General features: G+C 42.6%; 1 protein-coding gene and 2 non-coding genes across 3 annotated transcripts; all 3 read right to left on the minus strand.

Moving 5' to 3' along the window:
- Positions 1 to 34,807: 34,807 nt before the first annotated feature.
- On the minus strand, positions 34,808 to 167,077 carry LOC145416281 (DNA-dependent protein kinase catalytic subunit-like). The gene is made up of 51 exons (XM_080285279.1): positions 166,942 to 167,077; positions 165,096 to 165,262; positions 164,003 to 164,180; positions 161,825 to 161,937; positions 158,198 to 158,375; positions 156,173 to 156,393; positions 155,439 to 155,614; positions 153,108 to 153,192; positions 151,022 to 151,190; positions 147,603 to 147,818; positions 146,764 to 146,885; positions 140,760 to 140,837; positions 133,424 to 133,621; positions 130,069 to 130,239; positions 129,290 to 129,440; positions 128,464 to 128,570; positions 127,855 to 128,047; positions 127,353 to 127,463; positions 122,828 to 123,036; positions 121,701 to 121,881; positions 120,263 to 120,474; positions 119,440 to 119,590; positions 117,047 to 117,222; positions 114,592 to 115,230; positions 114,191 to 114,343; positions 113,009 to 113,259; positions 111,666 to 111,959; positions 106,712 to 106,870; positions 102,167 to 102,500; positions 100,811 to 101,181; positions 99,357 to 99,548; positions 98,114 to 98,261; positions 96,618 to 96,842; positions 96,019 to 96,167; positions 94,846 to 95,022; positions 93,514 to 93,614; positions 87,560 to 87,695; positions 85,430 to 85,579; positions 79,938 to 80,111; positions 78,727 to 78,845; positions 77,202 to 77,380; positions 69,010 to 69,214; positions 65,167 to 65,169; positions 62,808 to 62,933; positions 57,979 to 58,056; positions 53,640 to 53,800; positions 51,343 to 51,435; positions 42,885 to 43,110; positions 40,687 to 40,849; positions 38,922 to 39,102; positions 34,808 to 38,095 (listed from the first exon to the last, which is right to left on the minus strand). The coding sequence occupies exons 1-51, from the start codon at positions 167,075 to 167,077 to the stop codon at positions 34,808 to 34,810; spliced, it is 12,174 nt and encodes a 4,057-aa protein (XP_080141405.1).
- Positions 167,078 to 184,584: 17,507 nt separating this feature from the next.
- LOC145416388 (5S ribosomal RNA) lies at positions 184,585 to 184,702 on the minus strand. Its single transcript, XR_013900278.1, has one exon. It is a non-coding gene; the product is annotated as a 5S ribosomal RNA (ribosomal RNA).
- Positions 184,703 to 226,122: 41,420 nt separating this feature from the next.
- On the minus strand, positions 226,123 to 226,241 carry LOC145416357 (5S ribosomal RNA). Its single transcript, XR_013900249.1, has one exon. It is a non-coding gene; the product is annotated as a 5S ribosomal RNA (ribosomal RNA).
- Positions 226,242 to 285,000: the final 58,759 nt, after the last annotated feature.

Genomic DNA, 285,000 nt, shown 5'->3' on the forward strand with positions numbered 1-285,000 from the left:
GCGCATGGCAAGAGCATGTCATACAAAAATAGGATAACAGAGAGAGAGAGAGAGAGAGAGAGAGAGAGAGAGAGAGAGAGAGGCCTGTATTCAAGCGACAGGTTTCTTAACACTATATCCTTGCCGATTTAACCAGCCAATTAGAACTGAACACCCTCATGGTCGGCGCAACTCTAGTATTCTACAATAGATAAGACGATAAAATAAGAGACAATTACCAGAGGCTGAGTATTAAAATCGAATAATATGATTTTTTTTTTTTTTTTACAGAAAATAGGTTGACTGACAGGAGTACGTGAAGTATATCTTTGCAGCAAATAATAATAATAATAATAATAATAATAATAATAATAACAGTAGTAGTAGTAGTAGTAGTAGTAGTAGTAATAATATTAATAGTAATAATAACAATAATACTAATAGCAAAAATACTACTACTACTAATAATAATGTGATGATGATGACAACTCTAAGTCGGTCAAAAGAAAACGCAAACCGCCGCTCTTGTAAAATTTCGCGCGATTACGAATTTCCCCGCCGTAAGGGAGGAGAGGTGCTTATATCCTACACAGAGAAAAATAGATTACAATTATTTCAGCCACAACGAAGCCAAAAAACAAAATTCCTGAAAATAACATAACTTTAGTACATACTAACCTTAAGTCGGCCACGGATGCGCCTAAAAACAACACGCATTATTAATTTTTATGTATTTGTGAATTTCCCCGTCCTAGAAAATAAATAACTTCACTGCTTTCACTCGCAGTACATTGAGAAAGTAACATACGTATAAAAAAAATGATAAATCTGGTTCATAAACTTAAAGTCGGCCACGGGTGAACTAAAAAGACGATTCTCATACTGTTTTTTGGCATTTATGAACCTTTCCGTCCTAGAAAAATAAATAAATATACTGGTTTCATCTACAAAGCATTCAGAAAGCAAAAAATAATAAAAAATAATAGTACAATTTAGTGCATGAACTTGAAGTCTAACATGGATGAGCCAGATAATAGACGATTCTTATAAAATTTCTCGCACTTACGAATTTCCCCGCCCTAAGGCAAGATGGCGCCCGGAGGTATCATAACAATGCGATTATGGTGTTTTTCTAGGCTGGGAGCAAATTTCATGCGGCGATTTTTGTGGATATTGTCTGTAATTTTGAGTCGCCTCGGTGGAATGTTGGTAGATGCCTGGGGTCGAGAGAGAGAGAGAGAGAGAGAGAGAGAGAGAGAGAGAGAGAGAGAGAGAGAGAGAGTGTGTGTGCTGATTCTCCACTGTTACAGCTGCACAGAGAAGGAAGGTTGCTTGTGCTATGAAAGTCCTGACAGAGGTCTGAGACATATTCTCGTCAGTTATGGTAGCTACTTGACATCTCTTCCTCAGCGAGATGGGTGGTTATCATTATTCTGAAAGTCATTTATGCAGAGTATGACGATATCAGAAAGATTCATATAACACAAATGAGGACAGTGAGGTGTGATAAGCAAAACAAATCGCTTAGGAAGAGGTGTTAGGAAAATTCCCTGACCAAAGCGAATACGGACCCAGGTGGTAACGGAGATTTCGTAAAACCTCTTCGTTAGCGATTAATTTTGCACATTCCATCTTAATATCCTCTTGTATATTAGTGAGGCAACCTATGTCAGTACTAGAAATATATAACGAAAAACAGAATATCAAAGCGTAATATACATAATAAATCGGTAAAAATTGGGTGCCACGAGGTCTCCGATGCCACTTACAGGAGAATACGATCCTAAGAGAGGGGTTGCAAGAGGACTGGAGAAAGGTGTTGCGGTGCTTATTGTAATGCATGGGTGTGACGCTTGGTGAGGCATCAAAATGAAAAGTCAAGAGTAGTGGGAATGGGGTTACTGTGCGTGTGTGTGTGTGTGTGTGTGTGTGTGTGTGTGTGTGTGTGAGAGAGAGAGAGAGAGAGAGAGAGAGAGAGAGAGAGAGAGAGAGGCGTGGAAAGGTGGATGTATGTAGGGAGTGTGTGAGAAATGAAGGTACAGAAGTTGATGCGGGTGGGGAACTAACAGAGGACCGAGCTGCTTGGACGAATTATGCATGGAAGAGCACATAATAAAGGTTTGGTACCCCCTTTTTTTTAACGTGATTGTCGACGTACTGACTATTTGGTTGGTAACGTGAAGCGCATCTGTAAAGAAAAACATCAAAATACAGTATGTTAAGTGCAGTGATCAGGTCTGTGAGGTTAAGCCAGAACTTCAAAGGCTTGAATAATAAGTGCCTGGCGCCTGTCGTTAGGTATGGACTATGGTATTAATAGTTCTCTCTCTCTACCGTGCTTCCTGGACCCTATCTCACTAGAAAATGAGGTCATAATGATGATGATGATGATGATGAAAATTATCCTCCTCCTCTTTCTCCTTCTCTTCCTCCTCCTCATCATATCTCCTCCCCGTCATCATCATACCTCCTTTACACCATCATCATATCACCTTTATGTCATCATCATCATCATCATCATCATCACCATCACAATCATAATGGCGCGTTTACTCTGACGTGACAGAGAGCAATGCTCTTTTCAGCTAAGCTGATGGCCAAATGTAGTCAGACTATAGGGTCGATTGACTAATAACTAAAGGGACTTATTCCTACCTCATAAGTATGCTTATCGAATTTATAACCACGATACATTATTCAAGGTGTGGGAGTGGCCCAGTTCCGTCAGGTGAAAACGAACCAACCATAGTCTGTGTTGCGCATACAAAGAGCTGCCATGGAACGCGGTCTTGGGCAAGTACTCACAGAAAGACGTGCGTATGTATGTCACAGCGTTCAACTTTCTCCAGCCCCCTCCATGCCATCCATACACCGGTTAAGCTCGCTCTACGACACTTAAGGCACATTTTTCACGTGGACAAAGGGCTGGAACGGCGGTGTTATATTGTTTACCAAGCCATTACCGCCCGAAAACCCGCCGCCGTGACGGTAACTAAGCGACCTCTTTTGTTTACTTCCGCCCGCGCTTTCAGCCATGTTATCGCTAGCATTTGAGACTTCGTAGCAGGTATTCCTCGGAGATATGTTTTTTCCTCTTACAAATTGCTACTTTCTCGTATATTATTTTTATCTTTCTTCGCTGCATATTTTCTCCATTAGAACCTAACTGTTCTCATGTCAACTAGTTTTATAATATCGCACTCTGAAGCCCCATGTTCAGTCAGAAGAGCCTTAGTTGCCTTTCTTCCTCGGTGATATATTTTGTACATTTTCCTACATATTAGTTATACATATATATTTTTTTCTCTAACCGATTTATGTGCCGATAACACGTTAGTACCCGTATTCTGTTGCACGCTATTTCTCTCCGTATCTTCCTTGTACGCAATTTTTCTCTTCGTATCTTCCTAACCGATACATTTTCTTTATGACACCTTAGTACTGTCTTGCATATCATTTTAATTTTAATATCAATGTTGACCAATAATCAGGCTGGCAAAAGACTTCACGGCGTTTCTTCCGTCGCGATGTAATTTGCACACGTTAAAATAAATCAATAAAGACTGACGATTTTTTTTTTTTTTGCTTTATTCATGTTATTACCAAATGACTTTACTATAATTTTCTTGAGCAAGTCCCCTAGTAAAGGAAGGATATATGAAGACTAACACCTCTACTTCGAAGTCCCTCCTAGGCTGAAGTTTGAAGTCCCTCCTAGGCTGAAGAACGCCATCTGCGCGTAGCAACAATAAAATGAAAAATACACACACACACACACAAAAAAAAAGGAGTAATGCACAAAATAAATCTCTAAAGAAGAGATGCTCCGAATCTTCCAAAACCAACGTAAACACGGCCCTACAGTTGACACTCTGCTACAAGTTTATGTCAATCTGTCAATGTTACTTTTTATTATCTATTTTTATGTACGTACTTATTTTGGTGACTGAAACTTCATTGGTCTGCATAGTGCGTGTGCTTCACTGACTGCCTATAAATGAAGTAGTTTCTTGTGTGTGTGTGTGTGTGTGTGTGTGTGTGTGTGTGTGTGTTCACCGTAACTGCACTTTCACGCCTGTCCTTAATGAGGTCTCTCTCGCTTTCTTTTTCCTTACCTCCCTACTCTCTCTCTCTCTCTCTCTCTCTCTCTCTCTCTCTCTCTCTCTCTCAATTTTGGAAGAACAAGAAAAAAAGACAAGAGAGGAACAGAATGAATGCAGAATATAATAAAAGAAGGGACAAGGAGAAAGATGAGAAAACAGTGAGGGAAAAAAAAAATAAAGGTGATGAACAGAGGAGGAAGAAGCGAGAAAATTGGAGGGGGGAAAAAAAAAAACAGGAAACTGGAAAGATGATGAAAAAGTTAGTCGAGAGAGAGAGAGAGAGAGAGAGAGAGAGAGAGAGAGTGGGTGAAACTCTTTGGCACTCAGAATAATAGATGTAGCGGCCGACAGAGGGTAACCAACAACCATGCTATAATGCCATCTCTGAATTATGTACTGAAAGTGTATATTATTTTTGTTATTATTATTATTATTATTACTTTCTCGTTATTTTTGTTAGTATTAATATTACTCTCTCCTTACTTTTGTTATTCTTAGTATTGCTCTCGTTATTTTTGTTGTTGTTGTTATTATTATTATTATTATTATTATCATCATCATTATTATTATTACTCTCCCGCTATCACCGTAATGGAGAAATGCAAGCAGTTAGTTCAGAGCAGCTGTGACCATTGAAGGAGCGACAGAAAAGTGATAAAAGATTTAATACTACGGCGGGGAGAGAGAGAGAGAGAGAGAGAGAGAGAGAGAGAGAGAGAGAGAGAGAGAGAGAGAGAGAGAGAGAGAGAGAGGTTAAAAGCGACATGAGATGAAGAGCTTATAATTCCATCCCGTTCAGAAGAGCTGTATGTGGGGAGCTTACCAAACCATGCAAGTAGTACACCACGCAGGAGTGAACAAAACCTCTGTACAAGATCAACGGTTGTGAAAAAGGGACGGGGTCGGCTTAGCACACCCATTTTCTTGGAAGCAGATTTTGCAAAGGAGGTAATATGATCCTGAGAAAAAGACCCAAGAATATTATGAGATGATGGAGGACTGAGCTGTGAGTCGTTAAGTACTGGGGGAAAAGTACTCTAGAAAATTATGACGGATCGAAATAGGAAATGGGTTTTTTTATGCATCTTCTTTTTACTTCATGAGGTAGGAACTGGTTTTTGATGCATTATTTTTTTCAGCATGATGCATTATCTTTTTTTTGGCAGCTTTCTTATTAGCTTTCAACACTGCTAGAGACTCCGTGCAATACCCAGAATGAAATGCAAAGCTAGGTGGATAGAAATTACACCATCCCTTTTATAAGCTTTCAACATAGCTATAAGACATTACACCAAGCTTTCTTAATAGCTTTCACCACAGCTATAGACTCCTTGCAACAACCATATCAGCATTACCATTACATCAACAGTATTACAATGTTCTACGCAGGCTCAGAGAGAGGTTCACTGAGCACAGAAATGGTTCAGGATGAGCATACCATTGTCACTATGCTGCGAGAAAGTGAATCCCACAGCTGTCCTCTGTCATTGTTGTTCCCTTGCGATCACCACCACTGTCATCACTAACACTTTCACTACTACTACTACTACTATTATTATTATTATTATTATTATTACCGTACCATCAGTATGAAAATTATCTTCATCACTTCCATTATCTTCATCAACTTCCACCTTAACCATCATCATCATCTTTGCCATGATCATCGTCAACATCAACAACCATCATCATCATCATCGCCCTTCCCATCGTCATCATCACCGCCCTTATCATCGTCATCATCATCATCATCATCGCCCTTCTCACCACCATCATCATCATCATCGCTCTTATCATTATCATCATCATCATCCTGACCCCTTTCCCCACTAATATGTTCAGTGAGTAGCACACACACACACACACACACACACACACACACACACACACACACACACACACACACGAAAATCACCAACGACTTACTATTACCTTCACAACACACAAATAAAAATAAAAAATATCACCTATGGTCAGTGTTAGTCCTTCTCATGTGCGACCACTTGTGTGTGTGTGTGTGTGTGTGTGTGTGTGTGTGTGTGTGTAATTCACCGGGTCGGTCAGGATCACTTGGTGGTCGTGATCGTCAGCTTTTACCCTCCCGGAAGGGAGCTGAGAACTCATATAGTCCGATCTAAGGGCAAGGCTGTGACCTTCACATACGCACCCCCCCGACTCCTTGGTCAAGGGGGACAGTAACCACCCACTTCGTCAGTGAAACTTTTTCGCAACCTGAGCGAGGCGCAAACTCCCGTCTACCAGATGGCAAGCGAAAACGCTACCACTGAGCCAGCGATCGGTGTGTGTGTGTGTGTGTGTGTGTGTGTGTGTGTGTGTGTGTGTGTGTGTGTGTGTGTGTGTGTGTGTGTGTGTGTTCTTCATATCCACGCACTGTACTATACTCACCTCGCTTATATGTGACAGAACTGGGCCACTGTCACAAAATAAATACTATCACTTTTGCAATTATTTCGATGTGCCAAGTACGGATTAGTCTCCTTGCTTGCTAGTCAAATCAGTCCTCCACTCGGACTACATCCGGACAGTGTTAGAAATTGTCATGCTAGAACAAACTTACTATAATGTCAATCTTACATATTATTTTGAAAAGTGTGTCAGACTCCAAATATCGCTTTACTGGTTTTTGAAATGTACTGTTCACTGTTTTGTTATCGTTCTAGGCTCGATGAGTAATTATGTTCATGTGGAAAGAATTAAGAGCAAGAGAGATAAAGAGACTGACTAGGAGAGTGTATGTGGGTGAGGTAGAGGAGGGAAGGGTGAAGATGAGACCGAGGATGAGATGGGAGTGTGGAGTGGAGAGGTCTATGAGAGAAGGGACTGTGAGTTGAAGGGAGGGTTGCTTGATGGCAGAGGAAAGGGTACGATGGAGACGATTTAGTTGTGGCCACCCTTTCCGGGATTAAGGCGTCTGATTTAATTATAGACAGACAGACTGACAAACACAAAAATAGACAGATACAGGGTGATTCACGACTCCGAAGCCCCAGAATAACGTCAATAAATCCGTCATTAGCAGAGGGATTTAAATGAAACTCTGTACTAACAAACTTCACTGCACTTGTAAACTCCCTGACACTGGAAATACGAGACCTCTGCAAAAATTATATGCACTTCTTCCGTCAACGAGGTGCTGGTCAGATGCATTGATCCAGCTGATGGCGTATTGTGATTGCTCTGATTTAATTTAATATATATTTCTCTGACTGTGGGGTCACTGAGAGAGAGAGAGAGAGAGAGAGAGAGAGAGAGAGAGAGAGAGAGAGAGAGAGAGAGAGAAAGACAATACTGGAAAGAATGCAACCAACCATCAAAAGGAAAAAAAAAAAACGCAATTCGCTAGATTGGAAATACTAAGTACCAAATCCCACTTAGTTACCTTAATAACGAAAAAAAAAAAAAAAAATGGGCCTTAGAACTGAGATTCGCCTTGCAGATAGACAGAGAGATTGACAGAGAAAAGGATAGAGAGACCTATGTTTTGCATCTTTGCCCTTTTAAGTCGTCACACATCACCCTCAGGCAAGAGAAACTGTCACGAGGCACACACATTAACATAAGTACACACACACACACACACACACACACACACACACACACACACACACACACACACACACACACACAGAAAGAGGGGGTGTTATACTCAACATAGCAGCATCATTTTTTACTCTTTTCTTTCCTTCTTACATTTGTCCACCAATCTGTTACTTCATATCTGATTGCAATGTCTGATTCTCATCCTAAACACAAAATCATCATCATCATCATCATCAGCAGCAGCATCACCACCACCTCCACCAGCACCAACATCATCACCGTCACTATCATCATCATCTCCTTCATCATAATCATCATCATCATCATCATATCACCATCATCATCTTATCGTTAACTTCTTCAGCCAGTAGACGCGATTATTACAAGTGGGAAAGGCGGATTATCATGATTATGATGATGATGATGATGTACATCAGTGGTTGTAGAGGAGGTAACTGCAGTGGCTTTGTTGATGATGATGATGATGATAATTATGATGATGAATATTAGCCTCCATTACAGCCAACACTGAAGACAGATCTGAAGGAAAAGACTTAAGAATGAAAGTAGAAAAAAAGAATAAAAAAGATGTAACTGCCATGATGTGCATAATAGTAACTGAGCCTTTCTCTCTCTCTCTCTCTCTCTTACACACACACACACACACACACACACACACACACACACACACACACACACACACACACACACACACACACACGCTCTCCATGTGCACAGAAGCAAACTCGCTCATGTGCATCGTAACTAATCTCTCTCTCTCTCTCTCTCTCTCTCTCTCTCTCTCTCTCTCTCTCTTTTGACAGCCTGACTGGAATGACTGGCAACCCTTTACCAGGATAAGCAACCTGAGGACTTTAGGAGGAAGAGGAAGAAGGGGATAATAATGGTGAACAAAATAATAATGTAATAAGGAAAAGGAGGGAGGAGGAGGAGGAGGAGAAAAGGAAGAAGATGGGGGAAGGAGGAGATGTTGATGAAGGAAATGAAGATGATAGTGATGATGATAATGATGATGATGATGATGATCATCATCATCATCATGAGGAGGATGAGGAAGAAGCGGAGGAAGACAGAGGAGGAGGAGGAGATGGAAGAGCAAAACGAGCAGGAGGACGAGGAGATGTAGGAGGAGGGAGAGGGAAATAACAAAGATTAAAATGAGGAGAGAGGAATGGATGAGGACGACGAGAATGAAGGGTTAAATGACGATAAAAATACGCAGGAAGGGGAATGCAAGAGGTAAAGGATGATACAGAAGAGTGGAAGGAAGGTGAGCACGAGGAAGAGAAAGAGGAGCGAAGGAAAGAAGGGGAAATGGAAAGGTGCGAAGAGGGATGCAAGAGGAGAAGGAAAATGAAGACTGAACGGAAGAGGACTGCAAACAGAAGAAAATGAGGAGTAAGCAGAAGAATGCAAGGGGAAAATGAACAGAAGTGAACAGAAGAATGGATGATGAAGACGAATATGAAGTGGAGGAAGAAATTATGAAAAAAAAAAAAAATGGAGGAGGAAGAGACGAGGAAAAATATAAAGGAGAAAGAAAGGAAGTGAAAGAAACCGAAATAACTGGAAGACAAAAAAATGAAAAGGAAGGAGATAGGAAGAAGAGGAAAATAAGGAAGGAGGAGAAAGGTAAAGGAAGAGGAAAACGAGGAGGAATGAGAATGGAAGACGATATGAATGGAAGAGGAAAATGAAAATGAAAATGAAGGAGAATGGAAGAGGAAAATGAAGAGGAAAAATGAAAGGAGTGAAGAGTGGACTCCGGTGAAAGTGGCGGGAAGGGATCAAGGAGAAAGCAAGGGAGCGCTTCAACAATGTCACTGGAGAGAAAACTGTTATAACGGTTGGGTGCAAGGCCCGTATTTTAAGTGGTATGGGAGGCTTCGTGGCAACTCTTACTTTGCGATTTACCTTACATACTTTACCTTGGCGTTTTCTTCAATCTATATCGTTTTGATATCAAGGAAACGCCTCCAAATTGTCAAGGAAGGGAAAACGGTTGGGTGGAAGGCCCTATTTAATACTTACTGACACGGAAGGCTTCGTAACACCTCTTCCTTAACGACTTAGTTTGCACATTACACATAAATATTCAAGGCAAAAGCAAGGGAACGTTTTGAGATTGTCACGGAAGAGGAAATTTATAACGGTTGGGTACAAGGCCCCTACTCTGTACAATGTTCACTTTACCATGGCTTAAACTTACCATCTCTCTCTCTCTCTCTCTCTCTCTCTCTCTCTCTCTCTCGCTCATACCAAAGTCTCACAACCAAACGTTAATGTAGGCACTAACACACCTTCCATGGGTTTGAATAATGTGTGAATGACAGTGTGGCCCCTTTCAATAGGCATGTTTTGACAGCTTTCCAACTTTCGTAAATTCTCTCTCTCTCTGGATCCTACCTCAGAAGTGGAAATAACCCTAGCTTTCCATCTTTTGTACAGCCCTCTCTCTCTCTCTCTCTCTCTCTCTCTCTTTCTGAATCCTCTCTCAGTAGTGGAAATAACCCTCTCAGTCCTATGACGTTTAATATTTCGTTCTTGCTGCCACCAAACGATGCTATTCGGCTTAAGAAGGGCCTCTGGTAGTGTGGGGGTTAATTAAGGCCATAAGCTACTTTGAACTCTCTCCTGTGCTGAATAAAATCGTCTGGTAGTAGCTAGGGAAAAAAAATCATCAGACTGAGAGGGTTATGGGGCGTGTGCGTAACCCCTTCAATACCATAACCTATTTTCTAGGTCATTCTTGCTCCCACCTAACGATTTTGTTTAATTTTGGACAGACTTAAAACAATATCCTCTGCTCACTCTGACTATACTGCTCTGACTATGGAAACTCCCTAACACCTCGTCTTAAGCGATTTACTTTGATTATTACACCTTGCTATCCTCCTCTCTATCACTTAAACCATTCAAATACCACCATACAACAAAATAAACAAAAATAAATCGCTAAAGATGCAGTGTTAGGGAGCTTCCTTAACCGACGAGAATACAGACCTAACAGCCCAGATTTTCGTCCTTTTGCAGCATATTTCACATAGCTCAGTGGCAGAAAAAGACGATACTACGGCTCTGCATCCTTCCCATGACACCTCTTTGTGACAGGCATTATATTCTAATGTAGCCTATTCTTACGACTCAGCATTAATGATGGAGAGATGGTACTTTTAGGCCAAGTTAAACAAGTATAGGTGCAACATTGTTACATCTCCTTCTTCACTCCTATGACAAGAGATTAACACTGGGATAGAGCGCTAATCACGAAAATGTGCTCTGAAAAGGATGCACAGCTGTAAATTATTGTCTTATTCAGCCACCGATCCGCGGAAAACAAGTCGCAAAAAGAAAAGAATCACCGTGTACAGTGAATGAGCTATACTGTAATCTTCATTAACCCCTCCACCACAACAGATACCCCCAAAGCTGAATAAAATTGTCTCGAGGCAGCAAGAATAAATAAGCTAAATACTGTACGTCTCCTGAGTCAGTGGGTACGACCTACTTTGCAAACCATTCCCCCCCCCAGCATCTATGGGTATTACATTAGCCTGCATCCCACATCACAGGGCAGAGTCAGCACCGTTACTGGGCTGTATCCAGGATGGCATCATAGGCTTCGTACCATCGAGGAACCCCCTCCCTCCTCCCCACCACACACACACACACACACACACACACACACACACTCACAAAAGGCCCCTTCACCTCCGTTTCTTGTATGTAATAAAAACCGATGCTAAACACCATGACGGAAAAAAATGGAACAAAAATACTATGGAGTTAAAGTAGATCCCTTTTTATGCCGTAAAAAAATAAAAAATAAAATCTCGCATGACTGGGCCGTATTCCCACAAATCTCTCCCTTAGCCGTAGAGTCTTGATCTCCCCATTTTCCTTATCTATTGTTTTAACCCCTTGAATCAGATGACATGTTATATTTGGTTTATTTCTGCTGCTTTCAGACAACTTTCCGCACTCGGGAAGGCCCATCATACTGAAGGGGTTAATGGAAAAGTCTCTCCTAACCTTAATAAAATCGTCTGGAAGTACCAATAAATACATAAACAGATCATTAAATAAGAACACATGAGCGGATTCCATCCATCTCTCCACAGCCAGACGCTATAATCCCATAAAGGGTGGCCATTTGAGTTACTGTTTTACAGGGAGGGACACTAATCCTTCGCCAACCCACTTGCTGACATGCAGGGAACATGTATGGGGTGGTTATATGGTCACCACCCAGCGTCGTAAATGGTTTCCTGGTTTACAGGTAACCATTAGGTCTGTCACTCAAAGTAAAGGCACCTGAAAAGTAATAAAATGTGACAGGAATGATGAAAGAAAGAGGAAGAGAGGGGGGCAGACACAGAAAAAGAATGATAAAGGTGAATTATGAAGATGTTGGCAGCACAACATGAAATGAGTGGATGATGGTCGCCACCACCTACCATCAAAAAAAGCTATACAGATGAGGTACAGAGTGAGATATGGGGATATTGTGTGTGTGTGTGTGTGTGAGTGTGTGTGTGTGAGAGAGAGAGAGAGAGAGAGAGAGAGAGAGAGGTAAATTTTTATTCCCCGCTCCGGAGGGACTCGGGGACGGGTATTGTTTTCATTCGGTTTGTCTGCCTGTCTGTTTCTGTCTATCTGTTAACAACTTTACGCGAAAACTACTGGTGCGATTTTGACTAATATTATGTGGATGGTGGGCTATGATTTAATCACCTGACTAAATTTTGGGCCAAACTGGGCCAAGGCCCAGGCTGTAGGTCCCCCCCCCAAAAAAAAAAAAAAAAACGCTATAACTCCTTTCAAATTCGTCATATTGACATGAAATCAAAACCTAATGGTTCAACTTTCAAATCTGCATCCTATAACATGCCTCTTTACATTAGGAGAGTCCCCCTCCCCAGTTAGTCAGGTGGGTCAGGCCTAAAAGGAGAACAGCAATAAGACCGGTCTAAACCGGTCGATACCGGTCTAAAAGCCTCGCGAAAACGCGGCTTTAGCACCGCTTCTTGTTACTCTTGTGCAAACAAGTTTTGTTGACAAAACTTTTTTTTTTGTGATTCACCTTATCTTTACCCTTATTTCTTACGGAAATGCTTCGTCTCCGTTTTTCTTCCCCCTCTACCCCCACTGGAAATGGGAACCCGTGGGACTGTGGGTTTTTGCGTACTGTAAATGCAAGGAAATGAAATATTTCCACAGGTTAAAATCAAATGAACTGCATTAAAAAAAAAAAAAAATGTATTATTCTCAGTTCAGCGCACAATCTATGTATGTATGTATGTATGTATCTATAGCCAGACACCTTAATCCCGTTTGGGGTGGCCGCAAACAAATCATCTCCATGTTGCCCTATACCCTGCCATTTCACCGCTTCCCCCAAATTACATTCCCCTATTTCTTATACTGTACCTCTCTATTCCATCCCTCCACCTCATCCTTGGTCTCCCCCTCCCTTTCTCCCAATCCATCTCACACACACTCTCCTAGTTAGTCTCTCATTCCATCCTCTCCATATGGCCAAACTACCTCAATGTATTTCTCCTAATGCTTTCTATCACATCAACATCCACACCACAATGCTCCTTCACTTCCTCATTTGTCAGTCTCTCTCCATTTACCTCCACACGCTCCTCTCAAATAACTCATTTTCACTGCTCTCACTCTTAACTAAGGTCCTTACAACAAGATCCAAGCTTCACCACCGCCAAACATTTATTCACAAATTTGAACCAGTGTCCAAGGACCACCTTCCCTACTGGCAAGTAGCATATCATCATCTGCATACATCGTATCAGAAATATTACATCCTTCTCTATTAATCACTGGCTTCACTTCCTTTCCTTTACCTCTTTATTGGCCCCTCTCACTACCTCATCTATACCTGTATCAGTAAAATAAAGATCTCAAACAATCATGGGACATCACACACTCTTATCTCATTCCATCCCTGATGGCTCCTGAACCATCATTATGACACTTGCTTACCCTTACACATGCTTCACTAAGACATCTGTTTACCATTACCCATGCTTAACTATGAGCAAAAAATCGCTCTCAAACAATTTGCTTAAAGCAGACAGTTTTCTGCCATCCACCAGTTTCACAACCATTAGGGGCACACCTACAACAAAATCAGAAGCATTGAGCAGTTTTCCATCCACATCATATATATGTCCAGTCGGCATCAAAACTCCTGTCATCTCTCCAGCATTTCTGTCCAAGCAATTTGAAAATGAGTGTGATAAATCCACGGCAACTGACAGTGATGACTTCATTTGGCTTCAGATCAATATCATAAGTGTTGTTTATTACATGTTCACAATGATATTCAAAGTCCATGGAGGGACTGGTTAGGAGAGGCAACAGGACTTATGATGCTGACTATACCAACATCCACAGTCCCTCTCTCTCTCCACCTAACCATCCAACATTTTTCCTAATTCATATCATAAATAGCATACAGTCCCTCTCAGACGCTTTCCCCATTACATGCCTTAACATCTGAATGAAATAACAGTAACACAATACTGGCATTACCTGGCATATCCAGCTCAATATTGCCTGCCATAATGACACACCACAAGTTGTCCATCAGCACAGGCTACTCTGGGCTGTAAAGAAAGGAGACAGAGTTATGGTACTGGTAAGGGACATGTGCATAAATACAGCTGGGTGGGTCACTGAACTCTTCAATTATTGTACATTCCTGCTGTCATTCAATACATACAATATTATACAATAATTTTAAATGTCATTTACATCCACTGAAATGCAAAGTAAAGAAGGGAAGATTACTGGTGTGCAGACCTAATTAGTGATATTCCAGTACCAGTAAATTATAATTATGTTGACAATATCAGTTCAGAAAACACAGTTTGGTCTTAACGAATATGGTAGGTAAGCAGTACCAGTCGTGGCGTGTGAGTTGTGGTTCACAAAGCAGAGGCATCATTTATTGATAACAATGAGTCTGTGTGGTCTCAGAGAACAACTAACAAGTCTATGCTCAGTCTGATGATATAAGTACTGTACTTAAAAAGCATACTATATGGATGAATGAAACTGAAGCAAGAGGGCTGAGTAAATGCTAACAACATATGGCACTGGTTAGTAGTGCAGGTGAGGAGACCAGCTGTAATCAGAAAATTGTTTTGAGCTGGGGAAATATCACTAATACACTATACTTGAAACCAAGAAAAAATTATCCACCTCAAATCCCAACAAAAACTCCACAAAGGCTTCTCTCAGCTGACCAGTCACACTTCTACTTACTTCTTCCATTTACAAAAAGGTTAGTCTCACAAATTGCAAACCTTACATTCCACTCATCAACACACACACAGGGCTACCAACCTTATCATTCCACAACTCTGCTCACAAAACTCAGAGGAAACTATTCAGGGCATGAACTCATAACAAAGTACCTGGAGTCTACCTAACTATTTACTGCCAGATGCCTTAATCGCAGAAGGGGTGGCCACAAACAAATCGTCTTCATGTTGCTTTGTCCTCTACCATTTAGCTGCCCTCCCTACAACTTATACCCCCCTTCCTTCAAATATCTCTCCACTCCATCCCTTTTCTCTTCGGTCTCCTCCTCTTCCCCCGCACCTCACTCACATACATTATTATGGTCAATCTCTCATTCTTCATCCCCTCCACATGGCCAAACCATGAAAAAACACTTCTAGGAATAAGACTTCACCTTGCAATGCTAGTCACCATTCTCTTTCACACACCAGACACTAAAAACATGCACAATACAGAAAGATAGCTCAGTAACTACTGAACAGAAAGACAGATGAAAGTAAACTTAATATCATCATTTACTCTGAATGACTGCATTGTGAGCCTCATTCTGTCGCAATTATCCCTCTGGGATTCACAGATTCTAAGTGATGTTTGTGATATGGTCTGGTCCTGCTGCTCTGGAGATTTTGGTAATTTTGATTATCTGCTGAACTTGTGTGGCGAATGAAAGATGCATATGTAAGGTATGCTTCTTTTATTTTCCTCAGTTTTTCAATGGTTCTGTCTCTTGAGTGGGTATTTTTGTGGCTTGGTTAAGGTATGCATTATTGTTTATTAAGTTCTGCTGAAAAGTACAGTATTTCTACTGAAAAGGCAGAGCTCTTCACCCAGACTTCCTCCTTCAATTATACTTTGGACAATGCCAGCTCTATTCACCTCCTCCCTCCTCCGATTTCCTGATGACTGACAATAAAATTTCTTCCAAGTAATGTATTTTATGACCTCACTGGCCTCATTACTAAAAAGGCATACAAGCCAGAAAAGATCCTTCCTGTTGGTCTTAAGAACTGCATTTCTGTGCTGACACTCTGCCTAGGTACAGTAAACTCATTTGCCTTTGTCTGTATTCTTGTACTTTCCCTCCTTGCTGGAAGTTTCTCATCTAGCCTGCTCCAAAGAAGGGTGACTATTCCCAGCCCTCTAACTAGCTACTGACCACCTGCTTTATCATCCTGTATTTCTTAAGTTTTCAAATCTATTAACAATAAATAAATAAATAAATAAATAAAAACACTTCAATCATACTCTTTCCAGCCACCAGTATGAGTTCTACCAGTGAATTTCCACTGGTAATTTTCTCATCTTCCTTTTTGACTCCTAGACATCCTCCTTTCAGGACTTTGGCAAAAGCTTGGCCATTGCACTTGACATTCCAAAGGCTTTCAACTAAGTCTGGCATAAATCTTGAATTTCCAAACTACCCTATACAGTTTCTATCCTTGTATCTGTGCCTTCATCTCGCACTTCCTTCCTTGTCCCTCTAAAGCATTAGCTATTGTTGTAGATGGCCACTGTTCTCCTAAAGCTATCAACAGTTGTATTCCTCAGGGTTCTGTTTTGTCATCAACTCTCTTCCTTTTTATCATCAATGATCTGGGCCGCACACCTAACCTTATCCACTCATATGCTGATCATACCACCCTTCCCCTTTCCATCCACTTCTCAGTTTCTATCACAGTTACTTCAGTTATCTCAGGATAAGGCTATAGCACACCTAATTTCTGACTTAACTCATATTCTAAACAGGGTAGAATTAAAGGTTTTTTGTGTCATCAGCTCCCCTCCTCTTACTGACTCCATTCAACCTCTTCCACTGCCATACTGTTGCATCTTTATCTCTACTATCACAAATTCAATGGTCACTGTTATTCTGAACTATCTGCTTCCATCCCTGCTCCATTACAGCATGTGTGTTGTACCCCTCTGGTAGCACACTCTCACTTCTTTTCTGTGCAACTCTCTAATGCAAGAATTAACCGATACTCTCCGTCATTTATGTATACAACACGTCAATTCCAAAACTGTCTTTTTCAGTCTGTATATCCCTCTGTCATATGACCTCTAGTCTTTCAAACACAATACAGTATGTCTTGGTACTGGTATCTCAAAATGAACATATCTTGATTTTTGGGTCTTTTTTGTCTGTTTTCTTCTTGGAGGGAATAATTTGCAGGTTTCTAGCCTTTGGTTCCTTCTCCTCAATTTAAAAAAAAAAAATCTCCACTCTGCCCAGAAATGGGAGTAGCAAAGCACTGCCAGTGAAACTGGTCACACATCTGTTCATTATAAATTGTCTGGCTCTGCCTAACAAATAAACCATCTACAATGTTTTGTCTTTTAGATGCACTGCACAAACTGCTGTGGGACAGAACCATTATATATCATGTAAAAAATTATTGAAACACGTGTCATATACATCTCTATACAAAGCTACTTCACCCACCCATTACTAAACACTGTCAGTGCTTATGTTTCCTCCATATTCATGGCTTGATTACCATATCTTGTTGTCTTGGCCTTGCATGCCTCCTCCTACTCCCTATCTCATTTACATATTATTTTCTCTACCTTATTCATATCTATTCCTTTTATCACCATAAAATCAAGGCATGTTTTTTTTCTACTTGCTTACCAATAAACTTCCTTAATCAACAACAATCACAGATCTTTATATTTCTTACCCCATCTGACATATGCAACCTTTTCACACTTTACCATCCCCATTCCCAGTGCTCTCACTACTGGCTTACAAGTTCAAGCCACACAATCATCTCCCATGGTAATCTGGTCCTCAAAACACTTGCAGGCTGAGCTCATGCAACCTTTGTTCAATCCTGTCTCAAAATAAAATCTTCACAGTATTGGCCATTCTTACCTCACTTTTATATCATTGCACCAAAGTCTTTAAAATCTTTCAACCAATTCAAATACTGTATCTTCACTTACTAGTATACAGGTATTACACTCAGAATCACCCTCACTCTCAAACACTGTCACTTTACTGTATTCACGGCCTAACCACAGTATTTTCACACCATTTCACTTCATACATTCACATAATGCTGAACTAGTTGGCAGTCATAACTACTCCAACCAGCCACTCCTCAATCCCAACCTTTCCCACTGCCTACATCACAACCTCCCCAGGGACTCAGTCAAAGGTCTTCTTGGAATCAACAAAAACAAAGTACAGTTACAGCTCTCTTTTCTTTCTGATGTATTTTCCCTGAAGCTTCTGGACAATGAATATGGCATCAGCGGTCCCTTTGCCTGGCATAAACCCAAACTGCATCTCACTATTCATTCTTTCCCTTACCATACCTTCTAGGACTCTCTCCATTACCTTCATTATCTGGTCCAAAAGTTTTATGCCTCTCTATCCAGGGTATCTCCCTTCCCCTTATACACAGTTACAATCACACTCTTCAGCCAGTCATCTGGGATAACACACATACATATATATTTCAATTCATCAAATCAATAACTGAAACCACTCTTATGCCTTCAGCATTTCAACAGTCAACCCAGACAAACCTAATTCCTTCCCCAACTGCACCCTGCCTATTGCCCTGCTCACAGCAGCAGCATCAATTAAAGGACAAGGGCCAAACACTGAATCTGCTACCTCCAAACCTCCCCTGTTCCAACCAAACTCCTCATTCTTCAACTGGTTATAATGTTATCTCCAGGTGTCATTAATATCTTCACTGTTCACCACTACTTTTCCATAATTATTCTTAACTCACAGCTCACCTATGATACCTCTTTTCCCTCTTCATCTGATCTGCCACCTAAAATACCATATAATAATTATCGTGCCCAAATGCACTAGCGATAGCAAAAGAGTTAAATAACTGATCACTTCTTGTTTCTGTTCAACAAGTCTGTATAGCCGAGCAGATCCATCAACCACTGGTGCTGTACAGTAGGCAACTGCTTCTGTAGAGATGCCAGTAAAATAATAGTGCATAAATTAATAGCATATTTTAAACTCACTGCTGACATTGGATGAGAGATGACAAGTCTGCAACCAGTTCTTCCCCCCACTATTACAGTACCGGTTGTATTACAGTATTTTGATTGCATCTCATTTATCCTTAATGAATTACAATGTACAGCTATAGTAAGCAGGTGGAACTAGGTGGAACTGGGAAATTTGACAATATTAATTGATTTCACTAATGAATAACATTTCTATGCATGCCTTCACATCTGTTCCTGTGTTTAACAGTAATCATTATCTTATATTCTGCAAGTGTCAGTGGGTATGTCTATGAATCACAAAAATACAACAAAGATACCTGTACTGTACTCTGAAAATACAGTAACACTCGTTCATTATTATCCCTGATTTAAAAATTGAGGATGTTATTCTTTTTCCTTCATCTGTGGTTAACCACAGAACATAAACCTTCATGGTTGTCTGGTATCAGTGGACATAGAGCCATTAAAATTTTATCTGTAATCTAATGATGGACAAGCTGGGATGAGGCTGGTGGTACCACAGTTATCACATCACTCAAGTTTGGCCTGGGGCCCTGCCTAAGCCAGAGGATATTGGACACTGTGGTTCTCTAAGCTTATGCTTCTGCCCAACAGGGAGGAGTCTAGATATGAAAGCAGCACTCTAGAAGGCTCCTCTAACACTGGATGATAAATGTTACAGCAGTTACAATGCCAAGGCACACCTGTCCCCATGGTTGCTGTACAAGGCCAAAGGGTTCTGAGCCTAGCTTGGCTACGGAATGGAGTAGGTGGTGCCCATGCTCTACAGTATCTCTGCACCTTCTACAAGTAAATTACAATAGCCCAGTCAAAGAGAAAATGCAAGGTGAAAGAATCAAATGACATGAGTATCCTCCCTAGAATCCCCAGGGAGCAGACTTAACTGAGCTTGAATGTGGAGCCTAGGAGGGGAAGAGTGAGGGAGACAGTAGAGAAAAGGCATTACAGAAAAGTGGATAACATGTACCGTAACTGGTGTTCCATACAGGAGATTTGCTTATGGAACAAGCTGACTAAGATAATCACTGGGTAAGACATAAACGGTACTCAAGATGAACTGTACTGCAAAGGATGATAGGAGTGATGGACATGGGAAAGGTGGGATTTTGTTGGCTAAAAGGTGGGCTGGATTTGATGCGGTTATAAATGTGACGGGATAAACTAATGAATGATAGTTTTGGTCTGAGGATACCTGAACCGCCACTGGTTGATCAGCAGAATAGCAAAGGCATTTAACAAGATGGTAACTGGAACAGCAGCTGGTGGTGCTAGTGGTAGTGGTTGCTGATCGGAGTACTGTATATGTCTATTAGCTAGCCTACCATTATGATACAGTACTGGCAACTACAAATGAAAGCTCTGTCCTACACAACTAGTTGAAGAGTGAGGATGAAACTGCTTATAAGGGGAAGGATTAGGTGTAACCACTGTTTTGGTAATTTGTCCTCACATTTAAAGCAAGTAACAAGTCTCCCATGAGAGGCACCATGTGAGCAATAAACTCAAACAATCCCTCAGGCATAAACTCTTATGGGCTATATTCAGTTGGAGTATGGTACTTTAACCCACTAGACAACCATCTATTTGGTCATATAATGGTCACCACCCAATGCAGTGCAGTAGTGAGGATTCTTGGGGTAGGCGACACGAAAGGGTAATTTGTGGGCTTTACACATTGCCATGGGTAAGAACCCTGGTCTCACCCTGGTATGCAGCTGTTTACTAAAACGGGGTGTCGGTTCCCTACACGGTGTATGTACTCTACTGTACCTGTAAGACGGCCCCACAAATGTGGTTATCTGTGGTACTTCTGTCTGGCCAGGCAAATCTGGGTAAAGAAATGACATACTACAATGCAAACCAAACTCAGAAAGGGCCAAATATTCCAAAGAACCACTTTCTGCCACCCAAACCTGGGCATTCTTCAGTCCTAACATCGGTACGCTACAGTCATCACCCTAAGAATTTCTATCTATCTATCTATCTATTGCCAGACGCCTCAATCCCATTTGGGGTGGCCACAAACAAATCGCCTCCAAGTCGCCCTGTCCCCCGCCATTTCACTGCCCTGCTCCCAACTCACACACCCCTCTCTCATATACCTCTCCACCCCATCCCTCCATCTCATCCTCGGCCTCCCCCTCCCTTTTTCCCCCTCCACCTCACTCACATACACTCTCTTCGTCAGTCTTTCACCCTCCATCCTCTCCACATGGCCAAACCACCTCAGTGGTTTTTATTAATTCAGGATTTGCAATCATTTTAAAAATTGCCCATAATCCCAGCTGCCAGTGCTGTCACCTCATGGTCTTCCAAGCAAGAGCTTCCCTAGAGTAGGGACTATTCTCAGCAGCTGAAAAAGCTCCCTAACACCTTTTCCCTGGCAATTTATACTGTACCGTATATTAAACCATTGTTCTCTTTTCTATGCTACAGGTATTTCTATTATTTATATCTATCATTAAAATATTGACACAGGTTACACAAATAGCAAACCTGAGAATACTAGTAAGCCATATACAAAAGTAAACTGCCAAGGAAAGGCTGGAAAAAAAAAAAAAAATCTTACTAAATTACTTCTGCATCTAGCATGTTAATATACTCCTGCATGTTATTTATGCAATGCATATCAATTAACCAATCCACACCATTATCAGTATTAAAAATATATAACATATAGCCTACCGGTACTGGTGGCTAAAACAAAAGTAGACTATAGTAACCAAAATATATCCAGGGATGAGTGCTAGAAAGCCTCAATATGGGCTTATAAAAAGAAAACTACTGTAAAAATTCTTGCTTTCAGTGGTGTTATATGATTTGGTTAGTTTGGATTACTTTAAGTACTGTTGGTTAGTTAAATATGGTTGTCAGGTTAGCTAAGCTAGGACACTAGTTTAGCTTTGAACACTTCTTGGATACCTGTATTAAGATCGGGAGAGTTGATAGTTCAACTCTCCGAAATAGGTAAATTTGAAAACGATCGAATAAATCACATTATAATCTATCATGTAAACACTGGTTTTATTCCAAAAGCCATTATGAGCAACTTGTGAAAATTTACCCCCACATTTTCTTGTCTCGGATTCTAATCTCTTTCTTCGAAGAGGCTTCTCGGCCTGGGTTTAAAGGTACCAAACTGGGAAGAGCCTCTTCATGAAGATGCTTCGCGAGAAGGGGAAGAGGTAGTTTAATACTACCAGTCTAAGTTTCCTGCAAATGACTTCCGTTAAAATGAATCTAACTTACGAAGGAAATGTCACAGGTCTACGGCATATGAATAGTGAATTATGCTGCTGAATACTAACCAACATATAAGTACCTTGTATGTTATGAGCGTTTTCGTAAAATTAAAGTTTTACAGTGGTGTAAACAGCCAATATAAGGTAAAGAGGATTGAGGCCAGGTTACCTGCCCCGTGCATCTGAGTACAGTATATAACAAACCTACTTCCCTTCATGGCATTGCATATTCGCAAAGCCTACTTGGGTATCAACCCTTTGCATGGTCGTCATCCAGACGGACTTGCGCAATGTGCTCTAAGTTCTCTAACCACTACCGATATACTCCGAGAAAAAAAAAAAAAAAAAAAAAAAAACAATTACCACTGGTAAGGCTGGTGTGATATGATCAAGCAGGAATAAAACTGGACCACCAGCAAAGTATATAAAGTACCCATTTAACAGTCCACCCCCTCTGAAATATCCACTTTAGTACAACATCAATCACAAGACCTTCAAAATATCATACGTACCACCTGGATGGTTCTGATGACTTCTAGTTATAAGTTGCAACCAATGCACCTTGCACAAGATGGGAAAATGGTTTTAAAGCCTATTGATTCTCTTGCAACCGTTGTACAGTACATCATCTGCCTGTCGCCTCCATCTTAGGCCTCCGTCACGAGCGATGTATCTCGTGTACGCTGGACTTAGTGCTACGTGTTATATTTTTCCTTGGACCACATTGCTTGTCTCCTGATTAATATTGGGTGTAAAATGCAGGAAAAAATATTTCTGGAAACCTTGTAATTTACGCAGATTCTGCGGGAAAAAAAAATGGAGATACAGGAATGTCTTGAAGAAGTTTCAACTTTCCAGTGCAGTAGGCGTTCGGCACCCCTTACCCCGTCATTTACTTTGTTACATGGTATTTGTGTCTTTGAATGTTTACCAGAGAACGAGAAAATGGTCATGAAACAATATCCTAGTCTGTCAACAAACGATGGGTTGCCTATATTTGCGAGGAAGAAATACACAATAACCAGGAAAACGTGTAGAATACATGTTATCTAACCCGTCATTCTAGTCGCGCAGACCCGTCGACCACAGGTAAGAAACTGCTTCTTTGGGCCGTCAGTACATACACCGTGCAGAGAACCAATTTCCCCGTGTGGTGGACAACGCTAGAGTAAAAAAAGGAAGAAAAGGGCCCCTTTTATCCGCCTCTTACAACAAGCAAGAATACTGAGGAGGTATTCTTTCCCGGCCCCGCCCCCAGAGAGTGTATATACAAGATATATACATTTTCCACCTCACCAACTCACAATACCAACTACAACTCATCTGTTACCAATTGAAGTGCCCCCCCTCACGGGAAACCCCGGTAGGGGTGTCGCAACACCCACTCCAGGGAGGACCCACGGCCCATCCCAGTTAGAGACCACGGGAAAGTGCATAGAGAGCGCATAAGGCCCGGGCGAGATGGGCCTATGTCCCCCAGGACACTGTGCCCCTCTTCCCCTCAACACGGCCACCAGCAGGAATGCTGTCCCGTCAGACCACTCTGCAGCCGGGCCAGCCTTCACCAGGATCGGGGTGGGACTCGTCCTGGCCCAGTCCCAGGCCGCACTGTGGTGACGACCACCGTCCGCACCAGGAAGGAAGAGATGGCCACCGCACACTCTTCTGCTGCTACCCCCTGCAGGACCACGGTGACGGCCACTGTCCGCACTGGAAAGGGACACCCACTGTATGTCTTGCCTGCGGCCACTCCTGGGAGCAGCATTGCGGTGACAGCCACCGTCCGAACCGGGAAGGAAGGGACGGCCATCATACACCCTTCGGCTGACAACCTAGAGAAAGGCAGAACTGTGGTGACGGCCACTGTCCGCACTGGAAGGAAGGGACGGCCACCATATGCCCTTCATCTGCCACCTCCTCAGGGAGCAGGACCGCGGTGAATGGCCACCATCCGCACCAGGAAGGAAGGGACGGCCACTGTACGTCCCTTGTCCACCGCCCTTGTGACTACTCCTCTGGAGGAAGTCCCTGGCTCGGCACACCACCCACCCAGAGGCCGAGCTGGGTGCCTTTCTCTCTATCCCCACAGGTGCAGTTCCCCAGAGGAGTTCTGATGAGGGCCCATCATAAGCCTGGGGATCAGTGCCCTGCAGCCAGCACCCTGGCGACGTCCCCTGCTGTTGGACTCTACTGGGAAGGGATGCCGCTGGCAGCTCCTGACAGCTGCTCGACCCAGCCGTGACCGCAGCCCCCAGATACCCAGGGGCACCCCTAGAACTTCGGGGCGTGACCTCCCCAGCCCCGCCAGCAGGCAGTCCTCCTCCAGGAGCAGGCGGAGGCAGGCACACCTACTTGCCCTGTTCGCCCCCAGTCAAGATGGCCACCATTCTCACCGAGGCCCCACTAGGGAAGGGCCTCCCTCCACACCGACCAGCAGCCCATCCCAGATGACCCAGCCTCCAGAAGTAGTCCCGTGCCTCCTACGGGAAGGCACACCTGACAAGCTACCTCCCACACCCAGGCGTCACTTGTAAGCATCCCAAGTCTACAGCAGCCCTGGCCAGAGTCAACTATAGTCCAATTGTGTCCCCTTAGCCTGATTTGTGTATAATATTAATATTGTATCTGTTCTGTGTATAAATAAGGTAATATACATGTAAGGTTGGTCGACCAGAGTTTTTATGCCCTGTTCCTCTTGTTGTGTATTCTAGATCCGGTCTCAAAAGAGAACCTCAGTTCAGTAGCTAGTGTTCTAAGGACAAGAAGTCGACCTAAGAACACATGACATAACACCAATGATTATTATTATTACTGTACAGTATACAGGTGGTTGGTGGGGGGTGCTCACCATCCACTCACTCGATGTAGGGCTGCTCTTACGTGTCTGCCCTTTCCTCTCTTCCTTATTTCCATCCTTCCTCTTCTGCCTTTCCTTCATTATTTCCTCTCTGTTCTGTCTACATGTGACTCCACACTAAGAGAAAAACCAAATGGTTTCCTGTACACCAGGAAACCATTTACTACACTGGGTGGTAGCTATACAGTATAACCGAATTATGCTGCCTGGTGGTTTAGTGGGCAATTAAGGTACTCCAATCACATGGAGCTGTTGCAGGTTTATATCCAAGAGATGAATGGGGTTTATTGCTCACATAATGCCACTCAATGATGAGTGAGGCTGGTCACTCTCATCTTAAATGTCAGGACCAGCTTGCCCAGCCCCCTGCTCCTATGCTTCTCGTGGGGCAACACTGGATTAGATGATGAATGAATGAATGACTTTATTATTACACCTGTGCTGGCAAACCATGCATGGGTGTTATGATTAGTCTCTGTGAAGAAAATTACTAATCTTTATCTAATTTTAACCAAATTTGGTGGACGGGTTGAAGAACGGCCAATGAACAGACCTTTCAGAACAATACATCAAAGGTCGAGGTCACACAGATAGGCCAAAGTTTGACCTAGCAAGATCAACTTGAAGTTTTTTTTTTTTTATATACACCAAACCTAGTGGAAGAGAAAGGCAATGCAGGAACAAATCAGTTCAACTTTCAGTAGTCAGTCTATGGTCAAGGTCAAAGTTCAACCTGTGTCTGTGTGAAGAAAATGGCTAAAACAGGTTTGATCCTATTTGAATTAAACTTGGTGGAAAGGTTAAGGATCAGTGGAGCTGCTCTACTATTTCTTAGAACAGCAGGTAACAGGCCAAAATCACTTGGCAAGGTCAACTTAAGTTTGTATCCGATTTACACCAAGCTTTATGACTTTATGAAAGGTTCAGGGAAAGGTAAGTATAAAGAGATTCTGTTCTGAAAACAACCAGTCAACGGTCAAGATCTCTACAAAGGGCAGTAGCCATTTACAGTAAGCAAATGAAGCTTTGCGATCAAGTGTATTAAGATGCTCTAGCCAGATGTGGCCTGTAGGGGTTTTCATCTGAGGGATGGTTGAGGTTTATTTCTCACATAGTGCCACTCAGGGTCAAGCCAGGAATAGAGTTGAATGATGGCACTATTTCAAAGCAAAGACTAGCAATGGAAGATAAATGAGGAAGATGTATAAGTGGTCTTGGCATTGAAGTAGTCTTGGCATAGATGTGGTCTTGGCACTGAAGTGGTCTTGGCATAGAAGTGGTCGTGGCATAAAAGTGGTCTTGGCGTAGACATGGTCTCGGCGTAGAAGTGGTCTTGGCATAGTACAGTAGTGGTCCTGGTGTGGAAGTCCCAGTCGATGTCTCCAAAGCCCTTCCATGATGACAAGCCATGGAAATAAGTGGGCGAGAGGATGGAAGATAACAACTAGACGTGGATGGTGAGAGGTGTAAACATCAAGGGAAGGGTTGTCTGAAAAAAAAAAGAGGGGGTAGGGGGAATGAGGTCACAGAGTGTGACCTCAGGGATACGCTGGATAAAGAGGCCACGAGAGATCGAGCAGTGTGGAGAGCTACCATTAAGTGACCAAGTTTGACCCATGCAAGCATATTGGAGCCTTAAAAAATATTACAAAGCGACATCATGAGAATGTGAACACTTGTACTGTAGTAGGGTTCATGCTGTCAGTTCTTCATCTTTCTGACAGATAATTCTAACAGTATCATCTACAGAAGTCTATCTGTCTATCTATAGCCAGACACCATAATACCGTAAGGGGTGGCCGTTTGTCTTTGACTTAGTTGTTTCACGGGGAGGGGCACTAACCCTCCACCAACCCACTTGTTGATACATGGGAACATGTGTGGGTTGGTTATAGGGTTACCACCAAGCATTGTAAATGGTTTCGTGGCTTACAGGATACCATTAGGCTTATCACTCATTGTAAAGCCACCTGAAAAACTAAGATGAGAGAAACAGGAAGAGAGGAGGGCAGACACAGAAAAAAGAATGATGAGGCTGAAGGAAGAAGTAGGCAGCATTACATCGTGTGTTTTTTTTTTTTTTTTTTTTTTGTGTCCGACTCTGGGCATAGGCTTCACAGCCTGCTATCAAGGCCCAGCAGTCCTCCTACATACCATACACCTCTACATGTCACCAATACACCTCTACATTGAGTGGATGATGGTTGCCACCACCTACCACAAAATATTTATGCATTCTAAATTCTCTTTACAGCTTTCAGAGCTAAGTTTGTAAAAATACCTGATAGCTACGGTAATCCAGGAAAAATAACAAATAACCTGCGAGAGACTCATTTCAACAGAAAATATAAAAAGGCCATCTGTTTTTGGTAATGAATGAATGAAAAACCACAGTAATACCAACCTTGATTCCACTATGGCGGAAGTTATGTCCCAGCTGCAAGAATGTGTAGCAGTCCAGCTGTAGATGGTAGCTAACTTGGTGAAGAGATGGACACGACCAGATTTGACAGTCACCAGCAGCTGCAATCATTCACTCACATGTCACTCACTAGGGGGGCTGAGGTCCATGACTACATACTGGTGTTGGTAGTCAAATTGCAACATATCACTGGGTCAGTTAAACATCTTTAGCAGAGGCCCCGGAGCCACCTCAACATTGCAGATTTATTATCTGTGAAACCACAACTTGTGATTTTTCCTTTCAGGATCTCACATTCCAACCTACTGCAAGGGGGGTAGCAATCAACATGGCTACAAGGTCTGGGCTGAGGAATATATGCTGAATGACAAACACAAACATGCCATGGGGTTGTTTAAATGCTTCTATAGTAAAGACTGAAGTTTCCACTTTCTTGAAGTACACCATCCTCCTCTCAGGGGATAAGGAGAAAGCAGAGAAATGGTTGTATAACTAGGAAGTGGAGAAACCTAGTTATGCTGATGTCATCATGTGAAGACATCTCTAGCACCTGGGCTGCTAGTTTTAGCATGAAGTTCCGTCAATCCATTCATCATCCAATCCTGTACTACTAATGAAATGAGCACAGGGCCCTGGAGCTAGGCTATCTGCTCCATATTTTTAAGCCCTTGTATCCAGGTGACATATTTCTAGGCTTATTTTTAATCAACTTATGACACCTGCTGAAAAGCATTACAAGTACCTTGAGATGGTTTGGCTATTTGGAGAGAATGGAAAATGAGACTGAGTGGGATATGAGAGTGAGGTGAAGGGATGCAAAAAGAAAGGTGAGACTGAATATGACATGGAAGGATGGGGTGGAGAGGTATATGAGTAAGGGAAGGGTGAGATGAAAAGAGGGCAGCTTGACGGCAGAGGACAGTATGACGTGACGCAATTTGCCTGTGTTGTACTGAAGGAGTATATTAAAGCTACATTTAACACTTCCAGTTTGAAAATCTATCCAAAGCTGAATAAAACTGGAGGAAAAAGTTCACTCGGTTAAGGCAAGGGTAACCAGTCACATGCCCCTAGAGCTGCATTAGCTGAGCAATAACCCCATCAGTGCTTGGACTGAAACCCTTATGGACCACATCTGGTTGGAGCAACTTTATCCACCAGACCACCAGGTCTCCACTTAAAATCTACAGAGCAGAGAATAAGATTTATTAGAATTACAAATACAGTATGATACTCAAGACAACATTATCTATCTAACTCCAACATGGAAAAAACCAACACACACGGCTTGATCATCTTTCAAATACAATACTTTACACTCACACACACACACACACACACACACACACACACACACACACACAAAAAAAGGGAGCCTACCAACAACACAGAGACATATGTCAAACAAATTTAAAAAAAAATCAAATACAGTATAAAAAAGCCAACAAACACACACATAATTTTGTTACCTTTGGAATGCAATACTGTATACAGTGCTGGAGAGAGATGCCTTGCTATGGTGACACTGATATAACCAAATACAGTAGTCCAGCTACCCAATTATAAAAATGTCCCTCACCCCTCCTACATATCCCCCAAAAGGCTGGTGGACTGCAGAAGGAGGTCAGCTTTAACTTGCAATTCACAAAGTTCATGTTTCATTTGAACCAGGGAACACAACTGTACACTCAACCAAATAATTATCACAACCCCAGAGTTCAATGGATATGAAAAAGAGGAGATTCTTGTCATGTCTACTAACTTCATCATTCCAATTACATATTTTTCACATTATTCTTGTTACCACCATTTGCTTTTTCCTTTCTGAAAAGCATGGAAGAAGAAACCAGAAGCTAGTACCTGGGAAAACTGCTCCCCCTCCATCCCCCCCAAAAAAGCCAAATTCAAGAAGATTTCAAAATTAATGGAAAGACTAAAAATCTGAGAGGTCAATTACAGCTTCCATTATCCCCTTCACTAAAAGATTGTGGTTGGTGCTGGCATCCATCATCCACTCACTTGATGTAATGCTGTCTACTTCTTCCTTCATGTCTATCATTCTTTTTCTGTGTCTGTCTTTCTCTCTCCCTATTTCTACCACCCTTCCTGTCACTATTTATTACTCTTCTTTCCACTTCAGTGGCTCTACAGTGAATAAGTAGACAAATGGTTTCCTGTAACTCAGGAAACCATTTACAATGCTGTGTGGTAACCATATAGCCAAATAACAGGGTGATGTGCAGCCTGCTAGAATACCACTGTTAACTGGGTGGTCAGAAGCAAATGCAACATCCATCTAGGAACCAAACCTTCACACATTCCCTACACCTTACTGTGGGAAGGCGTTGTCAGCTGCTTGGGAACACTGGTTAATTGCACAAGAGAGCCCTGTAAGGGCAGCTGCTTGCCTGCAGTTGATGGGTCTGCTCAATCAGACAGACTGAGGTAGCATAGCAACAACATGCCTCGCCTAAACTGAATAACATCACCTGGTGGCAGCAAAAATGAAATATTCATTACTGGGCTAAAGGAGTTAAGTTGGTTTCTCAGGTTATGGTTCATGTATATTAGATTGGAGGGAATTTTTGTCCTTTTGCAGCTTATTTCCCATGCCTCTGTAGTACAGTAAAACAATGCTATGGCTCTGTGCTCTTTCTATACCACTTCTTAATAATTAGCAGCATATTATAGTGTTAACCTTATTACACATCAATGGACAAATTAAATATTACAACGACTCTAACTTAATGGGTTCAAATTTGTAAGAGGTGTGATATATTTTGGTTCACTGTACATTTCATAAACTACTACTATATTATGCATTCCATTTTGATTTATCTGCTAAGTAAGTACACTGACATCATCACCTACTGTAGTTTATCCTTCCAGCTACCATATTATTTTATTTGGCCCAGAAGAACCCCTTAGTGCTGCAAGGCATTAATTAAGGCCTTTATCTAACCTCTCAAGGTAAAAAAAAAATTATTCTATGCTGAGTAAAATTGCCTACAGAAAAAAAAAAAAAAAAAAAAAAAAAAAGCATCACCACATTACCAAAACATGTTGATTCTCTGACAAAAACATCTCCATATAGTTTAAGTCAATAATAACAATCTCTATAACAATACAAGCAACACCACAACAGGCACCATACCTACAAGTAAATTCAGCAAGCTTTACAACTACTATTTCAGCACCGTTCGTATCTCATTATAGGTAGTCTACTACTTATAAGTGTTACATTTGTTATAAGACAATATGTAAAATAGATTTTTATATAGAATAAATTTAGCAAACACTTAAAAAAATTATACTAAACACTCCGATACTCCTCTCCCCTTGTATGCTTATGAGAAGACAGCCTTAACAGATAGTGTCATGAAAATTAAAGTACACAGGCACACAAAATGGTGTATGGAATTTTATGAGGTTTTGTTAAGCTTTCGGTAAAATGGGCCTACATAAAAAGAATACAAAGTGTACCGACAGTTTTGTGACCATAGGGAATGGTTTGAGTCTCTGAGAGGGTTACCAACTTTGGTCCATATATTGAGTTAAAAAGGCTGCCCTGTACCTCTTCATTAGTAATATATTTGTTATATGAAGTCTAATTATTCTCTTCTGTATTATTTATAGTTTTTTAACACTCATGGCTGGGACAATTTCAGTATTCTATTCCAGCTAACACCAAATGATTTTATTCAGCTGACAGCAAGTTGTAAAAGAAATGGTGTTAGTATTGTCATCATTAACATTCTCATGGACTGGGCAACTCTAGTATGTCATGGTATTCCAACTGCCACACAAGTCTGTTTAGCCAAGAGTGTTAAGACAGCTCCTGAGGAATACATTTTTCATATTTCAGCTAATTCTCTTGTGTATTATTCATGGATTTTATTTACCAAGCCCAGCTGTATAAAAATGGGGAGAAATGGAGTTCCCCCGAGCTAAGCCCTGTATTGGACTATATAGCCCCGCTAGGGTTACAGGAGAGAGCTACCCCTCCCGGCACGGCAGCCCGGGCGAGGCTCGAACTTGCAATCCCCCGATCACAAGTCCAGCGCGCTACCACTGTGCTACCGCGCCCCCCAGCCCAGCTGTATAAACATACAATAATAGTGCAGTAAAACCTCGATATAACGGACTTCAATAGACCAGAATTCACTTTACTGGAACTGAGAGGCTACCAGACTAAATTCTTATACTGTATGTTGGAAATATTCCAATAAAGCCAGATGCAGTCCAGACTGCCTGACCACTTAGCTATGTTCACCACAAACAGGTAAATAAAAGACATGTTTATCAGTGTATAGTACACTATTATTATACCACTCAATTATTGTAGTGCATGTATAATACAGTACAGTACTGCAATGGTAGTGAAAAGTTTAAAAACCATTGGTGCAATCCAGACTAATGTCTGATGTATATATCAGAAAAAGACCGGTTTAGCGGGGGGAAGTCCTTTATGTTGCTTTTATCGCAATGGCTTGGGCCCAAATTAGTCCATTACAGTGAGGTTTTACTGTACAGGGTGGCCCATATACAGTGCTGTATAATGCTCTTCTCCCACTCTGCCAGGTGCTTTCTCGTGTGTCGTGGGGATGGGTTAGTCAGCGTTATTAATGACCAACTTGTATCATTTATTCATTTCCTACTCTCACTGCCATATTCACACCCATATCAGTTCCCCATAACACATAACATCAGGTTAGTTTCTAAGTGGCATGCTATTTATGGGCCACCCTGTAAGAGACTAACAAACCATTTGAAGAAATCAATTGGTATGGAAGAGGTCCCAGGCAGCTTATAACCTGATGAAAAAAATGCTGGCGACTAAGCATGGTATCCTGATCAGCTTAGGTTTCTTGTGTCTCTTTCTTTGTGATGTATTTTGCATACTATACCTTCCTACAGTACGATCTCCCAAATCAGAACTTCCAATTACCAAAAACCTCTACATTCCGAATCATTTTTCATGCAATAGGGAGGGTGCTATCGTATGTCCCCTAAATTTATTGTTAATGGTACTGCTGGCTATTTTTTTCATGACTTTCTCTGAGGTATCATTATGATTTTATTTTCCAAAATACAGTACTGTTTTCCATACTCCATTAAGGCTCTAGAACTAAGCATTTCAGCTCTGTGTGTTTGTACTGTAATGTCTTGTATGTTGTTCTATGTCTTTTCAATTTCAAGAGAGACTGGATAACATTAACAGATATTATTAATGTGATACATGCAGAAATACAAGTGCTAAAAGGAGAGGTGCTTGGAAGCCTCCGAAAGCAACACGATTAAGATCCTAAGCTTTCATCAGTATGGTCAGTCCTCATTATAAGCTATACTGTACCCAAAAATCTGGGCTAAGTTAAGGTAAAATGAGTTTAAGTGAATGTTCCAAAATATGACAACATTTTCCACATACATGTAATGGGTAACTGAAGGGAATTGGCAAAGCAGCTGTAAAGGTAGCAATGGAACTTTAGTAGGGAATTTTTCTGTAAGTTACTTTGGGTGGAGAATGACGGATTGACCTGCAGATGGTATGTGAATCAGGTGGAGGCGGAGAGGAGACAATGAATGAAATATAGGGATGGGGTGGGGTGGTGAGCTGGAGACAGGGCAGCCTGATGTAAGAGGAGAGGGTAATAAGATGATTCATTTGTTGCTTCTGGAATTAAGGCATCTGGTTACAGGTGAACTTAAACAGCATCATTAATATCTGTATAGAGTATATGAGGCCCCTAATAACATAGTGTACCGAGCGCCACTGCAAGCAAAACCGAGTTAAGTATACCACTATGTAGCCCAAACCCTCTTTGATGTGGAAAGCAACCATGAGATACAGAAAGCAAATGGCATTAGGGTCCAAATTCCCCTTCTGTAACATAGTCTCACTGCCTGCTTCACCTCAGTGCGTCGACAAGCCTTCGTGCTGGTCACAGAATGTGCCAAGTGCCTCCCAGCAACGTGCTGTCTGGTGTTACCAGATACTAGCATTTCTTTATGCGCACAATCATGCCTTTTTCTTTTATTGCATTATTAATTATTGTACCATTAACATAATGGAATGTTTTAGCATAAAATTGCATGATTTTAAGGATAAGTTAGCCGTAATGTACAGAAAATGGGAAAGGCAGAGAGCTCAGCAAGACATTGGCAACTGTGATCTGGGAATCTGTCACGACGTGACACAGTTTTTTTTTATTTCCCAGCTGGCCTAGAACACTGCCTGGATTAACTGGCTATTTTCAGAGCCACATACAACCCATAGCCTCATACAGTGCAAATATTTAACAATTACACAGTATTCATAAGTACTGATCATTGTGCCCATCTAAATAACAGTGCATCATTAACAACCTGGTGAAAACCCTCCATGTAACAGTACCTTGTACTTTTAACTTCACCCCAAAGATATACAGTATTTTGTGTTTCTTATACATTACTCATGCTGGAGAGGGAGGCCTTCATGTGGTGGCAATGATACTATATAACTATGTGGCTCAACTTTCCCCCAATCCTCCAAAAGGAGGATGGCAGACAGCAGGAGAAGGGTAACTTTAACCTGCAGTCCACTTGGTTCACATTCAGATGAGCCAGGGGTTGCAATTACTATAGTCATGGTGCATGAGTCTGAAAGTATCATTACTGTGCCCTGGCAACCTACCTGCCAACAGTGTGTTCGATTTTGTGTATAATATGACATGTCTGTGAGTCATGTATGATATGTTCGTGTATAATATTATACGAAACTGGACGTACAGCTGACTGATAGGTTGCCAAAGTACGATAATGACACCTTCAGACTTCTGCGCTGCGACAATACTACTACCATTACAACTACCACTAGAAAATTTAAGTCAGCTTTGGAGACACTTTCTGAACTGGAGGAGTTAGATACAGCCTTCATTAACCCCTTCAATACTAGAGGTCAGTCCCAAGCTATTACATTGGCTGGCGGTAGCTTCATAGAACTGATAAAACAGAACACTGGATTAAAGAGATCAAATGGCTTTTGTATGGCAGTTTTCTCAGAGGGTGAAGAAATATCAATGTAATGATCCTCTAATAGGCTACAGTTGGTTGCTTTCATCTGAAGGAACTGGTCCACTCCCATGACATGAATATTAAATCGTTGTTGCATGAAATTCGATTAGCCTGAGTTATGAGGTAGAAATGAGTCTCCTTGGATACTCATCATTTCAACTCACCAACCTGAATACACCTCAGCATCAACTAAGCTGGAAGGGGTTAGGGATGACGATGATGATTGTGATGACTAAAGGAACGGGTCCCATCCAATCCAAGTTCTACCAAGGATATTCGGATCTGTTGCCTGTTCAAGTAATACGTCAACTTGCTGGTGGGGGCTTAGGTTACTCTTCTCAGCATCTGCTCTTGGGTTCTGTCCTTTTGTGCCAAGGATCACCTTTTCCAGGAACTTTACACCATTGGAATTTTTTACATGCTTGTTCTGTGCAACTGCCCAGTGGGTTACTCGCGATGGGTTAATGCCAGTTAGCTTAGCCTTCAGCAACCTGATACGATCCTTGGAGAACATTTCAACTTTGGTATCATCAGTGCTTCCTTCTTGAACCCTCACAAAATACAGAAAGTCTTCTGTTGGCTCCTTAACAAATGCCTCAAGAACTGCAAGGAGAACAAGGTGGGAATTCTGAAGAGTACCCAGTATAGCCACCATGATATCCCGAAGCATTCCCTTATGACCAAGAGGCTGGAAAACATTGGCTATTTGCGGGGTGAGACGGAAGGGCATCAGCTCAGGAACAGGTAGGAACTGGACGCTAGTTTCAAAGTGGTGGCCAAAATCAATGCCCACCAGTCGACCTGTTTTCAAACTAACCAAGGAGTTCCCACAATGGCGATCACCAATGCCAAGAAGCCAGTGAGAGATGGACATGGTTGCATAGCTGGCTGTGAATGCACAACGCAGAGAGAAAAATCCTTCCTTGCTGCTTGATAGCTTGAGAAGTCCACGACGCAGGATGTTCCAGGGAATCTTGTTCACCGCATTTTCAAACACCTTCACAACAATTTCCCTGCTGCATTTCTTGGCTACATTCCAGTTCTCTGCTTTCTGGTAAACTTCACATGCTTCCCTATAGCAATCTTTTTCACTGGTATCAAAGGAATCCATCATAAAGTCCTTTAGAGGCTGAGTAGATTCCACCCACTTCAATATCCCGGCTTCCAGGGACAGAGGAACCACTTGGTATGTATCCAGTGAGGGTCTGAGAGTGGTATGTGAGCAAAGCGGAGAGCTATTATACAGCGAGTTCATTAGGGTGCATAGCTGCTGAATCCTCTGGTCTGTACGCAAGTCCTCACCCCACTTCACGAGGTACTTGTGATCGCGGTCGTCATCTCCCCTTATCACCACTCTCATGGGCACACGCAAAGATGACATTACCATAACTTGCTCCTCAAAACTAGAGATTTTAATATGGTATTCTGGTGAGGGTTTACTTAGTCCTGTGTACTGTCCGGGCAACTCAAGTACGTCAGGGTATTTGGATGCCTGGAAATTGGCTAGCCACGGAGAATACGCTTTTAATTGCCTTGGGAGTTTCCTGAAGAATGCTGCATCGTGTCGCATGCCAACCTTTACTTCCTGCAGTACTTTGATTACTTGTGAAAGTGGTGCATTCTTGATTTTGGATAGGTTTTCACCAAAGGCTTTATTAAGCTTCATTAAAGCATCCTTCCTTATACTATCCAGAGTATAGTGAACTTCTCCTTTCTCTCCTCCAGTACTCTTTCCAGTTAAAAATTCCTTTTTAATTCTCTTCAGACCATCTTCAATAGCTGCTTTATCCTTTTTGCTTGCAAGGTCTGTGATAGCATCCTTGCAAGGAATATATGGCACAACTAACTGTGATACAGCAGACACAAACTGTGAAAGCAATGGATTCTTGCAAAGTTCATTCTCCACCCTCTCACACATGGCTTTGGCAGTTTTCCCCACACTACTAGTGAAGTCATACTGCTTAACACTAATCCTAAAGGGGTATGCAAGAGCCTGGGGATACAGTGATGCTATTTCCTCCACAATAGGTTGGAGTGCTGGTCCAGAAGGCTTATCAATATAGATCAAGATGTGACTTAACCATAAGAGATACATCCATGGCGGGACTTTCTCACAAGCCTTCTTAAATACTGGTATCAGACTGGTATCCTCCTCCATTACATTGATCAAGCGAGGGAAGTGATAGTGAGCTTCTCGAGAACCATAGGCCATGGCTTTCAGAATGCTTGTTATTAAAGTCTTGGTATACACCTTGGTGTTTATGTGTTCACTCCAGTTTTCAAGACAATGTTCAGCATATTTGGCAAGAGTCATGTATGTGTCTTGTCTTGACTTGGATACTACCGCAGTTTCATCATCCATTGAATATTCTGCTTCAACACTGGCAACTGCTTTTTGCAGGCATCTGTAGCTACATCCATGCATTTTTTCATACCATGACTCTTTTTCCTTTGTGCCTGGGAACTTACTGGCCAAAGCCATCATGTATTTATCTTCCTGGTTCCACTCATCCCCCATTTCTCTGATACAGTCACAGATATTAGTGCACAACTGACTTTCAAGTTTAAGGTACCGTATTTCCACCTCCTTGTCCTGCTCCAACACACTCATACTATCTACTTTCCCTAGGAACTTTGACCAAGCTTCCACTAAGTACTGTAGATGCTGCTTGGGCTTTCCTTGACCTCTAAGTACACTGGCCTCTGTCATAAAGAAGTAAAACTGAGCCAATTCACTCTCATCTTCACAGAGCACTTTAAGTTTCTTCAAATGCTGTATTGCCAAGTGGTAGTTGTTGTGCATGAGAGCTGCCCTGACAACAGATTTGTGAATAGATGAATTAGCTTCTTTTATAAGTTGTGGAATATTGTCTGAGTCAGCTGTATCTGGTATTTTTTCCTTCAGGAAGTGCAGGTAGAGATTCCGATAAGAGGAAAGAAGCTGGATAAGAAGAGGGGAGTCATTGGTGTTAACCTCTTGTGCTTTCCATCTCATCACACACTGTTTAAGTTTGTACACATAGGAATAATTTTCAGCATACTTGACAGTGTTCAGAAAATCTCCAAATTCATTAAGTAGCTGTACATTTCTCAAGGTGGCCATTAGAGGCTTGGGTGTTAGAAGGGAATACTGTGCTAAAGTGAGAAGGGTGGTGGAAGTAGCCGTGGCAAGATAGGCTTGTGCTTGAGGTAATTTCTCCTGATGTACAGATAAAACACCCAATTGTAGTGGCAACTCACCCTCTAGCAAGGCCCGGTACTCTGCTTGTGATAGAGCATGGTCAACAAAGCTGCACAAATTTCTATCCGTCTCTTCCCCATCCAGAATCATCATGAGTTTGGAATTGACAAGGGAGGGAAGGACTGAGGCTGATGGACGAAGGAGACTCCATACTCTATCCAACTTAACTTGACCTGTGGTTTCATCAGTGAGGAATCTTGACTCCACAAACTCCTCCAATTCAGGCCACTGGCCAAGTAGTTTAGCACAAGATGCATACCCCTCCTCCACCACACGCATCTGAGGGGAAGAAAACATGGGTTCAAAATAGCTGATGTACAGTAAACACTCAATTATCTGTTGTAATTCAGCCATGCTCTATGCTGAACAATATGAAATGCTGGATATTACATAGTATCCCCCCATCGGCTCGACATTTGGCATCAAGCTGGATACTGTGCTACTATCTGTCTCAACCCTCTATCATAAAAACTTTTCCATGAGTAAAAGATGAAAAACAAGTATAAAATACAATACAGTGATAATACAGTACAGTAATACCATACATAGTGTACTACTGTTACCACTGCAGTACTGTACTGTATTATACATTCACTATAATAATCAACTGGTTTAATATATACAACAATACTGTACTGTACACTGATAAACATGTCTTTTATTTACCTTATTGTGATGAACATAGCTGAAGTGGTCAAGCAGTCCGGACCGCTCCTGGCTTTATGAGAATTTTTTAGGTATAAAGGAATTTAGTCTGATAGCTCCTCTATTCTGATAAAAGCAAATTCCGGTATACTGAAGTCCGTTATATCAAAGTTTTACTGTATAAATATAAACTGAGGGTGATCCAAAAATAATACAGCACTCCTCTTTCAGTCTGCCAGGTGCTTTCTCGTGTATTGTGGGGACGGCTTAGTAAGCGTGATCAAGGTCTATCCTGCATCATTTACTCATTTCTTACTCCTACCGACACATCCACACCCACATCAATAAACTGAGCTGTCCTTGCAACACACACAGTAACATCAGGCGAGTTCCTAGTGGAGTGCTCTTTACGAGGCACCCTGTGCATCAAGAGACTAAAGAGACTGAAAAAAAATCTCACCTCTGCCTGAGGAAGTTGGTCCCACAGTGAATTTAGTGCCTGACGGTAGTGAAGGAAAGCACTGACATGGTCGCTGGTGGCCTCTGCTTCCAGTGCTGCCTTGGTATCTTCTTTGATGTCACCCAGCTGCCCTCTCACCACACCACGCACAACATCCCACATATCCAAACTCTTGTACAGCCTGAGAAAAGGTTTATATATATATATACAGTAATCCCTCTAATATCCGAACACCCAATATCTGAACATCCCCACTAACCGGACATAATCGTCCTGGGATCCAATATTCCCAAAATGGGCCAAAAACCGCAAAAAATTTGAAAAAAATCCGACTTTTTTCCCTCCCGTAATTTGAAATTGCCGCTTGGCGCCGAACAGCTGTTACACCATGGTCCCTTCACCCTTTCCTTCCTCCCCCTCCCCCCTCCCCTGTCAGGGTTGCCATTTGATATTTTTCATTACCAAGTGTGGGCCAATTTGGTAATGAAAAATTCATTTGGTAATGAATCAGAATAATGCATTATCAAATGGATTTTTCACATGTATGAGGATACACAGGATGGAGATGATGGATTGTTTTGCTCTCTCTGATCAATCTGCTACCCTACATAGCGTGAAAATAATCAACATGGTGTTAATTATAAGGAGAGTGATTACATGTATTTCCACTTGTATATATAATTAGTGAAGAATAAATGCTAGCTTTACGAATTTGGTAATGAAAAGTTAAATTTGGTAATGAAAGTTGAGGAGATTGGTAATGTGGCTGTTGCGATCTGCCAACTCTGTTACCCCGCCATCATCAACAGTCACAGCCAAACTCCAATCGAGAGCAGATACTTATAGCAGTGCAAGCCACAGGTGCTTGTTTTTTGTGAATAAACAGTGAATAAACTGCAATACCTCGCCACTAGAACACACGGGAATTTACAGTGTTGTGCAGTGTTAAGAAATTAGAATTTAGAGTGCAGAGGATTAACTGTGGACTGCAAACTGGCGGTTCAAACCAGTCCAGGAGCCAGGGACTTGTAAGTACCCAGAATGTTTAATATTGTATAAACTCACCTCTAAAACCTCATTTTATGGTTCTTTTGCATTTATTTCAGTCTTTTATGTCCCTTATTGGTGTGATTTGGGTCTTAAATAGGTGCAATGCATGTCCAGAGGGAGTTGTGTAGGTGTTTTTCTGAGTTAGGGTCCATAAGTACAAGTCCAGGAGGCGGGGGCCCAATATCTGGACAGGATCACTATCCGGACATGCCTTTGGCTCTATTACGTCGGATATTGGAGGGATTCTGTATATATATATATATATATATATATACACACTACAATATATATATTTAAACATATACCTATATAGTACAGAGACACATATGTATAATGTACATATGTGTGCTGTAGTAATACCTCGATATACGATACCCCCAGATGCAATACCCAGGCTTAACGATGGGGGTAGAAATACCGTACCACCATACTCCGCCTAACGATGGCCGAATCCTAGTTTAAGAATGGGTTTTGATTTTTTTTTTTTTTTTTAATACTGATTTTGATATTTTAGACTAAAATTGTGTGTTTAGGTTGATTTATAAACTGTTTTTAGACTAAGATTAATGTGTTTTAGCCATAGGTGGGGTGAACACTGCTATTTTGGGGTACAGTTTACTAAACTTGATTTTTTCCAGGCTTATATTTGACAATTTTCAGATAAATCTTTTTTTCCACTCCTTTCACTCTTTGACTTGTGACATTTCCAACTTACTCAGCCATATTAATCCAGATGCTAAGCACTTGAGAGCCCTCATCATTTGCAGCAACCCTTTGCTTCTTTCTTGGTGGTGGTTTTTCCTGGCCATGTTGGGTCACCAGCACCTGCCTCTCTAACGCCAGGATACCAAGGGACTCCAGCCGGCTACTAATGCAAACTAGAAGGTGAAGAGATTATGCGGAGAGGTTGGTCAAAAATATAGTTGCTACCCCACCTATAAACTTTTGGATATACAGTACAGCCTTTTTTGACATACAGTTACTGAGTGTATGTTAGCATGGTGGAGAGAGGAGGGGGGGGGTAGACTATGGATGAGATGAGATGAAGCAATGGGGTGGGGAGGTATGTGAGAGAGGAGGTGCAAATTGGAGTGAGGGCAGCTAGATGGCAAAGGGCATGGTGACATTGAGATGATTAGTCTGTGGCCAACGCTTACAGAATTAAGGCATCTGGCAATGGACAGATATATATGCAGTACATTTACTGAGTTACCTTTTCAATGTTACTGCCAATGTTAGTGCCAACTTTAACACATGGATGTGAGACTATGGTGTGGGATGAAAATGAAAAGTCAAGAGTAAGTGCAGTGGAGATGGGACTGCTGAGGAATGTATGTGGAGTACAGAGGGTGGATAGGATACGAAATAATGTGATTCATGAAAGATGCGGAGTGAGGAAGTCAGTGGACACCAGAATCGAAGAGTGTACTGAGATGGTATAGTCATGTGGAGAGAACAGATAACAACAGAGTGGTGAAAAAGGTATATCTGAGCGAATTTGAAGGAGGGAGGAGGCGAGGTAGGCCAAGGAGAAAGTGGAGAGATATGGTGGATAAGTGTGTGCGGAAGAGAGGTTTGGAAGTCGGTAAGGCAGGGAACTGACAAGAGATCGAGCTGGCTGGATGAATGTTATGAGGAGAAGTACATGATCAGGGATTTTGGCACCCCTTTAGGTGGCAGCATCTAGATTGACTCAATCAGACACATTTATGTGAAGCTACAGAACGTGGTGAATATTTTTGGCGTATCCGATATAGCCAGGATTCCAGGGGCTTGAATGATGAGTGAATGGAAGCATGGCCCATTGGATTGGGCAAATTTGGGCTGTCTGGACATTACTACTCCTCACCCTGACCTAGGGTGGGAAAGGAGGTCCAGATGATGATGATGGATGATGATCCTGATGACTTTTTCAATGACATTTTAAACATTATGTAGTTCAAACTATTAAAGTTTGTAAAAATTACATAATTTGTTTGAAGAAACTGGTTCAACAAATGTATTCCAGTTTCTATTTATGTTCACAATTTTCACTGATGATTTGTAGTGAAAATTATTTGAATGTATTTGGCCTCAGGTATAAACGAATGTTGTCTCATGAACATTTTGAGTTATGAACCTACTCTCAGAACCAATTAAGTTTGTAAACAGGGCAGCAACTACACATCAATGGATATCATTCATTCATCCATTGCCAGACGCCATGTATCCCAAACGGGGTGGCCAAGGCTTAGAGTTAATTGTTTTACAGGGAAGGGCACTATATATTTTTAAAATAAAATAAATAAACAAATGATGGTAAGCTGGTAAGGTCAGTCAGAACACTGCAATGGTAATATTTTCAGTGCTGGGAAATCATCATCATCACCATCACTTGCTTATCCAGTCCCAGGATGCCAAGGGAGTGAATAATACCATGAAAGCTGGAAGGCGAAGCAATCAAGTTTTACTCCATTTAATACTGTACACACTTTCTGAATTGGAGGGGTTAGATAAACCATTAACTAACCTCTCATTTGGTAGAAGAAAAAATAACCTACATCACTGAATAAACCACAATGCTGAAGGTGTTATTCCTTTCTACAGGTGAACTGTTTCACTCTTATTTCAAACTGAGTGCTTCAGGGACTAACAGCAATATTATCTATAGTCAAGTGTAATGCTGTCCTTAGCCCCTAAACCCTAGGGATGTCTTTTTCATTTTATTCTTGCTATCTGTTGACAACGTATTCAGTTTGGGAAAGACTAATCACTCTGGGGAGTTTAGATGCAACCTTAATTAATCCCAAGGTACGAGACCTTCTCTAGACTGAATAAAATCATCCTCTTCAGAGTCTATCCTCAGCAGGAATACAATAAAAAGGACACCTCCAGGCTCAGTGTATTAAAGAACATCCTGGGTCCTTTCCCTACCTGCAGTAAGTGGGTCTGGGCTAAGGGGAATATCATGATCTATAGCAAGGTGTAGTGCCGTCCTTAACACCTGTGGTCGACACTGGTGACTGTGGACGAGTATGCCGTCAACAGCAGCTTTCAGTCTGTCCTGCCAAACATCACTGTCCACCATTATGGTGTCCGCTGCATTAACCACACCTGACACCACACCCTCCAGCACCAATCGCGCCACGCTGCCCTCACGCTGCAACAAGGGTTTGATAAATTAGTTGTTGTATCAATTGTTGCCATGGTCCAAGGAGTACCTGAATGTGAATCTAGTGGACTGCAAGAAACCGGCCACTTTGACTAGTCACTTCCATAGAACATTTGTTGAGGCTAAGCTGAAGGATTGTCTGTGTTGTGATAGTGTGGTGTAAGTATGTTGTGGTGAGTGGCTGCTGTAACATACCTGTCATCCCAGCTTCCAACACCAATTGTGCCTTACTGTCCTCGCACTGCCACTGGAGTTTGCAAAGTTCGTGGAAAGGACTGGATACAGTGAATCAAGGCTCAAACTGGTATACAATATACCTAACTGTAGAAGCACATCTGGTTTTAAATTTACTTAAGGGTTCTGGTTGCAGTTGCTTTGGTGGCCTCCTTGGTTCATCTGAAATGTGAACATGCTGGACCGCAAGCTAAAGCTGACCTTTTCCTAAAGTCCACCATCCTCCTTTCAGGGGATAGGGAAGTAAGTTAGGGACACCTGAATAGTCAGGCTGTTGAACTAACTGGTTATATTAGTGCTACATCATGAAGGCATTCATCTCCAGTATACAATGCCACCATCAACTACAGCAGGTACTACCAGGAGAGTGAAGTGTGGCTACAAGTTTGATAAGATATCACACAATCATCACTTTTTGGCAGGACAATCAGCCACAGGTAAACTGAGTACAAATCCATGCTGACACATTATCATATTTTATTAAATGCATCAGAGATCTCTTTAGGATGATATATTCAACTTGAACTGTGTGCTTATACAGTACACCCCGGCTAAACGAACCTTGATATAATGGATTTCAGATTTAACGAACACCTCTGAGCGCACCGAACTTTTGTCGATTATGCTGAACAATGGTTGTTCAATGGGGTTCACAAGGTCCTTCCAAACTGTTTCTCATTCATTTTACTCATGCCTGGCCTGATACTGCCCTCTCCTCATCACCACTGCAGAGTTGTATAAACAGATTGTAGTAGCACTGTACTAGTCATGAAGAAGTGCTATGACAAAGATGTAAAATAAGCTGCAAAAAGGTGAAACTGTGGGCTAAGTTAGTGTAAAATGGGCACAGTTTTCATTTTTTGTACTAGAATATGATACTGTACTCATTTATTTTCCAACATGTGCTTGAATTCCCAAGTGAGGAGGGGGGGGGGGATGATTCTGAGCTAAGGAACTTTTGGCTTTATACGATCTGGCTCCCCCCAATTACCTTGTTGCAGGGAGGGTTTCGTTTTGTTTTGGTTTGTTTTTCATGGCTCCACCGTGCTTGCAGGCATCAGCCTTGGTCACCTAATGGCAGCTCTCCATGCTGTTTGAAGTATGGCAGCTTCCACATTCAGTCCCCTATCCCTGGGTCAAACTCACTGACCTCTTCCCACGTCTTTTTTGGTCTATCTCTTGCAACCCTACCCCTAATGTTAACACTTCTCACTTTCTGTGCCCAATTATCATCCTCCATCCTCTCCACGTGCCTAAACCATCTCAATTTGAGGAGTAGACTGTAGCACCAGTCGAGCAGGGCAGTACTCCCGAGGTGGATGGAAAGCTGATGACAGGGAGTGCTGGAGCTCCCGTCTCATCAGCCCTCAGGACTAGTTCCTGACCATCCCCCTTTGCTGAACTTTTTCAGTGTCTCAGTTACACAGAGAGTAGGCCAGCATGCTCTCCAGTACAAATTTCTCTAACTATCTACACCAAACTACATGCACAGTACACACTACACTTCCTTTTCCAAAAATCAAAAATCATGGCGTCACAACACACAGCCTCGGAGTCCCTGGGGGGGGGGGGAACCATAAATGCCCCCACCATCCGCCCCTCTCCCGGTGTCGACTCGAGGTGCCTGGAACCACTGTCTGACTCTCTTCTTCTTCATTTCAGCAACATTCGCGGCCTTTCCTCTAACTTTCGCTCTGTTGAGCACCACCTCTCCTCCTCAAAACCTCACCTTCTTTTTCTACCGGAGACTCAGCTGTCTGAGGCAACTGACAGCAAACCCTTTTCTGTATCCTCCTACTTTCTCTATACTCATTTCAAAGCCAAAGGTGGCTGTTGTGTATATATACGCAACGACTTATCTTGCTCTCGTGTTCCTGAACTGTCATTCTCTGACTAAATATATCTGTGCTGTTTACTTATCCCCTAATTCTACTATCAAAAATTCTTCGACTATCTTACTTCTACGATGGAACACATTCTATCCATTTCTCCTTTCTCTGAAATCTCCATTCTAGGAGATTTCAATGTTCACCACCACCTTTGGCTCTCCTCTCCTTTCACGGATCCACCTGGTGAATAAGCCTACATCTTTTCTATCCTTAATGACCTAGGGCAGCTTGTACAGCACCCTACCCGTATCCCTGACCGCCTTGGAGAGAGCTCCAACATACTTGACCTCTTCCTCACAACTAATCCTTCTGCTTACTCTGTTAATCTTTTCTCTCCGTTGGGCTCCTCCAATCACAACCTTATTACTTTAACCTGTCCTATCACTCCGGTACGGCCTGTGGACCCTCCAGGGAAACGTCGTCTGTGGCATTTTGGAGCCGCGGACTGGGAGGCCCTCAGGCAGTACTTCTTTGATTTTCCCTGGAATGATTATTCCTTCCATGGCCGGGAGCCATCTGAGTGTGCCTTGCGCATTACGGAGGTTATTCTCTTGGGCATGGAAGCATACATTCCTTTCTCATATCCTTTGACTAACACAAGAAAGCCTTGGTTTAATCACGCTTATTCTAATGCTGTCCGCAACAAGGAGAGGGCCTACAAAAGGTACCAGAGCCAACCCACCCCTGAATCACATCATCTTTATGTTTCTGCCCGGAATCGTGCAAAGTCTGTTCTTCACTCTACTAAAAATAATTTCATCCATACTAAATGCTCTCAACTCTCCAACTCGAATTCTTCCCGCTCCTTCTGGCACCTTGCCAAAAATCTTTCTAACAACTTTACCTCATCATCCTTCCCTCCTCTTTTCTACGCTGATGGTTCTGTAGCTATTTCTTCTACTGATAAAGCAGATCTCTTCGCACAGACTTTCTCCTCCAATTCCACCTTAGACGATTCCGGTGCTGTTCCTCCATCACATCCCCCCTCTGACTTCCTCATGGCTGACATTAAAATTTCTTCAGTTGACGTATTTTCTGCCATCACTGGCCTCAGTACTAACAAGGCATATGGGCCTGATGGGGTCCCTCCTGTTGTTCTCAAGAACTGTGCTTCTGTGCTTACACCCTGCCTAGGCAAACTCTTTCGCCTTTGTCTGTCAACTTGTACCTTTCCTTCTTGCTGGAAGTTTGCTCTCATTCAGCCAGTCCCAAAGAAGGGTGATCACTCCCAACCCTCCAACTATCATCCAATTGCTTTAACGTCCTGTATTTCAAAAGTTTTCGAGTCAATTCTCAATAGAAAAATTTTAAGGCATCTTTCCTATCACAACCTTCTTTCCGATCGTCAGTATGGGTTCCGTCAGGGACGCTCCACTGGCGATCTTCTCACCTACCTTTCAGACTCCTGGTCATCCTCCTTTCGGGACTTTGGCGAAAGCTTTGCCATTGCACTTGACATCTCAAAGGCTTTCGATCGAGTCTGGCATAAATCTTTAATTTCCACACTGCCCTCCTATGGTTTCTATCCTTCTATCTGTGCCTTCATCGCTAGCTTCCTTTCTGGTCGTTCTATAGCCGCTGTTGTAGACGGCCATCGTTCTTCTCCTAGATCTATCAACAATGGTGTTCCTCAGGGCTCTGTCCTATCACCAACTCTCTTCCTTTTATTCATCAATGATCTTCTAAGCTGTACATCTAACCCTATCCACTCATACGCCGATGACTCCACCCTTCACCTTTCCATTCGGTTCCCGCAACGCCCATCTCAACAGTTGCTTCAACAAACAAGGGATGAGGCTATGGCACACCTAATGTCTGACTTGGCTCGTATCTCTGACTGGGGTAAAAATAATATGGTTGTTTTTAATGCATCTAAGACTCAGTTCTTACACCTATCAACCCGACAAAATCTTCCACAGGTATACCCATTAATGTTTAGTAATATTCAGCTTAATCCTGCATCATCCTTGAACATGCTTGGGGTTTCATTTACTCGGGATTTATCTTGGAAAGATCATATTACACATCTTGTAAAATCTGCTTCCAAGAGATTGGGTGTGCTAAGCCGACTCCGATCTTTCTTTACCCCTGCACAATTGTTGACTCTATACAGGGGTTTTATCCGCCCCTGTGTGGAGTACAACTCTCATGTGTGGGGAGGCTCCCCACATACAGCCCTTCTCAATAGGGTGGAGTCAAAGGCTTTTCGTCTCATTAACTCTCCTCCTCTTACTGACTCCCTTCAACCTCTGTCTCTTCGCCGCACAGTTGCATCTTTATCTCTTTTCTATCACTACTTTAATGGTCACTGCTCCTCTGAACTGTCTGCTTGCATTCCTCCACCCCTACGACGGGCACGTAGCACCTGTCTGGCAGCAAACTCTCTTCCCTTTTCTGTCCAACTCTCTAATGCAAGAGTTAACCGTTACTCCCAGTCTTTCATTTATGCAACAGGTCAGCTCTGGAACTGTCTCCCTCTGTCTGTATTTCCTGCTGCCTATGATCTCCAGTCTTTCAAACGCAGTGTGTCCAGGCATCTCAAAATGATCGGATCTTGAATTTGGCTCTCTATTGTATTTTGTTTTTCTCTTTGAGGGAACTGTTACTGCGGCTCATGGCCTTTGGTTCCTTCTTCCTCACATTAAAAAAAAAAAAAAAAAAAAAAAAAAAAAAAATACCTCTCCTCATCACAACACCAATACACTCCAGTCCCACACTACCTCTCAACTCTTCCATCGTAAACCTAGTCCCCCCAGGCCTTGCACTGAAGGATGCACTGCACATCCACCTAATCACTCATTTCTGCATGTCTGAGCCTGCAAATATCCTCTTCCTTTACTGCCCAGGTCTCACTGGCATACAACATTACACTCTTAACACATGTGGTGTCTGGCAAACTCGCTAGAGGATGCACATGTGTAACACACGATGCTGCTGGTGCTGATGATGATGGTAAAAATGACAATAATGATAATGGAGATATGATGTAAGGGCAGTACTGATGATGGTGATGATGACTATTAGTAATGATGATGACACCAATGAGGGCAAGGGGGGGGGTAGTGGCTGGGTAGTCAGAGATTGCCTGCTGTTTAAATATACGAGTTCAATCCCCAGCTTGGGTAGGGAACAGTTTTTCTGTACCTTTCACAAGACCAGCCAACATGATATAAAAACACCCCTCTCAATACCACTGCACTAATCCTGAGTGACAACCCTAGCTTGTATTCAATATGGACAGTGGTTATTAATGCTGATGTGACATGTATAGTCGTGGTCATAAACAATCACCTATCCTTCTGTACCCCATGCCTCAGGCTGGCTCCTTTATGCACGGTAAGTCACAGTGGAGTAAGAGGGGCTGAGAGGGAGAGGCCAGAGAGTGAACGGAAGGTGGGTGGGGGGATGAGTGATGATGCTTAAGTTTCCTCTTAGCCATCCAAATCTTAATATCAGACATTAGAGATTCAAACTTTGTCTTAATATCATTGATATCTGACATCTTAACATAGAGCTGGGTGTCATCAGCATAAAAATGACAGGACACATCATGAGCATCTTATGTGAAAAATTAATCAGGGTCTGGACTTTGGCCAACCACCCCCCACAGCACCCTACCCACACCTATCTAGGCACCATCAAACACAAACATACAAACTTAGGAATATTCAGTGCATGTATTAAATAGAAATAAGCAATGTTAAGGGATCTCACCTTAATCCTATGACAAAATTACTAAAGTGAATGGAGTGGGGTGGTGTTGGGAAGAACTTAGAACCTCTCAGCATGAGGTGGGGGTGCTCCCTCATGCTGTTCTCCCATCTCCAGCTCCTCTGCCTCCCTCAGGAAGCCCTCAAAGTCTGCCTCAGAGATGACAGATGCTATGTCATCCACGCCCTCAGTGTGTGAAGGGCCGGGCTGTGGTTCAGGCTCAGCTTCTGCCCTTACCCAGGCAAAACAGTGGGTGATGAGTTCCTGATGTCTCTCGTTAACTCTGTGATTATGCAAGTCCTTGTAAAAATGCACAGCTTTTTCTAGGTAACCAATAGTCTCACTACACCTTTCCTCATCATGTTCAATGGATTTCATAATCTCCTTGGCCAAGTCTACATAAACAAGCAAATCACTGAGCTCCTTCATAGAAGGCCCGCCACGTTCCTGCACACTCACTTCACGGTTGGTCTGCCTTTCGAAGTGCTCGTCATCTACTATAACAGCCTCCACGACAGCCTCAACATCATCAACATTCTCAGTAATCACGTCTATTATGTCACTAGTTGACACTTCACCACAGCCTGGCATATTCCGAGCCAGTTGAACAACAGCCTGTACGTTGTTCTCTACACCCTGAGTTGGCGCATCTTCACTCGTGAGGTTAGGCAAGAGAAAGCGCCAGGCACGTGCAACTGCTGCAACATTAAGTTTGCCCCACGTCTCTAGTAGTGCATCGATAGAGTCCTTGATGTTAAATTTCCTCCAGAACTGGTACACAGACAACACCTCCCGACTTTCTCCAGGGTCGGGCTCAACAACACCCACCTCTGCCTTGCTGTCGCTGCTGTCTGCCGTGATCTCTCTCAGCAACTGCCACTCCGGTGCATCGTCGATGACAGCTGAGGTAAACTGGCGATAAAATAACTGGGTGTAAAACAGCTTTGTGTTCGCTATAATCTCTTGGTCAAGTGGCTGGAGAAGAGAGGTGTTGTTGGGTGGGAAGAACATAATGTTGACGCTGGGGTGGCGTGAGGTTAGGGCTTCTGGATGAGCGGGAGCGCTGTCCATGAGCAGCAACACTTTGAATGGCACTTTAACACGCTTGCAATGAGCCTTCACATCCTTAACAAATCTGTCAAACCAGTCCACAACTAAGCCTGTAGTAGCCCATGCCTTAGCCTGCTGACGCCAATAAACCCCTGACTGATCCATGTCTTCGAGGTTGAGGAAGGCGCGGGGTTTTCTTGTCTTATTAATAACGAAAGGCTTCATCTTGAATGTTCCCTTGGCGTTGGTGCAAAAAATGACTGTGTAGTGTCCCCTGTCGAGCTTCCTTCCCCGGGCCTTTCGGTGTTGACATGGGATGTACATGGTGCTAGACAGCTTCTTCCACTGGAGTCCAGTCTCGTCCATGTTGAAAACAGTTAATGCCATATAACCCCCTTCCTCCAAAACTGCCTGGAGGATGGTCAGAAAGTCCTCTGCCGCGGCCGCGGCAGCAGATGCTCTCTCTCCTGTCGTGTGCACATTCTTCAGGCGCTTTCTCGTCAGAAAGTTAGCCAACCACCCATGGCTAGCATGGAAGGGCTTAGGGGGGTTGATACCAAGCCGTTGACTTGCCAATTTGTAAAAACTCTTAGCCTTCTCCCTGATGACTAAGCCGTCGACCGGAATATTCTTCCTTGCCAGCCTCAGGATGAACATCTCCAGACATCTTTCTGCCTAAATTACTGCCTCGCCTCTGCACCGCACCTGGCCGTCAATGAGCTCAGTCCTGTAAGCCCTGAAGCACTTCTTCACCTTCTCCCTGTTCTTGTAGATTGTCCTTATGGTTGACTCGTTCTTCCCAAACTCTTTCGCCAGCTTTGAAAACTTCTCTCCCTTCTCAATACGACGAATGAGCCCCAAACGCTGACTGTCCGACAACAGCAGCAGCTTCTTGACGCCATACTGCTTTGAGAGCTTCATCAGCGGGTCGGGAAGGGCCATGGCAGGTTGGAGGCAGGGGGAAGTTGCACAAACAAGGCAGGTAGCTCTCATACTCCACGGCGACGGTCTGTAGTGTGCAGACTGGCGGGACAAGAACAACAACATGGCGGCATTAGCATGCACACTTGGCACCAGGGACGCGCAGTGATTGATTGTTGGGTCGCGATTTTCAGTTTGAATGCCACGGTTTACGGTTCTCCTTGGAAAAGGCCCACTTGGGTGACTAGGTCCGCGATTTTTGTGACTTAACAGCGATTTAAGGTTGCCAGCAGTCTGACGGCCACTTAGCCGTGATTTATGAACACGCGATTTACGAGGATTGAGTGTATAGACAGATAGGTAGATAAACAGATATAGATAACAGAGATGATGTTGAAAATGCTACTACACCAACCTGAGCAAGTGCCTGCAGAGGAGCAATGAGGGCCCGGTGGGGAATCTGGACATCAGGCAATTCACCCACACGGTACTGTCGATACATCATCACCTGGAATGCAACAACATATCCATAAGTCTTCCTTTCTCTCTCTTTTCTTCTCTCTATTTCTTTCAGATATATCAACTGTTGTTTGATTCAGTACTATTTGTTGTACACTTTTTTATTTCCTCCTCATCCTCTCTCCTCCTCTCTCTCACTATAAAGTCCACACTAAATGACAGAATAACTACTTATAGTATTAAATTACTACTTATAAACAGTACTACCAGTACACCAACAATTACAATAGAACAATACTGTATTTCTACAAGTCCTCCCTGTCTCCATGAAATCCACAAGAAACAGTAAAAATGTTGCATATAAAGATTCCATTATTAACTGCAAACAGCACCACCAAAACAATGTCATCTGTCATCCAAGGACATTTCAGCAAGTCCTATTTATATTCCATTACTTCTATTAAATCTTTCACTCTGAGGGTATCATTTTTATTTTTTATTTTTGCCACCAACAGATTAATTTATCCAGTTTGCTGTCATTGTGGCTCCAAGCTAAGTAGGACATGAACCCAGAGGACTGCAGACTCAAGTTACCTTTCTTCTGCAGCTACCATACTCTATTTTTTGGATGGGGAGGTAGCTGAGAGATATTTGTATAACTGGCCGACTGCACTGCCTGGTTACATTGTTGTCATGGCATTAGATGTTGCTCTATACCTTCTTATAAGTTACTTTTTTTAATTCTCTGGTTTTGCTAACTACAGTATACGCATAGTAATAACAGAAAAGTTCCCTAATAATGTTCCATTACTATAATGCACTCATTCTTGACCGACAAAGATCTGTAACATCTTTTCAATTTTGTTAATGGCCAAGTGTAGTCAGACTGGCATGTAAATCTGTCTAGTATAATTCATTTCTGCCTCAATACTGCAGTTAATCAAATTACATGCAACCACAACTTAGTATTCAAGTTGCAAGAGTGGCCCAGTTCTGTCATATAAAAAACTGGCTGTATGTACAAATGGTGCAGCCAATACATATTATCACTTTTAACAGACTATCTGTGGTTTGTTCTTCTTATAACACAGATTTTTAAAATATTATTTTTGCTGTTTATCCCTTCAGCTAGGGAGCTTCATATTAATTTTATCCTTGATTCAACCACATAATATTATTCAGAGTACGAAAGCAAACCAGCAATGAAAAGCTAACTAATTGAATTTGGGTGACATTCCTTTTCAATGTATTCTTAATGATGCCAGATTATTTTATTCAGCTTAGTTGCTGGGTTTGGTGAGTTCAGAAGTGTGTGTAAGCAACAAAATCAAGAAGTCACTGTAGAAAAGAGCAGTTATTATCTTTGAGAGGAATGAGGTCACAAAGTTTGCTGTGAGCCTGGATGGCAGGAGATGGAGTGCAGTCAAATGTTTAGGTAATAAGATGCGCAGGGACAAAAGTTTTGAAGATGAAGTGCATGAAAGGGTATATCAAGGAAGAAAGTTTGTAAGTTCACCGGGAGCAATGATCAGGAATAGGGAAGTAAGCATGCAGGTGAAACAGTTACTGCATGACATTACCATGATCCTCACTGTAATGTGTGGAAGTGAAACTTGGACTCTGTTGGAATAACACAAGTCAATACAAAAGAGCAATGTCTATGAGTTACCTAAGAGGAGCACGTGGAGTTATGAAGACAGGTAGGCAAATCAGGGAGTGAAGGAGTGTGGTGATGGTGTGGATGTGTTGGAGAGCAACAGAGGTACCTTAACAGCCAACCTTGCGTGACTTTTCTACCCCGTTCCCACACTGGGGGTGAGTTTCCAATGAAATACTTGTGCATGTTTGGCATGTTTACCAAATTGTTGTGCCACGTATTTGAGCCATGAAAAATTGCTTAAAAAATGGCCGTGCCAATGGCCTGGAATAGGCTGGCCAACAAATGACACATCAGCGCGTCATCAGCCCAAAATAGTGTTAAGATGGTTTGGCCATGTGGAGAGCATGGAGAATGAGAAACTGACTAAATGAGTGTATGTGATTGAGGTGGAGGTGGAGAGGGGAAGAGGGAGATCAAGGATGACATGATGGGATAGGGCTCAGAGGTATATGAGAAAGGGGTGAAAGTTAAAGTGGCCAGCCTAATGACTCTGGATGATGAGCACTCCCACTTACCACTGAGTAGGAAAAGATGATGATGATGATGATGATGATGACGATGGTAATGTACAAATAATGTAAATTATTTATAACCTGGGCTTCCCGGCGAGCCTTCCTCTCCATCTCCAGAGTCTGTCGTAGCTTGCTGCGTCGTTCCTCCAGCTTGGCAAAGAATGCTGTTTGTTTCTCTCGGTCCTGGTTCCTTACAAATCGCCGCCGCAGCAGTTTTGACTTAATGTCCACTGAATCTGTAGCTATAGTTATTAGGGAAAAAAAAAAAAAAAAAAAAAATCAGCAGCAGCAGCAGCAAATCTCCTTTCCTGCCCAATGATGGGATGAACAGGGCATGAGAGCTAGAAAACACCTGACAGAAAAAATCAACAGTATGCCCAATAAAATGAGCCATACGCTCATTTACTCATCATTCATGCTCTCAGAATCCTGACTCCAGCTCACAGATGTAACTAGCCAAACTTATGTGTGGAGGTGCTGGTCAAATGGTTACAGAAGTGATCTGCTCTCTGAAAGGATGTAGGTTCAATTCCAGACTGGGGCCCAGAACAATTTAATTATCTAATCTCATTAATTAATGGTGGCAAGCAATCATCCGCTCACTTGATGTAGTGCTGCCTACTTCTTCTCGAGGAGACTCTACACTGAGTGCAAGCCTAATGGTTTCCTGTAACCCATAAAACCATTTACAACATTGGGTGGTAACCATATAACCATGTAGCGGGGTGATGTGGAGCCTACTGTACTATGGTGCTTGTTAACTGGGTAGAGATACAGATGCAGCCATCCGGGAACTAAACCTCCACTCTCTTCTCTGTGCCTAGGGAACACTGGTTCACTGCATGGGAGGGCCCTATAGGGGCTGTTGCTTGCACATTTTTTTTTTTTTTTTTTAAATAATGCAAGGAAGAAGGAGCCAAAAACCAAAGCCCACAAACTGTTCCTTCCAAGAAAAAACAAAAACAATACAAAAGAGAGCCAAATTCAAGATCCATTCATTTTGACATGCCTGGACACACTGAGTTAGACTGGAGATCATAGGAAACAGGAAATACAGACAGAGGGAGACAGTTCCAGAGTCAGCCCGTTGCATAAATGAAGGACTGTGAGTAACGGTTAACTCTTGCATTAGAGAGCTGAACAAAAAAGGGATGAGAGTTTGTTGTTGGACAGGTGCTACGGAGCTGTCATAAAGGTGGAGGGATGCAAGCAAACAGTTCAGAGGAGCAGTGACCATTGAAGTAGCGATTGAAAAGAGATAAAAATGCAACAGTGTGGCGAAGAGACAGAAGCTGAAGGGAACCAGTAGGAGGAGGAGAGTTTATGAGACCAAAAGCCTTTGACTCCACCCTATTGAGAAGAGCTGTATGTGGAGAGCCTCCCCACACATGGGAGTTGTACTCCACACGGACAAATAAAACTCCTGTATAAAGTCAACAACTGTGCAGGAGAGCAGGAGTAAAGACGGGTTTGCTCAGCCAGACAGACTGAGGAGGTTGATCTGCCACAACTGATATGCCACAAGATCCACTGACTTGTCATAAAAACACCCCCAATAATACCATCACATCAGTCTTCAGCATGTACAGTATTCAACATATTTGGTGAAAATTAGCATCCAAGTGACATGGCACACAGGAGGAGGACTTTTGGGCCTTAAAGAATGGACAGTCAAATTTATGCCTACAGCCACACATATTAAATATGTAATAATAATAATAATAATAATAATAATAATAATAATAAAAATAATAATAATAGTAATAATAATAATAATAATAATAATAATTGTGGTAGGTAGGGGCGCTCACCATCCACTCATTCGAGATAGTGCTGCTTGCTGCTTTGGGTGTCTGTCCTTTCCTCTTTTCCTTCCTTCCTCGTCTGTCTTTCTTTACTTTCTTCTTCCTTCTGCCCAGGGGTGACTTTACTTTCTCTCTTCTGTCTTTCTTTCCTTCATTCTTTCCTCTTCCTTATGCCTGTGGGTGACTCTACACTGAGTGACACGCCAAATGGATTCCTGTACACCAGGAAACCATTAACTATGGTGGGTGGTAACCGTTTAACCAAATAATGGCGCCTGGTGGTTTAGTGGGTAATTAAGGTGCTCCAGTCAGATTGAGCCAGTGCAGGTTTAAATCCAAGGGATGGTTGGGATTTATTGCTTACATAATGCCACTCAGGGATGAGTGAGGCTGGTCACTCTCATTTTAAATGTCAGGACCAACTTGCCCAGCCCCAGGCTCCTACACTCCTCGTGAGGCGACATAGGATTGGATGGTGGACAGATGGATGGAATAATAATAATAATAATAATAATAATAATAATAATAATAATAATCCATCCATCATCCAATCCTACACTGCCCCATGAGAAGCGTAGGAGCCCGGGGCTAGGCAGTTGGTCCTGACATTTAAGATGAGAGTGACCAACCTCACTCATCCCTGAGTGGCATTACGTGAGCAATAAACCCCAACCATCCCTTGGATATAAACCTTCACTGGCTCAATCCGATTGGAGCACAATAATTACCCACTAAACCACCAGGTGCCAAAATTTGGTTATATGGTTACCACCCAGTGCAGTAAATAGTTTCCTGGTGTACAGGAAACCATTTGGCTTGTCACACAGTGTAGAGTCACCCATAGGCAGAAGAAAGAGGAAAGAATGAAGGAATGAAACACAGAAGATGGAGTGTAAAGTCACCCGTAGGCAGAAAGACAAGGAAAGAGTGAAGGAAAGAAAGATTGAAGAAGATGGAAGGAAAGAAGGATGGAGGAGAGGAAAGGGCAGACACCCGAGAGCAGCATTACACTAAGTGAGTGGATGGTGAGTGCCCCCACCTACCACAATAATAATAATAATAATAATAATAATAATCAATGCATTTCTCCTAACACTTTCTATCAAATCCACATCCACACCACAACGCTCTTTCATTTCCTCATTTGTCAGTCTCTCTCTCCATAAAACTCCACATGCTCCTCTCAAATAACTCATTTCCACTGCTCTCACTTTTGACTTGTGTCCTTCCAACAATATCCAAGCTTCACTTCCATATGTAAGAGCTGGTATCGCAATACTATCATGCAGCAACTTTTTTACTTCCATGCTCACTTCCCTGTTTCTTATCAGTTTTTAAAAACCAGCAACCTTTCTTCCTCGTTGCACTCTTTCAAGCACTTCATCCTCCAAACTTCCATCCTTACTCATTACACTACCCAAGTACTTAAATGCACTCAAATTTTCCATTGCCTCATCATCCAACCTCACTGTACATTCAGTGACTTCATTTCTCTCAAGGACCATAACTTTACTCTTCCCAACATTTGCCTTTAGATTCCGTTTCTTACACACTCTTCCATGCTCATTCACTAAGCCTTGCAGTTCGCCTTTGTCTTCACTTAACAATAAAGTATCATCTGCAAACAACAGTGCAGGAAGTTTTCAAACGCTGCCCTCTCTCATGAGGGCTGCTCCAACATCCACTGCCCTACCTTGTACCTCATTTAAAACCCCATCCATATACAGATTAAAAATCCATGGAGACAAGACACAAGACCGTTTGAATCCGACATGCAGATGGAAAAATTCACTCAGTTCACTATCCACACACACTGCAACCTTAGCACCCTCATACTTACCCTTGACGACATTCAACAACTTCCCATTTACTCCATATATTCTTAATATTTTCCAAATTCCTTGTTTATCCACTCTGTCAGATGCTTTCTCCAAATTCATGAAGGCTGCTTACAACTTCTTTCCCTTCTCTAGAAACTTTTCCACTAATGACCTAAGGATGATTATCTGATCCACGCAATCTCTTCCCTTCTTAATAATAGTTTGATAGGTTTCCATAAAAAAAAAAAAAAAAAAAAAAAAAAAAAAGAGAGAGAGAGAGAGAGAGAGAGAGAGAGAGAGAGATTGTTACCATCTGTTTACTGCAAGGTCAACACAGAAATTAAGAGAGCTGTTGAAAAGGAGGCACTCCTTTTATATCTTGGCAAACAGTAATATGATGATGATGATGATGGATGTCAGGGCCCGATCCAGCACTTCTGAAAGGAGGACTGTGATTCCTTGCGGGATTACAACAAAACTGAATTCATGCTGACTCACTACCAAATTCCTAAAAATTCATTAACATATTCCTCTTTTCACTGAAATGATTCAGTGACAGAAACATTTCTGCAAGGTATTTATTGCATATGTTTCAGTAAACAACATTGTTCTCTTATAATAATTAATCTCTGGTTTCAGTGGTCTGCCCAAACTAGGAGGGGGTGCATGTATGCCCTTCACACCCACTAAGGCATGGAAGTGACGATGATGGTAAAGATGACGATGGCAATGGGAGAGATGATGAAAAAGACAATGAAGAAAGTTAATGGCAATGATGATTAAGACAACACTGACCAGCAGTATTGGCATCAGGAGGCTGCAGGCGGGAGTTTCCAATGCTGGCTTGTTTGTATCTTCGCATGTCTCGCTTACCTGTGTGTGAAACAAAAATATTAACAAATATTAAGCAGAGAGGTGTAAACACTTAGTCACTCAGTAAAAGACTAGTCTTAACAGTCAAGCAGAGATGCATGAACACTGTCACTCAGTAATAGTCTATTTTAGACAATGGCATAATAAACCTTCTTGTTATATGGGTAGTTCATTATATGCCTTACTTTTTGTTGTGGCCCTAGGTTCATCTGGACATAAATCCCTGGACTGCAAGGTGACTGTGCCCTTCTACAAGCCACTGCACTTCTTTTGGGGGACAGGAAGGAAGTTGAGGGATGTTTGTACACCCGGCAGCTGAACTACCTGGCTATCTCAGTGCCACAACACAAAGGTAATCCTCTTCAGCATCGCACCTGGTAGCCTAGTGGTTAAATGTCCCAGGTGGAGTGATTGCTTTGCATAGGTTTAGATACCAAAGTGGAGACAGGAGCTTTTTTTTTTTTTTTTTTTTTTTTTCCCCCCCCCCATGCAATGCCAAAAGCTGACAATTTGGGATTGACTATTAGTTTGTTCCATTAATTTCATTTATAATTGCTCCAACAAGCTTGCATGTGTAGGCTTTGGTCATCTAATGGCAGTTCTCTACACTGATTGATGTCTGGCAGCTTCCCTATTCAGTCCGCTATCCCTGCAGTCACGCTCTATGACCTCATCCCAGGCCTGCCTCTCACAACCTACCCTTGATGTTCACACCCATCACCTGCCACACCCACTTGTCATCCTCACTCTTCTTAACATGCCCAAACCATCTTAATTACCTCTCCCCATCACAACTTTAACAGGGGTGCACCCAGGAATATATACATATATATATATATATATATATATATATATTTATATATATGTATGTATACAGTAATCCCTCCAATATCCGACGTAACAGAGCCAAAGGCATGTCCGGATAGTGATCCTGTCCGGATATTGGGCCCCAGCCTCCTGAACTTGTACTTATGGACCCTAACTCAGAAAAACACCTACACAACTCCCTCTGGACATGCATTGCACCTATTTAAGACCCAAATCACACCAATAAGGGACATAAAAGACTGAAATAAATGCAAAAGAACCATAAAATGAGGTTTTAGAGGTGAGTTTATACAATATTAAACATTCTGGGTACTTACAAGTCCCTGGCTCCTGGACTGGTTTGAACCACCAGTTTGCAGTCCACAGTTAATCCTCTGCACTCTAAATTCTAATTTCTTAACACTGCACAACACTGTAAATACCTGTGTGTTCTAGTGGCGAGGTATTGCAGTTTATTCACTGTTTATTCACAAAAAACAAGCACCTGTGGCTTGCACTGCTATAAGTATCTGCTCTCGATCAGAGTTTGGCTGTGACTGTTGATGATGGCGGGGTAACAGAGTTGCCAGATCGCAACGGCCACATTACCAATCTCCTCAACTTTCATTACCAAATTTAACTTTTCATTACCAAATTCGTAAAGCTAGCATTTATTCTTCACTAATTATATATACAAGTGGAAATACATGTAATCACTCTCCTTATAATTAACACCATGTTGATTATTTTCACGCTATGTAGGGTAGCAGATTAATCAGAGAGAGCAAAACAATCCACCATCTCCATCCTGTGTATCCTCATACATGTGAAAAATCCATTTGATAATGCATTATTCTGATTCATTACCAAACGAATTTTTCATTACCAAATTGGCCCACACATGGTAATGAAAAATATCAAATGGCAACCCTGACAGGGGAGGGGGGAGGGGGAGGAAGGAAGGGGTGAAGAGACCATGGTGTAACAGCTGTTTGGCGCCACACGGCAATTTCAAATTACGGGAGGGGAAAAAAAAAGTCGAATTTTTTTCTAATTTATTGTGGTTTTTGGCCCATTTTGGGAATATTGGATCCCAGGACGATTATGTCCGGTTAGTGGGGATGTTCGGATATTGTGTGTGTGTGTGTGTGTGTGTGTGTGTGTGTGTGGGGTTTCCGGATATTAGAGGGATTACTTTTATATATATATATTTTTTTTGGGGGGGAGGGCAGATTGCCAGAACTTATAATCATGATTTTCTAAAAGTGACTATTAGTGTATTTCGTTTGTTACAAGGAAGGAAATTTTTTTTTTTAGAGGGACCATGGCCCCCTTGGCCCCCTCCTGGGTGTGCCCCTGAACTTTAATACACTCAAGTCCCATCCTTCCTCTCAACTCCTCAGCTACAATCCTATCCCACAGGTCTCTCATTCAAGGATGAACTACACATCCACCTCATTATATCTGTACCTTTGAACCTATGGAATATCCTCTTCCTTTACTGCCCAGGTCCCACTACCATACAGCAATATACTGTACTCCATAACCACCGTCACCAGTCACTCTTCAATCCCAAACTTTCTTACTGCCCACTTCATCACCTCCCTAAAACTTCTGTAGTTTTATAAAATATGAAGAAGCTGGAGAAGGACACCTTCATATAGTGGCACAAATACATTCTGGTGGCTCCACTGCCTGCTTAACCCCTAAACTGCGGGCTTGTTTTGCTTTGACTTGCGTGTCCCGCAGGCATATTCGCACTCCAACACTCTCTAAAAATATTTGCCAAAAATCAGTTATTAATCCTAGAATATTAAAATTACATATGCATAGGGCACATACCTTCAGCTTTCTCCTGGGATGTTTGTTGAGCCTTCATCAAGTACCATAGGACTTGTGGAGACCTCTGAAGTTGGGTAACGAAGTCTCCACTTTACAGTTCCCGACAACCCATAATATGATTACCACAGCCTGATGTTATCACTAGAAACACTATTCTATGATTCGCAAATAGTTTGGAATCCATACTCAAAAAAAAAAAAAAAAAAAAAAAAAAAAAAAAAAACTGTGAAAGCAATGAAAATTACGAGCGCGTATGACCTTCCCACTTGCGATCGTTTGCCGTGGGTGTTCTGTCATTTATTATTTGTAAAAACACTCACACTTTATATTTCTATTACTATATAACACTTAAATATATCTGCAGTCTTTATCCATAAGTTTCCTTCAGTAACAGTAGTTTATTGTCACTGAAGGCATTCAATTTCTCTTTCAGTAAAATACGTAGCATTCACTTTCTCGTCCTGTATACTAGCGTTGAGAGTGAATCTGTCACTTTCACTTTCACTTTCATTACTCATAGTATTCATACATGCTAAAGTAAAACTTTCACTTTCATTACTCCTAGTATATACTGTATACTAGTATTCTTATATTACTACTCATTTACATTTCTATTTACATTCTCTGTTTTATTTACATTATTTACATTTCTATTTTATTTACACTGTGTTCTGCACTGTCACTTACAGTAACTTATAAAACTATTTTCCACTGTTCACTTATATTTACGTTCATTGCTTTCACTTGCTGTTTACACATTATTTACACTTCCACTTGCACTGTTTTACTCACCAGAAAGATCGTAGTCACTGTCTATCATTTTCATTGACAAATTAGCCAGTTCATGTTCCACAGCAGTCACTTAGCCCTTTACCCCTTTCCACATGAGGTTTAGTAGGGGTAGAGGACACAGGGCCCTTTGCATGGGGCTAAAAAGCGGCAGAATTGGACAGGCGCGAATCCGACGTGCTTTCACCTTGAAAGACGACAGTAAACCGAATACAGTGTGGTGGCCTGCCTATGGGGAGTGCAATGCTGCCAATGTCAGCCTGGTGACAGCTGCTAATATATACGCTATGAAATGATTGGCAGGAAATCTAGACAATACATAATAAATTAGGTAGTTCCAAGTGAATGTAAATATCACTTAGGCTTCTCCCTTCCTTTCTTATACTGTATATATTTTTATTACGAGAATAGATTATACGGCATATTTCAAGGGGAAATAAACAGCGAAAATTAGCGAACGAGTGCACATGAGGAGTTGTCAGGTGATAATTAGGCAATTCCAGGTGTATGGCACTATCACTTGCCTTATTTCTTTCTTGTATATATTATTTGGTATAAGAATAGGGCATAGGGCTTATTTCAATGGATGAATTCAGTGGAAAATTCCAGGGAAGATTTACTTACCGTAGCACGGCCGAGCAGGCGAGAGGAGAGGGTAATGGAGGGGAGGTAGGGAGGAGAGTCAAGAATGGGGAGAAATGGCTAAATTGTCAACAATGGATTGGAGTACAGATGAGATTAGGAGTGCTGACTAGTGTTGGACATTGGCAGTACTGATAGATGATACAAGCCACCACTTGAAAGCCCGGGTGAATTCAAAATAACACAGAATCACAAAAGTGACGCCCAGCGGTATGATCCCTTGCTCCCAAGCGTCACGAAAGTGACGCCCCGCGGTTATGGGGTTAAACAGATGTCCTTCAACTCTCTCCCTATTCTCCAAAAGACAGATGGTGGACTGTATGAGAGGGGTAACTTCAGTCTGCAGTCCACTGCTACATATTATGATATGCTGTTGCTGTTATTGCTTAACCCCGATCTGTTTACCCAAGCAGAAACAATGACCACAGATAAGCAACTGCTTCTGCTGGGCTATCCTAAAGATAAAATACCATGTGGGGATCTAGCACTGCCCTGCAGAAGAAAGCATCTCACCATGGTCCTTCCTATGACAAGATGCAGGAAAATATGAGGAGGTTTGACACCTAAGTGGATGCCGCATCTGCTCCACTCACACTGCACAGTGCCATCATGTGTAGGCTCCTCATCAATGCTTATTTGCATGAATCAAGGGCAAGAAAAATATAACTTACCAAAGTTGGCAGTACCAACGAGGAGTCCAGCTGTAGGTCCCTGGGTGGGGGCGTGGGTGGCTTTATACTCCATATCTGCTATTGTTGTGTCAAAAGTGGACTCTGCTAGCCAATTGGAAGCACCACCTAAGAAGAAGAAAAATGTGCAGTAGGGGACATTAGTTATCTTATTATTTCAACTCTTCTACTTGTTAGTTTTCTCTAATGGCTAATATTCCCTGGGTGGGAGAGGCTTGGCATGTTTCTCCAGCATTTCACCTCCTCTACTTATCACTTTCCTCTGTTGACTAATATTACTAAGCTGAGAGATGTTTGGTATGTTTTCCTGCCCATAGCTACTAAAGTCTGCCTAATACTTGTGACCCCTCTGGCAGTTAAAATTCCTAAATTGAAAGAGGCATTGTACGTTCCTTTATCCATAGATACTAAAGTTCGTGGTAGATGATGGCACCCACTATCTATCTATTGCCAGATGCCTTAATCCCGTAAGGGGTGGCCACAAACAATTTGCCTCCATGTTGTCCTGTCCCTCGCCATTTCACTGCCATGCTCTCAGCTCACAACCCCCTCTCTCATATACCTCTCCACTCCATCCCTCCATCTCATCCTTGGCCTCCCCTTCCCTCTCTCCCCCTCCACCTCACTCACATACACTCTTCTCATTAGTCACTGACTCTCCATCCTCTCCACATGGCCAAACCATCTCAGTGTGTTTTTCCTAACGCTTCCTATCACATCCACATCCACACCACAATGATCCTTCACCTCCTCATTTGTCAATCTGTCTCTCCACGTGACTCCACATGTGCCTCTCAAATAACTCATTTCCATTGCTCTCACTCTTGACTTCTGTCCCTCCTAGAACGACCAAACTTCACTTCCATACGTTAATAATGACAATAATAATGACAATAATGTCATGTAGTAACTTTTTCGCTTCCATGCTCACTTCCCTGCTTCTTATCACTGCTTTCAAGGAACCAGCAACCTTTCTTCCTTGTTGTACCCTATCAAGCACTTCACCCTCTAAACTTCCATCCTTACTCATCACACTACTCAAGTACTTAAATGCACTCACATTTTCCATTTCCTCACCATCCAACCTCACTGTACATTCACTGACTTCATCTCTCTTGAGGACCATAACTTTAATCTTCCCTACATTCACATTTAGATTCTTTTTCTTACATACTCTCCCAAACTCATCCACCAAGCCTTGCAGCTCCCCATCATCTTCACTTAACAACTCAGTATCATCTCCAAACAACACCATAGGGAGTTTCCAAACATTCCCCTCTCTTATTAGGGCTGCTCCTCTGTTATTCCCCTAACTCTGTCAATAAGTATCCTACCATATACTTTCCCTATTACACTAAGAAGACAAATGCCCCTATGATTACCACATACTTCTTTTTCCCCTTTTCCTCTGTACAGGATAATAATTATACCTGACTTCCAATCCTCCGGGACTCTACCTTCCTCCCAGGCCAATCTGCACATCTTCCACATCCATTCTACTACTATCTCTCCCCCATGCTTCAGCATTTCACCACACACTCCATCAATTCCTGAGGCTTTCCCCATTTTTACTTTCTTCATTGCTTCCACAACTTCCATCCTATTGATTTCTTCCTCTCCTCTCACATCCATCCATTCCCCAGCAACTTATACTCGCATTACTTTCATTTTCTATGTTCAACAATTTGTTAAAGTGTTCTCTCCATCTACTCACTGTTTCTCCTTTCTGCACTAGTAATTCACCATTTTTATCTTTCACTCTATGACTTACTCCTTTATCACCCTGTCTAACTCTCTTTTCCTCTTTCCAGAAAATTTTCTTACATTCCCTCCACTTTACACTTAAATTCCTTCCAAATTCTTCATCCAGTCTCTTCTTGTTCTCTCTTACTGAGCTTTTCACCTCTCTCTTCCGTCTTTCAACATCTTTCACCCCCCTGTCTTTCATCCACTCATTCTATGTTTTCTTCTTTTGTGCCACAGCCTGTCTCACCTCTTCATTCCACCATGCTGTTCCCTGCACCCCCTTTTGCCTTCTCTTCACCCCACACACCGCCTCACATGCTGCACAGATTTCTTCTGTGAATATCTTGCACACACCTTCCATGTTCCCCATCTGCTCCAATTCATATTTACCCAATTGCTCCTCCACTTCCCTCCTATATTCTGCCCTTTTTCTATCCTCTTGTAACCTTTCCACCCTCCTTGTATGCGCTTTTTCCTCCTGTCCTTCCCTTCTTCATTTCTCCATTTCGTTTGGACAATGATTCTGACCAACACTTGTTGGTGGTCAGAAAATCCACTCCCCCAACCTCTATATACTCTTGTATCCATTACACACCTTCTCATCCTGTCATCCATACATTCACACTCAATCATTGCCTTCCATTTATTCAGTTCACCACCCCCCTTTCTCATCACTCGCCACGTATACCTGTGGATCATTTTGTGCCTGAAGAGGATATTGGGTATCACTAACCCCCTCCCAGCACAAACGTCCACTAAAGCATTACCATTCTCATCCATCTCTGCATGCACACCCCACTCACTAACTACTCTATCCACCTTCACATTCCCTACTTTTCCATTCATATCGCCAATCAAAAACCATTCCTTCCAAACTTTTCCAGGTACACTTCCACATTTATCCAGAGCTCTTCTCTCACTCTGCTTGCACGATCTTGCGTTGGCACATACTGTACACACACACAATTGCCCACATTTGTAACTTTCAATCTTACCCATACAATCCACTCACTCAAAATACTACTGCCATCAGGTGACTCTACATTGAATGACAAGCCAAATGGTCTCCTGTAAATCAGGAAACCATTTACTATCTTGGATAGTAAGCATAATGCCAAATGATACCTAATGGTTTAGTGGGTTCAACACTGCAACCATGCTCAGCCTTTAAGGGTTTATATGACGGGTATTGCTGGAGCTTACTGCTCACATGATGCCACTCAGGGAACAATTATGCTGGTCATCCTTGCCTAAAATGTCATGACTGTGCAACCTAACCCATGTTCCTGCACTCCTACTTTGGTGTAAAAAAAAAAAAAAAGAAAAAAAGAAAGAAAGAAAGAAAAAAAAACAAAAACGGATAGGTGGAGGAGTAAATACAAAGGTTTGCCTCTTACCTGTGACCATCCCTCTCTTGCTAATATTCCTAAGCTGAGAGAGACTTAGTATGTTTCTATCCAAGCTGGAAGTAACACCTATGAGGTAATGAAAGATGTACAGTCAATCACACATGTAACTATATTCCATCTTTACATCCTGACCCACTGGACAGTGTGTTAAAAAATAATCTCTAGAAACTTTTAATGATTTTCTGTAAACCAGCAAATAATTTACAATGTTGAGTGGTAACCTTATACTGTAACCAACCAACACGTGTTCCCTACGTGATAACAAATGGGTTGGCGGAGGGTTAGTGCCCCTCCCCAGAAAACAACTATGGTATATGTTGTGAGGAGAGAAAGGTGAAGAGATCAGTAAGAGGGAGTAAGAAGAGAGTGGATGAAGAACTTGGAAGAAATTTGTGTAAAGTGGAGGGAATGTAAGAAACTGTTCTGGAAAGAAGTAAAGAGAGTTAGACAGGGTGATAAAGGAGAAAGTCAGGGAGTCTATCTATCTATCTATTGCCAGACGCCTTAATCCTGTAAGCGATGGCCACAAACAAATCGCCTCCATGTCGCTCTGTCCCCTGCCATTTCACTACCTTGTTCCCAGCTTACACCCCACTCTCTCATATACCTTTCCACTCCATCCCTCCATCTCATCCTCAGCCTCCCCCTCCCTCTCCCTCCCTCCACCTCACTCACATACACTCTCCTCATCAGTCTCTCACTCTCAATCCTCTCCACATGGCCAAACTATCTTAATGTGTTTCTCCTAACGGTTCCTATCACATCCACATCCACACCTTACCGCTCCTTCACTTCCTCATGTCAGCCTGTCGAGGAGTGAAAGATAAAAATGGTAGATTACTAGTGGAGATGGGAGAAAAGTGAGCAGATTGAGAGAACACTTTAAGGAACTGCTTAACACAGAGAATTAAAATAATGCGAGTATAAGTAGCTGGGGAATGGCTGGGAGGAAGAGGGAGGTGAAAAGAGAGGAAGGAATCAGAAGGATGGAATTAGTGGAAGCAATGAAGAAGGTCAAAATAGGGAAAGCCCCAGGAATTGATGGAGCGTGTGGTGAAACGCTGAAGCATGGGGGAGAGATAGTAGTAGAATGGATATGTAAGATGTGCAGATTGGCCTGGGAGGAAGGTAGAGTCCCAGAGGATTGGAGGTCTGGTATAATTATTCCCCTCGACAAAGGAAAAGAGGAAAAGGATGTGTGTGGTAACCACAGAGGCATTTGTCTTCTTAGTGTAACAGGAAATGCATATGGCAGGATACTTATTGATCAAGTTAGGGAAATAAGAGAGAAATTAGCTGGAGAAGAACAGGGAGGTTTTAGGAAGAGAAGATGTTGTGTAGATCAGATATTCACTCTTAGGTCTTTGGTGGAAAAGTTTCTAGAGAGGGGAAAGAAGTTGTATGTAGCCTTCATGGATTTGGAGAAAGAATATGATGGGGTGGATAGACAAGGAATGTGGAAAGTATTAAGAATATATGGTGTAAATGGGAAGTTGTTGAATGCCATCAAGAGTATGTATGAGGGTGCTAAGGCTGCAAAGCATGTAGATAGAGAACTAAGTGAATTTTTCTATTTTAATGTTGGACTGAAACAGAGATGGGTCATGTCCCCATGGATGTTCAATTTGTATATGGATGGGGTTATAAAAGAGATACAAGGTATGGGAGTGGGTGTTGGAGCAGCCTTAATGAGAGAGGGCAGTGTCTGAAAACTCTCCATATTGTTGTTTGCAGATGATACTGTATTGTTAAGTGAAGACAAACGGGAGCTGCAAAGCTTGGTGGATGAGTCTGGGAGTGTGTATAAGAAACAGAGTCTAAAGGTGAATGTATGGAAGACTAAAATTATGGTCTTTGAGAGAAATGAAGTCACTGAATGTACAGTAAGGTTGGATGATAAGGATATGGAAAGTGTGAGTGCATTTAAGTACTTGGGTCGTGTGCAGAGTAAGGACGGAAGTTTAGAGGGTGAAGTGCTTGAAAAGGTACAACAGGGAAGAAATGTTGCTGGTTCTTTGAAAGCAGTGATAAGGAACGGGGAAGTGAGCATGGAAGTAAAAAAGTTGCAGAATGGACAGTATTGTAATATCAACTCTAACATATGGAAGTGAAGCTTGGACCATGCTGAAAGGACACAAGTCAAGTGTGAGAGCAGTGGAAATGAGTTATTTGAGAGGAGCAAGTGTGGTGACATGGAAAGACAAACTTACGAATGAGGAAGTGAAGGAATGTTGTGGTATGGATGTGGAAGTGATAGAAAGCATTAGGAGAATTACACTGAGGTGGATTGGCCCTGTGGAGAAGATGAGAGTGAGAGATTAATGAGGAGAGTGTTTGCACGTGAGGTGGAGGGGGGGAGAGGGAGGGGGAGGCCGAGGATGAGATGGAGGGATGGAGTGGAGAAGTATATGAGAGAGGGGGGTGTGAGCTGGGAGCAAGGCAGTGAAGTAACACTGGACTGGGCGACATGGAGGCGATTTGTTTGTGGCCACCCATTACAGGATTGAGGAGTCTGACAGAACTTTTAATGAATGTGTATACCTATTCTTTTTATCTGCAAACCATGAAGGAACTTTATACAGCATATGGTATATATACACTATCCAACAAAAAACATTCCAGCATCATCATCCTGCCTCTTTTTGCCACCCATAATTGAGATGAGGTAAAGTCCAAAAAACAAGAAAAAGTAAAGAACATGACAGCAGGTGAACTAATCAACATTTTGCCTAGTGAAATGAACCACACACTCATTCCCTTACTATTAAAACACCACAGAATCATTACTCAACCTCACTGTATTGTGTGGCACAGAAAACATTTGGGTTGTGTTGCCTGTACCCCTCCCATGCCCTGTTCCCTGTCCTTCATGGTGTCTTCCCCTCGCGTCCGCTGGGGTATGATGTGACAGAAATAAAGATAGGTAGGTAGCGAGATAGATTGATGTACAGCAGACAGAAACACAGATGGATCAATCAACAGACAGGGAGGGGGGATGGGAAGAGAGACAGACAGAAACACGTCCTCACTTTGCTGTGTGGCGGAGAAAACATGTGGCTGTGTTGCCTGTACCCCTCCCAGGCCCTTTTCGCCCTCCTCCATGGCGTCTCCCCCCTGTGTCATGCTGAGGTATGATGTTAAGGAGGCTGGTGAGTCCCCGGTGCTCTGAGTCTCAGCAAAGAGGGGTATCATGGAGGAGTGCCTTGCCCGCCAAGCTGTACTCACATGCATCTCCTGAAAAACCAAGACGCTGCTGTTGCTGTTGTTATTGCTGCTGCTGTGGCTTCAAGCTCATCTGGAACATGAACCAGGTGGACTGCAGGCTGAAACTATCCTCCTCCAGCAGTCTACAACCTCCTTTTGGGAAATAGGAAGGGAGTTGAGGGATGTTTGCAAAACCAGGCAGTGAAGCCACCCAGTTACATCAGTGCCACCTCAGGAAGGCATTCCTCTCTAGCATCAAAGCACAACAAAAGTCAGCTGAGAGAGATGTTGTCAAAATCTTACAAAAGAAAGAAAAGGTAGTGAGAGATTCTGTGGAAAGGAATAGATGTATGGTGGCATTTGGAGGGACAGAAAGAGAACAGAAAGTCAGACACGATAGAAAGCAGATGAGCCAAGTTAAAGAAATATTGAACACAAAATATGCCGAGGAAAGACACTGGGAGCAGGAAGTGGAAGAAGTGAGGACAGGCTAGTACAAAAAGGGTGAACTGAGATCGTTGAAAATTAAATTTCAGATCAAGAGTGTAATCAATGAGTGTAATATGGAGACTAAGTAATCAGCCAGGATATGAAAATATAATCATCAGGAGGGCTTAGAATGACCAGGACAGAAATTTATTACAATCGTTGAAAGAATTAAGAAAAAAAAATGCCAAAAGATATGGAGATGGACATTAACAGATTTTTTTAGCCAGTGATGGATCTGAAGATCAGGAAGTTTATCTATCTATTGCCAGATGAACTTAATCCCGTTCGGGGTGGCCACAAACAAATCGCCTCCACGTCGCCCTGTCCCCTGCCATTTCACTGCCTTGCTCCCAACTCACACCCCCCTCTCTCATATACCTCTCCACCCCATCCCTCCATCTCATCCTCGGCCCCCTTCCCCCCTCCACCTCACTCACATACACTCTCTTCGTCAGTCTTTCACCCTCCATCCTCTCCAAATGGCCAAACCACCTCAGTGTATTCCTCCTAACGCTTCCTATCACATCCACATCCACGCCACAACGTTCCTTTATATCCTCAATTGTCAGCCTGTCTCTCCACGTGACTCCACAGGCTCCTCTTAAATAACTCATTTCCACTGCTCTCACTCTTGACTTGTGTCCTTCCAGCAACGTCCAAGCTTCACTTCCATACGTTAGAGTTGGTATCACAATACTCTCATGTAGTAACTTTTTCACTTCCATGCTCACTTCCCTGTTTCTTATCACTGCTTTCAAGGAACCAGCAACCTTTCTTCCCTGCTGTACCCTTTCAAGCACTTCACACTCCAAACCTCCATCCTTACTCATCACACTATCCAAGTACTTAAACGTACTCACATTTTCCAATTCCTCACCATCCAACCTCGCTGTACATTCACTGACTTCACCTCTCTCAAAGACCATCATTTTCCTCTTCCCTACATTCCCTTTAGATTCCGTTTCTTACACACTCTCCCAAACTCATCCACCAAGCCTTGCAGCTCTCCTTCGTCTTCACTCAACAACACAGTATCATCTGCAAACAACAGTACAGGGAGTTTCTGAGCACTATCCTCTCTCAACAGGGCCACTCAAACATCCACTACCCCACCTTGTACCTCTATTACCCCATCCATGTACAGACTGAACAACCATGGAGACATGACACATCCCTGTTTCAACCCAACTTTCAAAGAGAAAAATTCACTCAGTTCACCCTCCACACGCACTGCAGCCTTAGCACCATCATACATACTCTTCACAGCATTCAGCAACTTCCCATCTACTCCATATATTCTTAATACTTTCCACAATCCTTGTCTATCCACCCTGTCATATGCTTTCTCCAAATCCATGAAAGCCGCATACAACTTCTTTCCCTTCTCTAGAAACTTTTCCATGAAAGATCTAAGAATGAATATCTGATCTACACAACCTCTTCCCTTCCTAAAGCCTCCCTGTTCTTCTCCAACTAATTCCTCTGTTCTTTCTCTAACTCTGTCAATACGTATCCTACCATACACTTTTCCTATTATACTAAGAAGACAGATGCCCCTGTGATTACCACACACTTCTTTTTCCCCTTTTCCTTTGTACAAGGGAATAATTATACCTGACTTCCAATCCTCCGGGACTCTACCTTCCTCCCAGGCCAATCTGCACATTTTCCACATCCATTCTACTACTATCTCTCCCCCATGCTTCAGCATTTCACCACACACTCCATCAACTCCTGGGGCTTTCCCCAATTTAACTTTCTTCATTGCTCCCACAACTTCTATCCTACTGATTTCTTCCTGTCTTCTCACCTCCCTCCTTCTCCCAGCCATTCCCCAGCCACTTATACACGAAGTGGTATGTGAAATTACAAATAAAAGAGTAACAGAGAAAAACAGAACAGAAATGGTTAACGACTACTGATGAACATGACTGGCTATTAAGTACAACGATTCCTTGGTTATCGCACATAATTAGTACCAAATATGGTACATGATAATGGAACTGTGTGATAATGAAAGCAGAGAACCTATGGCATTGATCTTAATTGGTACCAGGCATCCTAAGTACAAGCCCAAATTTTCCCTTTTACAATAGTTTAGAGCCACTAAATACAAATACACTATTATGGTATCAGAAACACAAATAGGCATGGTTAAGTTAACAGACAGTGACAAAAAGGGCACCATAAGAAAGAAATATGTACCTTATACTGTCCTGAGATGGGCATTAGATTAGGGGGTTCTGAGGTTAGGGGGTGAAGTTATTATTTTTTTAATTATTTATTTTTTTTTTTTTTATGTGAGAAAGAAGGAACCAAAGGCCACTACCTGGGATTAACTCCTTGAGTAGGGTCTCATCTTTGAATCCCTTCTGGCCATCAGACACCAATACTGCACCACAATTGTTGGCAGAAACCAGCTCAGGTGCTTGATAAGGATGTTTTTGAGTAAAAAAATGCACAATAACAGCATGAATGTTGATTTTCATCTTGCAATGATATGAAAAACTGCTATAACCAAGGTCATGATAATCAACGAATCACTGTATATGGATGAGCATGTGCTGAAAGAGTTAGTAATGTCTATGATATAAAAGAGATTAGAATTTGCAGCAGTGATATGAATGCCACCTTTGAAGAAACACACTGACAAACTAGAAAAGGTTCAAAGAATGGCTACAAAGATGATACCCAGCTTGGAAGAATATTCCTATAAGATTAAAGAAGCTAAAGTTATCAACCATTTACAAGAGGAGGGAGTGAAATCTGAATATGATACTGAAAGGTGTCAGAGAACTGGAACAGGTGGACAAATGATGAAAGAACTATGAAAGAGCAGGTACCTTAAAAAAAATAAAAATAAAATAAAATAAATCCCTAGCAGAAGTATACATACTTGAAACAGACGAGGTGGTGATGTGAGTAACGAACATGCATGTCCTTAAAACTAGATTAGATAAAAGTAGAGATGGAGACATGATAATACATGCTTACCTCAATTCCTCTATGCTACAACTAGGTGTACACACACACACACACACACACACATACACACACATACACATACACACACACACACACACACACACACACACACACACACAGCTCCTCCTGGGTCATGCGGAAATAATCGCTAAATCAGCGGCCAAAAAGGAGACCAGCCAATTGTGATTATGTAAATGAGTGCGTGAGTGGTGGTCCCGTCGGTCAATAGTAAAAAAAAAATGCAGGTTTCGGTCAAAGAGTACAAGATACAGTGGAAATTGAAAGATTCCATATGGTTGCACAATGGCAGAGGGCAACAGAGCTTTGATTACATATGGTGAAAGGGAATTTGAGGGCTTCTCCGAAGACAATGTGTGAAATGGAAGTACTACTGTATGTTGAACCAAACAAGAGTAGCTGGAGTAGAGAAAACAGCGGAGAGGAATGTCTATCTATCTATAGTCCGACGCCCTAATCCCGCAAAGGGTGGCCGCAGACAAAATGCCTCCAAGTCACTCTGTCACCCACCATTTGACTACCCTCCCCCCAACTCACCCCCCCCTCCCTCATATACCTCTCAACTCCATCCCTCCACCTCATCCTCGGTCTACCCCTCCCTCTCCCTCCCTCCACCTCACCTACATACACCCTCTTAGTCAGTCTTTCATTCTCCATTCTCTCTACATGTCCAAACCACCTCAGTGTATTTCTCCTAATCTTTTAATCCAGGAATTAAAAAAGGTATGGGTAGTAATTAGAGAATTACAGGAACAAACCCAGGAACAGGAGAGAGAGATCAAGGTTCTACGAAGTAAACTGGAAAAAATTTGTACACGCAGTGTAGAGCAAGAAAGAGAAGTCACAGAATTGAAAGTGAGTAACGAATCTGCATCCACTGAAATAAAACAGCTCAAGAGGGAGAATAAGAAGTTGGAAAAAGAAAGGGACAAGATGAAAAGTAAACTCGATGAGTATCACTCTAAGTCAAGGATGCAAGATGAGCACATTAAGGAAATCAAGGAACAACATAAGGGGTGGAAGAAAATTCAGGAGGAGGGAAACGTAAATCAAGGAACAACATAAGGGGTGGAAGAAAATTCAGGAGGAGGGAACCGTAAATTTGAAAGAGATTACAGAACAACAAAGTAAGGAAAGGGTGGAGACGGAAGTGGTTAGGGTACTGAGAAGTAGAGAAGCATTAGTCAGGGATGTAGCAGAGAAGAAGAAATGTGTAATAATTTCAGGAGTAAAAGAAAAACGTATGACAGTAAGATCAGAAAGAGAAAAATAAGAACTAAGTAAGGTTAAAGAAATAATATGTGGTTATGGAGGGTAACAACAAAGCTCCAGAAGAGACTGAAGAAGTGTTTAGGTTAAGAAAGTACAAGGAAGAAGGGACAAGGTCATTGAAGGTAAAGTTTAAGTCCCAGGTAATGGTAAATGAAATCATCAATAGAACTTGGAAATTATCAGACAAAGAGGGGTTCAAAAATGTTTGGATAAGGAGAGATGCAAATGAGGAAGAAAGAGCTAAAATAAAGGAGTCAGTAAAGGAAGCAAAGGCAAAAAACGAACAGAGAATGGAGGAAGAGAAGACAGTGTTTTATTGGAGAGTTATGAATCAGAAATTGAGGAAGTGGTACCGACAGAGAGAAGGAGAGAAGAGGGTAAAAACAACAACACAAATTTGAAAGTGGCATATACTTATGTTGATGGTTTAATATCGTCTAGGTTGGAAATCAATGACTTCTTGAGGGTTCATGAACCTGATGTTATGTGCTTTGTAGAGACTAAGTTAAGAGAGGATGTTGATGTCCATATGGGAGATGGTAAATACAAACTGTGCTGAAGAGACAGAAAAGAAAAAATGGGATGAGGAGTGATGATAGCAGTGAAGAACATAAATGCAGACACTGTGGAAATGGGAGAGGGAAGGCTGAAGTGATAAATATGAAACTAGAAACTGGAGAGAATGGCAGGAGAGATATGTACTCCCTAAGACAAAAGCATGGAATGATTATGAATACCAGATGTTGTCAGACATGGCTAATTATTTACAGAAAGTGACTGAGAGAAGCAACAATATAACTTAATGGGGGACTTTAATTGTAAAGAGATGAACTGGGAGGAGTGGGACTCGGGAGGCGGCGAAGATTAGTGGGGCACTATATCGTTAAATATATCAATGAACAATGTGATGACGCACTGGGTCAAAGAAGAGACAAGATTCCGAGGTGAGGACAGACCAGCAAGATTAGATTTACTTCTAACCAAAGAACCTGATGTAATAGAATCCTTGAAATATATTTGTCCTATAGGAAAAAGTGATCACGTGATAATACGGAATGCGGTGCCAAGAGATGAGTTTCATGGACAGGGAAGATTCAACTTTGGGAAAGCAAACTTTACAGGACTGAGAAAATTCTTTGGAAGTGCAGACTGAAGAAAATTCAGAGAAACAGGAGAGATACAGAGGAAGTGGGAAATCTTTCTAGACCTCTATAATTTGGGAGTGGAAAAATATGTGCCAAGAGTAAGGGGGAAAGAAAACAGGAAAAAGGAGTGATTTAATAGAAGGTGTATGATAGCAAAAAAAGAGAGGGACATGGCGTGGAACAACTGGAGGAAGAGAGGTAATAACAGAACAAAGGAAGAATATAAAAGAACTAGAAATGAATAAACAAGGATACGTAGAGAGGAAGAAAGGAACTTTGAAAAAGATATAATACACAAATGTAAGGATGAACCCAAACTGTTTTATAGATTTGTCAATGGCAAACTGAAACAAAGGAAGGAATCACCAAACTGAAAGTAGATAGAGAGGTCTATAAAGATGCGGCAATGCAAGCTGAAATAATGAACAAACGTCTCCAGTCAGTGTTCACCAATGAAAATGAGTTTGTGGAAGGGGAGGGTGTGACTAGAAATGTAGTGATGAAAGATATAAAAGTGGAAGTACAGGAAGTGTATAAATTACTGGAAACTCCAGATGTAAAGAAAGCCCCAGGACCAGATGGAATCTCTAATTGGGTACTGAAGGAATGTAGAAAACAACTGGCGGATTAGATTCACGGTTTAATTGTGTGTTCTCTGGGAGAGGGGAAAGTGCCTCAGGAATGGAAAAGGGCAAATGTGGTACCAATTTATAGGGGAGGAAACACGGAAGAACCGCTGAGTTATAGACCAGTGTCCCTAACCAGCATGGTTGCGAAATTGTGCGAAAGAATCCTGAAAGATAGATGGATGAAATATCTGGAAGAGATGAATATTTTGGCTGATAGTCAGTTTAGATTCAGAAGTGGAAGGTCATGTGTTTCCAACTTGTTGAGCTTTTACTCAAAAGCAACTGACATGCTAAAGGAGAGAGATGGTTGGGTGGATTGTGTGTATTTAGATTTGGAAATGGGCCTTCGACAAGGTACCCAATAAGAGACTTGTGGAAACTAGAGCATATAGGAGGGCAGAAGGGAAACCTCCTGGAATGGATGAAAGACTTTCTGAGAGACAGACAAATAAGGACAGTAATAAAGGATAGGATGCCTGGATGGAGAGAAGTAACAAGTGGAGTCCCCCAGGGGTCTGTGTTGGTGCCAGTAATGTTCCTGATTTACCTTAATGATATAGTTGAGGGAGTCAACAGTTATGCAAGTCTGTTTGCTGATGATGCAAAGATCCTGAGGCAGGTAGAGGCAGAGGGGGACTGTAAAATGCTGCAGGAGGATCTGGACAGGATACATGACTGGAGCCAGAAGTGGGAAATGAAATTCAAGGCAAAGAAGTGTAAAATATTGGAAATGGGTAAAAGTACCAAGAGGCCATCACTGAATTATATGACGGGTAATGAACCTATCACAAAAGCAAGAGAGGAGAAAGATTTGGGAGTGCTGGTCCAGGATAGTTTGTCTCCTGAAAAACATATTAACAAGACAGTTAGAGAGACATATAAACTTCTGACTACCATAAGAGTAGCATTTCATTATATGTATGAGATGATGAAAAAATTATTAGTGGCCATGATCTGCCCCAGGTTAGAATATGCAGCAGTACTGTGGTCCCCACACAAAAATAAATAAATAAACAAGATTGAAAGAATACAAAGAACAGCAACTAAGATGGTCCCCACTCCTGCAGATCTGTCTTACAGAGAGAGGATGGAAAAGTTGGATTTGCCTTCCCTAAAGGAATGGAGAGAGTGGGGCAACATGACTGCAGTGTTCAGGACCATGATGGGAGTAGATAAAATTGACAGAGAAGATCTGTTTTTATGGGATAAGAGAGTAACAAGAGGACACGGAATGAAACTGAAGAAGCCAAGCTGCTTGACGGATATAAAAAAATATAGTTTTCCTTATAGATGTATAGACCTGTGGCATAACCTGGACAAAGATATCGTCCAGTCTAAAAACTTAAACGAGTTTAAAGCAAAATTTGACCTATTGAGAAACAGAGACGGGACCCCATGAACGTAGCTCATTTCCTGTATATCACAACTAGGTAAATACACACACAATACTGCTGATATAAGAAGCAGATAAAACAGTACCCTGAATTTGCAAAGACTAAGGGGCTGGTTAAATATCTCCCTCTGGTAGTCAGCAGAGCGTGTGGTTGACTCCAGAAGGATGTATGAGGCAAGCTGCAGGAATGAATCTTCACTCTCAGGACTGTAGATCTTCTCTAGGATGTGAAGGAGCCGCTCAGGTAGGCTAAGATTTTGCGATCCTGAAACAGCAGATTATGGTAAGGATTTTAAGATTCCCCCCCCCCCCCTGATGGAGACTGTATTGTATATAAGTGAGGTCACAATTCTTGTAATTGTAAAAGTGTAGATGAGTGTCAAGCACCAGTGAATTCCTGTTGGAAGAACTGGTGCTTCTGATAGAAATAAAAGATTGTACTATTATTATTAAAACTGTTATCATCCCGTCACTAACATCATTTCCACCACCATCACAATTACACATCATAACCCTGGAATGATTATTGCTTCCATGGCCAGGAGCCATCTGAGTGTGCCTTGTGCATTACAGTGGTTATTCTCTCGGGCATGGAAGCATACATTCCTTTCTCATATCCTTTGACTAATGCAAAAAACCTTAGTTTAATCATGCTTGTTCTAATGCTGTCTGCAACAAGGAGAGGGCCTACAAACGGTACCGGAGCCAACCCACCCCTGAATCACATCTTTTATACGTTTCTGCCCGGAATCGTGCTAAGTCTGTTCTTGCTCTGCTAAAAATAATTTCATCCATACTATATGCTCTCAACTCTCCAACTCGACTTCTTCCCGCTCCTTCTGGCACCTTGCCAAAAACCTTTCTAACAACTTTACCTCATCATCCTTCCCTCCTCTTTTCTACTCTGATGGTTCTGTAGCTATTTCTTCTACTGTCCCTCCACCACTTCCCCCCTCTGCCTTCCTCATGGCTGACATTAAAATTTCTTCAGCTGATGTATTTTCTGCCATCACAGGCCTCAATACTAACAAGGCATATGGGCCTGATAGAGTCCCTCCTGTTGTTCTCAAGAACTGTGCTTCTCTGCTTACACCCTGCCTAGGCAAACTCTTTCGCCTTTGTCTATCAACTTGTACCTTTCCTTCTTCCTGGAAGCCTGCTCACATTTAGCCAGTCCCAATGAAGGGTGACCATTCCCAACACTCTAACTATCGTCCAATTGCTTTAACATCCTATATCTCAAGAGTTTTCGAGACAATTCTTAACAGAAAAATTTTAAAGCATCTTTCCTATCACAACCTTCTTTCTGATCATCAGTATGGGTTCCATCAGGGACGCTCCACTGGCGATCTTCTCACCTACCTTTCAGACTCCTGGTCATCCTCCTTTTGGGACTTTGGTAAAAGCTTTGCCATTGCACTTGACATCTCAAAGGCTTTCGATCGAGTCTGGCATAAATCTTTAATTTCCAAACTTCCCTCATACGATTTCTATCCTTCTATCTGTGCCTTCATCTATAGCTTCCTTTCTTCCAATGAATATATAAAAAATAAATATAGGACTATAACAGCACTAACGATGGCTGTCACATGGATGCATCACAACACCAACCTTGAAGCCAGAAGTTAAGAACCTGTTGTCTCAGCGCAGCATCCTCCTCAGTGACCCCCTTTAGTAGTGTCACCCTTGCCTCGTGCTCCAGCTGACGACCCTCACTGCTTTCATGATCACTGACACCACAAACACATTTCATGGTTAACTAGGTCCATCACTGTCATTTTTTATCATTATATATGAAGTGTGTAAATGTGACTGTTTATGCTTGAAAGCTGAGTTAGGATTCTGAGAGCTTGAACGGTGAGTGAACGAGTATGGCCTATTTCATAGGAAAAATTATCTTTTTTTTTTTCTTTTTTTTTCTGGACCCAACCTCACACAATCATTGTGTTGGAAAAAAAGGGTGAGACTGTATCGTATCATTTATAAAGGCTCCAATAGGCTTGTGGCAGCTCTCCATACTGACTGATCTCTGCCAGCCTCCCTATTCAGTTCCTTACCTCTAGTGTCACACTCTACAACCTCATTCCAGATCTTCTTTGCTGGCATTACATGAGTAACCCCTACCACCTCCTGAATGTAAAACTTTACGGGCACCATCTGGCTGAAGCACCATGAACCACTAGCAACCATCAGGTGTCTATTGTACAGTCATGAATCTAATAAATAATGATACTCATTCACATCCAATCATCCATCCATCATCCAATCCTACGTTGCCCCATGAGAAGCGAAGAACCCCGGGGCTAGGCAAGTTGGTCCTGACATTTAAGATGAGAGTGACCAACCTCACTCATCCCTGAGTGGCATTACATGAACAATAAACCCCAACCACCCCTTGGATATAAACCTTCACTGGCTCAATCCGATTGGAGCGTCTTCATTACCCACTAAATCACCATGCACCATAATTTGGTTATATGGTTACCACCCAGCATAGTAAATGGTTTCCTGGTGTACAGGAAACCATTTGGCTTGTCACTCAGTGTTGAGTCACCCACAGGTAGAAGGAAGAAGAAAGAATGAAGCACAAAAAGGCAAAAGAGGGAGTGTAAAGTCACCCATAGGCAGAAGGAAGAGGAAAGAATGAAGTAAAGAAAGACAGAAGAGGAAGGAAGGAACCGAGGGAGGAAAGGAAAGGGCAGACACCCAAGAGCAGCACTACATCAAGTGAGTGGATGGTGAGCGCCCCCATCTACCACTAAGACAAAACTATTAAACATAACATAATTCACAAAACTTGGAAAAAATAACAAAAAACATACCTATAATTGTCGTAGACCCAGAACAGCACATCATACATAATCTCTCGACACTTTGGTGCTGGATGACTGGCAAATGCAACCACTCCTGGGATGAAATACAGCAGCTGGGGTGGAGTGAGGCGTGGCAATACTGCATTGACCAGTTGTAGTGACACTAGCTGAGTCTCTGATTCTCTGTACAAAGAAATATTTGGATAAGCTTTTTCTATCTATCTGTCTATCTATAGCCAAATGCCTTAATTCCAGAAGGGGTGCCCATAAATGCACTGCTTCATGTCACCCTATCCTCTACCTCAGGTGCAGCTCTCTCAAACTCATATCATCTTCACTCATACCTTTCCACCCCATCCCTCCATCTCAGCATTAATCACCACATTCCCCCCTTCTTCTTCCCTTCCACCTTACTCACATATTCTTCAGGTTTTGAATCTAATTAGTATACATGCTGTTTTCATGACAGCCAACTTCAGAGAAGCTTGATATTCAGAATTAAAAGGCTCACCCTAAATTTAACTTAATGTAGAATGAAATATTGATGCACAAACTGTCAGTGTCTGAGAGAGTTAATAAATACAGTAAGTATAGGATAGAAAGAACATGCACATATGCAATATATGTAAACAAAAAGCAACCTACAATAAAGGATATGATACACCTCGTCCTTATTTAAAAAAAAAAAAAAAAAAAAAAAAAAAAAAAAATCTGTAACTTGTCTTTCCTTAACCCCTAAACCGCGGGGCGTCATTTTTGTGACGCTTGGGAGCAAGGGATCATACCGCGGGGTGTCACTTTTGTGATTCTGTGTAATTTGAATTCACCCGGGCTTTCAAGTGGTGGCTTGTATCATCTATCAGTACTGCCAATGTCCAACACTAGTCAGCACTCCTAATCTCATCTGTACTCCCATCCATTGTTGACAATTTAGCCATTTCTCCCCGTTCTTGACTCCCCTCCCTACCCCCCCTCCATTACCCTATCCTCTCGCCTGCCCGGCCATGCTATGCTAAGTAAATCTTCCCTGGAATTTTTCACTGATTTCATCCATTGAAATAAGCCCTATGCCCTATTCTTATACCAAATAATATATATACAAGAAAGAAATAAAGTAAGTGAGAGTGCCATACACCTAGAATTGACTAATTATCACCTGACCACACCTCACATGCACTCGTTCCCTAATTTTCGCTGTTTATTTCCCCTTGAAATATGCTGTACCATCTATTTTCGTAATAAAAATATATATAAGAAAGGAAGGGAGAAGCCTAAGTGATATTTACATTCACCTGGAACTACCTAATTATTGCAGGCCACCACACTGTATTCTACGCTAAGTAAATCTTCCCTGGAATTTTCCACTGATTTCATCCATTGAAATAAGCCCTATGCCCAATTCTTATACCAAATAATATATACAAAAAAGAAATAAGGTAAGTGATAGTGCCATACACCTGGAATTGGCTAATTATCACCTGACAACACCTCACGTGCACTTGTTCACTAATTTTTGCTGTTTATTTCCCCTTGAAATATGCCGTATAATCTATTTTCGTAACAAATATACATATAAGGAGGGAAGGGAGAAGCCTAAGTGATATTTACATTCACCTGGAAATACCTAATTTATAATGTATTGTCCAGATTTCCTGCCAATCATTTCACTGCTATATATTAGCTGCTGTCAAGAGGCTGACATTGGCAGTAATGCATTTCCCTAGGTAGGCCACCACCCCGGCCCCTTATCAGTTCACTGTCATCTTCCAATGTGAAGGTGCGTCTGTTTGCTCCTGCTAACTTCAGCCACTTTTCACCCCCATGCAAAGGGCCCAGTGACCTTTACCCCCTACTAAACCTCATGTGGAAAGAGGTAAAGGGCTGACAATTGATAAAAGAGTGACTACGATCTTTCTATTGAGTAAAACAGTGCAAGTGTAATTGTAAATAATGTGTATATTATGTGTAAATAGCAAGTGAAAGTAATGAATGTAAATATACGTGAACAGTGGAAAATAGTTTTATAAGTTATTTCAAGTGACTGTGCACAACACAGTGTAAATAAAATAGAAATGTAAATAATGTAAATAAAATAGAGAACGTAAATAGAAATGTAAATGAGTAGTATTATAAGAATACGAGTATATACCCTAGGAGTAATGAAAGTGAAGGTTTCGCTCTAGCATGTATGAATACTATGAGTTATGAGAGTGAAGGTGAAAGTGACATTCACTCTCAATGCCAGTATACAGGACGAGAAAGTGAATGCTATGTATTTTACTGAAAGAAATTGAATCCCTACAGTGACAATAAACTAATACTACTGAAGGAAACTTAGGGATAAAGACTGTAGATATATATAAGTGTTATATAGTAATAGAAATATAAAGTGTGAGGGGTTTTATGAATACAGGTAATAAATGACAGAATACCGACAGCGAACTAGCGCAAGTGGGAAGGTCATACGCGCTCGTAATTTTCATTGCTTTTACAGTGTTTTTTTTTTGGAGTATGGATCCCAAACTACTTGATAATCATAGAGTAGTGTTTATAGTGTTAATATCTGGCTGTGGTAATCTGAGTGTGAAATGGAGGGAGAGTAAGAAATTGTTTTGGAAGTAGGTAAAGAAAGTAAGGCAGTGTGAAAGGGGAAATAGTAGGGGAGTGAAAGATAGGAATAATAGATTGTTGGTGGAGAAAAGAGAGAAACTGAGGAGATGGAAGGAGCACTTTGAAGATTTGTTGAATGTGTAGAGTGAGAGCAGTGCGAGTATAAGCAGTTGGGGAATGGCTGGGAGAAGAAGAGATGAGAGGAGGGAGGAAGAGATCAGTAGGGAGGAAGTAGTGGAAGCGATGAAGAATATTAAGTTGGGAAAGGCCCCAGGAATTGATGGAGTGTGTGGTGAAATGCTTAGGTATGGGGGTGAGATTGTTGTGGAGTGGATATGGAAGTTGTGTACATTGGCTTGGGATGAGGGAAGGGTTCCAGAGGACTGGAAATCAGGTATAATTGTTCCTTTATACAAAGGAAAAGGAGAGAGAGAAGTATGTGGTAACCATAGGGGTATTTGCCTACTTAGTGTGACTGGTAAAATATATGGTAGAATACTCATTGACAGGGTTAGGCATATGACAGAGGAGCTAGTTGAAGAACTTTAGGAAGTGAAAAGGGTGTGTAGATAAGATATCTGTTCTAAGATGTTTAGTGGAGAAGTAGCTAGAGAAGGGAAGGAAAGTGTATGCTGCCTTCATGGACTTGGAGAAAGCTTATGACAGAATAGATAGGCAAGGTATGTGGAAGGTATTAAGAATATATGGAGTGGAGGGGAAATTGTCGAGTGCTGTGAAGAGTATGTACGAGGGAGCTAGGGTTACGGTGCGAGTGGATGGTGAGCTGAGTGAGTTCTTTGATCTCAATGTGGGACTGAAACAGGGTTGTGTGATGTCTCCATGGCTGTTTAATATATACATGGATGGGGTTGTAAAGGAGGTGCAAGGTAGGGCAGTGGATGTGGGGGTGGCTCTAATGAATGAGAGTGAGATTTGGAAGCTTCCAGTGTTGCTGTTTGCTGATGATACAGTACTGTTGAGTGAAGATGAATGGGAGTTGCAAGGTTTGGTGAATGAATTTGGGACAGTGTGTAGGAGGAGGAATCTGAAAGTTAATGTAAACAAAAGTAAAGTTATGGTGTTTGAGAGGAATGAAGTCACAGAGTGTGCAGTGAGGTTGGATGGTGAGGATATGGAGAATGTGAGTGCATTCAAGTACTTGGGTAGTGTGATGAGTAAGGATGGAACTTTGGGAGATGAAGTGCTGAAAGGGTACAGCAGGGAAGGAAGGTTGTTGGTACACTGAAAGCAGTGATGAGAAATAGGGAGGTGAGTATGGAAGTTAAGAAGTCACTGCATGATAGTATTGTGATCCCTACCCTGATGTATGGAAGCGAGGCGTGGACCTTGCAGGAGGGGAACAAGTCAAGAGTGAGAGCAGTGGAAATGAGTTACTTGAGAGGAGCATGTGGAGTGACGTGGAGGGACAGGTTGACAAATGAAGAAGTGAAAGAACGCTGTGGGGTGGATGTGGATGTGGTTGAGAAGATTAGGAGAAATACACTGAGGTGGTTTGGACATGTGAAGAGAGTGGAGAATGAAAGACTGACTAAGAGGGTGTATGTAGGTGAGGTGGAGGGAGAGAGAGGGAGAGGTAGATCGAGGATGAGGTGGAGGGATGGAGTTGAGAGGTATATGAGGGAGGGGGGGTGAACTGGGGGGAGGGTCGTCAAATGGTGGGTGACAGAGCGACTTGGAGGCGTTTTGTCTGCGGCCACCCTTTGCGGGATTAGGGCGTCGGGCTATAGATAGATAGATAGTAATCATATTGCGGGTTGTCGGGAAGTGTAAAGTGGAGAGTTTGTTACCCAACTTCAGAGGTCTCCACAAGTCCTATGGTAATCGACGAAGGCTCAACAAACATCCCAGGAGAAAGCCGAAGGTATGTGCCATATGCATATGTAATTTTAATATTCTAGGACTAATAACTGATTTTTGGCAAATATTTTTTGAGAGTCTGTCGGAGCCCGAATAACCCTACGGGACACGCAAAACATTAGGAAACATGCCCACGGTGTAAGGGTTAATGGAAGGGGGAGTGTAAAAACAATAACCAACAAAATAAAAACTACATTCTTTTGTCTACAAATGCACAGCAAGATCACCTCTATACTTTCTACCAGTGGGTTGTGGCAATGACATGAAGTTCCATATGCCTATGGAAACTTTCAGGTGCTTTGCTTAAAAAAAAAAAAAAAAAATTGATGACCACTGCATCTTTGAGATCTAACTGAGGCAGAGCAGGCCAGCCTTACTGATCAATGCCCCAGCTTATATGGACTGGAAAGAGTCACTATACATGGTGAGTTTATGAAACTGGAAAAACCTATATCCATGGTGAGTTTATGAAACTGGAAAAATCTATCAGAAAAATGTGTACACTACATGACATTCCTGCTGTTGATGGGTCAGCATACATGCATACATCACCTAATCCACTGTTGCCCCAGGAGGTGCATAGAAGCCCGAGCTAGGCAAGTTGGTCCTGACATTTATGATGAGTGACCAGTCTCACTCATCCCCGAGTGGCATTACGTGAGCAATAAACCCCAACCATCCCTTGGATATAAACCTACACAAGCTCAATCCAGCTAGAGAGTCTTAAATACCCACTAAGCCACTAGGTGCCAAAATTTGGTTATATGTTACCACCCAGTGTAGTAAATGGTTTCCTGGTGTACAGGAAACCATTTGGCTTGTCAATCAGTGTAGAGTCACCTGCAGACAGAAGGAAGAGAAAAGAAAGAAGGAAACAAGAAAGAAGAGGAAAGAAGGAAGGAAGAGAGGAAAGGGCAGTCACCTGACAGCAGCACTGTACATCGAATGTGTGGATGGTGAGTGTCCCCCAAAATCCAAAAGTATGCTTTCATGCACGAGACTCAGCCACTTACTTTCTGGCAAGAGTATCAAGAAGACACTGTTCTTTAAGGTGGGTATAGACATCATCCATGGCCGACGAATGAGCCACCAGACACTCCAGAACTCGGGTGCGCATGATGCCGTATAGCTTCGGTAGTATGTTGAGCAGTTTGTTGATGAATCTGAAAGTTAAGTAGAGTTATCAATTACAAAAATGTGTGAACAGACCCCTGTTTTTACACTATGTGGCCCACATGAATCTTCTAAGAGGATGGTTAGGGTATATTGTTCCAGTAATGCTGCTCACAAGGAAGAGTAACTGGTCCCTCTCAGCTTAAATGCCTGGCCTCATCACCCTGACCCCAGATCCCTCCTCTTGTTGGGGGCAATACTGGCTTGGATGATGGACAGACAGATGGATGAAGAAAACTTATCCAAGCTGAATATAGACAGAATAAATTAAAAAGTACAGTAGTTACCATTAAGCAATAAGCTCTGACCACTATAACTTTGCCTAAAACTGCCTACTCGCCAGCTTGAATGCTGAGCTGTAATGAGATATCAGAATATGGCACATGTAATGAAGAAGTGCCATAGAATGGATGCAGAGCCCCAGCATTATTCTGTCATCAGTCTTGAACACAATATTAACACTAGAATATGGGCAGCATACTGAATAACTCATTGATGATTCTGCAAGTTATGAAAAAGTTATCTGTCATCATACTGTGTGACAAGATCATCCTATAATACCACTCTTATAGCATGCTGGAACTGGGCCATTCCTGTAACTTGAATACAGTATTAAGTTTTGGTTTTATAAAATTTAATGAGACAATTATGAATTATGAATAAATCTCTGTGATTTCTATAGCTAGGTAGTTTTCACCTGATGAAACTGGGCCATTCCTACAACTTCAATAAATTACAGTTGCATGAAATTTGATGAGCCCTAGATATGCAGTAGAACTGAGTCTTCTTTGTATTAAGTTAGACTGACCCTCCAGTCTGACTACATCTAGCCCTTTTAAACAACTGATAAAACACAAGAACTCCATTCACTTTAACTAAGCAAAAAACTATCATTTTCTCCATTTACAATCCTGAGCTGTATACAGAGATTAATAGAAGAATACAGTGCTGTTCATGAAAAAGTGTCAAGGAAAGGATGGAGAGCTACAGTACAGTATTGTCTTTTCTGCCAGTGACCTACAGGATATAAGCTAAAGAGCAAAAATCTCTACTTAGTTAAGGTGAATAAGTCAGAGATAAAAGAATCTGTAAGGTTCTTGTGAGTACAACAATCCTCGCTATGAGTCAGAGATATTATAAAAAATATCACAACTTTTTACAAATAACTGGCACTGCAAACTAGGGGAAACTGGCAAATCTGCTTTATTGGTGACAATCAAACTTCAATAGGCATTTTTCCTCTGATTTACAGCAGTAAACAGGTGGAAGGTCGTAGATGGCCCTGGGAGGTATTACAATGTGAGCTAATTGTGGCTACAAACTTTTTTAGTAGCCGTACAAACATCACTCACAGGCAGGAAACTCAGCCACAAGTGCATAGTCAAAGTCTAAGCCAAGACTTGCCTGCTGTTACAAATCTTATTACTCATACTTCTAACTGATTTTGGAACTTGGTTTAGCTTCCTGTCCATACAATATGCTGACTGTTCCATGGCCAGACTCAATACGAGAATTCCTTAAGAGAAGGCACAGTGTCATTTCTATACATGCATGTTTAAGGTGGACTAAACAGCAAAACCCACATTAAGTAGTAGTATTCCCATCTGAAGGGTGGTTAGGGATTCTTGTTTACATAATGTCACTCAGGGATGAGTGAAGCTTGTCACCCTTGCCTTTCAGACCCTGGGCACCTCTCATATCTCTATGGGGCAAAGTGGGATTTGATGATTTGTAGCCCCAGGTTCATATGAAACATGAACCTGGTGGACTGTAGCCTGAAGTTGTCCTCAGATGGCCCACCATCCTCTTTAAGGGAGACAGGGATGGTTGTGGGATGTATATTTAACAGGACAGCAGTATCACCTGGTTATAACAATGCCACTGCATGAAGACATCACTCTCAAGAACCAAACAATAATCCAAAAACCCAATTTATATTAAGAACTTACTGCAGATATTATTGATGTTACCTTGCAATAATGGGTGTGTAATGCTTCTGTATGTTGTATATACAGGTGATGGCCTGGCCCTGGAATTGGTACACCATACCCTGTACCTTCTTCACCACTACTTCCTCAAATGGGTTACTGCTGCTGCTGCCTTCTTCTGTGGAAGTTGTACAGGATTTTAACTACTTTGTGCAGTAATGCAAAATGCATCTTTAACATCATCATCATCATCATCATCATCCGGACCTCCTTTCCCACCCAAGGGCAGGGTGAGGAGTAGCAATGTCCAGACAGCCCAAAACTGCCCAATCCAATGGGCCACGCTTCCATTCACTCATCAATCAAGCCCCCAGAATCCTGGCTCTATCGGATACGCCAAAAACATTCACCACGTTCTGTAGCTTCACATAATCGTCTCCGACAGAGTCAATCCAGACGCTGCCACGTTAAAAAGGGGTGCCAAAAACCCCTGATCATGCACTTCTCCTCACAACATTCATCCAGCCAGCTCGATCTCCTGTCAGTTCCCTAGCCTCACCGACTTCCAAACCTCTCTTCCTCACACATTCATCCACCATATCTCTCCACCTTCTCCTTGGCCTACCTTGCCTCCTCCCTCCTTCAAATTCGCTCAGATATACCTTCTTCACCACTCTACTGTATTGTTATCCATTCTCTCCACATGACCATACCACCTCAGTACACTCTCTTCGATTCAGGTGTCCACCGACTTCCTCACTCTGCATCTTTCACAAATCACATTATTTCATATCCTATCCACCCTCTGTACTCCACATACATTCCTCAGCAGTCCCATCTCCACTGATCTTACTCTTGACTTTTCACACACCATAGTCTCACATCCATATGTTAAAGTTGGCACTAACACTCCTTCATGTAAGCCTCGAGAAGCTGCAACACTCAAGCCTCTGTTTCTTATCAAGGCCTTCATTGCACCAGCTACTTTTCTTCCTTGTGTCACTCTACTTTCAACTTCTTTTGCACATTTTCCTCTCTTCTCTATCACTGTACCTAGGTATTTGAACTCTCTCACCAATTCCAGTCTCTCTCCATGCACTGTTACATTGCACTGGGAGTCACCTTCTCTCCCAATAACCATCACTTTACTCTTTTCTACATTTACTCTCAAGGAACGACGCTTACGGACATCAGCAAAACTCTGCACTAGCCTACCAAGTTCTTGTCCGGTACTTGCAAGCTGCACTGCATCATCAGCATACAACAAATTCAAGATATTCCATCCATCACCATTCATTACCAATGCCATCCCTCTCTCCATTACTCATGTTTTCACTTCTCTCATCATCCTATCCATATATACATTGAACAACCATGGGGACATCACACAACCTTGTCGCACGCCCACACTGATCGTGAACCATTCACTTAGATGACCATTAACCCTGACATATACTTCACTACCATCATAAAAACTTATGACGGCACCTAGCAGCTTATCCTCTACACCGTACATGCGCAAAACTTTCCACAATCCTTCTCTGTCCACTCTGTCATATGCTTTTTTCAGATCCATGAATGCCATAAACACCTTATGGTCCTTCTCACAACCCTTCTCTACTATCTGTCTCACTGCAAATATTTGGTCCACACATCCTCTGCCACTCCTAAAGCCACCCTGTTCATCACTCACTAGGACTTCTGATATCTCTCTTACTTTCTCTATAATAATTCTTTCATATACCTTCCCTACCACACTCAGTAAGCTTATGCCACGATAATTCTTGCACTCACTTCGTTCACCTTTATTTTTGTACAGGGGTACAATCACAGCCTTTTTCCACTCTACAGGCACAGTTTCACTCGTCCATGCCTTCTTACATATCTCCAACAAGCACTTCATTCCATTCTCTCCACTACATTTAAGCATCTCTGCATACACCTTATCAAAAAAAAAAAAAAAAAAAAAAAAAAGTACAGCTAGTCATGCCTATAGGGAAAAGTCAGGGCTTTACGAGCCTGAATGGTGAGTGAATGAGTCTAGAGCCCACTCAATGGGAATACTGATAACTACTACTGGATGCCTCAGTCGCTGATGCATGTCCAGGATGCAACACAGCACCCTATACGGAGACGGCACTGCACACAATCGCCTGCACCAACAACACAACAAACACTGCTTGAGAGCTCTGTGGGAAAGCCTGGTCTTGGCCATGGCCTTCCTCAGGGACTCAGGGCTGTTCGGCCAGACTGCCTAGGGAACAACTACTACTACTACCACCACTACTCCTGTTATCATGCATTTTTTCCCTTTGCTTTCCAGAGCCTACCTCACCCTCCCAGTAGGTACAAAAAAAGAGGTAGAAGAGGAAATATGAGAGGAGGGAAACTGGTCATTATCATTTTAATTGTCTATATTGAATAGCCTAGCCCTAGGCCCCTACACACCTGATGGGACAATACACTACAAACTCCTAAATTTGCCAATAACTTCCACTTTCCACGATATTTTTTCAAGCTATCAGAGGGGTGTTGATATCACATGTCCTCACACAATCACTGCACATATGTGGACAAAGTCCTTTTGTAGACATCACAGCAGATGAGAAAATACAAATGCAAGGTTCTTCATTTTTTTTTTTTTTTTTTTTTTTTTTTTTTTTTTAATGCGAGGAAGAAGGAACCAAAGGCCATGAGCCCGCAGTTACAGTTCCCTCAAAGAGAAAAACAAAATACAATAAAGAGCTAAATTCAAGATCTGATCATTTTGAGATGCCTGGACACACTGCGTTTGAAAGACTGGAGATCATAGGCAGCAGGAAATACAGATAGAGGGAGACAGTTCCAGAGCTGACCTGTTGCATAAATGAAAGACTGGGAGTAACTGTTAACTCTTGCATTAGAGAGTTGGACAGAAAAGGGATGAGAGTTTGCTGCCAGACGGGTGCTACGCGCCCATCGTAGAGGTGGAGGAATGCAAGCAGACAGTTCAGAGGAGCAGTGACCATTAAAGTGGCGATAGAAAAGAGATAAAGATGCAACAGTGCGGCGAAGAGACAGAGGTTGAAGGGAGTCAGTAAGAGGAGGAGAGTTAATGAGACGAAAAGCCTTTGACTCCACCCTACTGAGAAGAGCTGTATGTGGGAAGTCTCCCCACACATGAAAGTTGTACTCCACACAGGGGCGGATAAAACCCCTGTATAGAGTCAACAATTGTGCAGGGGTAAAGAAAGAGTGGAGTCGGCTTAGCAGACCCAATCTCTTGGAAGCAGATTTTACAAGAGATGTAATATGATCTTTCCAAGATAAGTCCCGAGTAAATGAAACCCCAAGCATGTTCAAGGATGATGCAGGATTAAGCTGAATATTATTAAACATTAGTGGGTATACCTGTGGAAGATTCTGTCGGGTTGATAGGTGTAAGAACTGAGTCTTAGATGCATTAAAGACAACCATATTATTTTTACCCCAGTCAGAGATACGAGCCAAGTCAGACATTAGGTGTGCCATAGCCTCATCCCTTGTTTGTTGAAGTAACTGTTGAGATGGGCGTTGCGGGAACCGAATGGAAAGGTGAAGGGTGGAGTCATCAGCGTATGAGTGGATAGGGTTAGATGTACAGCTTAGAAGATCATTGATGAATGAAAGGAAGAGAGTAGATGATAGGACAGAGCCCTGAGGAACACCACTGTTGATAGATCTAGGAGAAGAACGATGGCCGTCTACAACAGCGGCTATAGAATGACCAGAAAGGAAGCTAGCGATGAAGGCACAGATAGAAGGATAGAAACCGTAGGAGGGCAGTGTGGAAATTAAAGATTTATGCCAGACTCATCGAAAGCCTTTGAGATGTCAAGTGCAATGGCAAAGCTTTCGCCAAAGTCCCGAAAGGAGGATGACCAGGAGTCTGAAAGGTAGGTGAGAAGATCGCCAGTGGAGCATCCCTGACGGAACCCATACTGACAATCGGAAAGAAGGTTGTGATAGGAAAGATGCCTTAAAATTTTTCTATTGAGAATTGACTCGAAAACTTTTGAAATACAGGACGTTAAAGCAATTGGACGATAGTTGGAGGGTTGGGAGTGGTCACCCTTCTTTGGGACCGGCTGAATGAGAGCAAACTTCCAGCAAGAAGGAAAGGTACAAGTTGACAAACAAAGACGAAAGCGTTTGCCTTGGCAGGGTGTAAGCACAGAAGCACAGTTCTTGAGAACAACAGGAGGGACCCCATCAGGCCCATATGCCTTGTTAGTACTGAGGCCAGTAATGGCAGAAAATACATCAACTGAAGAAATTTTAATGTCAGCCATGAGGAAGTCAGAGGGGGGAAGAGATGGAGGAACAGCACTGGAATCGTCTAAGGTGGAATTGGAGGAGAAAGTCTGTGCGAAGAGATCTGCTTTATCAGTAGAAGAAATAGCTACAGAACCATCAGAGTAGAAAAGAGGAGGGAAAGATGATGAGGTAAAGTTGTTAGAAAGATTTTTGGCAAGGTGCCAGAAGGAGCGGGAAGAATTCGAGTTGGAGAGTTGAGAGCATTTAGTATGGATGAAAATATTTTTAGTAGAGCGAAGAACAGACTTAGCACGATTCCGGGCAGAAACGTAAAGATGATGTGATTCAGGGGTGGGTTGGCTCCGGTACCTTTTGTAGGCCCTCTCCTTGTTGCGGACAGCATTAGAACAAGCGTGATTAAACCAAGGCTATTTAGGATTTAGGATTTTTTTCATGGTTATCATAATGATTCCATTTTCCAAAATATTTCGTTCTCTGTAAGCTGTACTGGATTGGATGATGGATGGATAAAAAAGACTCACTACCATTTTTGGTTTCCCCCAACTGAATCTGTTCTGGAGGCATGTCAAAATGCTGATTGTCTTTCATGACTGCTCACCCTAACCAACTTCAGCAAGGAGACTCTAAATGCATCTGCAAAAAATTCACAGTCTGCCTTCACATGATTTCCGTAACTTTGCTATAATCAGCCCTAAAATGCTTTCAATGTTTCTTTTACGCGATCCTACTCCTCCACCTCCTTCTCCTAATCCCAATTCTATTCCTCCTCCTCCTCCTTCTCCTAATCCTAATTCTATTCCTCCTCCTCCTTCTGTTAATCCTAATTCTATTCCTCCTCCTCCTAATCCCAATCCTCCTCCAAGGAGAAAAGCTGCATGTTACTCCCAGTTTATCTAGTGAAGTGGTAAAAACATGCATTTCTGACTTCAAAACAACATGACAATGAATCACAAACAACCTCAACTGATGAAAAATGTATACTGCAGCTGACAATAAATCATAAATGACAAATAAATTATGCTTTATGAGAACTTAGACCATCTAAGGACAAGGACAATAAGGGTCATATTGCTGTCAGCTTAGGAGGTTTCCTAGGATCTCTTCCTCTGTGATTTATTTAGCATAAACACCTTGCTGTTCTCTTCAGTTTCGTTTTCGTTTTCGTTTTTAAAGGCTCTAACATGCTTGCATGTGTCGGCCTTAGTCACCTAATGGCGGCTCTCCACGCTGCACGATCCATTGCAGCCTCCCTGTTCAGTCCCTTAACCCTAAGGTCACACTTAATGTCTCTTCAGTGTTACTTATATATTCCTAGTACCCACATAGTTAAAAACTCATAACCTCTATCTATCTTACAATCTACTGCCAGACACCTTAATTCCTTAAGGGGTGGTCACCAAATGAATCACCTCCGTGTCACCCTCTCATCTGCTACCAGACTGCCCTTTCTCCAATGCACACACCCCTCTGTCATATATGTTCTTCTCCATATCATCTCTCCCCATTCTCAGTATCCACCTCCACCTCACTCTCAGATAATCTCCAAGTCAGTCCCCATACATAATATACAAGCAAGAAAATAATATGTAGGCCTAGTAGAACACCGATGTGTCATAAGCAAAAATAAACTGGTTAAGAAGATAGAGCAGAAAACTGTGTTGATGAGAATACAGGTCAGAATGGCTTACCAGGGTTGGCACTATTAGCAGTGAACTTGAGTATAAGGCCTGCCACTTCAGCTGCTGCACCATACACACTTGCATAATGGTTTCCTAGAAGATGGGCCACCAGTCTTTCACACCTGGTGAATATAAATATTGGCTGACTGTTATGATGCTCTGTGTACAGTCAAAGAAATGACCATCATCCCAGTTGCATCTGAAGAAAATTTACAACTGGCAAAACTTACTGGAAACCTGTCTCTCTACTGGTGTATATTCTGGGCTCCTATGCTCCTCATGGGGCAATGTAGGATTGGATGATGGATGGATGGATCAATTTTTCTGCAATGTATTTGTCAAACTTCGGGAAACTACTCATTTCTCTGTCTGTGCACTTGCCCCAACAATATTCCTTTGATACATTTTGAAATTCCATTAATAGGTTTTGAAATAGTGGATGAAATGTTTGAAAATAATCACCAATAACTTCTCACAGATGTGTATGACAGCAGCTTTTATCAATACAGTATACAGAATGGAATTTACACAACATAAGAAAAAACACAATCAATTCCTAAAGATCTGCTTTCAGAGATGCAAATGGAAACAACACTCAGTACCGCACAATCAATCACTGAATTTTGGATAATACAGTCAGGAACAAAAGCCTGGCAACTACTCCAGTGTGTCTACTTCATACCTAGGGCATGTTCATCCCTTTCCTCTCTCAGGCCTAACTTCATGGGAAAGCTAATGGTCAGAGAAACAGATCAAGCCTCACTCAGTTTGGGATTTCTGCTAGTAGAAGAAAGTGACAATTACAGAAGGTGAAATATTTGATGAACTTTGTATCAATGGGCAAAGAAACATACCAAACCTCTCTCAGCTTAGGAATACCTGTATTACCTAGAAGAGTGATTCATAGGAACCTGAGAGTATTAACTGCTATTTATTCATCTCATTCTGTGATACAGCAGTGTATGGAGATCGGAGACTGTATCACCAGGTATAGTAAACAAACACACAACAGTTCACATATTAAGGTACCTCTTCTAGTTGTCACTTTCCACTGCTGGCTAATATTCCTCAGTGGAGCAAGGCTTGACATATTTCTCTGACTGTAATAATTATCTCTGTTGTTGTTGCTGTGACCCAAGACTCATCAGAAACATGAAACCTGTGGGCTGAGGCTTGAGCTGTCTTTCTTTTATAGTCTAACACTCTCCTTTTGGAGGACAGGGAGTGAGGTGAGTTGAGGGATATTTGTATAACTAGACACTTGCCCCTCATGGTTATATCAGTGCCACCACATGAAGGCATCCCTCTCCTGCACCAAATGATCTCATATCAACAACAATACATTTCCCCTACCTATTCTTCTCGTCCTTTGATCCAGCAGTATATGGGGGAATGTCATTAGCAAGTATGATGCCCAAGAGTTGCAGCCCTGCCTCCACCTCCCTGTCGGCACCTCCCTTCACCTCCATCAGAGAGTATATCACTGAGTATGGTACACTTAACACCTTCTTCCACCTCTCCACTACCGCTCTGTAAAAGAGTATCATCATCATCATAACTCTGACCTCATTTTCCCACATAAGGATGGGGTGAAGTCGGTCCTGAAATCAAGAAAAAACATGACAGAGGGAGAATTATCAAAAGATTGTCCAAGTACATGGGTTACACTCTCATTCACTCACCATTTAAGTTCCCACAATCCTGCCTCCAGCTGAGAGGCATAAACATTTACACTTGTGCAATGCATTTCCTCTATCATCATCATATATTTTCTTCACTGTCCTCCTCCTCCTCCTCCTCCACCTCCTCCTCCTCCACCTCCTCCTCCTCCTCCTCCTCATCATCATTATAAATCTATTTCAACATCATCATCACCATCATCATCCTACCTCTATTTCATCACCATCATCATCCTACCTCTATTTCACCATCATCACCCTACTTTGTTAGCTACTGGCAAAATCAAACCACTAATCTGACTACATCTGGCAATAAACTGAGCAGAAAAGTGTTAGTAATCTTCATCAGGTTAGAGCAAATAAGCTACGGTGAGATTTTAGAAAACATGAAGAACCATAATAAAGAGCCACTGACCTCACTACATCCTGGTTACACTTGTATATATCACCTCAGTCGTTTATAGTGTTGGAATAAAGGAAGTGCATTACTCAACCTTCCCTAAACTGAATAAAATAATCAGGAAACAGCATGACTTGAAAACAAAATACAGGGACAACCAGTGACCACACTACATCCAAGTTACACTACTAAACATCAGCTCAGTTGTGTGATGTTAGAACCAAGAAGCAGATCACCCTACCTACCAGGTTACATCCCATTACTAAACAGAGGGTAAAGTTCTAGTAGTGGAAGGTTTAATATATGCTACATCTAATATCTTCAGTCAGAAAAATGTTTCCTAAGCAGAATAATATTACTTGGTTGCAGCTCAAATTAACTACAAATGATGTAATTGGGCTGCATTGGTACAGTTCAATGGAAGTACCATGATAAAGAGATACTGACCTAACCACATCCAGGTTGTACTTGTAAATATCAGCTCTGTTGTGTGGCGTATTGGTACAAAGGAAGCGCATCACCCTCCCCACCAGGTTACGTCCCATTATGGTGTCTTCCGGTACCGCACCTTTGCCCCAGTTCATCACCATCACTATCTGAAAATTCAAACCACACTCAGAACATACTATCATAGCTCTGATCATTCCCACTTTAAACCTTGCCCATTAATAATTTTTACCACAAAATAATCATTTAATATTCTCTTCATCAGCAATGATAATTCCAAATTTGTTGCAATTCTGCTGAATAGTTATTCCACTGACAGAAAAATATCCCAAGTAAAAAAAATAGTCTCCTCTGCATATATGATTACAAATAGAAGTAGTAGTAGCTGCAACCACAGGCTCATTTGAAATGTGAACCAAGTGAACTGCAGGTTAAAGCTGCCCTCATCTGGCAGTCTAACATCCCCTTTTGGGGGGGCAGGGAGGGATGTGAGGAACATTTGCATAACTGGGCAGACCAGTTGCTGTTATATAATCTCACCATGTGAAAGCACCCCTCTCCAGCAGGAGTTATAAAGAAAATACCTGTACCCCACTTACCAAATCACAGAGGAAATAGTTGATTCTATCCCCAACTGTACCATCCACCATACATGTGAGAATTGGGGCCAGGAAGTGTGATGCAAATGGAGCAAAAATGTGGGACGTGTTGGTAATGAGGCGAAGCAGGAAAAGTTTCACGTTTTGGGGGGTATCGACACTCTCAAGCTTCAGCTGCACATGGCCCATCCACTGGGGAACATCTGAGGCTGCTGGGGTTGTGCCCTGAGAAATGGTAGGAGATGAGGTGAATGCTGTGGGATGTCAAATGTGATTATTATTGTTGTTGTGACCCCAGGTTCATTTGAATGTGAACCTGGTGGACTGAAAAACGATGCTGCACTGCCCTTCTACAATCCACCATCCTTCTTTCAGGGCACAAAACAGAAGATGCAGTGGAGCCACAAAATTTTATCAGTATCACCACATGAACGAATCTCTCTCCAGCACAAAGTCGAATGGGATGAAAAAGGAAGCAAAGAAGTGGGATTATCAGATTTTTCAGCCTTATGATGTCTATTATGAAGCAAGTCCTTGTTATAAGTCACACTTTTTATGTTCTTTTTTGTTATTAAGTTCTCAACAAACTAAAGAGAAATGGCCAAATAGTTTCATTTTTACTTATGTAAGTGATTTGTAATCTTCCCTTAAATTTTCAGCAGCAACCGCGTACGAAAACCTATTATAATTTAAAACATCCCTTTCATATAATGAAGTCTGTAAGTACTGACGGAAATGACTGGTTTATTGATTACAGAGCATTATCGAATCCTGGCAGCATAATTAAAGGCCACAACTGCTGCACAGTCATTCATTATCTATTTCACAATCAAGGCCCAGGGCAAAGTAACACAGTCTATACACTTATGGTATGAAGGACAATTCACTTTTTCCGGCAGATACTCGTATACTCTTCTATATCCACTACGATATACACAATTTTTAGATGGCAGGTGGTGGCAACCATCATCCACTCACTTTATGTAGTGCTGTTTACTTCTTCCTTCACTTTTATCATTCTTTTTCTGTGTCTGCCCTCCTCTTTTCCTACTTCCCCCATCCTTCCTGTCACATTTATTACCCTCCTTTCCACTTCAGGTGACTATACACTGGGTGAGAAGCCCAATGGTTATGTAACCCAGGAAATAATTTACAATGTTGGGTGGTAACCTTACAACCAAATAACAGGGTAGTAGAGACTACTATGGTGCCCGTTAACTGGGTAGAAAGATGCAAATGCGGCATCCATATGAGAACGAAATCTCTACATCCTTCACCATGCCTAACTGTGGTGAAGTGCTGTCCATTACAAAGGAACACTGGTTCACTGCAGAGGATGACCTTGCTGGGGCAACTGCCTGCCTGTGGTTGATGGGTCTGCCCAGCCAGACAGAATGAGGTTACTCAACAACAACAACAACAATTATATACCTATGTAGGCATACACAGTCTCTCTCTCTTAGCATCCCAGTGAAACAGAAAACTGCACTGCTCACCTGTTTTGGCAATTCAAATATCTTAGCTTGCACCATATGGTTAATGACAGCTGTAAGGTTAGCCATAACTTCATGTCCATTATAATCACTCTGCTCCAGGTTGAGGCTCAGCAACTCTCCACCACCTTCATCTATGTCCATTGTATTCCTGTAGAGGACAATACTAAAATTAGGGTCCTGTTCTTATTTATTTATAATGCTCTCTAATAAAACATCCTTAATTATTTATTTTTCATACGACACATTTATAATACCTTTTATGCTACCTATAACTCTGTAATCCTGAAACCATCTGCTTTAATATCATCTATCTATCTATCTATAGCCCGACGCCTTAATCCCGCAAAGGGTGGCCGCAGACAAAACGCCTCCAAGTCACTCTGTCACCCACCATTTGACTACCCTCCCCCCAGCTCACCCCCCCCTCCCTCATATACCTCTCAACTCCATCCCTCCACCTCATCCTACAAGAGAATATTATGATGCCATAAGCAAAATAATACTGTGATGAAGAGGCAGGTCGTCTCGCATTTTGTTCTGCCTGTACACTCATGGGATGACCTTTATCTCATTTAGGTCTAAAAATATAATCTCTCGCCCCCATTTTCTCACAAACTCCACCACCCAGAGTACAAAATAAGTCGAGACTACCATAAACACAATAAACGCCGAAAAATGCTACTGTAAATAAAATATTTTATTACTGAAACTTCACATATGTACTGATAAACTTCAAAATACACATATCTATTCATTTCACACCGTTACACCACCACTGACATTTTTTCCACATAAGAATGAAAAAACTACGCACTGCAGCAATACCTAAGTGTGACCGACATCACCGGCATAAATTTGCACACTTTCCACACTTCATTGCATAGCACAGGATGGGTCTAAGAAGCTCAAAACTGTACTGCAGGTGCATCTGATGTTCCCCTTCAATATGGCAATAAAAAAAATTTGAGTTTCAAAACTTCAAAAATCGGCCCCAAGGTCCGACAATGGGTCCCGACAAATTACACACGCTCGGCCACAGAGGGGTTAATCAACAAGAAATAGGTCATAAGTAAACTGCAAAACTTATCATTATAAAAATAAATAAATAAATAAAAATAAATAATAATAATAATAAAAAATGCTACTAACCAAAGTTTGCCCAAATGGATATGCCACACTCCCTTTCATTCATGTACTCTAAAAACTCACTAGAAATGGGTCATGGTGTACTCCAAAAACTCACTGATATTTCTGGCTCTGCTGCCCTTGAGATACTGCCAGCACGACAGAGTTATTGAAGTCAAACTGGCTGATGTCATCACTGAGGCTGCTATCGCTCAAGTAGTGTGTGGCGAGGTATTTAACGGTTCCACTCTGGGTTTTTCCAGCATCATCCCTCATGGCTTCTCGGCCGCTCCGTCGAACCGCAACAAATCTATAACGACATCGCTATACATCATCATCTTTAACCTAATAAAACACCAATACAGCACTAACATCATCACCATCAGCATCTAACAACATCCTCCTCCTCTTCATCATCACTGTCATCCAAAACTCTTTTCCTCACCTATGAATGGAGTGAGGCTAAGTCCAGAAAGCATGGAGAGAAAGCACAACAGAGGGAGAATTACCATCATCATTAACATCATCATCCTGACCTCTTTCTCAAATAAGAATGGGGTGAGGTAGAATCTAGAAAGTATGGAGAGAGAGAACACAACAAAGATGAAACTAATCAACAGCATAATCAGTGAAATGGGTAACACATTCATTCACCTTTCAAGCTCCAGGAATCCTTACTTACATACCGGGTAGCTATTTACACTCTTTTAACTTTAACTTGGTCTACAACTGCTATTTCTCCATCTTGAATGCTTTACCATATAAAGCAATGAACGCTAGAATATGGCTTTACTCACAAAAAAGTGCAGAGCTGTAGCATTATCTTTTTGTGACAATGAGCTTCATGAAAGAACCTGCAAATGGACATCAAACTGGACAAAGTTAAGGTAAAAGAACTTTAGTAATAGTCCTATAACTTTATAGATGTCCTAATATCATGGTATTCATGTAATTAAAAGTCCAGTAGGCATTCATACAAGCTGATCATATATGTATATCATCAGACTTCTTTTCTCCACATAAGAATTGGGTGCAGAAGGCCTAGGGAAAAAAAAAAAAAAGATTGGGAAAGAACTAATCAACAGTATGGCCAGTGAAACAGACCACACGCTCATTCACTCACCATTTACACCCACAGAATCCTGACTCCACCGGACAGGCATGACCAATCATATTTTATTTTTCTTTACAGATGTGCTTCATACTACCTTTCAGTGTCAACCCTTTGAAAATCAAGCTATAAATGGGGTGCAAAATCCTTGTCATGTTCTCCTTTTCCATAATTTAGCCAACTGCTTAGCAACTTGTAAAATTCCCCTCAACTTTTTGTCAAGGCTACTCGATGTATTTTCGATAGCAAAGGAGGTTCTCTGGAACTTCTTCCTTAAAAGTGTACTTCTGCATATGGCATATTAACAGTATTAATAGTATGTTATTAATGCCAGCTATGTCTACACTGCAGTGATGCAGAATGCATACAAAGGAATACTGAGGTCAGACAAAATAAACCACAAGGAAAGATGTATTTGGAAGCCTCCTAACCCAGAGAGAATACAACCTCATGTTACAAACCTCCTCTTACTGGTGGGGTTGAAATTTACTTCCACGTCAAATTCATGTGTCTTTGTGCAGTCTATGAGTGACTCCCAGATAGCTTCATCTTTTGTGGGGTTGGCAGCGAAGAGAAAGTTTGTGTAAAAACGAAGATCATTCTGCACACACACAAGTACAGCTATGAGCGTGTTGTAAGCAGCACAAGCACACAATCGTCGCAGCTCTGCATGCGTTTGGTCATGACGTAGCTCCCCCTTGGCAATTTTTGAGGAGTGCCGAAATACCTCCTTTGTGAGTTCCTTCCCTGTAGTGTCTCTTGGGCGGAATACACTGTTGATCTCTGACCCTGGTGCAAAGACTTTTTCTCGTGGAAGTCGAGAGTATAATACCTGAAGAGAGAACATCTACATCACTACCATCATTATTATCAGTTTACATAATTAACATTACTGTATGCTCATCATTGTCATCATCATCTTTCTGACCTTTCCTTCCCACCTACGGATCAGGTTAGGTACAGTAGGATCTGATACAAGGCATGAAAGTAACATTTTCTTCATCAGGGTGACTCTACACTGAGTGACAAGCCACATGGTTTCCTGTACACCAAGAAACAATTTACTACACTGGGTGGTAACCATATAACCAAATTTTGGCACCTGGTGGTTTAATGGGTAATTATTGCGCTCCAGTCGGATTGAGCCGGTGAAGGTTTATATCCAGGGGGTGGTTGGGGTTGATTGTTCATGTAATGCCACTCAGGGATGAGTGAGGCTGGTCACTCTCTTCTTAAATGTCAGGACCAACTGCCTAGCCCCGGGCTCCTACGCTCCTCATTGGGCAATGCAGGATTGGATGATGGATGGATGGATTAATACTAACCCTCTCATGACTTTTATTTATTTTAAGTGTAAGAACTATTTCTTCTGTTGTAATTTTTCATGTGTTTAAAGTATGTAAAATCTCCCAGATGAGCCTGGATTTACAATAATCACAACAACAACTCAAAATTCATGAAACTTCTACAAGACTCTTATTACTCACCTGCAATATCTACGTGTCAGCAAGTGGGTTGGTGAAGGGTTAGTGCCCCTCTCCATAAAACAAATAACTCAAAGTCAAATGGTCACCCCTTACACGATTATGGCGTCTGACAATAGATAGACAGATAGACCATTATAAAGACAACCATCTTGGCAACAGTATTGTTGCATATCACTTATGCCCAGCACTCCTGCAGCAACCACCACCATCACACCACCAATTACCATGATGATGATGACAAAGAAAATGGTGATGATAACTTTCAGCAAACACTATTCATAACCCTAGCCTAACTTAACCTAACCAAGCTCAACGTCATAAAACCATTACCTGCAGGATCATAAAGCCAGCAGTCTTTGTAACAAGTATTGTTTGCTGTACATCACTCTTGCCTTGCACTCCTGCTGCAACTGCTGCCATCACACCACCAATAACTTCTGTGAAGAATGCTGAAGCTGCAGCAAGATTTGCTAGCTGGAGAAGCGAGAGAAGAAACTTTCCTGCTACGTTTCGCCGGAAGTTGTGATTTGGGTGGTCGTTGAAAGTAGAATAGACTTGCTTGAGGATTTCCAACTGCTTTGTGGTGGAGTGTTGTTTGACAAGTTTCTCCAAACATTCCTGAAGGATTTCATCATAGCGGTGATTTTCCTCTCGGCAGAACAGTCTGGAAATAACAAATACATTATCCTTAATCTTTTGATTGCAAGGATTTCTCTTAATATCATCTAGACCTCTTTTCTCACTTACGAATGGGGTGTGGCAGGGTCCAAGAGAATGAAAAACCTGAAAGATGAAACTAACCAAATACCTGCCCAATTAAATGGACCACACACTCATTCACTCACCATTCAAACCCCTGAAATTTCTCTTGACTGTACACAATCATTTGGTGTTGGCCTAAATATAATACCCAACTGAACCAACTGCATCAAAAGGGCTAAACATTAAAATTAATAAGGAACAAATTTGCTTGAGGAATCTGAAGTTTTGTGGTTATAAGTTGGGTAAATGATGGGGAAGATGGATCACAAGCCCCACCCACCCATACAGTCCCAAGTCCAGGCATGGGACCAGGGACCCACAGGCCACCAACTGTGGCAGTGGCCTCAGAGAAGCCTGTCAGGACAGCTGTAGGGACACCCTCCAAGAGTGCACTGGCACTGTATCTGTCCCGCCATTATGTACCCACTGATCCCGCCATTCTGTACCCAGTGATGGTGTAGCCTCCTGTGGTGCTACTCCCAGGTTCAGGTGCCTCTCTTTTATGCAGAAGTGACAGCCTATGAATTGCAATTCCCTGTACCAGCATAGATCTGAGCCTCATCCTATCCCAACAGCAAAACTGCACTGGCAGAGCGCATGCCATGCCTCCTCTCAGGTTCACCACTAGGTATGAGTGGCAAGTTATCTGGTTGCATGGCCTTACTAGTGCCACACCCTGTAACGTAGTGGGGTACGTTGTGTGGTAGGTACACTGTGCATAGAGTATTGCATAAGATAGTTAAAGATAGATGGAGAGTATGCTCGCCTACTCTTCACGTAGTGTTATACTGAAAAAAGGTTAGCAAAGGGGGATGGTCTGGGTATCATGATGGTCAGTGAAACAGGAGCTACAGTGCTCTAACACCAGCATTCCCATCCTCCTCGTGAGTACCGCCCTGATCGGCTGGTGCTACAGCTCAAACAGAAATGGCAATGATCAGACTGATGTGCAGCGCATCCTTGAATACAAGGCCTCAGGGGGCTAGGATCACAATTGATGAGTTGAAATGATGGCTGGGACTTGAGGCTGCTACAGACTGAGCAGCGTGAAGAGCTACCATTAGGTGACCAAGGTCTGCTTGTGCAAACATACTGGGGCCTTTACAAACAATACGATACGAACGACACTTTGTGGTGGTGGTGTTTGGTGAATTTTTAATATAATTCCTGTAGGACCTGATCACAGAAGTGATTCTTTTCTCAGCACAACAGTCTGGGAATAGTGAATAATGAAAATATGAAAATGGCGAACTGAGTTTTTCAGGCTGTTACAAAGTTACCGAAATCCATGGTTTCCAACAACTGCTGGAAAGTATTTACTACAGCTTGTTCTGGCATTTGGGTTAGTTCTAAATTCACAGAAAAATCACCTGTACCTCTGATTTGATTCTGCTTACATCTAGCCCCATACTGTACTATCCCTTGTGCAGTGTAGGCAGCTTGGATACTACAGGTCAGACAATTTAAGAGTGGGCAGTCTACATCTCCTGTGGCTTACACACTTAAAACATACACACACACACACACACACACACACACACACACACACACACACACACTACTTGGGGATCTGAATGTGTGCCACCTATATAAAATTCTTTTGACTTTTAACTTGGCCTCAAATCACCATTTCTCCATCTTCACTGTCGATTTGTAATAATAGATCACCGCTATAGAAATATAATACCTGTCATGAAGTAGTGCTATGGAAAGTATGTATGACCATATCATATTCTACCACTAAGCCATGTTAGTAAGTTGCAGAAGAATGAAAATCAAGCATGTCAAGGTGAAAGAAGTATCATACATTCATTCATCATCCAATCCTACACTGCCCCATGAAAAGCACAGGAGCCCAGGGCTAGGCAAGTTGGTCCTGACATTTAAGATGAGAGTGACCAGCCTCACTCATCCATGAGTGGCATTATGTGAACAATAAACCCCAACCATCCCTTGGATATAAACCTTCACCAGCTCAATCCGACTGGAAGCGCCATAATTACAGTACTCACTAAACCACCAGGCGCCAAAATCTGGTTATATGGTTACCACCCAGCATAGTAAATGGTTTCCTGGTGTACAGGAAACCATTTGGCTTGTCACTCAGTGTAGAGTCACCCACAGGCAGAAGGAAGAGGAAAGAATGAAGGAAAGAAAGACAGAAGAGGGAATGTAAAGTCACCCGTAGGCAGAAGGATGAGGAAAGAATGAAGGAAAGAAAGACACAAGAGGATGGAAAGAAAGAAAGATGGAGGAGAGGAAAGAGCAGACACCCGAAAGCAGCACTACATCGAGTGAGTGGTATAATACATGAAACTACTCAGTCACCACACATCTCCATTTCAAGGGATGATAAACACTCCTGATCTCAAATCTAGGACAACTCTCTCGTATGAAAAACTGTTGCTTGCTGTACCACACCCATTCTATGTGAAAACATCACTGCATTTTAACAGGAAATGTGGACAATTATGTATATGAGGTGGAGGCAGGATTTAGGGGCTAGAACGGAGAGTTGAATGTGTATGGGTCATTTAACTGAGCATGCTAGCAGTCTCTCTCTCTCTCTCTGTCCTATCTCACTCCATCTTTGGGTGGGAAAAAGAGACCAGGATGATGATGATGATATCCCTGTACTACAATGATATTAATTCTGGTTTATTTCTGTTGTCTCTATGAAAAAGAGACTGGGATGATGATGATATTAATTTTGGTTCATTTCTGCTATCTCTATGAAAAGGAGACCGGGATAATGATGATGATATTAATTTTGGTTCATTTCTGCTATCTCTATGAAAAAGAGACCGGGATGATGATGATGATAACCCTTCATTACAATTATATTAATTTTGGTTTACTTCCGCTATCTCATTATGATTTTATTAAGCTAGGAAGAAACTTCCTGAGGAAGTTTACCCACTCTGACTTTGACATTTTTGTCCTTTTGCAGTTTATTTCCCATTGCTGAATGGTAAAACAAGATAGTACTACAACTATACACCTTTTCCACAGAATTCTTCATGACTAACACCATATTGCAATGTTACTCTTTTTGCAGCTCAGCACTGGGGATAGAATGAGGGCAACTTATGCCAAATTACTGTGGACTGTGTAGAGTCGTTATTGTTGTTGTTGTCACACAACACTGGTCTGTCTGGTTGTGAAGACCCACTTAACACACGTAAGCAACTACTTCTGCTGGGCTGATCTACAGGTACAGTACAGTACATACACTGTGTAGGAATCTAGTGCTCATTTGTGGGAGTGCCTCACCAGGTTCGGACCAAAGTCCTTCCCATGGTGAAGTGCAAGGATATATGAGGTTTGGCTCCTAAGTGGATGGTGCAGTGGCTCCTCAAGGAGCACAGATCTATCATGTGTAGGCTCATCATCAACACAGGACAGGGTATAAGATGACTAGTTCACTCAGCTCTGATAGCTGGAACAAAGCAACGTTTGAATTAAGGCTGCTCATTGGTTGATGTAAAACTGAGGAGCGTTGCAAATCTACAACTCTTCTTATTTTAACACATATACAGTATATTTATATTTGTAAATTGCTTGTAACAGAAGCAGCCCCTTTCAATATCGAATAATTTCCGATGCTAACAAGGTCAAACTTAGATTAAAAAGTTTACCGTCATCATAGAAAATTAGAGATGATTATAGTTTTATCAAACGATGAGTGACATTTGAAGTAAATTATCCACCCACAGTGTACACCTACATCCACATGTTGCACTATATCCACCCACGGTGTACATTTACATCCACAAGTTGCACTATAATACATGCCTGCATTTACTTCTAACATCGCACCGTTTAATAAAGCTTTATAATCAACTTTAATTTTCCTTGATAATGGTAAACTTTCTAAGCTTATTTTTTCAGAAATTATTCCATATTTAAACAGGCTGCTTATATTGCAAGCAATTTACAAATATAAATATATATGTGTTAAAATAAAAGCTGTAGACTTACCACGCCCCTCAGTGTTGCATTAACCAATGAGCGGCCTAAATTCAAACATTTCTTGGCTCCAGCTACCAGGGCCGAGTGAACAGGGTATATTCCTCCTAAACTCATTTTAGCACAATCTACACACATACTTACCTGATCACAAAGGTAAGTAGAACTGATGAGCCTGTGAGATGGAGAGCAGCCAGGAGATGGTTCAGTGCCTGCTTGTGCTCCTGGTCTCGGCTCCCTCCAGTTGGAAACTCAGAGGACTTCAGTGGGAAGTGTTTTGTGCTCATCACATCTAGTGCATCCCTATGTGGAATTAAAATAAGCCAATCAGATATGCAGAATTATTTCATCTTCATGACCATCATCATCATCATCTTGATACTGTATCCTGTCCCACCTAAATATGGGGTTATGTAGGATCCACAAGCAAGTACAATGACAGTATGACCATGGAAGAACTATCAATAACATACCCAATGAAAAAGGAAAAGACTGCTACTGCACATTAATCAAGCCATCAGAATAAAGGCTCCACCTCATAGTACAAAACACAATCATAATCATCATTCTAATCCTCATGCCCACCAAAAAGCTGGGTGACGTAGGATCCGGAAACAAGGAAAGACAAAGTACAATATTAAAGTCGGAGCACCATCTACACCGGGGGTCAGCAATCTACAGGCCACAGGCCAGACACAGCCTGTAAACCAAATCTCACCAGCCCACTATGCTCCACAAATTCACAAAACTATTCCCATTTTTCACTTACTAAGTGAAAAACAGTTAGTCTTACTCACTGTTAATCACTATGGCAAACACTAGTTACCTTTAAGGTTAGTTTGTTCGAAAAAGTGTGTATTCCAACACAAAAGCTCAGATTAGGAGGCTATGACGTGCTGCACCCAGCGCTCAGTGATCCAGCACTGCCAGATATGCAAAAATTATTGCCCAATGCAATAATCTGGACCGTGCGATAAACGATAACATGCATGCAATATATTTAATGACCATTACTCATTGTGATATTTGTTTTGATGAAAGCTATTTCTTTTGTTTCTAATGAAGTAATTTTATAAAAATTGTACTTTGTATATTATTATCATCATCATCATCATCATCTGGACCTCCTTTCCCACCCAAGGGAAGGGTGAGGAGTAGCAATGTCCAGACAGCCCAAATTTGCCCAATCCAATGGGCCATGCTTCCATTCACTCATCATTCAACTCCCCAGAATCCTGGCTCTATCGGATACACCAAAAAACATTCACCACGTTTCATAGCTTCACATAATTATATCCGATAGACTCAATCCAGACGTGCCATGTTAAAAAGGGGTGCCAAAATCCCTGATCATGAATGTCTCCTCACAACATTCATCCAGCCAGCTCGATCTCCAGTCAGTTTCCTAGCCTCACTGACTTCCAAACCTCTCTTCCTCACACATTCATCCACAATACCTCTCCACCTTCTCCTTGGCCTACCTCGCCTCCTCCCTCCTTCGAATTCGCTCAGATATACCTTTTTCACCACTCTGTTGTTATCTATTCTCTCCACATGACCATACCACCTCAGTACACTCTCTTCGATTCTGGTGTCCACCAACTTCCTCACTCTGCCTGCATCTTTCACAAATCACATTATTTCGTATCCTATCCACCCTCCGCACTCCACATATATTCTTCAGCAGTCCCATCTCCACTGCTCTTACTCTTGGCTTTTCATTTTCATGTCACACCATAGTCTCACATTCATATGTTAAAGTTGGAACTAACACTCCTTCATGTAAGCCTCGTGCAACAGCAACACTCAAGCCTCTGTTTCTTATCATGGCCTTCATTGCACCAGCTACTTTTCTTCCTTGTGTCACTCTACTTTCAACTTCTTTTGCACATTTTCCTCTCTTTTCTATCATTGTACTCAAGTATTTGAACTCTCTCACCAATTCCAGTCTCTCTCCATTCACTGTGACATCACACTGGGAGTCACCTTCTCTCTCAATAACCATCACTTTACTCTTTTCTAAGTTTACTCTCAAAGCACAATGCTCACAGACATCAGCAAAACTCTGCACTAGCCTACCAAGTTCTTGTCCGGTACTTGCAAACAGTACCGCATCATCAGCATACAACAAATTTGAGATATTCCATCCATCACCATTCATTACCAACACCATCCCTCTCTCCATTATTCATGTTTTTACTTCTCTCATCACCCCATCCATATATATATTGAACAACCATTGAGACATCACACAACCTTGTTGCACGGCCACAACGATTGTGAACCATTCACTTAGATGCCCATTAATCCTTACACATGCTTCACTACCATCATAAAAACTCCTGAGGGCACCTAGCAGCTTATCCTCTACACCGTACATGTGAAAAATTTTCCACAATCCTTCTCTGTCCACTTTGTCATATGCTTTTTCCAGATCCATGAATGCCATAAACACCTTATGGTCCTTCTCCCAAGCCTTCTCTACTATCTGTCTCACTGCAAATATTTGGTCCACACATCCTCTGCCACTCCTAAAGCCACTCTGTATAATTTTTAGGAAATACTTTGAATATTTTGATTAAACATTGTGATATTTGTTTCAATGAGTTATTTTGTTTATTCCTAATGCATGAATTTAATAAAAACTCTATTCAGTATAATTGTACAAAATATACCTTGAGTGAATGTTATTTTTATTAAAGTATATTCTTATACCGTATATTCATATTCATAATATTACTGGAGGAGGGGGGTGCAGTCTTTAACAAGTTCAAAACATCTGGCCCATCAGCTGAGTAAAAGAGCAATTCCGGTTCCCAGTCCATCAAAGGTTGCCGACTCCTGATCTACACCATACTTTTGCACAATGACTCACCAATCACCAACCATTCAAGCTCCTATTATACATTAGGAAATAAAACCCTACACACATCAGAAAGAGAGAAGGACCTAGGTGTGATTATCAATAACAGACTATCTCCGGCTGACCACATCAGTGAGAAGGTATGGAACATGTATACACTGCTTGCAAATATGAGAATAGCATTCACATACATAAATGAAGACATGCTAAGAAGGATAATAACATCATTCATCAGACCAACCCTGGAGTATGCATCAGTAGTCTGGAGTCCTCATCTCAAAAAACACATAGACAAGATTGAAAAAGGTCAAAGGGCCGCTACAAGATGGATACCAAGCTTAAGGGATCTAAGCCACGAAGAAAGACTAAATAAAGTGAATCTACCAACACTACAGCAGAGAAGGAAAAGAGGTGACATGATAATGCTATATAAATGCATATCAGGGAAGGAGAAAATAGACATAAATGATTACTTAGCATATGGGGAAGCATCAGCAAGAGGACACTGAAAAAAACTGCATAAGGAGAGGTGATAAAGACATAAGGAAATTCAGTTTCCCAAACAGAGCAATTGATCAATGGAATGCACTACTGAATGAAATAGTGTGTGCCAAAACAATTCACAAATTTAAGGATATGTATGATAAATATGGTTTAAGACACGGGACAGTACGAGCTTGACTCATTCCTGTAAAGATACAATTAGGTAAGAACACACACACAGACACTAAATACTGTCTGGCCAACAATTTGCAAAATCCTGTCATCATGGGGATGAAAGGCAATATCCCAGGTGTGTTCATCCTGAGCATCTTAACCAACTAAACCACCCATCTATACACAAACACTCTGCAACTACTCATACCCAACAGTATCTGAAACATGTTGAGGTATTGTTAGTAAGAAAGATACTGTCCCAGGTGCCTTAATCTTGAGCTGAAACCACTTTAGCATACTGAAGGGATCCTATAGTAAGATTTAACCCACCGGACCACCAGGCATACATACATAATAATGGGGTGATGTAGAGCCTACTATGGTGCCCCTATGACTGGGCAGAGAGATGTAAATGTGGTGTTTATCTAAGATGCAAACTGTACACTCTTTCCTGTGCCTCGCCATGGTGTGATGCTGTCCACTGTAAGAGAAGGCTGGGTCACTATACACAACAGCCACACAGGGGCAGTTGCTTGCCTGCAGTTGATGGGTCTGTTCAGCCAAACATACAGGGTTGCTCTATACTACCAATGCTACAAAAACAATGCAAATAAACGTACTCATAGGTATCAGAAACCTCCTGTGTCTGAGTGAAGAAGAAGGGCAATATTCCGAGTGCATTAACTTTGAGCAAAATAACCCACAAAACCACCAGGGATCCATATACAAAAAAACAATGCAAATAAATATACTCAACACCCTAAGAAACTTCCTGTATCATGGTGAAGCAGGAAGGCAACATCCCAAGTACTGTACTTTAACCCAATAGCTGCTACATACAGTACGTTATATGATGGAAAACATGTAGGTGCTACAAACAACATATGAGTATTTATTTTTATTTTTATGGGCACATTTAATGCTGTTTGGCATCTCAAATGAACTATTTCCATCGCCATCCATGCGTTCTGTGACCACCCATGCATCCTCAGTATTTCCCTTTTACTAGTATGGATATGAACAACTTCATTACTTCACCATGGCTGAACTAAGGTATATATTGAACTCATATATGTTTTCCCTATATTTTTCCATGCAGTCTTTCATTTCATATGAGCAAAAATTATTATTATTATTATTTTTTTTTTTTTGGCACATGGCCGTAGACCAGGAAACCTAATGCAGCAGTTATCGGGTTAATCTTAAGCATCTTACTCACTAAACCACCTGGCATCCCTGAACAAAAAAAAATGCAAATAAACCTTACCAAACTGCATCAGAAACCTCCTGTGTCATGGTGAGGAAGAATGGTAAACATCCCAAATGCCTTAAACATGAGAAACACAATTCACTACACCATCTGGCATTTCAATTGAAAAATAACACAAATAAATCCATCCAGTAACCTGACATGCATCCTGTGTTGTGGTGAGGACGAAAAGTAGCATCTCAAGTGCCTTAATCTTGAGATGAAACTCCACCTTATCATCAGAGAGGAGGTCCTTTGAAGAGACTTAACTAGACCACCAGGCATCCACCCCCATCCCCCAACACGAACACAAAAGCACATAAACCTACCCAACAGCATCCGAAACTTCCTGAGTCATGGTGAGGAAGAACGGCAACATTCCTAGTGCATTAATCTTGAGCTGAAACTCCACTTTAGCATCACAAAGGAGATCCTTATAGAATGCCAGGATGCTCCTCTGTTCTCCTGCCATACACTGTTTCTTCAAGGTTCCTTCTTGGTCAATCAGGAATAGAGATGTCAACAAGCTCAAAACTGATTCTCGATTGAGGCTTGATTTCTCAGATTCCATAGAGAATGTTGGCCAGTGATAAAGGAAAGCTTGTGTGATGGATGCTGAATGTCTGAAAAATAATGAAAATATGGAAACTCTACATTCTCAGGTTCCTGTGAATTGCTCTCAGTAAACAAAATTGTCTGGCACATGCTGGGGTACATAACTACACTGGCAGTAATAAGATACTTATAAGAGAACTAAGGGTACTTGTATTGCCACTCTCAGGCTCTTATAACCTACTCTCAGCTGAATACAGTCTACAAAGAATAAAGAACCTAACAGGCCCAAAACTGATTCTTTGATGGGGTTTGACATCTTGGATTCAGCAGAGAAAGTTGGCTGCTTGTGTGACAGATCTTAAATTTCTATCTATCTATCTCCAGCCAGACATCTAAACCCTGTAAAGCTCTCAGCTAAGTAAAATAATCTTATGAAGCTGGAACAGAATAAAGAATTACAACTGTGCTGATCATGAGAAAGCTAACTGTACCAATACTGACATTCTATGGCTTGTACGATCCACTCCCAGCTGAAAAAAAATCTCCTGATAATGTACTGAATAAAATGTATTGTACTATAAATATGAAACATAACAGGGCTGAAACTGATTCTCACTTGAGACTTGACTTTTCAGAGTCAACAATGAATGTTGGCCAGTGGTAATGACACGTGTGTGATGGATGCTGAATGCAGAAATGACACATATTTCACACCTTGAATCACATAAAACTTCACAGCTTTCTTTCTTGATACTAAAATATTAAACAATGCACAGGTTCCTGAACAGGCAAAATTACATTTTCCTTCCCTGAAACCATGAGTTACCTTAGGAATAACAGTTTCTGGCATCCCTAACAACCACACACAAGAAACTGTGCTGCCTGTGTTCTAAAATAACAGCGTACACACGCTAAAAAGTGGCACCTTCATGTGGTGCCACTAACATAACCAGGCAGCTCTGTTGTCTGGTTATCCAGGCATTTATTAACTCCCTCCCTGTCCCCTAAAAGGAAGAAGGTGGACTGCAGAAGGGCAACTCTGGCCAGCCATACACTGGGTTCACATCCTGATGAGCCTGGGGTAAAGAGATAAGACATAATGGCTGAGAACAAATACCTTTTCCGCAACTCCTGATTCTTGACAAGCATCCCAAGAATGTCTGAGGCAAGGGCCATTGCCACCAGGAATCTGCCATCTCTAATGAGCTCCATGAGCCGACCCAACAGGGAGTCAGGTGAGTGTAGGAGGTGGGGCAAGAGGTGTGGGGCGAGGATGTGGAATATGTGTGAGCCTCTGTCCACTGGTTTTCCACTGGTGCCAGTGATGGTTGTGGTGTCTGTGGCTTGGAGGAGAAGTTGTTCTCTTGCCTGTAGATATGCAAGGTATATTAGTTTTTCCATCCTGTACACTGGTACTAGCTCACAGACAATGTGATGAAGTATGTGTGCATAACTTTTTGGGTTTGTATGTGCCAACATTTAACCACAATTGGATCCTAAAGTTACAAAATAATTTTATGGAAAAGAAGGAATATTTATATTTCACAAAAGACCAGTTTTAACAGTAACAGATGAAAGGAGGGTATGCTGAAATACCAGTATGCAAATTTCCTGGATAGAATCTGCTCTAGTTTAGCCATAACAAGCGCTAAAACAATTCTGATTTCAATTTTCAGCCTGTCTCACAAGATGTGTCACAGACCTCCAAGGAACAGCTCATGTTCTATTTACCTAGTTGAATTACCTAATTGTAGTATAAAGGGTTTGATCTTTGTTGGTGTACTCCTGTCTCCATATCTACATTTATTCAATCTATCTATCTATCTATCTATCTATATATATATATATATATATATATTTTGTCTGACACTGGGCATAGACTTCATAGCCTGCTCTCAAGGCCCAGTAGTTCTCCTACATACCATACACCTCTCTACATGTCACCACTTCGGTGCTAACACCCACCGTCCATATTGAATACACGCTAGGGCTGTCTCATACAGGACTGGTGTATTGGTATAAGCGGGGGTATTTTTATTACAAGTCAGTGGGTCTTCTGGTAGATCAATAAAGTCTGATTTTTAATGAAATTCAAATCCTTAAACTGTTCCCTGCCCCAGCGGGGATTTGAACCTGGGTCCGGTAGGACTGCAGGCCATTTCTCCACCGATTTATAGTCTAACACTCTCAGGTTTCTATGACTTACTCTCAGCTGAATAAAATTCGACATTCGTTGGAAGACAATACTAGAGTCGTCCTAACTTCCAAAGCGTTGAACTGAGCATAAACAATATCTCACCTTCATGTCAAGGATGATGGCCAAGTCTAACACAGCATATAAAAATGGTAGGTGGCTGGGGTTTGGTGTTACAGCAATTTGTGTGGCTCCCAGAGTGCTGAAGAGAATGTTGCATACCCACACAACCAGTTCTGATGCCAGGCTCTTGTTAATCTGTAATATAGTACACTGCTATATCTGGGGACCAAACACTTGTTGATGTGAGGGCAAATTCTCTCTCTCTCTGCCAATTATACCCATTATCTCAATTTAGCAGTAATAATAATAAAAATAATAATAATAAAATAGCCCCGGACTCCTATGCTCCTCATGGGGGAATGTAGGATTGGATGATGGATGGATGGATGAAAAAACAAAACAAAAAATCTCAGGCAAACACTTAACACAAATCTGCTCCTTACCTCGGAGCATTCCATCAACCATCCACTTCTCTGCAATATCTCCAACCCTTCCACCACATGCCGGCTCCTCAGTGGAAGGTTTGACGAGGAACTGGAGAGTGAGGGAGGGAGAAGCTTGGTTATGTCATACTGTGGCTTCTGCAGTTCAGTTTCCAAGAATGTAATGAATTCTCTTGACCTGGGTTTCTCTAACTTTTTGTACATGACCCCCAGTATCTCTGCAAGGCGTGCAGGAAGGTGTTTCTTGACCTCCGTGTCCCTAATATCAAATCCAATATTTGTCGGGTCAATTGTGCAGAGGGTTATGAGTTCACACAGCTTGGGTGTCCACAGGGTGTCTAGATATTTCGTGGCACTTGTTCCAGCTTGCAGGAGTACACTTACAAAATCCAGTAATCTCACTACAACTGTACACTTTAATTTTGTTGCTTTATCAAACTCATATGGGGTGGCTGTAGTTTTCCCTGCCTTGTCTGAAGAGCTCAAAAGGTAATCAGATAGGGATGTAGTGGCAATATTTTCAACAAAGAAGCATGAGGCAGATAATACTCTGATTTTTGGACAACCGAGGAGGTCTGAGCTCTGTGTGATGCCTTGGCTGATGAGCCAACAGTAGCCATCTAGTGCAGCTTGGAGGGCCTTGAAAAGAAGGAGAAAATTAAGATCATTATTCACATTAATGGAAATTATCATCATCTATTTTATATTAGTCATAACAGGATGATTGCAAGGCTGGACTTTCTGCTTGGTGACAGTGACAGTCAGAATGATGCCATCTCCATGCTGGGAAGTAAGAATGAGGCAGGAGTGTCTGCATGTGCGATGCATGTGATGGTTGCAGTACAGTAAAGCTACAGTTTAGCAACATCTTTGATTATGGTTTCATGGTTGGCAATGGCCTGCAAATATTCCCAAACACCTGGTTATGCACGAAAATCCCTCTGTTCACGGTAAGAAAACGTAAACAAACCGCAGGCAGGGGAAGCGATCGTCACTTGTTCGCTGCCATTGCCACAGACCCACAATGCTCCGTGCGTTGTGTGTTTATACCTGCTCCTTCTGCCTTTTTTCCTGAGCCTTGCTGCTTGTGTTCCTGGTTTTACTCACCACCTGCCTTGGAAATTACATCCCCATCTCCTCCATTATTCACCTCACTCCAGCCTTCCAAGTGAGTTTCCTTACCTATTACTGTATGTACTTTGTATTAATACAGTACTAGTTTCTTTTCAGGTGTGACCAGTAAATTCTACATTGCATAAACTGGTTTTAGGGGGAGCTGGCATAGGACCCAGAACCAATTAGCCTATTTCCTATAGGATCAATCCCCCAACTTTAGCGGTTTCATGGTTCGAGGTACATTTCACGGAACCAATTAGGTGCGAAACTTGGGGCTTTACTGTACTGTAATGGCTATGTTTGTATGTCAGAGAAAGTATATGTCATTAGTAGAAATGATAACACAAAACAAAACACAGAAGGACATGCTATCAGCTCCCAGTTTAAATGTCTGCCATTTGGGTTCAAGCCCTAAACCTGGGGCACAAACATCACGAGACATGTAACAGAATGTTACTGACTGTCAATCATGGGGATATCACATAACCTTACCTTACTGCAACACAGATACTTGAAAGATATTTTCATTACATCAATAAATGCACCTCATTTCAAAATAATCTTTTAAATACTGGGAGTCTTCATTTACATTATTCTAGAACTTATAACTGCACTGCTGGGACTCAAACCAACAGCTTAATTAGGTTGTGAGGTGTATAAGGGGCATGCATACCCTGGTATGAAGTAGGTGGAATGCAGCATGACCATTTCTTCCCTGCTGACTGCATTATGTAAAGTGGTATGCAATTTAACCATTTTCTATCCTCATGGATGTTATAAATGACAGTCATAAATCAAGGGATTGTCTACACTTTTGCATACTCAGTTTTACCAGTGCCTGTTCAGAGATCAGACCTACCTCAAAATAGGCTACACAGATTCTGACGAGTAGTAGCTGAAAGCCTTCTAACTATTTCCTATCCTCATAGTCACAAATTTGAAACCTGCTTGCACCTTCACATCCTGAATTTTAATAGTAGCCTACAACCGTGAGATTTATCTCAAATTAAGCTGTTGGGTGTATCATAGTGATTACCGGTACTTGGTGAAAGGTCCTGCACATGTAGTACGAGTCATTTTCATATCTTCAGCATTTTTTTTTTTTTTTTTTATAACCTTAACGCAGCTTGGATATTTGTCTTTTCCAGCTACTTTCACAAACCTCGGTGGCAGAACAAGACAATGTTATGGCTCTACATCCTTCCCACAGCACTTCTTAGTGAACAGCACCATATTCTAGTGTTAATTTATTGCTACAGCTGAACATTTAAGACTGAGTGATGACAAACTGAAGCAAATATAAGGTGAAACTAGTTTAATACCTGTACATCCATCATACCTCAAAAAAGGTTGTGAGATGCAAAAGGGACAGATCCTGGTATGAACTGGGTGAAGGGTCCTGTAGTTGTCCGATCCCTGTGCCTGCCTCCCCTCCTCCCTCAATGATATCAATTATGGTGCTGAAGGTGTCTTGCTGCAGGTGTCTCTCTACGAATGTGCGAACTGAAGTGCATCCTGAAAAGACAAATAAAAGTATATCTATCAAATAATCATTCTATCTATCTATCTATATGTAGTGCACTGGCCTAAAATGCTCAATTTTAGCCACCATTATGGCTGTGCATTATGGAAAAAAATGCATCTGAGAAAGATCAGAGCTTATGAAAAAAAAAAAATAATAATAATAATATAAAAAATGATTTCTAATGACCTGATTAAAATTAGGACAGACTTTGAAATGGATGGGTTGAGTTTATCTTTCATTAACCCTATCTTTTTTTAAGCTGAATAAAACTGCCTGGAGGTTGCAAAATTAAAAAGTTAATAAAATAAACAAAAAAGTTAGATATTCCTGGCTTAAATGAAGGCTAAATTTTCAAAGTACAGCGCCCTCGCACAGTGAACGCTTTCAGAGTAAACGATTCACCTAGTGAATGAGCAGGGGGTAATCAGGTCCACAAAACCATAATGAACAAGTTGATCTGTGAGTAATGAAATCATGGAAAAGAGTAGGCCATAACTGCTGTCTCCTATCTTGAACAACCCCCACCCCCCCAGGAGATGCTGCACTAGAGGCCAGATCTGTGCAGTCTGCTGAGCAGAATCCAGTGGAGGATGAAGATTTGCCTATGTCGAAGATCAGCAAAATTCTAGCGGCAGTGGATGTTCTGAGAGAAGAGGTCAAGGCAAATGAAACCAGCTACCTTAGGACCAGGAAGTGCTCACTGGAGTAGAAAACACTTTTCGTTATTACATTGAAAGGCACGATGCGGATGTCAACATAAGAAAACAAACACTCATCACACGCTACTACTGAACTCAAGAACAACAGGAGCCAGTTGCCTCTACATCGTCTGCTACACTTCCTGGTGAAAACAATGATGATGTGATGTCAGTGGTATCATCTTTGGACTTTGAAGGTTTTATGGGAGTGGTGAATGAGGTAGAGGCACGTGGGGAAGTGGTTCAGTCAAGTGATGAGGGTGAGACTGGCGACGGGAACCACCTGTATTCAAGCCAGTACGGACTGCCATCTGCTCCACTTAAGATAAATAACCACGGGTTTTATGTTTTATATATCTGTACTGTATGCCTTTGAAATATGTCCTTTAGTACAACTCTGTGACTCAAAAAGTGGACTTTGAGTAAGCGGTGCTGTCCATTTGCTATTTTTCCCATAAGATATGTTGTTCACAGTGAACGAATTCCCAGTGAACGAGCTCGTCTGCCGCCCATAAACTCATTCACTGTGCAAAGGCACTGTATAATTATCGATACTAGAGAGACAGATGCTTTCTCTTTGTGGCAACATTATAACCAGTTGTCTCTGTTGCCCAGTTTTATGCAAACAGCCTTCAATTCCCTCCCTGTCCCTGAAAAGGGGATGGTGAACTGCAGGAGGAAGGCAACTTCGGCCTACAGTCTGCCAGCTTCACATTCAGATTAGCCTGGGATTGCCATACTACTACTATTACTATTCCTACTACTGTACTGCTGCTACTGCTACTATTCCTACTACTGTACTGCAGCTACTGCAATTACTACTACTACTACTACTACTAACAAAACAACAACAACAACAATAATAATAATAATCATAATTAGGACTGGATGATGGATGGATGGATGGATAATTATGATAACAATAATAATCCATCCACCCATCCATCATCCGATCTTACATTGTCCCATGAGGAGTGTAGGAGCCTGGGGCTAGGCAGCTGGTCCCGACATTTAAGATGAGAGTGACCAGCCTCACTCATCCCTGAGTGACATTACTTGAGCAATCAACCCAAACCACCCCTTGTATATAAACCTTCACCGGCTCAATCCAACTGGAGAGCAATAATTACCCACTAAAGCACCAGGCGCCAAAATTTGGTTATATGGTTACCACCCAGCGTAGTAAATGGTTTCCTGGTGTACAGGAAACCATTTGGCTTGTCACTCAGTGCAGAGTCACCCACTTGCAGAAGAGGAAAGAATGAAGGAAAGAAAGACAGAAGAGGGAGAGTAGGCTGAAGGACAAGGAAAGAATGAAGGAAAGAGAGACAGAGGAGGATGGAAGGAAAGAAGGGTAGAGGAGAGGAAAGGGCAGACACTCGACAGCAGCACTACACTGAGTGAGTGGATGGTGAGTGCCCCCACCTACCACAACAATAACAATAATAGTAATAATAATAATATTCTATGTGTATTTTTAAATATCATAATTACCTGCTACCACCTCACCTTCGGCAAATGGTGACAGCGATACAAGTAACTCCATACAGGTGTGTCTGGCCAGTTGTTGGGGCTGACCACACTGAGTCAGAATCCACCTCAAGGCACTGTCCAGGGTGCCGTCATCCAGACCATTGGGCACACGACGCTGACGAGAATTCTGAGGGGTACCAGGATGCAGACAATAATGACTGGATGGTCATGGGTGGTCAGTCACTGTGCAAAATATACAAAGGGCAGACCAAAAATAAATACCATAAATAAATAAAAAACTAATATATGGTAGTCTGGATTGGCTTAAATGATATGGATTACAGCAGCTTACCCTCAGGTCATTCCATACCCCCAGGTCCTATGGGGTCCTTAAATGGATAATCAGAGGTTGGCAGTTACCATTACCAATTAACCCTTGCCATGCTGCAGACCTAAAATGAGACACACTGAAAGTCTGCATGGGCTAAGCTGTAAGTTTCATATGACATACAATTTACACTGGCTATAAAACAATGACTCAAAGAAGCTACCGTACTCTACCATACAAAAAACAAGCCTGGCTGGAGTTAAAATTAATTTTGCCGATGAATTTCTTCCATCCTTTTACTATGTCACTGTTAGCCTTTCAATCCCAGGATATATTTTATTGGTTTATTTTTGCTACCTCCATATGATTGATTTTATTCAGATTACTGGAGACCCCCTGAAGTGAATGATTACCTGAACATATATCACACCCCTCCAGCTTAAAATTATCAAACAGTTAATATGATCACCTGGAAAAAAAAAAAAAAAAAAAAATGAAGGGGTTAAACAAATCATCTAACTGTCAGCTTACCTTCCAGAACAACTCCTTCTTGACCTTAATAATGCGCTCAACATGTGAGAGTGCCACAGATGCCTGGTGGTGTGTGCCGAGAGCTGGAGCGTCTGTATGGGCCAAGACTAAACATGACACAAGGCGAGTCAGCAACTCTAGGGTCCATGTGTCTACTGCTGCAGAATCCTCACGAAACTCACGATAGATGCTGTTCCATGCCAGACATCCACCTGACAAGGAGGAGAAAGGAAAATCAATAAACTGCATCTACTGTATCTCTTTATCTATCTATCTACAACAGGATACTTTCATCCCAAGAGGGTTGGTGGTAGATGAATCGCCTCCTAGTCACCCTGTCCTCCTCTGACAGACTGCCTTTCCTCCAACTTACACCACCCCCCCATTCACGCACCTCTCCACCCCATCCCTCCACCTAATACCCAGTTTTCCCCTACCCCTTCTCCTCAGGGATAATAGTTGGAATGATACAAACACTGGAAAATAATATATAGTCAGGTGTTCCTTGGTCCATGTACGCATGACTCGCGGAATCCTCATGAAAATCATGACAGATTTTGTTCCACACTTGACATCTAACTGACATGGGAGAGAATGGACATGAATAGAGAAAAGAAAATACCGTAACATATAATGTGTGTATAACTCCTCCAGTTAAAAAAAATATCCCCAAAGCTGAGTGAAACTGTTTAAAGATAGCAAGAATAAAATACAAAGTATGTCATCCAACTGAGGAGTTAAGATGTCCAGTTACGGATCATCATCACCACTGTGGTCGTCGATGTCGTCATCATTACATCACAAATTGTCCCTTTTAAACAGGGCATAGGGGCATGAAGCTAGGCTATTCAGTACCAACATTTACGGGGATGACAATCAGCCTCAATTGTTCATGGGGGGCATTATGGGAGCATGAATCCCCCAACCATCTCTCAAATGCAAACCCTAAGGGCGTGGCCACACCTCCCTGAAACACATGATCGACAAGATGGAATACAGCATCAGGTTGGAGTCACTGCATCTGAGTCTCAATGCTGGATGGTCCCCTGAGCCTTGTTTCTTCTTGTATGGAGCATGTGTGGCCACACCCTTATAGGTTTCAATCTGTTTAGAGTACCTTAACCCACTTGACCACCAGACATCATTTGTTTATACTGCTATCACTCACACAACAAATGGCTTGAGAGAGAGAGAGAGAGAGAGAGAGAGAGAGAGAGAGAGAGCAGGGTGGGGGGGCTAAGTTGTTTGAAAGTGCCTGGATGCTGACAGATGGAAAATATGTAACTGAGTATGGCTTTATTAAAAAAAAAAAAAAAAAAAAAAAAGGAACACCAAGTTGTCTGAAAACACCAGGATGCTTACAGGAGAATATGTGCTGAGTTACTTGAGCAGGGACTTAGGCTGTCAGATAAAGACAGAAAAAAACTACATTACTCACCAAGTCGCTTGAAAGCACTTGGATGCTGACAGAGAGAGAAGATGCGCTTGAGTATGGACTTAAGGTGGCGTGAGAGCTGATCTCCCTGACGACACTGTTTGCGGCTCCACTTGACAAACTCAGACAGACAGCAAGCACTTACATCCCTTAGTGCTGGGTCATCTGGCTTTACTATCCCTTCCTGGGGAGAGGGGATGTTTGGCTTTAGTACTGAATCCTGTGATTAGAATAATAATAATAATAATCCATCCATCCATCATCCAATCCTTTGCCACCCGATAAAGAGTGTTGAAGCCCAGGGCTAGGCAAGTTGGTCCTGACATTTAAGATGAGTGACCACCCTCACTCATCCCTGAGTGGCATTACATGAGCAATAAACCCCAGCCACACCTTGGATATAAACCTGCACCGACTCAATCCGACTGGAGCGCTGTACCCACTAAACCAACAGGCACCATAATCTGGTTTTATGTTTACCCCCCAACACAGTAAATCTCTAGCTTTGGGGGAGGGGAAAAAAAAAAATCTAGACTTATGATCATGTCCCGTAGGGAAAAAATCTGGCTTTACTATCCCATTCTGTAAAAGGAGGAGTCTGGCTTTTCTATCCCTTCCTGTAAAAAAGAGGAGTCATATCATGTTACAATGAGAAATATGGTGTTCATGTGATATGGAGTTATATAAGAGTAAACTAATTAACCCTACAATTAAGGTTAGGAGTGGATGGACGAAGCTTGGGGGGCTGTTACCTATCCTGTCACTAAAGGGACTTTACACTAAGAGAATGTACATTCATAAATATACTGCTGGCAGGGGAGTGTCAGTTAAATTCTGACCATTATTAAATTCTGACCATTACTACCCAAACCTTTCAAAATGAAACCAACTTTACCAACACAGATGCCAGTATTACCATAATCAGAATTCTCAAAGCTCTGGCTACTCCTGAACTAGTGAATGACCTGGTTAGCAGGATAAGAAATTCTCTCTTATTGAAGGACCTTTTTTTCTCTCTTTCTCACTAGCATGACATATAAAAGAATTAGTCATTAAGACAATTAAAAAATGTAAAATGATGATGACGATAATGAAATGGATGATGATGATCATGTTGAAAATTCCCTTACCATTATAGATTCCAACAGAACCATGGTGTCTGGATTTTCAAACCTCTGGCTGTTGGTGAACCAGTGTATGACCTGGTATGCCAGGGTCAGGAACAGCTGTCGGGTCACCTGGTCTGGGTCACAGGCCAATTTCAGGACCCCAGGGAAGATATGACCGTACAGGGGTGCCATTGGGTAGCGTGAGGCCACATCTGGATGTTGCTGGGAGCCTTGGGGAAAGTGGGAGAGCTTTTTAATTTCAAAACTATCTGAAGATTATTTTAACTAGCAACTGAATACAACCAGAGTGGAAATAAGCCAACAAATGTTTTCAGATGGCTGGACTTTGTTGCAATGTATAGTAGTCACGAAGCCTTGGGAGGATACTTAATTCCTTTACTGTGGTTGCAATGATTCCAGGTTATTCTGAAACATGAACCCAAAGGACTGCAGTATGGAGCTGCCATTCTCCTGCAGCTTACCATCCTCCTTCCTGGGGATATGGATGGAGCTGAGGAATATTTGTACAAGTGGATTGTAAGGTTACCCAGTTATTTTAGAGCCACCACATGAAGGCATGCCTCTCCAATATATACCCTTACTACAAATGTGTCAAATATGCTGCAGCTGCTGCATCTGAGGCAGAAAGAGTAAGCTACATTTTCAGTTAGAGTAGACTGAAACACAAGACAAGATGGAAAGAAAGGGAGAAAAGGACTGAAAAGCATTACTCCAATTACATCTTCAATTAGAGAACAGCTTACAGACAGTTTGGTTTAACAAGACAAAGATCTCTAACAACATTCAGCCCAGCTGAAGGTCAAGTGTAGTCAGACTGAAGGGTTGATCTGACTAGTAACTATGGGGACTCACTCTGATCTCATACCTATGGCCCAACGACTTTCATCTAACTGCAACTAAAATATTCAAACTGTGGAGGTCCCAGTGCTCTCACATGAAAATAAACCAATTAAAAATACCAGTATACATGATAAAATGGATGTAAAAAAGATACATTAAATCAACTTTGCTTCAGTTACAGCTTCAATAAAGATGAACATAAACAAAGATCATGAAGGAGAGAAAAGACAGACAGGCTAAATATGGTATATTTGGTAAAGCAATGATAAATTTCAGTGGTACAGTCACCCCAAGAAGTGATGGCATGCAGAGTTTCAGATTACTTTGGTCACTCTGCAGTGACAAACATTCAATTAAAACTTAGTGAATAAAAGGTAAAAAATTGTGTCTTCACCACATTATATCAAGTAAAATATATATCATGCCAAGACTTATATAAAACGAATAACATGAGGCATATATTTGAAGCTAACGCTTTAATAAGTTTCCCACATTTGAATGAATGTGTAATGTATTACTCTGAACAGCACACAACACAATCCACTGTTCTGGTGTATCTGCTTTCCAGGATTTCAAATACAGATGCTCTACAGTAGTTTCAAGGAAAACTCATGTGACTGCAATACACTACTACACCTTATTTTCAAATTCTATAGTGATGATACAGCAACAATAAGGATGCCACAACAACAAAATTATTCTCTGTATGATACCTACCTGCAGTAGCAGCAAGACCATTCTGCCTTGTCTTCCGCTCACTTATATATAATTATAACTGGCTACTTTATTCCCAACTGACACAAAATTATTCTAATCTGTAAAGAGATATTGACAGATTTTACCTATTCCTCTTACACTAGCCAATAAAGAAGACCAAAATATGAGTTTATAAACTCTTGCAATGCAAAAGCACATACTTTTGCTCTACCTTTTAATTTCTAGTCATCATCATCATCATCATCTAATCCTGCACTGCCCCATGAGGAGCACAGAAGCCTGGGGCTAGGAAAGGTAGTCCTGACCTTTAAGATGAGAGTGACCAGCCTCACTCATCCGAACGGCATTATGTGAGCAATAAACCCCAACCACCCCTTGGATATAAACCCGCACAGGCTCAATCTGATCAGAGCACTTTAATTACGCACTAGACCAACAGGTGCCAGAATTTGGTTATATGGTTACCACCCAGCATAACAAATGGTTTCCTGGTGTAAAATAATACAGTAATAATAATAATAATAATAATATCCATCCATCATCCAATCTTACGTTGCCCCACGAGAAGCGTAGAAGCCCGGGGCTAGGCAGTTGGTCCTGGCATTTAAGATGACAGCGACCAGCCTCACTCATCCCTGAGTGGCATTACATGAGCAATAAATCCCAACCACCCCTTGGATATAAATCTTCACCGGTTCAATCCGACTGGAGCACAATAATTACCCACTAAACCACCAGGCGCCAAAATTTGGTATTATGGTTACCACCCAGCATAGTAAATGGTTTCCTGGTGTACAGGAATATAATAATAATAATAATAATATTAATAATAATAATCTATCTATCTATCTACCTAATGCCAAACGCCTTAATCCCGTTTGGGGTGGCCACAAACAAATCGCATCCACGTCACCCTGTCCCTCGCCATTTCACTGCCCTGCTCCCAACTCACCCCCCCCTCTCTCATATACCTCTCCACCCCATCCCTCCATCTCATCCTCGGCCTCCCCCTCCCTCTTCCCCCCTCCGCCTCACTCACATACACTCTCTTCGTCAGTCTTTCACCCTCCATCCTCTCCACATGGCCAAACCACCTCAGTGTGTTCCTCATAACGCTTCCTATCACATCCACATCCACACCACAACGCTCCTTTATATCCTCATTCGTCAGCCTGTCTCTCCATGTGACTCCACAGGCTCCTCTTGAATAACTCATTTCCACTGCTCTCACTCTTGACTTGTGTCCTTCCAACAACGTCCAAGCTTCACTTCCGTACGTTAGAGTTGGTATCGCAATAATAATAATAATAATAATAATAATCTGGGCTTTTGTTTCTCAAAAGTGCCAGTTCTTCCATAAGGAATTTACTAGAACTCGACACACAAAAGCATTGTTTTTACAATGACAAGAATTGTGACATCTCTCATATACAATACAAACTTCATCAGTAAAAATTATATGAAAATGGTAATAATTAAACCTATCATCATCCGTCATTGTACCTCTCTCCAGGTCATAGCATTTTGAAAAAAGGAAAGGCTTTTAGCTGTCTCTTAAAGGATTCAACAGAAGAGAGTTGTCTCATGGACAATGGCAATCTATTATATAATCTAGGGGCTCTATACACAAAAGAACCATCAGAGAAAGATGACTGGTGAATGTTATTTGGGAGGCATGTTGTGTGCTGGAGGTGGGGCTGGAGCTAGCTCTGTGGCAAGGGTGAGAAGTGGTTGGAAGAAGTTCAGGGAGCTCTTGCCTCTCCTGACATTGAGAGGACTCTCCCTACGTGCTACGGGGTCTTTGTATGCAGCATGTGTTAGGAGTGTAATGCTGTATGGTAGTGAGACCTGGGCAGTGAAGGTGGAAGATATTCGCCAGCTCAGATGTACAGAAATGACAATGATTAGGTGGATGTGCAGTGCGTTCCTGCATCCAAGGCCTGGAGGGGCTGGGTTTACAATGGAAGAGTTGAGAGGTAGGATGGGACTGGAGTGTATTGGTGTTGTGATGAGGAGAGGTAGATTGAGATGGTTTGGACATGTGGAAAGGATGGGGGATGATAATTGGGTGAGGAAGGTGAGAAATGTTAATATTGGGAGTGGGGTTACGAGGGGTAGACCGAGAAAGACATGGGACGAGGTCATTAAGTGTGACCTCAGGGTTAAGGGACTGAACAGGGAAGTTGCAATGGATCGTGCAGCGTGGAGAGCCGTCATTAGGTGACCAAGGCCGACACATGCAAGCATGTTGGAGCCTTTAAAAACTAAAATGTAATGTCACTCAGGCATAAGTGAGGCTGGTTACTCTCATCTTAAATGACAAGAAAAACTTGCCTAGCCCAAAGCTCCAGCACTCCTCATGGGGCAACACAGGATTAGATGATGTATGTATATACAGTATGTTTTCTTTTCAGTTTTACGCTACTTAAAAATCATTGTGTTACCATACTAGACACAAACTCCACAAATCATTCCTGACTGCCTGAGTGACAGTTGTGCATTTCAATTAGTTCCATTTAGAATTTCCTATTATCGTAACTAACAAACTGCTTCCTACAATTCTGAAATATACCTCTACTTTAGTATTTACTTATTGTTTTCTATAACAATTTTATATAATAATTTTCACCTTGTAAAGATGTAAGTAAGACTATGTGCATTATTGTTGATCAAAATCTTCTGGGTGCTCTGCCGTCACTTCTTAGGGCAACTGTACCATGTGAGAAAAGTGGTGATATTTGAGAAAACATCTTTAACAAATAAAGGACCATCATCATCATCACTGTCTTCATCATCACCCCAACCCACCTAAGATATGAGGTGAGGTAAGATCCAGTGATCACGAAAGAGAAAGCATCATCATCATCATCACACCAACCTTTATTCCCAGCTAAGTGACAAAATTAAGGTAGGATACAGAATACACCAAAGAGAAAGCAAATAAAATCTTTAATTAAGCAGCACTTACCAATGCCTATCATAAGAATTATGGCCGAATGCAGGAACTCTGAGGCAGCAACTTTGGTCTGTCGGTCACTTGAGTTTACTGCAAGGTCAACAACGACTGGCAGAAAGTCATCTGAAAAGAAAGTATGAAATTGTGTTTAAGAAGCAGCAAAAGAAATGTAATCCTCAAATATCTCCTCAAATCCCAGTCTCACTTTATCCCCTGAAAAGAGGATGGTGGACTGCACCAGAGGGACAATGTCAGCGAGCAGTCCACTGAATTCATGTTTAGATAAGCGATAAGCCTGGGGACAGGAGAAGGAGGAGGAGGAGGAGGAGGAATGACTAGGCTAGGCTACTGCTGTCTGATACATGTGAGGGCAGATGACCAGCTGATTCCCATATTTTAAATTACATGGCTGAAAAACTACCAGTTAACTCTAGGGAATCAAACCTAAAGAAGACAGTTACTCCAAATGGGGTGTTCTAACCACTAAGCTACCAGTTAAGTACCACATACTCACCAAGGTACATATCAATTTTGACCTGTTCGAATGGCATGGCGAATTTCAGGTGTTTGAGGACGTCCCATCTGACAGCAGAAGCAGCCAAGGTGTCCGGGTCTTGGGGTATGACATGCTGGCTCAGGTTTGGGTCCAAACTGCCTATCAGCTGAAGTACTGACCCTTGTACTCTCCGCATTGCAGTCTCATTTATCTGTGGTGAGAAAAAAAATCATCATCATAATCATCACCATCACCATCATCACCATCCTGATCTCAATTTTACATTTACTGATAGGGTGAGGCTGGACAAAGAAAGCAAGATGATGGAATAAGAACTATTAGGCCAGCAACTTCACTGCTAGCAACACAAACCACTCAGCTACAACAGCTAGGTTAAATACAGAAAAATGAAAATAATTAGTAGGGAAGGGAATATGGGCTATACCCACCTGGAGCACTTTAATGCTGCTGACCATCAGGCATCTGTGTGTTGGTTAATGGCTACCACTCAACATAATAAATGCTTTTTCCAAGTTACTGGAGATTATCAGGCATGTAATTCAGTGATGAGTAAAGTACTGAATTTATATAAATATGCACAAAAAAACACCACCATCTATCAAATACCTGCTTGCTTTCCTTCAGCTTCTTAGTGTCAACTTTGCGGCGCTGATTAGCAAATGCCATTTTGACTGTGATAACGCGAGTGTGGACCTCAGCCTGACCGCCAGTCTCTGGGAGGGAGGAATATATGCCATCGTCATCATTACCACCATCACTCGAACACTGCTCGCCCTTGTGGAGTGGACGTGGAGAGGCTAAACTAAAACAAGATAATATTCGGACAAAGATATACCCGGTAATAGTAATTAAGGACCCTGCAATTACAAATGAACTGCCTTCTTTCTAAGTACGATGGAGTGTTCTCCCTTTTGCATTATTTCAGATACTTTTATGACAAATGCTTACATGAAGTTGGATCCATTTCCCCATGCTACACAGGACTCTGACAGTGTTCATGACTTGACTGTCACACTCCCATACTGCAGACCTTAAGCCTAACAGAATTCCATTATTCTCTGAACTGCTTCTCTTTGGAACCTGCTTCACCAGATTAGTTTCTCTTCAAACTTCAACATTCAGAAGTTCAAGTCCAATTGTTACAGACATTTTACAAATGGAGGATAACTGTAAACTGGTGTATGCATTTTAAAAAACTATTTCATTTGTTTTTCCTCTCTCTGTTCATCTTTTTCTAAAAACAAAGCAGAATTACCATATCAATAGCATGCTCAGTGAAATGGGCCACACATTCATTCATTAACTATTCAAACTCATGGAATGTGTTTACAATCAGGACAATATTCTCATCAGCTAAGGAAATGTCCAAGTGCCCAAACTTTCATTCTGAATCTATTTACTGAAAACAAAATAAAACAGAAATGGATAATACCTTGTGAACGGAGGTAAGGTAGGAGCAGAGGCAGCACTTTTGGTAGGTTCTGAGTAAGAGTATCACGAGGTAAGAGTCTTGTCCATATCTGTAGTGCTGAGATACATACTTCAGCTAGCGGCAGGTAACTCACACCAAGCTGCAGTGCCATCTGGGGACAACACACAAAATGATGGCAAGCCACAAAGCTGTATGTCAAGTCATTCAGTTTATATAAACTGTACCAGAACTACCAAAGTAAAAATTTCCTACAAACACTTGCCTAGCATAGGCAAAGCAGGAATGGGAAGGGGGTGTCTGAAGGAAGAGTGATGCATATGACAGGGAAAGTGCTGCTGCCGCTATGTTTGTACCAGTACATCCTAGTCTGTACTATATATGCAAGTGGTAACACATAGGCAAATATATAAAGTCATATTACCAGCACACACTTTAAATGTTTGTCATGATTTGGGTTTGAACCCTAGGCCCTGGGCACAAGCATTGTGAAATAAGTACGCTATTGATAAACCCACCACAGCTCCAATTAGCTCCATGAAACCTTAACCTAATTCTTGCCTTGTTTAATCTTTCAACCTGGGTGATGTTCTTTTTAGTTCATTCCTGCTGCTACCAGACAATTATACTCAAATTTGGAAAGGCTTCTCATACTGAATGGGTTTGTTAACACTATATCCAATCTCCTGATTCGAAAAGTCTCTTCTAACCCCTATGAATCATCAGGAGATGGTAAGACTACAGTAAAAACAACATCCCCAGGCTCAGTGGGTTCAAATTACCTGTATGGGTGCAACAAGTTCCGGGAAGATGGCAGTCACAATGCGAGGTGGGAGTGAGAGCAAGAGAGTAAGACATGAAGCCAGAAGGTGATCACGATACTGCCGGCAACGTTCAACTAACTCTCGAACATACCCCGTCACCAAATCCAAGGCTGTTTCTACCTCAGGATTCTGTAATGCAAGATTTTACAATTAATATTTTGATTTACTTTTGCTACCCTACCTAAGCAATTTCTAAACACCTCAATATCAATATTATCATCATTATCCTGACCTCTTTTCCCACCTAAGGATGCGGTGATAACAGGGTACCGAGAGTAAGAAAAAAATACAATGATGGAAGATCTATCAAAAGTAGTGCCTGGTTAAATGGGTCACAATCATATTCACTCACCATTCAAGTCCCTGATATTCTGACCCAATCTTACAGGTCTAAACATTCAGACTCAAGCACTTCACATTATCTAGCAGCTAGTCACTCCAACAACAATTATAGCACTGGGTAAAAACAGGGTGCCAAGCCCTTGTCATACACTCTTCTGTAGCTATAAAATTCTTCCAGCCAGCTCAATCCACTGCACTTTCTCACCAGCTCATTTATAGTACTGTACCAATCCATCTTACAAATTACATGTAAGTCTATCTATCTATCTATTGCCAGATGCCATAATCCTGTAAGAGGTGGCCATTTGACTCTGAGTTATTTGTTTTATGGGGTGGGGCACTAACCCTCCACCAACCCACTTGCTGACACGTGGGGAGCACGTATGGTTTGGTTATGTGGTTACCACCCAGCGTTGTAAATGGTTTCTTGGCTTACAGGAAACCATTTGGCTTGTCACTCAATGTAAAGCCACCTGTAAAGGAAAGAAAAGCAATAAAAAGTGACAGGAAAGATGGGATAAATTGGAAGAGAGGAGGGCAGGCACAGAAAAAGAATGATAAAGGCTAAGGATGAAGTAGGCGGCACTACATCAAGTAATTGGCTGATGGTCGCCACCACCTACCACTACATTTAAGTACTGTACTGTAATTATTATATGCCAGGGATGTATTCTAAAAGAAATTACTATTTCTTCCACAAAATTAGTAATGTTGGGGAAACTGGCAAATCAACATTACAGGTAGCAAAAGACGTGTCATAAGGACCTTTCTGTAAATTATTGAATACAAAAAAAATATAACACAACCAGGACTGAGTGACTGGTACAGCATTAACTTCCTCTCTACAACACCTCAATATCAACTCAGAAATACAACTAACCATCTCACTTTTATCAAAATAATGCTTCGTTTCATATACCGTACATAACCTTGATAGTAACTAGCATATACACCCACCCACCTCACTCTTATCAATACAGTCATCCCTTAACATCCGCAGTTTTAACATTCACGGTTTTGAATATCCACGGATGGCTACAGAAAAAAAATAAAATCTCACTGAACTCTGCTGACACTGTAACATTATCCCAGACACAGTTTGTGGCTGTTTTAGTACAGTAATGGCATTACCCAGTGAATGAAATATACTGTAACACTCTTCCTTTTGGAGGGGTCTGGGATGAGCACAGTTGTCAGAAGAGGCCATGCAGGGGTACACTATTCATTATTTTTAACTTTTAGTGTTCTTGTATTAAATAAAGTAGTTGTTTTGTGTTCATGTATTTAATAAAGTGGGATTGGATGATGGATGATGATGGCTGTAAACATGCACATAAGGTTTTTCTTTAGTTATATAAGGAAATGGGGGGTCCAGGGGTGTTTTTAAGGGAGGGCAGCAGATATCCGTGGATTTTTAACATTGGCAGGTGTCTCTGTTACCTAACCCCCGTGAATGTTAAGGGATGACTGTATACTGTGTTTTCTACTTTACATACCACGTACACCTTTATTTACTATGCTGGGTGGTAACCATATAACCAAATTATGGTGCCTGGTGGTTTAGTGGGTAACTATGGCACTCCAATCAGATTGAGCCTGTGTAGGTTTATCTCCATGGGGTGTGGTTGGGGTTTATTGCTATCATACGGCCACTCAGGGACGAGTGAGGCTGGTCCCTCTCATCTTAAATGTAAGGACCAACTTGCCTAGCCCCGGGCTCCTACACTCCTCACAGGGCAACATAGGACTGGATGATGGATGGATGGACAACTTTGTAACAATTCATATTTACAGTCACTCACCTCACTCTTATCCAAATGGGGAGTTTATGGAGCACATGAGAGGACCACTGTTAGGACTGTGTAATGGACCCAGTTACATGAAAGTAGTACTGTACTAGACTGAGTGAGTGGATGGTGGGTGCCCTTAACCACTGTTCACAAATACACTTACTCACTTCTTATCAAAATAATGTGTCTTGCGAGCACATGAGAGGACTGCTCTGAGTGTAGCGTAGTGCTCAGAGATCAGGGGCTGCATGGATGAGTGTCTAACCATACATACTCTTAAAATTTATAAGAAACCAATAACCGCCCAACACTTCACAGACCTCAGTAATATCCCACCATCTCCACCAACACCACAGTTCACAAACACATACATAAATGCATAGCAGGGATGGAGTATTCTTATTCAAATACAATACTGTATTTACATTTATTTGTATTTGCATTAATATCACTGTTATGTTACTCCTCACCCTGTCCTAGGGTGGGAAAGGAGGCCTGGATGATGATGATGATGATGATGATGATGATGATTGTTGTTGATAGATACCAAGGTACAGTTTTCACATTCATATTTGAAAACCTGGGCAAAGCATCTGTATCTCCAATAATTTGACCAATAGTCAGATTTTTATCAGAAATAACCATCCAACTTCAATATGAACAGATATAGAGGTACAGTATTACAATATGATGTGCAGTGTGGGTGGATAGAGCATATCTATAAAATGGAATGTGGAGTGGACCATATGAAGTTGTTGCTCAATGTCCAGTACATCTGAGTGCGTACTGGTGAACATGTCCAGTGTACAATGGTATGGAGCGCGACATGGTGAGATGTTGGTAACTAATCTGTGAGCAGCTCTGTCTTCTATCACCCACACGACAAATATGTGACTGCAACTTACTATCACAACACGGACAAAACTTCAGCATAACCTCACCAAAAAAATTCTGGGAGTACCCACTTAAGTGGCTGGTTTCCTCAGGTCCATTGGGTTCATCTCCATATGCACATAGGGTTACTATTACTACTACTATTAGTACTACATATACTCAGTTACCCCACACTTATCATGACAGTGAGCGCTCTGAGCGCATGACAGGACTGCTCTGAATGCTGTGTAGTATGCACAGACCAGGGCATGTGTGGATAAGCAGAGACTGCAAATATAGGCACTCACCTCACTCTTATCAAAATAGTGAGTTTTTTGAGCACATGACAGGATTGCTGTGAGTGCTGTGTAGTGAGCAGAGACCAGGGGCTGCGTGGATGAGCGTCGAATCAGACTGTGGACTAAGGTAGCCACATGAGGGGCTAGTTGATTCTCACACTGAAGGGGCAGCACCTCCTGCAGCAGGCTAACCAGATTCATGTACACCTGTGGAGTTTATACACATCTGTTGGTGGTCAAGTGGTTAGAAAAGTGACATGCTGTATGAAAGGATGAAAGTTAAATCCAATGATGAATGGTTTGATCATTTTATGTTGTGCATTTGTAACTCGTATTTCAAACACAAAGATGCACATAAATATACATGGTATAGAGGGAACAGGGATCGTGTTCAAAGAAGCCTGATTGATTACGTGCTCGCAGAGAGGTTGATGATGGGAATGGTTGCTGATACGAGGGCTGTGGGAGGACGATGTGGAGGTCTGTCAGATCATATGATTGTGGTATGCAAGATCAAGCTGAAAGGAGTGAGGTGGATCAGGAGAGAGAGAAGCAGTCAGGGAGAAAGACTGAAAGTTAAGAAGCTAAGGATCAAAGAAATAGCAGATGAATACAGGACCAAAGTAGAGGATGAGTTAGAATTACTGAATTGGAATGAAATGGATCTGGACAGACTGTGGAATGCATATAGGGATTGCTTAGTTAGGAATGCTAAAGCGGTATGTGGTGTGGCAAGAGCAACAACAAAGAAGAAAGGTACCGCATGGTGAGATGAGGAGGTAAAGAAAGCAGTGGAGGAAAAGAGGAAGAAGTGGCTAAAGTGGTTACAGGATAGGGGTTCAGTTGAAATATGAACTGAATATGTTGAGAGCAAGAAGCACGTAAATAGACTAATGAAGAGGAAAAAGAAGGAAGTAAATGAGGATCTAGGAAGAAAAATGAATGCGAACTACTCTGAAAATAGAAAGTTATTCTGGAAAGAGGTGCGGAAATGTACAAGTGAAAGAGGTAAGAAATGGGATGGTGTGAAGGATGCAGGTGGTAGATTATTAACCATTGGAGATGAAGTAAGGACCAGATGGAAAGAATATTTTGAAAGCCTGATGAATGGGGATAGGGAAAGCAGAGCAGCTGTGAACATGATTGGTTTTGGGGGTGTGCAGAGAAGGAATGCAGTGCCAGGAGACGTGACACTCGCACAGGTGAAGAGTGCTGTGAAGCGGCTGAAAAATGGAAAAGCAGCTGGGGTTGACGAGGTATTTGCAGAGATGCTTAAATGTAGTGGAGAGAATGGAATGAAGTGCTTGTTGGAGATACGTAAGAAGGCATGGATGAGTGAAACTGTGCCTGCAGAGTGGAAAAAAGCTGTGATTGTACCCCTGTACAAAAATAAAGGTGAACGAAGTGAGTGTAAGAATTATCGTGGCATAAGCTTACTGAGTGTGGTAGGGAAGGTATATGAAAGAATTATTATACAGAAAGTAAGAGAGATATCAGAAGTCCTAGTGAGTGATGAACAGGGTGGCTTTAGGAGTGGCAGAGGATGTGTGGACCAAATATTTGCAGTGAGACAGATAGTAGAGAAGGCTTGTGAGAAGGACCATAAGGTGTTTATGGCATTCATGGATCTGGAAAAAGCATATGACAAAGTGGACAGAGAAGGAGTGTGGAATGTTTTGCACATGTACAGTGTAGAGGGTAAGCTGTTAGGTGCCATCAAGAGTTTTTATGATGGTAGTGAAGCATGTGTCAGGGTTAATGGGCATCTATATGAATGGTTCACGATCAGTGTGGGCGTGCGACAAGGTTGTGTGATGTCCCCATGGTTGTTCAATGTATATATGGATAGGGTGATGAGAGAAGTGAAAACACGAGTAATGGAGAAAGGGATGGCACTGGTAATGAATGGTGATGGATGGAATATCTTGAATTTGTTGTATGCCGATGATGCAGTACTGCCTGCAAGTACTGGACAAGAACTTGGTGGGCTAGTGCAGAGTTTTGCTGATGTCTGTAAGCGTCGTTCCTTGAGGGTAAATGTAGAAAAGTGTAAAGTGATGGTTACTGAGAGTGAAGGTGACTCCCAGTACAATGTAACAGTGAATGGAGAGAGACTGGAATTGGTGAGAGAGTTCAAATACCTGGGTACAGTGATAGAATAGAGAGGAAAATGTGCAAAAGAAGTTGAAAGTAAAGTGACACAAGGAAGAAGGGTAGATGGTGCAATGAAGGCCTTGATAAGAAACAAAGGCTTGAGTGTTGCAGCTGAACGAGGCTTACATGAAGGAGTGTTAGTGTCAACTTTAACATATGGATGTGAGACTATGGTGTGTGAAAAGTCAAGAGTAACAGCAGTGGAGATGGGACTGCTGAGGAATGTATGTGGAGTACAGAGGGTGGATGGGACACGAAATACTGTGATTCGTGAAAGATGCAGAGTGAGGAAGTCGGTGGACACCAGAATTGAAGAGAGTGTACTGAGATGGTATGGTCACATGAAGAGAATGGAAAACAATAGAGTGGTGAAGAAAGTATATCTGAGCGAATTCCAAGGAGGGAGGAGGTGAGGTAGACCAAGGAGAAGGTGGAGAGATATGGTGGATGAATGTGTGAGGAAGAGAGGTCTGGAAGTCAGTGAGGCTAGGGAACTGACAGGAGATCGAGCTGGCTGGATGAATTTTGTGAGGAGATATGCATGATCAGGGATTTTTGGCACCCCTTTTTAACGTGGCAGCGTCTGGATTGACTCTGTTGGATACGATATGTGAAGCTACAGAACATGGTGAATGTTTTTGGCGTATCCGATAGAGCCAGGATTCCGGGGGCTTGAATGATGAGTGAATGGAAGTGTGGTCCATTGGATTGGGCAATTTTGGGCTGTCTGGACATTGCTACTCCTCACCCTGCCCTTGGGTGGGAAAGGAGGTCCGGATGATGATGATGATGATATTCTCATCTTATATGTCAGGATCAACTGCCTAGCCCCGAGCTCGTCCGCTTCTCATGGGGCAACGTAGGATTGGATGATGGATGGATGGATAAAACAAATGTTATTTATCCAGCACAAGGCCCACTGTCACATCATAAAAAACATCCCAGCTAATACCATTACACCAGTCTTCAACGAGATGGTAGGTATTAGCAACCAAGTGGTGAAACACGGAGGTACATGACATTTAGGAGGACTACCAGGCCTCAAGGAATGGCCTATGAAGTCCATGTTCAGAGTCAGACTCATTAAAAAATAATGATAATAATAATACAAAAATAATAATAAAGAAAGAACTGCAACCCTGAGATTCAACAGATTTGAAAATGGGCCAATCCTTAAAAGCAGAAAGATTTGTTAAGACAGTATCTCAGTCACTATAACATCCAATAGGTGTGAACCAGTGTATGTTATTTGAAGCACCAAAAAATACACTTAAATCATAATATGGCCCCATCCCCCCTTTTTTAAGTGTCCGACCGTGGGCATAGACTTCACAGTCTGTTCCCACGGCCCAGTTGTCCTCCTACATACCATACACCTCTAATTGTCACAACTTCTGCACTAACACCCATTGTTCATATTAAATACAAGCTAAGGTTGTCTCATAAAGGACAGGTGTATAGGTATTAGTGGGGGGATTTTTACAACATTTTGGTGGGTCCTCTGGTAGATCAGTAAAGTCTGCTTTAATGAAATTCAAATCTTTAAACTGTTCCCTGCCCCAGCTGTGATTTGAACCAGGGTCCATTAAGACTGCAGGCCACCTCTCTACTGATTCAGCCACTGCCTCCCCCCCCCCCATTTATCACAATGCACTCTCTTTTAGAATGTTAATCCCATGATATACCAAATCTCCTGCCATATAATGCACACCCATGATTTGGCAAGGAATATGTAAGAAAAAAATAATAATAATGTACAAATTATTCATATTCAACATCAAGTGATTTGTAAGGGAAAATACTTTTTCATTATTTCCTAGTGGAAATACACAAATACAGTATGCAAATCTTTCACCACTGCCTTGCATTAACTCGTAGGTAATCACCTGATTTTTGCTGCAAGGTCAAACGTAAAGATACAACAATTAGATGGGTGTAGTGTGTCTTGAATGAGAGACCTGGGGGGCTAGGACTATGACTGAAGAGTTGAGAGGAAGGATGGAACCAGAGTTTATTGATGTGATGAGGAGGGGTAGACTGAGATGATCTGAGCATGTTGAGAAGATGAAGGATGACAACTGAGTGCAAAAGGTGAGAAGTATGAATGTCAGGGGCAGAACTGCGACAGGCAGACCAAAAGACTTGGGACAAGGTCACAGAGTATGACCTCAGGGATAAAGGACTGAACAGGGAGGCTGCCAGAGATCGAGCGGCATGGAGAGCTGCCATTTGATGATCAAGGCCAACACATGCAAGCATGTTGGAGACTTTTATAAATGAACTGAAACAAACTAACAGGAAGCCATTTGGCTTGACACTCAGTGTATAGCAACATGAAATGGAGTGAAGATTCATAAAAGTGACAGGATGGAAGGGAGGAAGTACTGAGAGGGGAGAGCAGATACAGATAGAATGAGAATGGGGAAGGAAGAGGTAGAGAGCATTACATCATGAGAGGATGATGGCTGCCACCACCTACCACCACCAAGGTGGGGTACAAAAAAAAACAATTAAATTTAAAAAAAAAAAAGAAAAAAAAGAAAAGAAAAAGAAAAAATAAATAAATAATAATCATCTACGATGGAACACAGTCTATCCATTTCTCCTTTCTCTGAAATCTCCATTCTAGGAGATTTCAATGTTCTACCACCACCTTTGGCTCTCCTCTCCTTTCACGGATCCACCTGGTGAACAAGCCTACATCTTTTCTATCCTTAATGACCTAGAGCAGCTTGTTCAGCACCCTACCTGTATCCCTGACCACCTTAGAGAGAGCTCCAACATACTTGACCTCTTCCTCACAACTAATCCTTCTGCTTACTCTGTTAATCTTTTCTCTCCGTTGGGCTCCTCCGATCACAACCTTATTACTTTAACCTGTCCTATCACTCCGGTACGGCCTGTAGACCCTCCAGGGAAACGTCGTCTGTGGCATTTTGGAGCCACGGACTGGGAGGCCCTCAGGCAGTACTTCTTTGATTTTCCCTGGAATGATTATTGCTTTCATGGCCGGGAGCCATCTGAGTGTGCCTTGCGCATTACGGAGGTTATTCTCTCGGGCATGGAAGCATACATTCCTTTCTCATATCCTTTGACTAATGCAAGAAAGCCTTGGTTTAATCACGCTTGTTCTAATGCTGTCCGCAACAAGGAGAGGGCCTACAAAAGGTACCGGAGCCAACCCACCCCTGAATCACATCATCTTTACGTTTCTGCCCGGAATTGTGCTAAGTCTGTTCTTCGCTCTACTAAAAATAATTTCATCCATACTAAATGCTCTCAACTCTCCAACTTGAATTCTTCCCGCTCCTTCTGGCACCTTGCCAAAAATCTTTCTAACAACTTTACCTCATCATCCTTCCCTCCTCTTTTCTACTCTGATGGTTCTGTAGCTATTTCTTCTACTGATAAAGCAGATCTCTTCGCATAGACTTTCTCCTCCAATTCCACCTTAGACGATTCCGGTGCTGTTCCTCCATCACTTCCCCCCTCTGACTTCCTCATAGCCGACATTAAAATTTCTTCAGTTGATGTATTTTCTGCCATCACTGGCCTCAGTACTAACAAGGCATATGGGCCTGATGGGGTCCCTCCTGTTGTCCTCAAGAGCTGTGCTTCTGTGCTTACACCCTGCCTAGGCAAACTCTTTCGCCTTTGTCTGTCAACTTGTACCTTTCCTTCTTGCTGGAAGTTTGCTCTCATTCAGCCGGTCCCAAAGAAGGGTGACCACTCCCAACCCTCCAACTATCGTCCAATTGCTTTAACGTCCTGTATTTCAAAAGTTTTCGAGTCAGTTCTCAATAGAAAAATTTTAAGGCATCTTTCCTATCACAACCTTCTTTCCGATCGTCAGTACGGGTTCCGTCAGGGACACTCCACTGGCGATCTTCTCACCTACCTTTCAGACTCCTGGTCATCCTCCTTTCGGGACTTTGGCGAAAGCTTTGCTATTGCACTTGACATCTCAAAGGCTTTCGATCAAGTCTGGCATAAATCTTTAATTTCCAAACTGCCCTCCTACGGTTTCTATCCTTCTATCTATGCCTTCATCGCTAGCTTCCTTTCTGGTCGTTCTATAGCCGCTGTTGTAGACGGCCATCGTTCTTCTCCAAGATCTATCAACAGTGGTGTTCCTCAGGGCTCTGTCCTATCACCAACTCTCTTCCTTTTATTCATCAATGATCTTCTAAGCTGTATATCTAACCCTATCCACTCATACGCTGATGACTCCACCCTTCACCTTTCCATTCAATTCCCACAACGCCCATCTCAACAGTTACTTCAACAAACAAGGGATGAGGCTATGGCACACCTAATGTCTGACTTGGCTCGTATCTCTGACTGGGGTAAAAATAATATGGTTGTTTTTAATGCATCTAAGACTCAGTTCTTACACCTATCAACCTGACAAAATCTTCCACAGGTATACCCACTAATGTTTAATAATATTCAGCTTAATCCTGCATCATCCTTGAACATGCTTGGGGTTTCATTTACTCGGGACTTATCTTGGAAAGATCATATTACATCTCTTGTAAAATCTGCTTCCAAGAGATTGGGTGTGCTAAGCCGACTCCGCTCTTTTTTTACCCCTGCACAATTGTTAACTTTATACAGGGGTTTTATCCGCCCCTGTGTGGAGTACAACTCTCATGTGTGGGGAGGCTCCCCACATACAGCTCTTCTCAATAGGGTGGAGTCAAAGGTTTTTTGTCTCATTAACTCTCCTCCTCTTACTGACTCCCTTCAACCTCTGTCTCTTCGCCACACTGTTGCATCTTTATCTCTTTTCTATTGCTACTTTAATGGTCACTGCTCCTCTGAACTGTCTGCTTGCATTCCTCCACCTCAATGACGGGCGCGTAGCATCCGTCTGGCAAACTCTCATCCCTTTTCTGTCCAACTCTCTAATGCAAGAGTTAACCGTTACTCCCAGTCCTTCATTTATGCAACAGGTCAGCTCTGGAACTGTCTCCATCTGTCTGTATTTCCTGCTGCCTATGATCTCCAGTCTTTCAAACGCAGTGTGTCCAGGCATCTCAAAATGATCGGATCTTGAATTTGGCTCTCTATTGTATTTTGTTTTTCTCTTGGTGGGAACTGTTACCACGGGCTCATGGCCTTTGGTTCCTTCTTCCTCGCATTAAAAAAAAAAAAAAAAAAAAAAAAAAAAAAAAAAAAAAAACTCTACCTGGAAGTCCTTCGGTGTGCTGGCCTTTAGATGCGAAATAGGGTCAGATGTCACCAGGCTGCTCTCTTTCTCATCCTTCTCCTCACCTTCACTTTGCTGTAAAGGGATAAAACAGTAAAACCGAATTATACTTTTCTTCTTTTCCCATCTCTTCTAATTTTCATAACTATATACAGTAGGGCACCAGGTTTCGCGCCTAATAGAGACCATGAAAAGTGCTGCCAAAGTTGATTCAGCTAAGTTGGGGCATTGACCTTATGGAAAGTAGGCTAATACAGACAGGGCCCATATGAAAACCTACCCCCCTAGTATATTTCCTACTTTAAATATGCCATAAAGTTACCTGAAATGTTGCTATTAACCTGCCTCTGAGCCTCTGCTGCCAACCCTGTGAATCAGTGAACTCTGGGGGTGACGTTAATGTTACATTTCTTTGCAACTGCATCATAAAATAGGCGGGCATGGTCTTGAATTTCAGGCCCTGACACACTAACGCCTTCCCGGGTCCTCTATTCAACCACTGTAACATATAATGTTCAACCACTAGGATAACTGCGCTGTACTTGGTCACTGTTTTCACTCATCTACCTCCAGTGCCTGGTTCAGAATACTTCTTCACAAGGGCTAGATTGGCAGTTAGTATTCGGATGTCCTGTCCCAGTCTGCCAATTTAAATGTAATTTTCTTAAAATTAAATTGGTCCAGTGATCAAGAAAAAATATATAATTTTGTTGTGCAATTTATGTTTTTTATATTTTTACCAAATTCTATTTCTTGTCGAAATTTCCGGGTTGGTATTCACGAAGTGGACTTTCAGGGTAAAGGTCGTGCTCCGTGAATACCACCCAGTAAATTTCAACAAGAAATGGGATTCAGTAAACATATAAAAAATATAAAATGCACAATGAAATATTTTTTTCTTGATCACTGTACCAACATGACTTCAGGAAAACTACATTTAAATTGGCAGATCGAAGTACAAGACATTTGATTACTGGCTGACTTTAAGTTCACTCAGCTGTTTTCTCATACTACCCACAGCCAACTCTGGCACATTATACAGTTTGCATATTTCAGAGTTACAAGCACCTTTCTCCATTTCCACCACAAATTTATTTATTTCATCATACTTGCATATTTTCACCCCATTGTGGAGGTTGTCGGTTGGAGTCCCCTTTACCACCTGGTATTACAGGTTTATGCCTTCTTACACCATGTCCACTTCACCCAGTCCACCTCCAGCTTCACTTGAAGCACAAGATGACATATTCCGTCAATTATTAAACAAGGACGCGAAAGTGTAATAGTGTAATACAGTCATCCCTTAACATCCACGTTTTTAACAATATCCATGGGTGGATATAACATAAACAGTTTTAAATATCCACAGTTGGATACAGTACCGGGACCAGATTCACTAAAGCATTTTATCTCGCTGAACTCTGTTGACACTGTTCAATGCAAATGTAACATTATCCCAGGAACAGTTCATGGCTGTTTTAGTGGTGGCATTATCCAGTGAATCATATATAACACTCCTCCATTTGGCCACTTCATTTATTAACCCTTTAAACGCGGATCATCGCGTTTGCGACGCTCGGTGAAAAGGACATAACGGTGGAGCGTCGCGTTTGCGATTCGAGTTAATTTTGAATAACCGCGGGCAAGCAGGCTCCAGCTGGTATTGTCTATCAGTACCACCACCCTTTAGCTACAATTAGCATACTTTACCTTTGTACTACTGACCTTCGTTGTTGCCAAATATCGCGTTTTTCCCCCTCTCCCCCCCACCATGGCCCGGCCAGCCTGGCTGTGATACATGGCAGTGCTCTGACTGCTCAGAACTGTAAATCTGCGCTCTCCTCTCACAAGCAGTTTATGCTAATAGGAAACGCTTGTTTCCCCTGTTGTAACACTAGCTTTTTTTCGCACGGTTTGCCCCTGTTTAGAGTCAGTTTACCGCAGGCTTTCAAAGTGACATTGTGACAAGTTCTAGCTCTTCCGAGTCAGTGCAAGCAGCCGACAGGAACGAAAATAAAGTGACGGGCGTAAGGCAGAATAAAAAGCGAGCTGCGGTGATCTTTTGGGAAGTAATATGATTGAAAATAATGTAGTATACATGTTTTTAGCTGTGATAATGGAAATGTTTGTTGAGTGACGGGAAGACCGCCGCTGCGCTGCATGTCGGCTGTACACTCCGTTGATTTTAGCCGTATTTTCAGTGCTTATTGTACAAATACGGATTCCAAACTACCTTTACGTTGTCGTATAAAGTTTACTGTGACAGAATGAGGCTGTGGTAGAGGGGAAACCGGGTTGCTGGAGGCGTGAAAGTGAAGATTTGGTTACCCAACTTTGCAAGTCTCCACAAGTCCTTGGGTAGTCCACGAATGCTCAACACCTGTCTCTGGAGAAAGCTGAATGTAAGTACTATCTGCCATACCAAGTATAATGTTCTAGGGTTAATCTCTGATTTTTGGCTAATATTTTCCTACAGGTACTCAGACCGCGATACAACCCCGCCACTCGGGGGGGGGGTCGACTGTTCACAGCCGCGTTTAAGGGGCTAATTAAATTAATTCATCACGGGAAAAGTTAGGACAGGCTGGCTGGGAGTATTTCTTTTCTTCCATGTACCCTCAATGAGCTGGTTTAAATCGGTTTGCTGTCCTCCCCCCCCCCTTCTCTCTCATCCCCCTCAATGAGCTGGTCTAAACTGTTTTGCTGCCCTTCCCCCCCCTCTCGTAAATAATACGAAGCAATACCTACCCAAATCACACTGAAATCATATGAAAGTGGCTGAAAGTGTTATATTATATTGTGAATTGCTGTGATAAAATACAAGTGATATAGTGATATTTTTGCGATAATCAGAGAAGTCATGTTGCTAAGCGCATTAGTTAGCGAACATTTTTGCAGTTGCAAACTGTGCAGCAATGCTATGAAATGACTCATGACATTATATCAATAGGTTTTATAAAAGTAAATGGTAATAAAAGTCATTCATGAAGTCTGATAAAGTTTGTAATGATTTTCCTCTCATCGTTACTGTTTCGCTAAAGTCTAACGTAAACACTGGAATATTGTAACAAAATCATGAGAGACTGGCAAGTTTATTATTAATGCAATTACTGGGATCAGGTAACGTGGCTGTAACCCTATTTTGTATGGAAAAAATCTTGTGGTTTGGTGGAAATTTCCACCTCTCTGGGCTATTTCTTGCATCAGTCAAAATACACCTTATATTCTCTCAAATCGTTCTCCGTGCTTGGAGTGCCTACGGACATGCAGTTTGTTGCTAATGATTCATTTGTTTTTCCTTCCTCCGTTCTATTTATAAAAAAAAAAGAAAGAAAGAAAGATCGACGTCTGTCTGACAAAAATTTTAGCTCTCAAGATTAAGGATAAGTGGGTCAAAACACGAGTTGAAAACACATATTTTTTTCCCTATTTCTCCGCAATGAGCACAGTCAGTACACTGTCATCACAGCCGCTGCAGCCAAAGGGTTAAAGGGGGTCCACGGGTGTTTTTACGGGGGGCAGCAGATATCCGCGGATTTTCTAACATATGTGGGTGTCTTTGTTACCTAACCCCCAAGGATGTTCAGGAAGCACTGTACTCAACTTATGGACACTGAACACATGTGGGAAAACAGGCCGAAACTAAGTGTTGGTGCTGGTGGTGCCGTGGCGATATTTCGAAACTTGTTGTGCCGGAAGGCACGAAATTGTGTATTTTTGTCACAAATGTTCAATCACGGGAATATTTGATGGCTTCCACGAAAGTGCGTTTTGCCAAACTAGATGCTGAAAAACCTGGTGCCCTACAGTAGAATTAAACAAATTCAATAGCTGAACAATAATTTTCCTTTACTCCTTCCACCTGACTACCTTATTTCAACACAGGAATATAATATACCTACACGGACACACACATGAACAGCCATGAGCAAAAGTTCAATGACACTTATCTGCTGGCTGTGTCATGGAAGTTATTAAATAAACTATTTTGATGGGATTGCACTATGAAGCACACAACAAAGGTATATGAGATGGAAGGATAATCTCTGTTGTTTAGGGAGAAATCTGAAATATGGAAGGCACAACACAAGGCTGACAAAGGACTGTGTGTACTTTTGCTCATGGCCATATATTTCCATCTTTTCATATCATTATCTTCTACTACCACCAAGTGCTGCACTTTATTTAGGCTAACTGAAAATGGTTACCAAATTGCCTAGTAACTTAAGCTTATGATTAGTTAATCCTTACACCTCAGTCAGCAACCTATCAGTAATTTTACTCAGGCTAATGCCAGATAATTTCACTTAGTACTAGGAAACCTCCCATGGTTTGAGCAAAAGGAAGTACAGTATTTTTCATTATCATTACTATCAGCAGCAGCAGCAGCATCTCAACTTCTTCTTCTTCTCCCACCCCCCCCTCCACTTATGGATGGGGTGAGACAGTGTTCAGAAAAGAAAACAGCATGACAGATGGAGAACTAGTCAACATTAAGCTCAGTGAATATGGTCCACACTCATGCACTCACCATTTCAACAGTAAATATAGTTACCTGGAAAATGCAAGAACAAATTAATCTACTAGGTCCAGTGATGTCTTTTTCACTTTATTTTCCCCATATTCTGATGATTTTACTCTGCTCATGAGAGAATTTTCAAACTGCTGGGGTTAAATACAGAATGCCTTTCAATATTGGAAGCCTTTACTAAGTTGAATACAGTCTCTGGATGCAGCAAGAATAAACTTTACTTTTCAATGTTACCTGCCCCAAATTTCCACTCTTTTGAAGCTTATTTCAAGTAGTGCAGTGGCAGGATAAGACAATGCTATGGCTCTTTACCCTTTGCAATGCATTTACTTGATGACTAGCAATATATTCTGGTGTCAGTTTGTTGTAAAAACTTAGCATTCAACATGGAAAGATATCTATTTTAGGCCAAGTTAGGGTGAAGGAGGTGTAATAAGAACGTCACCCGGATTCGTGGGACAGAATTTCTTCATGACTAGCATCATACTCTAATGTCTATCTATTGTTACAACTCTGCATTCAAGATAATGAGATGTTAATAGGTCAAGATAAAGTAAAATGAGCACAATAGGTGCGGGGCACAACATACCTCGCCCATCAGCAATTATTTTAGTGCTGTTAAATACTGCTTTGGTACTGCCATTTAGTGTCAGTAAACAATTAAAGTCACAACTAACTTCAATTTCAACTTGCCCAGTTAAACTCCTAATTAAAGTCTACAGTAACGGCACAACCAACTTCACATTCAAGAACTTGCCTGATGAAACTCCTTGACCTTGCATTTCAACTTTCAAACTTGCAGACATTACCTTCACAGTGAAATCAGTTTCTTTTGGGACCAGTGCCCACATAACCTGAAAGTTTCAAGTACAGTAAAACCTCGATATAACGGACTTCAATAGACCGGAATTTGATTTATCGGAATCAAAGAGCCACCGGACTAAGTTCCTATATATCGGAAAAAGTCTGATAAAGCCAGAAGCAGTCCTGACTGCCTGACCACGTCAGCTATGTTCACCACAATAAGGCAAATAAAAGACATGTCTGTCAGTGTACAGTACAGTATTATTAAATATATTATACTATTTGATTAATGTAGTGAAGTTATAACATAGTACAGTATCGCAATGATAGTCAAAACAGTTTAAAAACCATTCATGCTATCCAGACTAATGTCTGATATATCGGAAAAAGTCCGAGTTAGCAGGGGGAAGTCCAGATGTCGCTTTTATCGGAATTTTGTATTTTTTGGAGTGGCTTGGGCCCCAATTAGTCCATTATGGTGAGGTCTTACTGTAATTTCATTCAGCCATTCTTCTGTAATGTTGCTATCAAACAAACAAAGAAACAATGAAACTTGACCAACAACAATACCTAGCCAGCTCTGTCCAGGTGAGGTAATAATAAGGATGTAACCCAGATCCAAGGGTTTAACCTAATGCATATGCTTACCTGTGGGCCTTCCCCTTCTTGGAATGTGTTTAGGTCCAGCTTCTCTGTAATTTCCAGTGTAGACGTGATGTACTCTGTGTACAGCCTGGCGCTGATTTCGGTCAGGACTGTTGCTGGCACACCTAAGACAAGTGCTTATATGAGAACTTTTTCCCAAATAGTACTTCCAGTCAATATCACCATCATCATCATCATCATCCTGACTCCTACCCTATATCTAACAGTCACTGAGTATGTAACTGAGAATTTCTACCTTCTATAAGTTGGAGGAGCAGTGCACTTTCATCAGACAAAATATATAGGCCTACTGACTATACCAATCTGATATTTTCATACTCACAACTTTCTGAGGGTCTGACAGTGCCTACCAGAAATATTTCCTGTGTGAGACAGTGTTATCCTTCGGGCCATTCCACTTCCCTTTCCACGATACTTTTCTCCTGCCTTCATATAAGCCTAGCGCCATCAGATAAAAGCAAACCCACTACAGTACCCAAGGACACTCACACATACCTCATAACTAGGTATCATTAAATTTCATGCCACTACAGCTTAGTACTGTACCATATTCATAGTGTGAATGACCCAATTCCATAGCAGAAAAAAAATAACCTACAAAACCTGCCTTAGTGCAAATGCCACATATTTATCCATATATTTTTCTTCCAACAAGCTGATGCTTTAATACTGGCATGCCTCTCAGGTTTCAACAGTGCCTTCCAGAGACAAATAACTCACAAAGGTCATGGCTGTATCAATTAGGCCCTTCCACTTGCCTCCACTTTCATTCATGTCCAGTCTCATCAAGTGCAAAATGCAAACAGACTGATTATACTGACCTGATACTTTGATACTGGCAACCTTCTCTGGCTTCAAAAGTGCCTTCCATAGTGCCAAATAACTCTTGTAGCTGACAGTTGTATCTTTCAGACCCTTCCATTTGCCTCCCTCCTCATAATTCTTTTCTCCTCCCTTCATCCAAGAGCTGGTGTCCTCTCCTGGGGACATTTCTACTTGCGGGACATGTGAGCAGGTGAGGATTATGGAACGGTAGGCTGTGAAAAAGATATATTGTATAAATTATCATCATTACAATTAATATTATTATTATTATTATCATTATTATTAGGGGTATGTCTGTTGAGTGTTGTAGGTAAGGCGTATGGTAGAGTGTTAATTATGAGAGTTAGAGAGGGTACAGAGGGAGTGATTGGTGATGAGCAGTGTGGCTTTAGGAGAGGGAGGGGATGCGTGGATCAGGTGTTTGCTGTAAGACAAGTGTGTGAAAAGTATTTAGCGAAAGGCAAGGATGTGTTTTGGGCATTCATGGATTTAGAGAAAGCGTACGATAGAATTGATAGGGAGGCTTTGTGGACTGTTTTAAGATTGTATGGACTTGATGGTAGGCTACTAAAAGGGGTGAAAGGTTTTTATGTAAATAGTAAAGCGTGTGTAAGAGTGGGAAATGCTGTGAGTGATTGGTTTCCCGTGAGAGTGGGGCTGCGACAGGGATGTGTGATGTCACCTTGGTTGTTTAATATTTACATGGATGGTGTTGTAAGGGAGGTGAATACAAGAGTTTTAGGTGGAGGTCTGAGTCTGGTGAATGTTGATGGTGGAGAGTGGAATCTGAAGCAGCTGCTGCTTGCAGATGATACTGCACTGGTGGCTCATTCAGAGGAGAGATTGAGACAGTTGGTAGAGGAGTTTGGAAGAGTGTGTGAAAGGAGGAAATTGAAAGTAAATGAGAATAAGAGTAAAGTGATGAAGTGTACGAGGTTGGTAGATGGTAGGGGGATGAATATAGTTTTGAATGGCGAGTTGCTTGAGGAGGTAGAGTGTTTTAAGTATCTAGGGTCACATGTTGCTGTGGATGGAATAATAGATGCAGAAGTGAAGTTTAGAATAAATGAAGTAGGAAAGGTGCTGGGAGGAATGAAAAAAGTGTTTAGATGTCATTCGCTTAGAATGGATGTAAAGAGAAGGCTGTATGAGGGTGTTGTGGTACCGACTGCATCATATGGGGCTGAAACATGGAATATGGGTGTAGCAGAGAGGAAAAATTTGAATGTAATGGAGATGAGGTGTCTGAGGAGTATGTGTGGAGTGACGAGTATGGATTGAGTGCGAAATGTTGAAGTGCGAAGGAAAACTGGAGTTGTTCGGGAGATGGCTGGTAGAGTTGAGCAGAGGGTGTTGCAATGGTTTGGGCATATGGAGAGAATGGATAATGAGTGATTGGTGAAAAAGATAACTAGATCTGATGCTAGAGGTGTAAGGCTGAGAGGAAGACCATGAATAGGATGGATGGACAGTGTGAAGAGAGCACTGGATGCGAGAGGGATGTTTGTTGAGCAAGGAGGAGTGGCTGTGCGTGACAGAAATAAATGGAGAGAAATTGTGAATGAGTAAATGATGATGCAGCCCTGAGGGGATATTCTCCAGCATTTGGTCTGATCAGCTAGTCAGGTCAGGTGCAGGTAAGGGAATGGGTCTGTTATGATGTGGCAGGGGTAAACCAGTTCTGCTGTCGGCCCTGCTGCAGATGTCACTGATTGCATTGCGCAGTTCACCCTTGTGCGGTGTGGTATGGTGAGGATCTGTCCGTTCTCCTCTTTGGGGCTAAGATGCGAATGAATGTGTTTGAATGGATGAGTAAATGGGGAGTGTGTTGTCCTGTCTCGGCTACCTCCCTTTCCTTGGGGGAAGCAGCCTAGGTATATAGATAGAGAGATTATCATCATCATTGGCATCATCAGCTGTAGCCCTTTTTTCCATTTGAAGATGGGATGACATAGAATCCACAAACATGGATGGAGAAATCAGAAAAGTGGAGCAACTACTAAACTGTAAACTAAAGGTCCATCCATCCATCATCCAATTCTACGTTGCCCCATGAGAAACGTAGGAACCTGGGGCTAGGCGAGTTGGTTCTGACATTTAAGATGAGTGACCAGCCTCACTCATCCGCGAGTGGCATTACGTGAGAACTAACCCCAACCACTCCTTGGATAAGTAAGAATGATTAATTACTGTACTGTTCCTGTGCCTTAAAAAAAAAAAAAAAAAAAAAAAAAAAAAAAAAAAGCCATACTGGCTAACAGACAACGCAATGAAGTATCCATGTACAATTTTTACGTCTACATGTTGCAGCTATAGTTTTTCCACTACAGCTTTCTGATGTCAAGTACCGGTATATTTTCAGGACTCCAATCCCCTCCAAAACTGTACAGCATATGCATTTTATCTCTTCAAAGACCAGAAAATAGGCATCACATGGAAAAGACAATACTGAAAAATATAAGTAAAGTATGGTATAAATATTTCCTGGTCAATCTGTTCTGTATTTTAGCAGTAATAAGTATCCTTAAAATTTATGAAAATTTTTATCTGGTCCTCTCTTGAGGCATGTCACAGTCTGAGCCACATCCTCTACTGCATTCACAATTTATGGGTTAGCATCATCATCATCATCCCTCTTCCCTCCTAAAGATGAGGAAGGGTAGGATCCACAAACAAGGGAAAAGAATGACTGAAAGTACAACTATTAACACAATTATCAGCAACTTCCTGACTCTTCCCATCTATAAGTGAGGTGAGAAAGGATCTAGAAACAAGAAAAGACAGTATGAAAGTGTAAGAACCATCATAAGCATGTCCCATGAAAAGGGTCACACAATCATTCATGCATTATTCATGCCTGCAAAATCCTGGTTCCACCTCAAAACCCTAACCATTTCCATATATTTTTCTGAAATTTTTCTTTAAAGATACACTTTTCATGCATCTGCAAGATAAAAAGTGTCAATCTGTCAACTATCTAGTTAAACAGGATGCCAAAGCCTTGTCATGTGCTTAATTCATTCAACCGGCTCAATTCCCTATCCTTATCACTTTCCAAAGCTCACTTTCTTACACACTCATTTAATATGACCTACTTCTTTTTAGCTGAACATGCTTAAATACTGTATATGCTTCTCAAAAAGGCCTATATATCCAACAGTACATAACCTGAAAGTCTGTAAGAGGAGGAGCAACTCAACACTATGTCACAGCTGTGGTTCCAGCCTCATCTGGGTGACCTGCAAGCTGAAGGCATTCTTCTCCGGCATTTCATTATCCTTCTTTTAAGGGGATGGCAATGAAGCTGCAGGACACCTGTATAGCTGGGCAGATCCTCTGCCACTAATATCTGTGCCATCATTGGAACCCTTCTTCAGTGTCAAATGTACTCTCAATACACTATGGATGGACTTACCAAATGTATGAATGAACTGGTCTGCATACTGTGGCTTGGTGGAGAGTGCTGAGAAGAGGGTAAAGAGCGACCGGTAGGCAAGGAAAACCCGATATATGGAGATGTGAGGAAAGTTCTCCACCAGGGATAGAGACAACTGCAGTACACTGTCAATTATACTCAGGTTTATCTGTAACAGGAAGATAAAGTTTGAAACTGAGGGCTTTATGTATAAAACTGAGAGTGTGAAAGTGTAAACATCATCATCATCATTATTATCCTATCTTCTTCTTTATACCAAATGATGGACTCTAAACAGTGCTATAACCAGGTTTATCTACAAAGGCAGGGCAAAATTAGGAACAGTGAGACTGTATGCTTAAGCCCTTGAGTCTGAGTGACATTCATTTTAGTTTACTCTTGCTACCTACAAACAATTTATTTAACTACCTATCTATCTGTCTTTCTTTCTATCTATCTCTAGCCATACCATACCATACCATCATCATCCAATCCTACTTTGCCCCTATCCAGAGGCCATAATCCCATAAGGGGTGGGCATTTGACTGAGTTAGCTGTTTTATGGGGAGGAGCACTAACCCTCTGCCAACCCACCTGATGACATGTAGGGAACATGTATGGGTTGGTTACATGGTTACCACACAGTATTGTAAATGGTTTCCTGGCTGCAGATGTAGAGCCACCTCAAGAGGAAAAATAAATAATAAAATGTGACAGGAATGATGACAGAAACAGGAAGACAGGAGGGCAGACACAAAAAAGGAACGATATAGGTGAAGGAAGAAGTAGGCAGGACAAGAAGTACTCCTACACCAAATAAAATCATCTCAGCATATCAATAGTACATCACCAGATTCAAGAGGTTAATTCTGACACCATGAAATGAAATTTTAGACATCATCATCATTATCATCACCACCGCCACCATAATCCAAACTCTCTTTTTTCTACATAAGAACAGATTTTATACTATATCCATCCAGGTTTATCTGCAATAGTGGGAGAAAATTTGGGAGACTGAGGTTCTACTGGTTTGTTTTTGCTACCCCTAGACATTTTAACCAGCCATCAACCCCAGGAGGTATCACTATGTGAGTTAAATTTGACTACAAGCTTGGTAACTAGCCACACAATGATCACTCTCAGGCTGGAAACTCAGACAAAAGTACACAGAGTCAAAATCCAAGCTGAGGCTCTGATGCTGTTACAAATCTCATATCCACCTCAGGTTTCTTTTCTCTGAACAGATATCAGCAAATGATGAGAAGTAATTTGGTGCTTTTTGCTAAATTACTTCCCTCTGTGGCATTATCTATCTATCTATTGCCAGACGCCTCAATCCCGTTTGGGGTGGCCACAAACAAATCGCCTCCAAGTCGCCCTGTCCCCCGCCATTTCACTGCCCTGCTCCCAACTCACACCCCCCTCTCTCTGTGGCATTACATGATGGAAAAAGCCCCTTGTAACCTCTTGGATACTGCATGTAAGCAAGCCTGTTACTCCAACTGGGGCATTAACTACCAAGCCACAATGACTTCAGTAACCTCTTGGGGATCAAATTTATATAAAGCCATCAAATATAACTGGGTCATTTTAACCACCTGACTACTAAACTTACCCTCTTGTGGATCAAACCTATGCAAGGCTGTCACTCCAGATGTGGCACTTTAACCACTGGACAACCAGGATTAGTTTTCAATAACTTCTAAGGGGTCAGACCTAGTGTATAGAAAGTTTTCACTACAAATATAGTGTTCTGACCACTTAACCATCGATACTTAAGCCTTCAGTAATGTCTTTGGTACTGAACACAAAATTATCAATCCAAATGGGACAGTCTAACTACTAGACCACCAAGACTATCATGGATGGGGGAATAAACTGGCCCAAGGAGTCGAAATGAGGATGAAATTTAACAAACAGAAAACATAATGGTTCCACCCAAAAGTCCATTCTATGGGTGTAAATTTTCAGTCCAATCACCCAGGCAGTCCCCGAGAAATGGTGCACATTGACGGACGGGCTGACAGACAAACATTGCTCAAATTATAGTAGGAAGCAATTACATTAACAAGACAATACATACCACATCCATGTTTTTGATGATGCAGGCAAGGGACTCTATGTAACTTGGTAGGTTACTTAATTTGGTCTCCAGCATTTCACTGGATCTGAAAAGTAGATGGGAAATTCCTCATCCATCATAACCTCTTTACTACAATGACATATATACTTTATATAATAAGCCCTCACTAAATGTCTTCCTTTTTTACGTTTTTCCCTTTGGCTTTGGCTTTTAAGTGCACAATAATGCAGAAAAATTGTCCATTCATATTCCAACGTTATATCTAAAGCTGATTTGTCATTTAACCCTTCTTAACATACCATACCAATTGCATGGATTTTTTTTTTTTTTTTTTTTTAAATAATTTAGAACACATCTCTGAGAATTGCGATGTGGATGTGGTTTAGTGCTGAGAAATATTTTGGGATGGTCTAGCCATGTGGAGAGGATACAAAATGAGACTGACTACAAGTGTAATGGGTGAGGTGGAGGGAGAGAGGAGGAAGGAGAGACCAAGGATGAGATGGAAGGATGGCATGGAGAGTTATATGAGGGCGAACAGCCAGCCAGAGGACAGGGTGATGTGGAGGCAATTTGTTTGTGGCCCACCCATTATGGGATAAAAGTGTCTGGCAAGAGATATAAAGATAAATCAAAATAATATAATGAGGAGAAAATGTATCCCTTTCCTCTCCATCCTTCTTTCCTTCCATTCTCCTCTGTCTTTCTTTCCTTCATTCTTTCCTTGTCCTTCTGCCTACGGGTGACTTTACACTCCCTCTTCTGTCTTTCTTTCCTTCATTCTTTCCACTTCCTTCAGCCTGTGGGTGACTCTACACTGACTGACAAGCCAAATGGTTTCCTGTGCACCAGGAAACCATTTACTACGCTGGGTGGTAACCATGTAACCAAATTTTGGCACCTGGTGGTTTAGTGGGTAATTATTGTGCTCCAATTGGATTGAGCCGGTGAAGGTTTATATCCAAGGGGTGGTTGGGGTTGACTGCTCATGTAATGCCACTCAGGGATGAGTGAGACTAGTCACTCTCATCTTAAATGTCGGGACCAATTGCCTAGCCCCGGGCTCCTACGCTCCCCATGGGGCAATGCAGGATTGGATGATGATGATGTAAATGCATCATATTCTTGCTATTAGTCAATACACAGCAGATCAGCTTCAGCAGTGCCTGCACTAGCTAGAACATTGGCCAACACCAAAAAGAATGCTTCACCAACAAAACCAACACACACTCTGAATGAATTGAATGCATCATCATCATTACCATCACCACCATCATCCTGACCCCCTTTTCCCACCTAAGGATGGTGTAAGGTAGAGTCCAGAGAACTATGGAAAAGAAAAACATGACTGGGGGAGACCTAATCAACAGAATGCCCAATGAAAACAGGCCACACAAACTCATTCATTCAACATTTAAGCCCCTGGAATCCTGACTCCACCTCACAGGCATAACAGTCCTCACAATATATTTACATTTGAAAAGTTGCATATTGGGAAGTTGCCCAATTCAGACTCTCTTCAGGTACACAAGTCATGAGTCATGGAGTGGAAGAGTGTTATCTGCAAGGAGCATGTGAAGTTACGGAGAGACAGACAGACAAATAAGGAAGTTCAGGAGTGTTGTGGTGATGATGTGGATATACTGGAAATTGTTAAAAGTATCCTGGGAAGGTCCAGTCAGTTTATGTGGAGAGTTTCGAGACTATTCCACATGTGGGTGTGAGTCATGTGGGATGAAGGGATGACCGCATGATGGTGGACAGGGTGACATGAAGGTCATTTATTTCTGACCATCTCCTCTAAGATTAAGGTATCTGGCTACACACAGCAGACAGGCAGAACTGAAAATGACTGGTGAAAGGGATGGTGACTGGCAGACAGGACTCATGTAATGATAGTATGATGGGGAATCTTGAAAGAGGGAGAACTATCAACTACTGCCTTCTTATATTCTCCTTTATCATATCCAGCCACTTTCCAAAGTTGTTGTTGTTGCTGTTGTGGCCTTAGGCTTATCTGGCCATGAGACCAGTTGCAAGCTAAAAATGCCTCTTTCCTGCAGGCCACCACCCTTCTTTCATAGGACAGGGAATGAGATACAGGAGGTTTGTATAGCTGAACAATGGATTGGTTAGGTTATATCAGTGCAGACATCCCTCTCCAGCACTTCTGTTCAACTAACACTTCAAAGTAACTGTAGCTGACTGGTAAAAAAGTAAGGTGATAAGTGTGATGAGAGCAGAAAAGAGGAAGAAATATCAGCTATCACTTTCTCACAGACCATAACTATCCACCTATCAATATAACACTTGAAAATAACTGTAACTAACTGGTAAAAAGCATGGTGACTGGCAGCGAGGACACGTGTAAACATAGCATGGACCTCAAGTGGAGACAGCAACTGCCGACAGCTGCCTGACAGTAGCCCATAACCCCTGACGGCTAAGCTGACTTGTGATGTGCTCTCTCCAGTCTCAAGCAGCAGGTTGTACTCTCGAAGCAGGAACTGAAAATATAAGCTATAACAGTAATACATGACAAGTAAACAACGTGGTCCATATATATCTCATCCTAATTCCTGTGCACTGCAGGAACAGCTCAGTCAGCATTACCAGTATCTATCCTACACTATTTTCAGTTCCCACATCTCTCAAGATGTAGCTACAGTGTCTGCTTTTTTAACATCTACTCACTGTATAGTTTATTAGTAATTTCAAGAAGTAGGCAAAATGTCAACATTCACACACCAGCAGATGAAAGTATCCCCGTAACACACAAATTGACAACCCTGCATTTGGAAGAATTATACCTACATGCAGAAATTTGCTTACTGGAAAGATACAACAATTCTGGCCTGCCTTGGACCCTCTACAGTTATGAAGAGAAATATAATGCATATATGTATAAATGGTGTTTATGTTCAGCCTCTATTCAAACCTGGAGAGTCCAAACTGGGTTAAAACTATTATAATCTGAAATATACACAGATACAAAGCCATTCAGATTACAACCATCAGACTCTCTCTCTCTCTCACACACACACACACACACAAATGACACTAACCTTAAACACCTGAACTCCCTTCTTGCTCTCTTTTGCTGACTGCAGTTCTAGTATATTAGAGATGACTTGAATAAATGTGTCCATAGCTGGTAACCCTGCCTTATGGTCATCCCTGTTCTTTGCACTACACCATTTCACTAACCATCGGAACACTGTGTCATGGTGGTCATACAACTGCATTGAAAATTTATCCCCATGAGTGTGTAGTAACTCCAGGGCAGCTGTATGGATGACAGGTAAAAATATTACCATTAAGAGAAAAACACTCTGACGTATCACCATGACCAAATCTCGAAAGGTAATTATACAAATAATCCAATAACATAAAATGGTCAGTGTTATGGAGGCCTTCATAAACACAGGACTAAGAAATGAGCTGCAAAAGGACAGCACAAAGCTGTTAGGTGCTCCCTTCACTCAGATTATGTAGATTCTGTTTTATTTTTACCATTTACAAACTACCGGTATTTCATTCAGCTTAGAAGACTCCTGAAGCTGGAGGGGTTAGACATAGCCTTCATTAATCCTTTCACAAGTGGAAATCCTTCTTAGACTGACTAAAATCATTTGGTTGTGGACTGATTAAAAAGGCAAATACGGGACTGAAAGAGTTAACATATAGGTGTGAAGCTTTATGGCAGGAGTCATAGTACTTCTCTGTGCATTCCCCTTTAGCAGTTGAGACCTGGATTGATGACTGTGGATCTGTTTGCAAAACAGATCATACAAGGCATGGTCATCATTTAAGTTTTCTTCTTACTACCTCAAGGAGATTTTTGCCAGCTTTAAATACTAGGTACCTTTCCAAAGCTGAATAAATCATTAGGAGCTACCATGAATAAAATTAAAACAACATGCTCAAATGTCACATCTCTCTGTGCGCCCCTTGAAGGTAGAGTCAAGATCTTAACTCATGAGTCTGTCGACAGAACAAAGTCATCATTTAATTTGGGCATGTAATTCAATACACCTATGTACTTTTTTATTTTATTCTCACTACCACCATGTGATTATATTTAGGTAAGGATATATCTTTGGTACAGAAGGAAATCAAGGTCACATCTAACCCACCAGATTGGAATACCTCTCCTAAAATAGATAACATTAATATCATCAGAACAAAACTGATAAAATGCCATAAAACTGGCCAACTGTGATATATATTGATTGGTTTTGTTTGTCAAGCAGATGATAAAAATCTAGGTCAATAAACCTGATTCTTAGTCTTGATACCAACAGATACCTACAGATGACTGTTGTTGATCTTTAACCTGTACAATCCCGCCGTCAGCATGGTGCCGACAGTACAAAATGTCTCGATTAATCCCAAAGACGTGATGGTGCCGACAGCAAAATTCGAGCACTGTAAAGCATCTCAAACTGCTTCAATCTAGCTAATTTTTTGCTACAGAGTAGCTTAATGTATTGGCAATACTGTGTCCAAGTAGCTGTAGTACTGAGTTTGGTTCTGCATGGCTAGGTAACATCAGTTTGCCACTCTCCATCATAGCATCAGAATGTCATGAAAACCACACCATTTTTCCGCCTCATTGGGCTGGAGGAGGCTGTTGAAATTGTCACATGGACCCTTCTGTCCTTTCATTTAGTGATTCTTCAGAAGAGGAAGACCTAGATGACTTCTGGGAAGGAATATGAGCCAGTGGAGAAGGATACTGAGAACCTGGAATCCCCCATTCTCCTCCCATTCTCTCTCATCCTGCCCAGTTGGGTGGGAAAACATCATTCATGGCTTGGAAAACTGAGCTAAAAACACAACAGATGGCCATCCTGCTCTTATTTCTCCTATAAGGTGTACTTTTTTTTGCTTTTCCTTGATTTATATGTCTTTTTGGGTTATATTATGCATTAAAAATTTTTTCCGTTTTTGGTCCGGGATTGGGTGGGTATAAAATTGCTAAAATCCCTGGGATGGTACGGGTTAATACTAGATATAATTCTAAAGGTAAATAAAATCATCAGAAGCTTGCATGAATACAGGAAAAAGATGACGTTGTGTCATTTTACCTCTCTGCGCATCCCTCTTTGGCAAGTTGAGATCAGGATTAATGATTTTGTGAATGCGTTTGTATAGCAGGTCATACAGTGTCGGGTCATCACTGCTGCCCTCAGGGAAATGATGAAGGTACAGGGACAGGCCCCGTAGCACTCCCGCCAGGGCTATGAGATCAGGTTTACTGCCACTCTGCCAAAGCAAAGAAAATTAAAGTAGTTTTGATTAATTATTACGATAGGTTCCTCTCTCCCATAGTAAATAGAGATCATTCACTCATTCATCATCTAATCCACTGTTGCCCCATGAGGAGCATAGGAGCCCAGGGCTAGGCAAGTTGGTCCTGACATTTAGGACGAGAGTGACCAGCCTCACTCATCCCTGAGTGATATTACGTGAGCAATAAACCCCAACCACCCCTTGGATACAAACCTGCACTGGCTCAATCTGACTGGAATGCCTTAATTACCCAGTAAACCACCAGGCATCATAATCTGGTTATGTGGTTACCACCCAATGCAATAAATGGTATCCTGGAGTACAGGAAACCATTTGGCTTGTCACTCAATGTAGAGTCACCTACATATAGAAGAAAGAAGAATGAAGGAAGGAAAGACAGAGGAGGAAAAATGGAACGAAAAGAGAAAAGGGCAGGCACCAGAGAGCAACACTACATCAAGTATGTGAATGGTAAGCGCCCCCGCCTACCACTGAGCTGTAGCTGAAATAAAAAAGGTTTGATTAGGTTCCCGTCTGCAATAGTAAACAGAGGATGTAGTTCTGGAAAATAGGTTCGGTTAGGTTAAGTCATATCCTAATCTCCTGTTATAAATGAAAGAAATGTAGTTTAGAAAAATAAGTTGCACTTGGGTAAGTTAGTTCCTACTCGGCTGTCATAAATAAAGAAGTGAAATCTAGCTAAGCAGGCTCTTTTCTCTCTCTTTCTCAACACTGCTGCCCTCAGGGAAATGGTGAAGGTACAGGCTACACAGCACACCAAACAGGGCCATGAGGTCAGATTTGTCACCATCCTGCTATAGCTCTGGAACTGTCTCCCTCTGTCTGTATTTCCTGCTGCCTATGATCTCCAGTCTTTCAAACGCAGTGTGTCCAGGCATCTCAAAATGATCGGATCTTGAATTTGGCTCTCTATTGTATTTTGTTTTTCTCTTGGAGGGATCTGTTACTGCGGGCTCATGGCCTTTGGTTCCTTCTTCCTCGCATTAAAAAAAAAAAAAAAAAAAAAAAAAAAATACAGAGGTTAGGTTAAGTTACATTAAGCTATTTGGTCCCATTCTACCAGAGACCAGAAATGTAGTTTGACTAAACAGGTTTGGCTTATTTAGGTTATGTCCCAGTCTCCATCTTTCCTTCCATCCTCTTCTGTCTTTCATTCCTTCATTCTGTCTTCGTCCTTCTGCCTACGGGTGACTTTACACTCTCTCTTCTGTCTTTCTTTCCTTCATTCTTTTCTCTTCCTTCTGCCTGTGGGTGACTCTACACTTAGTGACAAGCCAAATTATTTCCTGTACACCAGGAAAACATTTACTATGCTGGGTGGTAACCATATAACCAAATTTTGGAACCTGGTTGTTTAGTGGGTAATTATGGCACTTCAATCGGATTGAGCCGGTGAAGGCATATATCCAAGGGATGGTTGGGGTTGATTGCTCATGCAATGCCAGGACCAACTTGCCTAGCCCTGGGCTCCTACGCTCCCATGGGGCAACATAGGATTGGACAATGGATGGATGGAAGTCCCAGTCTGCTATTACAAATAATGTACGGTTAAGTAGGCTCTCTCCCTTTCGCTGTGGCCCTCTGGAAGAAGCAGGTAAAGGCCACACAGCACTCCAGCCAGGGCTATGAAATCAGGTTTGCTGCCACTCTGCCATAACCAATAACGAGATGCAGCTCAGTAACATGTTGCATTTCTTGGTACAGTACAAACATTAGGAGGTCACACAGAGTGCCAGATTGGTGAGGTTTATGCATATGCATATAATGATCTTAGAAATGATTAGTGACCTGATACTGTTGACCCTCCTTATTACTGATTTACATATTTGTAGTTCTTGTGATTTGTGGGTTACCAAATCACCTCAAAATACCAGTTTAGGTGTAGCCTATTTTTGGGGTGATTTAACAACCCATATTGTTATATCACCTCAAAATACATCTTAAAGTGAATTCTAATGCCTGATAAGGTTTTACGGCACCCAAAATGATTTTAGGTAAAACCACAGCTAGATTACATATGTACAGGCCAGTATTTCTGGGTGATAATTTTTAACATATTTTGCCATTCATAAAGATGTTTGTAGCATAATACCTGTACATATGTAGTGATCACTGTACCTCATATGTCTTGGTATTCATTTACATTATAAATTACTGGCCCAGGATATATACAAGTGCTTTAAAAGAGAACAGCGTAAAAAAAAAAAAAAAAAAAAAAAAAAAACCTCTCCCAAGGCCAATAAAACTTCTCTAAATAAATCATTAACGAAGGTGATCAACCCCCAAATGCCGGGATATTTTTAACGCAGTCATCACCTCACTACAGGCAATTTCTCGGAAACCGCTGAAAATTGCTTGTTTTTAAACCCTGATATCTCTGAAAGTATTGCACTTAGGGAAAGGAATTAACAGCCATTTTACTCATCAACTCTTCCTCTTGCGAATGAAAGTATCTCCAGGTCTGTAGGTCCTTGTGCTGATGAGTAATGACGTGAGGATAACTAATTTTCAGTGCGAAAGCAGGACGTGTTCGTGCGTCTGCCCGCAGCCCCAACTATGGCTTTGCTCTCAACGTGATAACTTACTCCACTACCAGATAAACAAGACACTGTTGCATCCAAGGCATGCCTTATGGCACTATCACTGAGCCCTCTTCTAGTATCCTTGGAAAGAGGCTTGGCAGGGGTGGATGATGCAATTGACTACAGGCATTGCAGATGGAATCAAAGAGGAACCTGAAGAATGCATTGTACACCTGGCAAAGGCATCGGACAGACTGATTCTTGCCTGTGTGCTACAGAGGGACTCCCTCCCTACCCTTTGGTGGCGAGATGAAATGGTGGCTGGTATGGTGGTGGGAGGACACTTGTGTGTATACGCATCACCCGGCGGCCCTCCTAAAGCCCGATTTTGACGTGTATATGTTACCCGGCTGATGGGGGTTAAAGACATTCAGGTTTGCACAAGTTGGATTAACTTGTACTCTCATAAACATAATCAACTAATGTACAACCATGAACAAATTTTGCCAACAATCCTCTACAGGAATTGTGACCTTTCTTCCATATTTCATATTCATCCCCAAATGACAAAAATTATCTTTTCTTCTCATACAATTATCATGTGCTTCAAAAAACCATTCATGCAACACCATACACTGCCACAGCTGACAGAGAAGTATCCGTTAATTGTTGCCCATGACTGTTCACTTTGTAGTAATAAACATTTTGTACACACTACAATAATCAACAAACACACTGCAATAATACCATAAACATGCTGACCATATTGTAAGAATGTTCTATAAGGTTATTTTTCCACAGGCCAAGAGGTCTGTATCCTGGGGGAAGAACATGTATTAAAAAAAAAAAAAAAATGTGTATCACCATGAAAGAACTTACGTGTTTGTCAAGATGTTGTTTAAATATCTTTAATAACAAGGATGCCTGGTGATGTAGGTGTTCAGGGTATGTGTAGGCCAGCATCCCAAGGGTCCGTAGTTGCTGATGAAGAACTGAAGGAAATATCACAAACATTAGGTAAGCATAAATACCGGTACTCTTAACAGTTACAATATACAGATGCTGCAGATGGATGCCTTCATGTTATGGCACCAATATAACTAGGCTGCTCAACTCCCCAGCTATATGAATATCCTTCAACTACTCCCTCATTCCCTGAAAGAAGGATGGTGGACTGCAAAAGAGGGGGAACTTAAGTCTGCAGTCCAGTGAGTTCATGCTTCAGATAGGTCTGTAGCCACAGCAACAACAATAATGTATACGTATATATTTATCAATAAAAGCTCCAACATACATGCATATGTTAGCCTTCGTCACCTAATGGTGGCTATCCATGCTCATCAATCCCCAACAGCCTCTCTATTCAGTCCTTTATTCTTGAGGTCACATTCTACGACCATGTCCCGGGTCATTTTTGGTCTGCCCCTTGAAACCCTAAGGTGCAAATGTAAATAAAAAGCTAAGGAAAAGATACAGTACAGCAGACTCCTCTCATATGATGAACCAGTATGAGATGTGTCACTTATACAATGACATATGATCATTTTTTCGCTTGTAAGCTCATTATGATCCTATATGATGCCTTCCTACTCAAGGTACAGTCTCTATTTTGCTTATATAATCGTTAACACGCAAGCCTATACTGTAGTATGGTAATTTGTTTGTTACATGATGGCCTTTGCGCTGTCAATACAAGGTGTTAATGTGAGTGATAAAATACAGTAATAGTGTGGTGTTTGAGTTCAAGTAACAAGTGAAGTGCAATGAAATGAAATTAAAAGCAGTTTAGGTGAGCTGGAAACTTGTTTATAAACATTTTTGGTGGTAAGCAGCACTTACAAGTGAAGTGATGTGAAATAATTACTAGTTTAGGTGATCTGGAAACTTGTTATTACACTCTGTTGGGTGCGTATACTTCGTTGGGTGCGTAACCCTTGGTCAAAAACATATCCCCATTGAACCCATGTAATAACTGACTCAATATGATAAAGCATTATGTAATGGATCTTTTTTCAAATGTATCCTCACTGCAAAACAAGGGCATGCTATACTATGAAGCCTTATATCATCATCATCATCATCCGGACCTCATTTCCCACCCTTGGGCAGGGTGAGGAGTAGCAATGTTCAGAAAGTCCAAGTCTGCCCAATTCAATGGGCCATGCTTCCATTAACACATCACTCAAGCCCCTGGAATTCTGGCTCTATCAGATACGTAAAAAACTTTCACCACATTCTAGCTTCACATAAACGTACCCGATAGTCAATCCAAATGCTGTCAAATTAAAAAGGGGTGCCAAATCCCTGATCATGCACTTCTTCTCACAACATTCAACTCACCAGCTCGGTCTCTTCCCAGTACCCTAGCCTCACTGACTTCCATACCTCTCTTCCTCACACACTCATTCACTAAATCCCTTTATCCTTTCCTTGGCCTACCTTGCCTCCTCCCTCCTTCAAATTCGCTCAGATATAAGTTCTTCGCCACTCTACTGTTATCCATTCTCTGCACATTACCATACCATCTTAGCACACTCTCTTCGATTCTGGTGTCCACAGACTTCATCACTCCGCATCTTTCACAAACCACATTATTCCATATCCTATCCACTCTCTGTGCTACACAAATAATCCTCAGCAGTCCCATCTCAACTGCTGCCACTCTTGGCTTTTCATTTTCATGCCACACCAGTCTCACGGCCATAAGTTATCGTAAGTTGGTACTAACACTCCTTCAGTAAGCCTCGCGCAGCTGCAACACTCAAGCCTCCGTTTCTTATCAAGGCCTTCATAGCACCAGCTACTTTCCTTCCTTGTGTCAATCTACTTTCCACTTTTGCACATTTTCTTCTCTCTTCTATCACTGTACCCAGGTATTTGAACTCTCTCACAAATTCCAGTCTCCCTCCATTCACTGTAACATCACACTGGGAGTCACTTTCTCTCTCGATAACCATCACTTTACTCTTTTCCTCATTTACCCTCAAGGCACAATGCTCACAGACATCAACAAAGTTATATGCTACAAATAATACAGCCCCAAGATATTTATCATACTTGTAGATCCCTTGGAACTCCGCATCTCAATACAGATGTGTTCGATGAAATTGTCTAAGTTGATTTCTTCTGGGGTGATATGGGATGAACACCGCTCAAGAAGAGAACAGAACACCTCCAGGGCAACCGAACGCACCTTTGTAGAGTCTTCCACATTATAAAGAAACAGTGTATATTTCTGGAAAAAAATAAAAATAAATAAATAAATAAATAAAGTCCTTGTTACAGGCCTTATCATACTTTTACATTTCTTTAAAGTATGTACTTCTTGAAAGTAACAAACATTTCAACTTGTGTCCTATTCCACACACCTACAAGGTAATACATCATCATTCTGACTTTTTCTCCCATGCATATAAAAAGAGAAGAGAGGAGAAAAATATGAAAGTGGGAGAGCTATTCAACACCATGTCTAGTGAAATGGGCCACACAATCACTCACCATTCCAGACCCCAAAATCATGTCTCCAATGGCAATACAGTGTACAGTACAGTATTCTTTTTACCCTCTCATGGCCACAAACAAATCTAGTAGCTATTGTACTCTGATGAGCAATGCACATTTTTTTATTTAGATATAAGAGTCAAAGAAGCCTGTATGTTAACAATACCGGTACCACCATTAATCACTGCAAGCTCATGTCAAATCTAGTACATGTATTCTATTCTAGCCACCATCAGGCACTTATAATGAGCTGAGGGTAAGCCATAGGAACTGAGTGTTAACGTAAACTCACTGGGTCATATTACCATATTAAAACTGCATATCTTAAGATGTAAGAATGCCTCTGATTCTTTATGATCATTTATGGAACATTTATATTGTAAATGTTAGATGGGATCAACCTGCATCCCATATTAGAGTGTAGCTAGCAATGATAAAGAAAGGTCAGACATATTGAAACCATCCTTGGAAAAAAAAAAAAAAAAAAAAAAAAAAAAAAAAAGGTACTTGTTCACACTTTCACATACAGTACTCTCTTTTAATGATACTGTACTGTACAACCATCAAAAAATAACAGTACAGTATTACTAAATTCTTAATCAAAGGAAAAGAACATACACTGTACTATTAAATAATACAGAACACTTACTCTGATGTCCTCCACATACTTAATAACTCTCCTTACATCCTTTTCCAAAAGAGTCTTTATTAAATCCAAGGTACTTTTTTTTGCCTCCAGGAACACTTTGTTCCTGGCCACACTCCGACCAAAGGCAATAATTCCTTTTTCACCAAACACATGGCTCAGGTACAGATCTGCAAAGGATATATATGATTATTATAATTTTACACCAATTTGGCTTAAAACTGATATTCAAATTAACACCAGAATACAGTGCTAGCCACAAAGGATGTAGAGCTGTAGCATTATCTTTTTCAGCTACTGATCTACTTGAAATAAACTGCAAAAAGAATATCTGGGCCAATTTAAGGTGAAAGAATTACAGCAAACTGCATTAAGAAGCTGGATGGAAGTAGTAATGAAGTTTATGCATGTTATAAAATGGAAGACAAAGAAGTAGCTACAAGTGAGATGTGGAATTACCCTCATGAGTAGATAAAAAGGAATACCTGTACTCTGGGATGGTATGGACAATTGGACATATACAAAAGAATGTACTGAGATGGGATGATAAAGAAAGTTTGTGACTGCAAGAATGAGGGTAATATTGGTAAAGGCACTCTTTACAAGGTATGGAAGACGAGAATCGAATAGTATTATAACATAACTGGTGCAAGAGAAGGAAGAGAAAGGGAGTGTCTGAGAGTGTGAGTGAGGATGTGTGATGATAAAGTTGCTTGAAGGCAGTTCTGTCAAACCTATTCCTTGTCAGGGGGATCCCAGGAAGAAGCTTGGGGTCAGAGACAATAGTGATGATAACAATAAGCAAACTGTAAAAGAAGTACAGGATGGTCCATATCACGTGTCTCTTTGGACTGTATTCTTGGTGCCACAGGAGGCCTCATGGCATGCTTTCTTAAGTAATTAACTTTGTGAATCCATCTATCCGTCCATCATCCAATCCTACATTGCCCCATGAGGTGCAGAGAAGCCCAGAGTTGGGCAAGTTGTTTCTGACATTTAGGATGACAGTGACCAGCCTCACTCATCCCTGTGCGGCATTAAATGAGCAATAAACCCCACCCATCCCTTGGATAAAAACCTACACAGGCTCAGTCTGACTGGAGCACCTTAATTACCCACTAAACCACCAGGCACCATAATTTGGTTATATGGTTACCAACCAGCATAGTAAATGGTTTCCTGGTGTACAGGAAACAATTTGGCTTTGTCACTCACTGCAGAGTCACCCATAGGCAGCAAGAAGGGGAAAGAATGACTGAAGAGGGAATGTAAAGTCACCCATAGGCAGAATGAAGAGGAATAAACGAAGGAAAGAAAGACGAAAGAGGACAGAAGGAAAGAAGGAAGAGAGGAAAAGGCAGACACCCAAAGCAGCATTAAATCGAAAGGATGGACGGTAAGCACCCACATCTACCACTAAAAGAAGTTGCTTTTCAGTGCCTTTTCCTAGCCTTAAATTTTAACCTAACCAAACCTTGCAACTGATCCTAACTTAGCAATTTAACCTAACTTAACCTACCGTAGATTCAAGTATAGTTTTATTATGTCCACCATTAAATATGTTGGTGAGGCATATGGAACAAAATAACATTAAGTGGGGGAGTCAAAGTCAACAGAAAACAATTGTGTACCACCATGAAAAAAGAAAAAAAAAAATGACACTGCAACTTAGTAAAGGTCCTAATATTGCTTTAAGTAAAACGTACATTTACCCAGTACTTATCACTAAATGCAATTCAGTCGAAGCTAATCATCTTAGGTAACAACTCTGTGCGTAACGAAAAATATCAGCCATACTTTCCAAATAATTACACTAAGCAAAGCTACGCAAAATTTTTACACAACGTACCAAGTGTGACAGGGGCTAGATCCTTGGCAAATACCTCGGAAATATCGACTACCACGTCTCTGGCTGCATCCCCATCTTCCCCACCACTGACAGATGCTCCCAATTTTTGAAGTAACTCTTCTACCTCCACATTCATGATCTCTCCCTCTCCTTCCTCCCTTGCACCATGCCTTACCAAACACCGCTAAATTTGCTTCCAAAAATCGCTAGAAAACAGGTATATTTTGTTTTGTTTTTTCAATCACTTTTTGCAGTCAGAATTCAACACTTAACTATGTTGCATATATATCAAAATTACTTTCATTCTGTTCGTGAGTTTGTAAGAATATAGACTAGTTGGAATCGCCGCGATCGTTTGGTAAAAAATTTCTGAAAATCTCCAATAGAGCACCAGAAATGTACAGAATCCCTGGAGTATTTTCAAAATTTCGTAAAAACCTTTGAGATATAACTAGATTTCCTGGGACTACACGTATAAAATTGTCGCTAAAAGGAGGTAAACTGCTATTTTAAAGATCTACAGTATTGCCAACTCGGTGCTGGTCACTCAGGCGCTTCCGAGGCTCCGGCGCTCGCACCCGAGAAATTCATTGACTGAGAAAACCAATCTCAGTTATCGGGTGCTGGCGTCCGAGGCTCGGGAGCGGGTGCCCGATTCGGGTGCTTAGGTGACTGAGAAAACGGCTGTTAGTCAGAGGTTATAATAGCAAAAAAAAGGGGATGGTGGAGTTTGCTACACACCTCTTTCACCAAATATAGTACGATCGTATACAACCATTGGTTATAAAATCGCGCCCTTTAGCAGGGATTTGCTATAGCGTGAGCTGAAAGATGTAAGTTAAAGGGTTATATAGGGTATAGGACATACAGGAGTGAGTAATAATATTGGGGCAACATAGAACAGCATGTGACAGTTCAGGCTGCTGCCAAAGACGCTGACAACGCACAAATACGCACTGTCTAGTTACCTGTGAAATATTTACTTATGAAGGAGGACGATCAAAGCGGATTAACAAGAGTCCAGCTCCGCAGAAAAGAAGTGAAAACATTTCCTAATCGGCTTACGTCTTTATTGTAAAATAAGTTCCAACATTGGTTTTGAAAGTTTTATGCGTATTCAGACGATAAAATTTCTGTGCACGTACAATGGAGGGACTAGAAAAGAGATTCTGATCCTTTCTTAGACACAAATGTGATCGTCTGTTAATTGGAAGTATAGATACTTAAAATAAACAGACAGAGCAGCATGTGGTTCAATGCTGGTGGATTTCACGTGGATACACATTGGATGGTTGCGTTTTCGTATTGTGGAAGAAGCAGACGCCATTACATTAAGGTAGGTCGTGTATTGTGATTATGTGACTCAGAGAATGGCTGAAAGTAAGCTGTATCCCCCAATCCTGAGGATGTCGGGGGGGCCCCTGAGGCTGGCATCAGTATATTCAGTATCGGTAGTGTGGTTTGAACGCATTTGTTTGGGCGTATTGCATCAGAGAAATCTTACTCTGGTAAGATTATTGTTAGGCATCAGATGAATGTGGTGTAAGAAATGAATATCCAGTACCTGTTGGGTGCCAAAGGCTGGTGGGATATAGGAATACTAGGTTATAAGTTACATTACCGTCCATGTATTCTCTTACCCTTTCACAACGACTATACACCGTTTTTCCCTTTTAGCAGGATGTTCTAAGTAAGTGCCGGTTTAAAAGCCGCACAGTAGTAGATGTAGGTGGGGCATAGCCATTGTATTGGCGCCCGCCCCTTAGCCTTTTCGGTCCTTTTTTTGTTAAGCCGTGTGCTGATCACTTATTTTCTTTGCTCTTAGTTTCCACAATTCATATATTGTCTTCCTGTTTTCCTTCACTTGTTTTTCTTTATTTTCTCCAAACTGAAGTAGAGTTTGGTAAATTTTTAGAAGTAACCAACGTTTTCTTTTATTATTTTTATGTTTTCCAATCCAAAATACTGTGTTTTAATTAGTTTTGACCTTCATTTTGGGGGGAAAATCCCCCTTTTGGAATTTTGAGTAAGATTTCCAAAAGAAGGTTTATCACCCAAAATCAAGATCAAAATTAATTAAAAAAGCACTATTTTTCATTAAACGAACCCAAACTAACAACCTAACCTAACCTAGGCCCTGACATAAGACCGAGTGCACACGCCTGCACCAGCCAATATGGCGCGACATTCATCCGCTACTGAGCGACAGCCTAACCTAAGTTACTATATGACTACCCCTACAAAATTTGCTTCCCCAACTCAAACTAGGCTTAAAAGGTAAGTCTTAGTTAGAATAGTTCAGGGACGTAATGTAATGAAAATTGGTAACCTTGGTTACTTCTAAAGTTATACCTAGAGTTTTTATTATATCTGTTCTGTTCTCAGGAAAGGGCTGTTGCAATAGGTTATTTTTGATTCTCACTACACTTAACCCTTCACAGTTGAGTAGAAAGTGTTCTAATGTTTCATTTTCATACTTGCATATTGGACACATTGTTTTGTCATTGCTGTGTTCTTTCCTCCAGTTTAAGTTTAATGTGTTTGTTCGTGCTCTGAACAGTACTGACGAATCCCAGTCATTTTCATATAGTGTATCTTCTTCATAAATACTTGCATATTGGACACACTGTTTTGTCATTACTGTGCTTTTTTTCTCCAGTTTAAGTTTAATGTGTTTGTTCGTGCTCTGAACAGTACTGACAAATCCCAGTCATTTTCATATAGTGTATCTTCTTCATTAATTTCATACTTCCATTGCCTGTAGTATTCTAGTTTGGTCTTGCCAAGTATTTCTGCTTTCCATATTTGTGTGTCAATGGTATTCACTTTTAATTTCAATTTCTTTTCTTTTGCAAGTCCTTCCAAATTTAGATTTACTTTGTGTAGATAGCATTTTTAGTGGTAGGTGGTGGCGACCATCATCCACTCACTTGATGTAGTGCTGCCTACTTCTTCCTTAGCCATTATTATTCTTTTTCTGTGCTTGCCCTTCTCTCTTCCTATTTCTCCCATCTTTCCTGGCACTTCTTATTGCTTTTCTTTCCTTTACAGGTGGCTTTACATTGAGTGACAAGCCAAATGGTTTCCTGTAAGCCAAGAAACCACTTACAACACTGGGTGGTAACCATATAACCAAACCATACGTGCTCCCTACGTGTCAACAAGTGGGTTGGTGGAGGGTTAGTGCCCCTCCCCGTAAAACAAATAACTCAAAGACAAATGGCCACCCCTTACGGGATTATGGCGTCTGGCAATAGATAGATAGCATTTTGTTAATTTAGCCCAACTTGTGCTTTGGTTTTCATACTGGTCCAAAAATACTGCATTTACTAGTTTATTGCTTTGGTCACTCAAAATGTATCTGACATATGATAATTTACTTTTTACCAGTATGTCTCTTTTATATAAGGTTGATGTGCCAAATTCAGGTGTAAGTGCACAACCAGGGGTATAATTTTGTGCTAGAAAGATTCTTTATAAGCCTTGTTTTCTATTGTTTAAAGTTTGTTGATTTCGCCTTTGCTCATAAACATAGCATCTTTTGTGTGCAGTATACTTGGCAGAGCCACATTTTTCCAGAATACTTTTCCCATTTTCACTCGGTTGCAACTTCGTGAGGTTATGGATGTTATCAGATTTACATACATTTCCGCTTTTTGTAGTTGTTTTATTTTATGTTCTCATACACAGTCCTTTCTATTTGTAATGGTCACTCCGAGGTATTTTATGCTGTGTGTCACTTTTATATCACCAATTTCCTCCGGCTGTTTCTTTTTGTTGTACACAAGTCCTTGGCTCTTTCATTTATTTATATTTAACCTGCAAATACCTTCTATGGTTTCTGAAGCATTTATTTGCTTTCAGGGCCTCTTCATCAGAGTGAGCTAGTACCGTAACAGGCCATCATCAGCATAGAAGATGCGGTTTATTTTACAGATCTGGTTTTGGAATCCTTTATAACTTTTGTCAAGGTGGTCTATGATGATGTATGTCACCAGCAAGAAAAGAACTGTAGATCCATTACAGCCTTGTCTGACACCACTGGATACTTTTAGTTTAGTAATTTCTTAACATTCTAAATGAAGCTTTGTTTCATCATCTGTATAAATATTTTTAGCATTCTTATTGTCAGGGTGGATATTATACTGTTTAAGGGATTTGATCATGGTTTCCCATTTTATGCTGTCAAAAGCTTTGTTTAAATTGACTGCTATAACATACAGTGGCTTCTTCTGTTTGTAGCTTTCATTGATACAATACTGCAGGAGAAGGATGTCATCCGCTATTCGTCTTTTTGTTGTGAAGCCATTTTGTACTTCTTTAAATTTATCATTTATTTGTATGTGCTTCTCTATTTTATCTTCGATCATACTTATCAGAATTTTGTAGGAGGTGTCTAACAGGGCTATTGGTCTCAAGTCCTTAACTTGTGGTTGTTTTGTTTTTGGTATTAATTTTGTATTTGATGTGAGGACATGAAGAATGTGAGTGCATTCAAATACTTGGGTAGTGTGATGAGTAAGGATGGAACTTTGGGGGATGAAGTGCATGAAAGGGTACAGCAGGGAAGGAAGGTTGTTGGTTCACTGAAAGCAGTGATGAAAAATAGGGAGGTGAGTGTGGAAGTTAAGAAGTCACCGTATGATAGTATTGTGATCCCTACCCTGACGTCTGGAAGCGAGACATGGACCTTGCAAGAGGGGAACAAGCCAAGAGTGAGAGCAGTGGAAATGAGTTACTTGAGAGGAGCATGTGGAGTGACATGGAGGGACAGATTGATGAATGAAGAAGTGAAGGAACGCTGTGGGGTGGATGTGGATGTGGTTGAGAAGATTAGGAGTAATACACTGAGGTGGTTTGGACATGTGGAGAGAATGGAGAATGAAAGACTGACTAAGAGGGTGTATGTAGGTGAGGTGGAGGGAGGGAGAGGGTGGGGAAGACCGAGGATGAGGTGGAGGGATGGAGTGGAGGTGTATGAGGGAGGGGGGAGTGAGTTGGGGGGAGGGTAGTCAAATGGTGGGTGACAGAGTGACCTGGAGGCGTTTTGTCTGCAGCCACCCTTTGCAGGATTAGGGTGTCAGGCTATAGATAGATGGATAGCCTAGATGTTTTCCAACTGTCAGGGATATTATTGTTTCTTATTTGATCATTGTAGCATTCCGTGTGTATCTCCATGGTTTTTTCGTTTTTCAACACTTCTTTGTATAATTCAAGTTTTAACCCGTTTGGACCTAGTGTTTTTCCATTTTTCATTTTACCAACTTGCTTTTTTATGTCACCTTTGGTGATATTTGGGATTTCCATCGTACCTGTGCTTACTTCCCTAAAGTGGGTTGACTTCGGACGATTTTTACCTATTCTAAGTCGTAACTCAGCATGTTAAGCTTTGATAAGATTATTTCTTGCATGAATGTGTGGGTTAAGAATGTAGCTGTATGGTGAGACAGGTGAAAAAAATTCAGGTCTCAGCATGTATTTAAAAAAAATATTTATAATGCTGTCCGAAGTCATAATCGATGTGGGGTGACTTCGGACTAGGGTGGGGTGACTTCAGACAGTCAATGCTTTTGCCCTTTAAATGGGAGTGCGTGTATTTGGCGATGGCTTCGGACACTGCTGAGGTGACTTCGGACACAGACGGAGGTTTTTAAAAAAAGAAACTGTGAAAAACATATTTTTGTAATCCCTGTAGGACTAAATAAAGATTATAATTTATTTTGCATTCCTTTTCTCACACTGAAGACATACATGTATGTGTGTTTGAAATAAAACCTCGTAAGTGTTTATCACAATTGAATTCTGGTACACAGAATGTGTAGGAACTTTTCTAACTTAAAAAAATATATGATTTTCTTTGTGAAATACATGTAATGATGCCTTGAAAATGTAAGGCACATCTGTGACACAACTTCTAATAATAATAAAAGTAATGTTCTTGAGATAAAGCAAATTAATCTTAATTGGGTAAATATAAGTATCACAAGTAGCACCAGACTTAATACATTACAGCCTGAGTAATCTATGGCTCATTGTGCCATTTTGCCGTAGTAATGATATGCGAAATTTAAGCCTGTAAATTAAACAGATATTTGTATCACATGATTATCACTTTTCTAACTCATCCTCTTCTTCTACACCTATTAATCTAAACTTACTGATCATGTTGAGCCTCATTACCCCATTTTTTTTTTTTTTCTCTCTCTCTCACACACACACACACACACACACACACACACACACACACACACACACACACACACACACACAGGCCAGCTATTGACATCCACATTGAATATCATACGACATTCTTTGTCAAGTGTTGGCTCTGGCAATATTTTAACAATGTCATCCTTGCCTACGTCACTGCAATCATCTATGGTGGGGTTAATGAACGTGTTACTTGTTCCATTGACATGTTTGAGAAAATGCTCAATGTAATCATTCTGTCACAAAGGTACTGTATTTCTCTTCTACTGATGACAACACAGTCTGTCCACCAGCTGCTTTGGTGAGTCTTTCCTTTAGATAATCATATAAGGTACTTTTACTTAAGGTCCATTTTGTAGCTGCCTTACGCACACTCAGGTGTTTTTTTTTCAATGTCATTGGCTTTTTTTTATGCGGTCTTTATTTACTTTGCTAGTATAGTTCCTCTTTTCACATTGTACTTTTGGGATGTATTTCCTAGGCATTTTGCCTCTTGTAAAAGAAAGACAACTTTAATATACAGTAATTTCACCTAGTAATGCACAGCAAGCATCCCCCAAATCATGTCAACATCTGTCGCCTTACATTGTTAATAATCTTGATGTTCATTCATTTTAATAATCTTGGTGTTCATTTCTGTTAATAATCTTGGTTTTCTTTCATTTTAATAAGCTTTGTGTTCTTTTTAATAATCTTGGTGTTCATCCATCCATCCATCCATCATCTAATCCTATGTTGCCTCATGAGGAGGGTAGGAGCCCGGGGTTAGGCAGTTGGTCCTGACATTTAAGATGAGAGTGACCAGCCTCACTCATCCCTGAGTGGCATCACGTGAGCAATAAACCCTAACCACCCCTTGGATATAAACCTTCACCGGCTCAATCCGATTGGACCACAATAATTACCCACTAAACCACCAGGTGCCAAAATTTGGTTATATGGTTACCACCCAGCATAGTAAATGGTTTCCTGGTGTACAGGAAACCATTTGGCTTGTCACTCAGTGTAAAGTCACCCACAGGCAGAAGGAAGAGGAAAGAATGAAGGAAAGAAAGACTGAAGAGGGAGTGTAAAGTCACCCGGTGGCAGAAAGACGAGGAAAGAATGAAGGAAAGTAAGACAGAAGAAGATGGAAGGAAAGAAGCATGAAGGAGAGGAAAGGGCAGACACCTGAGAGCAGCACTACATTGAGTGAGTGGATGGTGAGCGCCCCCACCTACCACCAGTCTTGGTGTTCATTCATATTAATAATCTTGGTGTTCATTCATATTAATAATCTTGGTGTTCATTCATATTGATAATCTTGGTGTTCATTCATATTAATAATCTTGGTGTTCATTCATATCAATAATCTTGGTGTTCATTCATATTGATAATCTTGGTGTTCATTCATATTGATAATCTTGGTGTTCATTCATATTAATAATCTTGGTGTTCATTTATATCAATAATCTTGGTGTTCATTCATATCAATAATCTTGGTGTTCATTCATATCAATAATCTTGGTGTTCATTCATATTAATAATCTTGGTGTTCATTTATTTTAATAATCTTGGTGTTCATTCATTTTTTTCCTAACATGAAAACCCTTTATGTACTTGTATGCATCATTTTACACTTTCTTTGACACTTCAGTTTTGGGTGAATAAGAGTTGGGGTGAATTGATGTAATTTTTTATTTATTTGTCATACATTATACCTTTCCCAACACTTTCAGAGCTGTGTACTTAGTGAGGTCAGTGGCTGCACTGCTCAGCTGATGCATGTGCTAGTTGGCGAAACATCACCCTCATCTTCGGCAGCATCAACCAATACGTCCTCCTCGTCATGAACCAAACCATCTTCAGCATCATCCAAGTCATCGGGGTCATCTGAAGACTGCAACAGTGAGAGGAGAGGAGGAAAATGAAAATGGGTTCACTTCAGCTCTTATGACAATTGTATAGAAGAACCTGTCAGTTGGAATGCCCCAGGCTATACCCAGCTGGTTGGCAGTACTACAGGTGATATTTATAATATTTTGTCCGTGTAATGCACAAATCATGCACCCAGCACCACACAACACATGTAGTAGTGTCCTAAAGCACATCTGAAATGTGAACCCAGTGAACTGTGGGCTCAAGCTGCCCTCCTCCTGTAGTTCACCATCCACTTTTCTGGGGATAGAGAGGGAGCTGAGGAATGTTTGTTAAACCTGGCGGTGGAGCTGACCAGTACACCTCATGAAGGCATCCCTCTTTATATACTTTACTAAGCTTATATTGTTTGTAAAATGGCTTGTGTAATACATCTGTCTTCACTTAGTGTTAACAACAGTTCATAATGAAGTCATTTAGATGGAATATCAGAGTAACCAAAACTATAGGAAACTTATGGAGGGTTGTTCATGCTGTTATTTGGGTAGGAACCATTTTAAATACTTCCCATTGTATCACCTCAGACATTACAACAGTTGGGACCAAGATTAAGATATCATGTATCCTGGAGTTTTGTAACATGTTAGGAATAATTTTCTGTGAATTGGTGGGTCAATTAAGGGCTTAAGTTACTAGCCATGTGAAGAACGAGAGACTGACCAGGACAGTGTGTATGCATGAGTTGAAGGGGGAGACCGGGGATAAGACTGGGGGATGAACTGGAAAGATAAATGAGAGAGGAGGATATGACTTGGGGGGAGGGCAGCCAAAGGACTAGATGATGTGGATGCAGTTTTTTCTGGTCATCCTGTACAGAATTAAGGCTTCTGGCAATAGTTAGGTAAATTATTCTTATGTATTGCCAGCAACCTTAATCCTTTAAGGGTTACTTCACTCATTTATGATTGTTGTATGCAATCAGTAGCCAGAGTTAGGAGTAGTAATAGTAGTAGTAGTAGTAGTTCCCCAGGCAGTCTGGCCGAACAGCCCCAAGTCCCTTAGGAAGGCCATGGCCGAGACCGAGCTTTCCCACAGAGCTCTCAGCGAGTGTATAGTGTGTTGCTGGCGTAGGTGATTGTGTGCAATGCAGTCTTCCTTAATGTGCTTAATAGTATGAGGTGCTGTGTTACATCCTGGACAGGCACCAGCGACAGAGTCATCCAGCCTCTTCTGGTAGCTTAAGAGGGCTGGATGGTGCCCACATCTCAGCCTGGCCAGGTGGACCCTGCCCTCACGAGGGAGATAGGATTCAGAAGGGTGGATGTCAGGAGGCCGTGCATGCAGCTGTGTGTTGTCTTTAAGTGACTGAATGGAGCGGCGAGTGATTTTAGTGTGGTTATGCTTCTGGAAGCTGGTCTGAGTGGGCAATGGGGGTGAAATGACAGTATTTGTGTATTATATTATGTGCTGGGTGTTGTTTTGATGTTCCTTGGTGTGGGTGGATGTGCTGCCATGTAATGTTGTGGATGTTGTGGGTTTGTGGAGGCTGCAGTGAGAATCTGGGTGTCTCTCATGTGTAGGTGATCCTTGACTTTGATGACTTTGGTTTCTTGATGTAGGTGGTCTGTGGGTGTAGTAGCTGTGCAGCCTGTGATTATTTTTAGGGCCTTGTTCTGTATGGTCTGTAGAATGTTGTAGTGTATTTTGGTGAGGTTAGACGCCCAGGCAGGGCTGGCATAATTCATCACTGAACGTATGTATTATTTGTATACTGTGGTGGTGGTTTCTTTGTTGTGTCTGAATGTTGTATGGGCGAGTGACCTCAAGGCATTGAGTATTGGTGTTATTTTATTTTTAATGTTTGTGATGTGTTGTTTAAATGACATTGATGTCTTGTATGTTACACCAAGGATTTTGGGAGTGTGTGTATGTGGTAGGGGAGTGTTGTTTATGGTGAGGTGTGGAATGTGAGTGTGTTCTGCTCTCCAGTTTGTGAGAAGGTTCACTGTAGATTTGGCTGGGGCTAATTTGAGCCTGTTTGTGGTGAACCATTCATGTAGTGTGTTGAGGTAACGTTGGAGGATGTGTGCAGCTGTGTTTGCATTTTGGTGTGTACATGTGTTATATCATCTGCATAGGATGCTATGTGTATCTGAGGTGTGTGGGGTGTGGGTATGTCGTGTGTGTATAAGTTAAAGAGTGTAGGGAACAAAACAGAACCTTGGGGGACGCCATTTAAGTTTCTGATATTAGAAGACTGACTGGCAAATGTTACGTGTGCACATCTGCCTGGTAAGTAGTTCGCCAGCCATCTTTTTGTGTTATTGTGCATGTTTGTGTTGAGTATTTTGTTTGTGAAGTTGTGGTGGGGGATGGCATCAAAAGCTTTGCTGATGTCCAGTGTGACTAGGAGTGTTCTGTGTGGTGGCCTAGCTGAATTCATGCCATCAAAAACTCTCTGTGTAAGGTCTGTAAGAAGGGTGTTTGTGGAGTGTAGTGGTCTAAAGCCATGTTGTGATTGGGCTAGGGGAATGTGAGGTGTGACTAGTTGTAGTACCAGTCGTTCAGTGACATTAGAGGGGGTGCAGAGGAGTGTGATGGGGCGGTGTGAGGAGGGTAACGTGGGGTCTTTGTTGGGTTTAGGGATAGTGATGATAATGCCATGCTTCCAGATGTTGGGTATTATGTTGTGTGAGTAGCTGTAGTTTGATATGTTGGTGAGTGCTTGTATGCCTTATGGTCCAAGGTGTTTAAGGTGAATGTTGCTTATGTTGTCTGGTATGCAGGCAGATGAGTGCTTCAGGTTGCTAATGATGTGCTTCGTCTGGTTGTAAGTGAAAGGTGCGTAGTTTGGGTCTGTGGGGAACTGTCTCTTACGTTGGATGATACATCAGTCTTCACAATGGGAGTTTAGATGACTGACTTGTGAAAAGTGATTGATGAGAGTGTTTGTTTGTTTGAAGGTGTGGTGTCTGTTGTTGTTATGGCAGCATGTGTGTAGTGTTGCTGTTGTGATGCTGTTTAGTATTTTGTAGACTTTACTGGTGTTTGTTTTGTGGTCAAGTGTTTGGAGATGATTATTCCAATTTAGTGTTTGCTGTTCTGATATTTTATTGTTATTTGAGTGTTGAGTTCTTGTATTTGTTGTACGGTGTGTTGTGTAGGAGGTGTTGGGGAGTGTGTCCCGTTGACTGATGAGGCCTTGAATTTCTGGTGTGAAGTTCGGGTTGTCTCTCTTTCTGTTGCTTCTAGGTATGTCTTTTGTCTGCATTTTGTATAATTGTATTGAAAGTGTGTACAGCAGTGTTGATGTCTGTGATGGGTGTACAGTTTAGTGTTTTGAAATGTTCTGTTTCAGTTACAAAGGCCTCTCAGTTGACTCTCTTATAATTAGTGTATGTGTGTCTGTGGCCAGCTGGGATGATTCTGGTTTTGGTAGTGATGATGATTGGGAGGTGATCAGAACCAAGAGTTTTGACCATTCTCCAGGATGTAGTGGGGGGGAGGTTTGGGGATAGATAGACTAATGAATGGGAATAGAGAGAGCAGAACGGCTGTAAACATGATTGGTTTTGGGGGTGTGCAGAGAAGGAATGTAGTGCCAGGAGACGTGACACTTGCACAGGTGAAGAGTGCTGTGAAACGGCTGAAAAATGGGAAAGCAGCTGGGGGTTGATGAGGTGTGTGCAGAGATGCTTAGGTGTAGTGGAGAGAGTGGAATGAAGTGCTGGTTGGAGATATGTAAGAAGACATGAATGAGTGAAACTGCCTGCAGAGTGGAAAAAGGTTGTGATTGTACCCCTGTACAAAAATAAAGGTGAGCGAAGTGAGTGCAAGAATTATCGTGGCATAAGTTTATTGAATGTGGGAGGGAAGGTATATGGAAGAATTATTGTAGAGAAAGTAAGAGAGATATCAGAAGTCCCAGTGAGTGATGAACAGGGTGGCTTTAGGAGTGGCAGAGGATGTGTGGATCAAATATTTGCAATGAGACAGATAGCAGAGAAGGTCTTGTGAGAAGGACCATAAAATGTTTATGGCATTCATGGATCTGGAAAAAGCATATGACAGAGTGGACAGAGAAGGATTGTGGAAAGTTTTGTGCATGTATGATGTAGATGGAAAGCTGCTAGGTGCTGTCAAGAGTTTTTATGATGGTAGTGAAGCATGTGTAAGGGTTAATGGGCATCTAAGTGAATGGTTCACGATCAGTGTGGGCTTGCAACAAGGTTGTGTGATGTCCCCATGGTTGTTCAATATATATATGGATTGGGTGATGAGAGAAGTAATAATGCGAGTAATGGAGAGAGGGATGGCGTTGGTAATGAATGGTCTATCTATCTATCTATTGCCAGACGCCTCAATCCCGTTTGGGGTGGCCACAAACAAATCGCCCCCAAGTCGCCCTGTCCCCCGCCATTTCACTCCCCTGCTCCCAGCTCACACTCCCCTCTCTCATATACCTCTCCACCCCATCCCTCCATCTCATCCTCGGCCTCCCCCTCCCTCTTTCCCCCTCCACCTCACTCACATACACTCTCTTCGTCAGTCTTTCACCCTCCATCCTCTCCACATGGCCAAACCACCTCAGTGGTGATGGATGGAATATCTCAAATTTGTTGTATGCTGATGATGCGGTACTGTTTGCAAGTACCAGACAAGAACTTGGTGGGCTAATGCAGAGTTTTGCTGATGTCTGTGAGCATTGTGCCTTGAGAGTAAATGTAGAAAAGAGTAAAGTGATGGTTATTGAGAGAGAAGGTGACTCCCAGTGTGATGTTACAGTGAAGGGAGAGTGACTGGAATTGGTGAGAGAATTCAAATACCTGGGTACAGTGATAGAGAAGAGAGGAAAATGTGCAAAAGAAGTTGAAAGTACAGTGACACAAGGAAGAAAAGTAGCTGGTGCAATGAAGGCCTTGATAAGAAACAGAGGCTTGAGTGTTGCAGCTGCACAAGGCTTACATGAGGGAGTGTTAACGCCAACTTTAACATATGGATGTGAGACTATGGTGTGGCATGAAAATGAAAGGTCAAGAGTAAGAGCAGTGGAGGTGGGACTGCTGAGCAATGTATGTGGAGTACAGAGGGTGGTTAGGATACAAAATAATGTGATTCGAGAAAGGTGTGGAATGAGGAAGTCGGTGGACACCAGAATCGAAGAGAGTGTACTGAGATGGTATGGTCATGTGGAAAGAATGGATAACAATAGAGTGGTGAAAAAGGTATATCTGAGCAAATTTGAAGGAGGGAGGAGGCGAGGTAGGTCAAGGAGAAGGTGGAGAGATATGGTGGATGAGTGTGTGAGGAAGAGAGGTTTGGAAGTCGGTGAGGCTAGGGAACTGACAGGAGATCGAGCTGGCTGGATGAATGTTGTGAGGAGAAGTGCATGATCAGGGATTTTGGCACCCCTTTTTAACGTGGTAGCGTTCAGATTGACTTGGTCAGATACGTTTATGTGAAGCTACAGAACGTGGTGAATGTTTTGGGTGTATCCGATAGAGCCAGGATTCTGGGGGCTTGAATGATGAGTGAATGGATGCGTGGCCCATTGGATTGGGCAAATTTGGGATGTCTGGACATTGCTACTCCTCACCCTGCCCTTGGGTGGGAAAAGAGGTCCAGATGATGATGATGATGATATTCTACTGTGTACTCTGTGTGCTTTGAAACTACTCAGACACTGCCTATGCAGTGAAAACCATCAGACCATTAGTTGTGTCTACATATGAGAGTACGCTTTTGACCAAGAAAGGCAGACTTTGCTTGGTATGGTGTAATTGTTTAAAGTATCGTGTTTTGTGCTCTATATGCATGACAATAGCTCAGGCTGGATGCATATGTAGTGAGAAATAGACCACTGATGGTGATCACATATTGAAGTGCAGATTTGACCAAAAAGCCCAGACTGTGCATGGCATACAGTAGTTATAGAGATCATCCTAATCCATGTCTCTGGGAGTGCAGATTTTTGTCAACTCTACAGGCCACCATCCTCCTCTCAGGGGATGCGGAGGGAGTTGAAGGGCTTTTACATAACCAGCCAGTCTGTGGTGTGAGTATGTAAGAGCATCCCTCCACTTTGAACTGCCACAATCTTTTTTTTTTTTTTTTCCAGACTCCTAAGCCACCATTTGCCTCTACCCCTTACTCCACCCTCAGCATCCTATCCCACCATCTGCCTCCCCCATACTACTTACTGTATCTTTAGCCTCTTGCCTCCTCTCTAATGCTCTTCTCCTTCATCCCCACCCACTTCTCCCACCTTAACCTTGTTTCACCACCCCCAGGAGCTTAATGATCCAGCACGGGGAGTACGGGAGGGCTGTCTGAGTCAGGTGTTGTGTGGCTCAGAACTACTGGACAAGACAGCAGCTACCACAGTCAAACAGGAGCTGCTGCACTTCCTACTGGAAGGATTGTCTGTTTTGCGATAGCGGTGCATATTAACCTGGGTGCTGGAGAGGGACACCTTCCTGTGGTAGCACCAATATAACTAAGAAGCTTTGCTGCCCATTTTATGTATATAACTGCTCTGTAGCCCCTCCCAGTCCTCTTATGAGAGGATAATGAATTGCCAGAGAAATGCATCTTCAACCTGCAGTCCATTGGGTTTACATCTAGATGAATTTGGGGCCACAACAACATGTTAGCATTAGTTTAATCTTACTTGACCTCCCCCATGTCTACCGACACTAAAGCTAAACCATTGTTTCAGGCTGAACTTGCATGCGTGGTGGAGGAGCAGGAGAGCCCAATCAGTGAACTGTGGCAACAGGTACAGCATCTTGATCGCACCATCCAAACAATGCTTTCACCTTGATGATGCATTATGGCTAGTTCAGGTCAGCTGTAGGCTACTGCTTTCTTTTTGTCTTTTTACAGTTCACTTTGTTGTGTCATATCATATTGTTGCATGTTTTGTCTTCTCTTCTCTCCTCTTCTCATAATCAGCTCTGACAAACTTTGAGAATGTCATTATTTAAGCACTTGGTATAGTAGAATAGGGAGATACAGAACATGGCTTTGTAATCTCATTGGGGACTTTTTTTTTTTTTTTTTTTTTTTGAGAGAGAGAGAGAGAGAGAGAGAAAGGTTTCATATTACTACCATGGATATACTGTAGTTGGTTTGTTTTTGCCTGATGGAAGTGAGCCACTCCCAGAAATTTTAATGGTACTAAGTCATGGTAGCATAAAATTTTATGAGCTGTTGGTAGGAGGTAGAAGTGAATCTCCATGGTTACTATTTAGATCAGGCATTTAGTCTTGCTACATTTGGCAGTCTAAGCTGACCTGAAAGGGGTTAGGAATCTTTTATCAGGTTAAAATATACATGTTATAGTTTAGTAATGATGATGATCGTCTTTTTTCATTGACAGGGTGGGAAGAGAGGTGGTGTACGCGATGAGAGTCCAGGAGTGTGGGGAGGAGGGGCAAGAGAGGAGGTACTGTACAGTTGGTGAGGGATGCCATCATGTCACTCAAAACTCCAGGTTAGTAGCACTGTGTTATTATAGGGCTGGTGTTGGCAAGGGATTCCTTCACAGTGGCACTAATAATCAGAAGGTTCTGCTGTCTGGTTATGCAAAAATCCCTCACCTCTGTTTCAGTCACTTGAGAGGGGGAATGTGGACTGCTGGAAAAGGACACCCTCAGCCTGCTGTCTGTTGAGTTCACATTCAGATGAGCCCATGGCCACAACAGCCACAGCATGATTGTTTATTCATATCATTTATATAGGCCCCAACATGCATGCGTTGGCCTTGATCACGTTATGGCAACTCTTCATGCTTCACGATCTGTAGCAGCCTCCCTGTTCAGTCCCTTATCCCTGTGGTCACACACTATTACCTTGTCCCAGGTCTATTTTGGTCTGCTTCTTGCAACCTTACCCTCGATGTTCACCACCTTTATCACCTTCCATTACTGCAACCCTTAATGATTCGTTAACCCAGTTGTACTACTGTGATTAAAAGTTAGCTGACACTTCCCTGCAAGCTGTGATGATGAAAGGTGTTTCATGAAATATTTTTATGTGCAGTAATAGCAGTAACATGCACACAATAAAGTGTGAGAAGGAGGAGATGCAAATGTTAATTCAGCCATTGTTTCATGCAGACCAGAATCATTTACCCCTTCATTCCAAGGATATATTTTTCATTGTACAGAATTCTTGCCCCCTCAAGATGATTATGTTAACTTTGCAGAAACCATTGGTAGTGAAAGAGTTTGAAACATTCTTTATTATCCTTTCCACATGCTGATTTGTTTCCTTAAGCTGTATACCATAAAATTTTCTGCAGGTAGCAAGAATAAGCTAGAAGAACAGGTCATTGTGTTGAAGTGTTAAGATGTGTAAAATCCAACAACTGTAATGTAATCTTGTCCCAGAGACATTGACACAAGACATTGACACCCCGGAGCAGACCATTGCTGTGTTGATAGGGCGTGGTAGTGGTGGTGGCAGTGGCAACAGCTTAACAAATGACAAATCCCCTCGCTCAGCTACGATAAATGAACATGTGAACGGTTAACTTGGGGTAGATTTTGCCTCTGAGGGTTTTTGTGCTTTTTGTTTTGCTGGTTGAGTCAAATTTGAGGCTGAAACTCAAACTGATATAAATTTTGCTGTGCATTTGATACAGTATTTCTTTTTTTCCAACAGTTTCAATCAATTGTTGGGAAATAATTAGCTGGTTGTGGCACTTAGTGTAGCATTGGTATTTTTTGCCATTAACTTGTTCAGTGTGATAATGCATTCTTTATTGTATTATTCCTGTTGTCAGATGCCTTCCTTAACATTATGGTACTTCTGAACAGGAAGGGTTAGTTATGGTATAGCATTCATTAACACTTCCGTTCATGATATACCCCTAAACTGGATTAGATTATCTGTTTGGTATCCAGAAAATAAAATTATGTCACTAGGTTGCAGGGGTTAAGTCAACAGCAAATTGCCGAAGGAGTGCCTCTTGAAGTTCCCTTGTTATATTTACTGGTACACACAGCCATCCAGCTTGTTCATAAAATCATCCTGTTACCTTCTGGTAATTGCCTCTAAATGGCAGGGGTAATCTTCTTCCAGTTGATAAAATAAGTATGTTGCACAGTATGTTCTAATTTATTTATAAGTTTTGCACTGACCTCCTAAGCCTTTGATTGGTAGGCTGCCTGGTGTGCAGTGTACCTATAAAACTTTTTCCAGTTTCTATTGGTTTATAGTACCAGTTGTATAGAAAAAGTTTATATTTTGAAGCACTTTATGAGCTTGTCTGCCAGTGTTGTGTACATAATTATTGTGCGCTGTTTATTGTGGGAGCTGGAATAATGTGTGAATAACTAGCCTGTTTTACTGGTTATGCTGCTGAGAGTTTTCCAACATGCAAACATCCCTTTTTTCCTTTTCCTGGGTCATACCTTACCCTGTCTGAGGTGGGAAAAGGGGTCGAGTGATGATCCATCCATCCATTGCCAGACGCCATGTATCCCAAACGGGGTGGTCAAGGGCTTAGAGTTAATTGTTTTACAGGGAGGGGCACTAATCCTCCACCAACCCCACTTGACACGTAGGGATGCCAACAGCATCTGGCGTTCCCAGGCGGTCACCCATCCAAGTACTAACCAGACCCAGCGTTGCTTAACTTCGCTGATCGGAGGGGAAGCGGTGTACTCAACGTGGCATGGCCGTTTTGTTTGGTAGAGTCAGCATTTGTGGGGCTTGTATAATGAGTGAATGTTGGGAAGAGTAAAGTTATGGTCTTCGAGAGAAATGAAGTCAGTGAACACTGTACAGTGAGGTTGGATGAAGAGGAAATGGAAAACCTGAGTGCATTTAAGCACTAGTAAGAATTTAGAGGGTGTAGTGCTTGATAGGGTCCAACCAAGAAGAAAGGTTGCTTGTACCTTGAAAGCAGTGATAAGAAACAGGGAAATGAGCATGGAAGTGAAAAAGTCACTGCATGACAGTATTGTGATACCAGCTCTAACATATGGAAGTGAAGCTTGGACCTTGTTGGAGGGACACAAGTCAAGAGTGAGAGCAGTGGAAATGAGTTATTTGAGAGGAGCATGTGGAGTCACATGGAGGGACTGACAAATGGGGAAGTGAAGGAGCATTTGGTGTGGATGTGGATGTAATAGGAAGCATTAGGAGAAACACACTGAGGTGGTTTGGCCATGCGGAGAGGATGGAGAGCGGGAGACTGACGAGGAGAGTGTATGTGAGGGAGGTGGAGAGGGGGAGAGGGAGGGGGAGGCCAAGGATGAGATGGAGGGAGGGTGGAGAAGTGTATGAGAGAGGGGTGTGTGAACTGGGAGCAGGGCAGTAAAATGGCAGAGGACAGGGCGACATGGAGGTGATTTGTTTGTGGCCACCCTTTATGGGGTTAAGGCGTCTGACAATAGATAGATAGATAGTATAATGAATGGATGATTGAGGGAGTCTTCTTCCGTGGGCATGTTGTTGATAGTTTTCCTACTTTTTAGGTGAGAAAAAGGATAGTTATTTACATACTTCTGTTTCAGCAGGAGGCAGTGAACTGTTTACAAAGATGATCTACTTCACGGAACATACTGTCACCCTGTTTGTGTCAACAAAGATGATCTACTTCACGGAACATACTGTCACCCTGTTTGTGTCAACAGTGGGGGTGGCGGCTTGGAGAAGTGCAGTTACGGGACTTCAAGGCTATGTTTGACTGGCCAGTCTCCTTCAGGTTCCACTTCAAGAGTTATGATCCTGAGTGTGGCATGGTCAAGGAGGAGGTGAGTTTGTGAAGTGGGGAAATGAAGTAAGAGAGATTGGAGCACAATTTTAGGTAGGGATAGTCACATTATACCAGTACCTTTCTCACCATCCTGTTTTAGGTGTTGGAGAGGGATACCTTCTTGCAGTGACATTTGTATATCTGAGTAGCTCTACTACCAAGTTCCAAGTTGTGCAAACATTCTTTAGCTCCATCAATATTCCCCCAAAAGAGAACGGTGGATTGCAGCAAAAGAGCAGCCTAAACCTGTAGTATATCAGTTTCATGTCCAGTTGAACCTCAAGGCACAACCACCCGGTTAAGATTCATTCTCAGTTTGATCATACCATGTAGGCACACCTATAACCTGTTACCAGTAGGCTTCCTTCCTCCACTCATGTCTCTAAACACACCATCATCCTCTCAGCTCCTTGTGCAGTCAGTTCACTACCACGTGGCTGATTTGACCGTAACTCAAGCATTATTGTGGGAATCTGTGTTGTGAGAACTACAGAGCCAGTGGGAATAGTGACATATTTCTATATGATGATATTATTATTATTGGACTCTGTGGTAGGTGGAGGCGCTCACCATCCACTCACTCGATGTAGTGCTGCTCTTGGGTGTCTGCCTATTCCTCTTCTCCTTCCTTCTTTTCTTCCATCCTCTTCTTTCTTTCATCATTCTTTCCTGTCCCTTCTGCCTGTGGGTGACTCTACACTGACTGACAAGCCAAATGGTGTCCTGTACACCAGGAAACCATTTTCTACACTGGGTGGTAACCATATAATCAAATTATGGCGCCTGTTGGTTTAGTGGGTAATTATGCCGCTCCAGTTGGATTTAGCCGATGAAGGTTTATATCCAAGGAGTGGTTGGAGTTTACTGCTCATGTAATGCCACTCAGGGATGAGTGAGGCTGGTCACTTTCATCTTAAATGTCAGGACCAACTTGCCTAGCCCCGGGCTCCTATGCTTCTCATGGGGCAACATTGGATTGGATGATGGGTAGATGGATTATTACTATATCTTCCTCGAGTACTGATTAATCCATGCTTTTGTGTTTCAGATTGTAAATGATGACTCTGCCAGGTGTTAGTGGCCAGATTATTGCCTGAGTGGAGGACGACACAGAGTGAAAACAAAGCCCATGTTACTTGTTCTGGAGCAGTGGAACATTTGTCACCATCTGAAGAAAAAAATGAAAAAAATACAGTACACTCACTCGATGTAGTGCTGCTGTTGGGTGTCTGCCCTTTCCTCTCCTCCATCCTTCTTTCCTTCCATCGTCTTGTCTTCCTTGTCCTTCTGCCTACAGGTAACTTTACACTCCCTCTTCTGCCTTTCCTTCATTCTTTCCTCTTCCTTCTGCCTGTGGGTGACTCTACACAGAGTGACAAGCCAAATGGTTTCCTGTACACCAGAAACCATTTACTGCGCTGGGTGGTAACCATATAACCAAATTGTGGCGCCTGGTGGTTTAGTGGGTAATTATTGCACTCCAGTCGGATTGATCCGGTGAAAGTTTATATCCAAGGGGTGGTTGGGGTTGATTGCTCATGTAATGCCACTCAGGGATGAGTGAGGCTGGTCACTCTCATCTTAAATGTCGGGACCAACTGCCTAGCCCCGGGTTCTTACGCTGCACATGGGGCAATGTAGGATTGGATGATGGGTGGATGGATGGTACTAGTGGGAAAAATATACACAATTTGTTCTGACCAATAAGGTTACCAGGGTTGCATTTTTATTAGTGCAGACACAGTGTAGAGACTCAATGTGCTCATCTCTGGACCAAAATAAGGTAGGTTTTGCACAGGTCATCTATGACTGGTTGCCTTGACCCATGACGTCACATGGGCACCACCTGCCAGGACAACAGTGTGTTTTGAGCAGCCACTGTGACGTATAGCCTGCTTTAATTTATACCTTTTATGAGGTTATAGTACTTTTCAGTGTGTGTGGTGTGTATGGGTGTTTTGTGAGGACATCCTACAATCATTATCTGAGACGGTTTCACATGCCAAATGATAACTATAGTATAGTGGATACATTTGTGAACCGAGGGATAAGGTTGCTTCCCACGGCCATGTCTCTGAAAGGTTTTTCAGTTTGGAACAGTACACAAGTGATCTACAAAGCTACCTGCTAAGGACACTGCCAAAAAAAAAAGTTGGTAAAGCCTGGAGCAGTCAGGGATCAAAATCTGCCAGCAAAACAACAGAGTATGTAGTGAGTGAATAGCTTTACAGTGAAATGTAATAAGATTAATTATTTGGGAAGTTACATTCAATTATGAACATCAAATGGTCATGTAACATAGATAGAATTGTATTGTCTGTACATGAAGTATTATCACCAAGATACTGTAGGGTGTTTGTGATGGGCTAAATGTCTGTGAACCCAGTCATTTCAAATGTAACTCTAAAGCATTATCCAATTGGATTGAGCCGGTGAAGATGTATATCCAAGGGGTGGTTATTCAAGAGGTGCAACACAGGGATGAGTGAGGCTGGTCACTCTTAAATATCAGGACCAACATGCCTAGCCCCGGGTTCCTACGCTCCTCATTGGGCAATGCAGGATTGGATGATGGATGAATATATACATATATACAGTATTTATATATCCATCATCCAGTCCTACGTTGCCTAGTGAGGAGCGCTGGGGCCCAGGGCAAGGCAAGTTGGTCTTGACATTACAGATGAGAGTGACCAGCCTCACTCATCCCTGAGGCTCAAACCCCATGCCCATTATTTCACCTACCTCCCCGTTCTTCCCCCCCCCCCCCCTTTTTTTTTCCTCCACATTCTCCCATCTCCTCCCTATGCTCTTCCTGTTTCCCTCATCCCCCTCTGCCTTGATTTTGTTATTCTCATTCTCCCCATTGTTCCTCCCCTCCCCATCTTCCCCTCGATCCTTCCCCTTTATCCATCCATCTTTTTTCCTTCATAACCTGTAATCTTCTACTTGATATTTTTACTAATGTGTACTTACTTCAGTTCAGCAGTGATGTATTGTGGCACACAAAGCTTTTCAACTATCCTGTTTATATGAAATAAAATGTTTCAGTAACAATGCTTTATTTTAATCCATGACAATGTCTTTCATTTTGAAAAATGGTACAGTGCAGTAGTCGTACCACCTACCAGGCTTGTTTTATCAGAGGGTTCCTCCCGGCAGGAAAACATGTGTGAACCACAGCTCTAATTTTCCTGTTTTCATGTGCAGACAAGGTGTAGTTCACATATTTGCTACCAGATGGCAGCACCAGTCTTCTCAGGAACAGCAAAACATAAGCCCCCTTCCCTGTGCAACAAAAGATAGTTCAAAGAATGACCAATAGATGGCAGCACTAACAATGACTGGTGCTGCCATCTATTGGTCATTCTTTGAACTATTTTGGTTGCACAGGGAAGGGGGCTTATGTTTTGCTGTTCCTGAGAAGACTGGTGCTGCCATCTGGTGGCAAAAATGTGAACTACACCTTTTCTCTGCACACACTGCCCCTTCCCTGTGCAGACGAGCTGTAGTTCACATATTTGTCACCAGATGGCAGCACCAGTCTTCTCAGGAACAGCAAAACATAAGCACCCATCCCTGTGCAACAAAAGATAGTTCAAAGAATGACCAATAGATGGCAGCACCAGTCATTGTTAGTGCTGCCATCTATTGGTCATTCTTTGAACTATCTTTTGTTGCACAGGGAAGGGGGCTTATGTTTTGCTGTTCCTGAGAAGACTGGTGCTGCCATCTGGTAGCAAATATGTGAACTACACCTCAGACTCGTGAATAGGAAAAAAAAGAGAGAGAGAGCTGTAGTTCACATATCTTGTGTTTTCCTGCCGGGAGGAACCCTCTGATAAAGCAAGCCTGGTAGATGGTGCCGCTACTGCACCACAAGCATGTCTGCTTACACTTTTTCAAAATGATAGGGCAATATCGGATAAGAAAACTGTTGCAGATGTGTTAACTTTATTTGGGAGTGCTTAAAAATAACAATAGTTTTTCCTAAGCTGAACAAAACGAATGCGGCAAGAATGAACTAGAAAAAAAAAAGTTGGAGAAGAGGTATGCAGTGTTTTGGGAGTAGAGAGATACACGTGGGCAATTAATGAAGGTGACGATACCAAAGGAAATGGGGAGGAGGAAGCAGGGTGTGAGAGGAAAATATGGAGGTTAAAAATACAGAAAGAGATTTGAAGACAAAATGCAGACGAATAGCGGAAGACGGAATGGAAAAGAAACATGGAAAACTGGAAAGCGAGAGAATAGCAAGAAAAGTGGGGGAGGACGAAGAGAGGCTTCATGATGAAGTGCGGGTACGGGAAAATTAGGATGGTGGATTGATGGAGAAGGGGAAGAGGTGAGGAAGATACAGAGGACGATGATGAGGAGGAATGATATGAGAAGATAAAGTGGGGGAGGGGAAGACCCAGTGACATGAGGAAGAAAAGGAGGAGGAGAAGGTGAAAGAGAAGCATGACATTATGATAGGGGGGAGGAGGAGGAGACATATGAGGAAGTTGAAGAGGGGAAAATAAGAAGGGAGAACTGAAAAGATATGAAAGGACAAGAAAGACAAGATGACATGAACATAAAGATGGGAGAAATGATAGAAGGAGAAAGAGCAACATAATGGTTGGTGAAGAAAAAAAAAAAGTACTAGGAACAAAACTAAATATGGGAAAATGAGGGAGAGAGATGGGGGAGGATTCAAAGGTTGCCACTGACAAGTAAAATTAAATGAGAATAATGTGGAGGAGGGGAAGGGGAAGATGTCAGGAGGATACGGAGGACAATGAGGAGGAAGGGAAGAGGAGGAGGATACGGAGGACAATGAGGAGGAAGGGAAGAGGAGGAGAAGAAGGAGGCATGAGAGTTAGAGGAAGATGAGGAAGATATGATGATGAGGAGGAGGAGGAATGACATGAGAAAAAGTGGGGGAAGGGGAGGCCCAGTGGCATGAGGAGGAGGAGGAGGAGGAGGAGGAGGTGGAAGAGGAGATACATGACTATGATAGGGAGGAGGAGGAGAGGCATATGGAAGTTGAAGAGGGGAAAGCAAGAAGGGAGAACAGAAAAGATATGAAAAGAGAAGAAAGACAAGATGACATGAAAATAAAGATGGGAGGAATGAGATAAGGAGAAGCAGCAACATAATGGTTAGTGAAGAAAAAAAGGGGTACTATACTCAGTTTTTTTTTTATCGAGGCGAAGATGCACTTGAGAGAGTGATGATTATTGGCTGAATGCAACATTACTTCATAATGTACCATTATTAACTGACAACAACTATCTGAGGAGGAAATTTGGGTTAGTGAATATTTTTCGGACATGTTGCATTCAGCCAATCATCATCAACCTGTCAAATGCATCTTTGCCGCAATAAAAAAAAACGAAGTATAGGAACAAAATCAATATGGGAAAATGAGGGAGAGAGATGAGGGAGGATTCAGAGGTCGCCAATGACAAGCAAAATTAAATGAGAACAACGTGGTATAAATGGGGAGGTAGCCATCCACAAAGTTACGTCAATTCTTGCCAGCCATGAGCTACAACAATGTAAACAGCAACATCCAGGGTCATATTGCCTCCTCTGATGTGTAGTTAGGAGTCCAAGGCTAGGCTACCATATTTCAGTATATAAATAAAGGTAGATAACCAGCCTACTTCCTTCACTGGCACTACATGACTGAAAAACCTCCACCAGTCACTTCTGAAGACCCATGCAAGGCCATAACCCTGACTGGGACATTTACAAAAGACCATCTGGTGCTTAACATTCAAGACCGTTAACAGGAAACAGAAAAGTGTGTAACATTTCTCGTAACAGCATAAACATGGGGTATGGGTTTCCCAGGTTGCTCTAGATTTAATCCTTTACTATTTATTCTGCACATTACACTTCATTATTCTCTTGTATGCTGCTGATGCCAATTATATTACAATGATATAACACCACAGGAGAAAATGTTGGTGTGTGCAAAATTTATGACTACGATTAGGTGTTCTGAAAACCCCTATGACACCCAGAATATGACCCTATGAGTGATGACCTAAAGATGCGGAGAACTTGGCATTTAAGGGTGAAATTGCAGCCAGGATCAACAGGACCTTTGTAAATGACTACCTGCCATTCTGTACGAGTTATGAGCCTGCTTGCAACACATTTACCATATACAGCAGAGTTGTATATCTTCTTGGTCTTCTGTACCTCCTTCATGCAGTCCTCTTGCACCCTCTGTATTAAGTCTGTTTTGTCTTGTATCAAGGCCTATACAGTACTGGCCACTTTGTTTTTTTCCCCCCCTCTTGAGCCACCCCAAATTCATTTACACAACTTTTACTGTCAACACCACCACCACCATCATCAATCTTACCCTTATTCCAATATAAGCACTGTGTAAGGTGGCACCATCATCACCACCATGCAGAACCTTCATCACCTCCGGCTTGAGCTAGTCTACTTCTGGGCAAAGGCTTCCCTAACCTTTTCCATTACGACCTAGCCTACTGACTGTACGTCTGTTCTATCCAATCCCAACAAATATCTTTAGCTCACCTCACCATCTTGCTCTCTGTCTGGTTTCCCCCCCCTCCCCCACTCACTCTCTGGGTTGCAAATCAATTTCCCCGATTACCTCCCCACACCGCAACACACTTAACTTGCTCCCCACTATCATAACACAAACTGTCCTTCAACATACTCAAGAAAATCTATAGGAATCCTCTGTTGATGTGGCTGAATTCCTGTAGTCCACTAGGTTCATGAGTTTGAAGTAAAAGCAACAAGATGTCAAGATAATAATTACGATGTTGCCAATTGTGATCTTTAGGTTGGTGTCAGGATCAGGATGATGATGATAGTGATGTCCTTTATACCATCTTTAGGTGGGAATAAAGATTTCTGTGACTCAGAAGATAGCTTCCAGTCTGTAAAAGACATTGGCTTTACCATGGCCATCCCCAATATAGGGATTTCTTAGCTGAAAACATGGCATCATTTTCATGTATATACGTATGGCTTGATGTAAGGGAGCTACAACAGTACAAGAAATGGTATCTGATCTGGACAGGTAAAATCTTAAGACAGGCTTGAAAATGAAAATGAACAAGATGAAAATTATGTTTAACACAGCTTCAGTATTATTCTCTCATCTGAACTATTCACAGCACTGAAACCAAACATATAAAATGGTTTATTGTCACTCCTATTTATCTCATAATAACTACATTGATATTTAGTGCCTGTATGTATAGATAGAGAATTTAACTCCTTCACTATGCTGATTATTACAGTATATTCTTGCTACCACTAGACAATCTTATTCATCTTACATTGTTGTTGCTTAACGTTGGTCAAGCAGGCTGAGCAGGCCCATCAACCACAGATAAGTAACTGCTTCTGTGGGGCTGTCATACTGGTACAATACAGTACATACACAGTACCGGTATCTGGTGCCCACTTGTGACAGACAGCACTACAGTAGGATCAGACCAGGATCTTTCCCACAATAAGGTTCAGAGATAAATCGGGAGGTCTGGCTCTCAGGTGCATGCCACAGCTGCTCCAACCAAATTCCACAGCACCAACATGTGTGGGCTCCTCATCAGCATCTCTCAGAATGGGTCAGAAACAACCTCCTCACAACAGTGCAGATCTCCAAAACTGAATGAAGGCATCCTGGAGGGCAAGAATAATATAAGGATGACATTACCACAGTTCTGACAATGCAGTTGTTGTTTTCAGTCCATCACTTAAATTCTAATGAGTGAGAACTGGTGTTGTGAGAGAATCTGCTGTTGCTGTGTTGTATGTTTGCATTTACCATGTATATGTTTGGAATGTTGAGTAAAGTATGTACCATACTTAATTTTAATTTTACTGGGTACTTACTTATATGGTGGTAGGTGGAGGTGTTCACCATCCACTCACTCCATGTAGTACTGCTCTCAGGTGCCTGCCCTTTACTTTCTTTCTTCCTTCCTCTTCTGTCTTTCCTTCATTCTTTCCTCATCCTTCTGTCTACAGATGACTCTACACTAAGTGACAAGCCATATGGTTTCCTGTACATCAGGAAATAATTTACTACGCTGGATGGTAATCATATAACTAAATTACGGCACCTGGTGGTTTTGTGGGTAACTGCGGTGCTCCAACCGGATTGAGCGGGTGCAGGCTTACATCCAAGGGGTGGTTGGGGTTTATTGCTCATGTAATGCCACTCAGGGATGAATGAGGCTGGCCACTCTCATCATAAAATTATGTCAGGACCAACTTGCCTAGCCCTGGGCTCCTATACTCCTCATGGGGCAACACTGGATTAGATGAACGAATGAACTTTCTTATCACATTATTTATTCTGCCTTGTACTATATTTATTTATGTCCTATGGGAAAGAACTTTTAAGCTGTTACTTTTTATATATTGTCTAACATAATGACTGGGGATGGCTTCTATTAAAAGTAAATTCTTGAGTTAAATTCATTACAAATAAATTAAGGATCATGATGAGTTAATGTAGGTCCATGAAGAGAATCTGTGGTTTTCAGAATTAAAAGATTTTGACTTTTAGAAGAGCCAAATACCTGTGATTCTGTGGTTGTACTGTGTGTTATATAATTGTCTTCAGAACTGTTGTGTGTCACTACCAGCTGCCTGCATGCAACATCTTGACTTACCTCCTGCAATAATTTTACCTTGACCTTACTTCCTATCCCTCATCTTACTTTCATCCAGGGTTGGTGATTTCTTTGATTTAAAAAAAATAATAAATAAATAATTATTTTTTTAATTTATTCATTTGATTTTTTATTTAATTGATTTTTCTGTTTATTATATAGCTAATATTTCAAAAGCAGTATAATGAATGCTGTTAACTTCATGTCCTGTCTATCCACTGATGGTTCAGGCTGAAAGCCACTACCCAGAATCCAGATACATACCTGTTCAAGTCCTGTCTGTACTCTACTGATTAAGGCTGAGCTGCCAGTGGTAAACAAGACAGCATATTCCAAAGTTGATTATATTACCACACAGAAAAATCTTAAGTTGATGTTATTATGACATGGCCTTAAGTGACCAAGCATAGCCTACCTAGTCTTACGGCTTTGGTTTTTGATTTATGGCACATTATTTCAGATGTACAAATAATTTCAATACTTAGGTTCACTCTCATCTTAAATGTCAGGACCAACTTGCCTAGCCCCGGGCTCCTATGCTCCTCATGGGGCAATGTAGGATTGGCTGATGGATAGATGGAAGTTACACAAATATAAAAATATTTTTTGTCATACAATGGAGCAGTTTCTAATGGCACCATCCTCCAGAAATGCTAACTTAATGTTTAAGTATCTGAATAAATGAATGCCAACACAAAGTTATACACAACTTTTATAAACCTTCAGATTTTTTTTTTCTTAACTTTGATTTAAAAAATCAAACAAATCTGAAAAAATAAAAAACATGATTTTTTTTTAGCATAAAAATCAATGATTTTATCACATGATTAAATCTATCCATCATCCAAACCTACATTGCCCCATGAGGAACGTAGGAGCCCGGGGCTAGGCAGTTGGTCCCGACATTTATGATGAGAGTGACCAGCCTCACTCATCCCTGAGTGGCCTTACATGAGCAATCAACCCCAACCACCCCTTGGATATAAGCCTTCACCGGCTCAATCCGATTGGAGTGCAATAATTACCCACTAAACCACCAGGCGCCAAAATTTGGTTATATGGTTACCACCCAGCGTTGTAAATGGTTTCCTGGTCCACAGGAAACCATTTGGCTTGTCACTCAGTGTAGAGTCACCCACAGGGTGAAGGAAGTGGATAGAATGAAGGAAAGAAAGACAGAAGAGGGACTGTAAAGTCAATTTGATTTAATCAATGCCAACCCTGCTTTCATCCCAAACCTTACTACCTATCCATCTGACCTCACTTGTTATTCCTGACCTTACTAGCAATCCCAGACCTCATTTGATATCCCTGACATTATTAGCTATTTCTAACCACACTATCTCCAGTCTTACTATAGCTGGTTTATTTTCATCTTATAGAACTGGATTACTCTCACAACTTGAAATTCAATGTGCCTTTGTTATGAGGTAGGGCTGCAGCTCCTTGGTTACAAGTCAACTTTATCCTCCAATCTGACAACATCAACAAAGCTGAGAAGGGGTTATAGATCTCTGTCAGGTGAAACAAACCAACTTTAGCCATCTATCTATTACCAGATGCCTTAATCCTGTAAGGGGTGGCCACGAACAAATCATCTCGAGGTCACTTTGTTCCCCGCTATTCCACTGCCCTGCTCCCAGCTCACACACCCCTCTCATATACCTTTCCACTCCATTCCTCCATCTCATCCATGGCTTCCCTCTCCCTCTCCCCCCTCCACCTCACTCACATACACTCTCCTTGTCACTCTCTTGCTCTCCACATGGCCAAACTATAGACATCTCTTACCTTAACTGGTATCTCTAACCTTATCCTATACTCCTATGACACTAGGATTCATGCTTGTACCAGTATGTGTGAAAGATAAGCCCCTCTCCAGTCTTCTTGAAGTGCATTCCATCACAGGCTTCTCCGAAGCTGAGGGAATAAGGTGACAAGTGTAGGTGTGACGTCTTCACTGTCATCCTTATTCCACCATAAAGATGAGACTCATATTTCTCCAAGCTGTGGAAATAAGATGAATTTAGAGTGTGACTTTGTCTACCATCATCATCACTTTTATTCCCACCTGAAGATGGGTTAGAGTACAATACAATGACAAGGAAAGGGAAAATACAACAGTGTTCAGCACTATCAACAGGATGTTCAGAGGCATGAACCATACAATTATTCACAGGTCACTCAAGATTTTAAAATGCTGGCTACAATTCACAAGGAAATTTATCTCCACACACATATGTAAATGCTTCATATACACTTTATGCATAGGGTCATTCCCTCAAGTACTTGTTAAGAAAATAAATAAGCAAACAAATAAAATAAATAGGATGCAACCCTTGTCATACACAGTTCCATACATATTTGATCCATACACCAGTGATTCCAACCCTCATGCAAGGTGATCCTAGCTCTTCATCAATAGTAAAAACTCACCCAGTCCCCAGCTCATTACCTACATAGTTCCATACTGAGACCTACAATACTGTACCTTGATGTAGTGCTGCTTTGGGTGTCTGCCCTTTCCTCTCTTCCTTCCTCTTGTCTTTCTTTCCTTCATTCTTTTCTCTTTCTTCTGCCTACAGGTGACTGTACTCTCCTGTGTCTGTTTTTCCTTCTTTCTTTCCTCTTTCTGCCTGTGGGTGACTCTACACTGAATGACGAGCCAAATGGTTTCCTGTACACCAGGAAACCATTTACTATGCTAGATGGTAACTATAACACCAAATTATGGTGCCTAGTGGTTCAGTGGGTAATTAAGGTGCTCCAATTGGATTGAACCTGTGTAGTTTATATGCAAGGGGTGGTTGAGATTTACTGCTCACATAATGCCACTCAGTGATAAGCGAGGCTACTCACTCTCACCTTAAATTACAGGGCCAACTTGCCTAGCCCCAGGCTCCTACGCTCCTCAATGGGAAACGCAGGATTAGATGTGTGTGTGTGTGTGTGTGTGTGTGTGTGTGTGTGTGTGTGTGTGTGTGTGTGTGTGTGTGTGTGTGGTACAGTCCTTCCTCCAATTTTGCGAGAATATGGTCGACAAAAACCCTCGCAAAATCAAAATTCGCAAAATTGAAACAATTCTATTCTATTGCCAGACGCCTCAATCCCGTTTGGGGTGGCCACAAACAAATCGCCTCCAAGTCGCCCTGTCCCCCGCCATTTCACTGCCCTGCTCCCAACTCACACACCCCTTTCTCATATACCTCTCCACCCCATCCCTCCATCTCATCCTCATGCAAGGTTTGGTGAATGAATTTGGAACAGTGTGTAGGAGGAGGAATCTGAAAGTTAATGTAAACAAAAGTAAAGTTATGGTGTTTGAGAGGAATGAAGTCACAGAGTGTGCAGTGAGGTTGGATGGTGAGGATATGGAGAATGTGAGTGCATTCAAGTACTTGGGCAGTGTGATGAGTAAGGATGGAACTTTGGGGGATGAAATGCGTGAAAGGGTACAGCAGGGAAGGAAGGTCGTTGGTACACTGAAAGCAGTGATGAGAAATAGGGAGGTGAGTATGGAAGTTAAGAAGTCACTGCATGATAGTATTGTGATCCCTACCCTGACGTATGGAAGCAAGGCATGGACCTTGCAAGAGGGGAACAAGTCAAGAGTGAGAGCAGTGGAAATGAGTTACTTGAGAGGAGCATGTGGAGTGACGTGGAGGGACAGGTTGACGAATGAAGAAGTGAAGGAACGCTGTGGGGTGGATGTGGATGTGGTTGAGAAGATTAGGAGAAATACACTGAGGTGGTTTGGACATGTGAAGAGAATGGAGAATGAAAGACTGACTAAGAGGGTGTATGTAGGTGAGGTGGAGGGAGAGAGAGGGAGAGGTAGACCGAGGATGAGGTGGAGGGATGGAGTTGAGAGGTATATGAGGGAGGGGGGGGTGAGTTGGGGGGGGTAGTCAAATGGTAGGTGACAGAGTGACTTGGAGGCATTTTGTCTGCGGCCACCCTTTGCGGGATTAGGGCGTCGGGCTATAAATAGATAGATAGATAGACTATTAATTATGCTCCAATTTTAACTGAAACAATGTTTAGCACACAGGCTCACAGTGGTACCGGTATATAAGTTTTATACTACTGCTGAACAATGTTCTGTACTGTACTATTGGTAAAATGATCCATCATGACACAAATATTAGTTTCAAATGAATCACCTGAAAAAAACATTGAAAATACACGCTTCAACCTAACGTAACCTACCTAACTTTAAGTATGACCTAACCTGTAATTTAATCGGTTTTACGGTACTTATGCATCTAACATTCTTGATCACCACTGCTAAGTCCAATGTCATATGCACGAAGTTACAGTTCCGCTAAGTGCGCATGCACCGAGTGCCTGTGCTGAGAGTATCTGCATGTTATCTCAAGTATTTTACCATTCATCAACAACATTTTAATAAATATATGTGTCATGGAGATAGTTGGATGTCTTATCGACCTATATGTATCTCTAGGTCGATATATATAAATAAACATACATATGTATGTTACAGGCAGACCTTGAAATTAGTTATTTCGTGAAGTATGGTTAGTTTAATTTGTTACTTTGGTTAGGTTGATCTAGGATAAGGTTAGGTTAGGTTTGATTAATTTTGGCTGAACAGAGAAGGGAACGTTAACTTCCTGCATAAAGTCACTCCGTGCATATGACACCGGTTTCGTTTGGGTGAAACTCTGGAATAATAATGAAACTAGGCCTGTAACATGGACCCTCCTCCTCTTTTCCCATGCTCATACATGGCCATGTGGGTCTTATGCTCTGTGACATTAACAAAATTAGGATATCCCATGACACCTGCAACTGCTAAGAATGGTAAATATGCTCGTATCTACTCACAAATCATCGGCTCACCTGATATGAAATGCTTGCTACAGAGGCGGGAGTAGGCCATCGGCTACCAGTTCTCACGGCAGCTATCCACCTCTGTCGCCTTTCCTCGTTGGCTAGAAACCAGTAGAAGAGTGCTCCACTTCTAATTTTCTGCCTCGTCTTACAGCCGAAGACACAACAGTGGAATACCATTTCGGATTCTGCAATTCTCTCTCTAGAAGTCCGACGACGTCCAAAGAGGCACCATAAACAAAAGTCACATGACTCGTGACGTCACGGGCTGTTGTAGACGGCCGTCGTTCTTCTCCTGGCTATATCTGTCAACAGTGGTGTTCCTCAGGGCTCTGTCCTATCACCATCTCCCTTCCATTTATTCATCAATGACCTTCTGAGCTGAACATCTAACCCTATCCACTCGTACGTTGATGATTCCACCCTTCACCTTTCCATTCGGTTTCCGCAACGTCCATCTCAGCAATTACTTCAAAACACAAGGGATGGGGCTATGGCACACCTAATGTCTGACTAGGCTTGTATCTCTTACTGGGGTAAAAATAATCTTGTTGCTTTAATGCATCAAAGACTCAGTTCTTACACCTATTAACCCGACAAAATCTTCCACAGGAGTACCCACTAATGTTTAATAATATCCAGCTCAATCCTGCATCATCCTTGAACATGCTTGGGGTTTCATTCATTCGGGACTTATCTTTGAAAGATCATATTACATCTCTTGTAAATTTTCTTCCAAGAGATTAGGTGTGTACTCCATACCTTTACCCCTGCACAGTTGTTGATTTTATGCACAGGTTTTATTTGCCCCTGTGTGGAGTACAACTCTCATGTGTGGGGGGGCTCCCCACATACAGCTCTTCTCAATAGGATGGAGTCAAAGGCCTTTCGTCCCATTAACTCTCCTCCTCTTACTGGCTCCCTCCAACCTCTGTCTCTTTGTCGCACTGTTTCATCTTTATCTCTTTTCTATCGCTACTTCAATGGTCACTGCTCCTCAGAACTGTCTTCTTGCATCCCTCTACCTCTATGACGGGCACGTAGCACCCGTCTAGCAACAAACTCTCATCCCTTTTCTATCCAACTCTCTAATGCAAGAGTTAACCATTACTCCCAGTCCTTCATTTATGCAACAGGTCAGCTCTGGAACTGTCTCCCTCTGTCTGTACTTCCTACTTCCTATGATCTCCAGTCTTTCAAACACATTGTGTCCAGGCATCTTGAAATGAACGGATCTTGAATTTGGCTCTCCTTTTTTTTTTTTTTTTTTTTTTTTTTTAAGGAACGGTTTGCGGGCTCCTGGACTTTGGTTCCTTCTTCCTTGCATAAAAAAAAAATCCACACCTCACCATAACAACACTCCCTTACCACACACACACACACACACACACACACACACACACACACACACACACAAAATCCTTGGTGTAACATACGTCAATGTCATTTAAACAACACATCACAAACATTAAAGGTAAATTAACAACAAGACTCAATGCCTTGAAGTCACTTGCCAATACAACATTTGGGCACAACAAAGAAACCACCACCACAGTATACAAACAATAAATACGTTCAGTGATGAATTATGCAAGCCCTGCTTGGGCTTCTAACCTCACTAAAACACACTACTGTACAACACTCTACAGACTATACAGAACAAGGCCATACAAATAATCACAGGCCGCACAGCTACTACACCCACAAACCACCTACACCAAGAAACCAAAGTCCTCAAAGTCAAGGATCATCTAGACATGAGAGGCACCCAAATTTTCGCCGCAGCCTCCACAAACCCACACCATCCACTACACTACATGGCATCACTTCCACCCACACAAAGGAACATCAAAACAACACCCAGCACATATCATACACAAATACCGTCATCTCTCCCCCCGCGCCCGCCTCAGACCAGCTTCCAGAAGCATATCCATAGCCTACTGAAATCACTCGCCGCTCCATTCAGTCACTCAAAGACAACACCCAGCTGCATGCACAACATCCTGATATCCACCCTGTTGAATCCTATCTCCCTCGTGAGAAAAGGGTTCACCTGGCCAGGCTGAGATGTGGGAATCATCCAGCCCTCTTGAGTTATTAGAAGAGGCTGGATGACTCCTTCGCTGATGCCTGTCCAGGATGCAACACAGCACCCCATACCATTAAGCACATTATGGAAGACTGCATTGCACACAATCACCTGCACCGACAACACAACATACACTCCTTGAGAGCTCTGTGGGAAAGCCTGGTCTCGGCCGTGGCCTTCCAAATGACTCAGGGCTGTTCGGCCAGACGCATAGCGAACAACAACTACTACTACTGCCTCTTCCCTTCCTAAAACCTCCCTGTTGTCATCATCATCATCCTGTTTTCCACCTTAGCATGGGATGGGGTACGGTCAAGACAGTAAGAAACACTGTCAAGACAGTAGCTAAATACACAATGCACAGCTCTAAACACAAATCCTCATAATACTGCCAGTTTTCACTTTCTGCAACTAAACTCCATAATATATTAAAGAACAATGCCCTACTAAAGTTCCAATACTCACACTACTGCTGATCTGCCAGGTACCCATATTTTCAGTGCCAGTTAAAAAAAAAAAAAAAAAAAAGTAAACCAGGCCTGACACAGGTGACTGAATGATATGAATGGTGCAAGATTCACCATCAATCATCAGCAGCAGCACAGGGGTCCAGGGCTAGAATGATGAATTCTGACATTTACGAGGAGGGTGACCAGCATCACTTGCCATAAAGGCATCAAGTGAGCACTATCCCCACCCAACTCTTTGATTTAAATCTTTATGGGTCCCTAGCAACATTTCCCTATTTATCTATAGTCAGACACCATAATCCCGTAAAGGGTGGCTGTCTGTCTCTGCGTTACGGTAGTTATTTTACGGGGAGGGGCACTAACCCTCCACCAACCCATTTGTTGACAGGTTGGGAACACGTATGGGTTAGTTATATGGTTACCATCCAGAGTTGTAAATGGTTTCCTGGCTTACTGGAAACCATTAGGCTTGTCACCCAAGTAGAGCCACCTGAAAAGAACAGAAGAGTAAATAAAAAGTGACAGGAAGGATGGGAGAATTAGGAAGAGAGGAGGGCTGACACAGAAAGAGAACAATAAAGGTGACGGGACAGAGGAGTAGCCTAATAAAAAGTGACAAGAAGGATGGGAGAATTAGAAACACAGGAGGGCTGACACAGAAAGAGAACGATAAAGGTGAAGGAAGAAGTAGATGGCGTTACATCAAGTGAGTGGATGATGGTCGCCACCACCTAGCAACATTTATACAGTAAGGAAATTATCTGGGAATCGAAATCGAGCAGCCATTAGGAGAACAAGGCTGATGCATGCAAGAATGTTGGAGCCTATAACAACAAAGTGACGATGACTCTGCAGTGATATGCCGGTCCCCACCGTTATACCGTGATGATAAACAGTAAAGATTACACATTAGCCAAACCACAAGCTTAATGTAACCAGATGTCCCTTGAACTGAATAATGTCTTTCATTTTATACATGCTATTTCCTACTGACTATGTTTACCGATGGACAGGTTTTGTCAACTAGAGCGGTTAGACATGACCTCCAATAACCTCTTCACTAATAAACTGTCAAGAAAAAAAAAAATTGTCTTCAGACGGCAAAAATAATCAAGTCACTGAGAAGTATGTTGCTAAGGAAACCAGTGTTGGAGAGGAGTGCCTCCATAATGTTGCACCAGTGCAACTGCAATGCCCCACTGCCTAGTCAAATAAACTTCCTTCAGCTTCTTCTATATCCCCTAAAAGGAGGATGGTCAGCTGCAGGAGGGTAACTTCAGCCTGCAGTCCTTCTAATTCTGTTCAAATGAGCCACGAGTGCTTACCACAAAGGAAGCCTCTATTATCAAAGGCCAATGAATTCTGAACATACTGTACTCTGCACTTTTGTTTTTTTAAGCCGTACCAACAGTTGTTTGTTTACAGCATAATGGATGAATCTTCCTCAACGTACTGAAAGGTGGATTTCGTTTCCCAACTGGATGCTAGGTTAGGTTACGTTAGATTAAATTATTAGGCACACCCACCCAAAAAAATTATCGGCACTCTTACGGCATAGATCAGCCTGATGAAGCACTGTGATATATGGAGCATCCTGTAATTATACATGCTAATATTATCTTTGGTAATTATTAGAACTCAAAATAGCAAAAAAGATTCACTTACTAGGTGGTATAATTTATGTTCTGAGGCACCACACTTATGGACTCATACATGCCTCCGGAAGTTGATCATTTTCACAACCACTGTACCCTACCCCAAGGGGCCGAGACTTTTGGGGAGAGTGTACGTTAAGCTACGTTTGGTTAGGTTGAGTTAAACAGTGAGGTAAGGACAGTCCTTTCCGCTATCACGCTTGACAAATCAAACGAGATGACTGCGGAACATGGCTAAATACGAAAGGAGAAACATATTTCGCATGAAACGTTATTTACCACGTCAGAAATAATCAGAAAACTATATGGTAACATACTGTCGGGAAGAACTGATTTGGTAAGGTGCTTCTACAGCCTCAAATAAAGCGTATATTTACCTAAACAATATACGCTATTACCTCTGCAGAAAAGGAGGTTGTTGACTCTTCCTAAATGAAATAATCACAGGTACACTCCGTGGCAGCCAAGGTGGTCTTGTGGTTCATATCACCAGCATTTTCTTCCTTCTCACGTACATTTCCTCACCTGTACGTGTCCCAAAAATGCTGATAATATAACTCCTTACCTTTAGGATGTGGAAAGCTCTTCCCTGACGAGCAAAATCAGTAGAAAAACAGACATTCAACAAAGACGGCCGGAAATAACCCTCCCCTCACCATCCACCTCTAGAAACGGAAGTCTTAATGATCAATTTCGTCACTAATATCAGCTCATTAACAAAGCAGGGAAGTTCATTCACATATTTTATCAACACTGAATACCTCACATCGTAAGAAAATGCTTATATAATATATATGCTGTTAAATATGTGAGAAAACCCTGCGGCCTGGGGAGCCGGCAACGGGACGGTAGAGTTGTCACTATACAAAAACTGAGGGCAATGGCATAAAAATAATCGTTATTACAAATGAACCTTCACTGAATTGCCCACCACGACGAGACACCACAGGGACGTTGCGACACCCACCCCAGGGGGAGATCACGGAGAGGCTCTGAGGGTGCGCGCAAAGCCCAGGCAGTATGGGCCTATGTCCCCTACTACCTTGCGCCCCTTTTCCCCTCAACGGACCTGATGAGAACTATACAGTGCTGGTGCACTACTCTCCAGCCGGACCAGCCTTCGCCAGGTTTGGGGTGGGGCTGACATCTCAGTCCCAGACAGCACCCGAGTGATGGTTACTAGCCACACTAGGCAAGATATAGCTGCATCCCCCCCTGTGCAGAAACCAGTGACGGCCATTAACCGCACTAGGGGAAAAATGGCCACTGCCTGCCCTCCTTCTGCAGCTGCCTGTGGGAGTTGGACTGAAGGTGACGGCCACCAGCCACACCAGCATGCAGGTGACGGCCACTAGCCACACCCAGCACACAGTCCACTTGGGGAACGAGGCCCCAGCGATGGCCACTAGCCATGCCGGAGGACAGGTGACAGCCACTAGCTGCATCTCTCCCAATAGGACTCCAGTGACGGCCACTAGCAGCAGTGGACAGGTGACGGCCACTAGCTGCATCTCGTCCTCAGTCCTATCTGGAAGTTGGGCCCCTGTGATGGCCATTACTCGTAGCTACACCGGCAGGAGAGGGATGGCCGCTAGCCGCTCTACCCCTGCTGTTCTCGGCACCATGGCAACAGCCACTAGCACAGGCACCGCTCGTCTCTCGGCCCCTCTGACTTCCCCTCCAGAGGACGTCTCTTGCTTGGGTCACCCCTCCTGTGGCCGAGCGGGAGGTCCCACCCTTTCTCCCCACAGTGGCAGCCCCCAGGAGGAGCTACGCCTGAAGGAGGTCTGGCAGGGCCCCAACGTGACCCCTAGGGGTTCGAGCAGTACAGCCGGCACGCAGGTGAGACCACCCACTGTTAGACTTCCAGTGGAGAGGACGCTGCAGACCACCCCCGACGGCGACCCGACCCGAGGGAGACTGCAGTCCTCGGACTCACTGAGGTGCCCCCAGGACCCCGGGGAGTGACCTCCCCAGCCCCATTGGATGACGACTTCCTCTTCAGAGTGGGCACAGACAAGCGTGCCTACCCTCCCTATTCTGTCCCAGTCTTAAGGACCGAACTCTCCACTGAGGCCCCACTAGGATCGGGCCCCTCTCCACGCCACCCAGCAGCCCATCCTGGATGACGTGGCCCCCGAGAGTAGTCCCGTGCCCTCTGAGGGAAGGCACACCTGACAGGACCTCTCCCACACCTGGCCGACACCTATAGACAGCCCGAGGTTTCAGCAGCCCTGATAGAGTCCTCCAGTCCAGAGAGTGCCTTTGAACCTGTATAGTGTATTGTGTCTAAATTGTATTTACATTGTATTCAGTGCTGTGTGAATTTGAGATAATATACTGTACGTGTAAGGTGGAGGGACTGTGAGAAAATGTTCTGGAGAGAGGTAAAGAAAGTAAAACAGGGTGGCAGTGAAGTTAGCAGGGGAGTGAAAGATAAAAATGGTAGATTACTAGTGGAGAAGGGAGAAAAAGTGAACAGATGGAGAGAACACTTTAAGGAATTGTTGAACATAGAGGATGGAAGTAATGCAAGTATAAGTGGCTGGGGAATGGCTGGGAGAAGAAGGGAGGTGAGAAGACAGGAAGAAATCAGAAGGATAGAAGTTGTGGAAGCAATGAAGAAAGTTAAATTGGGGAAAGCCCCAGGAACTGATGGAGTGTGTGGTGAAATGCTGAAGCATGGGGGAAAGATAGTAGTAGAATGGATGTGGAAGATGTGCAGATCGGTCTGGGAGGAAGGTAGAATCCATGAGGATTGGAAGTCAGGTATAATTATTCCCTTGTACAAAGGAAAGGGGGAAAAAGAAGTGTGTGGTATTCATAGGGGCATTTGTCTTCTTAGTATAACAGGAAAAGTGTACGGTAGGATACTTATTGACAGAGTTAGGGAAAGAACAGAGGAATTAGTTGGAGAAGAACAGGGAGGCTTTAGGAAGGGAAGAGGTTGTGTAGATCAGATATTCATTCTTAGATCTTTAGTGGAAAAGTTTCTAGAGAAGGGAAAGAAGTTGTATGCAGCTTTCATGGATTTGGAGAAAGCATATGACAGGGTGGATAGACAAGGATTGTGGAAAGTATTAAGAATTTATGGAGTAGATGGGAAGTTGAATGCCGTGAAAAGCATGTACAATGGTGCTAAGGCTGCAGTGCGTGTGGATGGTGAACTGAGTGAATTTTTCTCTTTGAAGGTTGGGTTGAAACATGGATGTGTCATGTCTCCACGGTTGTTCAATCTGTACATGGATGGGGTAATAAAAGAGGTACAAGGTAGGGCAGTGAATGTTGGAGTGGCCCTGGTGAGAGAGGGTAGTGTTTGGAAACTCCCTGTACTGTTGTTTGCAGATGATACTGTGTTGTTGAGTGAAGACGAAGGGGAGCTACAAGTCTTGGTGGATGAATTTGGAAGAGTGTGTAAGAAACGGTATCTAAAGGTGAATGTAGGGAAGAGTAAAGTGATGGTCTTTGAGAGAGGTGAAATCAATGAATGTACAGTGAGGTTGGATGGAGAGGAAATGGAAAATGTGAGTACGTTTAAGTACTTGGGTAGTGTGATGAGTAAGGATGGAAGTCTGAAAGGTGAAGTGCCTGAAAGGGTACAAAAAGGAAGAAAGATTGCTGGTTCCTTGAAAGCAGTGATAAGAAACAGGGAAGTGAGCAGGGAAGTGAAAAAGTTACTACATGAGAGTATTGTGATACCAACTCTAACGTATGGAAGTGAAGCTTCGACGTTGTTGGATGGACACAAGTCAAGAGTGAGAGCAGTGGAAATGAGTTATTTAAGAGGAGCCTGTGGAGTCACATGGAGAGACAGGCTGACAAATGAGGATATAAAGGAGCGTTGTGGTATGGATGTGGATGTGACAGGAAGCGTTAGGAGGAACACACTGAGGTGGTTTGGCCATGTGGAGAGGATGGAGGGTGAGAGACTGACGAGGAGAGTGTATGTGAGTGAGGTGGAGGGGGAAGAGGGAGGGGGAGGCCTGGATGAGATGGAGGGATGGGGTGGAGAGGTATATGAGAGGGGTGTGTGAGTTGGGAGCAGGGCAGTGAAATGGCGGGGGACAGGGCGACGTAGAGGCGATTTGTTTGTGGCCACCCCTACGAGATTGAGGCGTCTGGCAATAGATAGATAGATAGATGTGTAAGGTTGGTTGACCCGAGCTTTTATGCCCTATTCCTCTCACAGTGTATTCTAGTTCCGGTCTCGAAAGAGAACCCCGGCTCAGCATGACGCGAAATCGACCTAAAAACACCTAGAATAACATTCATGAACTCTAAGTTGACTAAAAACCACAAGCCTCGGTATTTTCCTATGAGATAACATTGGATCGGCAGGAGAATGGTCTGATTATACTTGAGAACACTGTGTAGCATATGTTTGGCTTTAAATAATCTTTATCCTCAACGTCTCCTAGAAATAAGTGGTGTAACTATTATACTAACCATATACCCACCCTCCTGCCCCAAAGAAACAGTCGAAAAAGATAAAATAATGGAAATATCGTCATTTTTATGTTGGCCACCGAGGAGAGAGGATGACAGGGAGTCGCTACTGTTGTAGTGATCTCCATGGCAACGCAGACTCAACTCTACATATCAAAATTATTTGCTGTTTTAGGAGTGTGTGGGTAGGAGTAGGTGTAGATGGGAGTTGATGGGTGTATGTCAGCGTGGGTGGGGGTAGATGGGTGTGGGTGGATGTAGGAGTGCTGGGATGGGCGTTGATGGATATGGGTGTTTGTGGGTGAGTGTGAGTGGTTATTGGTGGGCGTGGGTGGATGGAGATTGGTGTGAATTGGTGTAGGTAGGTGTAAATATGTGTAGCTGGGTACAGTTGGATATGGACGTGTGTAGGGAGTAAAGATGGATGAAGGTAGGTATAGGTGAGTATAAGCGGTGTAGGTCGGTGTGGGAGGGCATAGGTGGATGTAGGTTGGTGTGGGTAGTTATAGGTTGTAGGTGAGTATGGGTGAGGAATGTTGGGTATGGCTGGGTGTAGTTGGGAGTGGGTGAGTGTAGGCGTGTTTATAGAGTGGGGTGTTTGAGAGGAGAAGGAACCCAGGAACAAGGTGTAAATGACAAACAGAAACCACCTACAACCACTTAAACTCACCCATAATTACCTACACCCATTTACTGCATAACCAATCACACTAAACCGCACCCACCTACACCCATCCATTCCTATCTACACCATCCAACACCCACTTAAAAACCCCTACAGCTTACTCCCACCTACACCTACCCTCCTCGCTCGCACCTCTTCCTTAGCGATATACTTGTCATCTTTCAGCTTAGTATTCTCTTCATTCGTTTCGTTTTTAAAGGCTCCAACATGCTTGCATGCGTCGGCCTTGGTCACCTAATGGCGGCTCTCCACGCTGCACGATCCATTGCAGCCTCCCTGTTCAGTCCCTTAACCCTGAGGTCACACTTAATGACCTCGTCCCATGTCTTTCTCGGTCTACCCCTCATAACCCCATCCCCAATATTAACACTTCTCACCTTCCTCACCCAATTATCATCCTCCATCCTCTCCACATGTCAACATCGATTGACACCCAGATTATTTGTATCAGTATCATACAAACAGTTATTGGAGTGTGCTGGACAGGAATAATTGCTGTAGAAAAAGGAAATGTAGCATGGCGAAATTATGTCTCATCATCGTCCTAAAATGGAAATCGTATTACCATTATTCGAAAGATTTACTGTCTTTATACATGCATTAAAGCAATATTTCCACATAAACACTCTCTAATACTTTCCTAGAAATCATCTGACAGGAAGGAGTAGGACGTAGTTTTGAATATTATTATTTTTTTCCTAACTCATCTTCTTTATAAGATCATGATTTCTGTTGAACCCTTAGTTTTATTAATGAAAACCTGATATTCAACATGACAACACTCAGCTTTAGCTAGTTTTGCACAGAATATCAACAAGTATTGGTGGCTATAACCCTCACACCCGCAGTTCCAGTATCTGTCAAAAGTTCAAGGACTGCAACCAGATGACAGCACCTTCCAGTGCACTGAAACATAGTCAGCGTCTGCGTTGCCATGGAGACCACTTGATTCCCGTTCACGAGAGCGACTTCCCACCCACCCTCTAGCCTCGGTGGTCGAAATAAAAATGACAATATTTCCACTATTTTATCGTTTAGGACTGTTTCTTTGGTGCACACGGGTAGGTGTACTGATATTACAATGCCCACATCACTCTTTTCTCGCCTGTATAGTTCAATAACAGTATTTAAGGCTAAAATGATGTGCTTACCAATGTTACCAACCATGAAACTACTCATGTTTTCTAATTTCGGTTCGATTTTAAAGGGATATTATAAAGACTGCTAGTTTCTCTTACATATTTCGCCCTTGCTGTCTTAGCGGTCATATTGTAAAACCATTCTGTGAGATATTCGTGTTTCACGGTTGATTGAATTTATCACATGCAACTTCCGGAGACACCCTGTGATCTGGCAACTGTATGGGGGGATCGGAGGAAGTGAGGCTGTAGAACTGTATTTGTAAATGATCTTACCTATTTCTTTCGATAAATATTCCTTTATGGATGTCAATGAGTATCAGAAATCGGTCTGTTATGGACGTATTTCCAGCTAAATATTCACCCTGGTTTGGTGGTGAAGTGTTTGGGTGATATACGAGTGAAAACAAAAGGCTCCTGTACACAGGTAAAGGTCGAGAAATTTTATGAATATTACGTCATATTTTGTTAGAACTTAATTAGTCATGACACCTAATGTGGTCCTAATGTGCACTTGATGTCTGGCTTAACTTCACTACATAACTACACCAAAATTGGCACGTTCCTCAGTCAGGTGAGTTGACAATAATAATACAAAATGGATCAACGGCGCTAAGGTAAAATTATTTTAATTCTGACATCATTTTTAGGGTGTTGTTGGTGAGACTGTCAAGTTCAAACACTAAGAAGAGAAACCCTTGCAAAGTTTAATGGCTGTCTCTTGTATCATTATTAGGTCATTCTGGAGGCTGGTATTCCGCCTGAAGATGGTATAGACTGGGCCCTTTGCGTATACAAGGAATATGACAAAATTATCTCTTAAATGAAAGAAATCGCAAATATATCACTCTTGTAATTTCTGTGTTGCGTTGGTCTCCCTGGCCCGACATGGATGCCAAAGACTGCCAATTCTAGTTTCATAATTTCAGCAGCAAGACCCAAAACAGGGGTTGTTTTTTAACGTTCCTTGAGGTATTTGTCGCTGATAATATATGGTAATTAACCGTACTGATGTGCTCTTGTGGCTGTGTTAGTGAAAATAAAGTCATATGAGAGTGTAGTTGAAACAAAGAGGTTATCTGACCTCGCTGAATTGAATCAATGAATCAGCTCGACCAAAGACATTTTTTAGTTCAACCAACACCTCGAGGCCTCACAATGCTACACAATTCCCAGATCTCAGAGTGCTAGGGATTTACGAAATTATATTTTATTTTAATATGAGTAGTCATAAAATTTAGGGTAATGGCAAAAAGATAATCGTTATTACAAATATTAAACTTTCCTGAACTCTAAGTTGACTAAAAACAAGAAACCTTAGTAAGTTTGCCATGAGTTAAGTTTTAATCGGCAGGATAATGGTCTTATTATACTTGAGAACACTGTGTAGCCTATTATTTTGCTTTAAATAATCTTTATCCGCAACGTCTGCAATAAATAAGTGATTTAAGTATTGTACTATCCATATACCCACCCTCCTGCCCCAAAGCAACAGCTGAAAATGATAAAATAATGGAAATATCGTCATTTTTATGTTGGCCACCGAGGAGAGAGGATGACTGGGTGCCGCTCCTTTTGGAGGGAAAACGAGTGGTTTCCATGGCAACGCAGACTCAACTCGCACATCAAAAATATTTGCTCTTTTGGGAGTGTGTAGGTAGGGGTATGTGTGGATGGGAGTTGATGGGTGTATGTCAGTGTGGGTGGGGACAGATTGGTGTGAGTGGGTGTAGGAGTGCTGGGATGGGCCTTGATGGATGTGTCTGTTTCTGGGTAAGTGTGAGTGGTTGTTGGTGGGCGTGGGTGGATGCAGACTGGTGTGAACTGGTGTTGGTAGGTGTAAATGTGTGTAGCTGGGTACAGTTGCATGACGTGCGTTGGGAGTGTAGACGGATGAAGGTAGGTATAGGTGAGTATGAGGGGTGTAGGTCGGTGTGGGAGGGCATAGGTGGATATAGGTTGGTGTGGGGAGTTATAGGTTGTTGGTGGGTATGGGTGAGGAATGTTGGGTATAGCTGGGTGTAGTTGAGAGTAGGTGTGTAGGCGTGGGGTCTTTGGGAGGAGAAGGATAGGGAGCCCAAGAGCGAGGTGTAAATGATAAACTGACTAGGAGTGTGCTAAAGCACAATTGTTGACTCAATACAGGGATTTTATCCGCCCCTGTGTGGAGTACAACTCTCATGTGTGGGGGGGCTCCCCACATACAGTTCTTCTCAATAGCGTGGAGTCAAAGGTTTTTCGTCTCATTAACTCTCCTCCTCTTACCGACTCCCTTCAACCTCTGTCTCTTCGCCGCACTGTTGCATCTTTATCTCTTTTCTATCGCTACTTTAATCGTCACTGCTCCTCTGAACTGTCTGCATGCATTCCTCCACCTCTACGACGGGCGCGTAGCACCCGCCTAGCAGCAAACTCTCATCCCTTTTCTGTCCAACTCTCTAATGCAAGAGTTAACCGTTACTCCCAGTCCTTCATTTATGCAACAGGTCAACTCTGGAACTGTCTCCCTCTGTCTGTATTTCCCGCTGCCTATAATCTCCAGTCTTTCAAACGCAGTGTGTCCAGGCATCTCGAAATGATCGGATCTTGAATTTGGCTCTCTATTGTATTTTGTTTTCTCTTGGAGGGAACTGTTACTGCAGGCTCATGGCCTTTGGTTCCTTCTTCCTCGCATAAAAAAAAAAGCGAGGTGGTTGGGAAAAAATGAAAAGAAGAGCAAGAACGGAATGGAGAAATAAGATGTTGGAGAACTATATGAGATGGAGGTGGTGAGCCGTGGGAAGCAGGGTCGTTACTGAGCAGGGACAAAAGCTTCCAAAATCGTTTAGCCGAGGCCACTGCTGACAGCATGCAGCGTCAGACCAGTGGTGTACCAGGTCGTCACAGTTGGGGGGACCAAGGTGGGGCCATGTCCCAGTCTGGGGGGCAAGGTGGGGCCAAGTCCTAATCTGGGGAGCAAGGTTGGGCCAAGTCCTAATCTGGGGGGGCAAGGTGGGGGCCAAGTCCTAATCTGGGGGGCAAGGTGGGGCCAAGTCCTAATCAGGGGGGCAAGGTGGGGCCAAGTCCTAATCTGGGGGGGAAGGGCAAGGTGGGGCCATCACCTACACCCAACAACACCGACATAATAACCATCCACATCCACTTACTGTACAGTACATGTATCCTCACCCATCCAAATGCAACCTCAGTCATCCACAATTGCCCACACCCACTCAGTCCCACCAACACCAAAACATAGTTACGTACACTTAACAGATACTACCTACATGCACCTAAACCCACCCACAATTACCTACACCCATTTACTGCATAACCACTCACATTAAACCTCACCAACCTACACCCACCCACTCTTACCTACACCATCCAACACCAACTTCAAAAATCCCTACGGCTATATACTCCCACCTATACCCACTTACACCCACCCTCTTCCCTCGCACCTCTTCCTTAGCAATATATTTCTCATATTTCTGCTTAGTATTCCCTTCTATGAAAATATAATTTTGATAACGGAATCATACATATCGACATCATACAAGCAGATGCTGGAGTGTGATGTGCAGAACAAATCACTATAGAATATGTATACGAATAATACAGTCCAGCGTCTGCGTTGCCATGGAGACCATTTGTTTCCCCGTCCATCGGACCGACCTCGCATCCACCCTCTGGCCTCGGTGGCCGACATAAAAATGACGATATTTACACTGTTTTATCGTTTAGGACTGTTTCTTTGGTGCAGACGGGTGGGTGTACCGATATTACAATATCCACATCATTCTTTTCCTGTCTGCATAGCTGAACAACAGTATTTAAAGATAAAATGATGTGTATACCAATGTTACCAACCATAAAAGTATTCTTGTCTATGACTTAGGTTCGAGATTAAACGGATATTATAAAGACTGCTAGTTTCTCTTACATATTTCGTCCGTGCTGTCTTAGCGGTCATAATTTAAAACCATTCTTGAGATATTTGTGTCTTTCTGTTAATAGAATTTATGACATGCAGCTTCCGGGGACACCCTGTGATCTGGCAACTCTATGGGATGATGCGAGGGTGCGATGGCTGTGGGACCGTATTCCTTGATGATCTTAACCATTTCTTACCATAAATATTCCTTTACAGAAATAAATCGGTATCAGAAATTGGTTTGTATGGACGTATTTCCAGCTAAATATTCACCCTGGTTTGGTAGTGAAGTGTCTGGGAGATACACGGGTGAAAAGAAGAGGTTCCTGTACACAGGTAAAGGTCGAGAAATTTTATGAATATTACGTCATATTTTATCAGAACTTAATCAGTCACGTCACCTAATGTGGTCCTAATGTGCACTTGATGTCTGGCTTAATTTCACTACATAACTACACCAAAATTGGCACTTTTCTTAGTCACATAAGTTGATAATAATAATACAAAATGAATCAACGGCGCTAAGGTAAAATTATTTTAATTCTGACGTCATTTTTAGGGTGCTGTTGGTGAGACTGAAAAGTTCAAACACTAAGAAGAGAAACTCTCGCAAAGTTTAATGGCTGTCTCTTGTATCATTATTAGGTCATTCTGGAGGCTGGTATTCCGCCTGAAGATGGTATAAACTGGGCTCTTTGCGTATACAAGGAACATGACATAATTATCTCTTAAATGAAAGAAATCGCAAATATATCACTCCTGTAATTTCTGTGTTGCGTTGGTCTCCCTGGCCCAACATGGATGCCAAAGACTGCCAATTCTAGCTTCCTAATATCAGCACCAAGATCCAGAACAGGGGTTGTTTTTTAACGCTCCTTGAGGTATTTGTCGCTGATAATACATGGTAATTAACCGTACTGATGTACTCTTGTGGCTGTGTTAGTGAAAATAAAGTCATATGAGAGTGTAGTTGAAACAAGGAGGTTATCTGACCTCGTTGAATTGAATCAATGAATCAGCTCGACCAAAGACATTTTTTAGTTCAACCAACACCTTGAGGCCTCACAATACTACACAGTTCCCAGATCTTAGAGTGCTAGGGATTTACGAAATTATATTTTATTTTAATATGAGTAGTCATAAAATTATGGGCAACTGCAAAAAAATAAACGTTATTACAAATATCAAACCATCATGAACATTAAGCTGACTAAAAACAAGAAACCTTAGTAAGTTTGCCATGAGTTAAGACTGAATCAGCAGGATAATGGTCTTATTATACTTGAGAACACTGTGTAGCATATTATTTTGCTTTAAATAATCTTTATCCGCAACGTCTGCACCAAATAAGTGGTGTAAGTATCGTACTATCCATACACCCACCCTCCTGTCCCAAAGAAACAGTCGAAAAAGATAAAGTAACGGAAATATCGTCATTTTTATGTTGGCCACCGAGGAGAGAGGATGACTGGGTGTCGCTTCTGTTGGCGGGAAAACGAGTGGTTTCCATGGCAATGCAGACTCAACTCGCACATCAAAACTATTTGCTATTTTAGGAGTGTGTAGATAGGGGTAGGTGTGGATGAGAGTTGATGGGTGTATCAGTGTGGGTGGGATTAGATTGGTGTGAGTGGGTGTAGGAGTGCTGGGATGGGCGTTGATGGATGTGGGTGATTGTGGGTATGTGTGAGTGGTTATTGGCGGACGTGGGTGGATGCAGACTGGTGTGAATTGGTGTTGGTAGGTGTAAATGTGTGCAGCTGGGTACAGTTGCATGACGTGCGTAGGAAGTGTAGACAGATGAAGGTAGGTGTAGGTGAGTATGAGGGGTGTAGGTCTGTGTGGGAGGGCATAGGTGGATATAGGTTGGTGTGGGTAGTTATAGGTTGTTGGTGGGTATGGGTGAGGAATGTTGGGTATGGCTGGGTGTAGTTGAGAGTGGGTGTGTAGGCGTGGGGTCTTTGGGAGGAGAAGGATAGGGAGCCCAAGAACACGGTGTAAATGACAAACTGACTAGGAGTGTGCTAAAGCGAGGTGGCTGGGAAAAAATGAAAAGAAGAGCAAGAACGGAAAGGAGAAATAAGATGGAGGTGGTGAGCCGTGGGAAGCAGGGTCGTTACTGAGTAGGGACAAAAGCTTCTGAAAGTCCTTTAGCCGAGGCCACTGCTGACAGTATGCAGCGTCAGACCAGTGGCGTACCAGGTCGTCACAGTTCGGGGGGCCAAGGTGGGGCCATGTCCTAGTCCGGGGGGCAAGGTGGGGCCAAGTCCTAATCTGGGGGGCAAGGTGGGGCCATGTCCTAGTCTAGAGGGCAAGGTGGGGCCAAGTCCTAACTGGGGGGGGGGGCAAGGTGGGACCATCACCTACATCCAACCACATCGACATAACAGCCATCCACACCCACTTACTGTACAGTACATGTATCCTCACCCATCCAAGAGCAACCTCAGTCACCCACAATTGCCCATACCCACTCAGTCCCACCAACACCAAAACATAGTTACGTACACTTAACAGATACTACCTACACGCACCTAAACCCACCCACAATTACCTACACCCATTTACTGCATAACCACTCACATTAAACCTCACCAACCTACACCCACCCACTCTTACCTACACCACCCAACACCAACATCAAAAATCCCTACAGCTATATACTCCCACCTATACCCACTTACACCCACCCTCTTCCCTCGCACCTTCCTTAGCAATATATTTCTCATATTTCTGCTTAGTATTTCCTTCTATGAAAATATAATTTTGATAACGGAATCATACATATCGACATCATACAATCAGATGCTGAAGTGTGATGTGTAGAACAAATCACTATAGAATATGTATACGAATAATACAGTCCAGCGTCTGCGTTGCCATAGAAACAGTTTGCTTCCCCGTCCATCGGACCGACCTCGCATCCACCCTCTGGTCTCGGTGGCCGACATAAAAATGACGATATTTCCACTATTTTATCGTTCAGGACTGTTTCTTTCGTGTAGACGGGTGGATGCACCAATATTACAATATCCACATCATTCTTTTCCTGTCTGCATAGCTGAACAACAGTATTTAAAGCTAAAATGATGTGCTTACCAATGTTACCAACAATAAAACTACCCGTATCCTCTGATTGCTTTTTGAGATTAAAGGGATATTATAAAGATTGCTAGTTTCTCTTACGTATTTCGTCCGTGCTGTCTTAGCGGTCATAATTTAAAACGATTCTTGAGATATTTGTGTCTTGCTGTTAACAGAACTTATGACATGCAACTTCCAGAGGCACCCTGTGATCTGGCAACTCTATGGGATGATGCGAGGGTGCGATGGCTGTGGGACCGTATTCGATAATGATCTTAACCATTTCTTACGATAAATATTCCTTTACAGAAGTAAATCGGTATCAGAAATTGGTTTGTATGGACGTATTTCCAGCTAAATATTCACCCTGGTTTGGTAGTGAAGTGTCTGGGAGATACACGGGTGAAAAGAAGAGGTTCCTGTACACAGGTAAAGGTCGAGAAATTTTATGAATATTACGTCATATTTTATCAGAACTTAATCAGTCACGTCACCTAATGTGGTCCTAATGTGCACTTGATGTCTGCCTTAATTTCACTACATAACTACACCAAAATTGGCACTTTTCTTAGTTACATAAGTTGATAATAATAATACAAAATGAATCAACGGCGCTAAGGTAAAATTATTTTAATTCTGACGTCATTTTTAGGGTGCTGTTGGTGAGACTGAAAAGTTCAAAGACTAAGAAGAGAAACCCTTGCAAAGTTTAATGGCTGTCTCTTGTATCATTATTAGGTCATTCTGGAGGCTGGTATTCCGCCTGAAGATGGTATAGACTGGGCTCTTTGCGTATACAAGGAATATGACAAAATTATCTCTTAAATGAAAGAAATCGCAAATATATCACTCTTGTAATTTCTGTGTTGCGTTTGTCTCCCTGGCCCAACATGGATGCCAAAGACTGCCAATTCTAGCTTCATAATTTCAGCAGCAAGATCCAGAACAGGGGTTGTTTTTTAACGCTCCTTGAGGTATTTGTCGCTGATAATATATGGTAATTAACCGTACTGATGTGCTGTTGTGGCTGTGTTAGTGAAAATAAAGTCATATGAGAGTGTTGTTGAAACAAGGAGGTTATCTGACCTCGCTGAAGTGAATCAATGAATCAGCTCGACCAAAGACATTTTTTAGTTCAACCAACACCTTGAGGCCTCACAATACTACACAATTCCCAGATCTCAGAGTGCTAGGGATTTACGAAATTATATTTTATTGTAATATGAGTAGTCATAATATTATGGGCAACTGCAAAAAAATAAACGTTATTACAAATATCAAACCATCATGAACTCTAAGTTGACTAAAAACAAGAAACCTTAGTAAGTTTGCCATGAGTTAAGATTGAATCGGCAGGATAATGGTCTTATTATACTTGAGAACACTGTGTAGCATATTATTTTGCTTTAAATAATCTTTATCCGCAATGCCTGCACTAAATAAGTGGTGTAAGTATTGCACCAACGATATACCCACCCTCCTGCCCCAAAGAAACCGTCAAAAAAGATAAAATAATGGAATTATCGTCATATTTATGGTGGCCATCGAGGAGAGAGGACGACAGGGAAATCGCTCCTTTTGGCGGGAAAACGAGTGGTTTCCATGGCAACGCAGACTGAACTCGCACATTAAAAATATTTGCTGTTTTGGGAGTGTGTGCTTGATTTACGACATACGTTGCATAGTGGTAAAGACAGTAACATAATAATTCAATGTTTTACGCATTACTTTGACTATATAAAGCCTTCAATATCCCTTGAAACCAGAAACTTAAGTTGCTTTCATTTGCTTTTAAGACCGACGGGATGACAGCCTTCCTGTTATGTTGGCACCACTGTAAAACCAATATTTTTGCCGTTAATACACTTTTTTAGGTATAAACGACGTACATAAATGATGTCAGTGTTGTAATGACCCTGTTCCCACTCCCCTGTACCAAACACACATGGAAGTTACATTTGTGTAAATATCGTCATTTTTGTGGGCCACTGAGGAGACCGGATAAGGGAGACGTTGCTCTCTTTCTCTCTCTGAGGTTCCTAAATGGGAGGGGGGGGGGAAATCTGGATATTCCATGGGGTGATTAATTATATAAGGCCAAAATGACCAAAGTATCCTTTCTGATGTGCTGTTCGTTGTATATATGATATATTTACTGACCAAATGCTTTGGATTTTAATCTGGGCTTATTAGGAATATTGATTTTCTTTGAGATCTCAGATAATACATTATACATACTCATCCATCTATCTATCTATTACCAGACGCCTAAATCCCGTACGGGGTGGTCACAAACAAATCGCCTCCACGTCGCCCTGTCCCCCGCCATTTCACTGCCCTGCTCCCAACTCACACTCCCCTCTCTCATACACCTCTCCACCCCATCCCTCCATCTCATCCTCGGCCTCCCCCCCCTCCACCTCACTCACATACATAAAAATACAACATGTACAATATTCCTGAACCTTTATTAAAATATCTATAACACCGCTAGATTCCTTGCCGTTACCCTATACAAAGAACCGCTAAATGGAGCCAGAGAACTTAAATGAATTACTGAAAATAGTTTCCACGGAAATGTTGCCCCCGACCCCCGAAGAATTGATGACATGGACGGTCCTGTTGGCGGGAAAGCCTGTGATCTCCATGGCAAGGCAGACTCACGGTGGTATTATCTCCATGGCAAGGCAGACTCACGGTGGTATTATCTCCATGGCAACGCAGACTGACGGTGGTATTATCTCCATGGCAAGGCAGACTCACGGTGGTATTATCTCCATGGCAACGCAGACTCACGGTGGTATTATCTCCATGGCAAGGCAGACTCACGGTGGTATTATCTCCATGGCAACGCAGACTCACGGTGGTATTATCTCCATGGCAACGCAGACTCACGGTGGTATTATCTCCATGGCAACGCAGACTCACGGTGGTGTTATCTCCATGGCAACGCAGACTCACGGTGGTGTTATCTCCATGGCAACGCAGACTCACGGTGGTGTTATCTCCATGCCAACGCAGACTCACGGTGGTGTTATCTCCATGCCAACGCAGACTCACGGTGGTATTATCTCCATGGCAACGCAGACTCACGGTGGTATTATCTCCATGCCAACGCACTCTCACGGTGGTGTTATCTCCATGGCAACGCTGACTCACGGTGGTATTATCTCCATGCCACCGCAGACTCACGGTCGTATATCTCCAAGCCAGCGCAGACTCATAGTTGTATCTCCATGCCAACGCAGACTCACGGTGGCTTTATTTCGTAACACCTCTACCCTGGCAACTTATTCTGCACTCCACACCTCAGTACCTTTATGCATGTTACTGATGTAAAATATATTTATATTAAAACCATATAATTACTAAACACGACAATGTTAAGGTGTTATAGGCAGAATAAATCGCTAAAGGATGGGCACTACGACGCCTACTATGCCACCTTAGCTACTTACTCATCATATTACACCTGGATGATTGTGTGTGTGTGTGTGTGTGTGTGTGTGTGTGTGTGTGTGTGTGTGTGTGTGTGTGAACATACGAAATCTGAAAGTGAATGTGGGAAAGAGTAAAAATGGTGGTGTTTGAGAAGAATGACGTGATGAAGTGTTTGTGATGCTGCAGGATTAGGAAATGCATTATATGTGTGCCATTAATACACTGCTAACTCACCCGGAGGCCCTTGTGTGTGTTGCGGAGACGGCTCAGGCTGCTGGTGTGGGTGTAGGAATGGCAGTGAGCGTGCTGAAATGAGAGGCAGAGGAAATACGCAAGTATACCTATTAATTAAACATGGAGGTAATCATCACACGCGTGTATACTGGCACTTATTAATTCAATACCCTCACAGGACACACACACACACGCGCACACACACACACACACACACACAAAGTAAAACAATACCAGCTCCCGCGTGCGTATAATGAAAGGATTAGTAAAGAGTGTGGCGCAGGGGTTAATGTTATTAGAAAAAATATTAAGAAAGATTCTAAAGTCATGTTTTGGCCATGTTGAGTGACTAGGGAGTTAGAAACAGACTAGGAGTGTGTGTATGCCAGTGAGTAGATTGCGGGGAGAGGAGGGAGACCGAGAGCAAGGTAATATGCAAGTCAGTGATGTGTCGTGGCAAGGCTATTACTGAGTACGGTAGTGAAAGATAAACTCGTAGGTCCATTTTTTCGAGGATACTCCTTACAGGATGCGGTGTCAGGCAGTAGCTATGGAAAGAGTAGGACTATAGCTAAGATTTTTAAAAAATGGAATGACCAAACTTACCTATGGGATGAGGCATATAGAACTCTTTCGGGGAATCCGAGGATATTTTCCCGGGAGGTGAGGCCAGGCATATTTTAGAGGTGCCTATAAAGTGCCACCATGGCCACCTCTCTTGCTTCATCACTGAGAAAAAGTGACACAGTCTTGCCCTCATTAAGAATGTTACTTTGCATTTATCTACATTAAAATGCATTTAGTTGTCCTTTGACCACTGGCACCAAGACACTGTAGGCTATAGCCTATCAAGGTCCTTCGGTAGGCCCATACAGTCGCCTGTTGAGGCGATCCTCCTTTAATTTGTGTTAGACTGCGTGTGAGTTCTTGATCTGGATCAGTTATAGCCTATTTTTTAATTTAAAAAAAAATCGGGAATCCCATGTGCAGTGTGTAGTTTCCACGTTATGTCCACAGACTTCCCATTGACTCAATGTACCGGTCTATAATGTCATGCCGTAGCTATCAGTTTATTTGATTACTTTCTCTTTCAGGGTACTCAAACGGGTAGCTATAGACAAAGTATTATAGAATGTGACTTTTCCTTTCCAGTATTTCCTATGAAATTTCCATGACAGTTTTTCCATGCTGCATGGTGGTTTTTCTCACTTTTTCCTGGAGGGTTTGGTGGTGGGGGGAGCCTTCTCGCTTTACTATCTTTATCCTTCAGCATTTAGAGTCAGATCTTGTAGTCATAGTCTTCTTTGTAACAAGCAGCCTCGCAAAGACCATAAGGTCTGTTGCTGTTTGCTTTCCTATGTAATCCTATGTAAAAATATTACTTTTGCAGCTATATGCTGCATTAGATTATTCGTATGCTGCCACTTGCCACTCTAGACGTACTCTATCAAAAACTTTGCTCAAACAGAGGTAACTACTACTGTATGCTTTACTGTTGCCTACTGCCTTATACATTTCACACCTAAAGAACGACATATGAGCAAGCGCAAATGATTAAGAGTGAATGCTCTGTGAATGTGTATGTCGACGTTTATAGTAAACTTCCAACAACAGGATCTTACCAGTGGATCAGCAGATATCCTTATGTACTTGTCTAAATTATAATTAATTTGTGCTCTGCATCCGTTCACATTTTCTGAACGACAACATATACTCATAGATATAAATATACCACCATTAAGTCACTCATTCGTGCTCACTTCCAAGATGTTCAATATCTTGTCCCTATATCCGGGTTAGTATACGCTTTTGATAATTCTTAAAAAAGGAGGGTATTTTTGGTTGATTTTTCTATAGGTTGTTATTCTGAATACATTTATGTTTGTGGCAAAATGATATAAGTGTTCTGTGTGAAAAAGAAAAATCTTCATATGCTTTACCCAAATCAAAGATAGAGATCGTCTCATCGGACAGAAAGGCGCAACGAGTTGGTGGGTAAGCATATAAATACGACAGGTTTTCTTTTCTTTTTTTGTTTTGGTTACCAACCCACTCAGATTATATATATATATGAAGTAGTGTAGTGCCTATGAATCAATATAAATGACTTCTATGGCCTTTCCTTCGCAAATTAATATAAGATTACAACTTTGGGGACTTGGGGGGGGGGGGGGGAAGCCTCCGGACAGGTGTCATGTTTCTACAGAAAACGATGCCAAAATCGAACGAATACAAAACTGTCTGGAAAAACGAACGTGGCGAATGAGTGAACCATACAGTTACCTGAATTTTTAAACTGCACAAACCTTGAAAGCATATGCTCATGGTTGAAGATCGAGTTTACGGTTTGTTGAACACCCAATTTTCTTTCTCCTGCATGTCTTCCTCTTTTATCTTGTATTGGCTGAAGCTCACTCTAGTGAAGAAAGAATGCATGGCATTAAATTATCTCTCGTTACTTTTTTTTTTAAAGTAGTTAGGATCGAGGAATACGTCAAGATGGTATGAACATAAAAATAAAATGCACGTTACAAACTTCAGTAGGTTTTAGCAGGCACGAATTTGAGGAGGGGGGGCGTGGGGGGTGTGCGACCCCTATTTTCGACAGACCGTCACCAGTGATATGTTTCGTTTCGTTTATAAAGCCTCCAGCATGCTTGCATGCGTCGACCTCAGTCACCTAATGGCTACTCTCCACGCTGCTCGATCTCAGGCAGCCTCCCTGTTCGGTCCCTTATCCCTGAGGTAGCACTCTGACCTCGTCCCAGGTCATTTTGGTCTGCCTTTTGCAACCTCACCCCCAACATTCACACTTCTGTTTCTACTCCACCTGTTATCCCCCATCCGCTCCACCCAAACCATCACAATCTACCCCTCCTCATCAGAATACCAATGCACTCGAGTCCCATGCTGCATAAAGACTGCTTAGAACAAAAGTAGAGCCCACTCAATGCCAGCAGAGGTAAAAGCTCTCTAAACTTCTTCCAACTACTCATCATCTTTGCTACTATGCTACCTCCATCCCCACCTCCAGCTCAGGTCCCCCAAGTAACAAAACTCCTCCACACACTCAAGAGACTTTCTAGCAAGGTTAATCTTCTCACACCTCTCGCCTGAGCTCTCCTTTACCTACTACACTCCAAATCAGCATTATTTTACAGCCTACCTCTAATACCACTATGTTTCACATGCTCCCATGTGTCGTAATCACTGCACAAATTGGAGTAATAGTACTCCTTCTATGACAGAATGCTATCTGTCCTAAATATCATCACTTTTGTCCACATTTACTTTCAAACCCTTCTACCCCATTCTGTCTCTCTGTCTAAATTTTTCCTCCATTACCCTCACATTCTCAATGATCTACAATAAGTCATCAGCATACCTGTTGCTGATCACTTCTTCCACTACGCTGTATATTCTTTCCCTTGCTTTCTAGATCCTGCCTCACCCTAGCTTAAGGTGGGAAAGAGGCAAGATGCTGCTGATTTAACTGTATGGTGCCCTTAATGATTTTAAGACATGGCTTTAGATGTGGTCACATCTCTGGGAGCAGCTTGGCGAGTCAGTCACACCCTTTGAATTGTCACATGCATGGTGCTTCACTAGAACGATGCTCCATATTGTGCTTCACTTCAGCTCTGGAAAGGTTTTCACATACAAAATGTTGCACTGCTTGCAAAGCCCTGTATGGTACCTCATTTCTGCAAAGTTCTATGATTCTGTCTAGTACCTGTACATCTGTACTTGTTCAGATTGTTTTTGATGCTTCACTCAAATTTTATTCTGATTTTTTATATGAAATTTATTTTATTGATTTTTCTTTTTAATGATATGGCACTATCATTCCTGATGGTCTGAATAACGTAGATTAGGGAAAAATATAACAATCAGTACCAGTATTGTATCAGAATCCACTGAAGGAACACAGCCTAAGTTGTATTACAAAATTTTAAATGACTGCTGATTAAATACAGTACATTAAAATTGTGGAAATTGACTGGTAAAAGTGCCTCTTGGCAAATCTTAGAGCCATTGCTAAAGCATCCTACCTGGCTGGTTGCTAGCTATATATTGTAATGACAATTTTAAGTAAGTTTAGATTATTGGGACAGTATTGACAGCCTTATTATTTTTTTCATTTGTCCCCCAAGTAGCACTGATAATGTATGGATGAGACATCAAAGCCTCAAATTATTTTTTTCTGGTTTTGTTGAACTTCAAGGTTAGTGCAGGTATACATCTCCAAACCACTTTATCATACTTTTGTGTGTTCCCCTCACATTCTTCTCCATCCATCTTGGCATCCATTTTCCTGCTTTTCTCCTTGTACGCCATTAGTTGCTCCTTATCCTCAAATATTTTAACATTTTTACTGACCATGTGCTGCTGGGAAGCACTGGTTCACTGCATGGAATGGCCCTGTAGGGGCAGTTGCTTGCCTGTAGTTGATGGGTGTGTGTGGCCAAACAGACTAAGGTCATGCAATAGATTTTTGCTTTTTCTAATATTCTTCATCCTGTACTACCACTTTCTGCTTAAGCAGCACTGTGCTAAAGAGTTCGCAAAACACTGAATCACATCAACCTGAAGATGTAATCTTCTTTTTAATATTGCTACAGCCAGATTTATATCAAGCTTGGAAACCTTTTATACTGGAGAAATGTGATACAGCTGGCCTGCATTAACCCATGCACTGTTTGAGGTCTTTTCTGAGATGTACATTATTGATGAGCAGCTGCAAGAACAAAATATATAAGACATATTTAGGGTGAATGGGTTAAGGAATGTATCCCCATATTTTAGCCCATCCCTCCTAATTGGACATCTTGGCTGCCAAGACTAACAAATATTAAAATTCAGTAGTTGTTATATACCCCTCATTCCACTTCCTTTCCTTTCATTTTTTTTTTCACTGGTTACAACATTTACAGTGTTGTACAGCAACCTGCACCTTGAGGAGGAGCTTGTGGAATTTCCTGGAGAGTCAGACAAACAAATGAGGAAGTGAAGGAACACTGTGTTGCTGATTTGGATATGAGTGAAAACACTGAGATACATCGAGATGGTTTTGCCAAGTGGAGGGGATGGAGAATCAGAGATTGACTGGGACTGTGTATGTGAGTGAGATGGAGGGGGAGAGGGGAGGAGGAGGGGGAAACTGAGGATAAGCTGCAAGGATGAAATGGAGTCATATATGAGAGAAGGGGGTATGAGTTGGAGGGCAGGCAAATGGCAGAGGACATGGAGACAAGGAGGCAATTTGTTTTTGGCTACCCCTCATGGGATTAACCCTTGCCCAGCTGCAGACCTCATATGAAGCACAACAAAGGCCTGCATGGACCAAGCTGCATGCCTTTGATGGAGTTCATTTTATACTGGATATAAAACAATGACTCAGGGGAATTATAACTCCTTGTAAAGAATCAGTGTGGCAAGGGTTAAAGTGTCTGGCTCTAGATAGAAACTTAGACAGATCTTTGTATACTTGGCCATCGTGTTCTTGAAACCACAGTTCCTTCACTTATGCCATTCACCAGTGCCAGTTTATTCATCCATTCATTGCCAGACGCCATGTATCCCAGACGGGGTGGCCAAGGGCTTACAGTTAACTGTTTTACAGGGAGGGGCACTAATCCTCCACCAACCCCACTTGACACGTAGGGATGCCAACAGCATCTGGTGTTCCCAGGCGGTCACCCATCCAAGTACTAACCAGACCCAACGTTGCTTAACTTCGCTGATCACATGGGAAGCGGTGTACTCAACGTGGCATGGCCGTTGGCACCCTGAACAATTTACTCACTGGCCACCTGTTTCAACAGCATCCTTCAGTACTATACAGTACTGTATATTAACTTTTCCTCTCCTCCACACCAGGCCACTCTGCTGAAACAACTAGATTATATCAAGCCAGCTCATCAGGGACCTCCACCATTCTAGGCCTGTCCACTGGAAGTATTAGATCATTAGCATACTGTACTGGAGTTCTTAAGGTAAGTCAGCTCGGAACTCAACAATGAAGTCTTGCGATACCAAAATGTTAATAAACGTACAGTATATCTTTGGTCTTAAGGGGTATACTGTCGAATTGTTACTTTGTATGATACAGTACTCAACCACAGTGCATTTCTTGAGCCAACATACACTGCCATCACTATCCAAACCATCCACTCTTCAGTGAGCTTCTTTCTAATGGACCACAGCACTAGATCCTTTGGCATCTTATTAGATAATTTCTTCTAGTCTAAAAAAGGATTTTGTTTCTTTTCATGTTAGGCATTTTCCATCAGTTCTTGTTCTATATTAATTGCTTCAGCCATGTGGACCTAAAACCACTCTGTACTTCCTGTACCAGTACAGTACTATGCTGTCTATTAACTCCTCATTTCATGAAGGACTACTGCTTCCAGTGGTCCAGAAATTTCAGTTAAAAACTTATTTATCCTCCATATAAGTGATACTGTGGTTGACAGATTGACTCTCTCTCTCAGAGGTGTTTGTAAAGTGCATCTGTAGAGAAAAATACCAGAAATACACCACTGTACATGTACAGTACACAGTATGTGCAGATTGCTGCTGCTGCTTGTTGTTGAGTAACCCCAGTCTGTCTGGTAAAGCAGATCCAATAACTACAGGCAGGCAACTGTCCCTGCAAGGCTGTCCTGTGCAGTGAACTAATATTTGCTTGTAGCAGACAGTGCCTCACCCCAGTGAGGTGTGGGGATGAGTGTGGAGGTTTGGTTCCTGGATGGACACTGCATTTGTCTCTACCCAGTTTACAAGGGCTCCACATCACCCTTTTATTTGGTTATATTATTACTGCCCAGCATTGCAAATGGTTTCCTGGCTTATAAGAAACTGTTAGGCTTTTCACTCAATGCAAAGCCACCCAAAATGGAAAGAGGAGTAATAAAAAGCGACAGAAAGTATGGTAGAAGTAGGAAGAGAGAAGAGCAGACACAGAAGAAGAATGATAAAGTTGAAGGAAGGAGTAGGCAGAACTACATCATGAGTGGGTGATGGTTGCCATCGCTTAACAGCATGTGAACATGGTTAGACCTGTGAGGTGAAGAGAGTATTCCGGGAGCTTGAATGATGTGTGAACAAGTGTCTGGCCCATATCACTGGACATGCTGTTGGTAAGTTTTCCTTTTCTTTATTTTTCCTTGCTTTCTGGATCCTAACTCATTGCATCCTGAAGTGGGAAAGTGTGATGACAGGTACGAAAGTTGTAGAGCCATTTAAACTGTACAGACTGTCTGAAGGGTTTCCCAACCTGCACTTCATAGTGATGTTACCAGTAGGGATCTAGAACTTCACTACAATGGCATCTTCATAAAAATCTTGCCATCACCTGATCATGTTAATCAGTTTGAGAGATTTTTGTACATGGAGGGGCTGGTTACAGCCTTCAGCAACTGCTTTACTAGTACAGTGAATAAAAATCACCTGGAGGTAACAAGCATAAAAAAAATATCACTGGACTGAAGGGTTAAACTGGGTTGAGAAAGATAGTTGTGCATGCCCTTTCAGGCTAAATGTCCAGCAATCAGGCTGAGGGGATTCCCCTGGATGATGCACAATCTGAAAGCTTTCACTATGGAGAAATTTTTGCTGTTCTCTGCAATTTACAGGCAATTTTTTCATGACTTTCCTAACTTACACTAGATCTGGTGCCAGTGAAGGATGCCTTCCCATGGTGGCACTGATATGGCCTGGCAGCTCCCCTGCATGGTTATATAAATGTCCCTCATCTCTTTCTGTATCCTCTGCAAGGAGGATGGTAGACTTTAGGGGCAGGACACCTACCCTCCACTGTCTGCCAGGTAGTAATGGGCATATCAGTACCAAAACAGCAATACTTCCGATACTGTACTGTTTATCTGCAAGTATTGATACTGATGGCAACATATCGATTAGTAAGAGTACTAAAAATATACTTTCAAATTAACTGAAAACATATTTGCCAAAATACTATTTCACTGGGAAGTGATGATATATCAGTGCACGGAATGGCAGTTTTGGTGCTCACATTTCCATAAAATAGTGACCATGTAATTATTTTAATCCAAACTGAGCCTGTTGCAAGTACTGCAATTTTATAAAATTTTCAGGTACATCAGACTGAAAAGGTATTGATTATGCTACCTAGGTATCAGTATTGGTAACTGATATCACCAATACTGGCCAACAAAGTAATTGGTATCTTATACAAATTTAATCACTAATATCGCTCATCACTACTGGCAGGTTCACATTCTGAAGAGCCTGTGGATACAACAACAAGAGTTCCTGGATAATCTCATGAAAACTGTAATGCCATATACAGTATACTGTGCTGCTGCTTGATATACAAAAATAAGTAAATTCATTCATTCATTCATTCATCATCCAATCCTATGCTGCCCCATAAGAAGCACAGGAGCCTGGGGCTAGGCAAGTTGGTCCTGACATTTAAGATGTGAGTGACCAGCCTCACTAATCCCTGAGTGGCATTACGTGAGCAATAAACCCCAATCACCCCTTGGATATAAACCTTCACTGGCTCAATCCAACTGGAGCACCGTCTTTATCCACTAAACCACCAGGCGCCAAAATTTGGTTATATGGTCACCACCCAGCATAGTAAATGGTCTCCTGGTGTACAGGAAACCATCTGACTTGTCACTCAGCGTAGAGTCACCCACAGGCAGAAGGAAGAGGAAAGAATGAAGGAAAGAAAGACAGAGGAGGGAGTGTAAAGTCACCTGTAGGCAGAAGGATGGGGAAAGAATGAAGAAAAGAAAGACAGAAGAGAAAGGAGGGAAAGAAGGATATAATAAAAAATAAAAACAGCCATTCTTTTACTGGGTGTACAGTAAGGAACACTGATGAGGCCATGATACCTCTGGTGATATCTTACTTTTGGCCATGATTTATAGACCTTATCATAATTATAGTCTTGACTTTCCATATTTGGTTAAACAGACTTTTGCTGAAACATTTTTTTTTTTTTAAATGAAAGTCGATGTGAAATCAAAGTAAGTCAAGAAATTTTTATTACGCTTCTCAAGAAACCTGCTTCTTTTTCTTTAATAGCTTGTTTTGTGGTTGTTGCAAGTGGCCTACATACCAGCCTCTTTTGGTGCCTTCAACCTCCATACAAAGAAAAATAATGTTTCTGGTATTGGATACTTGTTTTTTTACATGGTGACATACAGTAAATTGGTGCAGACCTTGAAGATGGGTATATGAGGTTTTTGTGTGGAAGCACTATCCATACCAGTATAGTACTGCTTACTACATAATTACTCTGAACTAGTATACAGCATTATACTTAGTATTGTTACTGGGATATTCACTTATCCTGTGGTTACTCACACTTAATATCAGCTTGACCTGTCCTATTATCATGATGGCCACAATGGGGGAAAATTAAGCTCAGTACCCCCTGAGTATTGTATTTTGTCTGCATGGTGCCATGATTATGGTAATATCATGAGTGTATTATTGACGTGAAGTATAATGGTTTTTGAATCTCCCAAAGGTAGGGGAGCTGGCCTATGGTTGTCTCAGTATCATGACTGTTGCCTATACAGTAAGTATGTTAATATCATCTTTCAATTGTTAATGTGAATGTTAAAAATTAGTTTTTGGCCTCTTAAGTGAACAGAATGAGTGAATAATAAAAGATGGATTTGGATATAGGGTCATTAGGCCATTCTGTTTTAAAGTTTTTTAAATATTTGTTCTCTTTGCACAAATTATGGAATGAGGCAGGCTTTGAATTTTTATTGTATTCTTGTTATTTTCTAGGATTTTTCTAGCTGCAGTTAATATTGGGAACTTAAGTAAACCATTATACCTGGGTGTCCTGTGTAACTGCTGTGTAGTTTTTCCAAAACATACTGGGAGAAATAGCACCCTTGCCTTCCTGTGTTGCCACAGCCACATAATTTTGCTTGTGAATTCTTGACCTTCACTAATGTTTATAGTTGTGATTACACCATTTTACAGTACAGTGTATCTTGAAAGGAAGACAAGGAGCCCACATGTTGTGGCACTATGCACCCTGGGTGGATTGAAGCACCTGTGATATCCACCCAGGAACAAAACTTTCTCCTATTTCCTTGCACTTTGCTATGTGGATGGATCCTGGTCTGACCCTATTAAGGTGCTGTCTACCATAAAGGGGTGTCAGTTCCCTACATGGTGTAATGGTGCATGTATTGTACTGTACCTGTAGGATGACCCCAACGAATCAGTTGGTTGCCTGTGGTCAGTAGGTTTACTCAGCTAGAAAGGCTGGGATAAAGCAACAACAGCAACAGTATCTCAGTAATTATGTGTCACTTCTCTGATTTCGATACATTATAGTGCAACCCAACACTGAGAGACAAGCCAAATTGTTTTCCATAGGCCAGAAAACTTACTACATCGGGTGGTAACCATAGAACTAAATGGATGCCTGGTGGTCTATTGGGTAAAGCTGCTTCAACTGGGTGTCGTTCATAGGTGATTACATTGGAGGGGTGGATGAGATTGTAGTCGTAGTAGTAGTAGCGGTAGTAGATGATGTTGTTGTTGTTGTTGTTGTAGCCTCAGGTTCATCTGAATGTTAACCCAGGGGACTGCAGTTTGAAGTTAAGCAATCCCTCTTCTGCTTTCCAGCATCCTTCTTTTGGGGGATAGGGAGGGAGTTGAGGAAGTTTATATAAGTGCTCAGTGATGCTGCCTGGTTATATCTGAGCCACCACATGAAGGGGCCCCTCCCTAACAGTGTAAACTAGGTAATTACACTACTTCTTATGGCCAGTTGTAAGTGTTAAGGTTGGTCAGTTATGAGGGTTTTAATTATAATTCAGAGTTGCTGGGATGTACCTACATTCTCTTCTACTTATCCATACAGTAACAAAGCTTATATTCACCCACAGGACAGCTGTCAGGGTTAAGTTGGCAGGGAATATCAGACAGCCAGCGCAGACAGACTATAGTAGACTATAGTACTCAGGGAACAGCAGAGAGGCTGTGAAAGAAGTGTTACAGCAATTTAAGTACAGAAGACTGACCATGATACCAAGCAAGCAACAGGATCAAGAGAGCCATAAGAAAACCATGGCAGAGAGGTTACAGTATCCAGGAAACAGTACAAATACTTCAGGAGTGTTACATCATTCAGAGTACAGAAGTCAGACCACAACAGACAGGCAACAGGATCTAGACAGCAGTAGAAAAACTATGGCAAGAAGGTTGTCCTTTCCTGGAGAGAGCAAAAATTATATGGAAAATAAAATACAGGGAAAAGGACATGACAAACAGGTTTCAGTTGCTGATGTACAGCAGAAAGTACGTAGGAGATGGGGTAAAAGAGGCAATTTACAGAAGAAAGAACAGGGTAGACTGGTCACAGAAGGCACAGCACAGCAGAAAGGAAACATAGTGTGTACAGTGAACCAGACTGGAAAGGCCAGGCAGGCTAGGCATAGGCATGACACAGAGGCAAAAAGTAGGCATGACACACAGGTTAGGGATAGGGGCAGGATGCAGGGTAATTATAGGCAAGAACAGGTAGGACATAAAGGCTGTACAGAGAGGAATCAAACACAGTTGGTGGAGTTTACACCAGGAAGAAGAGAGTGTGGTAAGGAGGGAAAAGGTAGGGCACAGTTCTGTGGGAAGAGAATAGGCAAGATACTATATGGCAGGGGGAGTATAGGCAAGGCACAGCATTGCAGGGAAGGCAATGATATGCCCCATGACAGCATGCAGAGCACTGACATGGCGTATCATAGCAGGCAGGGCACTGACAAGGCCCCCTGCAGCAGACAGGGCACTGACAAGGCCCCCTGCAGCAGACAGGGCACTGACAAGGCCCCCTGCAGCAGACAGGGCATTGACAAGGCACTTTGTAATAGGGAGAACACTGATAGGGCATATTATAGCAGGCAGGACACTGACAAGACACTTTATAGCAGTAAGGGCATTGGCAAGGCACTTTGTACAGACAAGGCACTTTATAGCAGGCTGGGTTCCAGCAAGACACTTTATAGCAAGCACAGCACTGACAAAGCATATTATAACAAGGAGAGCACTGATAGGGTACAGAAGAGTGGAGGGGATACTGACAGGGCTGAGCACATAAGAGTCACTGACATTGTAAGTTACAGCAGAGCTAAGAGAAGATTAATCAGAGAAGACAAGCAGCAGTATAGTGAGAACAAAATTAAGGAGCTGATGGATGAAACTGGTGTGGACCCCCTTGTTTTTACTATGAACTACCTGCCATTCCACAGTGAAAATGAGCTGTCTTCCAGCCCACCACATTATTCCCTAACCCTCCTTCAGGATTCACCAGAGGAGAATGAGGCAGAAGTATTAATGCCTTCCTACCACCAGTTAGACCTCATCAGGAGCGCGTACAGAACTTCCAGGAAGTTTATACTGAACATTGGTAATGTGCCCTTTAGACGCAAGCAGTCAGAAGTACGAGCCTTCTTCAGCAAATACCAAAATATGATTGGTTTTTGGATGCCCATTCACAAGGATGATGAGAGTCATCGAGGCTTTGCTCGCGTCACCTACAATAATGAGGATTCATTCAGAAAAGCTCTGACCTCTGACTGGAAGCAACTTTCTCTTGATGGCCGATCCATCCGTCTGAATGGCATTTGGATGATGTGTAATTTCCAATCCAGTGAATTGCAGAGTGTGCCTAAATCTCCTTGCCATCCTATGCCAAGAAGCACTGAAATAATTCATGGGGACCATCACTTAAAGGAAACTACCATAGCACAGGCTGTAAAGCTATTAGATGCAGAGTTAAATAAGGATAAGAAAGAGAATGGTGGGATGAATTTGGAAATAGAGTGGAATAAGAATGAGGTGGAACCCTCACAGGCGACAAAGACACTTCCACCACCATCACACAAGAATATGATATTTAAGAGAAGATATTCCGTTTAGTACTGGCAATTACTGTTTAAAACCCAATACTTCAGCATAGCAACATATGCAATACAGTTTCCTCTGTACAGCTAGTTCTTTTTTGCTCTTAATAAGTTACTGTTAACACCTTTAGGTCTCTACACCTATCACTGTACCCAAGTACATTAAGTTTGGTTTGTCTAAGCACAGCCAAAAGTCAAAAACAGAGGTGCATTATTCAGTGTGGTTGTAGAAAAATTGAAACTCATTAGCGTTCAAAACTGAATGTGTACCCACATGATCTCTTTTGTCACTCCATCCATGGTGTCTTTTCTTTGTCCTGTGTTACTACTTTGTGCACCTCTTCACTTTCTCAGTCCTAAGAGAGGGAATAAGACCTGGTGAGTCTTGAGAGAGTGTGATACTTTTTTTTTTTTTTTTTAAATATAAATCTAGTACCTACCTCCTGACCTTAAATCAATTCCACCTGGGGGCAGACACTTAAAAGGGTTCAGTAGTACTGTATGTCCTTTTCATTACATGTTCACATTCTTTTGAAGTTTCCTCGATGATATATACAATACAGACTTTCATACAAACAGCCAGTCTAGCAACTACTGCAGCTTGCAAGGGTTGCAAATAAAAATATTCAGAAATGGCAAGAGTTCACTGTACTCTATTTAATTTTATATTATGCAGAGTTTTACTAACTTTTATTTTTATTATCAGCATTTGCTTAACTACTTCAGTCCTGTCAAATAGTTTCAATGTATTCTTACTACATTTAAAGCTGCTTTATTCAGTTTGGGGGATACTCTTCAAATTGGAGGGGTTAGATATAGTACAGTACACACCTCACCAACACATTTGATATAAGAGATCATTCCACAGAAGCAAAATCTGCTGGAGGAAGCAGTCACAAAACAGAAATTACTGTACTTCCTCAGGTTAAAGGGGTTAAGGTATAGATGTGTATGCAGTACAAATACCTGTGCAATAATTCTGTGCATATGGAACATTTAGCTTATTTTGAACAGGGTGCAGATTGTATGTGGCGAATGTGATATATTGAAGTTTATATACTGTACTTATACATTCTTATTTTATGATTTACAAAGTTTTGTGAACTCTTTCAGTCTCATGATGCGTATTATATTTATTTTACATAGGGTGCTATTGATGCATGCTGTCTGATTATCTTGCACACTAATATTACCTGTATAAGTTTTACTAAGGCTCATTAACCCTTTTGATTTCATGATGCTTTATAACTTTTTCTTCTCACTGCCATTTTTTTTTTTTTTTTTTTTTTTTTTTTTTTTTTTTTTTAAAGAAGAGTTTCCAAGAATAGTACTGTACATGCTAATCAAGGCTATTTGTAGCCTCTCATGTTCAAAAAGTCTCTTCAAAATCTTGGAAGATGGCAGTAAGAATATAAATATGATGTTCACAGGCTAAAGAGGTTAACTTATTAATTTGTAATATCTTTACATACACTTTCTTCTAGAAAAAAAATAAATATATCTTTAAATGATTGCTGAATTTACCTTTTTCTCATTTAGGCTTTATAAACTATTGTGGTCAGGGAAATATGGTGTACAGGTGGTTATAGAGATGGTCAGCTGTCAATTAATTGTTAGCTTGATCATATGCTAGAGCATGGAACAGTTTGACTGTGGGTTTTCTTAAAGCAGTTTCAACTAATCTTCAATGTGAAATATCAATATATATATAAAAAAATGGGGGAAAAGAAATTCCATTGATACTAGAACACCAGTCCTAAATGAAGTAGGCTTAGCATGAATGAAGTATGACTGGAAGGCAAGGTGGTAATATGTAAAACTGTGCGGGAGTTAGGAGGACTGCTGGGTACTGTATCAGGGAATAGATTAACAAGTCTATGCCCAGGGTAACGTTCTCGCTTGCCAACTGGTGGACGGGAGTTCGCGCCTCGTTCAGGTTGTGAAAAAGTTTCACTGACGAAGTGGGTGGTTACTGTCCCCCTTGAGCAAGGGGACGGGTGTGTGGGTGTGTGAAGGTCACAGCCTTGCCCTTAGATCGGACTATATGAGCTCTCAGCTCCCTTCCGGGAGGGTAAAAGCTGACGATCACGACCATCAAGTGATTCTTACTGACCCGGTGAATTACACACACACACACACACACACACACAGAATGTAGGAAAAGAAGGGACCCCATATTCTGTTATTTTCATTTTGTTTCTACCCTGTTTACTGTGTATAGTTTTGGAAAAAAAAATTTATAATACAGAAATTTAAGGGAGATTTCTTCTAACCTCTTCCATATGAGAAACTTCCCAGAGTTGAGCAAAATCATCTGAAGGCAGCAACAGCAGCAGCAACCCCAGGCATATCTGAAATGTAAGATGATGGACGTCAGGCTGTAGCTGCTATCATCTGGCAGCCACAATCCCAATTTTGGGAGATAGGGAGGATGTATAGGGATAACTGCCTAACTGAGCAGAGGAGTTACTGTCATATTGGAGCCTCCAGATAAAGGAGTTCCTCTCCAGTCATTGAACTGGAGTTAACCTCTTCATTTCAGTGTTTTTATTATTATTATTATTATTATTATTATTATTATTATTACTGATGGAAGATGGGGGGCTCACCATCCACTCACTCAATGTAGTGCTGCTCTTGCGTGATTGCCCTTTCTTCCTTCTTTCCTTCCTTCCTCTTCTGTCTTTCGTTCATTCATTATTTCCTCTTCCTTTTGTCTATGGGTGACTCTACACTGAGTAACAAGTCAAATGGTTTCCTGTACACCAGGAAACCATACTTCGCTGGATGGTAACCATATGACCAAATTATGGCGCCTGGTGGTCCAGTCGGATTGAGCTTGTGCAAGTTTATATCCAGGGGGTGGTTGGGGTTTATTGCTCATGTAATGCCACTCTAGGATGAGTGAGACCGATCACTCTCACCTTAAATGTCAGGACCAACTTGCCTAGCCCCAGGCTCCCGCGCTCCTCATGGGAAAACACAGTATTGGATGTTGATGATGATGATGATTCATTCATTCATTCATTGCCAGACGCCATGTATCCCAGACGGGGTGGCCAAGGGCTTAGAGTTAACTGTTTTACAGGGAAGGGCACTAATCCTCCACCAACCCCACTTGACACGTAGGGATGCCAACAGCATCTGGTGTTCCCAGGCGGTCACCCATCCAAGTACTAACCAGACCCAACGTTATTATTATTACTATTATTACAGTATTATTCCTGCTGCTCAATGTTTTATTTAACATAGGAAAGACCTGTTGTATTTAATGGGCTTGTGAAGGATATTTCTAACCCCGCTGGAAAAAAAAAAAAAAAAAAAAAACTCCCCAAAACAGATTCAAATAATCGGGTACGAAGAAAAAAGGCAAAATGCATGTCCCGTCTTCATCACTTACACTCTGCTCCCTCCTGAAAACCCCTGGACAGCTGAATGGAATAAAGAAATGGGCAGTGTTTTGGCCGTGTGGAGAGAATGGAGAATGAGAGATTGACTAGGAGAGTGCATGTGCATAATATGGAGGATGAGCGAGGGGAGAGACCAAGGGTGAGATGCTGGGATGGGGTGGATATGTGGGTGAGGGGGTGAGATGGAGGGGTGGAGTGGAGAGGCATATACAGTAGGTAAGCATGTGCGAGATGATGGGGTGGGGTGGGGTGGGGTGGGGTGGAGAGGTATGTGGGTAAGGGGGTGTGAGATGGAGGGGTGGGGTGGGGTGGAGAGGTATGTGGGTAAGGGGGTGTGAGATGGAGGGGTGGGGTGGGTGAGGAGGTGTGAGTGGTGGGATAGGGTGAGGGATGGGGTGGGTGAGGGGGGTGTGATTGGTGAGATAGGGTGAGGGATGGGGTGGGTGAGGGGGTGTGAGTGGTGGGATAGGGTGAGGGATGGGGTGGGTGAGGGGGTGTGAATGGTGGGATAGGGTGAAGGATGGGGTGGATGAGGAGGGGTGAGGTGAGTGAAGGGGTGTGAGATGGAGAGGTGGAGTTGGGTGGGGAAGTACGAGTATATGGGTGAGGGGAGGGGAGATGGAGGGGTGGGGTGGGTAAATGGGTCTGAGATGGAGGAGTGGGGTGAGTGATGGGGGGTGAGATGGAGAGGTGGGGTGAATGAGGGGATGTGTGATGGAGGGGTGGGGTGGAGAGGTGGTAATAGTAGTAGTAGCAGTAGCAGTAGTGGTAGTAGTATAGAATTTGAACCCAAAGAACTACAGACCGAAGTAATCTCTCTCCTGTTGCCCATCCTCCTCCTTGTGGGGGATAGGGTGGGTTCTGAGGGATATTTATAAAACCAGGCAGCTCCACCACCTGGTTATAGCAGTGCCACCACGTGAAGGCGTCCCTTTTCACCACCCAAGTTAGTAGAAAACAAGTACAAATAACCGGTTCTTTGCTTTATATGGGTTCCCCCTCCCCCCCTCTCTCTCATGTAACCCTTTCCTCCACCATCAGGCTGTCCTGTCTCCAACTCACCACCCCTCCATTCATATACCTCCACCTCATCCCATCCCTCTATCTCAACCTCGCCTCCCCTATCCCCTACACCTCACTCGCATACACCTTTACACCTTAGCCAATCTCATTTTTCCTTTCTCTCCACACGGGCAGATAATCTAAGCTTCTTCTAACGCTTGCCAGCACATCCACAGTAGGGCCACAGCGCTCCCAGATAATCTAAGCTTCTTCTAACACTTGCCAGCACATCCACAGTAGGGCCACAGCGCTCCCTAACTTCATGTTTTTCATGAACCTCGCAACTCCGCATGCTTCTCTCAAGTAACTCATATCCAATCCTTTCTTGTTTCCCTCCAACCCAAGTACACCTCTGGCTACCACTAGACGATATTACTGAGCAGGGGTAAATCGCTGAGAGACAAGATGTTATTTATTTATTTATTTTTTCTAGTCAGACGATACTGCAGAATCTTGGTTTCATGATCACCAAGGATCATTATGTTCCAAATCTCTTGGGTCTTGGAAAAGCAACTTTTAGTACCTCACTCTAGTAGAGTCTCCCGTATACCTTAGTTTTCTTAATACTGTCTGTTAGTTTTCTTCCATAGATATCATGGATAACAAAAATGTATTTCATCACATGTGACTGTCGTGGTTTGACTGTTCAATCTTCATGAAGTGAAATGCTGGGGCAATGGTTACTTTATTTCCTCTGTTTCGGCTGTTCTTTCTTTGAGCAAACTGCTGGAGAGCTTCCATTAATAAATGATGACAATTTAAAAGACATATACCGGTATTATATCAGGCCCGTAGCCAGGGAGGGGGGTCAAGGTTCACTTTTTCACGGTCTGTTTTTTAATATCAGTGCAAAAAGAGTCGCTCCATTTTTTCATAAGGTATATGTGCTTTTCTCAACGTCGCTTATGCATATACCCAGGCCCTCGGAGCAGGCATGCAGTAAACCTTTGACCACCCGGCTATTATGCAAGTCCAGATTCAGCAGAAACGATCACCCTTCCCTTTGAAAAGTCTGGCTACGAGCCTGCTTTCATATTTGTATGATTCACTTGACTCTCAGTTACTTGACATAGTGCTGCAACTTTTCCCTTTACCTTTACCATTCTTTTTTTCAGTGTCTGCCCTCGATCCTCTCTTCCTATTTCTCCCATCATTCTTGTCACTTTATATTACTCTTCTTTCCTTTTCATGTGGCTTTACATTTATTTTGGCAGCTAGTAGACTGTTGTATTCAGCTAAGTGGTCTAACTGCTTGGAACTCGATGAATAGATAGTCTTCATTAACTTTTTTCAGGTAGTAGGAAAAAAAATGCGTTCTGTCTGAAGTGCTTTAATATTTCGTTGTTTTTATTAAATAATTCTCATTCCAGTATTCTTAACGACTTCGCTGCATTTTATCATGTGTTGAGTACACCGATTCCCGTCCGATCAGCGAAGTTAAGCAACGTTGGGTCTGGTTAGTACTTGGATGGGTGACCGCCTGGGAACACCAGATGCTGTTGGCATAACGTTCTCCCTACGTGTCAAGTGGGGTTGGTGGAGGATTAGTGCCTCTCACTGTAAAACATTTAACTCTAAGCCTTTGTCCACCCCGTTTGGGATACATGGCGTCTGGCAATGAATGAATGAATGACAGGTAGGTGTATTATTTGGTTTTCGATTAGTTGTTGGACCATAAAAAAAAAATAGTTTTGACGTAATCATAAATTACAAGTTTCCATGTCACCAAACGTAATGTAATCTAATTTAACCCAACGTAACCTAAACTAATCGAACCTAATCTAACCCAACCCAGTCCAGCCTAACCTAATGCAATCCTTCAGACTTTCCTCAGTGCTCACCATCCCACTTCACTAGCTTCCGCGTTATATATATGTGGAAATTTTACCCATCAGTCTGCCAGCATATTTCGTATAAAATAAAAGTTAGTAAAATATGAAATACTTCGAGTGGCGAAAATATCCAGATTCCGCGTTCGTATGAAAGCACAAAATTCAACGTAAGGAGAGTGCTGAATTAACTTAGTGTCTATGAGTGAATGGATGGGAAAGATGGGGAGGGTGAGATTGAGGGTAAGGTGGATAGATGGGATGAAGGGGAATATAAATGAGCGTGTTGTGTGCTAGAGGGAGGCTAGCCTGTTTGCGGAGGGCAAGGTGATATGTATGTAGTATGTTACCCCAGCCAGCATTAAGGCACCTACAGTGGAAAGACTTATGGAACGCCTACGGTGAATAGAGCCTGAACGGATCTTGAATTTGGCTCTCTGTAATCTTGTTTTTGTTTTTTCTTGGAGGGAACAAATTGCGGGCTCCTGGACTTTGGTTCCTTCTTCCTTGAAAACAAAAAAAATCTCATGTTACAGAGTCAGCAAATAAACACGGATGGTAGACTCGTTTTCTCGGTGTGACAATCATAAAAAAAACCGGGGACTACTTCCCATTTCTCGAGTTTATAGCTTGAACCTTTACAAACCAACGACCTATTTTCTTATTGCATTCTTCATATCAACAAGCGGTATTATATTATCACAGGTAGGATCTGTAAAAGGGAAGGGAGAGAGAGGTGAAGTCAGTGAATGTACAGCGAGGTTGGATGGTGAGGAATTGGAAAATGTGAGTACGTTTAAGTACTTGAGTAGTGTGATGAGTAAGGATGGAGGTTTGGAGGGTGAAGTGCTTGAAAGGGTACAGCAGGGAAGAAAGGTTGCTGGTTCTTTGAAAGCAGTGATAAGAAACAGGGAAGTGAGCATGGAAGTGAAAAAGTTACTACATGACAGTATTGTGATACCAACTCTAACGTACGGAAGTGAAGCTTGGACGTTGTTGGAAGGACACAAGCCAATAGTGACAGCAGTGGAAATGAGTTATTTAAGAGAAGCCTGTGGAGTCACATGGAGAGACAGGCTGACGAATGAGGATATAAAGGAGCGTTGTGGTGTTGATGTGGATGTGATAGGAAGCGTTATGAGGAACACACTGAGGTGGTTTGGCCATGTGGAGAGGATGGAGGGTGAAAGACTGACGAAGAGAGTGTATGTGAGTGAGGTGGAGGGGGGAAGAGGGAAGGGGAGGCCGAGGATGAGATGGAGGGATGGGATGGAGAGGTATATGAGAGAGGGGGGTGTGAGTTGGGAGCAGGGCAGTGAAATGGCGGGGGACAGGGCGACTTGGAGGCGATTTGTTTGTGGCCACCCCAAACGGGATTGAGGCGTCTGGCAATAGATAGATAGACAGATAGTATCTGTAAAATGGAAGAGAGTATATCAAACCCCTGATCTGAAAAACCTACCCAAAGTTTAACATCATCATCTAGATACTTCGTATGTAAACAAAAGTAATTCCAGCTGATTTTTTCCCCACAGTTTTTTTTTTTTTTTTTTCGGCGATTCTCTGTATGCTGATGTATTGACGTGGATATGTTGGAAAGTGTTAGAATCTGTACATACTTTCAGATATGGAGAGAAATGGATTGAGAGACTGACTAGGAGAGAGTATGAGAGGAAAGGAGAAAGGGTAGGGAGATATCGTGTATGAGTGAGGGGGAAGGAGAAAGGGGAGGGAGACATCGAGGATCAGATGGAGGTATGGGGTGGAGAGGGTATATGAGTGAGGGTGGTGTGCTGGAGAAAGGAGGGCCTGATGACAGAGGACAAGGTAACACGGAGAAGAGTTTTTCTATGTTACTCTTTCCGGGATTAAGACTGCAAACAGATAGATTGATAGATAGATTTTTTTCTTTGTACGGCAGGCCATATTTCACAGTGATTCCGTTTATTCAAAGGTTAGGGTTCTGGTCGGGCTGGGTCCCTGTAACGGAATTTTTGGAATGGGTAACCTGAATGCTGAAGGCGAAATAATATTGGAATTTTCAACATACACACACATAGCTTCGTATACACTTAAACATTCACACACTGCTTATACACACACACACACTCGCGCACACACACAAACACAAGCACGCACGCATTATCAGAATGTAAACAAGATACTGTGTTATATAATGTTGAGTTGATGAGAATGACAACGTTTGAAATAAGCAAAATTTGAACATACACACACATAATTAGATGAAATTATACACAGGGCTTTACACGCAATCTAGATCGTTATATTTTTCACGTAGTAGTAGTAGTAGTAACAGTAACCCCAATCTGGCCGAGCAGACCCATCAACCACAGGCAAGCAATCACCCCTGCAGGGCCATCCCATGCGGTGAACCGATGTTCCCTTGCAGGGGACTGTTTCGTTACAGCGAGGCGCGGGGAAGTGTGTGAAGGTTAGGTTTCCACATCTCCACCCAGCTAAATTTCGAACACGGAGACAAAGACAAATGAGGAAGTTAAGGAGCATTGTGATGTTGATGTGGGTGTGCTGGAATGTGTTATAAAAAATGAATGGAAAGTGAGAGACTGACTGGGAGAGTGTATGTGAGGGAGGTGGAGGGGTAGAGGGAAAGAGGAGACCGAGGATGAGGTGGAAGGATGGGGTGGTGAGGTACGTGAATGAGAGTGATGCAAGATGGAGGGAGAGTTGCTTGATGGAGGAAATGTGTGTGTGTGTGTGTGTGTGTGTGTGTGTGTGTGTGTGTGTGTGTGTGTGTGTGTGTGTGTGTGTGTGTGTGTGAGAGAGAGAGAGAGAGAGAGAGAGAGAGAGAGACGGGGGCCTAGAGACAGGTGAGGGACTAATGGTCACCTGAGTATGATATAAACCGTAGAGTCACATGATCTCCCCTACTCCCTCCCTTTCTACCTCTCCCTCCTTCCTTTCCACCTCTCCCTTTTTGCCTACTCCCTTCTTCTTTACCTCCTTCCCTCCCTTTTTCTACCTCCTCCCTTTCTATCTCTTCTCTTTCACCGTCCCTCCCTTCTCATCTTCTACCTCCCCTTCCGCTCTTCCCTTCGCGACTCTTCCGTTTCCCTCCCTCCTCTCACTCTAGCTTTCCCTCTTCCCTCTCTACCTTTCCCTCCTACCTTTCTGCTTCCCTTTGTAATTCATCCCTTCAGAACTCCTCCTCTTCCTGGTTTCCTCTCCTTCCTTCCTCTTTACATACATACACTTCCTCTTTCCATCTTTCATACCTCTCCCTTTGTGCTTCTTTCTTCCTCCCCTTCCCTTAGTATTCCCTTTGTATATCTTCCCTACCTCCTTCCTTCCTTCCTTTCACATTTCTTTTCCCTTTCCTTCTTTTATATTTATTCCCTCCTTCCTATCTCTTTATATTTCTCCTATCCTTCCTCCCTTTGTGTTTCTTCCTTCCTTCATCCCTTTATATGTCCTCCCTCCTACCTTCCTTCCTTTTACATTTCTTTCGCCCTTTCACCCTTTTTTTCTCCCTCCCTTCTCTCCTTCCTACCCTTTTCTCCCTCCCTTCCCTCCTTCCTCCCTTTATATTTTTATCCCTTCTTTTTTTATTTCTCCTCTCCCTTCCTCCTTCCTCCTATTCCCTCCTGTGCAGTCTTCTTTCCTTCCACCCTCTTTCCTTCTCTTCCTCTGCCCTCCCTTCATTTTTTCCTCCTCCCTTCCTCCCTTAGCATCTCCTGTACCTTTTCTTCCTCCCTCCCCCTCCTCCTCCCTCTGTCTTTCTTCCCTCCCTCCCCCTCCTCTTCCCTCTGTCATTCTTCCCTCCCTTCTTCCCTCTCTCCCTCTGCTCTCTCTTCTTTCCTCCCTCCCTCTTCTCTCTCTTCTTCCCTTCCTCCCTCTGCTCTCTCTTCTTTCCTCCCTCCCTCTTCTCTCTCTTCTTCCCTTCCTCCCTCTGCTCTCTCTTCTTCCCTCCCTCCCTCTGCTCTCTCTTCTTCCCTCCCTCCCTCTGCTCTCTCTTCTTCCCTTCCTCCCTCTGCTCTCTCTTCTTCTCTCTCTCTCCCTCTGCTCTCTCTTCTTCCCTCCCTCCCTCTGCTCTCTCTTCTTCCCTCTCTCTTTCCTTCCCTTTGTATGGCCTTCCTCATCCTTCCACCCTTTGCATTTCTTCCCTTCTTCCTTCTTCCCTCCCTTCTTCCTCCCAAAAGTTCTTCTCTCCATTGCTTTGCATTCTTTCCTTTTCTTTTCCTTTTTCTCTTTCTTCTTCATGTGTATTTCCTACTTTCTTTCTTCCTCACGTCCCCTTCAACCACTGTAGTCCCCCATCTCTCTCTCTCTCTCTCTCTCTCTCTCTCTCTCTCTCTCCCGGAAGCTGTGTCTGGTACAGAATTATTAGCTGCACACACACACACACACACACGAGTAAGCACAAATATACAGCAACTGGACTCTCTCTCTCTCTCTCTCTCTCTCTCTCTCAACAAACAGGCATATTTCAATCTTCCCAAATCGAATATTGCTTCACGCTTTTTTCCTCTTCCGTGTTTCAGCTCGTGTTTTTTTTCGGTGTTTTTTTTCAATTTTTTTTATATTTTCGTGTTTTATATTCGGACCCCTGTTTTTCTCCCTCTTGTTTTTTTCGAGTTTTTTTTTTTCTCCCCTGAGCGGCGCAAAGGTTAATGGATCGGAAATATACTTGTGTGGCTGTTTGGATGGATCGATGGTTGAAGGATGGATTGCTGATGGGTGGACGGAGGGATGGGATGGATGGATGATGTATGGATGGATGGATGGATGAAGGATGGATGGATGGATGATGGATGGATGGTCGGATGGATGGATGGGTGGTTGATGGATGAATGGATGGATAGATGGATGGATGGTTGAAGGATGGATTGCTGATGGGTGGACGGAGGGATGGGATGGATGGATGAAGGATGGTTGATGGATGGATTGACGGATGGATGGATGAATGGATGGATGGATGAATGGATGGTCGGATGGATGGATGGATGGATGGGTGGTTGATGGATGAATGGATGGTCGGATGGATGGATGGGTGGTTGATGGATGAATGGATGGATAGATGGATGGATGGTTGGTGGATGGATGAGTAGTTTTTTTACGAGCAGAAGAAAAAGAAAACGCAAGGTTGACTGGTTGGTTGCTTGCTAACTGATTGACTGAGCGGCTTGTTGGCTGGTTGACTGACTGACTGACTGACTGGCTAATGGACTGGTTGTTAAGCTTGTTGGGCTGACTAGTGAGTGGGTTGGTGGTTAGATGGCTGACTGGCTGACTGACTGGATAAGTGGCTAGCAAATTTTTTCTGGTTCGTTGAAGGGATGTGTGAATGGCAGGCTGGGTGGATGGGTAGGGCGGTGGGTGGACTAGTTGTAGTATGTTGCCTGGTTGCGTTGGTAGGTGGGTGGTTTGGTAGGTGGCTGTCGGGCTGTCTGATTAGCTAAGTGGATGGTTGGGTGGGTGGAAGTGTGGGTGGCTAGATGGCTCTCTCCACAGTGAAGCCCTGTCTCACCACAAAACTGTAACTATCTATCATCAGATCACCAATGCATCCAGTCTGTCTCTCCATTTCTACACCATGTCTTCCTTTACCTTGGCCTAAAACTGTCATCTTTCCATCTTGAATGCCGAATTGTAATAAGAGCTGAACACTACAATTATACTAATCACGAAGAAGTGCTACGAAAAGGGTGCAGAGAGCTGTAGTACTGTTTCTCCGCCACTGAACTACGTGAAATCAGCTGCAAAAGGATGGAAATTTGGGTTAAGTTAGGATCGAATGAACATAAATCTTTCCCTCTCCATTCACAGCCTTCTCTCTCCTCAAATACACCACTGTCTTTCCACAATCACATCAGTCTTTCCACAGTTACACCCCTGTCTCTTCACAAGTAAAACAGTCCCTCTTCCACTACACGCCTGCTCTTCCACAACCGCTTCAAGTCTTTCTCCTCGAAGCTACACTTCTATCCAGCACAATCTCGCTCATTCCACAATTACACCCTTCCTCCTACACAAGTGCAATCTCTCTCTCTCTCTCTCTCTCTCTCTCTCTCTCTCCACAATTACACACCTGCTCCTCCACAACTGCATCCCAGCACACCCTTGACGACGTGTTTACCAAGAAATCAATCAGGTAGTTTGACCATAAATCAGAGTGGGGCAATTAGGTCTCCAGCCTGCCCACTAAACGACCCTCTCACACCCCTCCGCCTCTCCCCTCACTCCCTCCGACCCCTCCTTCTTCTCCTTCCCTCCCTCTCTCTTCTCTTTCCCTCCCTCTTTCCCCCCTCCTCCTCCGTACATCCTCTGATTCTCCCATCCATACCCTCCCAACCACCTCCTCCCAACTCTCTTCTCTTTCCTTTCTCCTTTCCTTTCCCCTCTTTCTCCCCTCCCCTTCTTCCCCCTCCTCGCAACTTCCTCAGACTTCCACCATTCATCCCCCACCTCTTCCCCGACTCTCCTCCCTTTTGTCTCTCCATACCACCTTCCATCTCTTTCTCCCTGTCCTCCCCACCCTTCCATACCCCCAGGCTCTTCTCTTGCCTCTCACCTTTCCACTTTTCCCCCCTTTCTTCCCTTCCTCCTCCTCCTCTCCCTCCCTGACTCCCCTCCAATTCTCTCACCTTCACTCTCTTCCCCCTCTCTCGATACTCTTTCCTCGTTCTGCTTCCCATTCTTTCTCCCTTCCCCTTTTTATCTTCAACAGTATCTCCTTCCCTCCCTTCCTCTCTCTCTAACCTACCCTCCTCCCCCCCTCCCTCCCTCCCTCTCTCTCTCTCTCTCTCTCTCTCTCTCTCTCTCTCTCCCTCCGTGCAGTTGATAGGCATAGAATTTAACCCGTTTTATTTCCTCTTTTCTCCCTCTTCCAACCTCTAAATTCCCTCTACTAACTTCTCCCCCTCCCTATTTCCATACCCTTTCTTCCCTTCCCCTGCACTCTCCCCCACACTGCATCCCCTTTCCTCCCTCCTGACCCCCCTAATGACATCTCCCCTCTTTACCGTCCCCTCTTCTAACCATTCCCCTCCCCCATCCTTCCCCCATTCCCCTCCCCCATCCTTCCCCCATTCCCATCCTCCATCCTTCCCCTATTCTCCCCTCACACTCTCCCCTCTTCTGTATCATCCTATCCACTCTCCACCCCTTCTACTCTCCCCCCCTTTCCCCTCCCTCTCTCCCTACCTCCACATCCCCCTCGCCTTCCCCTTCCCTCTCTTCCAGCTACAAACGACCTGTACCCCCTCCCCCTTCCTCTCCCTCTTCCCCCCTCCCGCCTCTCTCCCCTCCTCCCTCCCCTCCTCCCTCCCTCTCCCCCCTCCTCCCGCCCCCCTCCCCGACAGCGCTGTAATCTTCCTCAGTCAACAGGGCAAGAGAGAGAGAGAGAGAGAGAGAGAGAGAGAGAGAGAGAGAGAGAGAGGAGCTGGGACTGAGAAGGGAGGGAAGAGGAATGCTGGGAAAGGGAATGGGAAAGAGATTGATGGGAAGAGGAAGGGAGGGAGACTGGGGAAGGGAAAGAAGGTAGAGAAAGGCAAGAGGGAAGGAAGAAGGGAAGGAAAAACATATGGGAAAAGGATATGTAAAGGAACAGGAAGGGAAGGAAAGGAGAAAGGTAAGAATGGAAGAAAAGGAAAGAAAAGAGGAAAAGGAGTTGAAAGGAGGGAGAAGAATGAAGGGAAAGAGGAAAGAATGGGGGAAATAGGAGGGAAGACTGGATGTAAGGGGGTAAAAGAGGGGCGGAAGAAAGGAAGGAGGAAGGAAGGAAGAAAGGAAAGAGGCAGGAAGGAAGAAAGGAAGGAGGAAGGAAGGAAGGAGGAAAGGAAGCAGGCAGGAGGGAAGAGAGGAAGGAGGCAGGAAGGAAGACTGAATGAAAAGGAAGTAAAAATGAGAGAGAGAGAGAGAGAGAGAGAGAGAGAGAGAGAGAGAGAGAGAGTGGAGATGGATGGCCTACTATTCTATTTACCCACACATAAGACTCGCTTCAGAAACTCCTTCCCCCTTTCCCCTATTTACCTCCATAGAAGACGCCAATATGGATGAATTCCCTACCTATTGTTGGGTGTCAGGGTGATGGATGAGAGAGAGAGAGAGAGAGAGAGAGAGAGAGAGAGAGAGAGAAACTTCGGTAATACAGAATAATCACAAACGCAAAAATAGTGATGAGAATAGAAATTACGCGTAATGGGGAAACTATGATAAAGGCCGATAAGAAGTAGTACTAAACATTTAAACATTTGACATCCACTACTTCAGTTATCGCCTTTAAAATCTTCCCCTGACACCCACGCACTTTTTAATTCTTGACACTGGTGGAAGCATCGTGGAACTACTTTACTTTCTTGATATTCCTACGCACGATCATTTCAACATGTTTTCAGTATTGTCTAATTTTTTCGTCATAACCTTTAATTTGGGGGGCAACCAAAAGCTATATAACGGTAAATCAGTTGAGAAGGGTGGATGTCGTGCTGATGGCATTTTATTCTCGGCAAAAATCTGCTTGATATCGAATGCTGTGTGTCTAGCCAAGTTTGTGTTAAAGCAGCCGCCCGTCATTCCAATTTTCACACAAACTTGCAGGTGGAAAAGTAAAGTAACGGCATTCCATCTGGGAGGGAATTCTGAAGCACAATTCTTTCCATCTTATATTAAAAAAAAAAGAAGAAAAAAGTGAACAGCGTGACCTTCGCTTCCGATCTTAACTGATGAGCTTTTTTAGGTCTCCGTGCCAATAGGGTCTTCCACTACGAGTTCTGTGTTTCCCTCTCTGGCTCCCATTCCCACTGTGATTTTGAATATGAATATGGCTACAGGAACACATCACAGTGCTGTTTTTGGTTTATCTGTGAATATGCGACATCTTCCCTGAGCGCTGTGAAAAAAGAAAGAAAAAGAAAAAAGGTAAGCGACTAAGCGTGTCACATAACCACTACTGTCCTTGCTACGGTGGACTGGCGCGGAGTAGTGTTGTCTGGTACTATATGGCAACCACATACACATAAATGAAACTACTGCCAAAACATCATTCCCACACTTCGGATATATAACTGGAGAGAGAGAGAGAGAGAGAGAGAGAGAGAGAGAGAGAGAGGTGGTGAGGGGTGTAGAGGGACAGAGACAGATGGCTGAATACACAGATGCCTAGAGAAATGGAATTACAAGTGGATCGATCCAGATGAATGGGGAAGTACCTACATCTATCCATATATGGGGAGAGATAGACAGACAGACAGACAGATAGACAGAGAGACAGACAGACAGAAAGATAGACAGACATATCTCCTCTTCCTCACATCATTATCATCATCGCCATCAAAGATATGACAAATGGACACTAACATACCACCACCACCACCACCACCACCATCACCACCACCACCACCATCACCACCACCACCATCACCACCACCATCATCATCATCATCATCATCTTCATCCCAGCCCAATTTCCTAATAATTAATGAGGAAGGAAAGATACAGGAATAGGGGTAGGGAAAAAAAAAAAAAAACACGGGGAAACTATCAAAAAAACTCCTAACCAGTTCATTACCAGATTTGTACATGTCCATTCCAAACGATTACATTAAATTTATGAAAGTTTTTCGAAATGGTGTGGATAAATATACTACACTGTCTTCATTAACCCCTACACTCCTCGTTTTTTTCTTTATAAATACATAAAATCCATCTATCCATCCATCATCCAATCCTACATTGCCCCATGAGGAGCGTAGGAACCCTGGGCTAGGCAGTTGGTCCCGACATTTGAGATGAGAGTGACCAGCCTCACTAATCCCTGAGTGGCAATACTTGAGCAATCAACCACAACCATCCCTTGGATATAAACCTTCACCGGCTCAATCCAACTGAAGCGCAATAATTACCCACTAAACCACCAGGTGCCAAAATTTGGTTATATGGTTACCACCCAGCGTAGTAAATGGTTTCCTGGTGCACAGGAAACCATTTGGCTTGTCACTCAGTGTAGAGTCACCCACAGGCTGAAGGAAGTGGAAAGAATGAAGGAAGGAAAGACAGAAGAGGGAGTGTAAAGTCACCCGTAGGCAGAAGGACAAGGAAAGAATGAAGGAAAGAAAGACAGAAGAGAATGGAAGGAAAGAAGGATGGAGAGGAAAGGGCAGACACCCGAGTGCAGCACTACATCGAGTGAGTGGATGGTGAGCGCCCCCACCTACCACATAAATACATAAAATAAATCACAATATTACTTAAAACCATATTCAGGATGATACAGAATACGTAACACTTTTTCCTTGGCGATTTCTTCTGAATTACTGTACACATTATTCTCTTGCATGTCAATTTACCTTAACCCCTTGACACCGAGGACTTTTTTATTTTATTTGCGCTACTCCAAGACGATTTTTTTCTGCTTGCGAAGTACCTCTCGCAGTGAAAGGGTTAAGGAAGGCTATATCCAACCCCTCCTACACAAAATCGTCTGAAAAGGCAGCTTAGGGAAGACCACTCACAGGGGATTGGTCAGGAAGGGGTTTATTGTACCTCACGAGCTCTATATTCAGTCTTAAAATTAATAAAAACCTGATGACAAAAAAGAATATACGATAATGATGTGTTCGTGTTAAAGGCATTCAATAAGGCACTCCTTTACGTAGTACATTATTTTCACGGTGCATCATTTTTCCACGACGGAATTTCTGGTTTACAAAGGCCACAACATCTGTAGCTAAAACTGACAACAAGAATTTCATCTTTAAGTGTCATACGTGTACAGTCTGTCCGTACATGTATGCCTCTGTCTATTTCCCTCTGCCTACGATCTCCAGTCTTTCAAACGCGGTGTGTCCAGGCATCTCAAAATGAACGATTTGAATTTGGCTGTTATTTTTTTTTTTTCCTTTCTTGGAGGGAACAATTTATGGACTCCTGGCCTTTGGTTCCTTCTTCCCTGCATTAAGAAAAAAAAAGTTACCCCAAAAGGTATCGCACAGGAAGGGTACGATGAAATTCAAAATAATCAATACAGCCCATGAATTCTCAATCAGATTAATCTATAATCATTTTAATATACATCTAATAACAATACAAACGAGAAAATGTCACAAACCAGCCATGCACAACATTCTTAAGAAAGCAAGTGTATAGGCGGAAATAACTGTCATTCAGTTATCAACAGCCATCGTCTGGTGTCTCAAACTGCTTCACGTCAAGTGTGCACTGATACTTTTTGGTGTGACTGTGCTTGCAAATCAGCTACCAGCCTATTATAAAGTATATTTATACCCGTAGTTCAATATTTTTTAGACATGTAGTGTCAGTATTACAATAAAACGTGATTTACCAAGATTCCCTCCTAAATGAACATCAGTATAGCAACTGAAGGTCCATAGTGCTTAAGGATCCATGAAAATCAATTAAGTCACTGATTAAAAAGCATATATTCAAGTCGTATAAACCAGTCTTCCTCCAATTTGATTTTAAATGTCAACGTTTCATCGACAAAAGCTTCCTATGGTACGGTACACATTTTATTAAAGTAAATTTAACCATTTTAGTAAACTAGTCTGAAATATAGTTTTTTATTTTGATACTGTGCAAAGTATATTCACTTAATAACTGACATGAATATTTCCATAGTTAATAAGTGCTGCTCTTTGGCTGGTCCTCTTATATTGAAAACTCTCCAGTATCACCTTATTATGCTCATTTTATTCAAACTTGACCTAAAACTACCACCTCTCCATCTTGAAGGTAGAGTTGTAGCAAGATATTAACACAAGAATATGATGCTAGTCATGAAGAAGTGCTGTGGAAGGTTTTAAACACCCCTCTCTATTCTTGCCATGGCCAGATGATTTCAAAATACAAGTAAACCTCTTATACAAAGGATTAGTATACAGTAGGCATCGTCAAGCATTTAATCCTTTCAAGTATCAGTTCTAACCTTTAATTTGGAGATTTTTTTTCAAACTTTTCCTAATGGTAAAAGAGAGCCCTAGTATTAAAGGTATTCACGAGGGCTGCATCTAATCCATGTAGCTAGTTTTGAAAATCTAAACTATATGTAACTGCCTGAAGATAGCAAAAACATAATGAAAACTGTAAGTCAAAAAAACTCAATGCCAAAAACCAATAATCCGTCAGAATGTCAGCGCCATCTATGAACGAGATTTTCACTCACTGACCTACAAACTCAGAGGGGAAACTAAAGGAAAGAAGAAAGAGGCAGGAGAGAGGGGAGAGAACGAGGGGTAAAGGAGATAAAGCAGAATAAACCACGCCTGAAGAGAGACATTAGATGGCCCAAGGAGAGAGGGAAGAGGGCGATAAAGATGGAAGAGAAGGAGGGCTGCGAATAATTAAGAGATAAAAGGAGGTCAAAGAGAAAGAGGATGAGATGAGGGAGGGAGAGGAGGACGAGTGGGGAACAAGAGGTGAGGGAAGGAAAGTTAATAGAATGAGGTAGAGTGTGATATTAAACGAGAGAGAGAGAGAGAGAGAGAGAGAGAGAGAGACACACACACACACACACACACACACACACACACACACACACACACACACACGACTACCCTTCATCCTAAATCTTACTTCATAAATGTAATACTGAGGAAGACAATGATATACAAACATCTGGGCAGATTTTGGTGTGCTACGATATTTAAACCGGACTAAAACCAGACGAATTTGTTCAGCTGAGAAAAATACTAGCAGAGACCCGTATTCCCGTGCTCCCTAACACCCATTCCTTAGCGATTTATTGTCCACACTACTCAATAACATCTCCTGGTTTGCTTCTTAAGGCTTTTCAATATAGACTTAGGTTGCATGAATTACACACAAGGATATAGTAACGGAGAAGAATTAGAAATGAATCGGCAAGGGAGAGGTGTTAGTAAGCTTCCAAACTGTACTAGAATACCACTTAGTTTTTAAAATCTGGGAGTAATTTTGAAGCTTAACGAAAACAATATTATTTAACTGAGACAAACTACGAAAATAATTGCAACAGTAGTAGTAGTAGTAGTAGTAGTAGTAGTAGTAGTAGTAGTAGTAGTAATGGTGGGGGAAGGGGATATTGGTGGGGGAAGAGGGTATTGGTGGGGGAAGGGGGTATTGGTGGGGAAGGGGGTATTGGTGGGGGAAGGGGGCATTGGTTGTGGAAGGGGGTATTGGTGGGTGAAGGGGGTATTGGTGGGGGAAGGGGGTATTGGTGGGGGAAAGGGGTATTGGTGGGGGCAGGGGGTATTGGTGGGGGAGGGGGATATTGGTGGGGGCAGGGGGTATTGGTGGGGGAAGGGGATATTGGTGGGGGAAGGGGGTATTGGTGGGGGAAGGAGGTATTGGTGGGGGGAAGGGGACAGTATTTTTCAGAGTTGAGATTCCTTTGTTGATAAATGCTGGGGAGGAAAGATTTATTTCTGTAGTTCTGTTACTTAACTTGGCCCAGATTTTCGTCCTTTTGCTGCTTATTTCACGTAGCTCAGTGGCAGAAGAGGACAATACTGTGACTCTATATCCCTTCCATAGCACTTCTTCATGACTAGCATTTAAGGCCAAGTTAATTTTTTGTTGTTGCTAAATTAGAGAAAAATATTAATATATATCCTCTTCAATCCGACGACTTATTTCACGTTCCCCCTCCTCTCTCTCTCTCTCTCTCTCTCTCCCCTCCATTTTTCCTCTGCTCCTTCCCTCCGCTCTAGCAAACTTCCTCTTCCACGCACCGTCTTCGGATTTTCAACTTGTGCGTTTTTACCAGAGTTCCCCCTTTCCCTTTCTTTACCTTCCATCTTCTATTCTCGTTTTCTTCCTTCCTCCCTGTTGTCTTTTCCTCTTCCTCGCTTTCTCTACTTTCTTCGTGTTTATTTTATTGTTCTCGTTTCTTTTATTATTGTTTGTCCGCCTCTTTCTCTCGTCTTTCCTGTGTTCGCTTATATAAATTCTAGTTCCTTTTTCACTGTTTATTTTGGTATCCGTTTCAATCTACGTTTTCTTTCCCCAGCTTAACCCTCTCATGGTTGGAATAATTCTAGCTTTATATCCCAGCTAATGCCAGACGATTTTATTCAACTGAGATTAAGTTATAGGACCCTGAGAGGTCTCTCTCTCTCTCTCTCTCTCTCCTTTTCTTCCCTTCTCTTCTCTTCTCGTCTCTTTCCTTTCCTGTTCTTCACTTCCCTTCTCCTTATTCTCTTCTCCTCGCCCCTCCCCTTCTCTCTCTCTCTCTCTCTCTCTCTCTAATTTCCTTTCACTTCCTATCGCCCTCTCCTTCAGCAGTCTTGTTTCATCCTTACCATCCTTTCCTATTCTTCCCAACTTCTTCATATCCACGATACCTTTCTTACGCTCCACCCTTGCTATCTCCAGACGAGTTTACTCAGCTCAGGGACGATTTCCGTGAGCTGAAGAGATTACATGGAGCCTTCAGTATCTCCAGCACTGATACACAAGAGGTAACAACTTAAAATCGCCGGAGGGTCGCTAAAATATTGAAAAAAAAAAAAAAAGCCACTCACTTTTCCTCACTTACTTCTCCGTTTTTCTTCTCTTCTTCTTCCTCCTCCTCCTCCTCCTCCGCATTTCTTCCTCTTCTTCTTCCTCCTCCTCCTCCTCCGCATTTCTTTTCCTCTTCTTCTTCCTCCTCCTCCTTCTCGTCCTCCTCCTCCCCCTTCTTTCTTTTCTCTTTCCTAACCTCATCTTACACTCAGTCTCCCTACCTACCATCCCTCGTCTTCCTCCTCACACCACACTTCCAGCATATCCTCCTCTCACTTCCTCCTCTCACCACTTCCCTCCTCCTCCTCCTCCTCCTCCACTTCCTTCTCTAACCCCCTCTTCCTGAACCTCCCTCTCCCCCACACACACTCGATATACACCCGAGGGAGACAAAAGAACACACAGATGCGCCTGCAAAACTCTGGCCTCCAGTGTTTGTGGCGAGTAAACAGTGTGTTGCGGGGTGAGGGGAAGGGGAAGGGAGGGGGAGGAGAGGGGAGAAGGGGAATGGAGAGAAGGGGAAGAAGGAGTGGAAGGGAAGGGGATGGAAGGGAAAGGAAGGGAAGGGGGAGTGGAAGGGAAGGGGATGGAAGAGAAAAGATGGGGAGGGGGAAGGGGAATGGAGAGAAGAGGAAGAGGGGAAGGGGAGGGGAAGAGGAGACAGGGGGAAGAGGGGGATAGAAGAGAGGGGGAGAGAAGAGAGGGGGAAGGGGAGAGATGAGGGGGAGAGAAAGGGGAGCGGGAGGGAGACGAGAGAGGGAAAGGATGGGGAGGAGAAGAAAGAAAGAATAAGGGGGGAGTGAGGGGAGAAAGAGGGTAAAGGGAGGGAGCAAAGAGGGGAGAGAGGAAAGAAAGGAATGGGGGTGAAGATGGAAAAATGGGGGGAGAAAAGAAAGAAATGAGATGGTAGAGGGAGAGGGGAGAATGTGGGAATATGACTGAGGAGGGGGGAAAGGAAGAAGAAGAAATGGGGGTGAGGGAGAAAGAAAATGGGGGTCGGGGAGAGGGTGTGAAGTACGGTGGAGAGGAGGAAGCTGAGAGGGGGAGGGTGCAGTGGGAGGAAGAGGAAAGGGTGAGAATAGGAAGGGTGGAGATGGGAGAGTGCGAAGGGAGAGGAATGACAAGATTAGGGTGAGGGGAGGAGGAGGGAGAACCGTAGAGAGGGGAAAAGGGATAAGTGTAAGGAGATAGGGAGAAAGGAGGAGGCTAAGGGGAGGGAGGGGATGATGAGGGGAGAAAATAAAGGAGGGTGAGAGGGGAGAAAATAAGGGTGAGAGGGGATAGATGAAGGGGAGTAAAAGGGAAAAAGTACTGGGGGGGGGAGAGTGGGACACAACAAAAGATGGGAGAGGGGAAAAAGGGAGAGAGGGAGGACATGAAGAGGGGCGAGGGAGGGGAAGAGGGGAGAGGGAGGGGAAGAAAGGCGAAGGGGGGGAGAGGGGCGAGGGAGGGGAAGAAAGGCGAGCGAGGGGAAGAGGGGCGAGGGAGGGGAAGAGGGGCGAGGGAGGAGGAGAGGCGAGGGAGGGAAAGAGGGGCGACGGAAGAGGCGAGGGAGGTAAGGGTGAGGGTGTGAAGGTGGAGGGTGAGAAAAAGGGTACGAAATGGGAATAAGGGAGGGGATGGGAAAGGGAGGAAGGAATGGGGAAAGGGAGGAGGGAGAGGGGAAAGGGAGGAGAGAGAGGGGAAAGGGAAGTAAGCAGGAGAAATGAGGGAGAGGGGAGTGAGAGAAGAAAGTCAGGTGAGGAGAGGGAAGGTGTGCTAGAGGAAGGGAGGATGGTGAGGAGAGAGAGGAGGAAAAAGAGGATGATGGGAGGATGACGTGTGTGTGTGTGTGTGTGTGTGTGTGTGTGTGTGTGTGTGTGTGTGTGTGTGTGTGTGTGTGTGTGTGTGTGTGTGTGTGTGAGTAGGGGGTTATGACCTGAGGAAGACGGGAGAGGCAAAGGGAAGGAGGGAGAGTGAGGAAAGCAGAGTGGGGGAGAAGAGTTGGAGGGAGTGGGGAGGACAGAAAGTGAAAGTAAGATAGGGAAAAAGGTGTAGGGGGTGAGGGGAGGGTGAGAGAAAAATGAGGGGAGAGGAACAGGAAGGGAAAGTATGTGGGTGAAGGGGAGAGGAAAAAAGTGCAAGACGAGGGAGATGGGGCGAAGAGAAAAAGTGCTGGATGGGAGCAAGGGGAGAGGGAGAAAGAGAAAAGGCACAAGGGAAGGGGGGAGAGGGAGGGGAGGGAGAGAGAAGAGAGGAGGGAGGGAAAAGTGGAGGGGGGTGAGGGGGGAAGAGGAAGGGCTAGGGAGTGAGAGGGTGAGGAGCAAAAATACATGAGGAGAGGATGAGGATTTACTGTGTGTATGTATTGTACTCTCTCTCTCTCTCTCTCTCTCTCTCTCTCTCTCTCTCTCTCTCTCTTCCCAGTAAATACCTATACATAAAGGAAGTACATAAACGTTGTATTTTCATCAGCATGCGTAAATAATCATTTTATTTACCTCTACCAGTGTGCCTTAGTGTAGTAGTAATAGTAGTAGTAGTAGTAGTAGTAGTAGTAGTAATAGTAGTAGTAGTAGTAGTAGTAGTAGTAGTAGTAATAGTAGTAGTAGTAGTAGTAATAGTAGTAGTAGTAGTAGTAGTAGTAGTAATAGTAGTAGTAGTAGTAGTAGTAGTTGTTGTTGTTGTTGTTGTTGTTGTTGCCCCAGGTTCATCTGAAACGTGAACTCAATGGACTGCAGGCTGAAGTTGCTCTCCTTCTACAGTCCACCATCCTCCTTTCGGTGGCTAGGGAGGGAGATAAGGGACGCCTGTATAATCGGGCACTGGAGCCGTATGAGATGTCACCACCTGAAGGCGTCTCTCTCTTGCACCGACACCAACATTTAAATACAATTACTATCATTAACATCATTACTTCCCATTATTTACAAAGGATTTCACGTGGGTTATTAAAGCAGACAAATTATGCAAAAAGACCAATTAATTTCCCCCAACACAGCCGTAAATAGTCGATGTAACAAGCAGGTTCACAATTATACTGATAGATGAACAAGAACAAGGGGGAAACAAACCGCACCCAACAGTCTGACCGGCCCCAGGATCGAACTCGAGTCGGTCGTATCCGGAAACAAGAAAGGGAAAGCCACCAGTACCCACGGAATCGATCCACTCACCACTAAACTTTTGCTGTGAAACGCGTACCATAATTTCCACGATACCTGCACGAAGACCAATTTATTATGCTTAAAGAGAACCAAGGGACGTGAGAATATCCAGAACTACAACAATTAAAGCGATAGGCTGAGAATAATGAGCTTCGTATACCATTCCTCCTCACACGAAACTCACCACAGCCAGAGGGTTACTTGAATTGCTGTTACTTGCAGTACTTCCTCACTACCACTTCTGTACAGGGCTGATTTATTTCATCTACTAGCAAGACAGATTACGTTTCACCGCGAAAATCTACCAGTCTGAGGAGTGGGATGAAACGTCTACCAATCTGAGGAGTGAGATTAGGCGTTTTCCAGTTTGAGGGAGAGTAATTTAACGTCTACCAATTTGAGGAGAGGGATTAAACGTCTACTAATTTGTAGAGGTGGATTTAACATCTACCAGTTTGAGGAGTGGGATTAAACGTCTACCAATTTGGGGAGAGGGACCTACCAAGTCGGGTTAGTTAAAATTTTGCTGTAAAGGCTGATTATACGTTGGTTTATAAGATGCAGCCTTAGTGACGTAAATGATTCCTTGGGGCAGGGCAAGGGCTAAAAATGTGCAATCTCCGAGTCACACATAAAACCGTTTGTGTGTGTGTGTGTGTATGTGTGTGTGTGTGTGTGTGTGTGTGTGTGTGTGTGTGTGTGTGTGTGTGTGTGTGTGTGTGTGTGTGTGTGTGTGTGTGTGTGTGTGTGTGTGATTACGTTACTCTCATCCCTGTGTGTTCTAGCCGCGCCCACGTCATCTGTACTGCTGCTTCGGTCGTCAGTGTCGTTGGGGGCAGGTAGAGTTAGTTGGGCTGCCTTCCTTGGAGTTACAGAAGTAGAGTTACAGAAGGCAAAGTGGAGTTACAAGGGTCACAGTGAGAGTTCCATTTGACGTGGGGTGATGCAAGGCCACGAGTGATATCCTTGTCTAATCGGTTCTCTCTCATGAAATCAGGGAAAATGAACTTGACACTGTGCTATGGGTATTTGCAAAAGGACGAAAGTGTCATGTCCACCTGTTTCTCGCCTCATCCTCATGTTCCCGCTGCTACATGCCACCCCGAGTGCTCAATAGTTCACGTGTTCTCACCCCAAAGTGAATGTTCTCCCGCCCACATACACTAGTCCCCTTTGTTCCTGCCGCTCCTAGACCCAGGCCACTTTCCCGCCAATTTAAGTTCCCCACTCCCCATTATTTACTCTTAACTAGATTTTAGACTTACAGCAAGACTTCCATAATTACGATAGTGTAATGGCTAAATGTATTTGTATTTGCACCTTGGTAGTCCTTCTGTCTACATAACATCATGCACAAATTACGTAAAGTGGCATATACAATCAATTTGGACACTCTGGCCTTTATCCCGTAATAAAGGTGAGGATAGGCAAGCGTGGCCTCCTCAGTGACTTCACCTCTTTTGCACTCAAGCAGCTACCCTCTCTCCTCTCTGGCTACCTGACCTGCAATGTCTGACGTTTCTTTCCTTGGGATGCAGGTTGGAGATGGCCAGCACTATCTCCAGGCAGGGAGGGAGATTTTTTTTTTTTTAATGTGCTTTTGGGTGATGCTCTTAAGTGATGTGTAATTTTCGTGTTCTGATATTTTGTTTATGTATCTGTGTCGAGTAAAGCAGTCTGTAAATTACTGCACATTTTGTAAGTAGTTATGTTACAGGTGCTACGCTACCTCAAGCCTTTTATTTTCAACCCTCGTGGTGAATGTAAACTCCGAGTGTCTTTTAAAAGTCAAGCGAGGAAATAGAGTACATGTTCACCACCGACAGACGATTTTACTCCCTGTCAGGCGATTTTACTCCCTGATTTACTCCCCGTCCCTGGATTCACACCATAGGCAAGATCTGAGCTTTGAGACCACCATATTCTCGACATCGCTAGCAAAGGCGCCCTCCCGCTGGACCGTCACAATAATTAACTATGAAAACACTAACCTTCACCCACTTCAATGCACAGGGCGTTGATGTGGGAAACTGTGTGGCCAAAAGCTAGGAACTGAGATTAGTACCTTCAATCCAAGTGTGGCTAAGCTGAGTGTAATCGTCTTTCGGTAACAAGAAGAAAGTAAAGATGTGGATTCTGTGTATGTCAGTATGAATAGTTATAAACGTGTGTGTGTGTGTGTGTGTGTGTGTGTGTGTGTGTGTGTGTGTGTGTGTGTGTGTGTGTGTGTGTGTGTGTGTGTGTGTAGAGAAGAGTCCTCCCCAGGTGTACACAGACTGATTTATCAAAGGTGACACACACGTCCCTCTTGTGTACACACCTTAAGTATGACCGTCTTTGTCTCACAGCAGAAAGGGGAAGGGTGCTGTGTGTGTGTGTGTGTGTGTGTGTGTGTGTGTGTGTGTGTGTGTGTGTGTGTGTGTGTGTGTGTGTGTGTGTGTGTGTGTGTGTGTGTGTGTGTGTGTGCGCTTCACAACATTTCAATGCGCCTGTCAATACAAACTTTCGCCACCCCATTTTTCTCTTTCATGCCCTGCGTTAACAGTACAGCATAACACTTTCTATGACAGTCTTCAGGTTTCTGTGCTTCTGCTTCTGTCCGTCTGTCTAGGGGAGTGTTTTCTGTTTTATCTGCTTGTATACAGTCATGACCGTACCAGATTCCCCACTGTCCCTTCCTTACTCGTATATTTTTGCATGATATGGTATGTTACATTTAAGCAAACAGTACTGGTATTAAAAGTTATAAGACAAAACTGAATCCTTACTGAATACTAAGCAGCCTGGTAAGCCCACGCGAATGCTGATCTATATGCTTCCTATACACATAAGCAGACACAGAGACACACAACAGGTGGCACTATGGCAACTATGACAGGCTGGTTAGTGGTGGATGAAGAGTGCATGAGGTAGTCAAAAATTATCCCTGACTAGTTTCCTCTCGTGAAGCTTACAGGAGAACTAGTCAGGAATAAACTTTGACTCTACCTCGTGTGTTCTTTATCCACTATTAACCAAGCGCGAGAACACACACACACACACACACACACACACACACACACACACACACACACACACACACACACACACACAAAGAGTTCAGCTCTCTTCAAGGCTAAGTCATTCCTTTCACACCATCCCTAGCCCTTCCCGTACAACAATGGTTTTTCCGTCAAATCAATTAAATACTGATACTCTTAGCCCATTAAACTCAGTATATGGGTGCCTTCGTAGTGAAAGGGTTAAACAATCTTCATTTACACACTCAGTCCTCGAGATCTTTCCCTTGTTGATAAATAATGTGGGGGTACAAAGATTAAATATTCCCTCCAATCTGAAGGAATAAAGGAGAGTCTCGACAAATAGGAAATCTCTAGCCTCAAAGACATCCTCGCAAAAGTCAATAAACTCTATGGATTCGCGTAGCCACATTTCAGGAATTACGTGTTTTTGTATGGTCTGACCTTTAACCCTGAAACTCCCTTTAAAAAGCCTAAATCGGAATACATGAGGAAGGTGTTTGGGGGTACTCGCCCAAGCTGTAACAAGTATCAAGTGGACTGATGATGAAGGACTGGTGTGTGTGTGTGTGTGTGTGTGTGTGTGTGTGTGTGTGTGTGTGTGTGTGTGTGTGTGTGTGTGTGTGTGTGTGTGTGTGTGTGTGTGTGTGTGTCACCTAGTATCAGAAAATGTTTGGATGAAAAGAAGAAATGAACTAGGTAAATACGAAATGGATTCCAGAACACGGTGGAGACCAAAATAATGTTCACTTGGGCATTATCGTGCTGAAAGGGTTAACACTCTCTCTCTCTCTCTCTCTCTCTCTCTCTCTCTCTCTCTCTCTCTCTCCGATACATCACCTTCTTTCCTTTCCCAAACTTACCAACAAAACAACAACAACAACACCTGCTCCTCTGATCCATCGAGGGTGTAAATTAGAGACAAGATAATGCCTACAGGAAGCAGGGAAGGGGGCGGAGGGGCAGGGGAGGGGGGGAAAGGGGAAGGGGTGGGAGAGTGGGGTGATGGGGAAGGAAGATTAAGTGTGGGGTGAAATTGGGGTAGTTTGGGAGTTGAGATGCGGGGCGTGTGGGTTAAGAGGGGAGGTATGAGAGATGTGTGTGTGTGTGTGTGTGTGTGTGTGTGTGTGTGTGTGTGTGTGTGTGTGTGTGTGTGTGTGTGTGTGTGTGTGTGTGTGTGAGGGGAGCGGTTTTATCTACACGTATATGTGACTGCATGTGCGAAAGTGTACGTATTTATGCATGTATGTACGTCTTTCCCTATGGTAGTGGGGGAAGAGGGAAATTGTGGGATGGTTATGTAGTGGTGGCGGCTGGGGGTCAGGGAGGAGAAAAAGCTATGATTTCTTTCGTTTTACAATTAATATTTTTAGAGAACTTAGTCAGTCTAGGGAAGAATTTTTGAACAGGAAGGGTAAAATGAACGGATCTTGAATTTGGCTCTCAGTTATCTTGTTTTTGTTGTTTCTTGGAGGGAACGATTTGCAGGCTCAAGGCCTTGGGTTCCTTCTTCCTTGCATAAAAAAAAAAGATACAGGCTTCATTAATCCCTTCACAACAAAAGGACTTTCCGAAAATGAATAATATCGTAGGCCAGTATCAGAAATTAAGCAGTGTGCCTTGTAAATTACGCAGAGCCTTACCAATTAAGCAGAGAGCCTTGCAAATTAAGCAGAGAGTCTTGTAAATTAAGCAGAGGGTCTTGTAAATTAAGCAGTCTTGTAAATTAAGCAGGGAGCCGTGTAAATTAAGCACAGAGCCTTGTAAATTAAGCAGTCTTGTAGATTCAGCAGGAAGCCTTGTAAATTAAGCAGTCTTGTAAATTAAGCAGAGAGCCTTGTAAATGATCCATCCTAAGCAGAAGTAAATCGTCCTCCAGAAGAGAGAATAAACTGCATAACCTTGTAAACTTAACAAAATCGTCTTGTAGCAGCATCAGTGAAATAAGGCGTACGAAACCCTAGTCTTACGTCAATATGCTCTCGTGCGATCAACAGGAGAAAATAAGTGGAAGAGTTAACAAAAGATCTCCTAGCTTTCATTCCCGACTCTGCCTAACCCCCTTCCCCCATGCCTTCTCTCCCTTCTCTCTCACTGCTTCTCCTACCACCTCTTGGCTTTCACTTCCCCTCCCCTCCTCTCCTCCTTCCTTATCTCCCCTCCCTTTTCATTTCTTACCTCTCACTCTCCTCTCTCCCTATCTCCACTTACTCCTCTAACATACCCCCTTCTTCTCATGCAACTTTCTCCATCCCCTCCCTGTTATCACCCTTACCCCCTACCTTCTTCCCTTCCCTTCTCCTCCTTCCCCAGTCTCCCCTTCCCTCTCCATTCCCTCCTTCCCCTCCCCATCTCCCCTCTTCCATATCTCACAATACTTCACCCCCCCCTCCCCTCCCTTCATGACTTTACTTCTGCCTTTCCCTCCTCCTCCTCCTTCCTATCTCTCCTCCCCTCCCTACTTGCACTCCATCTTTCCTCCCTCCTTCCCTCCCTCCACTCCCTCTTTCCCTTCCTTCCCCCTCATCTCGTCTCTCTTCCCTCCCTCTCCTCCATCCTGACCTCTCCGCTCCTTCCCCTCCCCACCCTTCATGTATACACACCCCCTCTACTCCGTCCCTAGCTCTCTTGTCCTCTCCTCTCCCCTCCTTTCCTCGACTCTCCTCCCCTCCCCTCCCTCTCCCTCTCCCTGCCTATCCTTTCCCCTCAACTTCCTCCCTTTACTCTCACGTACCCTCCCTTCCTCTCTCCCCTTTCATATATAAATCCCTTCCTGTCTATCCACTTGCATACACCCTCTCGCTTAGCCTTCCAATCCTCCTCTCCCTTCCCACAAGTATTTCCCCTCCTCCCTCCCTCCCTACCCCCCTCTCTTTCCTCCTTGTCTCCCCCTCCTCCCCAACAATACTTCCCCTCCCCCCTCTTAAAACTCTCCCCCACCTTCACTCTCGTCCTCTATGCTCTCTTCCATCACCACATACTCTTTTTTTATTACTCTCTCTCTCTCTCTCTCTCTCTCTCCCCCTCTCTCTCTCTCTCTCTCTCTCTCTCTCTCTCGTATGCTGTGTAACTTCGCTGTATACATATCTATACACAAAAATTCCTTCTCATACATACAGGTACACCTACCATCCTCCAAAGCACACACACACACACACACACACACACACACACACACACACACACACACACACACACACACACACCTCTCTTACAACATGCCAGCCTCCTCACCTCCCTTCTTCTCCCCCTCGTTCCCCCTCCTTTCTTCCTATCCACTCATCCTCAAATTCCTTCCCTCCTTCTCCCACTTTCCCCTCTTCTATCCTTTCCTTCTCTCCTATCCTCCCTTCCTTCTTCTCTTCTCCTTCCATCCTCTTCTCACCCACCCTCTCTCTTCATTTTATCTCATCATTATGTCTCCATGTCTTCTCTCTCCTCTTCACCTTCCCTTTTCTCTCTCTCTCTCTCTCTCTCTCTCTCCCTTTCTCGTTTCCTCCTCTTCCTCTTTCCCATATGCATTCACATCTCCCTCCCTTCCACACTGCTCCCTTTCCTATCCCGTATTCCTACCTATATCTTCACCCTACTCCCTTCCTCCCTTCACTCTTCCTCCTCCCTCCCCCTTCCCTTCCCTTCCCTTCCTTTCTCCCCATCTCTCCATCACCATTATATCCCCTTTCTCCCCCTCTTCTACCCTCTCCCCTTTCCCTCCTTTTCCACTCTCTGGCCAACTCTCACTTCCCACTCGTCTTCTTCCCTTCCCCAACCCCTTTTCCCTCTCTCTACCACCTCCTCTCGATTCCCCTCCCCAACCCCTTTTCCCTCTCTCTACCACCTCCTCTCGATTCCCCTCCCCAACCCCTTTTCCCTCTCTCTACCACCTCCTCTCGATTCCCCTCCCCAACCCCTTTTCCCTCTCTCTACCACCTCCTCTCGATTCCCCTCCCCAACCCCTTTTCCCTCTCTCTACCACCTCCTCTCGATTCCCCTCCCCAACCCCTTTTCCCTCTCTCTACCACCTCCTCTCGATTCCCCTCCCCAACCCCTTTTCCCTCTCTCTACCACCTCTTCTCGATTCCCCTCCCCTTCCGCTTCCACCCCTGCCGTTCTATCTCTTCATTCTCATCCTCCTCCCCTCTCCCCATTACTCCCCTCTCCCCTCCCCACCCGGAGCTTAGGTAGTAAAACTCAGTCAGACTTTTCTTCTCTCCCTCACCTTGTTATGAAGACTTGACCAAACAGCCTCTCTCTCTCTCTCTCTCTCTCTCTCTCTCTCTCTCTCTCTCTCTCTCTCTCTATGTATACTGTACAAATCTGTCTATCTATCTCGACCTATCAAGCAGTCTATCGAGGTATCTGTCTGCCTACCTGTGTGTGTGTGTGTGTGTGTGTGTGTGTGTGTGTGTGTGTGTGTGTGTGTGTGTGTGTGTGTGTGTGTGTGTGTGTGTGTGTGTGTGTGCGTGCTCCTCCCTCATCATAAATATCTTGGTAATCTCTTACACACACACACACACACACACACACACACACACACACACACACACACACACACACAAACATACACACACAAACACACCGCCCTCTCGCCCCCTCACCAGCGCACACACAGGCAATCACACGTAAAAATCCTCAGAGGTAAACACACACACACACACACACACACACACACACACACACACACAGGGAGAATGAACATAGCAGACACCAACGTTTGTTCACTGGAGAATTAGAACAACATTTTTCAAACACGGGTCGAGAGAGAGAGAGAGAGAGAGAGAGAGAGAGAGAGAGAGAGAGAGGGGGGGGGGAAGTCAATATAATGGTACTGAATCAGTTAATTTACTTATTATTCCCGCTTCAATAATTTCTTTCATCTTTTTTTTTTCTTTTCATGGATAAGAGACACGATATTTAGAACACTGCTGCCACCCCTCTAACTTTGTCACTCACTTCAAGGTAGACTTCGGAGGATTACAGATGCGAAGAGTGTGGCATATGAGCTTACGGGAACGGGCTTTTTAACCTATGCCCAGAGTCAGACACATACAAGAAGTGTCCTATGGTTTAAAAAAAATCTTTGGCCAAATCGTCTGGTAAGAGAATAACTTAAATAAATATCACTGTGATGAGAGGAATGAACACACACACACACACACACACACACACACACACACACACACACACACACACACACACACACACACCAAGCTGTATTCTACGTGGTACTGTGGGTTACGTAGCGCCTTTTTTTCAGCTATTTATTATGCCTTTTAGACTCTGATTCTCTTCTGTGTTGTGTTTTTAGTACCACGCTGTACTTCGCCTCAGTAAGGGCCAGAGGGATAAAAAGTACAATAGGAAAAATGCACACACACACACACACACATACACACACACACACACACCGTCCTAAAAATGACCCCATCGTGGTCATTATTCTCTAAGCCATTCTTATCACTTTTACATACATAATATTCTTCACCGCACCCCTCACCCCTGTCTTCTCCCATCACCCCAGCTCTCATCCCTCACCCCAGCCCCTCATCCTTCACCCCAGCCCTCACCCCAGCACTCATCCCTCACCCCTCACCCCAGCCCGTTCTCCTCACTCCAGCCCTTAGCCCTGTCGTCGCCTCAGCCCTCACTTCACCTTCACCCTTTTACTCCAGGCCTCACCTCAACATTCCTCTCCCACTTATAATTCCTCCTCTCCTCTCCCCTTTCCTCAACCCATTCCTCCCCTCTCCGTCCCTTCATCTACCCTTACTTTCCCTCTTTACTCCCTCCTCTTCCAAACACAGACACCGAACTCTAGGACTGTAGGGGATTTTAACAGGAACATAGAACAACCGCTCAGGCCTTCGCACCGCTCCACAACATCAGCATTTTCAGAGACACCGCACAGTACACTCTCATCCCACATCAGGCAAACTACACCTTCTTCCACCAAAACATCATTTTCTGCTACATCATATGCTGCTTGCCAACACTTGCACTTAACACCATTCGGCAGACAGAGCCCAAACTTGCAACAGATCATCTCCCCGTCATTACCACCACAATAACACTCCAAGCCACAGCTATCACGCCCACTCGCCCTTCACTTTCTCTTCCCTGGGTTTCCCTCGCCCTTCCTTCCTCTCTCCCTCCTCTACCCATCACTAGGGTGGTGAAGAGGAGCACTTTCACGTGATGGCACCGATATAAGCAGGTGACTCTGTGAATCGGTTATACAGACGTCCCTCAACTCACTCCCTATTAACCAAAAGGAGAACGGTGGACGGCAGAAAGGCAACCAGTCCCTCCTCTCCCATCCCCCTCTTAACCTCTGACTCTATCCATCCCTCGTCTCTCCACCTTTCCCTCATCCTACCCTCCCATCCTCCCCTTATCTTCCCTCCTGTTCTACCCATCGCTCCCCTTCCTTCCCCTCTGCAGTTCCCCTCCCAACTCCCCATCTTTCCCCTCACGTAATGGGCTGAAGCTCTGAGTACCGACATTAATTTTAACAATTTTCCTCTCTGTTTTTTTTTTTCGATAATAAGATGGGATTTTTGAAGGCTTGGTTATTTTTTTCGACTTTCTTTTAGTAAGATGGGGAATATAATGGGCTGGAGACAATTAAGGGTATTAACTGTGACCTCTCTCCCTCCCTCCCTCTCTCTCTCTCTCTCTCTCTCTCTCTCCCCATATCGTTTTCTCCGTCATCCCTTTCATACCCTTCCTCCCCTTCTTTTTCCTCTCCCTCCTCTCCTCTTTCTCCTCCTCCTCCTGCTCTTCTTTTCACTACCTTCCTCCACGTCTCCCTCCCCCCTCCCCCTTTTCCACAAAAATAAAATATAATCCCTCCTTCCCTCTTTCCCTTCTGTCTCCTTTCTCTTTTCCTTCCCCTTCGCCCTCCCCTCCTCTCAGTTTCCCTCTCTGTCTTCCGTTCCTTGTTTACTCTTCGTTTCTCATCCTCTCTTTCCTCTCCCTGCCTCCCCTCTTCCCTCACTTCTCTGTTCTTCCCTTCTCACTCCCTTCCCTCTCCTCCCCACCCCTCTTCCCACACTTCTCTACTCTTCCCTTCTCCCTTCCCTCTCTTCCCCACCCCTCTCCTCTTCTCTTCTCCCTTCCCTTCCCTCTCCTTGCCTCCCCTCTTATCTCACTTCTCTGTTCTTCCCTTCTCACCCCCTTCTCTTCCCTCTCCTCCCCACCCCCGTCTTACCTCACTCCTCTGTTCTTCCCTTCTCACCCCCTTCCCCTCCATCTCCTCCCTACCTTTTCCTCCCCACTCCTTCCATATACTCCTTTCTTTCTTTTACTGTTCTTCTCAGCCTCCACCTCCAACTCTCTGTCTGTCTGTCTGTCTGTCTGCTGTCTCTCTCTCTCTCTCTCTCTCTCTCTCTCTCTCTCACTCACTTCCCATCCTTTCCCGTCCCCTCTCCTCCCCACCTCACTTTCTCCCCACTCCTTTCTTTCTTTTACTGTTATTTCTAGCCTCCACCTCCAACTCTCTGTCTGTCTCTCTCTATCATTTCCCATTCTTTCTCTTCTCCCATTTTCCTCCCCTCCCCTCTCTCCCTTCCTCTTCACACCCATCTCTCTCTCTCTCTCTCTCTCTCTCTCTCTCTCTCTCTCTCATTTCCCATTCTTTCTCTTCTCCCATTTTCCTCCCCTCCCCTCTCTCCCTTCCTCTTCACACCCATCTCTCTCCCTCTCTATCTCTCTCTCACCCTTCCTTCTCCCTTCACCAGGAAATTACAAATCAACTGGATTAACATCAGTGGTCTGCAATTCGATGGAAAATCATAATGAGAGACAGATTGATTAAAGATATAGAAATAATAATCTTTTTCAACATGGATTCCAGATTAAATCGATCCTGCGTGACTGATTTTTATATATATTTAGCGATGGACGAAGTAAACAAGAAAAAAAAACTGCCCCCCTTGTCTACCTCAAATTTCAAAAGACGTTCGAAATAAAACAAAAAACCGTTTGCTCTGTTTACCTCAAATTTCAAGACCTTAGAAATAGGGGGGGAAAAAAAACGCTCCCTTTGTCTACCTCAAATTTCAAAAGACGTTTGAACTAAATACGACACAACAAAAACCGCTCCTTTTGTCTGCCTCAAATTTCAAAATACGTTCAAAATACGTAAGACACACACAAAAAAACGTTCCCTTTATCTGCCTCAGATTTCAAAAGACGTTTGAAATAAATACGACACAACAAAAACCGTTCCCTTTGTTTACCTCTGGCAATAGATAGATGAGAGATAGTTTTCCACTCATCTAGTACGAAATTTCCATGACCGTTTATTTTGCTCAGTCTCACCGGATCCAACCGTCTTCAGCTGGAGGTACTGATGGGGGAGAGGGCAACCTACATGCACCAGTATCTTTGCCCTGAGACTCCTTTGCTTTGAGACGCCTTTGCCTTGAGACGCCTTGGATAAATGCCTTAGTCACAGCCAAAACAAAGGCCATCCAAAGGGCCACTAGGTACGCTGCTGTGTGCTTTCCTTTCCACTCCTTTGCGTCTCCTTCATTTTCCCTCACATTCTCTTTCCTCCCCTCCTTTCGCCTTTCCTCTCAATCTTCATTCCCCTCTCCCCTGCTTCATCCCTTTTTCCACTCCTGCTGCTCTCCCTCTCTCCACTTGCTTCTCTTTCCTTCCCTCCCTCCGTGCCTCCATCTCCCCTCACTCCTGTTCCGTTCTCCTCCCTCCCCTCTTTTTTCCCACACTACTTTTTCCCCTCTTCCTACCCCCCTTCCCCCCCACTTCTATACACCTGTTTTCCCTCCCACACCTCCCCTTCTTTCTTCCACCTTACTACATCATCATAGCCTCTCTCTCTCTCTCTCTCTCTCACTTCCCCTCCCCTTCTTTTTTTCACCTTCTCCTCCTCTCCCCATTCTCTCATATCTTCCCTCACACACTTTCTTCCAGTCTCTCCTCGCTTCCCCTCCCCTCCCCTCCCCCTTTCCTCTCCCCTCCCCAGTCAGTACCAGCAGAGCCACCCTCTCTTTCCCCTCCTCCTTTCCTTCCTTCCCCCCACCAAATCATTCTCTCTCCCAACCTCCCCTACCTCTCTCCCCTCCAACCCTCCTCATCTCTCTACCTTCTCACTTCACCTCTTCCTTCCCTCGCTTCCTCCTTTCCTCCCCCTCCTCACTTGTCTCCCCTCCACCCCTCCCCCTCTCCCCTACATCCATCATCATTTCCTCCTCACCTCTCTTCCTTCTCCACATCTTCTGCTCCGTCTCTTCCCCTCACCCTTCCCTCTCCTTCTTGTTCTCTCCCTAGTCCACTTCCATCCTCTTTCTCCCTCCCATCGTCTCCCTCTCCCTCTTCCTCAATCCTTCCTCCTCTTCCTTGCCTTCCTCTCCTTCTCTCCTTCCCCCTCCTAAACTCTCCCATCCCCAATTTCATCCCCTTCTCTCACTTCCCCTCCCTGCCCTACCCAATCCCTCTTGCCCTTCTCTCCTTCTCTCCCCCGCCTCAACCACTCCCCACTCTCCCTTCTTGCCCCCTCACATCCTTCCCTACCACCTTCCTCTTCCTTTCTCCCTACCTCCCCACTCTTCCTTTCCACCCCACACACTCTCTATCGTATCCTGCCTCTCCACTTCCTCCCCTTCCCCTCCATCTCACTCCCTCCTTCTCCTCCATCTCACTCTCTCCTTCCCTCCATCTCACTCCTTCCTTCCCTTCCATCTCACTCTCTCCCTCCCCTCCATCTCACTCCCTCCCTCCCCTCCATCTCACTCCCTCTTTCCCCTCCATCTTACTCCTCCTCGATCTCACCCTCTCATTCCCCTCTTCCCCTCTCCACCCTCTCTCCTTCCCCTCTCCCCCTCTCTCCTTCCCCTCCATCTCACTCACTCCTTCCCTTCTCCCTCTCACTCCTTCCCCTCTTCCCCCTCCCTCCATCCTCCCCCTCTCCTCCTCCCTCAATCAAACCTTCTTCCTTTGTAATCCCCATTTACGTATTTAGATATCAGGGAATCTTCTACGTATATTGCTGTTTGCTTTCCTTTGTACTCCTTCACATCCTCCTCCTCCTCCTCCTCCTCCTCCTCCTCCTCCTCCTCCTCCTCCTCTCCCTCTCAGTCTCAGGCAAGGAGGAGGAAAAAAAGATTAGAATAAGTTTGTCAATCCAGTGGGAATCTCAGCTAATCCTAAGCAAACAGAGGCGAGGCTGTGTTGACTTGCTCTTAATTCCACCCGGGCTGAGAGAGAGAGAGAGAGAGAGAGAGAGAGAGAGAGAGAGAGAGAGAGAGAGAGAGAGAGAGAGAGAGATGGGGAGGGGAGGAATGGGCCTGAGGAAAGAGAGAGAGGAGGGGAGGGGGATAGAAGGAGAAGGTGGTGGAAGGGTGTGTGTGGAAAGGAAGTGCAATAACAGGGGGTGAAAGATAGTGATATGAGAGAGAGAGAGAGAGAGAGAGAGAGAGAGAGAGAGAGAGAGAGAGAGAATACAGAAGATTTCAGAGGGAAGCAGACAAGAGATTTATTGGTTCTTTACAGGATGGGGGAGAGGGAAGGATGGGGAGCGGTAAGGATGGGGAAGAGGGAAGGATGGGGAGAGGGAAAGATGGGGGGGAGGGAAGGATGGGGGAGGTAGGATGGTGTGATGCTTGTGTCCTACGTGGTGTGGATGGAGTGGAGAGACATATGAGAGACGGGGAGGTGTGTGCTGGGGAAAGGGCAGCGAAATGGCGGGGAACTGTGCGACATGGAGGCGATTTGTTTGTGGCCACCCCTAACGGGAATAAAATCCATTTGGCACATTTGAGCAGAATTATACGGCTTACAGGATTATTTTTGCCTCTCCTCCACGCACCCTTTCTATTACCCAAATTTTTAATATTCAATACGCTTGGATATTTCACAATTAAAATCCTTCATCAGTATCATTAATATATATATAAGAAAAAGAACAGGAAAAAAAATATTGTGCCACTCCATTTGCTCCATTCATCCCGTCTGATTCTTTCCTATTAATTACGCGTCTTTGTTTACCTTCCCTAAGTCAATTATTGATCTAAGTGGGGGAGTAAGGAGGGTGGAAAGGAGGGAAGGAGAGAAAGTAGCAGGGTGGGAAAGAGAGAGAGAGGGAGGGAAGGAGGGAAAGGGGGAGGGAAAGAGGGAGTGAGGGAGGGGAAGAGGGAGAGAGGGAGAGAAAGAGGGAAAGAGTGGGCGAATGAAGAGGATAGTAAAGATGAAGGAAAGGAGGAAGGGATGGGAAGAGGGTTGGAGGAAATAGAGGGGAGGAAAAAAACTATGGGAAGAAGGAGGGAAGGAGGCAGAGAGGGAAGGAAGGAGAGGAGGTGGGGAGGGAGGAAAGGAAGAGGATAGTCAAGTACGAAGGGAAGGAGACAGGGATGAGGGGATGGGGAGAGAGGCGATAGAAAGAGACAGAAAAAAGAAGACAATGGAAGGAGGGAAGGAAGGAGGTACTGAGGGAGGGAAGGAAGAGGGTAGCAGGGTATGAAGGAAGGAAGGAAGGAAGAGGGTAGCGGGGTATGAGGGAAGGAAGGAAGGAAGATGGTAGCAGGGTATGAAGGAGGGAAGGAAGAGGGTAGCAGGGTATGAAGGAAGGAAGGAAGGAAGAGGGTAGCGGGGTGTGAAGGAAGGAAGGAAAGCAGATCGGGAGCGGCAGGACAGAAGATGAAGAGAAGAAGTACGACAACGAGAGAGAAGATGTATGGGAGAGAAGAAAAGGAAGGAGGAACTTAGATGAGAGTGACGGGAGGAAGAAAGGGAAGGAAAGAAGGAAGTATGGGAAGACAGAAGGAAAGGAATGAGGGAAACGGAGAGGGTGGAGGAAGGAAGGAAGGAGAGAACAGTGGTAAAGATGGAGGGGAGGAGGAGAGAAAAGTGGGAGGGATGGTGGGGAGGAGAGAAAAGTGGGAGGGATGGTGGGGAGGAGAGAAAAGTGGGAGGGATGGTGGGGAGGAGAGAAAAGTGGGAGGGATGGTGAGGAGGAGAGAAAAGTGAGGGGGGATGGAGGGAAGGAAGAAAGTGGAAGGGATGGAGGAGAAGAGGAGAGAAGAGTGGGAGGGAAGGAGGAAAATAGGAGAAAATGAAGCAGAAATGAAAAGATGAGAAGGAGAGAGAGAGAGAGAGAGAGAGAGAGAGAGAGGAGCAAGAGCGTGGACAAAGGATAACTAAGAATGAAAAAAACAGAGTGTGAATGAGAGAGGGAAGAGAGGGAGGAAAGGAGAGAGGATGAAATAGAGGAAGAAGGGGAAGGAAGAGAGAGAAAAAAAGTGTGTGTGTGTGTGTGTGTGTGTGTGTGTGTGTGTGTGTGTGTGTGTGTGTGTGATCTTCAAGTCCTTGCTACATGGTACAGTCTTAGAGAGAGAGAGAGAGAGAGAGAGAGAAAGAGAGATTACACATTTCCTCCACTCCCCCGATGATGATATATAGAACCATAATAGACTCCCCGACCCTCTATAAGAAATAAAAAACGGAGAACAGGAAAACCTAGAAAGAAAACGGGAAAAAATGAGAAAGCCTTTAAGGGGAAACCCTGATAATTTTGGGTGAGATGAGATCGAGGTTTTCTTTATTTATGGTCTGTCAGGGCTTATGGCAAGGAGGAACTGAGAGAGAGAGAGAGAGAGAGAGAGAGAGAGAGAGAGAGAGAGAGAGAGTCTAGAAAATACAATAAAGAAAGGGAGGAGAAAGTAAGACAATGTTATATAAAAGAAACAGGGTAAGGAGGAAACGTGAATAGGAAGCAGGTAATAAAGGAAGGAGAGGAAGGAAGGTATAGATGAAGGAGGGGAAGGAAGGTAAAGATGAAGGAGGGGAAGGAAGGTAAAGATGAAGGAGGGGAAGGAAGGTAAAGATGAAGGAGGGGAAGGAAGGTAAAGATGAAGGAGGGGAAGGAAGGTATAGAGGAAGGTAGGTAAAGATGGAAAAAAGAGGAAGGTAGACAATCAAGCACACACTAAGAACGGCGACGGAATGGAAAGAAAATAAGGAGGAGAAAAAGAAGAAAGGAAGGAATAATAAAAGCGACGAGAAAAAGAATAGGACAAAAGAGGAGACGAAAAGGATGAGAAGGAAAAAAATGGCAGGAAAAAAATGATATAAGAAGATGGAATGAAATAAGAAAGAAGGCTTAGAATAAACGAAAAGTATTAACGACGGAGAGTATACAAAGGGAGGGAGGGAGGGAGGAAGGAGTGATGGGAAGGGGAGGGGGGAGGGAGCGAATGAATGAAGGTGGAAGAAAAGAAGGGCGGAAGGAATGAAGGGAAGAACAGGGAGGAAACGAATGAAGGATGGAAGGGAGGAAAGGCGGGAGAGAGGGAGGGGAAAGAAGAGAGGAGGTAGACAGAAGGATGCTAGCAAGAAGGATAGGTCCAAAAGAAGAAAAATTACGAGTATGAAGGAAGGGAGAGAAGATGGAGACGATACGGAAGCTCCAAATACCGCCAAAGAAATAATGAAGAGAGATTATGATGGAGAAAAGGAAGAGGAAGAAATGTGAGAGGAAGAGGAGGAAATGTGAGAGGAAGAGGAGGAAATGTGAGAGGAAGAGGAGGAAATGTGAGAGGAAGAGGAGGAAATGTGAGAGGAAGAGGAGGAAATGTGAGAGGAAGAGGAGGAAATATGAAGGGAAGAATAGGAAATGTGAGAGGAAGAGGAGGAAATGTGAAAGGAAGAGGAGGAAATGTGAGAGGAAGAGGAAGGCAAGAAAGATGAGAAGGCATAGACAAGAAAGAGGAAAGTAACAGGAAAAAATGAACAAAAGAAGAGTGGATAAGAAGGCATGAACACAGGATAGACGAGGAAAGAGAGGAAATGAGAAGACGAGGAAAGAGAGAAAAGAAGAAGAGACGAAGAAAGAGGAACTGAGAAGAGGATAAAGCGAAAATGAGAAGAGACGAAGAGAGAGAGAAGGTGAGGAGAGACGAGGAAAGAAAGAAAAAGAGGAAATGAGCAGAGGAAAGAGAGGAAACACGAAGAGACGAGGAAAGAGAGGAAATGAGAAGAGGAAAGAGAGGAAATAAGATGAGACGAGGAAAGAGAGGAAATGAGAAGAGACGAGGAAAGAAAGAAAATGAGAAGATATGAGGAAAGAGAGGAAATGAGAAGAGATGAGGAAAGAGAGGAAATGAGAAGAGACGAGGAAAGAGAGGAAATGAGATGGGACGAAGAATGAAAATGAGAAGAGATGAGGAAAGAGGAAATGAGAAGAGATGAGGAAAGAGAGGAAATGAGAAGAGACGAGGAAAGAGAGGAAATGAGCAGAGGAAAAAGAGGAAATAAGAGGAGACGAGGAAAGAGAAGAAATGAGAAGAGGAAAGAGAGAAAATAAGAAGAAAGAGGAAAGAGAGGAAATTAAAAGAGACGAGGAAAAAGAGAAAAGAGAAGAGGAAAGAGATTAAATGAGATGAGACGAGGAAAGAGAAAATGAGAAGAGACGAGGAAAAAGAGAAAAGAGACGAGGAAAGAGAGGAAATGAGAAGAGGAAAGAGAGGAAATAAGAAGAGACGAGGAAAGGAAAAGAGAAGAGGAAATAAGAAGAGACGAGGAAAGAGGAGAAAAGAGAAGAGGAAATACAGAAAATGAGAAGGGACGAGGAAAGAGAGGAAATGAGAAGAGACGAGGAAAGAGAGGAAATGAGAAGAGGAAAAAGAGGAAATGAGATGAGATGAGGAGAGGAAATGAGATGAGACGAGGAAACAGTGAACGCAAGAGGGTGAAGGGAAAATAGGAGAAAATATTGACACGGGAAGGAGAGAGAGACGACAGTAGGAGTAGACGGATAGTAAGACGGAAGATGAGTAGAAGAAGAAGAAGAAGAAGATTAAGATAGATAAAAAGGATGGTAAAGGATAGATGAAGGACGGGGACAGGAGAAGAAGGAGAGAGAAGAGGATAAAGAGAGGGATAGAGAAGGATTAGACACGAGGATAGAGAAGAGGAAAGAAAAGAGGATAGAGGAGGATTAAGAGGATAGAGAGGAGGATAAAGAAGAGGATTAGAAAGGAGAGTAGAAAGGAGGATAGAGAAGTGGATGGCGAGGAGGATAAGAGAGGAGGATAGAGAAGAAAGGAGGATAGAGAAGAGGATAGACAGGAGGAAAGAGAAGAGGATAGAGAGGAGGACTGAGAAGATGATAGAGAGCAGGATAAGACAGGAGGATAGAGAAGAGGATACAGAGGAGGATACAGAGGAGGACAGAGAAGAAGATTAGAAAGGAGGATAGACAAGAGGATAAAGAAGAGGATAGAGAGGAGGATAGAGAGGAGGATAGAGATGAGGACAGAGAAGAGGATAGACAGGAAGATAGAGAAGAGGACAGACAGGAGGGACAGAGAAGAGGAGGATAGAGAAGAGGATAGACAGAAGGATAGAGAAGAGGACAGACAGGAGGATAGAAAGGGAGATCTGAGAAGAGGAAGATGCTATGAGTGAACAGGAAGAAGAGAAATAGAAGAGGAAGTAAGAGAAACTATGACTACAGGAGCAATAAATATGTGCTGAAAAGAGAGTAGATAAATAGAAGAGAGAGTAGATGAAGAGAGAATGGAGAGCAGAAAAACAGAAGAGAAAGTAGGTGAAGGGAGAAGAGAGAGCAGATGAAGCAAGAAGAGAGAGCAGATGAAGCAAGAAGAGAGAGCAGATGAAGCAAGAAGAGAGAGCAGATGAGAGAAAAGAGTTGAAGAGAAAAATGAGTAGATGAAGAGAAAAGAGAGTAGATGAAGAGAGAGGAGAGAGTAGATGATGAGAGGGGGAGAGAAGAATCGAATGAAGAGAAAGGAGAAAGAAGATGTTTAAGAGGATGGAAACAGAGAAGATGAGGGCAAAAGGAGATTGGAGTACAGATAAAGAGATGAAAGAGAGGAGGAGGAGGAGGAGGAGGAGGGAGCGCATTCAAGGATAGGAATGAGGGGAACAAGACAAAGAGAAGAGAATAAGAGAAAGTGTGAATGAAAAAAAAAAAAACAAGAGAAAGAGGGGGGGGGGCAAAATTATCAGAAAAGTGAATTTGAAGGGTGAGAGCATGGGAGGGAAGGAGGAACAAGGACGGAGTGCAAGAGAGCGAGAGGGAGGGAAACACGGAGGGAGATACGTGGAGAGATAAGGGGAGGGAGCGAGGAAGTAGATGAGACTGAGAGGGAGAGAGATAAGGACAGAAATGGTGAATGTGTAGCCTTAAGGAAAATAGTGGAGATATATATTTGTGTTTAGGGATGATGATTCTCTCTCTCTCTCTCTCTCTCTCTCTCTCTCTCTTTTATAACTATATATATATATATATATATATATATATATATATATATATATCTATATGTGTGTGTGTGTGTGTGTGTGGAGAGGATGGAGGGTGAAAGACTGACGAAGAGAGTGTATGTGAGTGAGGTGGAGGGGGTAAGTGGGAGGGAGGCCGAGGATGAGATGGAGGGAGGGGGTGGAGAGGTACATGAGAGGGGGGTGTGAGTTGGGAGCAGGGCAGTGAAAGGGCGGGGGACAGGGCGACTTGGAGGCGATTTGTTTGTGGCCACCCCAAACGGGATTGAGGCGTCTGGCATATATATATATATATATATATATATATATATATATATATATATATATATATATATATATATATATATATATATATATACAGTAGTTTCATATATACTGTATATATATATATATATATATATACACAGTAGTTTCATATATACTGTGTATATATATATATATATATATATATATATATATATATATATATATATATATATATATATATATATATATATATACAGTAGTTTCATATATACTGTATATATATATATATACATATATATATATATATACAGTAGTTTCATATATACTGTATATATATATATATATATATATATATATATATATATATATATATATACAGTAGTTTCATATATACTGTATATATATATATATATATATATATATATATATATATATATATACAGTAGTTTCATATATACTGTATATATATACATATACATATATATATATATATATATATATATATATATATATATATACAGTATATATGACACCTGTGATGTAAACAAGCGGAAGTGTTCGAGATAATCATGTTTCCTTTTTCTAATGTTCATATCAGCATATTATATGAATAACGTGTAGCCAGGAATTTATTGGTATATTAGTCTAAATTACAGGCAAGGCAAGACTTGACATACATCCCGGAAGTAAAGTGGAAGCCATTATTAACCTGTTAACCAAACTGACGAAGTTGGAATAGGAAGGGTGTGTGAAGGACAAGTGATACATCAAGTGTTGTGAGGGTTGTTTATGTGTGTCGATGTCTGTATATATCATCGGAAGAACCGTCATATATATATATATATATATATATATATATATATATATATATATATATATATATATATATATATATATATATATATATATGACTGCGCTGGTTTCTGTTTATTTCTTCTTCCATTTATTTTAATTTTCCTTTCACTTCATGTTTCCCTCACTCTCCCTCCCTCCCCTCCTGGCCTCCTATATCTCTTAACTTTCTACCTTCCTCCCTCCTCCTCCACTCCCCCTCCCCTCCCATCCCCCACTCCCCTCTCCTCCCCTCGTCAGTGATAGAGAGGGGGGAGAGGGGAGTGAGAGTTGGCTTGTGATGACTCGACAGAAAACTTCTCTCTCCTTTTCTCTACCCCCTCCTCTCCCTTCCCCCTCCACCCCCCTCTCTCCTTCCCCCCCCCCCCGTCTGTGATAGCTCTCCATAAGGGACTGAGAGGGAGAGAGAGTTATGAGCGGAGGAGAAAGGGAAGGGAAAGGGGAAAATGGTATAGGGGGGAAGGTGAGGGAGGAGAAGTGAGTGGGAGGGGAGAGAGGAAAGCGGATGGGAGGAGGGAAAGGAAAAGGGTTGGGGAGGGGAAGTACAAGCAAACGGGGACAGGGAGGGAAGGAAAAAGAAGGATGACAGAGAGGGAAGAGAAGGAGAGAAAGGGGAAGGGGGAGTAAAAATGGAAGGGCGATGGAAGAAAAGAGGAGGTACAGGTGGGAGAGGCATGGAAGAGGGGGAGGGATGTGGAAGGGGAGAGAGTGGGGAGGTGGTAGTGGGTATGAAGGGAAAAGGGGTGCTGGAAGGGAAAGAAGACGGGGAGGGGGAGAGGGGGAGCAAGGAGGAGAGAGGGAGGTAGGAGGAGAGGGGGAGGAAGGAGGAGAGGGAGAGGAAGGAGGAGAGGGAGAGGAAGGGGGAGAGGGAAGAAGAAGGCGCATTTCATTTGGGTGCACTGATATTTCATAAGGTAAGGTTAAGTTAGGTCAGGTCAGGTCAGGTTAGGTCGTCAAGTCAGGTCAGGTCAGGTTAGGTTAGGTTAGGTCAGGTCGTTAGGTCCTGTCCGGTCAGGTGAGGTCAGGTCAGGTCAGGTCAGGTTAGGTTAGGTTAGGTTAGGTTAGGTATCTTACCCCAACCACCAAAACCACTGCCACCACCAAAAACAACAATATCCCAACCACCACAACCACTGCCATCACCACCACTACCACCATCACCACCAATATCACCATCACCACCAATATCACCAACACAGTCCCAACCACCACCATTACCATCTCTATCCCAACCACCACCACCATCACCATCACCATCACTATCCCAACCACCAAACCAGCACCATCACCACCACAACCACTATCACCACCACCACCATCACCACCACCATCAGCTGACAAATGTAAACACAGGCGCCTCAGCTGTTTTCTTAGTAACACCTGATCGCCTAATTTTCCTCAGTCTCCCTTCTCCGACACGGCGGAAAGTAGGAATGGAAGGAGGAAGGGAGAGGAAGAGAGGAGAGACGGAGGCAAAAGGGATCAGGAAAGGAAAGGAAAAGGAAGGGGGATGACAGAAACGGAAAAGCCACGGATGGGAAAGAAAGAAGAACGGCATTTCGGTATATGAAGAAAGTTGTTGCCTCTGCCAACGAAAGTACGAGGAGGTTCTGTGTTCACTGCTGTCCCTCTGTCTGTCCACAATATATCTAAAAAAAGGTATTGATGAGTTTTAACGAAAAAGTTCTTGTTTATTTGTCCACAGGATCTCGGTGTGTTACATATGGATTTCAATTAAATTTTGTGGCTATGTGGGTCACGGGTCAAGGAAGGGTTAATTACATGTTGGTGGTTATCTGAGTTGTCTGATATAGATGTTAGCTGAGGAATGAGTCTTTTAATTATTGTCTACTTGTTATTTATTGTTGCTCAATCCCACTCTGCCTGGCCCAGCTGACCCGTCTACCGCAGGTAAGCAACTGTCTCTATGGATTCGTCACATAAGTCCTCTAAACTGTGGCAGGCGTTGTGCAGTGCTCCATAAGGTGTGTCAGGCTGTGTGGGCCTATTCTATAACCGGGACACTTGTCATCTGTGATTCCACCCAACCCAAATCTAAAATGGTAACCGAGGAGGGCTGGGTTAAGTCCTGATATAAGCCTAAATTGGTGAATTCATTTGTTTGTTTTTTGTTTTTTATAGACACTTTTGACTGGCATGTCGGGAGGGGGGCTTGTTGTACAGCGTTGTGATCGAGGCTTTGTCCTGCCCTGCACGTGAGATGAGTGTGGAGGTGTTCCTTCACTGACCGCACTGACAGTATTGGAATGTCTGGAGGTGTGATTTTGTTGAAAAAGGTCTGGTAACTTTGTGACAGGATTGTTTTATGTGCCTAGTGTTGTGTGGTTGTATCATATAATGACTGGAGTGTTGTTTGTGGGTGCAGGCTTCTGCATATAATTGTGTGCTTCTCATATCAACATATTCTCTGACAGAGAGGACTTTAGTTTCAAAGTGTGATCGGTGGGGAGTGGTACTGGTGCTGCCACTAGTGATGCACAGAGCGCTGTTGTGTATGGTAAGTGAGATGGTGCAGTGGCCGCTTTATAGAAATGGTGTGCATGCAAGAGAGGCATAAAACATCACTGATCTTACAGTTTTTGCAGAGTAGGACGAGTGCTTCTATTTGCAGCCAAAGTCTGTTCCTTAATCCCCTGCATACAGTGAGTCTGGGGATGCACCACCTCTTGATATCTTCTATGTGGTACCTCAAGGGGAATCCAGTGTCATAAGTCGCTCCGAGGATCTTAGCGGAGGATGTGTGTGGCATAGGTATGCTGCAGGGTGTAGGGTGTACCTGTGTTCATGGTTGCTGGCGGTGATGAGTGTGGTGGTGGATTTGGCTTGGAAAATAATCAGCATGTTGCCCTCGATCCAAACCTCAAGAGTGTTGAGGTAGTGTCTTTGCGAGCGATGTACTGTGTGGTCGTTATGCTACTGTCATCTGCATGCGAAGTAATGTTTGTGGGCGGTTGGGGTGCGGGAATATCATGCATGTACTGGGAATATCATGCATGTACTGGAAATATCATGCATGTACTGGAAATATCATGTATGTACTGGGAATATCATGGATGTACTGGGAATATCATGGATGTACTGGGAATATCATGCATGTACTGAATATATCATGCATGTACTGGATGAAAATGGTAGAGGAACGGACGGAACCCTATGGAACTCCGGAAGGGAAGTTTCGTGTTCGTGATAAATTGCACCTGAAGCCTACCACGCAAGCAGTTTGTATGCCGGCGTTTGTTATTGTTCTCTCATGCGTGTGTGTGTGTGTGTGTGTGTGTGTGTGTGTGTGTGTGTGTGTGTGTGTGTGTGTGTGTGTGTGTGTGTGTGTGTGTGTGTGTGTGTGTGTGTGTGTGTGTGTGATTTTTTTTTTTATTAAGATAAATGAAACAAACAAGGGCGACTGGAGTAAGAAGATGTAAATAATGAAAGAACTGGGAATGGCGGAACGCAGAGAGACGGAAGGGTTGTAGGAACTATCATCATTATCATCATCACCATCATAGTTCACGGTATTACAAGAGTGGGAGAAAGAGAGTGTGTAGTACCTATACGAATACAAGGAGTACAAGAAAAGGAAATTGCGAGGATAAAAGGTACTAAAGAATACAGACAATGGCGGGGAAAAGGAAAGAAAGAAAGGGAAACAGAGAAGAGGGAAAGGAAGAGGCAAAGGGTAAGATAAGGGATAGGACGAACAGATAACAAAGGAAATAAGGGAGAAAAGAAGCTGCAGAAAACGAACGAATGAAAAGATGATTAAAACGAGATAAGAAAATAACTAACGATACAGACAAAGACAAAAGAGGAAAAGATAAGTTGGGGAAAAACGGAAGAAAAGATGACAGAAGAGGTACGTGAAGGAAGAACAGAGATTCAAGCATAAGAAAAATATGAGATGGAACGTAGACAGAAAAAGAAAATGAACACGGAAGTGAGAAAGGAATGAAATGAGGTAAGGAAGGGGAGAGGCAGAGACTAAGTGAGTGCCGAAACAAAACTGAAGAGGGGAGAAAAATATAGATTGGAAGAATGGACATAAGAGGAAGTAATGGAACGTGAAGGAATGCACGGGAAAAAGAACAAATGGAGAGGTAAGTGAAGACAGCAACACAAACGAGAAGAAACAGAATGAAATAGATGAACAGAAAAAAGGGTGAAGAAGGAAATATGGAAGGAAGAAAGCAAGGGAAAGATGAGAGGTGGTTGAAGAGTGAAATGGGATACGAGGATACAGGAAAAGATAAAATGAATATGGGAAAAGGAAAGAAGTAAAGAAGAAAGGGGAAATGGGGAAGGAATGACATGGGGGAGGGAAAAGAAGGAATTAACTGAAAATACAAAAAGACATGACGAGGGAAAGGAAAGTGTAAAATAAAAAACTGCAGTAGAAATATTGGTCCGGATTTACTGACAAACTAACGGTAAGATTTCTGCTGCGGCAAGGACAAGACACGCATCAAAACATACAAACCATGGCGGCAAATTCAACCCAGTGCCGATCAGCTGCATACCGTAAATAAAAATTGCTTTAGATGACAGACCAAGGCGTGGAAAATTACTGTACTCTCCTTTCTTTCTCCTCCCTGGACAAATAAATATAAGAACTCATCGTCTGCTTGTAAATATTTGCCGTGGAGAGCTGAGTGACTTAAACCATTCTCCTAGGTGACTTATTTCTTCTGTAAATTATTACCACGGGTCTGCGCCACCAACTGGATGCCTTACTCCTGCTTCTTCATCTTTTAATCTCTCCGGGGAAAAGGTTTATTCTGCTCCACAATGCTACGTGTACCTGCATTACATATGTTGTCTATGGTGGGGCATAACCTCAAGACTGAAAAACTTAGAAAATTAACAATGAAAGGAATAGGGAGAAAAAGGAGACTGACCCATGGCAGAATGATAGATGTTAATTAAATATGCAGTACCACTCAATTAACGTCACTGCACCCCACCCCACCTCACCCCACCCCATCCAACCCCATCCCATGCCGCCCCACCCCACCTCATCTCTTCTCATCTCACCTCACCTCACTACACGTCGCTAATGTATTAAAAGACGCATAAAACTTCCATAAGAGTAATTGCTGAAGTTTCCCCTCTCTCTCTCTCTCTCTCTAAGAAAATGAAAAGTGTCGTGAGAAGGAATGAAGGAAGTTAAGAGAGGAGGAAGGAAGGAAGGAGGTGTCACGAAAGAATGAAGGAAAGTTTAATGAATGAATGAAGGAAGGAAGGACGGAAGATAAAGAAACAGAAAGTGTGGGAATTATTATTATTATTATTATTATTATTACTATTATCATCGTCATCATAACCGTTACTACTACTACTTCTACAACAACAACTACCACTACCACCACCACCACCACCACCACCAGAAGGCAGCACAGCATCGTCTCTCAACCTCACACTATTTTATAGCAATGACCCAATCACCAATGACCACACAATCAACAATAAGCAAATAAACAAACACCCTTCCAAGCACTACACACCCATCCAAGAAACAAACAACATTCCAAACACTTAATCAACCAAACACTCGAGCAATCAACCAGAAAATCAATCAAACAACCATACACCCAGACATTCCTTCTAACCCTCACAGTCAACCAAAGAAGCGACCTAACCTAACCTAAACTAACCAGACACTTCTTCTAATCAACTAAACGCCACTCAAACAACCAACCAAGCAAGCGACCAAACAAGGGATCCGAGAGGGCAGTAGCGAGGCGTCTCACCCTCCCTATGCCAAATTTAATGTTCCTCTATGAGATCAACTTTATAGGCTATTTTCCCGGTCAAATCTCCCTCCCCCTCCTTCCCCCTCACCCTCCTGCCCCCCTCCCTCATCCTCCTGTCCCTCTCCCTCACCCTCCTGCCCCCTCTCCCTGCTCCTTTCCTCCCTTCTTCTCCCCCCTCCTTTCCCTCCACCCCCCCCCTCTAACTTCTCCTCTCTCCCCCTCCCTCCTCCTCTCTTCTTCCTCCCACTCATCCCATCCTTTCTTCACTTCCTCCCCTTTTCGTCTCTCCTTTCCTCATCCTCCCTCCACCGTTCCCTCCCTTCCTTCTGCCCTTCCCTCCCTATCCTCTTCTCCCATTCGCTTTTCCTACTCCCCTCTCTCTCCTAACCTTATTTTCTCTCCTACCTTCCTCTCCTTCACTGCCCCCTCCAGTTTTCCTCCTCCCCTCCCTCCCTTCTTCCATTTTTCCCCTTCTACTGTATTTTCCTCTTCTTCTCGCTTCCCTACCCTCCTCCCCTTCACTGCACCCTCCCCTTCTCTCTCTTTTCCCTTGTTCTCCTCTCTCCCCTGCCCTCCCTTCCCCTCCACCCTTTCTCTCCATTCCACCCTCCACTGTTCCTCTTCAACTTCGCCCCTCCTCTTCCTGCCGTCCACTTCCTCCACTCTCTTTTCTTTCTCCTCTTCTCTCCTCTCTGCTCTACTGATCTTCCTCTCCCCTTTCTCTCTTCTTACTCCGCCTCTCTCTCCTATTACTATCTTTCCCCTTCTCTCCCATTCCTTTCCCACTTTGTCCCCCTCTCTCTCCCTTTCTCTCAACCTCCTCCTCCATTTCCCCCCTTCCTCCCTCCTTATATTTTTCTCTTCATTCCCTTTCTCCTCATTCTCTACCCTCTCTTCTCTTTCTTTCCTTCCCTCGCCTACCTCCTGTTTCCCCCTCCCTTCCCTCCACACCTTGTCCTCCTTTTCTTCCTCCCTTCCTTTCTCTCCTACTCTATCACTTCTTCCCTTTCCATCACCTCTACTTTTCTTTCCTCCTTCCCTTAACTCATCCTTATGTCCTCCTCTTTTTTTCCCTCCCTCCTTCATCTCCTCTTTCTTTCCCTTCTCGTTCCTCTTCCCTTTTCCCTTCCTCTTTGTTCTCTTCCTTCTCCCATTCCTCTTTATTCGTCCTTCTCCATTCCCTTCCCTCCTCTCTCCTCTCCTTTAACTCCCCCGCCTCTACCTTCTTCCTTTCCTTCTGTTCTTTTTCCTTCCCCTCTTTGCCCTAATGATTCTTTCCTTCTCCTCCCACTTTCCTTTCTTACTCCTTTCGGCTCTATCTATGCCCCCTCTTCCATTTCCTCTTCCCTACCAGTCTTTCATGCCCCTTCCCTTTCCTTTCCATTTCCCTGTTTAAAATTTTCTCTCTTCCCTTTCCTCTCCCATCCTCTCTCTCTCTCTCTCTCTCTCTCTCTCTCTCTCTCTCTCTCCTCTTTCCCTTATTCCCCTTACCCCCTACCCTCTTCCCACTTCACACCATCCCCTTCCTCTCCTTCTTCCCCTCAG

The sequence above is a fragment of the Coenobita brevimanus genome, chromosome 105, assembly GCF_032717465.1.
Source record: "Coenobita brevimanus isolate Jiangsu-jjx chromosome 105, ASM3271746v2, whole genome shotgun sequence".
Classification (NCBI taxonomy): domain Eukaryota; kingdom Metazoa; phylum Arthropoda; class Malacostraca; order Decapoda; family Coenobitidae; genus Coenobita; species Coenobita brevimanus.

Coding starts and splice junctions, on each gene's coding strand:
- LOC145416281 (XM_080285279.1), bottom strand. CDS start 167,077: ATGAATGTGGAGGTAGAAGAGTTACTTCAAAAATTGGGAGCATCTGTC. Junction 120,475..121,700: donor AAGTGCTTTCAAGCGACTTG/GTGAGTAATGTA, acceptor CCTCCTTGTCAG/GTGGATGTCTGGCATGGAAC. Junction 99,549..100,810: donor AACCCCACCAGTAAGAGGAG/GTTTGTAACATG, acceptor ATGTCGTTATAG/ATTTGTTGCGGTTCGACGGA.